General features: G+C 43.1%; 2 protein-coding genes and 1 long non-coding RNA gene across 4 annotated transcripts; 1 reads left to right on the top strand and 2 right to left on the bottom strand.

Annotated features, from left to right (window-relative positions):
• Positions 1–164,032: 164,032 nt before the first annotated feature.
• On the top strand, positions 164,033–209,044 carry ZC3H12C (zinc finger CCCH-type containing 12C). 2 transcript variants are annotated; one of them, XM_069883491.1, is made up of 6 exons: positions 164,033–164,178; positions 184,928–185,694; positions 195,724–195,863; positions 198,414–198,648; positions 200,123–200,229; positions 203,259–209,044. In XM_069883491.1, exons 2-6 carry the CDS (start codon positions 185,000–185,002, stop codon positions 204,653–204,655), a joined length of 2,574 nt encoding a protein of 857 aa, XP_069739592.1. In that variant the 5' UTR covers positions 164,033–164,178; positions 184,928–184,999; the 3' UTR covers positions 204,656–209,044. The 2 variants fall into 2 exon arrangements, with proteins under 2 accessions (XP_069739592.1, XP_069739593.1); XM_069883492.1 differs by lacking the exon at positions 164,033–164,178 and adding an exon at positions 182,822–182,879.
• Positions 209,045–216,891: 7,847 nt separating this feature from the next.
• LOC138735489 (uncharacterized) lies at positions 216,892–221,590 on the bottom strand. Its single transcript, XR_011339728.1, has 2 exons — positions 220,993–221,590; positions 216,892–217,564 (listed from the first exon to the last, which is right to left on the bottom strand). It is a non-coding gene; the product is annotated as an uncharacterized lncRNA (long non-coding RNA).
• A 2,922-nt stretch (positions 221,591–224,512) lies between these two features.
• On the bottom strand, positions 224,513–265,919 carry RDX (radixin). Its single transcript, XM_069883505.1, has 14 exons — positions 265,776–265,919; positions 256,236–256,299; positions 246,814–246,897; positions 242,195–242,290; positions 239,276–239,550; positions 235,812–235,895; positions 235,224–235,370; positions 233,656–233,752; positions 232,943–233,106; positions 232,166–232,296; positions 229,889–230,049; positions 228,941–229,033; positions 227,878–228,120; positions 224,513–226,905 (listed from the first exon to the last, which is right to left on the bottom strand). Exons 2-14 carry the CDS (start codon positions 256,245–256,247, stop codon positions 226,741–226,743), a joined length of 1,752 nt encoding a protein of 583 aa, XP_069739606.1. The 5' UTR covers positions 256,248–256,299; positions 265,776–265,919; the 3' UTR covers positions 224,513–226,740.
• Positions 265,920–288,358: the final 22,439 nt, after the last annotated feature.

The following is a 288,358-nucleotide window of genomic DNA, read 5'->3' as shown; positions in this document are numbered from 1 at the left end:
AAGAAAAATGAAAATAACGAGGTGTCAAAATATTGGAGGAGAATTTCACTGAAAATTCACCCTTGAATCAGATGGCTTTTTTTCCACTAAGTCTTAATGGGTTGGAGAACACACAGTGGAGCAAGAGGACTATCCTGACATTTCTCTTCATTGTAAGCAAAATTATCTTTCTTTGAGCTACATTATCATCCTTCTTCACCATAACCTTCTGGAGCACAACAAACTTAATTTTGCCTGCTGTACACAAAAATGCAATTCAGTCAAGGGAGTAAGCTCATGCTTTCCTGAATCATACTGAGATAAGACGTGCACTTCAACTTAGGTGTGTTCAGTGATGTTTCACTAAATTCTGGCCACAATCCCTATTTCCATAATGTTGTTTTTACTTCCCCCTTCCGACTTATAGACCTCACAAGGATAAGAGACCAGATGGTGAGAACCTGTCATAGACTGAAAAGTCTTTCTTACCAGTTGTGTAGCATAGCTTCATACCAGCTTAACTAGAGCTAGCAACTGAGCAGAACTGGCTGAGATTGGGACCCTGTTGTTGTTGCTCACCCACCCAACTGGAGCTATGGGTCTGCATTTGGATCTTGAAGGAATTCAGGACATGGAAGGCTGTGCCCATCCGTGTTGACACAACTGAAGAAGGCAAAGTAGATATTACTCCCTTTTTGGTTTATCTGTGATGTGTGGAAGGCTGAAGAGATTTTTTTTTTCCCTTTTTTTGTTTTCTGTTAAGATGACGAATTGAAATTTGTTTGCCCTACTCTTCATGAATGACTCGGTAGATGGCTGGAAACCAAAGAGAATTTGTCACAAACAACACTCCATGAAATTAAACTTGATTCAGACAGAAATAATTTTTTTGTATTTCTATTTGAGACGGTCTTTTGTTTTATCTCTGTTAATATCCATTTAACTGGAATCATTAACTCTACTGAGGGAAGAAGCCTTTGTGAATGACTCAGCATCCTCCCTGTTTTGCTCAAGTTTGAAATGCCAGGTGGTGATGAGTAAGCATTGTTCAGTAGATTGTTTCATTTTTTAATGTATTCAGAGTTGTTGCCCCTTCAATACCTTCTCTGGGAGGAAATGAAAAACTACTTGTTACGAAGACTGAAATCATCAGATGCCAATATTACACTCCTGGAGGACTTCTATTTGCCATGGTTTTAACCATGATGCTTTACTTGCTTTGACCAATGTCGGTTCTGGAAGCAGCTACACTGCAGCAATGAGTGTAGGCTCCAGGCTTAATTCCTGGAAAAGCTGCTTGTTTGAACACTTCCTGTTGCAGAACTGGTGGATATTTGTAGATAAGATAAAATACACCAAACATATTGCCAGTCACTGTGTCATTACTTTCTTCGCACCAAATCTGCTGGGACACGGTAGGAAGCAGACAATGCTCAAGCCCTTTCCCCACCTGAATTGCGTATGGGAGCAGTTGCCTGCTCAAGGACAGCTCATTGTAGGATTGGGATCAGAGCCTGATTAAACATAAAAAAAGACAAACTATGAGAAAAGCAAGACAAGCATGTACAAGCTTTGCAGTACTGGTTTGCCTCTGAGAACTTGAAAGTTTTCAAACAAGCAAGGGCAGCCACATCTTGACATATTTCATATAACTAAGGTAAAAATGAGCAAAAGGAGGAAGGAGACTCTTCTAGATCTTATCTGAAGGACACATGGGAGCACAAATGATACATATTTGCTCATTTGTAGATAGCATAAAAACCCCTCAGACTTTCTACAGAGAAGAAAAAGTTTTCTTCTCTGTTTTTGAGCGATAAGTCTCAATTTGCATTATTGTCACACACCAAGGAGAACAGAGATGTGCATTGATTTTCTTATGGGTAAAAGCTGTAATATTGCCCACTAAAAGACAAGATAATGTGGGGGCTTCCTTGACTTCAACATGCACTTTGTGCTTTGACAACTGGTAGCAAATTCTGCCTGAGTGTAGCAAGAACAGGTAACAATTTTGAATACAGATAAAAGAAGATTGGCAGGAGCTCAGTGAACTGTGCAGAAAGCAAAAATAAAGCTTTCTGTATCAGAGAAACAGAATTTCTTAACAGTGTTCTCCAATCTGCCATATGGAAATTTCTTTATTCATGACTCGCCCAGGCAGCTACAACATTTGGGTGGCATAACTCACCTTTTCTATACCACAGCTTCATGACTAATAAGCTGGTGACAACACAAATTTCTGGGGAGATTAGGTGAGATTTGTCTCTGACATTTGCCTCAGCTCACTGAAGCTGGACACTAGATCTGTTCATAGATGCAAACAGATCATGTAAACTGTATATTTAATGGATGTGGGGAGAGCTGCTGATGGTGTGCGTGAGAAGGGTCACTGGTTTGTTATCATGTAAGAGGGAAGCTCCTGCAATATTCGGCAGTGCACACTCTGAGACACTTGTAAAGGCATTTGAGAGGAGTCAGTCACAGTCCTGGCTGTGCGTGTCTGAAATGCTGGTGACCCCTCATGTAACAAAGCAGTTGTTCTAAGGAGAACAATGTCTACATGTTCATGTCCACGGGACGCAGTGGGTGAGCTTCCCTGATCTGTGTGTTTTTTCCTGGAGATGCTCCAAAGTCCTTGTCCTGTCTCTGGGAAATGGCCTTTCCTTTTGTGACTTCATTTATGACTGTTGTATTTGTTTATGGCTGTTCAGCCTGCATCTTCCTGATCAGTATGCACCATAATACCCCTGTGCTTCATCAGCAGGTGCCAGCAAGTTCCTGGCTTGGCCCCTCTTCTTCAGGATGTCTGTGCTGATCTAAGCTACTAAGCTATCTGTTCCTTGTGACTCTGGGAAGAAGTTAATTCCTGTGGTCAAAGAACAGAAAGCACGACATTAAACAGTAAAACCATAGGCAGTCATTTATCTCACAAAATACTGGAACTATTTCCCTTGTTTTCGACCTGGGGAACCTATTGGAACTGGCCTTTACCGTTACCAAAGCCAAGCATGTCATGCTTAGTTGATAACACTGGCAATTTTCCCGAAGGTATAAAAATATTCTTAACCTAGGTTCCTTACATAAGACAATTATTGAGTATACAGAGAAATAATCAAAAATAATCTAATACGTATCCTTCTGTTGATGTTAGGGATATTTCTTCAAAAAAACAAAGCTGTAAAAATACAGAATCTTATCCTACGCTGTGCATAATCTTAAGAGAATTTTGCTACTTTGATCATGATTCCTTACGGTGGCAAGTACCAGAGAAAGCTGAGTTGGATGGCATGAATGGCTCTTTGCGGCATTTAGTGCTCCTTTGGCAGGACTAGCTTCAGCTCTAATGGGTGCATTGGGGACCCATTTCAGAGCAGTGACAAAATCAATATGTTTTCACAAAATTTTGAGCAATTTCCTAGGGTGCGAGCTGTGTTTATTCTTGATCTTTCTGTTACAGAAGGAGTTTACAATGCATTTCCACAATGTTAGCAGACCCTTATGTTAGTTATTAACTCAATGGACTGGAATAATTTGGAATCTCACTGTGTCTGTGAATACCTAAGTGGGATTTTAGAATCTAATCCGTGATTCCCACTTTCAAAAACTGAATTGCAACCTTGAAAGAAATGGTTATGAAACATGAGTCAAAAAGCTATAGGTGCACTTTAGTAGTAGTTACTATTGGACGATTTTTTGACATGTGATCTCATCTGCCACCCTTTTTCCTGACCTTGCTCACTGATTTAGCAAAATGTGCAAACCTATCTTCAAAGGATTAAGGCAAAAAGGGAGGAAAACTAAAACAAAACCGAAGAAGCTTCCTAGAGAAGAAAAAAGGGACAGTTTCCCTTGGCAAAAAGGATCTAGTCCAAAGCTAAATTTTTCAGATCTTCTGAAAAATGCAGAGAGCCTTCAACTGTAATTACCTTCAGCAGGATTTGAACACTTGTAACACTAGACAGAACTACGCTGCTCTTTGGGGGTTGCATATTTGCATTTGCAGCTCTATTAACCTTCCTGATATCTGCTGATTGCACTGCACATTTTATACATTGCATGTGTCCAGATGACCCGATGTCAGCATCTCTTCTTCCAACAGTAGAAATATGCCTAATTTCGAAATATTGGACTAGGAGTAGCCCATTGCCTCATATTATTTTCTCTTGTTTGTTAGAAGTATGTCTCCTTGGAGATCAGGTACTGTAGAAAGAAAATAGATTGTCCCCTTTTAGTAATTAGTAGCTGCTGAGGTCTGAGGAAGCAGGGACAGAGAAGCTGCTTATTCCACCTTGTCTTTTGTGTTTGCTTCCTAGAGAATTATTGGGCTCCCTGCATCAGAAATCGTCATGAACCAACTGAGTTAAGCCTGGAAATGATAACGTATAAGTGACTTAGGATAATAGCAGCCACATACATTGCAGAAGGAAAAGGCTGCAGTTCCACATTTACCAAGTCCTTTCTCTTTCCTCTGCTAAGGAAATAAAGAATAAATAATACCCTAAGAGAAGAAGGGAAAGAAGAGTAAGCATTATCTCACACTGATTTTCAGTATGATTTAAAATTATTATATTGTCAAGCAGTTTGAGAGGGTCTGTAAATATACGAGTGGATTTAAAGAGCTTCAAGCTCCCCAGATTGAGTGCTGTTCAGTAAAATTGAAGGCGGCACTGAGTTAGTGATTAGCAGAAATATTAAATGCATGAAAAGATAACATATTCATATTCAGAACAGCATTACATTACCGATCAGTTGTTTTGTTACAGAGTGTCCCAATTATCCTGTGTTACTAATGCAAATACAATTCAATCAGTTGAATCAATAAGAGAATTTCATTATTACAGATTCTTGTTCAGTTTTGGAGAGCTCGGAAAAAAATTAGGTCTTGATTTTCCTTCATGTAAATGTTGACAAATGTTACTTATATTGCTTAATGCATGACTGGAAGAGATCGAGATATTACAGTGAAGATGATGGGACACTGTATGATAGGATGGGATAGGATGGGATAGAAAGCATACGTTGCTCATATTTTGAGGCTGCTTCCCTCAGACTAGATCCAGTCTGGCCCTAAGGTTAAACATCTGTCAGAGACATTGGTGAATCCTTGGGAAATATCTCCTGGTCCTGTTTCAGCCAGAAGGAATCCTGTTCCCGCACTCTGATGCCTTTCCTTAAGGTGACCCAAATCAGGTGAAGGGGGAATTTAAGGTTTAAAGAGCACTCCTGTTTAGAACTAGAATGCCAGTGCCAAGTGCAATAATGTCACAGTTCTGTTGCAGCTATAAGAAAGTATTGTTACAATTTTGATGGGTTTCTTCCAAAACCAGCTACATTTATCCTTAGTATTTATTCTCACTCTTTCTCTCACTGTAATTGCTGGCTGTGGGCATTCAAATTTTTTTTTCTATATTAATTTAATAGTAAAAATCCTGCATTGTAATCAGTGAGCTCAGCTGTGGTCAAAGAAACCCACTGAAAAAAATGGAATATGTGACAGCTCATTGTAGAACTCCAGAACCACTGTTCTTCTAATGTTTCAGAGAACAAGATAGAACTGGTCAACATTGTTTAAATACAAACACTTTTTTGATTGAAAAATGAAAAGACACTAAGAGAGATGAATCAGTGCAAGTAGGAAGCTGTTGACAATTAGCTGGCTGTCTGCAACCACAGCTAATGGTGAAAAGGATGAACTTAAAAGCATGCAGCTACTTGAAATAAAAGGTAAAAAAAATAAGACCTTTTTCTTTGGGCACAATATCTGACAGTAACCAAACAACTCCAGTCTAGAGGTTGTGCTTCAAAGCAAGGTGGCAGGAAAACCACAAAGAGGAAAGCAAAAAGCCAGAGACCATGGCAGTTACAGATCACACTCAAAACAGCCTGAGTGTTATAGAGTTCTCTCATGACCACAGCCATAAAAGCTCACAGAAGTTGATCAACAGCTGCTGGCTCAGAGATGTTGCCTGTAGGGGAAAAAACACCTACATTTTCTCCTGAATACATCTTTTAACACTTCTTAAATTAGAGGTCAACACCACATTATCTTTCATATTTTAATTCTCGTTTCTCTCCTCTCCTTCCAGTTAAAATTCACAAAAAACAAATAATTCATATTTTCCAGCAAGCTTTCTGCACAATCTCAGGTTGGAAAATTTGAAAATAATTCTTCTATGATCAGCACAGAGAATGGGGAGATCATTATCTGGACAGATTAAGCATACTAGATTTTTGAGTTTTTAAAGAAGTCATTTTCAAAAGCATATCCAACTAGGGAAAATAATCAATTAAAGCGTAGTAGATTTTACTTGTTGCTTCTAGGTTAGCCTTTCAAATGACTTAATCCAAGCTAAATCTCTGTGTGAGAGATGGTCTTTACAGCTTGCTGTTTGTTTTTGATGAAACACACATAACCATGTGAATTTTCTAATTTTTTGCTATCCCCAATTCAGGCCAGAAAATGTACAGAAAGGACATTCTAAAATGTGTAGCTGAAGAATCTTCTCTTAGTTACTTGCCGAGTGAAGGTGACACAGTGGGGACATCAGAGCAGGAACACCACTGAGAACACACCACCACTCATGGCACAGACACTGACAATGTTGTGGTTCCTAACATCTCTGCACTGAAGTAACATTTCTAGCTCTACTTGCTGCAAACATGCCTGTGGTCACCCTTCCCCATGTTAATTCTCTTTAGTACACACTGAAGATAACTTCAAGCAGAATTTGTCATCCTGGATCTCCCCTCAGCTGCGAGAGACGATCAGGTTGACAAGCATTCAGAAGTATTGGGCTGGAAGTTTGGGGCCCTACTTCTGTCATTAATTTGAAGATAATTTGATTAATTTGAAGATATATTCTCTGGAACGAGCCCAGAGAAGAGCAACAAAGCTGGTGAAGGGGCTGGAGGGCAAGTCTTACGAGGGGCGGCTGAGAGACCTGGGGTTGTTTAGCCTGGAGAAGAGGAGGCTGAGGGGAGACCTTATTGCTCTCTACAACTACCTGAAGGGAGGTTGTAGAGAGGAGGGTGCTGGCCTCTTCTCCCAAGTGACAGGGGACAGGACAAGAGGGAATGGCCTCAAGCTCCGCCAGGGGAGATTTAGGCTGGACATTAGGAAAAAATTCTTCACAGAAAGGGTGATTGGGCAGTGGAACAGGCTGCCCAGGGAGGTGGTTGAGTCACCTTCCCTGGAGGTGTTTAAGGGACGGGTGGACGAGGTGCTAAGGGGCATGGTTTAGTGTTTGATAGGAACGGTTGGACTCGATGATCCGGTGGGCCTCTTCCAAGCCTCATTTTGCTCCTCTAGCTCCTGGGTTTGTACACAGAGGGAACGACCCTCCTTACGACTAAAGACTGAGGCAAAGAAGGCATTAAGTACCTCAGCCTTTTCCTCATCCCCTGTCACTGTTGTTCCTTCTGTGTCCAATAGGGACTGTATGGTCTCCCTAGTCCTCCTTAAAATTCCCCCTCTGTATATCGTAGGCATTAATGGCTGAAAAGTACAGGTGAACTTGTTGAGAGGGCACCAGAAACCCTGCTGGAGAGCCTGAGAAATACATTACAGGCTGACCACAGTCTATTGGTTCAAAACATTTGGAAACAACTTCCTTGGCATCTAGACAGGGATATAAAAGGACAGTACCCCAACAGTACCATCCCATGTAGCGCTTATGAGGTGCAATAGTCCTATAGACCTTAACAGCATCCTCTTCTATCTCATGGCTGCATCCCACCTATGAAACACATGTTGCTGATCAAAGCAAAACAGGATTCAGGCTGATTGGAAAAGGCCAGGTGGAGCAACAGCTCTGCTGATGGCTGATGGACAGCATACCTTTATCATCTCTTTAATATTTAAAACTTGAAGATTTTTTCTTCTCTATGATTGAAAATGTGCAGTTTAGGGGAAAAACAAAATATAACTCTGGGTGATGGGAGTAGGAGAAGCTGACTATAAAGTGTATGGTTATTCCTGGCAAGATATTTCTCAGTCACTGATGCAGGTGGGAAATTGGAGCTGCTGTGACTCACCAATTTTTCCTGTTCATGGTGTCAGCTATGAGTGTCACTCTATATTCAGAGATATCCTTAGGAAGGATGATAAAAAAACTATCAAGAACAAAACCAAGTAAAGTAAGAAGGAAGTCCTAAACCACTGAAATGCAGGAGAGGAGCTGCTAAAGAATATTAAAATTAACACTATGCTTTCTGGGAGGAATTGCCACAGACTTTATTTAGTGGTAGCAGCCTGGAAACTGGGAATTCAAGCCACCTTTTTTGAGCGACCTCAGTCTGTTAGTAGAAATCTTAAAATGTATTGGGATTTTGGAAACTAGTATATGTAGCCTCCTTTCAAAACACAATCATCATCAGAAACTAGACACATTTCAAGAGACAAGGCAAGATCTGTAGCAAGTGTAAGTAGGAGAAAGTCTATTAGAAGTGTATACATTTTAACTAAGTTAGTTGTTCACTTGGGTACATAAGTACCACTTCATTTGCACTGATTACTTGAGCATGATTCCAGTCTGTGCAGTAATTTTAAGCATGTATCCTCTACTTCTCCCTTAAAATTCTTAATTAAAGTGATGCAAAGATGCAGAAGCAAAATCTATGTGCCTAGGTGGTAAGTATATCAGGGAAGAACATCTGGGTCTGTTCTACATTTGTGAAGTACCTAGGACATAAGGAGCTCTATTAGCTTAAGATTAAGACTCTGGGAATTGCCACAATACATAAAATAAGGATGAAGATTTTTGAAGCCTGTATGTACATTCAACTTTGCCTAGAGTCCCGTCTCTGAAGCTTTTCCCAAGCCATTTCTTCAGAAATTCTGCAAGACACAAAAATCTAGCAGACTTCAGGAGATGCTGCAGGTAGTAATTATCCACCACAGCAATAAAAAAGACTAGTGAGACATCATTCTTTCCTGATTACACCAACAGCCCAGGGGCTTCAACCTTCTACAAACAGTTAGCTGAAGAGGAACAGAGCAGCATCAGTGTGAAATCAGGGAAACAGGAAAATGTGACCCATGACTGATATCTTATCCACTCAGAAGTAGGCTGTGTGTACATCTCTGCTCTCCCCTGGTGAGACAGCTGGCATATGAAAATACACCTGTACAGATACCCCAAGCAACAAAACAGCAAGTAGCCTCAAGAAGTCTTCAGTTATGAGTTGCGTGCTTTCTTGTACCAACAGTAACATAATAATGGGTGACTACTTTGATTTGTTTTGAACGCTGTATAGCCCTGCAATGCCTACTACAGCTAGAGGTGCTAGACCCATTCCTGGCACCCTAGGCACTTCTCAATACGGAGGCTGATTTTTATCTTTGCAGCCTCATCCGTACCTTTACACAGCTGCTTGTTCATACAACTCTGGCATGATCTGATTCCACTTGGTGCCAAAAGGCAGGGTAACACTTGGGGAATTCAGATGGAAAAATAAAAGTAATTCAGATCAGAAGGTCATTATACATTGACTAACAATGCAGTGTGTTAGTCCTAGAGTATATAGATCCACTACTGAAGCTGCAGGGATTCTGTCAGCTAAGCTAGGGAAGGCACAAGTTAAAATCTCTATTTTAATTTATTTAAACGGTTTCCTTAAAACACAGTCTTTAAAAACACTTTTTAAAAATAAGAATCAACAATATAATTTGTTTTTCTGCCTATTCCATGTAGTAATTCTTTAAAAAGAAAATACTTAAGATTGCAAAAACTCAAATGTCACTGCAGCTCAAAGGTAGTGCAATTAGGAGAGTGTATTGGATAATTCAATTGCGTTAGCAGATTTTTGATCCACAGTGAAAACGAGAAGAGCACGCATACTTCTGTCTGCCCATCACTCCACTGTATATTGTGTTTTATGAATTGCCAGTATCAGATTTATACAAACAAAATTAAAAGGATAGATTTTATTGCAGCCACTTATATGCTAATATGCTGGACCATGGTATTAATTCAGCCTTTGGAAGATGACTAGTCTGAGGGATGATGTCACAGTGGCAGCAGAGGGTTTCCATAGAATTTGAGTACTGTTGACTGTTACTATCTTAGTTGCTATCTATTTGGTTCTTGCAAGCACTTAAAGCTTCAGAAGGGCCCCCTTTTCTCACTTTTCACACTTCTTTACATCAAAAAGCCTACAAATGGACAATTTGTAAAACTCTACAAAGCATCTCTGGTACTTGCAGGAAAGCGGTCAGGTGTCCTGCAGTGAGGGAATGTGGTGTGTACCTTTTGGAGACGTGCAATGGTTTATGAGACCTGACACATAACTTGTTCACTCAGGTCCAGGAGGCCAGGGTGTTAGTCTGCAGTGACTGTTTCAAGTCAGGCACCTACGTGTTAGAACATCAGGCACATACATCAATAGTTAACTATTGTACAGCTATGCCTCTTTTCTTCCTGCTGCCTTTCTCCTTCTCTGGTTGCACCACATGTTCTGGTTATAATCGAGATGAAATAGAATGATTACAGGAACATTAGTGCATTAAGACATGCAGTCAGCTGGAATTGTTCTTTCATGCTCTTTTATGAATAGCTGTTGAGCAGTCAGGGGAAAGTGAATATAAGCTCTTGATACAGTTCATTGCTTTCTGCATGAGTTGTGTGAAACTTTTACTCTCAAGGCAGTTATCTGACTGAGGCTTTTTACACCCCCTGTCCCTTTTTCAAGTGATGGACTGGCAAGCAAAGGCAGTGCCATATATTAGGGTGGCCACAGAATGAGTACATACATGATGTATTGCAAAGCTGTAGAGCAGCTAATGCTCCAGTGCACCTTGTACAACACAGTAGCTCTGCAATGAGTAGTGTAGATCACAGGAGAGTGCAAGATGGCTCTCTTCTTCCAGTGATATAATTAGATCCATTGCTCATCTGTCATACCAAAGTGCTGTAGCAACAGACACTCGACCATCTGCGACACCGCTCTGCCTGCTCCTCCATCAGGAACACTGACACATCTGCATGTTGCCGTGTGCCCTGGCAGCAGGAGCTCAGACCTCTGGCTTAGGGCTACATCACTTTGTCTCCTACCCACTCATCATCGGAGATGCTGTCTCTGATTCTGACAGCAACAAGGGGCAGAGACAGCAAGTGTAAAGCTGTACAGAAGCATCTTCTTCTCTGGATACCTCATTCTTCTTCCTTCATCTTTTCTGTCTTGCCATGTCTCTTACTGCACTTTTCTTACTCTGGATGCTCCCTGGGTGCATGGATCTGTCATTATTATTTAGCTTCCCCCATGCCGTCTAGAGCTGTAATAAATCCTTAAGAAGGTCACTGCCATCAGGTATTACAGTACAAGCATGACAGAGAAATGGGGCCTATCTCTATAAGAAGGAAACATCCCGAGCATCACAAACAAGAACTAATTCCTTCTCACGTGATAAGAGCTTCATTTCTCTCTAGCAGCAATCCTGTGAACTCCTGGGTCCAAGACATTGCATTATCAAAGGTTATGTTTCACTTTGCTCTTCAACGGCAGTCGTCCGCAAGGACACAAGGCACTGTGTCCCGTAGCAGGGATGTTTGATTTGAACTTATGATGGCGAGACTCCAAAAATGAAAATGAAATATCGTTCATTATTTGTAAATACTCCTACCTAAGTGGGATAGAATGTAGAACTTCAGAAAACGTTCAAAGGGTGATAATCTTAAGACACAAAAATTCGATCACCACACTGAGTTAAAATGCTTCATTTCTGTCACAGGTTGTTTATTTATGTGTTATATTTATAATTTATGGCTGTGTCAAAAGCCTTTGTGACATTAGTGAAGGCACAGCCAGGCTCTAGGTGATGGTCATGATCTGCTTCCTGAAGCTTCTTGGTTAAAACGTACCTGAAGGTGGTGGAGAAACTGAGGCTAGCAGTTTCATAGAATCATAGAATCATAGAATCATAGAATAACCAGGTTGGAAGAGACCCACTGGATCATCGAGTCCAACCATTCCTATCAAACACAGAGTTGGAAGAGCAGTGCCTCCTTTTGCTTAGTGTCAGCTGGAGCCAAATGAGACAAGTGCCAGGGTGTGTTTCCCATAAAGTCCTGTTGTAAAAGGGCCTTAAGATTTCATAGTTGCTTCCAGCCTTTCCAGCAGCTGGTGCAGGCGGAGCAGCTGCAGCTCTGAGTTACAGCAATCACTGCTTGCAAAGGGAGAGCTGGGAGTGTGTGACACGTCCATCCTCATGTCCTCCAGTACCATCCTTTCCCTTAGGTGACCTTCGCTGTCAGTTTTCCCTTGCCTTTGCTACTCTTGATAATATTTCAGTCATCTCTGTATCCACACAAAATGTGCAGCAAGCATTTTTCAGCTGCATTCTCTTGCTGAGTTCTAAAATTGTTTTTCTTTCCAGCAACAGCAAGAAGAGAGATCCCATGGTCATCAAGGCTTTTTGAAGGCAGATGGAAGATGAAGGTACTGCTGAAATCCTGTGCATTGCATTCAGTCATGTCAGATGGAAAAGGTGAGCCACATCTGAGCTAGATGAGGCTCTCCTGTCTGATATGTGTCATAGAAATCATGTCTTCAGCTGATTCCTTGCCACTGGAGTCATAATGAATAGTAATAAATGTCTCCAAGAAGGACAGCTCTTAAGGAAGAAACACCATGTTTTCACCTTGTGTGATATGTCCAAAAACCTAATTTTTTTTTATCCTAAGACCTCATTTTCACATGCCGGACTTGTAAGTGAGAGATTGTTAACATGCTCGGCCCCATGCTTCTCTTAGCAAGGTGGAGCACTGCTCTCTCTAGTGGAGAAGAACTAATAGAGAAGGGGCAAGAGACTTTCAGGGGTCTTGTAAAACCTTTCCATGCTTATCAGCCTTCAGAAGGATTTCCTTAATGCTCTCCTGGCACCATTTCTCCTAACTGGATCTTAGCTCTCTTGGGAGCTTCCTGTTCTTGTGGTTTGTGTCCAGGGTTTCGGGAGGATATCTGGTCTAACACCCAATCGAGGCAAAGCAGCCTTTGAAATTAGATGCACCTTTGAAGTTAGATCAGAGCCAAGTTGTGAGTATCTTCAATGGTGGAGACTCTGCAATTTCTCTGGGCAACCTGGTCCAGTGTTTGACCAGTCTGCCTGAGAATTTTTCCCCCTTAGTACCCAGTATTATTGGTGTTACTGTACCACAATTCAATATATACATTGGCTCTTCCTTCACATCTACAAGTTCAAGGTACCCGGGAAGCAATCATGGTTAACCTTAGCTGGCAGCCAGTCACCACAGAGCCACTCACTCACTCTCCTCTAGTGGGATGGGGGAGATAATAGAAAGAGTAAAAGTGAGAACAATCATGGGCTGAGATAAAGACAGTTTGATAGGAAAGGCAAAAGCCACACATGCAAGCAACGCAAAACAAGGAATTCATTCACTACCTTCTATTGGCAGGCAGATGTTCAGCTGTCTCCAGGAAAGCATGTCTCCATCATCGCCATCATAAGCAATGGTTATTTAGGAAGACAAATCCATCACTATCAACGTGCTCCCCTTCCTTCTTCTCCCCCCAGCTTTATATGCTAAGCATGATGTCATATGGTATGGAATATCCCTTTGGGCAGCTGGGGTCAGCTGTGCCAGCTTTGTCCTCTCCCAGATACTTGTGCACCCCTAGTTTACTCACTGGTGGGGTAGGGTGAGAAGCAGAAAAGTCCTTGGCTCTATGTAAGCGCTGCTCACCAATAACATAAACATCTCGATGTTATCAACACTGTTTTATAGCACAAATCCAAAACAGCCCCCTGCAAGGCACTATGAAGAAAACTAACACTATTTCAGTCAAAAACATCACTAGGGCTCACTTGATTCTCGTCTCTTCTTAGTCCTTTATATCTATGTGGGACTACTTTTAAGTTGGATGTTTGTAATCATCATCACTGCTGGCCATAGCTAGAAAGAGCTGTTGCAGCAAAACAGCAGCCTTTGCTGTGATGTTGGGGAGACTTAAGAGATCATTGTAAAGGTTGGGGACGTCCCCAATGCTCTCCAGAGCCTTGCAACCAGCCACTGCTCAGTACCAGAACATCATCACACAGTGCTTAATCACATACCTGTGAGGTTTTAGCAAAGTTTGCTCTTTTGTGTTAGAAAATAATTCTCTGAGTAGCCCTGCTTTCCATGGCCCACATCTTCACCCTGCTGCCTGGCAGGGATCTCCTGGGCACAGGGCAGGGTTGCAGGGGCTTCATCATTGCTCCCATATTGTCTTCCCTCTGAATTGAGCGGTCCCTTCCATCTGGTGTTCTCTGCCCCACAGTGGCTGTGGGTTTCATTGTTTGGGGAAAGGATCACAATAACCAGAGACAGTATTAGGGACATGATGCCATTGAGACCAGGCTTTAAGGGATATGATTGGTTCATGGGGGGAAAAGCTGAGGACCTGACCTGACTCTGAATCCATCCCTTTCACATCCAGGAACAGGCAGACGTGTTACCTGCTCATAACCACAACTGCTTCTCTCTGAACTGCTCATTCCTCTCACCATCCAGGAACAGCAACCATGGGCAGAGTCAAATCATGCCCCTTGCCCATGGCTGCAGATAAGAAAAAATTGGGTCGGAAATTTACCTTTTTTATGCTTTTCAGTGTGTGATGTAGAAGTGATGTGAATAAGGCTATTCTTTACTGATAATTCTGAGCTTTCAGTACAGAAAAATATATAATCTCCAGTCAAAAATGGAAAATGAAGTCAATATTTCATCTGCAGCCCTCTGCAATTTTAGCTGAGAGAAGACAACGTGCTGTAATTTTGAATCATTGATTGAAAACTTGTTCACCACGAAGTATCATCACTGTGCTCAATCTTCCCACATTCGCATTTGTGCTGACACAGCTCTAGTGAAATGTTAATCTCGTCTAATCACTAGCACCGAGCAGTTAGGAAGCCTCTGGAGTTTCTTTTGAGTGTATATATTCAGTCCACCAATACAGTTGTATCAGTGGAAAGCCCCATCAAATGTATTTCTTGATTGGTCTAATTCTGCAGGTTCTTGTTAGAGGTCATAATTAACTACCACCCAGCGCACAGACAAAAAGATTTGTGAGACTAATACTAGACTGGAGATAAATAATTTTCTTGGGAAAAGTAGGACGACAGCAGAGAAAGGTGATATGGAGTGTAACCAAAATATTACTAGAAAAAAATATTCTAGACCTCATATAATAGCTTACTAGACAAAGTTCTGTAGACAGACAATGAAATGTATGTGCCAAAATCAATTAGGACCTTATGAAAATTTAATCAAAGTTTATGGTAAATAATTCCACCCTAGATAAAGCTACATTTCATTAATTTTTTATTTTTGCTCATTTAAATTGAAATGATTAGTGCACAGAATAGAAACTTTGATGTCATAAATTAATCTAAATATAGTCCAGGGATCAATTTGGGGTAAACTCCTTGCTTCATATTAGGACTGCTGGTCCTGCTCCAAGAAGTAGTACAGCATTTTAAAATTAATCCTTTCGAGTCTAATGTGTGTATTGCCCTTCCAACAGGGACTGGACCTCAGGTCACTCCCTATACAAGCAAATGCCAAGTCCCAGGCTAAAGAATTAGATTTTGGATTAACAAATCCCTCATTCATCTCTGAAGTGGGAAATAAGTTTAGTTTCCTTCCTGGCTAGCCTGTATCATGGTAGCTCAGGTGTTCTTCATGTCAAGGATGGGGAAGGCTTTGGAGTCTTCTACATAAGCCCTTTTTTCATAGAACCATAGAATCATCAGGTTGGAAGAGACCCACTGGATCATCAAGTCCAACCATTCCTATCAGACACTAAACCATGCCCCTCAGCACCTCGTCCACCTGTGCCTTAAACACCTCCAGGGAAGGTGACTCAACCACCTCCCTGGGCACCCTGTTCCAGTGCCCAATGACCCTTTCTGTGAAAAATTTTTTCCTAATGTTCAGCCTAAACATGCTTTGGTGACTGTTCTTTTTCGTCAGACACCTGTGTGAAAACCTGAAAGTATCCAGGTACTTCTTTTTCACAAATACAGTAAGATTTAAGAGGGACTCAGGTTTCCAGGTGGTGGAGTCTATACAAGATCCTTAGACTTTTCTGAAACCAAGAGTACCCATTATCTCTGTATGAACAAGACAGTCATTGCATTGCTCATATCTATCCGTTCCTGCACTGACTGTGGACTGATGTGCCTAAATTTTTGTTTACCTGCAAGAATTCACAGACCTGACATGTACGCGTGTGTGTCTGTGCATAATCTGTAATATCAGAAGAGCAACAAAGCTGGTGAAGGGGCTGGAGAACAGGCCTTATGAGGAGCGGCTGAGAGAGCTGGGGTTGTTTAGCCTGGAGAAGAGGAGGCTGAGAGGAGACCTCATTGCTCTCTATAACTACCCGAAGGGAGGTTGTAGAGAGGAGGGTGCTGGCCTCTTCTCCCAAGTGACAGGGGACAGGACAAGAGGGAATGGCCTCAAGCTCCACCAGGGGAGATTTAGGCTGGACGTTAGGAAAAATTCTTCACGGCAAGGGTCATTGGGCACTGGAACAGGCTGCCCAGGGAGGTGGTTGATTCACCTTCCCTGGAGGTGTTTAAGGCACGGGTGGACAAGGTGCTGAGGGACATGGTTTAGTGTTTGATAGGAATGGTTGGACTCAATGATCCGGTGGGTCTCTTCCAACCTGGTGATTCTATGATTCTATATTTGCTTTAGCCAAAAGCGTATTTATTTTAACACCCAGACAACAGCTGCAGCGACTGGAAAGTAATTCTAGAAAGGATTCAAGGAAATACGAATGCATGAAGTCATCAGAATTTTGTGATAGAAAGGGTTAATGAAATTTTTGGCAGTGTAAAGAGGGAAGTAATGATTAAGAGTGAAAAGGTGACTTCTATTTTATGTACAAAATTGGCTAGGCTAGGCAAAGAGTAATGTGCAGTTCTGGTATGCTTCTATTAAAAGAATCATGAAAAGCTGCTGAGAGTGCAAAAATACCCTAAAAAATGTGGAGATTGGAGGAAATATAATTCCTTTGGAGATGTAAAGAGCACCATCACTTTAGCTTATCAGAAAAAGTTCAAGGTAACCTCATGAGGAATATAAAGTTGAAATGGAGGTGTTCTTTAATTCGTTTTATAGTTATGGACAAAAGTATAACAAGAAATGATGGTTCAAAGCAAGACTAGACAAATTTGAATGTGAGATAATGTGCAAATATATTTTAGGGAGGTTATAAAATACTGAAATAAACTACTGAAGAAAATGATTGGTTCTGCATCTCCTGTTGCATCCAAATGCCTTTCTGAGGTTTGCCTAAGTCAAACACAATCAGACCCAGCACAGAGATAACTAGGTGAAATTAAGTGGTCAGTGTTCTGGCTGTTTCTGCCACTGAAGATCCAGATTTTATCTTTTTATTAGCTATAAATGATGTAATTTTACTTTCAAAGTGTCAAGTTTATCAGTATTCTTGCACAGCATTCACTGGGTTTGTAAACATTATCAATCAATTGGGTATTGATATGGCAGGTAGCAGTTTGATTAGAAATGCAAAGTATCAGAACACCCGTGTGATTAATGAGCTGAGAAACAAGTGATTTCACATTAGTGGGGCAGGTGTTTGGTCCAGGAGAGCAAGTGGGGTGTTGTTTCAGAGAGAGTAAAATTGATGACATTGCTGGAGCTCCTCACAGTATGAAGAGCTGCAGGAACATACTCCCACCGGTAAAGGTCAGATCGATTCTGTGGCTGTCATAATTTCCTGCAAAGAAAACACCCACTTACAAAAAAATAAATAAGCCTGCGCTAAATTTAATACAGTATGAATGAATACTCCCAAGAAATACTAATTCCTCAGTTGTCTAGGCAGATAACCAGTTATATTTATGATTATAAAACTGACTACAAAAATAAGACAAACTTTCACACTTCACACTGATCTCCCTCCTTCCAGCCTCATCACATGCTTGGGACTTTTCAGCCTGGGCAAGGATAGCAGAACAACAGCAGCTGTTCAGTGCTAAATGTCTGAACAAGGGGACTGGTTTTTGCTTCCAGATACCCAGGGAGGCACATCTTGCCTTTCCCCACGTTAAAGCAAGTCCAGGACATGTGACCTCCAAGGAACACATTCATGATCCCCAAAATCTATGCTTTGTGCGATTCAAACTGCCCTGCAAGAAGCACAGCACATCAGCAAGTCATCCAGCTATAAGATCTGTCTTTTCACAAAGGGACCAGAGGAAACAACGAGAATGGGATGGGGCAGGACACTTTGTGCCACTCGACCCCTCAGTGCCCCAGCTTCAGGAGCAGGAAATGATGATCTATGTTAGACTTAAATGGAGTTGACAACCTGTCTTCAATGACAGGTTTAGATCCACTGCTATTTTGGGAATGAGCTAAATTGTGTCATCAAAGGCAACTATAATTCTGTATGCAGAGGTTTATACTGTTCCTTTCAGAAATAAATACATATGAGCTTTCCTGGGACTTTAAATAGATGAACCCCTATACATATCTGTGGGAGCACAACTAGCTTGTTTCAGATTATCTTATGTTGTACTGACTGAGTGATATCCAGGAATCTTTTAGTGCCTTTCAACACTGCCTCGATGCTTTTATGGCACGTTGATATAGAATCATAGAATCACAGAATCACCAGGTTGGAAAAGACCCACCGGATCATCCAGTCCAACCACTCCTATCAAACACTAAACCATGCCCCTTAGCACCTCGTCCACCCGTCCCTTAAACACCAACAGGGAAGGTGAATCAACCACCTCCCTGGGCAGCCTCTGCCAGTGCCCAATCACCCTTTCTGGGAAGAATTTTTTCCTATTGTCCAGCCTAAACCTCCCCTGGTGGAGCTTGAGGCCATTCCCTCTTGTCCTGTCCCCTGTCACTTGGGAGAAGAGGCCAGCACCCTCCTCTCTACAACCTCCCTTCAGGTAGTTGTAGAGAGCAATAAGGTCTCCTCTCAGCCTCCTCTTCTCCAGGCTAAACAACCCCAGCTCTCTCAGCCGCTCCTCATAAGGCCTGTTCTCCAGCCCCCTCACCAGCTTTGTTGCTCTTCTCTGGACTCACTCCAGAGCCTCAACATCCTTGTGGTGAGGGGCCCAGAACTGAACACAGGATTCGAGGAGCGGTCTCACCAGTGCCGAGTACACAGGGAGAATAACCTCCCTGGACCTGCTGGTCACGCCGTTTCTGATCCAAGCCAAGATGCCATTGGCCTTCTTGGCCACCTGGGCCACTGCTGGTTCATGTTCAGACGGCTGTCAACCAACACCCCCAGGTCCTTCTCCTCACATTGCACCATGGGGATGCCACCTTACCTGCTGTGACATTTGCAACATAAAATATCTGGCAGGGGAATTAATATGCAGGAAGTCCATTCAACAAACTCTCACTGGCATATGGCACATATTTGTTCTTCTGCCAGTGAAAACCTTTGCACAGGGATTTTACTTCCCCTGGGCTGATGATGAACGGCTCTGTGAATTTGGTTTGGTCCCATGTCTTCCTCAGTGCTGATAAAGGTGAAATGTAGCAAAGGTAAGAAATTAAAACCTTTCTTCTCATGGGATTTGGTTAACCACATCAATCTGGAATATTTGTATTATCAGGGAGAATAACAAGAAAAACAGATGAACTGCACAGGAAGGTATCATTCTCCCAAGGCAAAACCCTTTCTGCACATCTATCATATTCATACTTCTCCTCCCCTTTTTCCCTTCTTTTCTGAATTCCTCTATATAACACAACTAAGAATCATAGAATCATAGAATTGTTAGGTTGGAAAAGACCTTAGAGATCACCAAGTCCAATCGTACCTGTCCACTACTAAATCATGACCCCAAGCACTTCATCTACCCACTCTCTAAATACCTCCAGGGATGGTGACTCAACCACCGCCCTGGGCAGGTTCTACCAGTGCTTGATAACGCTTTCAGTGAAGAAATTTTTCTATATGTTCAACGTAAACTTCCCCTGGTGCAGCTTGAGGCCATTCCCTCCTGTCCTATCACCCATCACATGGGAGAAGAGATCAACACCCACCTCTCTGCAACTTCATTATATCCCCTTCTGTTCCCCAAAGTTCTTAAAACTTGATGAATAATCTCCATTTCTCTCCTTCAATCAACTTGAGAATCCCCTCCTTGCCATGAGTCCTCTCCAGCAACACCCCACCTGACCTATATTTTCAGTCCGTTCTTGGCCTCCCATGGGGCAGTTATTACACCCTTATCTAAGAGGAACTTTTCTCACAGTGTCTTTTCGTTATTTTGAGAAAGGTCAGGCTGCCTCCCAGCAACAACTCCTCCTGCAGCATTTCAGCATGCCCTTGCTTCTCTCAACCCCCTGCACAGAGAATCAGGAGTCCAATATCCCTGAAAAATCGGTCTGACCTGCTTGATATTTTCCTGAACCTTGAAGGCAAAGTCAGCACCTAGGTTTGCCTTTGGTATCCCAGATGAGGATCTCAGTGCACTGAAACTCTTCAAAAATGGGACGTTTGTTCTGATGACACCACCCTTTTTAGGGATGAGGATTTACTCAGTCCTGCTGAGATTCCTCTCAAGTTGTGCTTCCTGAAGGTACAGGTTTTGTGGAACCGGAACTATCCCAGGGAAAATCTAGAAGAAGGCACCGAAGAGATGTCCTTGTTTGTACCAGACCTGTATCCCCATGATGCCCCATCCTGTACCAGAACAGGGATGTGCTTGCTGCAGTCTGGTTTGGCTCCATTTTATTTGAATTTATTCCAGCTTCTGAGTCCTTCCCCAACAGCACAGCTCTGCAGCTAAATTTTGGTAGTGTGGTTTGAGTGGTTAAGGCAGCCAAATGGACATCCAGGAAAATGCCTCATATTCCTGCCTTTCTCTGCTGTGTCCCTGTCTCTGCCTCTCCATCTGCCTCTCCATCTGCCTCTCCATCTCTGCCTTTCCCCAAGTGTCCCTGCACCTGGGGCACAACAACCCTGTGCAGTGCTACAGACTAGGAGAAGTCTGTCTAGAAAGCTGCCTGGAGGAGAGGGACCTGGGGGTGTTGGTTGACAGACGACTGAACATGAGCCAGCAGTGGCCCAGGTGGCCAAGAAGGTCAATGGCATCTTGGCTTGTATCAGAAACAGCGTGACCAGCAGGTCCAGGGAGGTTATCCTCCCTCTGTACTCGGCACTGGTGAGACCGCTCCTCAAATCCTGTGTTCAGTTCTGGGCCCATCACCATAAGAAGGATGTTGAGGCTCTGGAGAGAGTCCAGAGAAGAGCAACAAAGCTGGTGAAGGGGCTGGAGAACAGGCCTTATGAGGAACGGCTGAGAGAGCTGGGGGTGTTTAGCCTGGAGAAGAGGAGGCTGAGGGGAGACCTCATTGCTCTCTACAACTACCTGAAAGGAGGTTGTGGAGAGGAGGGTGCTGGCCTCTTCTCCCAAGTGACAGGGGGCAGGACAAGAGGGAATGGCCTCAAGCTCCACCAGGGGAGGTTTAGGCTGGACAATAGGAAAAAATTCTTCACAGAAAGGGTCATTGGGCACTGGCAGAGGCTGCCCAGGGAGGTGGTTGATTCACCTTCCCTGGAGGTGTTTAAGGCACAGGTGGACGAGGTGCTAAGGGGCATGGTTTAGTGTTTGATAGGAACAGTTGGACTCCATGATCCGGTGGGTCTCTTCCAACCTGGTTATTCTATGATTCTATGATTCTATGATCTGCTATTAGGCAAGAGATGGAAGTGCTACCTGAGAATTTCCTAGTATTTGCAGAATGGCTGATGAGCCCTGGGTGAGAGAAAGCCTAAATAGAGGCATATGCTGCTGTCAAGCCAAAGAGGATGAACAAAAAGAATCAAAGCCTGGCTGCGCTTGAACTTTTGCTTCCTTTCTGAAAATTCAGGACTGACACAGTGTCCCAAAGCACACCAGGGACCCTGTGAGGGAGAAAACTCGCAGCCTCAGAGGTATGACACTGGCAAAAAAAAAAGTCTTTGTTTTTATTTTTTTCCTCTCATGTACAAGTAGATGAAAAGTACTTTGTGACTACAAATAGGTGCAAACTGTGGTTTGTGGATCTGTGTCCAATGTTGAAGTAGTAGTGGGATAATAAAGCTTCCGCAAAGAATGCCATGATATTATTGCACCAATAATTGCCTTTTTCAGCTACAAAGCCTAGAAAAACTTGTTTTCTTCTCAAAACACCCTGTGGCAAGCAAATGTATTTATGTTCTGCTCTTGTATTATCACAAGCTTACTAGATTTAGTACTTGAGTGACTGATGGGCCTGTTTGTAGAAGGACGCTGAAGACATGGGCAGTTGATCTGCCAGTAGAGGAAAAGGAAAATCTGATTAAGCAAGTAAAATGAATGCGTTGTGTCTGCAAAGGAGCACTGTTGGTACTCTGGCTCTGCAGAGCTCTCTGGAAGCTCCTGGGCTGGCTCAGTTTGACTGACCAGCAATGGGACCAGTGGTACTTGGCCCACGACTCTGTTCTGTTCTACTCTGCAAACCTGAGGTCCTACAGCTCCCAAAGTTGACAGACTCAATGCAGTTTGCAGCTCAGCTGCTGTCTGCTCTGCTACTTTGCCACGCAGCACAGGCTTTCAAGCCATAGCAGCTCTGACGGAAAGTCCATCAGGTCAAGTGAGCCTTCCCAAGAGGAATTTCACAGAGTAATTCGCCTTCATTTCCCAGGGGTCAGGGTGGCATGATGAGCAGCATCACAATTGCCAATGTTCATGCAGAGCTGAGCTGCAGCAGAGCTCCTGCATCAGTCAGGCAACAACCCAGAAGCTGAAACAGCTTAAACAAGCACTTGCTGGTGGAGGAGGAGGAGGACAAAGGCTTCATCGGAAGCATTTGGGCTCCCTATGCAAGCAGCTTTTGCTAACAATAGTGTTCATTCTCTTGAAAGATGGAGGCCTTCTCCTTATAGCTATATACCAACATACAGTAAAGTGTAAGTTTTATAAGAAACTGAAAAAAGCAGTTCTTACAATGGAAAGTGTCTGGCAGCTTCATCAACAGTGGCTCCTGTGCCCTTGGCAGTGCATGTTAGGGACACTATGGTATTATGTGAATTGGGAACAGAATTTCCCAGGAGCACTCAACCATGCAAGTGTACAGCATATAGAAGGGGGACTTATATTAGCCATGGGTATGAATATGCATCTCAGAATGTGTTGAATAGCTGTGTTGAGTACAGTATTTACACAGCAATCACAGAAAATGAGAGCTGTTGATAACCTTCCAAAAGCTGAGCTCTAGTTTGGCAAAAGATATAGATCCAGTGGGACATCAGTATGAACTGTGGGTTTCCTTCAGCTTTTGGAAGATGTGGATGTTTTTTTCTGGAAGATGGGTAAGTTGGATTTTTTTAAACTATGGTTTAACTAATTTTTTAAACTATGGTTTAAAAAAATCCCTTAAATGGATTTTATACACTTCAAAAATCTCAAGTCAGGGTGGCAGAGGTCACTGAAGCTGTCCCAGGCTCTCTCAATATTAGCAATATGAGGACCTCAAGGGCATTTCTACTATTACATTTCTAGATAAATCTGGAAATCTCCACATGGTATTAATTGTCCCTAACAAGTGTTGGTTGGGATGGGTATGAGCTTCATAAGAGGTAGAAATTGCTAGACTTCAGGAAGAAAACTGGTTGTACCTTTCGTATGGAATTAATATTCTCAAGTTTAGATCTTCTGCCTATATCCTGATTATGCAGAACATCCATCATTTGGACAATTATCTAAATCTTCAACTGAGGAGTCTTCATTGACTTCATTAGGATGACTTGACGAGGAAGATTACTCGTGTAAAGGGTTAGCAGATAGTGACAGCAAAATACTCTCTACAGAAAGGACCATGAAACAAATAGGAATCTGTAGCTTAGATGTTGGACTCCATGAAATAATACAGTGAGTGGAGCCACGTGCAATTTTAAGTATCTGGACTGGAAAATAAGTCAGTTACTGCAGTTAGCAAATGAAAAAAGCATGTTTGCAAGTCAGGGTCAGAAAAGGGAAGAACAGGCTTTTTTCAACAAAACTTATTTTGAGAGGGGTGATGATGGGGCAGACAAGCAGTGAAAATATCTCAATGTCAATTAGGTTGAATGTCAGTTGGGAAAAATTTGTTGAGTGCATTAAGGACTGTTAATTTTTGTGAAGTTTCAGTAGGAAAACTAGACAGGAGGCGGACAGTAACTAATGTAAATTGCAAAGACAAGCCCAGGAAATCAAATGTTAACAGCCTTCATGATGAAATAAAATGAGTTAATCATAATCATCATTTTTACAATGTGTGTCAGGGGAATTAATAATTGTTAGTTAATTGTCATCAATGCCATCCTAACTTTCTCCTGGTGTATTTGCATGTTTTCCACCTCTTTTTTGGTCTCATTAGTTTAAAGAGTTGCTGTCAACTTGAAATTCGAGCTTTTTAGAAAAAATAAATTAAAAACTGTTGCTCTCCACCTTCTGGCAGTTATGACTTTGCAGTTACTTACTGCTATTTTATAAATGTTTTTTGTTCCTCACATACAAAAGCTGCAAAAGGAAAACAAACTACAATGGAACAGTGACAGTCATTAAAAAATATGACACCAAAATTCAAAGTAAACAAACTGGAAAAGCTATTTTTTTCTGGTCTCTTCCAGGACTCTGAATCTAGAGACCCCAAATGAATACGGTACCTGATCAGAGCTGTTCTGTCAGATAAATATCTTGCAGAGTTACAGACAGGAACCAAAGCTTCAGCTATGTCTGTCATGCTTCCTGAGGGAGCTGCACTTTACAGTAAAAGTTACCTGAGTTTCTTATCAGTGGGGAATAGATCCTGGATAAACACAGGGACTGTTGTAGCAGATACCTTGTGTTGAATTTAAAGGGAGAACAGAACCTTTCTTAAGATTATTTTATGATTCTAGGGAGTGAGGCTGTTGGCAATCTTTGAACCTTTTTATTTCTCATTTTAGTGACAGGCCCATTACATAAGAGTCATACGTAATTTGACTGATGCTCCAAAATGCACAGTCTGTTATTTGTGTTTGTCATCCTTTACACCTGGTCACAGTTTTCATTATTTATATTGTTATGATTTCCTTTTGATCTTTGAACTTTATTACCTTGTGGAGACAAAATAAACTTTTTTGAAGCTTTATTTGATTTTCTAAGATCATTCTGCATGGTTACCCACAGCTATTCAAGTAAGCCCACACTCCAAGTTGTCCAAGGTTGAGAAAAAACCTACAAATTCAACATGTATACATCCCCGAAACCCGCTCCCCATTTGTACCACATCTGCCACATCCATAGGGTAGACAAGGTGCTCAGAGACATCATTTAGTGGCAGATAGGAATGGTTGTACTTGATGATCCAAGAGGTCTTTTCCAACCTGGTGATTCTCTGATTCTATGACTGGGAGGAGTGGATGGCTGCCCTCTAGGTCATAATGGATTGTCACTTCCACTTACACTTCCATGTCACTTCCAGCGTCCATGAGACAACTGGTGCTGGCTGGCGAGTGTCAGGCTGCAGAGCTGCACAAAGTGCTGCTCCAGTGTCTTTTAGATTTATTAAGCAGCTGCCATAACCTGCTGCGGTTTTGTAGGAATCAAACATTTACATGAGTTTGTTTTGTAAAGAGAGAGCTTCAAAAGTGTCAGAATTTGATTCAGCTGTGAGGGTAGCACCAAGATCTGAATGTTTATCAGAGCTGCTCTTGGAGATGGCATGTCAAACCCTGCTTCCAGGGTCACATCAGGCATCACAGGAGCCTGCCACACACCCACCAAGGGAAACTTTGACATAAATAAACCTCTTGACTGGCTGAGGAGCTACTGTCAGTTCTCACCATTTTATCCTAATTACTGATTCATTCCTCTGCACTTGCAGACTTGGTCAAAATTCTTATGGAAGAGAGGTTTTCCTTAGGAAGGGATCAAGTCTTTCAGAAAAACAGGTGTTCTCTGAGTTTTCCAAATGATAACATTTTCACTGTTTTCAAAATGTTGTCCAGTTTGATCCACCTCTGGGTTTTCGATGTCGGATCACTCTTAGAAAATGAAGTGCTGAAAAGCTATAACAAGAAAAAAGCTATAGTATTTATATCTGCTGTTTCCACCCCATCCAAGAGTGGCAATCTACAGGAGGTAGGATCCTGGGGAGAACTTGCTCTCACAAGCTTTCTAATATCGTGAAGCCCTGAGCTCTGCAAACTGAAGATGTTGGAGAGATTTATGAGCCTACATGTTGAACTTTTTAATTTTGTCCATTGATGTCCTTAAAAATGACTTGTTTGTTCTCAGTCTGCATTGTGATTCTAATTCACCAGCTCCCCAAAGTGGTTCTGTCTTTGCTTCCATCTCCAGCTGAATACTATTCACATGAACATAAAACTGCTGAATATAATCTCAGCATATATCAGCTTGCAAAAACAGGGACGCTTGGGAAACATGCCTTTAATTAAAAAATAACTTAATAGTTTCTCCGGCTTTCCTAAGGACATTTTACTTCTGGAGGACTCACTGTTCCTATTCTCTGCACCGTGTAACCAGATTCTGTTTAATAATGATTAGATACAAATGAAACGCAGAGCCTATAGCCTTTCTGCAGCATCATGATATGTTGGCTATGGGAAAAGGGGAACAGGAAGGTACTTTCAGACTCATTGAGCTCCATCCCTTGATAGTGCAGACAATCACATTGTAGAATTCCCTTCTTAAAAATACTGAATTGCATCTTAAAAGTAACTTTATTTTCTGCTCAAATCGTTCCGGTTGGAAAGCTGTTGCCAGGATATCACTCTTATGGGTGGAAATGGTTTAATTTTCAGCTAAAATGTATTCATAGCTATACTCATCGCTTTCTCTGCTAGCACTGCCCTGTGGCTTTTCTCTGGGTAGATGTCTGCCCCCTGATATTGCATATAAACCAGAATTGTTTCTCTTCTCAGTTTCTGCCTTCCTGGGTTAAACAAGCTGAATTCTTCCTATCATCTGTAGTGTGATCATCTCTTCATTCCCCACTTCCAGCTGTGTAACCCGGACTTGAGATAGGCTGAACTTCTCTTTCTTGAATGTGAAAACCAATATGCACATAGGAAGCAAAACACGTATGACTTTTACAGTGTTGTAACTATTTGTCATTTTAATTATACTGCCTTGCCCCTCTGGACAATGTTGTGGCACTATAAAGGTGATCTTCTTCTACAGAAACAGCACTTGTTACACCAACACAGTTGTAGACATGGTGAGGAGTCTCAAACTGTCACGCAAATGCATTCAACACTATTTCTTTGCTGTCAGCTTGCTGTAGAGTGGCTGTGCAGCAGGTTCATGCATCCAGGTTTTCTAAAACCTCTTTGAAAGCCAAGGGGGTTTAACTAGCTGAGGGTCTTACCTACTGCGCCCTAGGGGAAAAGTACATTTGACTAGAGAGAGTGTTGAGGACAGGTAATATGATTTCTTCTGAGGAGAGAATTGACTCAGGACAAAGCCTGGGGTCTTGTGCAAATGATGTGCTTCACTTCAGCTGTCCAGAAGTATTCTACCTGCAGGGAGAGGAAAACAGAGCAGTCTGAGCAGACACACTTGAATTTGCTCTCTTCTATGGTCTGTCTTTATATTTTTAAGACAGTAACTAATTTTTTCACTATGCATTTCCTTGGTCAACCTAAAACACTGCAGGAAGTTTAATTTGTGTTGCAGAAAGGGAGGTTAAATGCTGCCACTGCGGGCATATATAAAGAGATATTTGGGGTTTATACTTGCTGTATGCTCAGATAATATGGAAAGAGAATATTGATATTGTACATGTAATTAAGACACCCCTTTCCCATCACAGCTGTCTACATCAAATTACTGATACCTATACTGTCCTGCTTCTCTGGTTTTGGTGGCCTTCCGAATTATAATCTGCTGTGTTCATTAAGAGTCTGTTAAAATCAATGGACCATTAAAGCCTGCCTTGTAAATCTGGCACAAGCCAACAGATTAAATCCAAGGTCCAGCCAAACATATTAGAAACAGTTTCTTGCTGACCACAGCCACTCCAGCTCAGACTTGCGTCTGAAAATGAAATACTGTAATCTCTCTGGCTGTCAGCTAGCCTGCTGTTATTTGTGCTAAGGCTTCCCCTGCTGTGAAGATAGCTATATTTACAGTGGTTGTTTATTCAGCACCATATTATGTTTAGCTATTAATCATATGGTGACACAGTCTTTTTCATTTGGTTAACAGGAAGAGAACATTTCGTGTCTAAAGCACAACCATCCGTTCTTTTTTTTTTTTTCTTTTCCAACTTAAATTGCCTGGTCTTCATACAATAAAGTCAAGCATTAGAGTTTTAAACAATTTCTTCATACCAAGGTCTCTTCTGACAGAAAAGGCAAACGCAGATAACATTTCCTGCTGTTTACTATCTATAGCCCATTCAACCCTGCAACCATTTAAACTTTTACCTCTGTTCACAGGACTAGTTCTCCTGACATGAGTACAACTGTTCCCAGGGATTAAGTTATGCACCTTTAGAAGCATTTGTAAGATCTCAGACACAGAAAATCACTACTGTGTCATTTCCACATTTTATTAATGACACTTGATTCTTCATATGAACTAAGCTCCCTGCATATAAATAGAATTTTTTACATCTTCAAATGCAATTCAAGCTGTCTAAAAATGAAGCATCTAGTTCAATCGAGTCAACTAGGGTTTCCAGAAGTCAGACAAAAGAGAGAAGCATGTCTAAATGCAAACCACTCCAGGACTTGGAGAAAAGGCTCCTTCTGGAAATGCTATATGGCTTAGTCTATGCAGCTAGCAGTTGTAGATGAAATCACATGGAAGGAATTCCCTCCTGTCTCACAGATGAATGTTATTTCAGAAAATAACAGCTTGCTACACAAAACAAAATAATAATACTGTAGAGGGCTTTTCATTTTTACAGGGCAGACTAATTCTTTAGTAGATTTTTCTTTTCCATTTTATTTAAGCCTATTTTTGGTTCCTTCAGCACTGGAGAAAACTAGCTTGATGGCGATAGTGTCATAACACTTTTACAATTTAACCCAGAACTCCTTATTCAACTAAGAAAAATTATCTCAAACTGATTGTTATTCATTTCACTGAAAATTAATACATATAAAAGTATGGGATAGAATGGAGATAAATATGAATAAGTAGCAGCATAGAATGGCTTATGGCAAGACTAGAAGCAATATCTGATCATTTCCAAAAAGCTATTTCTTAAATTAATCACACAAACTTTTGGATACAAAATCTTGTTGCTGTTTGGCAAAGATGTAGGTATAGTCTTATTTTATTACTCAGATCTTACCTAGAGTGATTAAAACAAACTATAAACTAAACTATCTGAACTCATAGTCAGTTAGATGGGAGCAAATAGACTAAATTGATAGTCAATTTTTCCAAGCAATTTGCAGACTGGCACTAATTAATACAAAAATTATTATAAGAAATATACTGTAGTATTAACCTCTAGCTTAGGTTTGTTCAGGAGGGTAATATGTTATTATAAGCTTCAGATGAGTTAACTGCTATTGTAATCTTTACAGTAACACAAATATAGCACCTTTGCCCAGTTTAATCATATTCATTCCCATCTTTTATCCACATCCACCAGTGGATCTCAATTGAGCAGCATACATTTTGCATCTAACAATAGCTATCTAACAAAGCACTCATTAATGTGCAGCTGCCGGCTGGTGTTCAAAGTCTGTATCCCGAGTTATGGCAAAGCCCTTCATCTCTTGTTGACTTCCACAAGACGTATAGGTGTTCCATGACATGGCTGGTTGACCTGTAAAAGGGATGATATATCACTTAGAGTGCTGATAGCATTCTGACCAGTCCTGTAATGTCAATCAAGTTTCTGTCATTTGGGCTTGTGAAAGTTTATATATTTTGATATGCCCTCCAGGAATTCCAACATAATTCCTTCCAGGAGAAATTGCATGATTTCATTTGCTTTCTTTTTTTTACTTCCTAGACGTGTGTGAGGAGCTCCACTTGGTAGTTGTGTTTTGGTTTTTTCAATGTAAAGTGGTAAATTAGTCCTAGAAACCTCACAGTTTAGGCAGGGAGAATTGGGGACTTCTGTAAACCTCTTGATGTTCTCCCTCTGTAATTAGAAGACTATGATAAATTTACGCATAAAAAGGATGTTAAAAAGCTGAAGCTGGAACAACTTCTTAAGAACAGCCTAATAATCTCTCTAAAAATATGGGCTTGCATCAGAGAAACATTTCTTTGCTGTAATTTCCCAGGTTATCAGATTTTACACAGGGAGCTCTGCATTGCAGTATACCAAACACCTCAACTTCTCTCACAACACTCAATGAAGACAGAAGAGAAAATGCTTTTCTACATAAGATTGAATTAACTGCTATACTGTAACACTGAGGTCAAAGCTGAGCAAGCTTTCAAGCATTGTTGAATTCGTACCAGATATACCTGGGTGTAATGATGAGAATGATGATTTGGGACATTACTTTTAAGTCTAGATTTGAAGCCTAAATAAGGTCATTCTTGCTACCTTCTTCTGAAACAACTTCAAAACAACACCTTTGGAAAAGGCCAGGGGACAACCCAGGAAACTACAATCCAGTCAGATTCCCTTTGGTGCCTGGAAAGATCATGGAACGAGTCCTTTCAGAGCACATTTCTGGGTACAGGAAGGAGAAGAAAGTCAAGAGTCAGTCATGCCTGGACAACCTCATTGCCTCCCATCATTAAATGACTGTGTTTCAGGGTGAGGGCGAACCAGTAGATGTCATTTTAATTGACTTTAGCAAGGCATTCAAGGCTCTTTCCCACTGTGTTTTTGTATTCAAGACGGGATGTTATGGTAGGGATGATAAAAAGTCAGATGATTTATAACGCGTTTGGAAGGAAATGGGTAATAATTTCTCTCTTTATCTGGAGATTGGCAACAAGGGGAACATCTGGGACCTGTCCCAGAGACCTGTTTAAAATCTTTACTGGTGAGTGGAAGGAGGCAATAGAGGCTTGGTCATCAGGTTTGCAGTGACATCAAGTTGAGGAACCTCTTGATATGTTCAAGGGCAGGGCTGCCGTCTCAAAGGACCTGGAGGAACGGATTGATGGGGACATCATGAAATTCAGCAATGACAAATGCAAAGCCCTTCAGCTGGATGGAAAGTCCTTTTGCAACAACACAAGCTTGAGACTGCCCAAGGAGCATCTCTGTGGGAAAGGCCCTGAAGGTCCTTGTGGGCAGTGAATAGGAGATGGGCCAGTAGCAAGTTCCAGCAACAATACTGGTCAATGGCAGCCTGGACTGTATGAACAGGGGTAGAAATAGGGATCAACTGATGTCATTAAGCCCTCTATTCAGCACTTGTTAGAGCACATCTAGATACTGCATCTTGTTTTGTCCTTCCCCAAACAGAGAAAAAGTCATCGATAAATGAGTAAATTCAAGTGAAGTTTCCAAGATGCCAGGGTACATGGGACTGTTCAGCCTGGAGCAGAAACAGCCTTTGGAGCACCTAACAGCAGCCCCCCAGTGCCTACGGAGAGGTCCTCAAGAAGGTGGAGTTGTGCTTTTCACAGTCTTTTAGGGAAAGAGGGTGAGAAGCGAAAGATTATGTGGAAACAAGAAAGGTTCACTCTGTATTTGAGGAGAAAAGGATTCCCCATGAGGACAGTCAGACAGATGTGCAGGGTGTGCAGTCTTTGGAAGTTTACAAGCCCCCACTGGATGAAGGCCTGACCTCAGGATGATGGAGCAAGGACCTCCTGAGATCCCTTCCAGTCTGAGATATCCCGTGGTCCTGTGATTTCACACTAGTCTTCTTTCAAAAGAGAGCATTGACCAATGCAGCCCTTGAAGTGGTCTGTCAGTTTTTTCAGGCAGACCATCCAGCCACTGCCATGACTGTGATCTTGGGATGCAGATAACCTTTGACTTCCCATTTTCTGTGGCACCATGTTTTTCATGTCATGTAAGGCCAAAGCCCAAACCGAAATACTATCAGACAAGGGGCAGAGGGGCCGTTGGGGAAAATGAACAATCCCAAAGTCACTCAGATGAGCTTCTGGAAACAGGCTGGGGTGACAAGAGGAATACCTGTCCCCTATGGCCAGGTAAATATCTCCTGTGCATGTCCTGCCTGTGTAGGGCAGGTTCTCTAAAGCCAGGTTCCCCCATTCCCACAGGGGAGCTGGGTTTTCATCGGAAATGTTCCTCAGACATGGTTTAGTCTCAAGTCACTATGAATCTTTCGCAGTCCTCGTCAATACTTCCTTTCAAGTCACATTGTCACATTCAAGTGACAGAAAGTCTTCACTTACGGCAAGTATTAGAGAGCTCCCCAGAAATTAATCTCATTTAGTCACTTTGTGGTTTTTCTTTTTATCCTGTACATCCACTAGGTATTAATGGAAAGATCCCATCACCTACATCTGTTGAAGATGGAATCCCTAGTACCACATCTAGAGCTCTGTAGGGAGCAATTCCTGTTGTCCAGCTGTTATTTAATGTTTTCATTCTTTTTTGACTGGTAAATACAATACACTCCATTTTCAAGGATCTTTTTTTTTATTATTATGATGGCTCAATCCTTGCTAAAGTCAAAAAGCCCACAGTACACTGAGGGACTTAGAAGGATAAAGGCAGATGATAGCTTTTTTTCTTTTTTAAACACAAATTTTGTGAAGGTGTGCTCTGCAAGGCAGTTCACAGGATACTGCCTAGCCTGGCTTCTGCTTCTTCTAACTTTATTTACTCTCTCTTATTTTGGTTAGGCAGGAGACTGGTGACCATCCATGCTCCTATTCCTTCACCATTCTCTCTTTTCTCCGCATGTGTCTTTCTGCCTCTCAGAAAATGCGCAATATGTGTGGATTTATCCCAGTTCTGGCACTCCGTGTGATCACGTTGACATTGGGATGGTTGCGTTGGAGCGTTGTTAAAACAGGACTGACTTTGCCAGCCTGCTGGCAGTGAAGTGCAAAGTAGCTGTGTCACACCTTAGCAGATCAATCACGTCTTTGGCATGCACAAAATCTTCTGAACTGAATGGAAAACTTCACAGATGCAAAGACACTTGCCTAGGTAAATACTTGCCAGTTCTGGTATTAAGTCAAGTATTGAAGGCAGGAAGACTCAGGATGCAACTTAATTGATTTATGACACACAGATTCTTAAAATGCCCTGTCTCTTCAGGAGTTTTGTTCTGATTCATCGCCTTGTGTTTTGTACTTCTGGTAAGAAGCAATGGCAATTTTATACATTTCTGGGTGAAAGAAATCTTTTTTACAGTGACTTTTATTTGACTTGTTTGATGCACTTATTTTTCTTTCTGAGCATCATATAATTTCCCATCAGCTTTCTTTGCTTTCGTATCTAGCTCTTTCCATCTTTCTGAAGAGGATTTGTCCCCTACTCCTTTTATCAAAGCCTTTTTGTCAATTTCTTTGCTCATAGTTAGAATATCTCAAATTTCTTCTGGTTTATCTGTATCTTCATGTAGTCAAGTGCCTAGGAGCCCATATAACTATCCAACTGTAATCTTTTCTAAAGATGTATAAAAAAGAATAATTACTTCTCTGGTCTTATAAATGATACCTCATAGTATATTATGCTGAAAGACTTTGTCTTCTGCAGCAGAAATCAAAGTGCATACTCATATTTAGCATGCTTAATTTGCTATCTAATATCAACTTCAAAATTAATAAGTTATTAGTAACTTTGGAGCTCCCTGAACCCTCTGGGACTTTTCCCTTTAGATATAAGCATCGGTCTCATTAATACCATTATAATTTATTCATCACTTTCTAATGTTCTTTTAAATTTCTTTCTACCTTCAAAGTTTGAATTAAATATGTGTATGAACCATGTTCATTTCTAACTGAGTAGAGACCCTCCAGGAACTGATGAATTCAACATTTAGCTGATGAATGACAGCCAGACCCTTGCAGCAAGCTTAGTTGTCAATTGGATTATGGATTTTGGAGGTTGGAAATTATTAGTTGTTCTTTTTTTGCTTTAGTGAGATCTTGCAGCATAGACGTCAAAGGGTATAGCGCACCTGATGTCAGTGAACTGATAACAGGAATTCAAGTCATCCTTTAATTTCAGAAATAAACCTTATCCGCATTATAGTAGGAGGTGCAACAAGTCCCATGTTTGGAGTCACTAAATCTGCTCTGGGCAGTAACATAACAGACATGTTATTGTTCAGCCACAGCTTCTTAGGCTCATGGGGAACTTCAACTGGCGCTCCAGCTCCTCTGTTAAGCCAAAGATAAGAGAACATTCTTATTTATTTAGGGCTAAATTCTACCCGAGTAATAAAGTCTTAGATCATTCTGACTTTATTAGAAAGTACTTCTGCAAGCTACTGTGTGCTCAAGTCAGTGGCTCTGCCCGTTGATGGTCAGGGAAAAGCAGCAGAAACCTTGTGGAACCATGGCTCACAGCAGCCTGAGGTTTGTGGCCAATCTTCAGAGGGACCAGTTAATCCTCCTTTGGCACTAACGCCTAGAGTCCACATTTATCAGGGACCTCCAGTAGTGAAGGAGTGTTGGCAGGGAGGAGATATGGGGAGAGTTTTGCTGGCTTTCCCCTGTGATCCGTCTGCAACTGCTGCAGAGAGAGCTGCTGCAATATTAGGGGCTGTCAGCACATGCTGCTGGGGGGCAATGGCAGGTGGAAGTGCCTCAGAGGAACAAGTATCTCCCCCAGACACAAGGACGTGCCACCCTGAGAAAAGAGGGGACTGTAAAGATGAGAGGTCTGCCATTCCTAGGGATGTAATTTCTGAAGTGCTGAAAGAAAGCAATTGTTAGCAATTTTCTGGGAGAGAAACAGCATGTGAGTTATTGATTGATTCTTACCGTCAGGTAATCTGAGTACAAACTTTCTGTGAGGAAAGGCCAAAGTGTCAAATACATATTTCACCATTTTTCAAGAATGTCTGCATCAAACTGGTGACGTGCGGAACTAGAGCTCCCTCACTTCATGTAATATATGCTTCCAAAGTTCAATAGCATTGTCATATAATCCAAGTATTTGCTTCAATCATTATTCATAACTTCTGTTAGCACTGGAGTTAGGAAAAAGAATGAAAATATTATTCATAGAATATATTAGTCCACAAATTCCATGAATCTCATTGAATAAATTATTCAAGTATTATTATCTCCTTCTTCCCCCTCATTCCTCCTCCCTGCCCACAGGGATTTTCAGATGATTACCCATAAGGAGGAACAGACACAGCTACAAGTATTGGCCCAAGGTGGAGAGGCTGCATCTACCTTGTATGACCTAGGTGAGTGGACATGAACATGCAGCACACTGTGCATAGCTCCTCCATTTAATTTTATGTCTGGGACCCCAGAAGATATTTCTGTACAGAAGCCCCAGATGATATCAGATACCTAGGCATAGTTAACTGAATCATATCCTGAATAATATTTGCCTCAGTCATTACCACTGATATAAAACTGTCTTGGCAGAAAAAGTCCTTATTGTTCAGCTAATAGTTTCTGTGGTTCTCCTCCTCTGTCTGAAGCATGTGATAGGTGATGACTGCCCAAGAGCCTTCTCTATCTCTATGAAATCATCTCTAGGTACAAGGTTCAACACCACAGGTGTCAGGAATTAAGCCACTTTGTGGACAGGAGCACCAACCTGCAAGAGTCATGTTGCCTTCATTGCTCAGCCTGATCATTGACAATTTATGTTCAAAATCTGTCTATAACAAGTGATGTTCACCTTGTCTCAGCTCTCTGTAGCTGGTCTGCTCCACTACCCCTTGGCATGCTGAGAAGTGAGAGTAAGTGCTGCTCACCGCAAGGCACTGACTGATTTATCTGAGGGGAAAATATTGCTGAGGCCATTTTCACCATCCAACTTGTAAAAATGTTTTTTGCCAAAGGCTTAGTTATTCGTTATCCAACTGTCACAAACATTTCCATTATGCCCTTCTGCATGTCGCTGCTCTTAAGCTTTTTTCTGTCTCTCTGCCTCCCTCCCTTAACTCTTGGTTTGCACAGGATGCTTTGGAAACTCCTGACCTTTCTAACACCAAGCACTGGTTCAGGTCAGTGGGGAGAATGAGCAATGTTTGCATTCAAAGTCTCATCAGCACGTGTTTAACTTATAGTCTTATAAATGTAAGCTTGTAATCTGCATGTAAGTACTTTGCAGAAATAAAGCTGTAGGAAAAAAGGTGAAGTGTGAGTAATGAAGCCATGGAGATGGCAAAGCAATCCAGCTCTTCTGCAATGTGTCATAGCCTCGCTGTTTTGCCCTGACCTGAGATTTATCCCAAGGGAAAAATGAAACCAGTTCTTCATGAGTTGCAGGCCAAAGCACAGACTTATCCTTTCAAGGTGTGATAGGCGAGAAGGAAACGCGCAGAAAAGACTTGACAGGCAAAAAATCCTTTGAGTTTTCCCTTCCAGACACCACAAGTTTTAAAACAGCTGTTGGTGGCTGCTCTGCTGTTTAGCTCTCCATGCCCCTGCTGTCAGAGCAATGCACAACAACCTTATGTCCAGCAGGACCTTTTTTGCCAGCTGCACAGTGCTCCTCACCCGGAGACTTAGAGAACCTGCAGAAAACAGCGAGAAATGTGTTTCTTACCTCTTTTCTAAATTACTGCTCATTTCATAGCAACCCCTGCAGCTGCTTCCAGAGGATGCACAGGATGAGCGGTGCCAGCTCACCCAGTGGGCTTTTTAGTCATGTCCTGTCAGCACAAGGTCGGGTTTACTGAAACACTGCTCTTGGACACACTGCAGGCAGAATTGCTCATTACGTTCACTTGTTTCAGCCAAAGGAAGGAGGCAATTTGTCTGGCAATATCTTTGCTGATGAATATCTGCAAAGGGGGCTGCAAGTGCAGCTCGCCCGAACACCACACATCTTTTTATCTCATTGGAGCTCTACATGCTTCAGTGCATGCCTGCCAGCTTCCTTCATACTCCAACTAAAACCTACCATGGAGTCACTTTGAGCATATTACAGGTGCCTCTTCCTTCATGAGGAAGGAATTAGCCTTACTAGGGTTGCAATTAGCACCAGGGGGCTGCACATGGGCCCAGGGAGGAGATATCCCCTCGCTGACCTGGATGGACCAGCATCTGGATCATGGGTGTAAAAGCAGAGCAAGTTTCCAGGGAGGTTATTCTCCCTCTGGACTCGGCACTGGTGGGACCACTCCTCGAATCCTGTGTTCAGTTCTGGGCCCCTCACCACAAGGAGGATGTGGAGGCTCTGGAGAGAGTCCAGAGAAGAGCAACAAAGCTGGTGAGGGGGCTGGAGAGCAGGTCTTATGAGGAGCGGCTGAGAGAGCTGTTTAGCCTGGAGAAGAGGAGGCTGAGGGGAGACCTCATTGCTCTCTACAACTACCTGAAAGGAGGTTGTAGAGAGGAGGGTGCTGGCCTCTTCTCCCAAGTGACAGGGGACAGGACAAGAGGGAATGGCCTCAAGCTCCACCAGTGGAGGTTCAGGCTGGACATTAAGAAAAAAATTTTCATGGAAAGGGTCATTGGGCACTGGCAGAGGCTGCTCAGGGAGGTGGTTGATTCCCCTTCCCTGGAGGTGTTTAAGGCATGGGTGGACGAGGTGCTGAGGGGCATGTTTTAATGTTTGATAGGAATGGTTGGACGCGATGATCAAATGGGTCTCTTCCAACCTGGTGATTCTATGATTCTACGATTCTCACCCACACCATCCCACCACGGGATGAGAAGAGCCCACCTAGCCCATCAAAGCTGCAATGGTCCATATTTGTATTCACTAGAGCACAGCACAGCAGGGGGCACACAGTGAACGAAATGTTTTCCCCAGTGCAGCTGTCTGTCCTGCCCGACTGCAGATTGAAAGTGAAGTGTGTATCGTAAATGTGGAGTTTGAGACAAATTTCTGCATGCATTCAAGACCTCCAAGGTCCACAGCACGTTCCTCTAAGGGGACTCCTAGACTGGCTTCTGGGAGGGAGCTCTGAGCGTGTGACCCACAGCTGTCCCATTGAGCCATGATGGCTACCTACCCGTCGTGGCCTCATCCCAAATCTTGTGAAATCCCCCCTGCTGGGGACGGCCTCTCACACTGCTTGTGGATTGCGTTTGGCTCAAGGAGCTCAGCTTTGCTGCCCCTGCTGAATCCTGCATGAGAGCTGAGACAATACTGGGGCAGCTTGTATCCTTTTTTTTGTTTCTGTAAGAGCTCCTTTCTCCTCTGTCACAGGAAAAAAAATACTCAGCCTATGTGGTTTAAATCAAATCAGGATCAAAGCAATTTTTAGATTTTTTTAATGGCATATAATTAGCTTGCAATCAGTGAACTGTACATACAGGATCAATATCAGTAATAGGACAGACAAACCACAAAACGAGACGCCTGTAAAATGTTAATAAACACCTAGAAATTTCAAATAGCCTTCATAACTAATCTCCCAAAACTCTAATCTCACAGCGTACACAGTCACATGCACACCACCACCTCCTCAGTGACCATGTGAGCCACCAGCACTCACCCCTTGCCTGGCAATGGGTTTTCCCTGCTTGTACACCTTTCCTGCAAGATATGGATGGTCCCCTTGGTCACTCCACTAGGATAGGATAGGATAGGATAGGATAGGATAGGATAGGATAGGATAGGATAGGATAGGATAGGATAGGATAGGATAGGATACTTCCAGCAGCAGCACACCAATATTTGACTCCTGATGTTACCCCTCCAAGGGCTCTCCCTGCTGTTACAGGTTTTTAAATTTCACTCACAGGCCTTCTTAAGCCAACTTCTTCATTGTTTAGAAGTCTCTCTGTAATTCCCTGGCCACTATTCAATCCAGCTAGTGGCTACTGTTTTCTTTAACATGCTCAGTTTTTGGCAAGTGAAGGCAGTTTTGGGTACTCTGCTCCCACATGCTGTAAACACTCACCTTTCTGTCTTAACAGCTGTTTTTAACTTGGCCGTTCTGCCAAGACTCAGCTTTGTAAGCACCTTCAGAATTCTGTCAAGGGGGAGCTGTGTGGCTTCACCTGCACCACCTATTAAGTGAAACCCTGCAGCCTGTCCTACCTCATCCTACCCTGTCTATTGGGACACTGCTCCCTGTGCCACAGAACTGTGTTTTGCCCGTTCACAGATTGCTGACCTCTACTTTCTTCTTTGCTGTGCAAAAACGGGTGGCAGGGGTGTGACCCCCTGCGTTCCCACCTGACAACTGTGTCTCCTCCCTTTCTTCCATCTGTCCTCCCTGGCATGTATCATAGAATCACTAGATTGGAAAGGACCCACTGGATCATCAAGTCCAACCATTTCCATCAGTCACTAAACTGTGCCCCTCAGCACCTCATCCACCCGTGCCTTAGACACCTCCAGGGAAGGTGAATCAACCACCTCCCTGGGCAGCCTCTGCCAGTGCCCAATGACCCTTTCTGAGAAGAATTTTTTCCTAATGTCCAGCCTAAACCTCTCCTGGTGGAGCTTGAGGCCATTCCCTCTTGTCCTGTCCCCATCACTTGGGAGAAGAGGCCAGCACCCTCCTCTCTACAACCTCCTTTCAGGTAGTTGTAGAGAGCAATGAGGTCTCCCCTCAGCCTCCTCTTCTCCAGGCTAAACAACCCCAGTTCTCTCAGCCACTCCTCATAAGACTTGTTCTCCAGGCCCCTCACCAGCTTCATCTCTCTTCTCTGGACACACTCCAGAGCCTCAACATCCTTCTTGTGGTGAGGAGACCAAGGTTTTCTTAGGTTTTCTCCCCATCTTATTTCTACTCCACAGATCTGAGCCACCTATCATCTCTTCCTCGACCACAGCCACATATGTCATCCTTTCTGGATCTTTAGACCTTGGTCCTGCTTTTTGTCTTCCTCTTCATGGAAGGACCAAGTCATAATGATACAAAGATCCCTTGGGCAGGGCTGAGCATCTCCTGGAAGATGTCCAAAAATACTTTTCCAGCTTTACAGTCTTCCAGGTTTCACAGAAAATAAGGTGGAGTTTTGTCCATTTTTGCCCAGAACATCATCTTTGAAGTTGTGCAAGAAGTACTGTTGAAAAAATAGTCTGTCCTAGTCATCAGAGTCCAGAGACCTATGGCCAGAAAAGTACTACTGAGATTTGGCAAGCTCAGGCAGTTCTTACAGTTTCTCTTCTCTTGAAGACCTCACCCTCATCCTACAATCCCACCCCCCACCCCACCTCACTTTAGCACCATTTACTTCAGAAAGGGCTGATATTCAGAGGGTGATTTTGTAGTGTGTGTGTGTGTGGTGTGTATGTTTGTACACATATGTGTATGTTTGCTTTTCTGCAATGACTGCAGTATGAAAGAAACCAGGACTACTATTCAGTTATACCCTTCTAGGTATTTGACTGGAAATATATACATGGTCTGCATTTCTAATCAAAACATTTTATTATGTTTTCTTAGCCTTATTCCCAACCATGTGCCTTAAAATACTTTGTTCTTTTCCTGATATTTTAAGCAAATACCCAAAAGCAAATGATAAGGATGAAACTGTGTTAGGTAGCAACAGTAAACTGAAGATATTAATAGTCCTCACCTTGGCATTTATAAGAGATGAAGATTATTTCTTGAAGTGGTAACCAGTGAATGGTCAATCCAGTTCCTCATATAATGATGTTAGGAGGAAATGCTGGGTATTGTTATGTTTTTTGATTTGTAGAAATGGGTCATAGAATGCTTTTCCTGTAGGTCTCTGCCACAAAAAGAACAAAAAAAAAAAAAAGAAAAGCTACTGCTCCTCCCCCTGGTTTCAAATCAAGCAAAAGACAGGTTTTGGGCTTATCCTGGTTTTGGATGATATCCTACAGTTTCACACAGTATTTAAGGGGGGAGGATATCTCCTGTTTGCGTAAGTGAACACCGTCTAATGCATGTGGCAAATGTATGACTAACTCCCATGTGCATCACAACCGACTAGGTAGGCAAGCCAGCACTGGAGGCTGCTGCTGCTCTCTGTTATTATCGATCATGCTGGGTAAATTCTGTGAAGCATGTTCACATTGCAGCTTAGCCATCCACTTCCGTCTCCCTCCCTTTTCATTTCCATTTATGTTCTCATTCTGTCTGAAAGACCTCTGAACCCTACCTTGGCCCCGCTCCTGGAAGACATAGAACCATAGAATCACCAGGTTGGAAGAGACCCATCGGATCATCAAGTCCAACAATTCCTATCAAACACTAAACCATGCCCCTCAGCACCTCGTCCACCCGTGCCTTAAAAACCTCCAGGGAAGGTGAATCAACCACCTCCCTGGGCAGCCTCTGCCAGTGCCCAATCACCCTTTCCGTGAAGAATTTTTTCCTAATGTCCAGCCTAAACCTCCCCTAGCGGAGCTTGAGGCCATTCCCTCTTGTCCTGTCCCCTGTCGCTTGGGAGAAGAGGCCAGCACCCTCCTCTCTACAACCTCCTTTCAGGTAGTTGTAGAGAGCAATGAGGTCTCCCCTCAGCCTCCTCTTCTCCAGGCTAAACACCCCCAGCTCTCTCAGCCGTTCCTCATAAGGCCTGTTCTCCAGCCCCTTCACCAGCTTTGTTGCTCTTCTCTGGACTCACTCCAGAGCCTCAACATCCTTCTTGTGGTGAGGGGCCCAGAACTGAACACAGGATTCGAGGAGCGGTCTCACCAGTGCCGAGTACAGAGGGAGAATAACCTCCCTGGACCTGCTGGTCACGCCGTTTCTGATCCAAGCCAAGATGCCATTGGCCTTCTTGGCCACCTGGGCCACTGCTGGCTCATGTTCAGTCGCTGTCAACCAACACCCCCAGGTCCCTCTCCTCCAGGCAGCTTTCTAGACAGACTTCTCCTAGTCTGTAGCTCTGCATAGGGTTGTTGTGCCCCAAGTGCAGGACCCGGCATTTGGCCTTGTTAAACCTCATGCCATTGGACTCTGCCCAGCGGTCCAGCCTGTTCAGATCCCTTTGCAGAGCTTCTCTACCCTCCAGCAGATCGACACTTCCACCCAGCTTAGTGTCGTCCGCAAACTTGCTAAGGGTGCACTCGATGCCTTCATCCAGGTCATTGATAAAGACATTGAAGAGGGCTGGACCCAGCACTGAGCCCTGGGGAACCCCACTTGTCACTGGCCTCCAGCTGGATTCCACACCGTTAATTACGGTGACATGAGTTGCCCTGGGATGGCCTGGAAGCAGTGGAGCAGAAGCTGGCATGGGCAGGTGTTGGCTCGTAGGTAGTGACACTCGATGTGTCACTCGATGCTCGACGGCAGTTCTTCCATGCATTTTTCCCTCTGCCTGCAGAGTTCCTACTGGGCACAGCCTCTTACTTCACTGCCACTTCTGACCCAGCACCAAGGAGAACTAGTAAGGCTTAGAAACACAGCCTAACTCACCCCACACACTCCCATTCGCAAGGCTTATAGTCCCTTTACCTCCCCTTTCCTCCTCCTTTATAAAGGAAATTCTTCTTTAGCTATGAGGACAGTCCATGTGCCATTTCTCTCCTGCAGAAGAGTCTATTATTTCATAGGTAGGGACAGCTCAGGCAAGAAAGAATGTTTCAGTCGTTAATTGTTTATCCTTTCTGCCACTAAAGCAGGAAAATCCTATCAAAAGAAGTTAATTATTTAAATGCCTCTTTCATTTGGATTGCTCATTCAGAGCTATTTCTTACACCTCAGTCACCCTTAAGCTTTTCCTGCTTTGAGCAAAACTGTCGTGGGTTTATATTGTTTACCAAGTAGTGCTTCTGCTGACCACAAATTTACTAAATAACTACTGGAGACAAAGCAGCCACTGTATTACAATACATGTTAGCCTGCACTGATTTTAAAAAAATATATTGTGCTGAAGATAATCATCTTGAGGGCTATCATAGAAACTGGAGAGGATCAAACACAGTAATAGGGGTATAAAAGGAACCTGCATTCTTTATATACTACTCCCCATGCATGTGAATGCTTCCCTTTTATCTTTCTTTCTACAGATGTTTCAAATTACATAGCAATTACGAATTCAAAAGGATTATTTTTCACGCAAAACCATCTGATCTTAGCCACTCTCCTGAGTAACACTGGAGTAGTTTCCCAAGGCTTGCAGTTAAGTTATCCATCACTGCAAACACAGGATGTTCCTGTACAATCATAGAATCTAAGAATCATAGAATCATTAGATTGGAAAAGACCTTAGAGATCATTGACTCCAACCGTATCCATCTGCTACTAATTCAGGTCCCCAAGCACCTCAGCTACCCACTTTTTAAACACCTCCAGGGTTGGTGACTCAACCACCTCCCTGGGCAGCCTCTGCCAGTGCTTGATAACCCCTTCTGTGAAGAAATTTTTCTTAATGTCCAATCTAAACTTCTCCTGACAGAGCTTAAGGCCATTTCCTCTTGTCCTATCACTCATCATCTGGGAGAAGAGACCAACACCCACCTCTCTTCAACCTCCTTTCAGGGAGTTGTAGAGAGCAATAAAGTAAACAAGACATGGTGTAGTTCTTTTGGGGCTAAAATCTTGACACAGAGCCTTCTTCAGGGGTCAGAACAGATGGGGACAGAGGCACCTTCAGGATTTATTGTCTATGAAAAGATGTAAATAATATCTTGGGCAGAAAGTTGAATTATCTGAATATTACTGAAGTATCACTATAATCTAAATCATTAGCCATCTGACTGAGAGCGTAGTGAAGTGTCAGGATAATTATGCAAGTTAGTTATCATTGTCCTACTACCTATGATAAAAACATCAATGATAATGGCTTCTGCACAACTTTAGGAGGTACACAATGGTGGATCAGTGCCCAAGGAATGTATGTGGTGGCAGCTGCAAAAGCGCTGCATGAGGAAAAGCGATTAATAGGCACAAGGAGAGCCTTCAGTTTAGATCTGAATCAGTTCTGCTCAAAACCTGTAGGCAAGTACGCAAGTCTGTGGAGCACAGAGGACTGCATTTCCTTGTAAAACTTGCATATGGAACTTTCCAATGGTGCACGGCTATGCGCTGTTGGAATTTGGCTCAACAGGCAGATAAGAGCAGAGACGCAATGACTGCTACCATTTCCTTGTGAGCATCTTCAAGGAGAATTCTGTTGCAAAGATAATCAGGGGATTCAGTCCAAATCATCTTGAAATGAGCTTTTCCATTTGTTTCGGTGAGCCAAAGCCCATTTATCGTGTAGGTCAAGAGACACTGAAAACGAGGAGGGCTGCCCATGTTCCCTGGTGCAAAGCAAGCTCATGGAGGCAAGCAGTGCTAGTGGAGAGAGCAAAGAGGAAGGTAGAAGCTGATCCAAAAAGATGCTGCCATGTGTTTTCTGTGCAGCTTCTACACGACTTATTCTTTGTTTGTGCGAAGAGTAACAGGACGTATTTGCTCACTAATATGCTGCTATTTATCAGAATATTTCCCAGAATTGTCTTATATCATACCAAATAAAAGCCATCATTACAAAATGCCAGTCTTGCACCTTGTAGCTTTTACTTGGATGACCTTTATGTGTTCTATCATAAAAGACAGTACCTCTTGAAAGATCATTGGGGATTATACAGGACGTGATAATATGCCCATAGCAAATACGGTGTACAACAGACATGAATACAGGATGAAGAGCTTTCCCTGCATTCAGGTCCCCTTGCACATCCTCAAGGGGACAGCCCATCAGCTGCTGTGACCCACAGCATCTTTGCAAGCACCAGAGATGTCTTCTGTTTGGCTGATGAAATCTTCTCTTTCTCACTTCCCTGAAATAAAGTATGTAAGAGAAAAAAAAAAAAAGAAAAAGAGGAGAAAGATAAAGAGAAAACCCAAACTTTCCATTTTCATTTGCCTCCTAGTGATTTATGTTGCCTTGATTCTAATATTTCTTCTATTGCTAGAACTGGCTTTAACTGCTTGACTGCTTCCTGGGAGTAATGATCAAATCAGCAGACACCCTCGTACAAGAGAAAGATTTGGTCTCTGTTCATTGCAAAGGTATGTGTTCGTCTTGATATATACTCTCATGTATCAAAGCATTCTGTGCAGGACTGAGTTTGAAGATTATATCACTAATTTAATACCATCAATTTCTAATTAGGAAGATATTTTTTCCTTTAAAGAAAGGGATCAGAATAAATGGCATAAGCTTTTGCCAGCTTATGCTCTTCATGGAGGGTCTTTCTCACTGTGACTTATTTCACAAGGTCTCTGGAGTTCTTTCACCATCACCAACTATTTATATTTATGCTGTAAACAATGAATTGTATAAATGCCTCTTTTGCTGTTATGCCCACAGAAATCCTGACAATAAGCAAGCAGCCATGCACCAAGGCTCCCTCCTGACAGCCTGATATTGCTGTTTCACACTGCCATGTGTTGCTTTTTAATTTATACATAGGTTGTTATTTGTTTGAGCCAGCAGCTTTCCGTACTTGCTTTTATACAGTACATAACACAATGAGGTAGTGGTCACACTGAAGAAAGATACACTATACCATGTTCAGATTGGAAAAAGGGGCAGGAAAATTAACTTATACTGTTTTGCTTGGATTTCGTCTGGCTGAATTCCTACTGACTCATTTCATTAAGAAATGAGGTACTACAAATGCACACACACATATGAACCCTTGGATTAATAGTGGGTGGATTGGTAGCAAGGCATGTACCAAGGATATTCACTGGATCTGGATCATAGCAGCTGAGCCTGATTTATTATCACAAAGCAGGATGCCAAAATGTGATTCTGACATACTGGGAGCTGGGGACATACAGAAGAGTAAAGAAATAATATTATGGACCTCAAGAGATGTTGTGTGGGAATGCATTTGTGGGTTGTCTGGTGTGCATTTCTGATTGCAGTAATGTACTTCTACTGATGTAAAATACTCAGGGTAAAAATGAATGCTTAAAAAATTAATCTAAATGTGTTTTAAAAGAAAGCAGCAGCAGAATCAACAGGAAAAACAGTTGGTTTCTTCCTTTCTCCCTTTCTGTAGCACAGAGGAGTGATCTGTGCACAACTGTTGTAGCCTTTGCTCCCTTTCACATCGGACTAGCAGCAGAGGAATTCCAGGGCTGTGTTTCTGGAGACTACCAAAGGCCAGTTTGTGTTTAGCAGTATTTATCATCAGTTCTCTCAATTGTGCTTTAAAAGCTTTCTGGATGGACACTAGGATCATGTAGACATAAGCACCCAACTCCACAGTTATGGCTCAGTCAGGCATTGAACGGAAAGATTAGCATACAAGATATGGCCCAAAATCCAGTAGCACCTGAAACACAATAATGTTTTTTTCTGTTTTAGCCTCTAGCTGGGAAGAAAGGCATGTGAATTGTCTTTGTGTTATGGAAGACTTTTACAAGATCACTTGGTTGACCAGTGGTTGACCACTGTCTGCGTTATCACTGTCAGAGGTTGATAGTAATTTACTATGGTCTTTACCTTTTTCTGGTGGACTGGCTTATACGACGAGGTTCTTGGGGTCCACTTCTTTTGAAAATAAGAGTCCAACTGACATGTATATTCTGTGTTGTTGCCTATTCTGTGTTCTCTTCCTTGGGCTAAAAGAAATATGTTAATCAAGTACCTGTGATGCTGCAAAAGTAAGCTGGGAAAAAGTTATGTAAATATCGCAAATTTCTCCTTTTCTTTACCACCTGGCCTTGAAGGAAATGCAGTGGTGTTCACAAACTGCATCCTTTGGTTTGTGATGTCTGATGCAGACACTAATCACAGCTCAAATGGAAAAAAAATCCAAACCAACCAACCAAAAAAACAACAGGCCAAATCACAAATATTCACAGGGATTTTTACCTGACCCCCTCTAATGCCCCACCAGCACAGAATTATAAAATTATAGAATTATAGAATTATATATAAATATTATGGCTCTCTGCAGCTACCTGGAAGGAGGTTGTGGAGAGGAGGATGCTGGCCTCTTCTCCTAAGTGACAGGGGACAGGACAAGAGGGAATGGCCTCAAGCTCCACCAGGGGAGGTTTAGGCTGGACAATAGGAAAAAATTCTTCACAGAAAGGGTCATTGGGCACTGGAACAGGCTGCCCAGGGAGGTGGTTGAGTCACCTTCCCTGGAGGTGTTTAAGGGACGGGTGGACGAGGTGCTGAGGGGCATGGTTTAGTGTTTGATAGGAACGGCTGGACTCGATGATCCGGTGGGTCTCTTCCAACCTGGTTATTCTATGATTCTATGATTAGACTGGTAAACTTTGCACTCAATAAAATGGTGGTAAGGCATGTTGATCAGTTATTTAGTGGCTATGTGACTTACATGCCAATTCCATCTGGTGATGAGCATCACCCTTCCTCTCAGGAAGGAATGCTCCAGTGTATTTTTCAGACTTGATTAATAATTTATTTGGCATCTGGAAGTCACAGCAAAACAGCTCATATAGAAAAGGAAGATGTAAATTGTCTGCCTCTCCTAGGCACTACCAGGTCATTATTCACAGCTAAAATATCATTTGTAAAATATTTGTGTGTTTAATATTTTAAAGAGCAGCTCCGGCACTGGGTTGATTTCAGCATTCTCAAGGCAGTGTAGACTATGTGTGTGTCACAGATACCGTCATCTGGAAGACGTGCTCTCATCACCAAATAAACCAGCCAAAAGAGTATTTTACTATTCAAGGAAGCACGTACTAGAATAAAGAGAAATTAATGTGAGCTTGGTACCTTTTGAATGATGATTGTCATCCATGGAAGAATCTTTCAAGGCTGGGACTTCAGTCACATAGAGAATATGTACTCTGCCTACCCAAACAGCATTGCTGTAGCTCAGGTCAGAGCATATTAAATCCAAGAAAGTTGCTTACAGATTTTACAGCTCTACAGGTGACATATCACTGTCCTTCTGTAGGTATCACTCAGCAATGACCTCAATCAAGTTGTGACAACCACCTCAATTGTCTTCTAGGAATTCACCTGCTAAAATAACATAGTATTTTAACCAACATCTATGGCGATGTCACTTACTCACTGTATGATACCTGCAGTGTTTCTTCTCAGAGTTGTAATTCTGTTTACCAACCACAGATTCTCATGAGTTCCTAATAGCTCTCATTGTCTTATCAAGAGTTTTTTAACAGAGGAGACCACTTAATCAGCTGAAAAGGAAAAGGAAATCACTAAATGCTGTGTTATATTCAAGCTATGATTTTTCTTTTTTATTTATATAGAATCATAGAATAACCAGGTTGGAAGAGACCCACCAGCTCGTCGAGTCCAACCATTCCTATCAAACACTAAACCATGCCCCTTAGCACCTTGTCCACTCGTGCCTTAGACACCTCCAGGGAAGGTGACTCAACCCCCTCCCTGGGCAGCCTGTTCCAGTGCCCAATGACCCTTTCTGAGAATTTTTTTTTCCTAATGTCCAGCCTAAACCTCCCCTCGCGGAGCTTGTTTTCTCCTTTCTAACAGACTGAAGTTGGAGTAGCTGCTGTGCTTATTCTTAGCTTTCACAGCCACAACATTCAAAGAGTGCCCAAGTTTATATAACTAAATCCACAATTTGACCTACAACAGTAACAGAAACCAAATATGCTCTTCTGTTTATTTAGTCCTGGCATGCGGACCATACTCCTGTTATTATTATTTACCATTCCAGCAGACAGCATCCATTGGGTCCAATCCAGACCAGCTTTCCTCTATGTTCCACTTTGCTCATACATAATCCAAGATATTAAAGACCAGTTTGGCAGGAGTGGGTGGATGGACTAAATGACCTCTCAAGTTCCCTGCGAAGACGGGGTATGCAAGGGTGGTGGCTGGAGGCAGTGCTGGGCACTGGAACAGGCTGCCCAGGGAGGTGGTTGAGTCACCTTCCCTGGAGGTGTTTAAGGCATGGGTGGAAGAGGTGCTGAGGGACATGGTTTAGTGTTTGATAGGAATGGTTGGACTTGATGATCCGGTGGGTCTTTTCCAACCTGGTGATTCTATGATTCTATGACTCTATGATTCTATGATTCTATGATTCTATGACCTGAACGACAGCATGTCCACACACGTGGCTGTGTTATGTGAAAAACTGTACCTTGCAGTAGTGATCTTAAGGATGCGAGTTAATAGATACCTAAACAAGCATCTTGACCCTAGGCAGTACCCTAGAAACAAAATAAGCAGTGAGTTTGTGGCAGAGCCAGGATTTACCAAGCAGTCTGATTGCTATTCATTTAGCCACGCCGCCTCTCTTCGCTAATTTGACAGCCTGAATGAAATTGTCGGTGAGGAAAGCAGTGTAAGCACGCACCGTGTGCTGTGATTAGAAAGGGCACTGCTGGGGAGAGGAGCATCAGAGCAGCCAAGCAGAAGTTTTCAGTGTATTACCTTTGTCTTTTCTCCTGAGAGGTACTTGTCTTTTATTCACAGCTACTTGGCTTTCAGCTCTGTGGTTGCAGCTTGTGTCTATCTCTTCTCCAAAACATAAAATGCAGTTGCTATCAGTGCAATGGAGGCAAAGGGAGTTAATGTTCCTTCTGCTCCTGGGTGGATAAAAATGCCACAGCACTTATTCTGCATTGCAGGGAGGGGACAACCTAGACCTCAATAACAAAAAAAAATCACAGTTATTGAAATATTTGGTATCACTTCATCTCAAGGGGTTTTTTTGTTGTTTGTTTTTGCCAATTTCTGCTCATAAAGAGTATAAATGCCCCTTAAAAAATACTGTTTGCTGACGTTTGGTCACATTTGTAACTCAGTTGTCAGTAGTTAAGTCAATCCAGTATTGGAGTGATTTAATCCTGAATACAAAAGAATGTACTGGCCTTTGGCTATTCTGCCCTGATTTAAGCAAAAATAAAATCCAAACGTTTTCCCTAACAAATCAGAGATGATGTGGGCTTGTCCATCTCTTGCTGTAACTGCTTGGGGGCATGAATTAGAGCTGTTGTGTGCTGGAAGGGGAATGTGGTCTGAGCAGAGGCTTCCAGAGCCATTTTGCTTTGGCAGGTCTGAATGGTGCTGGGCAAATGCATCTTTCTTGCTGTGGAGGAGGCAAGCAGGACTTGGTAGCAGATCCAGGACAGCTTGGTGGCATATTCATCCTTTTTTACTTCTTAGGTACAACTGGGGATCCCAGTCAATGGCTGGTACTTGGTGTCTCTGACTCTAAGTGGTCGCATGTGATCCCTAGGGTGAGCTATCTCCTTGTCAAATTCTTGGGGTGACGTTGCCTATTTTTGTTTTCCCCTCCCTAACAGCAATATATTCACTGGAAATAGAGGCTTCCTGCATCTTGTCCCTCCTCAATGCACTGGCTGGGCACAGATGTGATCTAATCTCATGAAATCTTCTTCTGTATCTAAGGCGGGGAAAGGAACCAAGCTTGAAGAATGGGTAACCTGCAAGGGTGCACAATGCATTCGAGTGATGTGCATCCAGCAGTGTCTGGATGGTCAGTGGGGAAATGAGGTGGAATTTGTTTAGCTTAACATTTAAAAGCACAAGCTGAAAGACCACAGCCTCTCTCTGATCTTTTAAAGATCCAAATCCTATTTTTTGATGGCAGGAGAACAAGAACTTAGGAAAGAAGAACAATATTTATGTATTTAACTCCTTCAGCTTGGTGAAGGGATGAGCTACAATCCAAAGCTGACTTTGAGAAGCTGAGAGCACAACTGACTGCATATTAGCCCTCAAAAATCATTTTCCGGGATTAATGGCACAGTTCTGAACGTATGAAGAGGGACAACACCCTGCAAAGCTCTAAGAAGCAAGCAAACAGATCCAGCAGAAAATACAATTATAGTAAAGCCAGCTTTGAAAAGAACAGAGACCTTACAAGCCAGGGTTACTTTAGCCTGCAGTAAGGGAAGATTAACAATGAACATAGATTGCTCAAATGAATCATATCATAATGGATGCCCTGAATGTCTTGTGATGGATGGCTAGACAGCATTTAGTGCCACTATCACTGATGATTGAACTGGAATACAAAGCAGGTAGGAAGGAGGTTTCGATCAGAGAAGGGCACAGGCACTGTCTGTCAGCAGGAGGACAAACCCTTCCTCCTGGGGAACAGGCATATCCCTCAACACTCGATACAGGGGAGAAAACCAAGGAAAAGGGAACAGCCATTGCTCGGACAAGGACAATTATATCAGGCAGTGCAGGGACTGATGGATGTGTTCAGGAGCAATCTTTCACCTGGAGCTTCAGCGTGAGTAGTTGAAGGGTTACATTGCATTAGGAGCTTGCATGAAACTGGTTTTCCGCCCTCTGGTCTGCTCAACCCGCACGGCATTTTGGATTTGCAGTTTGGGTAGAAGCCTGAGCATTCCACACCAATTCACTGTAGACAGAGATAAGACTATTAATAGGTGTGCTGTATATAATATCTTTTTTCTAATACATCAGTGGCTCTTCAATTTACTGGCAAAGGTAGCTGAGTTTGCTAACTGGCACCTGATAAATGCCATGTCTGCCTCCCTGGGACACCTGCCAGTAAATAAATTCGGTGCTAGCTATTGAAACATTGCTAGGCAGAGAACAAATGTCATGCAGGGCTGGCTGGCTGAATCAGAGAAGCCACAGAGTTTCAGAGACCGCCCTCCACTTCATGCCATTACCAGCCCCAACAGGGCCAGTTGTGTTCTCCTCTCACGTCTCTCTTCCCCAGGCCATGTAAAGTGTAGCTGACCCACTGGAGAAAAGTCAGAGCCTGTGACTGGTAAAAGCTACAAAAAATTAAAGAAGAAAAAGAAAAAAGAACATAGCAAACTGTTTCTTGCATGACAACAGTCACAATCAGAAAAAAAAATAGAAAACCTAACAGAAAGAAAGAGGGTCTCATTACCCTCCTTGCCAGGCAGAAGCAAAACTAATTTAAAAAACAGTGGTAGAAGAGATGTACCACAAAATCTCACTGCAAAAGCATGGCCTCTTTCTTCTATTTTTTTGCAAAATTTTTATATATTTTCAGGTTCTGCTCTTCAGAAGCTGCAGGTGACAAACTCAAATAACTTTCTAGACCCTTGCTTCTCTCCTGGGACAGATGTTTCTGCAAGTGTGAAGGGAAAAAAAAAAGATATTTCCAGCTGCACCAGGATCACTCTTCCCTTTCTGACTGCACTATAGCCCACTGGCACCTCTAACCATGGCTAGCGGGGAAAGCAGTTTAAAAAGGGAGGGAGTGTATCAGCAGCCTTTGAATGCCATTCCAGTAGCAAAGCATAAAATTACATCAGTCTGTCAGCTCACCATGAACTGCCAGCGACTGGTACCCGTGCCAGCACACCCCAGGGGCAGAGAGAGGGAACAAGGAAGGAAGGAATATATTATTGGGCTGAAGACATGGGAATTGTGTGTTAGAGACACGCCAGTAAGCAGCATGGTGATAAGCAACCTAGTGCCCTAAAAGTCTCTAAGATAAACAGCAAAAATTTGTGCATTAAATATGAGTGCCAGGCTTCAATTCCCCAATTAAAAAAATATCCAAGAATTGTATGACCAGAGTCTCATAGTGGTCCTGTAATCCGTGTGAAGCAAACACAGCCCTTCAAAAGTATTCTTAGCCTGATGTAGCCTTTCCTTCTCCAGGCATTGACTCTTTGTTGGTGTACCCACTGTATAGAAAGTATGAAATAAAATAGAAGCTGGAAATAAAAGAAAAAGCCTGAAAACTTTGCTCTGACAAGCAACCCTACCAGACTACGTACTCCTATATTCAGCAGATCTGCCTCTGTGTCAGTCAGATCATCTCTCAAGTGATTAAAACAAGCTCTTACTTGCAGAAGGGCTGACACAGCCCAGAAAATGATTTACATAATGCAGAAGGAAAATTTATTCATTACATTTCTGCTGTGATTAACACTGTGGTATGAGCTGACCACTCAAATATTCTTCCCCGAACTCTGGAGGTCTGAGTCTGCGCTCTCAACTTGGGGAACAGGCTATGGTGCTGCTGCCCTCCAAGGTCCCACTGTTACGTATCCCCTAGCCTGAAGGGCCAGGACAGTGCATCCAAAACAAAGGTGAGGAGAGAGAGAAAGGTCACAACACATACCTGTGATTTGGGCTTGGATGATGTAAACATGGGCAAAGCAGTAAACACCATGACCACCTGCTGCAAACATCAGTTTGGCCATTCTGAGCTCTGTGCGTAATTAAAAAGTGCCTTTTGCTCTCTCAGGGACGTGCAGGAGCACAGAAGCTGCTTTTCAGGTACCAATACAGGCCACTACCTTTTCTACAGCAGCAAACAAGCCCATTTGCCTCACGGGAACAGACAGCAGTGCCAGGAGGGACAAACATGCAACAAACTGTCTCACTCAGATCATGAGTATTTATTCATCTTCAGCTCTGCTTGACAGGTCAGGTGGGTTTCACATCTTTAAAAGTCCTTTGCTTCAGTTACCTTTTATCACTCTGGATATGTTTATGGGTTTCCTTGCTCCTTCTGTGCACACTTAAATTAAATTTACTCCTGTGCTTCCTCCTTTCTTTCCTTCCATTCCTCCCACACCTTCCCCTTCAGCAGCTCATACTGAGGAGACACCCATTTGGGGGAAAAACTCTTGTCTGATTTTATGAGGATGTTTGTATGTATATGCTGTCTCTAGAAGTCTCAGTGTGTCGCTGTGTTCTGCATGTCCTGTTTTATTGATTTTTTTAAGCCTATAGCTGAGTTTCCACATCCTCTTTTGGGATTCTAATATGCAATCCTAATTTCAAGGTTGCAATGCTCTCCACAGAACTCACCGAGATCTGAAATAAAGCTCCCAAGAGCATGGTCTTGGAGCAGTGTAACAGATGAGATTCTACCTCAGACTTGCTTCTAGGTTTGAATTGTTTAACTGTAGCTGCAAAACACTGCAGTAGGGGCTTTTCAAGCCTCCGAGCTATAAAAAAAAAAAAAAAAATAAAAAAAAGCAACCAGATAATGCCTGTTAGTGTTGCTATAGAGCCAGAGTGGCATTTTAGGATTTAAAGACATACGGGCTATCACAGATATTTTCTGTCTGCCCTAGTAAGAGATGTGGGCAATAAGGCGCTGGAGTCCATTCCAGGAATGGGAAGGATCAGGGGTACAAGGCTCAGGAACATGCTGATGCCCATTTGTTGGCTTTAGGGTTTGACTAGAACTCTTTGGCAGCACCTTATGCTGAGTAAAGATGAAAATCCCAAGGCCCAGGAGCCGTTCTTCCCATGGGAAGAGGTCATGGTCATGGAGAGGTACTGAACAAAAGTTCTGTCTTAACAAAGTGCTGCCTAGCATTCAATTTCAGAGGAGAGACCCTATTTCAGTTTGAGGAGAGCTGCCCAACAAGTAATTACCTAGGAACAGAGTCTTTGTAAGCACTTTGGGGCAGTCAGACAGAAAGGAAAGAAGGGATACAAGAGATAAGAAAGGTCACAGATTATTTGAAGACCAGTGCTTTTTGACACACAGGATTGCACGTCCCAGAGACTGACAATGTCTAATGAGGCAATCCAGAGGTTGAACAGGGGACTAAAGGTCTCCTTGAGCTAATTACCAGTCACTCAGAAAGCTTCTTTCAGCTCCACTAAAAAAATAACTGTCCTGCATTTCAAATTGCAATAAAGCTGAGTTAATATTCTTGTCACTGAATTATTTTATTTGGTTTTGTTGCTTTTATGTTGTCAGGACTTTATTTCTGTTCAGCAGCAAGTACTCCTCACCTTGTTGCATGCTGTACTAATCATGTTTTCATGTATTTTTAGATCCCTCCCACAGTGTGCAGAGATCTGTGGGGCTTTTTTAGCCCAGTATATCAATAAAGCTTACGTCCAGAGCTGCTGTTGGAGGTACTGCATCTACTCATTCCAGTTCTCCCTTAAAAAAATTAAATTGTTGCAATGTGAGTGCAGAGCAGGGTTCAAGGTCCACTGCATATGAAAATGGAATTGATTATTCCCAATGAACAGAGGCTTGCAGTTCTTAAGAACATTATACGATAAATATGTTGGCACATACTATGCATTTGGCATGCTAAGTAGTTTACTGAACTACTCCCTGCAGCATATTTTAATGAAATGCTGACAGTTTGGCATCTTATTGGATAACTGCATTCAGTGGCATTGGTCACAAATTACAGATGTTAAGGAAGGCATGCAAAATACTCCATAAGACAGCAGCTCCTCCACAACTTTCTGTTCTGCCTTGCTACACTTCTGAAATTTATCATAGCCAGCAATCAGAAATCAATAACAAGAACATTCCTCCAGCCTGGCATCTAGAAACTTCTACCTCTAAGATCCTACCAAAAAAAAATTGCGTGCAGAGTATTTTTCCTAAATAACTTGGCCTTATCTTCTGAAGGGATGCTCTTAGCATCCCATGGTAGATGAAGTGTGAGAAAGAGCAATTTGCTGATGGAGGGGCTCTGCACTGCTGGGTGATGCACAGGGTGATGCAGCTGAAGGTGGAGGGAGCAGGGGAGCTGCAAGGGCTCCTCTTGGCTCCTGCAATATCTGAGACATGGATGACACTGGCACAGAGCCCGGGACTGACCCTACCTTTCCACAGTTTTTCTGTCTCTTTTATTTTTCTGTGCCTGAGGAGAGGTTTATTCACGACAACAAGATTTAAAAAACCTTTAATCACAGGTGGATTTTTTTCTAACTGAAATAGTTCTGAAGTGGAAGTAATAAAACTTTATAGATAGCTCTTCCTATCTTATATCCTCACCTGCTCCTAATCCTGCCATTACCTGAGGTATTTTGCTAGAATAATATTTTTCTTACATTCACTGCGTCAAGACTATAAACAAACAAACTGATAGCACTTCACCCCTCCCAGGATCACAACTCCCTTTGAACAAGGAGGAGGCTGGAGACGTGGCCCTGATTCTTTATATTGTTGGTGCCACCCAGTGTTTAAAGACTAGAAGTGGCACTGCAAAAGCTCATCCTTGAGAAGTCACCAGCAACAGATCCCTCTGCCCATATTCTGCAGCCACAATTGCACTGCCAGACCTGTAGTGACCCTGCACTGTCTGAAGAACAAAGTGGAGGGGAGAACCAGGAGTTGGGGATGATGATGATGATGTTGATGATGATGATTATTATTATTATTATTATTTCAGATGCTGATTGAGATCAATTGACAAAAATCATAGAATCATGGAATCACTGGGTTGGAAAAGGCCCACCAGATGATCTAGTCCAACCATTCCTATCAAATACTAAACCATGCCCCTCAGCACCTCATCCACCCGTGCCTTAAACACCTCCAGGGAAGGTGAATCAATCACCTCCCTGGGCAGCCTGTTCCAGTGCCCAATGACCCTTTCCACGAAATTTTTATTCCTAATGTCCAATCTAAACCTCCCCTGGCGGAGCTTGAGGCCATTCCCTCTCATCCTGTCCCTGTCACTTGGCAGAAGAGGCCAGCACCCTCCTCTCCACAACCTCCTTTCAGGTAGTTGTAGAGAGCAATGAGGTCTCCCCTCAGCCTCCTCTTCTCCAGGCTAAACAACCCCAGCTCTCTCAGCCGCTCCTCATAAGGCCTGTTCTCCAGCCCCTTCACCAGCTTTGTTGGTCTTCTCTGGACTCTCTCCAGAGCCTCAACATCCTTCTTGTGGTGAGGGGCCCACAACTGAACACAGGATTTGAGGAGCGGTCTCACCAGTGCCGAGTCCAGAGGGAGAATAACCTCCCTGGACCTGCTGGTCACGCCGTTTCTGATCCAAGCCAAGATGCCATTGGCCTTCTTGGCCACCTGGGCCACTGCTGACTCATGTTCAGTCGCTGTCAACCAACACCCCTAGCTCTTTCTCCTCCAGGCAGCTTTCCAGCCAGACTTCTCCTAGTCTGTAGCACTGCACAGGGTTGTTGTGCCCCAAGCGCAGGACCTGGCATTTGACCTTGTTAAACCTCATGCCACTCTGCCCAGCGGTCCAGCCTGTTCAGATCCCTTTGCAGAAAATGCATCTGGATGGGCATCTAGGTATTTAATATGTACAAAAAGTAGAGATCACTCTAGTTATTCTCTTTGCATGAAATTTTATGTATTGGGATGCTTGGCTGGAGCATATCAACTACACACAGAAACTTAGTGACACATACAGAATTCACATGTGCCTGGTCCCATGTGTTAGGTGAAGGTCTCTGTGTCGAGAATGCCTCCTCCTAGGGATCGCTTGTGTGCAGGTTCCTGCCACCAGGTTCTTGACTGAGCACTGTGGCCTCTCTCCCATTTCTACGTATCTAATGGGCTCATCACACTGTGACAGCAAAGCCTTTGACACAGTTTCTCACAGCATTCTGCTTGAGAAACTGTCAGCCTCTGGCCTGGACAGGCGCACACTGTCCTGGGTGGAAAACTGGTTGGATGGCCGGGCCCAGAGAGTGGTGGGAAATGGTGTGAAATCCAGCTGGAGGCCAGTGACAAGTGGGGTTCCCCAGGGCTCAGTGCTGGGTCCAGCCCTCTTCAATGTCTTCATCAATGACCTGGATGAAGGCATCGAGTGCACCCTGAGCAAGTTTGCGGACGACACTAAGCTGGGTGGAAGTGTCGATCTGCTGGAGGGAAGGGAGGCTCTGCAAAGGGATCTGAACAGGCTGGACCGCTGGGCTGAGACCAATGGCATGAGGTTTAACAAGGCCAAATGCCGGGTCCTGCACTTGGGGCACAACAACCCTGTGCAGTGCTACAGACTAGGAGAAGTCTGTCTAGAAAGCTGCCTGGAGGAGAGGGACCTGGGGGTGTTGGTTGACAGCGACTGAACATGAGCCAGCAGTGGCCCAGGTGGCCAAGAAGGCCAATGGCATCTTGGCTTGGATCAGAAACAGCGTGACCAGCAGGTCCAGGGAGGTTATTCTCCCTCTGTACTCGGCACTGGTGAGACCACTCCTCGAATCCTGTGTTCAGTTGTGGGCCCCTCACCACAAGAAGGATGTTGAGGCTCTGGAGAGAGTCCAGAGAAGACCAACAAAGCTGGTGAAGGGGCTGGAGAACAGGCCTTATGAGGAACGGCTGAGAGAGCTGGGGGTGTTTAGCCTGGAGAAGGGGAGGCTGAGGGGAGACCTCATTGCTCTCTACAACTACCTGAAAGGAGGTTGTAGAGAGGAGGGTGCTGGCCTCTTCTCCCAAGTGACAGGGACAGGATGAGAGGGAATGGCCTCAAGCTCCGCCAGGGGAGGTTTAGGCTGGACATTAGGAAAAAATTCTTCTCAGAAAGGGTCATTGGACACTGGCAGAGGCTGTCCAGGGAGGTGGTTGATTCACCTTCCCTGGAGGTGTTTAATGCACGGGTGGACAAGTTGCTGAGGGGCATGGGTTAGTGTTTGATGGGAATGGTTGGACTCGATGATCTGGTGGGTCTCTTCCAACCTGGTGATTCTGTGATTCTGTGATTCTGTGACCTACTGTGCCCCGCAATGAAGAAAAAGCCATCCGGTCACGCTGCCAGTGTGAAAGATGCAGGCAACACAGTGAGGGAGGGAAGAACTGTGCATCTCAGGCAGAACCTTTGAGATATTTAGAGTCGATACATGGTCAAAAAAATTAATGGTTGTGTCCCATTCCCCACAACTGTTGTGCCTTTCAGATGGGCTAAAATCTTTTAAAAGGATATGATGTCCTTCTATACACTTTAATGACAACCTTTCCCCTCTATTAGCCAGAGATGTGCTTTAAGGAGGAGTCTTTTGCAGACTACTTTGACACACATCTCTTCATCAAACGGCTCATCCTCTTTCTGATGCTTTCGTAGGTGCGAGGAGAGTTAACCGTGAGGGGCATCAGTCGGTGTTCTCACGTCTGTTGAATGGATATTAAGGCCCACATTGACAGGAAAGGCTAGAAGTTCAGAAGCCCACAGGAAATATGCTCAGGACTTCTGGTATGTAAGTCATGTCCAGTTTGATGGCTTATCCTTAAATCAAGTCTGGCTTAACACTATGAGTGCTTCCATCTCCTGCAGCACATGCACTGTTACAGATTCAGGCTGGAGGAAAATGGAGAGCATCATCTCGGTGATACAGAGTCCTAGCGTCATTCTTTTAGAAGTGCAAGCAGCATGTTTCACTTTTTCAGGGACATCCAGTTCACTGAGCAGGGGGCGTGTGTGGCTGCAGATCTGAAGTGTAATGGTACAAATACTGGTTGCAAAAAAATTGGTGTGAAAAATATTATGAGCTCTTGATACAAAAAGTGTTACTGGGTAGAGTCTAAGTCAGGCTATGAAAATAATAGAGTATCTCCAGAAGAAAAGGAAGGAAAAGATGGCCTAGTGATAACCTACAATGTGCCACCAAATAAAACATGGACAATACTGACAATGCTCCAAAAAGGAACAGTTCCCCCTAATTGTGAACCTGCCCCAGTACAGTACATATTCCTACCTTAGGTGGATTGTATCTATTTTTGGTAGATACCCAAGGCATTTGTCTTCTTTCTGATGCTGGCAGCATTGTGCAGGTTGCTATGCCAATTTGCTTCTTTCTGAATTGAACTGAATTCCCCCTATGAAACATGCACCTCAAACACTGTTGAGCCTGGGAAGTTAGAGAGGCTTCAGATTCATACCCAGTGGGGAAGTGAGGCATTTCCCACCTCTGTGTTGCTTTGACCTTGAAAGACAGCTGTAGAAAACACTCTTATAGGGATGAGTACACAGATGTTTTAGGGAAGAAATGTCAAAGAGGGCATTGGAAGACTGTGTTCTTTCCCACTGGTGCTTTGTCTGATATGGGTGCAACTACACTGTATTTCATCCATCAGAGAGAGGAACCAAGTGCACATTCACCAGCACTGGAAACAAAAGCTGCAGCAATAGGGCCACAGAACAAATGCATTTATATCCCTGTTCAGAAGGGGCGTATATAGGAAGGTGTTATAAAATACCAGAACAGTTGTGAAGGTGGAGATTTTCTGAAACTCAATGGAACTGCAAGTCTGAATTAGAGTGGTTCCAATATTAAGGGCTGTCACTCCTACCTTCCCCGGACCTCCTCATCCCCTTTTTCTTACTTTCATATTACTTCCTCAGTTCTGACAGATGGAGCCATCTACTATTGTGTTCACCTGTGCAGACAGAAGGTCTCTTTTCTCCACCTGAACATTCTGTGGCCCTTCCAGGCCTTCTGGATACAGATTGCCTCCTTGTCACTGATTTTGCTAAACAGTTGGCACCCTTAGCTCCACATTAGGCCTCCTTTAGACCTTTTGATCGGGAAGCAATAACTTTCCTTGTGACCACCACAATCATCCCAGTAAGTCTCTTCCCCATTTTTCAGAAGTCCTGCGCTTGGATTGTCCTTGCTTGGATTTCATTGGTTGAACTGTGATGCTAAATCAGCTTCTTCCACAGAGACATGACTTTGACTTTCTCCAATGGAACCAGGCACCTCCAGCAGGATATAGTTCTTCCTCTGAGGTGTTCTTCTATTTTCCTGATCAGTGCTAAGAGGCAAAGGAAAAATTTCCTTTGAGTCTTTCAAGGCTCCTCTTCCAAACCATTAAAGGAATGCTATCATCTAATTGGATGTTACCCCACTGTGATTAATTACACTCATATACAATTTCAGCCAAGAGGAGTAACACTCCTCCATGCACATCATCCAGGCCTTGCATCATTAGAGTTTATTAATATGATATGGATAAGAGATGTGGGTTGGTGAACATACATATATTTTAGAGTATCATGGTCACTGAGTAACTAGAAGAAAGTTTATTCTTTCTTGAGCAAGAAATTGATACCTTCTCGCCCAAAGGTATGAGAAAAGACATCTAACCTGAGAGAGGAGCATGAGCATCTATTGGCATCACGGAGACATCGTGGGATGGATCCTTTGATAGGAGTGTTGGGACAGAGGGATACAGGCAGAGGAGATGGAGGGGGTGTTTGTCCCCTTTGTCGATGACCGGATGGAGTGCATGGAGCTCACGCCAACATAATGTGTTCAATTCTGGAGTCTTCAGCACAGGAAGGACATGGATATGTTGGAGTGAGTCCAGAGGAGACCAAAAGATTTTCAGAGAGCTGGAGTAGCTCCCAGGCCGAGAGAGTTGGGCATGTTTAGCCTAGAGAAGAGAAGGCTCCAGGGAGGCTTTAGAGCAACCTTCTAGTATTTAAGGAGGGTCTGCAGGAGAGCTGAGGAGGGGCTTTTTGTCTGGGAATGCCTTGATAGGACAAGGGATAACAGCTTTAAGCTGAAAGAGGGGAGATTTAGATTAGATATTAGGAATTAATTATTTACTGTAAGGGTGATGAGGCACTGGCACAGGTTGCTGAGAGAAGTCATGGATGTTCCATCCCTGGAGGTGTTCTAGGCCAGGCTGGAAGAGGCTTTGAGCAACCTAACCTAGGGGAAAGTGTCCCTGCTCATAGCAAGGGGGTTGGAACTAGATGATGTCTAATATCCATTCCAACCCAAACCATTCTACTATTCTATGATTCTGTTTTCTCTAAGCTTAGTACTGCCTACTCCCCATATTCAAAATCTAACTATTCCAAACGTTCCTTTTCCTTTGTTCCATATGGATTCTCTGCTCCTCCAGTGGTCACCACCTGCTCCTCAATGCCAGGTACCGTGGCAGACTATGCCATACAACAGCATTTAACTGGCCTGCTGCCCTGTGACAGGACAGACCTCACCTTTATTCACCTCACATCAAAGGACTCAGGCTGTTCCTATGCATCAGCTGTCCCAAGTTAGCTGCAGAGGTGAGGAAACATGTTGTGGCTTCTGGACCATCGTAACTGGTTTATTCTTGGATTGCCAGGGCATTATAGAGTCTCCTCCTTTCATTCACACTTTGGCCATAGATTCCACTCTGTCCAGTTAGCTGAGGTGTCTTTCCTAGTCCCTTACAAAATTGCCGCAAAGCCAAAGCATTGATAGAGGAAGACATGGGTTCGTCCTGTGTCCACTTTGCTTTTTAGATGTGGTGACAGAAGTTAGCCTGGCCCTTTTATTTATACATATTCCCTGTTTCATTTACACTTCTTTTGACACAAGCCTGTCTCAGCAGTTACTCGCTGCTGCTAGCTGGCAGTCTGACAGAACATATAAGCCTATATTTGCAGTCACTAATCCTGGGCAAATGGACAGGCATGGGTTACAAGGGATGGTTTTGACTGAAATGTCTTACATGCAGTTTGTTAATGCATGGACACTGGCATAAACTCTCAGCTGCAGAAAGCCTTTTTTTCAGTCTCGTTGCCCAGAAGGATGCCGGCAGCAGTACAAAGCAGCAATAAATCAATCAGCCAACTAGTCTATAAGTGCATTGCATAACCGGGTAAATAAATAAGTACTAGAAACAATAAAACACTGTAGCTATTTTCACCTTGTCAAGCCAAGCCATTCCAGACAATCAACAGGGGGTATAGGAAAGGTCACTGACTACCTGAATAAACCTCATCAAAAAAACAACAGCTAAACAGCAGTTCCCTCTGAGAAGAGAAAGGCATGGCCTTTAACAGAATAAGCTAAAGATTACAAAGTGCCAGTGAACAAATATGAAAGCATAAACACTACAGACTATGGAAATGTTGTAGAAAAGTAAGATATTCAAAGAATTGATCTTTCTTTCTGTTTCTTACAGCTATGGAGTTCTCAATTCCCTTTTGACACATGGAAAAGGAGTTTTGGAGGAAAACACTTGCTGAGCTGGCCTGATGAATGCACTTCTAAAGGAATAGCTTTGCAAGTATTTTGATGTTCTGCAGAGTTTAGTTAAAAAAAAATATCTAAATACATTTAGAGCCCTAAAGATATTTCCCAGATTTGCATATTTTTATGTAGGTCAGGTACTGGTTTTAAGTCATTTCAGGACAGAATTTGAAGTCACAAAAGTAATAGAATCATTGAACGGTTTGTGTTGGAAGGGACCTTACATATCATCTAGTCCCAATCCCTCTGCCATGGGCAGGGACAGCTTCCACTGGATCAGGTTGCGCAAAGCCTCATCTGCCTAGCCACGAGCACCTCCAGGGATAGGGTAGGGATTGTCATGAAGCTCCTTGTCCTTCCACAGCTGGAATGGCTCCTGCAGCCTTGGAGAGGCAGAAGTTCTCCCACCTGCGATGAGCGGTGCCTTTCTCTGAGCAATGGAACAGCCATGGTGGCTTCTCACTCTGCTGTGTCATTTGCAGGTGTTACTGCTTGCTATAAAGCTCCCGTAATTGCTCCAGCTTCACACATCTTATGGCCTCACAGACCACTCAGTGCACACTCCTTATCTCAAATGCAAATAGTCACCCTCATTGAAGCAAATCCCTCAAGAATCAAGTACTGCTGAAGTCAGTCTCCTGCCCAGTGCTTAAGAAAAGTTTGGCTGAACACTTAACCCCTGCCCAGAGATGGTGATGCCAGATACACAGTCAGACACCTTGGTGGATGCACTTGGGAAAAGCTGACATTAATTATAATGCTAAGAAAGCTACTATCATGTCAGTTGAAAAGATAAAAGCTTCAGCTGTGAACCACTCATTGCTGATCTTAACTTACTGTCTGGCATGGTTGTCATCTGCTATTCCATGCCAATCCAAAGCACTGAACACTTTTTTACCTGCTGCGTGTTACAGTACAACCACAGATCAGTAAATCTACAGCTTTAGGGAAAGCTCCATGTCACCATGACTCTGCATGGAGGAGAAAAGGGCCTGCGTCATGGCAGCAGATGCTGCTACGTGATCATTATGGCCTCAAGCTCCACCAGGAGAGATTTAGGCTGGACATTAGGAAAAAATTCTTCACAGAAAGGGTCATTGGGCACTGGAACAGGCTGCCCAGGGAGGTGGTTGAGTCACCTTCCCTGGAGGTGTTTAAGGCACGGGTGGACGAGGTGCTAAGGGGCATGGTTTAGTGTTTGATGGGAATGGTTGGACTTGATGATCCGGTGGGTCTCTTCCAACCTGGTTATTCTATGATTCTATGATTCTATGATTTGCTTCTTCCAATCATATTCTGGCAGAGTCTGCAGTTCTGCTTGTGTGTTTATCAGTAGTCTCCAGTTCTAGGTTCATCTTTGCTGCTAAAAGCTAAAGTGATTGCATGTTAGGCTCAGAGACTTAACAGCTACAGGCAGGGATTCGAGTTTCTTTATGCCCATAAATATATAGAGACCAGATCACCAGTCAGCCCTGCCCACTCAGAGTGCTAAGCAAACTGTAGACTGGTACGTCTGACCACTTGGAATAAAACAATTTTCTCTCTCTGTTGACGTCAGCAACAAACAATTCATTTGACAGGATAAAGCCTTGATGAAAATCTAAAGGGAAAGAAGAACCATATTATCTAAGCTATCTGTCCAGGTGTTGTGGATCAGCTCTGGACAGCAACTAAGCATCACAAAGCTGCTTGCTCACTGCCTCCTGCTGGAATAGGAGGAAGAATCAGAAGTGTAGAAGTGAGAAAATTTGTGGGTAGGGATAAAGATAGTTTAAAAGACAAAGCAAAAACAATACACACAAGAAAAGCAAAATAAGGAATCCATTCACTGCTTCCCAGTGACAGGCAGATATTTAACAGAATCACTAGGTTGGAAAAGACCTCCAGGACCATCGAGTCCAACCATTCCTATCAAACACTAAACCATGTTCCCGAGCACCTCATCCACCCGTCTTTTAAACACCTCCAGGGGTGGTGACTCAATCACCTCCCTGGGCAGCCTGTTCCAGTGCCCAATGACCCTTTCCGTGAAATTTTTTTCTAATGTCCAGCCTGAACCTCCACTGGTGCAGCTTGAGGCCATTCCCTCTTGTCCTGTCCCCTGTCACTTGGGAGAAGAAGCCAGCACCCTCCTCTCTACAACCTCCTTTCAGGTAGTTGTAGAGAGCAATGAGGTCTCCCCTCAGCCTCCTCTTCTCCAGGCTAAACACCCCCAGCTCTCTCAGCCGCTCCTCATAAGGCCTGTTCTCCAGCCCCTTCACCAGCTTCGTTGCTCTTCTCTGGACTCTCTCCAGAGCCTCAACATCCTTCTTGTGGTGAGGGGCCCAGAACTGAACACAGGATTCGAGGAGCGGTCTCACCAGTGCCAGGTACAGAGGGAGAATAACCTCCCTGGACCTGCTGGCCACATCATTTCTGATACAAGCCAAGATGCCATTGGCCTGCACTCCAAGCCTACTTGCCTTTGGGGCAGTGTGATTAGCAGAAAAGGCCTCGGTGCTGTGTAAGAACTGTTCAACAATAATTAAAACATTCCTACATTATCAACACTGTTTTCATCACAAGTCCAAACACAGCCCAACACAAACCACTATGAAGAAATTTAGCTCTATCCCAGCCCAAACCATCGCACTGTGAGTGCTCAGTACAATTTTAGTTACCTCATTAAGCATCTGGGTTTTAGCAAAAAACTTATGGTAACAACATCCAAAATCTTTAAGGACTCGACAACTGTGAAAACAGGAGCTAGTGAGGATAAATATGGTCAAACACCTGGCTTTCATTCAGGAATCTAAATGGGATGATAATCCATCCCATCCCCCACTCCCCATTGCTCCTGTCCCCAGTCCCCCATTCCTTTATTAGGAACATTATCATAAAATGCTTTGGGTTGGAAGGGACCTTAAAGATCATCCAGTAAGTAAATTATATAAGTAAACAAGTAACTAATGGTAAATTACATAAGTACACCTGCAATGCACCTGAAGACAACTTGCAGTAAGTGAGAAATGATCTTCACAGAGACTTTACTGTCTTGAGCTGATAATTACTTGAGGTGATCAGATATCCCAGGCACAAAAGACAGTTGGGCTGGGCTGGACTGGGCTGTAGTGGTTGCTTTGACAAAGAGGTTCTCACCCTGCTGTCCTGTGACTGTACATTGGACTGAGGCACAGACAGAAGAGACATTTTCAGCAACACTAACTGAAGTCTGATATTTGAATAAGGTGCCTCTATGCAGCTTCCGAAGTCTGCATATAAGGAGAGCCCTGGTTCTTCTTGAGTAACTAGTAAGTTGCTTGCTGTCCTTTGTCAGCAAGCACTTATTTGTTATTGGCAACATGCAGGAGGGAGTCAGCGTGATCTGTATTTGTGTAGGCTAATGCCTCCCTGTAGAAAAACTCGGTGAGGTTTTGGGCTGACAAAATGTTCCACTTACCCAATCTGAAACCAGTGGGTGAAAATCACTAAAGGGGATGCACCATTGTCTACCCAATGGCACCAGAGAGCTAGTGGACCCTGGATGGATCAGACCGAGGATCAGGAATCATAGAATCATAGAATCACCAGGTTGGAAGAGACCCACCGGATCATCGAGTCCAACTATTCCTATCAAAGACTAAACCATGCCCCTTAGCACCTCGTCCACCTGTGCCTTAAATACCTCCAGGGAAGGTGACTCAAGCACCTCCCTGGGCAGCCTGTTCCAGGGCCCAATGACTCTTTCTGTGAAAATTTTTTTCCTAATGTCCAGTCTAAACCTCCCCTGGCCGATCTTGAGGCCATTCCCTCTTGTCCTATCCAATTGTCACTTGAGAGAAGAGGCGAGGAGCATCTTATGCCTCTCAGGAGAAGGTCATCATGGGCTGAGAGGTTGCCATAGTAGGTCAAGCCATGCCTAGTCATGGTAGAAATGATACTGTCCGGTGCATGAGCAATTTGCTGGGTGGGGGAGCTCTGTTAAGATATAGAAAGTGCAACATCAGGCAACACTTGGATCTGTTATTTGTGTGTGAGCATGACGAGAGGCAAGGTGAACAGGTCCTGAGCCACCCATGAACCAGTTGTGTAGCTCTGATTTACACCATCTGGAAGGACCTGAGCTGTGTGGTACCATGGTTTAGTGATTGATAGGAATGGTTGGACTCGATGATCCAGTGGATCTTTTGCAACCTGGTGATTCTATGATTCTATGATTCAATTCACTCCCTTCACCAGGGCATTGTGGTGCCAGGAACGTAGATTTGGGCAATAGCTTAAGATTAAACCTGGAGTATTGTGCTATACATCCCAGTGACAAAGGGAAAATGTGCCCAAGTATAGTAACATAAACATAGCCAATGTGCCCCCAGAGTGACCTGCTCTTTGAAAACATATTGATTTTTTCCATGAGAAAAAGAAATCATCACACAGAGACTACACCAAAAATGTTGTAAGGGAAGGAAAAAGCGCGTTGACCAATGGTAAATGCTGTGGTAGAATAATTCAGATTATAATAGAGGGAGAAAATAGTTCTAGGGTTCTCCTGATCCATTCTTAATTTGTCAAAATGATTTAACAGAAACTTTCATTACATGAAGGAGTTAAGAGCTTATTTCTCTTTCTTGAGAAAGAAAGATTACTGATAAGATGAAGCCGGAGGAGCATGCTACACTAAGACAGTAACTTCTGAAAAATACTTGGGAGAACAGAACTACAGTTTGAAATTTGCCCATTGAAAATAAGATTAAAAGCTATTGCTGATTATAACAGCACAGTAAGAAAGCAGAAGAACTCATGATGATCATTATAGGGCTAAAAAAAAGTGTTTTCCAGCAGTAGAAGAACTCTGAGAATTCTGAGTTTTATGTGAGTAAGGAAGATCTACATGGTTACAGACCAAGCATAGCTCTCGAGTCTCTGTGTCTGCAACCAAATTAGCAGCACCCACAATTTATCTGATTAATCCCTATATTTGGCATGTGAATTTTGCTGATTTCATGTTGAATATTGTGCAAAACTTTTGGGAGTCTCATTTTACTGTGCCAGTGAGGAGTCAGGAGAGGAGATACTGACTCCTAAATAAGCATCAGAACAAGCGATGATAACACCGTCTACCAAAGGTCTTTCAGAAACAGCACCTAACTCCGGGATGATTAACAGAACAATCAATTGTGGTTGCTTTGGCTGGCTTTCAGCATTTTGAATCAGATCGTGTCACTGCTTAGCATGCATCCTTTTTGTGCAGCACCAGGAGTACAGCGTCTGATGGCCTGAGGCAGAATTTCTAATTTGTCCAAATAACATCCAGCATAAGCTCCATATGATAATTAATCAGCAGCCATCACAGCAAGAGATACCTCTGATGTTTATTAAAGCCTTTTCATGGCATTTTAATCACAGTATTGCCATAGCAGGATTTCCTTTTATTTAAAACCAATGTTGTTCCTTGCAAAATGCTTTAGGGGGGGTTCTAGATTCCTGAGAGTGTAATTAGTCATTCCCAATGATTCTTTCCCTTCCTTAATGGTTTTGTAAAACTGTTGTGAAAGCAGTACTGTGATTAAAAGTCTCTAGATCAGGGGCCTCATACATCTCAGATGCAAATATTTGGGCTTGCTTAAGCTTTGGTACCAACATTAGGCAGCATTTCTACACCAGAACCCTCACTCCCCAGAAAATGCAACAGGATAAAGGCTCTCTGAAATAAGAAGAGATAAAGCAAAATAAGAAAAGGAAAGGGGACGACAAACTCAGCCACCTCAGAGAGAAATAAAGGAACATCATATTTTCCAGAAGTGCAAATTCATTATTTAAAGCACAATGATTTTGAAGGCTACACTGATACTGAATGAAAAAAGGATTTGATTTATTTTTGGAGGAAAATGAAGGGTTATCCTGCTGTACATTTCAGCACCTTGGATACTGGTTTCAAAGCTCATTTTCCAGAGGCACTTGGGGATTTGGGATCAGATCCTCAATGATACATAGACATCTAACTGAAGTCACCAACAACAAAGGGAAAGGGAATGAAGCTGAGTAGGTACAGTGAGTAGGTTGTAGTGATTCCTCAACCCTCTCAAAGACTGATGGGGGTACGAGGGGCCTCAGAACTGTGTTTTCTAGACCCAGCTCCTGACTGGTGAGGACAGGGAATATTTAAGGCATCTGTGGTGCGGAGGGGCAGGAGCTGAACTATTCAAGACAGCAGAGGGTAAAGCTCAAAGAAAGTCTAAGCAAGGTATTTTGTGTTATTTCTGTTCTGTTAAACCCTCAAGTTTTCTTTACGTCCACACACTGCAAAGCATAAGCTAAGCATAAGCTAATAACTCTTATATTTTTAAGTTAAACAGATGTTCTCCATCAAGGGATAAATCAGCTACAAGACCACTTTCAGCTCATGATGCGTCATGGCATCCTATTACACTCTATCTTTCTAACATAGCATGGCAAAGATGCTAAGTGCAGTCCCAAGCTAAGGGTAAGATCTAAAAAAATATCAAAACATATATGTAGAATCATAGAATAACCAGGTTGGAAGAGACTCACTGGATCATCGAGTCCAACCATTCCTATCAAACACTAAACCATGCCTCTCAGCACCTCGTCCACCCGTGCCTTAAACACCTCCAGGGAAGGTGACTCAACCACCTCCCTGGGCAGCCTGTTCCAGTTCCCAATGACCCTTTCTGTGAAGAATTTTTTCCTAACGTCCGGCCTAAACCTCCCCTGGCGGAGCTTGAGGCCATAACTTTCTATATGTACATTTTCTCTTTTACATATTCAGTTTTTCACACCTTTCCTGATCCAGTTTTTCCTTATGCATTACGATATCTAAATTTTACAGGTTAACCATGTCTCTCACACACACCATAGCAGCTTCAGCATTCCTTGACATTACAAGTAGCACTAATATACAGCGTAAAGCTTGCGTATGGTTGTTACCCAAACCAAACTCTCCTAAGCCCAAGCATTGTAACTTTGCAGAAATGCTGTGTCTTCAGAGGGTTTTTTTTCCTAACAAGCAAATTCAGTTTAATCTTTTCATGGTAAATAAGTAGCTGCTGCATATTTCATTCTACTTGCAATTCATTCGCTTACATTGAGCAATATGGCCCTCTCAAGCACCTAGTTTCTTCTATTTGTACGTCTGTAGAGCTGAAAACCTTTTAAGGGCTGACACCTACCGAGATCTCATTTCAAGAAACTGTGCTATTTCAGTCAGCTTATCTGTATCCATTGCCACACACATCATTCCCCGTGGTATTGCTTTTAGTGCTGAGATCAAGTGTCAGCTCCTAACAAGATCAGGAGATAAGATATCAAACTATATTATCTCTTCTAGCTCAAGGGGCTCAGACTTTTTTAAGTACTTACTTTAGACCATATCCAGGACTAAACAATCCTGCTACTTGAAAACCCCAGTGGAACAGCTCTTCCTACCTGACCCTTGCCACATACATCACTCAGGCAAAAATGATTTGAGTAAGTAAAAATGACATAAAAGTGACAGGCCATCCACCTGATGTACTCATAGGCTACCAGATGTGCTACTTTGAATAGTGAAATGGATTTTAACACGATAACTTGAAATATTTCCCTATTCTTAAAATTTTATATACTGATGAAGTAACACTAATATGGTAAGACAAATGTCAATATAAAGTTAACAGATACAATATTCTTCTAGGTAGTGTAGCTTACATTACAAAATGAGGCTTTATCTTTCCTTTTTGTTAAAGGAATGGGCATGATATATCCTGTAATATTTGCTGCTATGTTTGTAGAATCCCTATTTAAAATGAGGTATTGGAATGCTGATTTCTGTGTTTCTCAGCATGATATGGAGCATCAAACACTGAAGACTGTACCGGGGAATTTTACTTTTCTATGTCTTATTTTGATAAGCTGGCTGGTTGGCTTGTTAAAAAAATAATAAAGAGAAAAGAATGAGACTTAAATACAAGCTTTAGAAAACTGTAAACCCTAAAACGTAAACCAAGCGATAACTTCAATAGCGTTATACAGACATATGTTCAAAGGGAACATTATAATACTGTAGTTTTGCCTCAAGCTCAGCATCCTTCCTTTCTCACCCTTGCAGCTGGATAAAGTAGCAATTATAGAAAAAAGTCAATATTGGCAGAATTTCAACTCTGTTTCTTATAAGCTGTTTTCAGTGACAGAAAGGCAGCTCCCGTGTTTTTTTCACAAAGAGCCTAGACATGCTTTTTCTCTGTGTTTGGCTGGCAGGTACAGCAGATTCCATCCTGGCAGAAGGTATCAGAAGCAGTGGTTGTTCTTCCAGAGGGCACCTATGAGTCCTGGGACCAGAAGTGGGTCTCAGTAGTCAGCTCTGCAGGTGCTTTTCACCACCTGTGGGCACAGGGCTGAATGTCTCCTCTCCACGGATAGGTAAGGAGCTCGTAAGCACAGAGTAGCACCTGCAAGCTGGGTGTGAAGCCTGAGGAGCACAGCATGGAGACCAGCTGTCGTGTCTGAGCTCTGGGGCAGAACATGAGCTGAGCTAGAGGCTGTAGCAGGGCTGGATAAGGCTGAAACAGGGAAGATGCTCACTATCAACTGTTTGACAACTCAAAATCTCTGTTATCATGCAAGGGGGAGCAAGCGCTGGATGGTCAGTGCTTGCCCACGAGCTGCAGTCCTCTGCACAGGGACAGGACAAGAGGGAATGGCCTCAAGTTCCGCCAGGGGAGGTTTAGGCTGAACATTAGGGAAAAGTTTTTCACAGAAAGGGTCATTGGGCACTGGGACAGGCTGCCCAGGGAGGTGGTTGATTCACCTTCCCTGGAGGTGTTTAAGGCACGGGTGGACGAGGTGCTAAGGGGCATGGTTTAGTGTTTGATAGGAATGGTTGGACTCAATGATCCAGTGGGTCTTTTCCAATCGGGTGATTCTATGATTCTATGATTAGTAGGGGCACAGGAGGATCTGTGGGGCAGATACACCAGTGGGATCACTGAGGAACCCAAGAAACTTTGTGAGGAAGGTAGAATCTGAGGAGCCGATGCATCCCAGGATCCCTGAGGGAGAGGGAAACTCATGGGGCTAAGGCACACCCACACAATCCCTGTGCTGGGGAAGCCCAGGGCTGCCCCATGGCATGGCAGGTTGTCCTCACACCCCCAAGGGTCCTGACTCCTGTTATTGCTGAGGAATTTCCTCCTCCACCCTGTGATGGGAAATAAGCTGTGCTCCTCTACCCTTTGACCATTTCTTTCACTTTGCGCTGGTTTCTGAGAAATGTTAGCTAGCAGACCCGGGTGAGTATAAGATGCAGTGACAATCCAGCCTCGCAAGGAAATGCCCCTGAGCTGCCACCTCCAGCCCCAACTCCAGAGGCTGCCCAGGTTCTCAGTGGAGCCTTCTGAGGAAGCTGAGGGCAAGAGGAGACCATTCCTGAGTCTATTTCCCCCACCCTGATTCATGACCTTGCCAGAACAAGGTGTCAGGTCTCCCTGTGCGCCTGAAGCAGAGGCCAAAGAGTTTACAGAGCTGTTCAGTATGTGCTGTTCTCACCCTTGTCTGTTTAACAGGAAAAATACTTGGTGGGAAAGGGGAAAAATTAGTTGTCTTTTGAATTCTCTTCTAATTTTCATGTTTGAGAGAAAAAAAATATAACTGTAAGAATGGGAACGGAATTGAACAGTTTTTAAGCTTTTACCAGCTTTTTAAGCTGGTTTCTAAATCAACCAGGGTCATGGGCTCCAAGGCTTTCCATATGCTTCTGTGCTGGCCTGCTGGTGGCTTTGGATCACAGATGGAGGATGGGATCCGGTGGAAACCTTGATCTCACTTTTTGCTCAGCTCCAAATGCTGCAGAGGAGGAAAAACTCCAAGTACATACAACAAGTATAGAGCTTTTGTGAGATCACCCCATTTCCGACCTTTCTGCAGAGGACCAATCTTTTATAAAGATGCTATGCTTAACAATGTGCTCTCAGCTGACTGTGAAATGAGATTATGTGATTTACAGCGTATTTATGGAATGTACTCCAAGAACATAGACAGTCAATTACATAGAGTCATAAACATCCACAAGGAAAAGATCAAAGCAGATGGTAAGTGGTGTACCTTCTTCAAAGGCAGGACTGGGATGAAGTATGGCCAACAAATCCTTGCCTGCAGTAGACAAATATCAACTCTCCCTTGTTTTGATTTGCAGTGGGGCAGCACCTGCGTTCTATCACAGAAACATTGTTATTGTGGGACTTCTTGATGCATAGGGATGTGGGCTATTTATTTAACATGAACAACTCATCCATTATAGGTTTGAAGGTTCATGGACCATTTTTGAAAACATGAATTGTTATTTTCAAGGACCAACAAACAAACAAAAACCAACCCAGTCAACTGTGGTATCACATAACGCCTTGTAGATTAATTTCTCCAGCCCATCAGGCTCCAGAAGGACTTTAAGAACATAGAAAGGAAACTGAAGATCTCCACAGAGATCTTCAAAATCTATCTTCGAGATGCTGCAAAAGGCAAACCCTGTTCTCCAACAGATCTTAGGGGGCAAGTGTTAGGTATACACCAAGCCAAAGTAGTCAGCAGCTCCGAGGTAGACAGATCTATTGAGAGAAAATTCTGTAACTATCTCTAATTCCACATTGAATTCTGAGCTACAGCCAGAGAATATCAAAAAGGCTTATTTTCACTGCTTTTTCAGTTTCTAGAGGCAAGTACAAGTCTGCAAAGCCTAGTTACAACTAAAAGGAGTGAACTTTTGTCCTTACAGATACCCATGTTAGGAAAAATTATTTCTGAATTCCTGAAGACCGACAGGTCAGCTGTCAGGAAAGTGTTTTCTGCTGCTGCTCGGAAAATATTCTCAGACGAAATGAACACTTTGGAGAAAGCAGACAGATATGTTGCGAGCACTGGCCCACTTCTTGCAAACACACTCAGTTCTTCTGTGGTCGATGATCTCTCTGCCGTCAGCAAGCTTCCCACAGAGTGGATTTTTTAAAATTCTTGTTTGGGAAATGAGCTTTGACGGACTGAAAAAGCCAAGCAACATCTGATGCACATATTACTAAAATCCCACACCACACAGAAGTTCAGCCAGGGATCTGGGCGAAGTTTGTGATCAAGTCTTTTCTTTTGCTGGAAGGGAATAAGAGGTTTCACCAGCTCTGTACAAAGGTCTGCCAAGTTTATTGTCAACACAAAATGAAAGAGACAAAATACTCACATGACCTGGAAAAATGATCATAGAATCACGGAACTGTTTAGGTTGAAGATGAACTTTAAGATCACCAAGTCCAACCATAAACCTAACACTGCCAAGTTCACCATTAAACCATGCCCCTAGGCACCATGATGTTTCATTTGATGTTTTATTTCAGCAACTAAGAAGCATCCAGATTTCTTCTTCTAGTTGAAATGATGTTTTGTTTCACATTCAAGGGAGGTGTTTCATTTTTTTAAATGACGGATATTAAAAAAGTTACTATTTGAAAATGAAAAAAAAGTAATGGAAACACTAATTGTGAAGCATCTCAGAGGTTTGCTTCCTGCATGAAGGAGGATTATAACCAACACCAGGCCAGAGTCCTCTAAAGCTATATTTTGGTTTTCATGTACCTGAAGCAATTAAAAAAAGTTATTCTGCATTGATTGGGATCAAAGTAACAATTTTCCTATATGCTGGTGTTGTCCACTTAGTTGGAAAACAACCAAATTTGTGCAGTCCACAAAGGTCGCTGTAGCAGATCCCTTTGATATTTATGGCCTGGAGGGAGGGTGCTGCAAAGCTGCTAACTCTTCCTGAGGATGTATGTTAAAAAAGAATCCGGTGCAGAAACTGTTTCTTTTGAAAACACTGTTCTATCACTAGATTTCATCTGTTTTACATAAAAAAACAGAGCACAAGCTTTGAAAGCAGATCAATGAAAAACCAAAAATCCTGCATTCCCAGTTTTCCAATTTTTTTCTGCGTTTTGAAGCATTTAATTTTCTCAGACATCCACTGCAACATGCCAGCTATCATCTTGCAGCATCAAGTGCTATTTCAGAATGTACTGTGCATCTGTGGTAAACTCAGTTTCCAAATTTATTTCCCAAAACAGTAGTTCCATGTGGTGGATTTTCCTATACAATGGGGCAAATAGAAAACACATCTATTGTAAAGGTATATAAAATATAAAGAAAAGCAAAAATTCTCTACAAGACAACAAACACGAAGGCAAATAATGTAAAAGGTGAATATAAGCAATATTTTTAAGCCCTGTTAACACTATGAAAGACAGAAAACAATACTCTTCTTCTATATATTGGATAGCAATTAAAATACTGTCCTGTTCTTGTGATTCATATATGGAATTGTATTTGTGTTGCTGGGTTGGAAAGGACATTTAAAGGTTACTAGTCCAACCCCACCATCAGTAAGCAAGGCCATCTTCAACTAGGTCTGATCATTCAGAGCCCAGTCCAACATGACATTGAATCTTTTTAGGGAGGGGGCATTATCTGGGTTTTGGCTGTTAAAGAGTTAATTTTTTTCCCAGTAGCTCCTGTATTTTTGATTTAGTATGAGAATAATGTTGATAACACATATTGTTTTAGTTATTGCCAGTTAATGCTTATGCTCGTCTGGGACAGAGTTGATTTTCTTCCCAGCAGACGGCTGTGTTTTATAGTTAGTATGAGAGGAATGTTGACAATAAATTGATGGGTTCAGTTGCTAAGAAATCAAGGACTCTTTCAGATTCCGTGAGCAAGGGTACAATAAGCTGGGAGGGAGCATAGCCAAGCAGCTGACTCAAGTTGGCCAAAGAGATATTTGGTACCGTATAATGTCATGTTCAGCACATAAATGAGAAGTTGGCTGGAGGCCAGGGTTCACTGCTTAGGGATCGCTGCTCAGGGACAAGTGGAGCATTGGTCATTAAGTGGCGAGCAATTGTATTGTGCATCATATGTTTTGTATATTCTATTATTAGTATCATTATTCTCTCATAATTTTGCTGTTCTACTAAACTGTCTTTATCTCAACCCATTGGTTTTATTTTATTTGTCAATCTCCTCCCCATCCCGCTGAGATGGGAGAAGTTGTGAGCCAGTAGTTGTGTGGTGTTTAATTACCAGCTGGGGTTAAACCGTGACAGGCATCTACAACCAATCTTGGCAACCTCTTCCTATGTTTCACCACCCTCTTCATAAAAATATTCTTCCTTGTATCTGGTCTAAATCTACTCTCTTTCAGTTTGAAACTGTTACCCTCATGGTATCACTACAGCCCCTGTTAAAAAGTCTGTCTCCATCTTTGTTATAACCCACTTTTAAGTACTGGAAGGCCACCATAACGTCTCACTGGAGCCTTCTCTTCACAAGACTAAACCATCCCAACTATCTCAACCTTTTCTTATAGGAGAGACGTTCCATCCCTCTGATCATTTTTGTGGCCCTCCTCTGAACTTGCTCCAACCGGTCCATGTCTTTATTGTGCCGAGGGACCCAGAATAAGCATCCTCAACTTCAACTTCAACTTCAACTTCAGCTCCAAGTCGTTTTCTAACAGTACAAGCCATGGTGGCTCCCTTCATCATGGAGCAATTGATTTTGCCCCTCGAGTACTTCGATGGGCACACACATGTGAAAACACACACGCTTTGGTATTGTGATAAGATTCAGAATATTTCCATGCTTAGAGGGTGAAGAATCAGGTGTCTGTAAGAAAATTTTCTGAGTGGTGAGAAGAAAACTCCTAAATTGCAGCTTCTTGACAAACAAGGTGCCATAATGAAAAAAAGATTTATATCTTAGAGCAAAGAAGTTATTTTGGAGACTATAGAGGAAAGAAGCAGAGCAAATTAAAGCCACAGTCCCTGAAGAGAAAATTCTCTTGGTAGAAGATGAGCAAGAGAGCATTTATAAGCCAGCCATTGCTAACTTTCAGAGTATCTAGCTGGCCCTTAAAGGTGTTTCAATCACCCTTGGGACTGTGCAGAGCCATTTGGAGAAGCAGTTAGCAAATGAGATTCAACTATAGGAGTTTAAAATTATGGAGATGAGCAAAGGGAGAGGGAATGGAAAAGCTGCCTGGGTAAATGCTGCAGTGGAGATTAAAAACTACCTGACCCTGTCTACACAGGTGAACACTGCCAAGGTGATTGATGAACTATGTAAGATTCTTGAGCTAAATGGAAATTTTCAGATTCTCAATGACCTAAGAAAATACACGTGTAGGACACATGCAGATATCTTGCTTGTATTGAATGTTCTTGTGTCTTCTGTGTTGACAGGTTTGAATGGGGAACCTCTGCTTTTGTGTCTTAATTTTTAACTTAATCATACTGGGCACACTGAGTGGCATTTTTCTTCTGGAATATAAATCTCTACTGCAGTAGCAGCCTCTTTTACCATGACACCTTTATAGTGGAATAAGTGCACTCAGAAATGTAATTCAGGTGACCCTTAATCAGACTCGTTCTTGCCCATTAATGAGCTTCCAATGCCTTTAGGGATGTTCGAGGGCATCTGAGGCAACTGTGTGAGGCCAATGGATGCAGGCAGATGTTTGTGTCAGCAACCAAATTCTGCATCAAGTGATTTGGAATGGACAGGGAAGTAGTATCTTTCCCTGCCTCCATGGCAAGTTTCTAGCAGAACCAAGAGTTAAAAACTCCAGGAGTTAAACAGTAGATCCCAACCTAATATCCTCTACTAACTCCAGCAACTCTTCATTTGGCTTCCACATGTTCTTTTTTACAGATCTCCAAGCCTGGTTACTTCAGACCCATAAAAGATGAAATTTCATATTGTCTTGATCTTACTATTATAGTAGCAATGATGGGGCACTGCATGGGCAGCTCCCAGGGAGCAGCTGGGTGTTCTGTAACTTTTTGTGCTTTGAATAGCTTTCGGTGTTTTGAGCAGGTTTTCTCAGAAATTAAAAATCAGAGCAGACCTTGTAAATTCTGTGGAAAAGTCCTTTTAGTTATCAGGACTTCAGATGTCAGATAAGTTTTATATCATGACTGTTCCTCTGCTGCAGGGACTTGTACTGAAATAATTAGATTGGGTTTATGAAATAGACTGGATGAGAGGAACAGAAGTCTCTGGAGAGCTGGCCCTTTGGAAAAGACCCTGAGTGGCTGAGGAAACTTTGATATACAGAGCAAAGGCAGAGATCACTTCTCCTCTTCTCTTACCAAGGGACACACATCAGTAGGTCCTGGGTTTTTTTTGTAGTAAGAGCAAGAATTCAGGAATAAAAGACTTGATTATATGACCCAGGACTTAATGAAGGTGAAATACAGTTTGAGCAGACTTCCACAAAAGATATTAGACTTTTTGAGGGAACTTCTTGAATGCACGAGGGAAGTCTTTGTTTCCTGGATCAAAACCATAATAAAAGGTGAGTTGTACTGAGATATAACAGAGTCCTCAGATAGGAGAGGCAATAAAAAGGGATCAGTTAGTGTCTACTTGTCACAAGAGCCAGAAGCATTGTACAAATCCACTATGTGAACTCCTCAACTTCTGGATTTTTTGTTTTGTTTGGTTGTTGTTTTGTTTTGCAGACAAAACAGAAATAGCTGTATTCGTGGAGCTCACATCCATTTCTGCAGGTGAAAATGACATGGATAGAAGAAACATTTGAAAATTGGTGAAGGAATGTTTATCAAACCACACTTACTCCACTACCCATGACAAGCAGGAAGGCTGCAGCTTTCCTCCCATCCTTGTACAAGATTGCTATTCTAGCATACACTGACACAGCTGTAACTCTTAAAATGATCTGGTGCTTGGTGCTCTGCACCCTTCCAAATATCACTAATTCATCTGGATTTATCCTCTGTCTTAAGCCTTTTGTTTAATAAAGACCTTTCCAGAGGTACTGGACTGGGCATGAGATTGAGAATCCACTCCTCTTTCTCCCTGTGTATAGGGGCTTCAGTGAGCTACATACAAGATCCAGATGAATCACACCAGTTGACACTGGACGAGACCATGAAGATGCTTGCTGTTCACCTGCAGTTCCGATGTGAGATTATTATACTCATCATGGGCAAAACAGATTTTGGGAAGACATAGCTTGTGCAGTTCATGTGCATCCTGAAAAGGGCAGAGACATTCAGAACATGGGGGTCATATTTGTCCATGGTAGCACTACCTTCAAGACTATCCACAAGACAGTTAGGCAAACAATTGAGGTGGTACGCATCGTAGAAGAAAGCACAAAGTGGATACTCTACACTATTTTTATATAAAGACAGCACATCAGAACCTATCTTTGCAAAGATATGCTGCATGATTGCAGTGTAAATGAAGAGAAGATTATCACTGAGAGTTTAAAAGTAGTAACTGCTTGCAACTCTTACAAAAGGGAGTCCAAGAAAGCTGTAGAAAAAATTGAAAAAGCTGGCTTGGGGCACTGGGCTGGAATGAAGACACACTGGAGAAGCTGAGCTGCACTCCTTTGTGGCAGCTGGTGTACTGGGCCAAGCCCAAGCCCCTTTCACCTTGCTTGTTGCTTCTTGTCTAGGATTTTGGACAGCTGAATGAAAAGGCATGGAGCCTGTACATCAGAGAGATTGTAAAGTCCATCATAAAGAAAAAGATCACCTAGGAAATGCGAACATCTCTACCAGTGTCATTTCAGCCTCTCAGAAGTCTCTCACGAAAAAGGATGAATGGCAGTCTTTGGGATATAGAGCACTGTGTGAGCATTGCACGCTGGTTTTATAAATTAAGAGATTTAATATTTTCTCAGATTGATAATAAGATGTATAAAATGGAGCAGGAGCCAATGTTTAATTATATAAAAAGCATCTTGGTCCTTTCAGTGGGAGCTTGCTATTACGTATTCTGGAGAGCTGCAAAGATTATCTAGCGGAGGTTGCAAAATACTTTTCTGTCCCTACATCACTGCTGCAGCAAAAGACTGAGATTTGCCAAGAGGTATTTATTGATTAACTCTCTGTTCATGAGGCAGCAGCTTGCAATGATGCTCTGAAGGAAAACTTCTTCATGACAGTGGTGTGCATGGACCCAGGGTTCCATGCTTTCTGGTTGAGAAGGCAGGAAGCTCGAAATCCCTGTCCAAAACCATTGCTGTGAACTTGGCAGGCTGTCCAAAAGCCAGTTGTTCAAAAGGTGCACAGAGATCAAGTCGGTGCCTTTTCAGTGCAGTCCGCATTTAAAGCTACGTGGGACCATCTCCATTTTCTGACAATGTGCGCAGTTCCAGCAGGGGAAGAATCTGTATACGTTGGCATCCATGGTCCTGCTGAATGAGATCAACCTTGGAGACGTTGATCATTGAAGACACTGCACCCTCTTCTTGGAGTTGGGTGCATTGATAATGAAAACCCAGAATCTTATAAAAACATTGACTTTGTGAGCATTTCAAATGGAGCCCTAGACTCTGACAAAATGAATAAGGGTTGTCTTCTATTTCAGACTGACCTTAGCAAAGAAGAGCTAGTGAAAACTGCAAAAAGCATCTGTGCTTCACAGCCTCACCTTAAAAGCATTGAGCATTTGTTTCCCTTGCTGGCAAAATTCTACTGCAAGGTGATAAAACCACGAAAAAAAATTATATCTTTTGGCTCTGTAATTTCTACAGCTTGATTAAAATGATACTGTCTGACACCCAGAACAAGAAGTGCGTCTCTTGCTCTTTACAATTACCTGAACGGAGGTTGTAGAGAGGAGGGTGATGGCCTCTTCTCCCAAGTGACAGGGGACAGGACAAGAGGGAATGGCCTCAAGCTCCACCAGGGGAGCTTCAGGCTGGACATCAGAAAAAATTTTTCATGGAAAGGGTCATTGGGCCCTGAACAAGCTGCCCAAGGAGGTGGTTGATTCACCTTCCCTGGAGGTGTTTAAGCCACATGTGGACGAAGTGCTGAGAGGCATGGTTTAGTGTTTGATAGGAATGGTTGGACTCGATGATCCAGTGGGTCTTTTCCAACCTAGTGATTCTGTGATTTTGTGTGATCTCTCAAGAGGAGCTCATTAGAAAAAACATTTAGAGAAACTTTGGAGGCTCCAGTGACATTAATCCTGCCAAGCTCTTCTGAAACTGTATCAGTGGAGTATATCTTTCCCATGACTTGAAAACCAGTCACAAGCTTCATCTGCTGAAGGAAAACATGGGCAAACAGTAGGCAGGATTCATGTCTCGATTCATCATGTCAATCATCCATCCATCCATTCATCCAGGGCTTCATCTAGAGCTCCCAAGAGAACCTCAAAGTGCCACAGGTATTGCAGGGTGTAGGTCAAGGTGTACCAGAACAGGCTAACAGGCTGGGAAATGGCTGTGCCTTGGCCACCACCTATATCAGGGCTTTTCTTTACAGCCAGGTGTAGGTTGAGAGGAGGGGAAAGAAGAGGGAAAAATGGAAATTTATATAATCTGTCAGAATTCACCCAAGAGGAAACTAAATTCTTCCTATCTCACCCAAGCCAGACAAGTTTGGGTTTAGCAATTCATCAAAACTTCCACTTTTCACTTTTTGACACATTCCAAGCAAAACATAAAGCCATAAATCACCAGGCAGTGGGATGATTGATTCAACTTAATAAAGGGCAACAGTAGGAGGAGAAAGTAAATCATACAGAAGGGCTTGATTTGTGGCTACAAAAGCAATATGCCAGCCTGTGTACGCAGACCAAACACACAACTTAGAGTTCTCCCTGCACCACCACAACTCTCTGTTATTTATTGCACTCTTGTAATCACTGCTGCTCAAACATCCTGCTGATACACCCTAATTACTGCCAGTTCTTTTGCTCTGGAGAAACCTTTTTGTTCTGTGCTGGAGTGAAAAAACTTAATGAGATTTCCTAGTGTAGGTCTGTGCTCAGTGTGTTGCATCTTGCACAGTGGACCACAACATCCATCCTAAAACTGATGTTGCTGGAATCAAGGAAAGGATGTTGCAGTCCCAGAGACCTGGTACAAGCAGCACCCACTTGTTCACATGAGCTGAGCAGGGGATCACCAGAATTCCTGACTTGTGGCTGCTGCACTGTCTCCAGCAACAGCTGGGGATGTAAACCTCTGTTTGAAACCACAGTCATCAACTGCTTATCTGCCTGGGGCCAATAGCTTGTGTCCAAGGCCCCAAAGCCCAGCTCCGATATAACCCTCATGGCTGTGTGGCTCTCGCTTTGGCTGTTGTGAATGTTCCACAGTCACCAGGAGGAGCCATGAGACATCGGTAAAGCAGAGCCAAGCAAGGACACAAGGTGATACCACAGGCAGAAGTAGGGTGGTTGATATGGCACCTCTACTAGCTCAAGGTTCATCAGAAAAAAAAATTGTGGAATGGTATAAAACCCTCAAGAAGCAAACAGGGAGGTGAAATAGGGCAACTCAGCACCATTGAGGATGTGCCCTAGGGCTGCAGAGACCAACTCTTCTCTTCCCCAAGCCCCCTGATGTGGTGCCTGTGCAGCTAGCAAAGGTGCAGGACTGCTGTATGGGGGTGATGGGCACCCTGTGTTCAGCTCAGAGCTGTGCGTGTCCTGCTTGCAGAACTTCCTTAGGCGAGCTGAAGGACATCCAAACAGAGGGACCCCGAGAGGAAGCTGAGATCACACTGGGGCTCCTGGACAGAGCATCACAACCTACATACAAACAAAACTGTTTGCAAGGAAAGACAGACTGTACCAACAGCAGCACAATTTAGGATCTGGGTCACACAGTATGAGCCCAGCCATGGCAGCTGGTGAACTACATGGGTAAAAGAGCACCAGGGGAGGCAAGGAAAGTGTTTACAATTTGCCAGGAAAGCACTAAAGTCAAGGCTTGTTAAGGTTGCTTATTAAGGTTTGTAGAAGATTGCAGCTATAGTCACTAGTCTACACTAAAAGTGGTAAAGGGGAGTCTTGGAGAGAAAATTGCAGGTCAAGAAAATGGAAGGATGGATTTAAAATAAAAGACTGAGCTGCTGAAGGAGTGGAGGCACAAATGCACGTGCCTCTGCAACAGAGAGCCTGCCATCCACACCAGTGTTGGATTAAGCCCAGGCAGGATGCAATGGATGGCTTACAAGAGCAAATAGAGCAGAAACTTGAGATCAGGATCTAAATTTTTCACAGAAAGGGTCATTGGGCACTGGAACAGGCTGCCCAGGGAGGTGGTTGATTCACCTTCCCTGGAGGTGTCTAAGGGGCGGGTGGATGAGGTGCTGAGGGGCATGGTTTGGTGTTTGATAGGAATGGTTGGACTCGATGATCCAGTGGGTCCTTTCCAACCTAGTGATTTTGTGATTCTAAGTACCTGTGAAGACAATAGCAAAAGAGACTCGTCTGCAGCTGCAGACCTCCAAAAAGGTTCCTGGAGGGAGATATTGATCCCTGGGCCAGAGAGGAAGCTGGGTAGTCTTATCCTAGACTAGGTAATACAGTGTCAGCAGGTTTCTCTGTCAGCACCTGCCTCTCCCTCTGATGGTTCCCCTGCACAACACAGGATCCCCAATCCCTCCTCATAATAACCTAACCTGGTTGTTCTATGATTCTATGATTCTATGATTCATGTTCCCCTTCACTGCTGGCTTACAGCTGCAGCTGAAGGGACACAGAAGCCAGACCTGAGTCAGAGCCAGAACAAGCCAGAGCTGTGTGACAGCTGCTAGGACTCTGCATGGATACTGCTGCAGAGGGGTGGTGGGATTCACAAGAGCCCTAGGAACAGCTGTGATGGATCATAACCCCCCCACAGCACCATTCAACTTCATCTCAATACCAGTATCACCATGGAAAGAAGCAAGTGGAGAATGCCAGCGCCTGCTCAAAGGACTGCAGAGACACTGCTGCTCACCCTGACTGTGATGCAGTTCCTTAGTTCAGAAGAGGAGAAAGCCGAGGAAGGACGAGGAGGAGTTTTTAGTCAAGAAAGCAGCTAGTGAATACAATATGAGATTTCATGCAGGAGGGACCAAGGCAGCAAGCAAACACTGAGGTTCAAAATTAAACCTGCAGTGATGGATGGATTTGTGCTAGGGCAATTACTGAACCATAAATCGACAGCATTTGACTCAGCTCTAGCTTAAGAGGAAAGTCATTAAGGCAAAAGAATTTTACAGGGCACAGATGGGTAGAAACTGTAAGCGGAGAGAAAGAAGAGGGTCTGTGAAACAGCCCAAGCAGTAACATTTGCCATTAAATGTTTGCTCCATGGAAGTCAAGATTAACAGAGAAAAGCCAGTATTTCAAAGTCGAGGCAAAGGCCAATGATTCTGCTGGAGTGCTGGAGAAAGAGACAGAAGGGGGAATTTCAGTAGGTCATGGTGCCAAGGACTGAAGGAGAGAGGCACCCTTTAATGTGTTTTTGGAACAACAACCCAGGTTAACTGAACCATAAGAGTTGAACAGCAGTAAAGACTGATCCAGAAAGACCTGATTCTGCACAGTAAGTATTCCCACCTTCTCAGAACCTCCAGCTACTCCTGCCATGCTTTACAGAGGCAATGAGAAACAAGAGTGCTGATCGCAATGAAGTGAATACAAGACCCAAAATGTTAACAGGTGCAGAACCCTCAGCTAGCTCAATGCAGGAGTCTTCTGGGGAGTCCAGAGAGACATCATAGAATCATAGAATCATAGAATAACCAGGTTGGAAGAGACCCACTGGATCATCCAGTCCAACCATTCCTATCAAACACTAAACCATGCCCCTCAGCACCTCATCAACCCGTGCCTTAAACACCTCCAGGGAAGGTGAATCAACCATCACCCTGGGCAGCCTGTTCCAGTGCCCAATGGCCCTTTCCGTGAAGAATTTTTTCCTAATGTCCAGCCTGAACCTCCCCTGGCGGAGCTTGAGGCCATTCCCTCTTGTCCTGTCCCCTGGCACTTGGGAGAAGAGGCCAGCATCCTCCTCTCCACAACCTCCTTTCAGGTAGTTGTAGAGAGCAATGAGGTCTCCCCTCAGCCTCCTCTTCTCCAGGCTAAACAACCCCAGCTCTCTCAGTCGCTCCTCATAAGACCTGAGTCAGAGCCAGAACAAGCCAGAGCTGTGTGACAGCAAAAGCAGTTTCAGTTTAGGTGATCAAAGACCCAACTTATACAGTGGGAACTTGAAGAGCTGGGCATATTTTTTTTAGTCAAGTGAACAGGTTCCTGATAAACCACAGGCAGAGCTCATAGAAACACACACATACATGTGCCTCATCATATCAAGATTTTAGGACTTGCAGAGAATATTTAACTTTCCAGAGGTTTTATTCCCATGTTAACAGGCAAAAGCCAGACATTGACCATGTCCCTCAAGGAGAAGAGATGGTGGCCATGGGGCCTGGACCAGGCAGGAAGCACCAAGAAGACTGGAGGAAGATTTTGCTCAGACTCCTGCACTGTCATGCCCCAATGTAGGAGACCCATTGATTATTTAGTGACCCATCCCTGACAAGGTGAGGTAGAATTGGTGCAAAATGAAAAACCGTGTGTAGGGCAAGTACTCTGACAGCCCTGCAGCCAGCAGTGAACACACAGCACTGGGAAAGCAAAAATGGTAGGTAGCAAATCACAGGTACTGCTGAAGATGCTAGCCTTAATGAGTCAGGGAAAAACACTCAATACAAGAAAGGTTTTTGTATGTCTACCAAATATGAGCATCTGAACATGAAAATATCAGGAAGCAAATGTTGCTGTTAATCCAGACTCAGACTTAAAAAAAAAAAAAGGAGAGAAGAAAAACCGTTAATACTGTTTATTGATTGATCCAGCTAGTGTAAATATGGTGAACATGAAAAAGGATTTGCAGCTATTTGGATAAGCACAAAAACATACACAAAAATTAAAATACTCTTCCATTCAGATCGAGCAGCTGAAACTTGTGCTGCTAAAGAAATACTATAAATTGAGGACTGGGAAAAACTACCTGCTGTTTTCCTAGATTTGCCAAGTTAATGCTATCTGGTTGACAACATGGGAAAACAAAGGGAGTTGCTCAGGATATGGCAAGCAATACTACAGGTTGCCCTCAGAGAACAAGTGGCCAAAATGCTAATGAAAAGAAATTGTGAGAAACTAGTAATGCCTATGAAAGCCCACACAAAAATCAGATGGAAAGAAAGGATTGAGATAACAAAGTGGAAGCACTAGCAAATACTGAAGCCACAAGAGCCATAGAGTGCACAGAGGCACAAAGATAGAGCAGCTGCTCCAAAATGAAATGATGTTGTGGAGCATTTATACTTTCACTTAAGTTGGAATTCCCAAAGTTCTGACTCCACAGGCAGAGCAAACTGAAAATTAAAGGAAAAGATGGCCAGCATCACAGCATCACATAGTCTGGGTTGAAAAAAAACTCCAGTCACTCTAATGGTTTATGTTCTGTCTCTGTCATACATGAATCTTCTTCTCACATGGCAATGACTGGCCAGGAAATAAGACTCCTCAGCTGTAGTGCATTGATAGCCAAATACAATTATCAGCTAAAAAATATTAAGTTTTCAATAGCTATATAGTCAAATAAATCAAACTGTAAAAAGAAAATAAATAATCAAAAGATAGCTATCCAGTTGGGATTCAACTTAGCAACTTAAAAAAAAATAAGAAAGGGGCCCCAAAACTACAAAGAGTGCAATGCAGGAAAGCAGGTTGTGTGCCAGCGCTTCAGCGAAATCCCAGAGGGGCTTTCCAGGAGAAGACAAGATCCAGTTGTAACTGTGGAAGTTGACAGCCCTAAAGTGCAGCCCGCAGAAATATGAAAACAAAGAGCAAACCCATCTTCGAAAATGAGATTTCATCAAGCTTAGTTCAAGCCTTGGGATAACGCACTAAAAAAAATATAATAACCATCTTGATGGATTTTGTTGAGTTTTGTTACAAGATCGGCCACTATGGGATGAGGATTCAAAGGGATGCAGCTCAACTGACTGACGTTACTATTGACTCCAGCAAGGCCTGTCAGGCAAGTGTGTAAGTATCGGAAGAATCTAGGACGGGTGAGTAATAAATAATACAATACTATGATTGAATTGAGACAGAAGTGACAATCTCAGATTGTAGACATACCTGTAGAGGAAATTTATACATGTCTGGTAACCAGGGCTTAACCAAGGCAACTTACATAATGGCTCAAAAGCAGATGGTTAACTGAAATGATTAATTGGCAACTGATAAAATTATTCCTTAATGAGTTTTAAATCAACATCTCCTTCAGAGGAAAAGAAAGAAAGGTAAAGATACTGATTTTTAATAATATCGAGCATCCTAGCAGTTCAAAATCCCTTTCTCTGTCCAAACTGCAGCAAAGCACTAAGGAGGAATTTCTGCAGTAAGACTGACTACGTCCAGAACACACAAGATTTTCAGTAGCTGTCGTTCAGCTGCACTACAATGTCATCCTGGTGTTACTGCTTGCTTATTTATGCCAAATATGAAGATAGTTTGTTTACTAGTGGTAAAAGATGGAATTGATGGATATTGAGTAAATGAAGAACAAAAGCAATTGGAAGATCGCAGACAAATAAGGCCCTGTTGGCTGGAATATTACCTAATAAATAAAAACAAGATATTTTCTTTGCTACATGAATTAGCTTACAATAGAATAACTTACTCTATGGATGATCAGTTATTGTGCCATTCCCTGTCATTATAAGCTACTGGAGTTTATATATATTACTGATATTTGTATAAATTATAAAAAGGTAGGACAGATATATTTTATATATCTACTAGAATATACACAACTGTAAATATTGCTGTCACTGAAAAGCAAGTATTAAACATCAGAGAAGCCCTCTTTTATGTGTCTGAAGTTGTTATACTGTCTAATGTTTTACGATGTGCATACTTTGATTAATGCATGTTCGCTCTGGAGGGAAAGATTCACAGCTGATGTTCTCACTTTGCTAGAACTAAGGTTGCACTGTCAGGTAAAGAAACACTGTCAGGTTTTCTAAACACCCCCAAACAGCTAACGCCACTTTCAGCACTATCATCCACCGTGTCACAGTGCCTCAAACATCGCAGCTGCTGCTGCAGGGAGCACAACATAGAATCATAGAATCATAGAATAACCAGGTTGGAAGAGACCCACCGGATCATCGAGTCCAACCATGCCTGGGAGCAGAGCAGCATCACACCCCACAGAGATGAGGGTATGTGGCAAGGCTGCCTTCTGCAGACCTGCAGAGACCCTTATCCCAAATGGTGCCTGCAGCCCATTAGGCAGAAGTGCAAGCGGAGACTCAGCCTGGAACCAAGCCCTAATACCACATGTGAGTGGGGATGGCATCCATCATCAAATGCTATCAGGAAGATGGGCATTGGAACCTCAGTCCACTGCCCTGGCTGTCACCTCCTCATCCCTGGCCAGGGCCAACCACTTGTACCTGTGGTGCCAAAGCCCTGCTGTGGTACGGCCCTCATGGCTGCATAGCCACAGCTCAGCTGCTGCAGGTGTTGCACAGTCACAGAGTCATAGAATCATAGAATCATCAGGTTGGGAAAGACCCATTTGATCATCGAGTCCAACCATTCCTCTCAAACACTAAACCATGCCCCTCAGCACCTTGTCCACGCGTGCCTTAAACCCCTCCAGGGAAGGGGAATCAACCACCTCCCTGGGCAGCCTCTGCCAGTGCCCAATGATGATTTCTGTGAAGAATTCTTTCCCAATTTCCAGCCTAAACCTCTCCTGGTGGAGCTTGAGGCCATTCCCTCTTGTCCTGTCCCCATCACTTGGGAGAAGAGGCCAGCACCCTCCTCTCTACAACCTCCTTTCAGGTAGTTGTAGAGAGCAATGAGGTCTCCCCTCAGCCTCCTCTTCTCCAGGCTAAACAACCCCAGCTCTCTCAGCCGCTCCTCATAAGGCCTGTTCTCGAGCCCCTTCACCAGCTTTGTTGCTCTTCTCTGGACTCGCTCCAGAGCCTCAACATCCTTCTTATGGTGAGGGGCCCAGATCTGAACACAGGATTCGAGGAGTGGTCTCACCAGTGCCGAGTACAGAGGGAGAATAACCTCCCTGGACCTGCTGGTCACGCCGTTTCTGATCCAAGCCAAGATGCCATTGGCCCTCTTGGCCACCTGGGCACACTGCTGGCTCATGTTCATCAGGAGAAGTCATGACATGTCTACGGAGCAGACCCAGGCAAGGACACAAAGGTGACACCATAGGCAGAGTGGTTGAGATGTCATCACTACAAGTTCAAAGGTGAGGGGGAAAACACCAACATGGAAAGGTGCAGAGCTGCACATGTCCTACTTGCAGCTTCTCTTGGCACGTGCCTGGTGCTGCCCAAACAAGGTGAGCCAGAGGGATTGTGACAGCAGCCAGAAGAAACAGCTGAGCTGAGGCCACCGTCATTGAAGCAGAGATCCCCTTGCTCTTCATGGTACGGTAGAACTGTCCTTGAGAGTGTGTTGCTGAGGGAAACCCTTAGGCCTCAACTCAGCCTTAACTTGCCTTGTCCGTTGAACCTGCAGAGGAGTGCAAAGGTTACAGAATTTGCCTGAATGGGGAGGTAATGCGGTATTTATTATTTTGAGAATACAGAAGCTACCACAAAATGTGCCTTTCCTGCCTCTACACAACACAGTGTTCGCATCGCCTCTGTCCAACGTGTTGAACACCTCTGTGGACACACATCTTGTGCACATGGATGAAGGTGTGTCACACATATCCCACTGCAGCACGAAGAAAAGACACTATCCAGTCAGCTGTGGAATTCATTTGCTAGAAGCCAATATGTTAGCAGGTTACAAAACCCCTTTCCTGTATCTGGGAACCATCCACTAAAGTAATTTTGATCTGTTGCTTTAACAGGCATGGTTCAAAAGCCCCAAAACTATCTCATGCTGTCTCTGCACGGTTGGTGAGCTGTTCACAGTCACTTCTACCATGCCAAAGGCTGGCCTGTCTTATGCCTAGTCTTGTACTTTCTGCTTCAATACAGTGTGTGAGTTGCTTCTTGTACATAAGTGGGGTAAAAAATACTGTGCCTGGTGCTTTGATCTTGGCCTCCAGGATTTCAGCCTTCTAGCCATGGTAGATGCGTAGCCTGGAGGTGGTGCCTGAGACATCCCAGCCCAGGAGGAGCCAACAGGGATCACACAGACCTGGCAGGGCAAACTCCTGTGCTCGCTGCTCCCTGCTCAGAATGACACACAGCCAGAAGGAATAAAAGCAGTTTGCAGGTGACCGTTTCAGGAACCTTGACAAGGTTTTTCACTCTGCACAAACCGATCTCTGCAATGGTGGCTTCAAAGTTGCTCTGTTGAGTCCCAGAAGAGTGCAGGTAGAGACAGCCCCTGCTTCCAACGGTCTGTGGGGTAAGTAGACAAGACAAATGCCAGACGACAAGAAGGAAATATGACTATCCAAATTTTGCACAAGGAGAATTGAAGCTATTTAGATACACGTAGCACAGAACTTTTCAAAGGCAAAAGGTAAGATCCGACTCCCAAATTCTAAATGATGGCCAAGTGCCTGATCCAGTATGTGCTCCAAAATGCTTCCCTCAGATTACTTGCTCAGAATCACCAAGAAAGTTTGCAACAGCACCAAGTACCTCTCCCTGAGCTCCTGCATCACAGTTGTTTAATCACAAGGCCATCCTATCTTCTGAAGAACAGCCTTGCCATACCACACACACATTCAGCTGAGAACAAATCATTTGTATGCACGTTCTCAGCACACCATTAAAAAGGAGAGTGAATACCAAATCAAAAGCACCATTTTTGTATGAGCTAACACTGATGAATACTTCTTAGCAGAATTTGCCAAGCTCTGCTATTGATTAAAAATAATTAAATGATGACATTCATTTCACATTTATTCTTCTATGGTTGCTGGAGTGTTTCTAAGTGGGCAAACTTCCCTGTGATCGTGTCATTTGGTTCTCATAGTGCTGCAGGCTGAACAAGGGCATAAATATGCAAAAGCTGCTCCATTTCACTGTTGCATGGATACGAAGCAGATGGATAGATGAACAAAACTCCTTCTTAGCAGGCTGTACCCATCTGGCTCAGCACTGCACCCGGCTTGATGAAAAGGAAGATGAACATCATATTTAAACCCCCTCCCATTTTTCTGAGCATAATGATAGTATTAAGACCTTGGTGTGCTGTTCCTTTTTCTGCAGTAAAACACACCACATCCTACTGGATGTTCCCATCACTCTCCCACCATCAAGGTCCATCCCCCTTTTAAGAAAAATGGGTACAGCCAACCCATACTCCATGTCACCACCATGGGCCACATCTGCCAAGGAGTGGCTGGGCCAAGACTTTACCATCCAGCCACCTTGTGAGGGTCCACTGGTCTCTCCCACAAGGTGCTGAAGGCATTGCTGGCCCAGGCATTGACCATCCCTAGTCAAGCAGTGGGACCAGACCTTCTTCTAAATCCTTGCTGCCCAAAGTACCCATCTATGAACTGCAGCAAGGACCAGGACTCTGCGCTCAGACTGCTGCCCCGCTAACAAGTGACTGGAGGTGGTCTGGGTTGTGTCTCTCCACTGGTGAACTGAATTGATGCCTGTGTGAGCAGTAGAACCAGTGTGTCCTAGTATGCCTCTCGGTCCCAGCCACTGGATTATGTTTGTTGGTGTCTGATAAGGCAGGAATTCCTTTTTTGCCCTCACCATAAGAAACAAAGCTTCTCCAGCTATTCTCACTCAACGCATGCTGACATTTCATACTACTTGATACATCTACCCTGCTGTCCAGCTTGGTTCAAACTGGATCAAAAAATTACTAGGGGTGAAAGAAGAGAGGGAGGAAGCAATGGCATTATCCCATAAACCTCAGTTCCTGAGGAAATTAAGCCAGGAGACAGTGATTCATAGTCCCCACATGGATCCATTGGCCTTGCCTCTTACACCAATCCTCCCACTGTCCCACGTGAACATAAAACAAAAGCAAAACAATAAAACAACTCCAAAAGAAAAACCAAATGCATTTTGAGAAGGCAGAAGTTCTTCCGGAATGGATGGAGAAGAATTTTTTTGATTACAGATTCTGCTGTAGTGCAGACCACAGCTCTGAAAGAGTGATCAGGATGAGCATCCCATGACAGCTCTGCCGGTAGAATCTGGACCAGGGGGTGCTCCCATGGCCGGCTCGGATCTAGGATTAAGGTACTGCCTTGCCAGGAGTCAGTGGGAACGCTGGGCCATTTCAGCTCTAAGCTCATACTCCCCTGGCTGGGTGTCTTCATTGTCATTCCCCATCCCACAGATCAGACCAAGGAGAACTTAATGGTGCATGTTCACAAAACTGTGACGCCTAAGCACAGGAGTGAGCATAAAGTTATTTTTCCACCAAGACTGACTGCCATTTGCATGTGGGTGAGAGGGGAAAGAGGGAAGGAATTGACATTTTTGAGCAGTTCTCACAATAAAAAATGAAAAAAAAAGCAACCAAAAAAACCCACCAAAACTGCAGAACCTCCAGCTTTGAATGTTTATTTATTGCTACTTTTTCTATCCACCCATTTGATTTCTTTCCTTGCCTACTTGCAAACATGTAAAGCCCTTGTTCGTAATCTGCAGAGCGCTTGCTGATGCTTTACAGACCGACAGAGCTCCAGGGCCCCCAGCTGTGAAATGTTGTGTTCGACTACACTGATACTTCCCCTCTTACAAGGAAAAGGAGGTCTGCACCTGGGAGTTGGCTTGTCTGAATCCCACCAGCAACAATCAAATCACTCCAAGGCAGGTAATTAATTGTGGCTCATTCCCAAAGACAAGGCATCATTATCATATTCTACAGCCCCTAAATTACAGTTGTCCCTTAATCACCTTTTCTATGGAAGATGTGGGGAACTTGTGTGGAATAAGCGCTTTCTTTCAGTAACTATTGGCTTCAGTTTGAAGCGTTGAATGCTCAATTCACTGGTATTGAGCTGTTTATGAACAGACAGAAAGGCACAAGAGACATTACAGTAATAAATATTCAGCAGGTGCCTGGAGAATAAGAGTATAAATACTCAAAATTGCTCCGCTTCATGGTTATGTTAGAAAGCATGGGGGAGCGCAAATCCTTTTATTTATATTGCTTCTGAGGGGATTTCTTTTTTATAATTCAGTAATTTTGTTTCGTGTCAAGCTTTCTGTTTATCAGCACACAGATAATGGACCGTGGCCTGCGCAGCAGCCGGTCCAGTGTCACCATGGGGGCTGGGAACCAGGTACCAGCTGCCACCTCGTGCCAATCCCTTCTCCAACTCCCTTCTCAGGGCAGGCTGCTTTGTCCTGGAGGTGGGACACAGGGTGATGCTGGTGGGGGACGTCACCCCAAGGAAAAGCTGGTTGCTGGGGATGGGATAGAGCCAGAGCATCTGGTGTGGTCCTGCTTTGATTCATAGTGTGGTTGCATATCTGGGCACCTGATGTGCCCCAAATCACATGAATCAGCAAAACTCATCCTTTTCTTCCTCATCATTTATAATGCAGAAACTACTGAAGGGCATATGTGCTTTTAGTGAGCAGGGAGTGCCACGGCTGTGTAACGCTGCTGACAGCTGCAGATGCGGTCTTCCTCGAGAGACTTTTTTCCCTTTATATCTTGATTGTGCAGAAAAATCAGTGTCTATAAACCTGAGTGTATGAAGCTATTCCAAATCGTGCCTGTGAAATGGGAGGGAAGCAGGAAACTCCTTACCTGCTGTGGGCACAGGGGAGGACAGTGGAACTGAGCAGGGCATCCTGAGCTGTGCAATGCAGCCCAGCTCTGGGGGATCTCATCTGCTTGCCCTGACTGCTGTTCAATCGCTGCACCTTCAAAAAACTATGTGTAACCCTGAACCCTGCAAGGAGACAAAATCATCATCCGGACCACTTCTCCAGCAGGTCGGGGAGGCAAAGAATGCTACCCCCATTTGTGCTGTCAAGTCCAACTGATTTCAAAAGTTAATAAAGACTTTCCTTTACACGGACCTTGTGTTAAATGAAGTCTCTTACTGACCTTCAGTTTTTCTTTGGGAATTCAGCTATTACTCACTTTAGGTGTTCCTGGAACATGTAGTCACTGTCTTTCCAGAAATACATAGAACTTCTTCCCTCTTGTGAGAAATAGCACTGCTGCTATGAACTTTGCAGAGTTTGGACGTATCCATTGTGTCTTTCTCCCTCAAATCTAAAATGTTTCATTTCTGTCTTGCATGGGTCAGTTATATGATCAGCAAATAGGTTTCTCTACTTCTTAAAACATAGTTTCAAGAATGCAGTTAATGAGTAAAGCCATAATTTGGCAGGTAGATGCTGCAGTGTAGTCTTTCTTTTCCAAAGCTGTCAGAAAACATCCTCTAATTCCAAGGAAGGAGGATGACCAAATAACATCTGAAATGTGTGCATCTACAATGTGACAGATATGTCAGTATTTTCGAGAGGTAACTGGTCAGATTTATGAGGCTAATGTCAGTAATATGATTCACAAAAGGCCACATAGCGCAAAAGAAGAACTTCGTTACAGTTTTAAATGTAGACGCAGAGCAAAACTGTAGAATCATGGGATAATTTAGACTGTAATGGACTTCTGCTGGTCATGTAGTCCAGTGTCCACCCAACACAGAGACAACTTCAAAATAACATTAGATAGCTCAGGGCCTTCAGAGTTTGCTGGTTTTTGCTGAGTAATTGTTTAATTTTCTGTCCTCCACCTCTGAAATTACTATTCCGTATCTCAACTAACATCTCAGCAGGCACAGGGGCTCTGCACAGACCTCTGGACTTCAGCACTCTCCCACCTTTGCATTGAAGGATCTGCATTGGCACATCCAAAAGTTTCAGCTTCTTCACTCCACCTCCTTCTCCTTTCCCCGCTCCTCTCCATGCTTTCTGGCGACTAGGGAGAGCTGACAAACCTGAGCAAAATACAGTTTGAGGCTGGAATGAGTAGGGAGTAGCACCAGAAAGCCACCAGGACCAAATAAAAAAAAAACCAAACAAAAAGCGTGACTTGCAGGAATAACTAATACTGCCCCGTGCCAGTTTGGATGATGGATTGAAACCCCACCCCTTCCACAAGGATATGGAATACAGGGAACAGTGAGCCCTGCAGCAGTCTGGCCAACAGCGCTTGTGCTGAGGCCATTAGCTGAGCTTGAGGCCACAAAGCCCCTGGCATCAAAGTGCAGCACATTGGGACTGGATCACAGCATCCCGGGGCCAGACGGCAGCATCACCATGGCCAGACTCCAGCATCCCCAGATCAGACTGCAGCATCCAGGGCTGGATCACAGCACAGCAGGGGCCAGATGCAGCATCTCTGGACCAGATCACAGCATCACCAGGGCTGGGCTGCAGCATTCCCAGAGTGGACGGCAGCATTCCAGAGAAGACCAACAAAGCTGGTGAAGGGGCTGGAGAACAGGCCTTATGAGGAACGGCTGAGAGAGCTGGGGTTGTTTAGCCTGGAGAAGAGGAGGCTGAGGGGTGACCTCATTGCTCTCTACAACTACCTGAAAGGAGGTTGTAGAGAGGAGGGTGCTGGCCTCTTCTCCCAAGTGACAGGGGACAGGACAAGAGGGAATGGCCTCAAGCTCCACCAGGGGAGATTTAGGCTGGACATTAGGAAAAAATTCTTCCCAGAAAGGGTCATTGGGCACAGGAACAGGCTGCCCAGGGAGGTGGTTGAGTCCCCTTCCCTGGAGGTGTTTAAGGCACGGGTGGACGAGGTGCTGAGGGATATGGTTTAGTGTTTGATGGGAACGGTTGGACTCGATGATCCGGTGGGTCTCTTCCAACCTGGTTATTCTGTGATTCTGTGAAAGCTAGTGAAGGGGCTAGAACACAAGACTTCTGAGGAGTGTCTGAGGAAATCCACATGTTGAGGAAAGTGATTCTGCCCTTCTAGTCCTCTCCTGTGAGACCTCATATGGAGTATTGTTCCCAGTTCTGGAATCCTCAACATAAGAAGGAGATGGAGCTATTAGAACTGGTCCAGAGGAGGGCTACAAAGATGATCAGAGGGCTGGAGCACCTTCCAGATCAGGACAGGCTGAGAGAGTTGGGCTTGTTCAGCCTGGAGAAGAGAAGGCCCCAAGGAGATCTTATAGCAACCTTCCATTACCTGAAGAGGGCTATAAGAAAGATGGGGAGGGATGGGATGGACTGTTTACAAAGGCTTGTAGTGATAGGACTAGGGGCAATGGGCATAAACTGGAGAGGGGCAGATTTAGACTAGACATAAGGAAGAATTGCTTCACTATGAGGGTGGTGAGACATTGGAACAGGTTTCCCAGGGAAGGTGTGGATGCCCCATCCCTGGAGGTGCTCAAGGACAGGTCGGATGGGATCTTGGGCAGCCTGATCTGGTGGGAGGTGTCCCGGCCCATGGCAGGGATTTGGAACTAGATGATCTTTAAGGTCCCTTCCAACCCAAACTATTCTATGATTCTATGATTCTATAAACTGGGGTTGTTTAGGCTGCAGAAGAAGAGGCTTAGGGGAGACTTTATCACTGTCTACACCTCCCTAAAAGGAGGTTGTAGAAAGGTAGGTATTGGTCTCTTCTCCCCACTGACAGGTGATAGAACAAGAGAGAATGGCCTCACGTTACACCAGGGGAGTTTCAAATTGGACATTAAGAAAAATTTCTCCACCAAAATGGTTATCAAGCACTGGCAGAGGCTGCCCTGGGAGGTGGTTGAGTCACCACCCCTAGAGATATCTAAAAGACAGGCAGATGAAGCACCTAGGGATATGAATGAGTGGAGAGGTGCAGTTGGGCTTGATGATCTCAAAATTGATTCTATGATTCCCAGATCAGACCAAGGCATCCCAGGGCCAGACCGCAGCATCCCAGGGCCAGACCGCAGCATCCCAGGGCTAGATCGCAGCATCCCTGGGCTGGACCACAGCATCCCTGGGTGGGACCGCAGCATCCCTGGGCTGGACCACAGCATCCCTGGGTGGGACTGCAGCATTCCTGGACACGACCGCAGAATTCCTGGGCTGGACCGCAGCATCCCAGGGCTGGACCGAAGCATCCTAGGGCCCGGCGGGTGCGGGCAACGCTGCAGGGCTGCTCCCCCTCCACCGCCGGCTCTGAGATAAGGATGCTCTGGGTAGGGAGCTCTTCCCGCAGTCAGTAATACTCACACAGCCCGCTAGACGGTGCCGTCCTAAAAGCTGAAAAAAAAAAACCTTGTTAGACTCCAAATATTCTTTTTCTGTGAGCTGCCGTGCGTTTACACAGGGCATCTGCCACTGAGCAGTGAAAGAAACTCCCGGACCAGCAGGAGGACCTGATTTGCCACCCCTTTGCCCAGAGATCCTCGGAGATGCCAGCCAAGCACCCACCCTTGAGACCTGCCCCACTGCAGAAATCCCCTTGCTCCCACCCTGGAGGGTCCAGGGATCCCGCACATGGGTGCAGCTGTTCATGTTTTCTTAACAGAGTGTCAAATGTAAGTAAAAATGGGTATAAACTGGAGAGGGGCAGATTTAGACTACACATAAGGAAGAATTGCTTCACTATGAGGGTGGTGATGCCCTGGCACAGGTTGCCCAGGGAAGCTGTGGCTGCCCCATCCCTGGAGGTGTTCAAGGCCAGGTTGGATGTGGCCTTGGGCAGCCTGGTCTGGTGGGAGGTGTCCCTGCCCATGGCAGGGGGGTTGGAACTGGATGATCTTTAAGGTCCCTCCCAAGCCAAACTATTCTATGATTCTATGATTCTAGAATGACTTGATGAGTAAACTTCAAAATTCTGAAGGAAGTGCTGATGTATTTTCATGTGTGACTGCACCTGCATTCCAGAGCTGTGAGCAAAACCCATGCCAAAAGTGGCAGAGCACAAACCCCTTGGAGAGTGCAGAGCTCAGCCCCACGTGCAGCCCAGCCCATGACACATGGGAAGCCAGCTAGCATCGGGACTGTTTGGAGATACCCAACCTGTCCATCTGCTACACATCTCCTGGCATCTTATCCCACCTTACTTCAGCTGAGAAAATGAAGGGTTCTCCCTCCTCACAAAGTGTCTGGCTTCAGGGCAGGAAAACGGTCTCACCTCCTCCTGGAAGCACCTCAGAGTTGCAAGCACATGAAACTTGGTTATCAACCACTCCACACCAGGTATTCCGCACTTTGCACCAAACAAGCACACCAAGAAGTGATACAACCTTGCCCCACATGAGGACCCTCTGCTCCCTCCTCCTTGAGTCAAGCTGTTCAGAAAGGCCATGTTTCCTAGGTTGTACCACATCTTTTTCTTGATGGCAAGTGGCTGTGACACCACTATGTGGAGTTCCAGGAGATGTGCTGCCCTGGGAGGGTGTCACATAACCAGAGAGGAGCATCTGAGCAGGGAAATGGAAATATTGGTCATCCAAATGACTACTCCCATGAGGCACAGGAAATGTGCCTCAGGCAACATTTTGGAACAAAAATTTTCAGGATGGGGAGGGACACATTAAATAAACAAAAAAAAAACCAAACAAAATAAATGTTTGCTCAGTTGCATTTCTAGACCTGCAGAGACACACCATCATCACCGTCAGCAAAACCTCCTGAAGCATAAATTAGGGAGCTAGAACACAGAAATGCTGCATTTTACCCCTTTGCTCATATTTGGCAATCAAAGAACAAGTTGCACTAACTATATATGCTTTTATGTGGTGTAAAGGTCCTTTCTTGCATTTTTATAAGGATGCAATCCATGAAATAACTGCTGTGCCCGTCCCAGTTACAGTGACTTACCCTGTTGGCCAAAACTCCCAAGTTTTTCTTTGTTTGTTAACATGGCACAAGCAAACAGCACTGGAAACATAGTGACTCAATGAGTTAGAACACAAGGATTTCTTTCTGTACTAGATCTTCGCATTGGTTTCTAGAGAAACCCCCCATTTTGTGGCTATTCCAGTCCACATTACAGCATCACCCCATGTGGGGCACGGGCAAAGCTGTTTCCTGACTTCAGCCAATATGTTCCTCTCCTTGCCTTCCCACGCTTTCCCTCTGGTTTTCCTTGGTCTCAGAGCAGCCACAACCAGAATACTTGAAGCTGCTTCATGAACCAACCCTACAAGAAATGGTATTACCGAGGTGAGACAGGGGACACAGCTCTCAAGGCAGCAGAGGAAGAAAAAGTTTATACCTCAGTCAAGGAACTATCATTTCACATCCCCTTAGACAGAGGGTTCAAAGTGAGCTTGCGTCTTACATAACCTGAGTCATGCCGTAGCTAGTGAGCTCAAAGATCATAAATAGGAGACCACCTCATCCCCAGCCCCCAAAATTGCTTTTCAGGGAAAGCATTTGGCAAACTGGGACTCACAAGCACTCAGTAACCGTCTGGCGATGATCAACCCGGTACTGTTTCAAATGAAGCTGTTCAGCAAGCACTACTCACAGGTCCAAACAGAAGATCAGGATCCCAGGCTTTCTCTAAAATCAAAACTTTCTTTACTTTAATGGAATTCAATAGACAAACAAAATTAATTAAACCAGTGCAAATCCCTGAGCAGGGCATCTTAATCTGCTCTGCCTTAAGGCTTGTTTACAGACAGTTTTATGCTGCATTGACCATTCCTGTATAGCTTCTTTATATCAATGTAACTCATCTGAGGAGAAGCCTCATTATATCACACCAGGGGATGCCCTGATTTAGCCAGAGTGGTTTCCAAACAGAGTTAATGAAAACAACACATGCATTGTGCATGTGAATTCAAACAACTACCCATTTTATTTAAGCTAAACTAGGTTTAGACAAAGTTAAGCTGTCCCTACAATATTGTGCTAGTCTAAAATCAATGCATATGCTTTCCCTTTCTCCAGCAGAGAAACAAATGGTCTCATTAGTGAGACTGTAGGACAAGACATGCGTTAGCTCTAAGCTGCCATGAGTAGGCTCTGAACACACCTAACACGTTAGCTTAAGCTGAGTGTCATCAGCACAGCACAATTACAGCACTAACGTAATGAGGATGAGGCCAATTCTGCATGTCTCCTTATTTTAAATCATCCACATACTCACCTCAAACCACTTGCAGTTCATTGCTGAAAGGTATTATTGTCAAGCAGCAGTACCTCTTATCTTTCCTTCCCTGGGGCATCGCTCCACCATTGTGAGTTAACAGCCATAAGCCACTTCGTTCAGCACAACCAGGTAGGAAGATTAATGCAGAACCATATCTGCTTTAATGAATTCAGCCTCTCCCAGCATGGGTGAAAGCTAAGTGCCTTGCCACAAAAGTTATGAGATGGTCTTCTTCACCATCACATGACTGTGTGCCCCAGTGATAGACAACACCCCAGAGAGAAGCCTGTCTACACTGAAGAGCTGCATAGCTGTGTTGCTTCTGGAGAAACTGGAAACCTTATAAAATCATTCTATATAGAACAGTTAGTTGACTTCTGTTGACTTGGCTTGAGTACCAGAGATCAGGCCTTTGCTCTGATACCAGCTCTCTATATATTTCCTCTTTTGACTTGGCTCCTCTTCTGCCTTTTTGTTTCTCCTTTACATGGAAGTCACAGGTGTTTTGGGGCAAGAACCAACACTTCATCCTCAGAGGTATTCAAGCCACAACTGGATGAAGCCCTGAGCAGCCAGATCTGACCTCAAAGTTGACCATGCTCTGAGCAAGAGGCTGGACCAGAGGCCTCCTGAGGTGCCTTGCAGCCAGAGCAATCCTGGGATGCTGCAATTCACAGCAAACAGCATATGAAGCCAATGGGTGAGAAAGGGGATAGAGAAAGGCTTCAAGGTACAAATATTTGGGGTTTTAAGGTCATTCTTTCTACAAAATATATCTTCTGCATTCTTAAATATATGGAATTCATCAAACTAAATGGATAAGTCTACCGTGACAGTCAACAAGGTATTTATCTCATGGAGTGCTTTGGGGAGCAATAGTAAATGAACAATAAATTCTGTCTTCAGGGAGTTCAGACCAAAATTTTCAACTTCTTCTGTCAGAGTTTAAACCTGACTGTAAGAACACATCAAAATGAAACTACGGCCGCTTAATCTAAGTGCAGATTAGGCCATGGAAGTTTGAAGTTAGACCAATATAAATGGAACTATCATGAAGGTCAGAGGTTATCTCTTAGACCAATATAAATGGAACTATCATGAAGGTCAGAGGTTATCTCCTGTGTACAGCCTCCTCCTTAACAGAATCAATTCATTTCCTCCAAAGACTAAGAAGAATAGTGTCAGTAACCATAGCAACACTGAAATATAATTGTAATTTTTAGTTTCATGATGTAGGCTGCACAAGATAAGAGAACACACTTTGAAAGTTTTCGTCACAACCTACTTTAATTTTTCATGGGTTTATTTTAATAACAAAACATGTTCCTGGGGTTTTTTTTTAAATCATTCTCAAAATTTTCATTGAGAGATGATTGCTTTGCTTTCTTTGTAGCTCACAGTGAGGAATTCAGTGGAGCTTGAACTATTCTTCCTCCCACTGCAGCCTCCTCAGCACTGAGGAGACAACTTTGGTCCCCACCCTCATCTTTTCAGGAGCCAAAGCAGAATTTAAAATCCCTGTTTAAACCTGTGGAAGAGACCCAAATGGTATTTATTAGCACTGTCCCACCAGCCAGCATAATGGGTCCCAAATCAGTGGTTTCCTGCCACTCCTCCCACAGCTGGAGGACAGCTTGGATCCCTGAACAAGTGCTTGTCCTGTGGGCCCTGAGACATCAGGACATAACTAATTGGACCTCAGCTCCAGGGTCTTCCGCACCATGTCCCCGTAGAGCTTGGGGCACAGCTGGCCCTACCGAGAGGAGCCCTTACAATGGGGTGCCCATCCTAGCAACCTCATGTGCACCAGCATGTTGGACACTGTCTCTGAAACATCAATATGGGACTGTGTAAACATCAGGGCCAAGGGAACCTTCATGCAAAGGGGTGGAGGCCACCAGAGAAGGCTGAAGAACAGAAGTTTGTCCTGAGCAGAGCTGTAGAGTTGATGGTGCTTTAGAGCTCCAGGGGCTCTCCTGCAGGGCACTTCCCTGTTCTGACATATGGAACACATCAGTGCATGCTGATCTCCAACCAGGTAAACTTTTACAATTATTGTATTTACCTTCAGAAGCCTAAATAGAAGCAAAATAATTTATCAGCCATCCCACCTAGCTGGGAAGGTCCTGGTTGACAGCACATTAGCAAACATGAAAAGAAGGGCTTGTCATTCTAAAAGAAGGTCTGGAAGGAGGATCTTGGGAACTACAGGCCTGTCAGACTGACCTGGGTGCTAGGGAAGAATATGGAGCTGCTCATCTTGAGTGTCATCACATAGAATATACTGGACAACCAAGTGATCAGGCTCAGTCAGCACAGATTTAGGAAAGGCAGGTCCTGCTCAACTGACCTGATCCCCTTCTATGACAAGGTGATCTGCTTAATGGATGAGGGGAAGGTGTGGATGTTGCTTACCTGGACTTTAGTAAAACCTTTGGCACTATTTCCCACAGCATTCTCCTGGAGAAACAGCTGCTCATGGCTTGGGTGTGTGTGCTCTTTCTGGGTAGAAAACTGTCTGGATGGCCAGGCCTAAAGAGTTGTGGTGACTGTAGTTCAATCTAGCTGGCAGCCGGTCACAAATGGTGTTCCCCAGTGCTCAGTGTTGGGACTAGCTCTGTTTAATATCTTTACCAATGATCAGGACAAGTGTATCAAGTGCCCTCTCAGTAAGTTTGCAGACAACACTAAGTTGGGTGGAGTATTGATTTGCTTGAGGGTAGGAAGGCTCTATAGAGGGATCTGAACAGGCTGGACCACTGTGCTGAGTCCAGTGGCATGAGGTTTAACAAGGCCAAGTGTCAGGTCCTGCACTTGGGGCACAACAACCCTGTGCAGTGCTACAGACTAGGAGAAGTCTGGCTAGAAAGCTGCCTGGAGGAGAGGGACCTGGGGATGTTGGTTGACAGCCATCTGAACATGAGCCAGCAGTGGCCCAGGTGGCCAAGAAGGTCAATGGCATCTTGGCTTGTATCAGAAACGGCGTGACCAGCAGGTCCAGGGAGGTTATACTCCCTCTGGACTCGGCACTGGTGAGACCGCTCCTCGAATCCTGTGTTCAGTTCTGGGCCTCTCACCACAAGAAGGATGTTGAGGCTCTGGAGCGAGTCCAGAGAAGAGCAACAAAGCTGGTGAGGGGGCTGGAGAACAGGCCTTATGAGAGAGCTGGGGTTGTTTAGTTCGGAGAAGAGGAGGCTGAGGGGAGACCTCATTGCTCTCTACAACTACCTGAAAGGAGGTTGTAGAGAGGAGGGTGCTGGCCTCTTCTCCCAAGTGACAGGGACAGGACAAGAGGGAATGGCCTCAAGCTCCACTAGGGGAGGTTTAGACTGGACATTAGGAATAAAAATTTCACGGAAAGGGTCATTGGGCACTGGAACAGGCTGCCCAGGGAGGTGGTTGATTCACCTTCCCTGGAGGTTTTTAAGGGACGGGTGGATGAGGCGCTGAAGGGCATGATTTAGTGTTTGATAGGAATGGTTGGACTCGATGATCCGGTGGGTCTTTTCCAACCTGATGATACTATGATTCTATGAAAGCTGCTTGGTGGAAAGGGACCTGGGGGTGTTGGTTGACAGCCAGCCTAACATGAGCCAGCAGTGTGCACAGGTTACCAAGAAGGCCAATAGCATCCCATCTTATATCAGAAACAGCGTGGTCAGCAGGAGTAAGGAAGTGGCTCTCCCCCTGTACTCAGCAATGGTGAGTCCACTCCTTGAATTCTGTGTTCAGTTCTGGGCCCCTCACTACAAGAAAGACAATGAGGCACTGGAGCATATCCAGGAAAGGGCAACGAAGCTGGTGAAGGGGCTGGAGTACAAGTCTTATGAGAAGTGGCTGAGGGAAATGGGGTTGCTTGGTCTGGAGAAAAGGAGGCTGAGGAGAAACCTTATTGCTCTCTACAGCTACCAGAAAGGAGGTTGTAGTAAGGTGGGTGCACTTAGGAACATGGTTTAGTTGTGGGCTTTACAGTTTATGGTTGGAATCAACAATCTTAAGGGTTTTTTCTAACCTAAACGATTCTATGATTCTACGAAAATATTTTCTTTTTCCAAGTTAAAAGTTTCTTTATCGGTTACTTAGTGAAGTACACAAAAAAAGAGGAACTAAGTAAAGTTTTAGATGGCAGAGAAGAAACCTCAGTCTTCAAAGTGCAGAATCACTTTCACTGAAAGACTTGACTGGACCGAAACTGGAAAAGAAGAAACTGAATTAAATCTTGTGAGATCCTGAGGTGCTGCTGCTTTTATGCAACTAAGAGACATTTGTTTCATTTGTAAGGTCACCCAAGGAGGAAATGCTATTAAATGAAAGTACAGCTATGATCTTCCCCAAAATACTTACTTAATACTTTCCCACTCCCAGCAAGAGATTTAATTACTCCCACAGAGGATTCAGAAGTCTTTGCAATACCTCTATATCCATGGCTTCATTTTTTCCCCGTCTTTTAACGAGTTATTAATCCATGAGCAAATATGTTCCTTGATTCTCAGCAACTATCTATCTTTGACAGTCTTTACTGATGGATCTTCCTGAAAGCCTTCTGGAATCACGAGTACATGAACCAGATTGCCTTAGCTCCAGTGCTCACTGGGTCTTAGCTACAAACTCTATGGAAGATCCGCTGGTCCTTCCTGAGTCCATGTTTGTACACATTCCTGCTGCACTCCTCATTACTGTCGTTTCCTTCATTTTGCTGAGGGTAGCCCTTGGATCTCTCACTCGACTGGTAGTGAGAAATCCAGGTGGAAATTCAGAGCCACATTTGCCAGCTTCTCTGTCACCAAGGCAGCTTTAATCAGCAAGACATTCATAACAACTTATTACTTAGCAACTTCAAAATCATAGAATAGTTTGGGTTGGAAGGGACCTTAAAGATCATCCAGTTCCAACCTCCCTGCCATGGGCAGGGACACCTCCCACCAGACCAGGCTGCTCAAAGCCCCATCCAACCTGGCCTTGAACACCTCCAGGGATGGGGCAGCCGCAGCTTTCCCGGACAACCTGTGCCAGTGCCTCACCACCCTCATAGTGAAGACATTCTTCCTTATGTGTAGTCTAAATCTGCCCCTCTCCAGTTTATACCCATTGTCCCTAGTCCTACCAGCCTTTGTAAACAGTCCCTCCCAAAACTGAAATTCTTTCAAAAACATTAAGCAGCTTCCACTGATTTAAGCACCATGTTGTAAAACTTTCTCTACATATTTTACAGCAGATGAAGCCCTGAGCAGCCTAGTCTGACCTCAGTCCAGACACTGCTGTAAACAGGAGTCAGGACCACAGAACTCCTGAGGTCCTTCCCAGTCTGAGCCTCCCTTTGATCCTGTGTTGGTCTGTGTTAAAATAATCCTCCAGCATTCATGCTCTAAAAGAAACACCAACTGCCCCCAGTAAAACAATGTCAATAATTCATGTTCTTCTTTAGGAACCGGTACTCTTTCAGAATGTCTTTAGCAGTTTCAGTATGTATAGACTCAATGGTAGTTTTCTTGTTTCACTTGTGTTTAAGAACGGACACATCATTATTGTTCTTAAAGATCTGCGTTTCTTTCTGGCTTACCTCATCATGGATATATGTTTGGCTGCCCAGAGTAAATTTCTCTGTCTACTTTTCATTTTCACTGAGTTCAGTTTTTAAAGGATGGTCTTAGTTGCCCAACTCTTGAGCCACAGTTCTTAGACGGTGGCATTGCAGATGAGGACGTTGGAGAGCCATCCACTGCTCCTGTCCTTGTGTTTGCTGCCACTGTCAAAGGCAGGAGGGCTTTTGGCAGAAAGGAAAGAAGGAGCCCAAGTCCCTCTGCCCGCACAATCCCTGCCAAGGGGTCTGCCAGACTCTTCAAGACTTATCTTTAGTGTTAGAGGCCTTGTAGAAGGTAGAGGATTTCTCCATGTGTGTGGCCGAGGACAGGAGCATGCCAGGGACTGGTCCTGTTCCTCTCTGGGCCAGGGACCCTAACAGACATGACAAGAGCAAACGCCAAATGCAGAAGCCACCGCCAATCTCAAGGTGGAGTCCCTACCTGGGGATCTGCCATTCTTTCCAAGCCTTAACTTTTCGTCAGCGTCCTTGTGGAGTGGAGAAACTGTCTAGGCCTCTGGCTGAGAGCAAGGGTGCCTATTGCTCTGGTGCAGTCCTAGTGTGGGCCTACAGCTGGAAATGGCAGCAGAATCCCTACAAAGAAAGGGAGCAGCAAAAATGGCTCACCAGGTGGACTCCTTCCTCAGGGGTCTGCCATTCTCCTCGAGATGGAACTCGGTACCGTTTTGTCCTTGAGAGAGTAGCAAAAACCTCTGTCTCTTTGGCTGAGTACAGGAGGGGCCCGTGGTCGGGTCCTGTCCCTGTCTGGGAGCGTGACTGCAAAATCAGTTGAAGATTAGCAAACACACGCAGCATCAAGCCTCGATCCCCCTTTGAAACACAAGTTTAGAACCCATGCATAGGCTTCAAGACTTATCTTTTATTTAGAGTCCTATTAGGATGCAGTGCATTTCTCTAGCGGCGTGCTGGAGGACAGGGGCACACCGTGGACTGATCCAGTCTCTTTCTGCTCCTTTGACTGTAAAGGGCAGGAGCATGTCAACAACACAGAAACCATGGTGGATCCCCATGTGCAAGCACAGCTTAGCGCTCTGCCACACCAGGTGAGACTTAGCTTAGGTGAGAGGGCAGCAAGCAGGGAATTCTCGGTCTGCCTTTGCAAGGACAGGAGTAGGCTTTGGTCTGCTCCTCTCCCTGTCTGGGCCTGCAGCTGAAGAAGCACAAGGATATCAACAACAAAGCAGCACACACAAGGGCTCACTGGGCACAACCCCTCTCTAGGGCTCTGTCACACTCCTCCAGACTTATCTTAGTGTCAATGTCCTTGGAGAAGGTAGAGGAATTTTCTGGCCTTGTGGCGAAGGCCTGGAGCATGCCATGCATTGATCCTACCCCGTCTGTGGGGCGGTCGCTGTAAAAGGCACTATGATGTGAAGAATTAAAGGGAGATGCCGCTCTGGCTCACCAGGCAAACCCCAGCCTAGGGCTCTGTCAGCCTCTTTGGAAGACTTAGCTTAGTGTCAGAGTCCTTGCAGAAGGTAGCAAATCTCTCTGCCCGTGCAGATGAGGACGTCAGAGCGCCATCCACTGCTCCTGTCCTCGTGTTTGCTGCCACTGTCAAAGGCAGGAGGGCTTTTGGCAGAAAGGAAAGAAGGAGCCCAAGTCTCTCTGCCCGCACAATCCCTGCCAAGGGCTCTGCCAGACTCTTCAAGACTTATCTTTAGTGTTAGAGGCCTTGTAGAAGGTAGAGGATTTCTCCAGGTGTGTGGCCGAGGACAGGAGCATGCCAGGGACTGGTCCTGTTCCTCTCTGGGCCAGGGACCCTAACAGACATGACAAGAGCAAACGCCAAATGCAGAAGCCACCGCCAATCTCAAGGTGGAGTCCCTACCTGGGGATCTGCCATTCTTTCCAAGCCTTAACTTTTCGTCAGCGTCCTTGTGGAGTGGAGAAACTGTCTAGGCCTCTGGCTGAGAGCAAGGGTGCCTATTGCTCTGGTCCAGTCCTAGTGTGGGCCTACAGCTGGAAATGGCAGCAGAATCCCTACAAAGAAAGGGAGCAGCAAAAATGGCTCACCAGGTGGAATCCTTCCTCAGGGGTCTGCCATTCTCCTCGAGATGGAACTCGGTACCGTTTTGTCCTTGAGAGAGTAGCAAAAACCTCTGTCTCTTTGGCTGAGTACAGGAGGGGCCCGTGGTCGGGTCCTGTCCCTGTCTGGGAGCGTGACTGCAAAATCAGTTGAAGATTAGCAAACACACGCAGCATCAAGCCTCGATCCCCCTTTGAAACACAAGTTTAGAACCCATGCATAGGCTTCAAGACTTATCTTTTATTTAGAGTCCTATTAGGATGCAGTGCATTTCTCTAGCGGCGTGCTGGAGGACAGGGGCACACCGTGGACTGATCCAGTCTCTTTCTGCTCCTTTGACTGTAAAGGGCAGGAGCATGTCAACAACACAGAAACCATGGTGGATCCCCATGTGCAAGCACAGCTTAGCGCTCTGCCACACCAGGTGAGACTTAGCTTAGGTGAGAGGGCAGCAAGCAGGGAATTCTCGGTCTGCCTTTGCAAGGACAGGAGTAGGCTTTGGTCTGCTCCTCTCCCTGTCTGGGCCTGCAGCTGAAGAAGCACAAGGATATCAACAACAAAGCAGCACACACAAGGGCTCACTGGGCACAACCCCTCTCTAGGGCTCTGTCACACTCCTCCAGACTTATCTTAGTGTCAATGTCCTTGGAGAAGGTAGAGGAATTTTCTGGCCTTGTGGCGAAGGCCTGGAGCATGCCATGCATTGATCCTACCCCGTCTGTGGGGCGGTCGCTGTAAAAGGCATGATGATGTGAAGAATTAAAGGGAGATGCCGCTCTGGCTCACCAGGCAAACCCCAGCCTAGGGCTCTGTCAGCCTCTTTGGAAGACTTAGCTTAGTGTCAGAGTCCTTGCAGAAGGTAGCAAATCTCTCTGCCCGTGCAGATGAGGACGTCAGAGCGCCATCCACTGCTCCTGTCCTCGTGTTTGCTGCCACTGTCAAAGGCAGGAGGGCTTTTGGCAGAAAGGAAAGAAGGAGCCCAAGTCCCTCTGCCCGCACAATCCCTGCCAAGGGCTCTGCCAGACTCTTCAAGACTTATCTTTAGTGTTAGAGGCCTTGTAGAAGGTAGAGGATTTCTCCAGGTGTGTGGCCGAGGACAGGAGCATGCCAGGGACTGGTCCTGTTCCTCTCTGGGCCAGGGACCCTAACAGACATGACAATAGCTACAGCCAAATGCAGAAGCCACCGTCAATCTCAATGTGGAGTCCCTACCTGGGGATCTGCCCTTCTTTCCAAGCCTTAACTTTTCGTCAGCGTCCTTGTGGAGTGGAGAAACTGTCTAGGCCTCTGGCTGAGAGCAAGGGTGCCTATTGCTCTGGTCCAGTCCTAGTGTGGGCCTACAGCTGGAAATGGCAGCAGAATCCCTACAAAGAAAGGGAGCAGCAAAAATGGCTCACCAGGTGGAATCCTTCCTCAGGGGTCTGCCATTCTCCTCGAGATGGAACTCGGTACCGTTTTGTCCTTGAGAGAGTAGCAAAAACCTCTGTCTCTTTGGCTGAGTACAGGAGGGGCCCGTGGTCGGGTCCTGTCCCTGTCTGGGAGCGTGACTGCAAAATCAGTTGAAGATTAGCAAACACACGCAGCATCAAGCCTCGATCCCCCTTTGAAACACAAGTTTAGAACCCACGCATAGGCTTCAAGACTTATCTTTTATTTAGAGTCCTCTTAGGACGCAGCGCATTTCTCTAGCGGCGTGCTGGAGGACAGGGGCACACCGTGGACTGATCCAGTCTCTTTCTGCTCCTTTGACTGTAAAGGGCAGGAGCATGTCAACAACACAGAAACCATGGTGGATCCCCATGTGCAAGCACAGCTTAGCACTCTGCCACACCAGGTGAGACTTAGCTTAGGTGAGAGGGCAGCAAGCAGGGAATTCTCGGTCTGCCTTTGCAAGGACAGGAGTAGGCTTTGGTCTGCTCCTCTCCCTGTCTGGGCCTGCAGCTGAAGAAGCACAAGGATATCAACAACAAAGCAGCACACACAAGGGCTCACTGGGCACAACCCCTCTCCAGGGCTCAGTCACACTCCTCCAGACTTATCTTAGTGTCAATGTCCTTGGAGAAGGTAGAGGAATTTTCTGGCCTTGTGGCGAAGGCCTGGAGCATGCCATGCATTGATCCTACCCCATCTGTGGGGCGGTCGCTGTAAAAGGCATGATGATGTGAAGAATTAAAGGGAGATGCCGCTCTGGCTCACCAGGCAAACCCCAGCCTAGGGCTCTGTCAGCCTCTTTGGACGACTTAGCTTAGTGTCAGAGTCCTTGCAGAAGGTAGCAAATCTCTCTGCCCGTGCAGATGAGGACGTCAGAGCGCCATCCACTGCTCCTGTCCTTGTGTTTGCTGCCACTGTCAAAGGCAGGAGGGCTTTTGGCAGAAAGGAAAGAAGGAGCCCAAGTCCCTCTGCCCGCACAATCCCTGCCAAGGGCTCTGCCAGACTCTTCAAGACTTATCTTTAGTGTTAGAGGCCTTGTAGAAGGTAGAGGATTTCTCCACGTGTGTGGCCGAGGACAGGAGCATGCCAGGGACTGGTCCTGTTCCTCTCTGGGCCAGGGACCCTAACAGACATGACAATAGCTACAGCCAAATGCAGAAGCCACCGTCAATCTCAATGTGGAGTCCCTACCTGGGGATCTGCCCTTCTTTCCAAGCCTTAACTTTTCGTCAGCGTCCTTGTGGAGTGGAGAAACTGTCTAGGCCTCTGGCTGAGAGCAAGGGTGCCTATTGCTCTGGTGCAGTCCTAGTGTGGGCCTACAGCTGGAAATGGCAGCAGAATCCCTACAAAGAAAGGGAGCAGCAAAAATGGCTCACCAGGTGGAATCCTTCCTCAGGGGTCTGCCATTCTCCTCGAGATGGAACTCGGTACCGTTTTGTCCTTGAGAGAGTAGCAAAAACCTCTGTCTCTTTGGCTGAGTACAGGAGGGGCCCGTGGTCGGGTCCTGTCCCTGTCTGGGAGCGTGACTGCAAAATCAGTTGAAGATTAGCAAACACACGCAGCATCAAGCCTCGATCCCCCTTTGAAACACAAGTTTAGAACCCACGCATAGGCTTCAAGACTTATCTTTTATTTAGAGTCCTCTTAGGACGCAGCGCATTTCTCTAGCGGCGTGCTGGAGGACAGGGGCACACCGTGGACTGATCCAGTCTCTTTCTGCTCCTTTGACTGTAAAGGGCAGGAGCATGTCAACAACACAGAAACCATGGTGGATCCCCATGCGCAAGCACAGCTTAGCGCTCTGCCACACCAGGTGAGACTTAGCTTAGGTGAGAGGGCAGCAAGCAGGGAATTCTCGGTCTGCCTTTGCAAGGACAGGAGTAGGCTTTGGTCTGCTCCTCTCCCTGTCTGGGCCTGCAGCTGAAGAAGCACAAGGATATCAACAACAAAGCAGCACACACAAGGGCTCACTGGGCACAACCCCTCTCCAGGGCTCAGTCACACTCCTCCAGACTTATCTTAGTGTCAATGTCCTTGGAGAAGGTAGAGGAATTTTCTGGCCTTGTGGCGAAGGCCTGGAGCATGCCATGCATTGATCCTACCCCGTCTGTGGGGCGGTCGCTGTAAAAGGCACGATGATGTGAAGAATTAAAGGGAGATGCCGCTCTGGCTCACCAGGCAAACCCCAGCCTAGGGCTCTGTCAGCCTCTTTGGAAGACTTAGCTTAGTGTCAGAGTCCTTGCAGAAGGTAGCAAATCTCTCTGCCCGTGCAGATGAGGACGTCAGAGCGCCATCCACTGCTCCTGTCCTTGTGTTTGCTGCCACTGTCAAAGGCAGGAGGGCTTTTGGCAGAAAGGAAAGAAGGAGCCCAAGTCTCTCTGCCCGCACAATCCCTGCCAAGGGCTCTGCCAGACTCTTCAAGACTTATCTTTAGTGTTAGAGGCCTTGTAGAAGGTAGAGGATTTCTCCACGTGTGTGGCCGAGGACAGGAGCATGCCAGGGACTGGTCCTGTTCCTCTCTGGGCCAGGGACCCTAACAGACATGACAATAGCTACAGCCAAATGCAGAAGCCACCATCAATCTCAATGTGGAGTCCCTACTTGGGGATCTGCCCTTCTTTCCAAGCCTTAACTTTTCGTCAGCGTCCTTGTGGAGTGGAGAAACTGTCTAGGCCTCTGGCTGAGAGCAAGGGTGCCTATTGCTCTGGTGCAGTCCTAGTGTGGGCCTACAGCTGGAAATGGCAGCAGAATCCCTACAAAGAAAGGGAGCAGCAAAAATGGCTCACCAGGTGGAATCCTTCCTCAGGGGTCTGCCATTCTCCTCGAGATGGAACTCGGTACCGTTTTGTCCTTGAGAGAGTAGCAAAAACCTCTGTCTCTTTGGCTGAGTACAGGAGGGGCCCGTGGTCGCGTCCTGTCCCTGTCTGGGAGCGTGACTGCAAAATCAGTTGAAGATTAGCAAACACACGCAGCATCAACCCTCGATCCCCCTTTGAAACACAAGTTTAGAACCCACGCATAGGCTTCAAGACTTATCTTTTATTTAGAGTCCTCTTAGGACGCAGCGCATTTCTCTAGCAGCGTGCTGGAGGACAGGGGCACACCGTGGACTGATCCAGTCTCTTTCTGCTCCTTTGACTGTAAAGGGCAGGAGCATGTCAACAACACAGAAACCATTATGGATCCCCATGTGCAAGCACAGCTTAGCGCTCTGCCACACCAGGTGAGACTTAGCTTAGGTGAGAGGGCAGCAAGCAGGGAATTCTCGGTCTGCCTTTGCAAGGACAGGAGTAGGCTTTGGTCTGCTCCTCTCCCTGTCTGGGCCTGCAGCTGAAGAAGCACAAGGATATCAACAACAAAGCAGCACACACAAGGGCTCACTGGGCACAACCCCTCTCCAGGGCTCAGTCACACTCCTCCAGACTTATCTTAGTGTCAATGTCCTTGGAGAAGGTAGAGGAATTTTCTGGCCTTGTGGCGAAGGCCTGGAGCATGCCATGCATTGATCCTACCCCGTCTGTGGGGCGGTCGCTGTAAAAGGCACGATGATGTGAAGAATTAAAGGGAGATGCCGCTCTGGCTCACCAGGCAAACCCCAGCCTAGGGCTCTGTCAGCCTCTTTGGACGACTTAGCTTAGTGTCAGAGTCCTTGCAGAAGGTAGCAAATCTCTCTGCCCGTGCAGATGAGGACGTCAGAGCGCCATCCACTGCTCCTGTCCTTGTGTTTGCTGCCACTGTCAAAGGCAGGAGGGCTTTTGGCAGAAAGGAAAGAAGGAGCCCAAGTCCCTCTGCCCGCACAATCCCTGCCAAGGGCTCTGCCAGACTCTTCAAGACTTATCTTTAGTGTTAGAGGCCTTGTAGAAGGTAGAGGATTTCTCCACGTGTGTGGCCGAGGACAGGAGCATGCCAGGGACTGGTCCTGTTCCTCTCTGGGCCAGGGACCCTAACAGACATGACAATAGCTACAGCCAAATGCAGAAGCCACCATCAATCTCAATGTGGAGTCCCTACTTGGGGATCTGCCCTTCTTTCCAAGCCTTAACTTTTCGTCAGCGTCCTTGTGGAGTGGAGAAACTGTCTAGGCCTCTGGCTGAGAGCAAGGGTGCCTATTGCTCTGGTGCAGTCCTAGTGTGGGCCTACAGCTGGAAATGGCAGCAGAATCCCTACAAAGAAAGGGAGCAGCAAAAATGGCTCACCAGGTGGACTCCTTCCTCAGGGGTCTGCCATTCTCCTCGAGATGGAACTCGGTACCGTTTTGTCCTTGAGAGAGTAGCAAAAACCTCTGTCTCTTTGGCTGAGTACAGGAGGGGCCCGTGGTCGGGTCCTGTCCCTGTCTGGGAGCGTGACTGCAAAATCAGTTGAAGATTAGCAAACACACGCAGCATCAAGCCTCGATCCCCCTTTGAAACACAAGTTTAGAACCCACGCATAGGCTTCAAGACTTATCTTTTATTTAGAGTCCTCTTAGGACGCAGCGCATTTCTCTAGCGGCGTGCTGGAGGACAGGGGCACACCGTGGACTGATCCAGTCTCTTTCTGCTCCTTTGACTGTAAAGGGCAGGAGCATGTCAACAACACAGAAACCATGGTGGATCCCCATGCGCAAGCACAGCTTAGCGCTCTGCCACACCAGGTGAGACTTAGCTTAGGTGAGAGGGCAGCAAGCAGGGAATTCTCGGTCTGCCTTTGCAAGGACAGGAGTAGGCTTTGGTCTGCTCCTCTCCCTGTCTGGGCCTGCAGCTGAAAAAGCACAATGATATCAACAACAAAGCAGCACACACAAGGGCTCACTGGGCACAACCCCTCTCTAGGGCTCTGTCACACTCCTCCAGACTTATCTTAGTGTCAATGTCCTTGGAGAAGGTAGAGGAATTTTCTGGCCTTGTGGCGAAGGCCTGGAGCATGCCATGCATTGATCCCACCACGTCTGTGGGGCGGTCGCTGTAAAAGGCATGATGATGTGAAGAATTAAAGGGAGATGCCGCTCTGGCTCACCAGGCAAACCCCAGCCTAGGGCTCTGTCAGCCTCTTTGGACGACTTAGCTTAGTGTCAGAGTCCTTGCAGAAGGTAGCAAATCTCTCTGCCCGTGCAGATGAGGACGTCAGAGCGCCATCCACTGCTCCTGTCCTCGTGTTTGCTGCCACTGTCAAAGGCAGGAGGGCTTTTGGCAGAAAGGAAAGAAGGAGCCCAAGTCCCTCTGCCCGCACAATCCCTGCCAAGGGCTCTGCCAGACTCTTCAAGACTTATCTTTAGTGTTAGAGGCCTTGTAGAAGGTAGAGGATTTCTCCACGTGTGTGGCCGAGGACAGGAGCATGCCAGGGACTGGTCCTGTTCCTCTCTGGGCCAGGGACCCTAACAGACATGACAATAGCTACAGCCAAATGCAGAAGCCACCGTCAATCTCAATGTGGAGTCCCTACCTGGGGATCTGCCCTTCTTTCCAAGCCTTAACTTTTCGTCAGCGTCCTTGTGGAGTGGAGAAACTGTCTAGGCCTCTGGCTGAGAGCAAGGGTGCCTATTGCTCTGGTGCAGTCCTAGTGTGGGCCTACAGCTGGAAATGGCAGCAGAATCCCTACAAAGAAAGGGAGCAGCAAAAATGGCTCACCAGGTGGAATCCTTCCTCAGGGGTCTGCCATTCTCCTCGAGATGGAACTCGGTACCGTTTTGTCCTTGAGAGAGTAGCAAAAACCTCTGTCTCTTTGGCTGAGTACAGCAGGGGCCCGTGGTCGGGTCCTGTCCCTGTCTGGAAGCGTGACAGCAAAATCAGTTTAACATCAGCAAACACACGCAGCATCAAGCCTCGATCCCCCTTTGAAACACAAGTTTAGAACCCACGCATAGGCTTCAAGACTTATCTTTTATTTAGAGTCCTCTTAGGACGCAGCGCATTTCTCTAGCGGCGTGCTGGAGGACAGGGGCACACCGTGGACTGATCCAGTCTCTTTCTGCTCCTTTGACTGTAAAGGGCAGGAGCATGTCAACAACACAGAAACCATGGTGGATCCCCATGTGCAAGCACAGCTTAGCGCTCTGCCACACCAGGTGAGACTTAGCTTAGGTGAGAGGGCAGCAAGCAGGGAATTCTCGGTCTGCCTTTGCAAGGACAGGAGTAGGCTTTGGTCTGCTCCTCTCCCTGTCTGGGCCTGCAGCTGAAGAAGCACAAGGATATCAACAACAAAGCAGCACACACAAGGGCTCACTGGGCACAACCCCTCTCCAGGGCTCAGTCACACTCCTCCAGACTTATCTTAGTGTCAATGTCCTTGGAGAAGGTAGAGGAATTTTCTGGCCTTGTGGCGAGGGCCTGGAGCGTGCCATGCATTGATCCCACCCCGTCTGTGGGGCGGTCGCTGTAAAAGGCACTATGATGTGAAGAATTAAAGGGAGATGCCGCTCTGGCTCACCAGGCAAACCCCAGCCTAGGGCTCTGTCAGCCTCTTTGGAAGACTTAGCTTAGTGTCAGAGTCCTTGCAGAAGGTAGCAAATCTCTCTGCCCGTGCAGATGAGGACGTCAGAGCGCCATCCACTGCTCCTGTCCTTGTGTTTGCTGCCACTGTCAAAGGCAGGAGGGCTTTTGGCAGAAAGGAAAGAAGGAGCCCAAGTCCCTCTCCCCACACAATCCTGGCCAAGGGGTCTGCCAGACTCTTCAAGACTTATCTTTAGTGTTAGAGGCCTTGTAGAAGGTAGAGGATTTCTCCACGTGTGTGGCCGAGGACAGGAGCATGCCAGGGACTGGTCCTGTTCCTCTCTGGGCCAGGGACCCTAACAGACATGACAATAGCTACAGCCAAATACAGAAGCCACCGCCAATCTCAAGGTGGAGTCCCTACCTGGGGATCTGCCTTTCTTTCCAAGCCTTAACTTATCATCAGAGTCCTTGTGGAGTGGAGAAACTGTCTAGGCCTCTGGCTGAGAGCAAGGGTGCCTATTGCTCTGGTGCAGTCCTAGTGTGGGCCTACAGCTGGAAATGGCAGCAGAATCCCTACAAAGAAAGGGAGCAGCAAAAATGGCTCACCAGGTGGAATCCTTCCTCAGGGGTCTGCCATTCTCCTCAAGATGGAACTTGGTACTGTTTGGTCCTTGATAGAGTAGCAGAGTCCTTGTGTAAGTTTTGGGATTTCTCTAGCTACAATGTTGATCTCAGGAGCCTGCCATTAAGTTACCCTGTTCCTGACTGTGCTCAGGCCTGCAAAAAGCACAACAGTATCACCAGACAAATTGAGCAACCGCAGTTACTCGCCAGGGGTAACCCCTTGTCTATATCTTGGCCAGACTCTTAAAGTCATATCTTAATTTTTATGCTTTAGCAGAATGTGCCTTTTCTCTGGCTGTGTGTCCACGGACAGGAGCACACCACGGACCATGCTTTGGTCCTGTCCCCATCTGGTCCTGCATCTGTAAAAGGCAGGGGAACAAACAAAGGTAGTAGCCATCCTAGCTCAGCATGTACAATCCCTTCCTGGAGCTCTACCAGAGGCTTCAAGAAATAGTGTCCATGTCCTTGCAGACGGTATCAAAGTCTGGTTCTTTTGGTGACAAATGGAGCGCATCATTGCCTGGTCCTGACACTGCCTGGGTCTTTGGCTTCAAAAAGCGGGATAACTTCAAGAGGAATAAGAGAAGCTAACCTCACTCACCATGCACGACACCTACCCAGGAATCTACCAGACTCTTATTGCCTTAACTTAGCATCAAGGTCCTTCCAGATGGAAGCAAAACACTGGTCACAGGGCTGGGGGCAGGAGAGGGCCCACTTTTCATCCTATCATTGCTTGAGCCTCTGCCTCTAGAAAGCAAAGTAAAAACAGCCACCATCTCTCATGCCTCCGGCAAGCTCCGCAGCCTAGCCCTGTCCTCCCTGCTCACCTCGCTTTCCTCTCCGCAGCCCTTGCTCTCCGCTTGCTTGGCTTCAGTTGGTGTTCCCTCTCCACGCAGCTGATGCTGCCCCTGCTCTGGGTGTCTGTGGCACCAACCCCTCATCCCATGGCAACCACTAACACTCTGCAAACTGTGACATCACCAGGTGTTCCAAGGCTGATGGAGGACTGAACCTTGCCATTAGGGGGGAAATGACCACTACACATCAGCATTCTTAAATGTAGCAAGGTGGATAAATCCCATCACTCAGGACCATGAGGAAAACATCCCACACGGAGAGACCCCTGTCACGTCTGCCTGCGTGTGGGCTGCCTCTCACCCACGGCTGCAATCACCTGATGTCCCCCAGCTCTCCTGGTCCACCTCCCTCCCCTGAGCTTTGTCCTTGCTGGTAGAGCCCTTGTGCCAACAGTTGGAGTTCAGCATGAGGCTGAGGAGAAATAACTGTAGTGTCTAATCACTAGGGAGCAATTCAGGTGTTTAACATACTGGCCGAGATTCACTTGATCTGTTTTACAGTCCAGCATCCCACGGCCATAGATGAAACTAAACATAGGACACAGCACCTGGGAGAAATGCACTAAATGCTCCTTTTAATCCTAAATGTAACTTTTTTCTCAGCTATCATCCGTTCCTGCTCTCATCTAAAGATCTCATCCTCACCTCACTAGCAAAAGTTCTCTAAAGAATATACAGCTACATCTGTTCATGAGTAAACTATCATAAGATCCATTCTTTGGGGGTGATTCTCATCACAAAGAGCAGGTGATTGGACATAATACTAATAAAGAGCGTTTATTAACACTGGTGTTGGCTTTCATGAACATACTGAGAAGTCCTCCAGTGTAGTTTGTTAAAAGACATATGAACAATCTCTGTGAATAATATTCAACATGGAGTTATTCTGTACGCTGAACAAATTGTATTCAGGTTTGTTGGTTACTAAATATGTGTTTAATAATTAATGTAACAGTCTTACAATAAAATTAAATAATTCCCAGTTATAATCCTGTGAAATTCACGTGGTCACTCACTTTAGACTGGGAATCTTCTTTCTCTTAGGATTATCTTTAGTGTTAGAGGCCTTGTAGAAGGTAGAGGATTTCTCCACGTGTGTGGCCGAGGACAGGAGCATGCCAGGGTCTGGTCCTGTTCCTCTCTGGGCCAGGGACCCTAACAGACATGACAATAGCAACAGCCAAAGACAGAAGCCACTGTGGCTCCCCATGTGCAACCCCTACCTAGGGATCTGCCATTCTTTTCAAGCCTTAACTTATCGTCAGCGTCCTTGTGGACTGGAGAAACTGTCTAGGCCTCTGGCTGAGAGCAAGGGTGCCTATTGCTCTGGTGCAGTCCTAGTGTGGGCCTACAGCTGGAAATGGCAGCAGAATCCCTACAAAGAAAGGGAGCAGCAAAAATGGCTCACCAGGTGGACTCCTTCCTCAGGGGTCTGCCATTCTCCTCAAGATGGAACTCGGTACCGTTTTGTCCTTGAGAGAGTAGCAAAAACCTCTGTCTCTTTGGCTGAGTACAGGAGGGGGCCGTGGTCGCGTCCTGTCCCTGTCTGGGAGCATGACAGCAAAATCAGTTTAACATCAGCAAACACACGCAGCATCAACCCTTGATCCCCCTTTGAAACACAAGTTTAGAACCCATGCATAGGCTTCAAGACTTATCTTTTATTCAGAGTCCTCTTAGGACGCAGCGCATTTCTCTAGCGGCGTGCTGGAGGACAGGGGCACACCGTGGACTGATCCAGTCTCTTTCTGCTCCTTTGACTGTAAAGGGCAGGAGCATGTCAACAACACAGAAACCATGGTGGATCCCCATGCGCAAGCACAGCTTAGCGCTCTGCCACACCAGGTGAGACTTAGCTTAGGTGAGAGGGCAGCAAGCAGGGAATTCTCGGTCTGCCTTTGCAAGGACAGGAGTAGGCTTTGGTCTGCTCCTCTCCCTGTCTGGGCCTGCAGCTGAAGAAGCACAAGGATATCAACAACAAAGCAGCACACACAAGGGCTCACTGGGCACAACCCCTCTCCAGGGCTCAGTCACACTCCTCCAGACTTATCTTAGTGTCAATGTCCTTGGAGAAGGTAGAGGAATTTTCTGGCCTTGTGGCGAAGGCCTGGAGCATGCCATGCATTGATCCTACCCCGTCTGTGGGGCGGTCGCTGTAAAAGGCATGATGATGTGAAGAATTAAAGGGAGATGCCGCTCTGGCTCACCAGGCAAACCCCAGCCTAGGGCTCTGTCAGCCTCTTTGGACGACTTAGCTTAGTGTCAGAGTCCTTGCAGAAGGTAGCAAATCTCTCTGCCCGTGCAGATGAGGACGTCAGAGCGCCATCCACTGCTCCTGTCCTTGTGTTTGCTGCCACTGTCAAAGGCAGGAGGGCTTTTGGCAGAAAGGAAAGAAGGAGCCCAAGTCCCTCTGCCCGCACAATCCCTGCCAAGGGCTCTGCCAGACTCTTCAAGACTTATCTTTAGTGTTAGAGGCCTTGTAGAAGGTAGAGGATTTCTCCACGTGTGTGGCCGAGGACAGGAGCATGCCAGGGACTGGTCCTGTTCCTCTCTGGGCCAGGGACCCTAACAGACATGACAATAGCTACAGCCAAATACAGAAGCCACCGTCAATCTCAATGTGGAGTCCCTACCTGGGGATCTGCCCTTCTTTCCAAGCCTTAACTTTTCGTCAGCGTCCTTGTGGAGTGGAGAAACTGTCTAGGCCTCTGGCTGAGAGCAAGGGTGCCTATTGCTCTGGTGCTGTCCTAGTGTGGGCCTACAGCTGGAAATGGCAGCAGAATCCCTACAAAGAAAGGGAGCAGCAAAAATGGCTCACCAGGTGGAATCCTTCCTCAGGGGTCTGCCATTCTCCTCGAGATGGAACTCGGTACCGTTTTGTCCTTGAGAGAGTAGCAAAAACCTCTGTCTCTTTGGCTGAGTACAGGAGGGGCCCGTGGTCGGGTCCTGTCCCTGTCTGGGAGCGTGACTGCAAAATCAGTTGAAGATTAGCAAACACACGCAGCATCAACCCTCGATCCCCCTTTGAAACACAAGTTTAGAACCCACGCATAGGCTTCAAGACTTATCTTTTATTTAGAGTCCTCTTAGGACGCAGCGCATTTCTCTAGCGGCGTGCTGGAGGACAGGGGCACACCGTGGACTGATCCAGTCTCTTTCTGCTCCTTTGACTGTAAAGGGCAGGAGCATGTCAACAACACAGAAACCATGGTGGATCCCCATGTGCAAGCACAGCTTAGCGCTCTGCCACACCAGGTGAGACTTAGCTTAGGTGAGAGGGCAGCAAGCAGGGAATTCTCGGTCTGCCTTTGCAAGGACAGGAGTAGGCTTTGGTCTGCTCCTCTCCCTGTCTGGGCCTGCAGCTGAAGAAGCACAAGGATATCAACAACAAAGCAGCACACACAAGGGCTCACTGGGCACAACCCCTCTCTAGGGCTCTGTCACACTCCTCCAGACTTATCTTAGTGTCAATGTCCTTGGAGAAGGTAGAGGAATTTTCTGGCCTTGTGGCGAGGGCCTGGAGCGTGCCATGCATTGATCCTACCCCGTCTGTGGGGCGGTCGCTGTAAAAGGCATGATGATGTGAAGAATTAAAGGGAGATGCCGCTCTGGCTCACCAGGCAAACCCCAGCCTAGGGCTCTGTCAGCCTCTTTGGAAGACTTAGCTTAGTGTCAGAGTCCTTGCAGAAGGTAGCAAATCTCTCTGCCCGTGCAGATGAGGACGTCAGAGCGCCATCCACTGCTCCTGTCCTTGTGTTTGCTGCCACTGTCAAAGGCAGGAGGGCTTTTGGCAGAAAGGAAAGAAGGAGCCCAAGTCCCTCTCCCCACACAATCCTGGCCAAGGGGTCTGCCAGACTCTTCAAGACTTATCTTTAGTGTTAGAGGCCTTGTAGAAGGTAGAGGATTTCTCCAGGTGTGTGGCCGAGGACAGGAGCATGCCAGGGACTGGTCCTGTTCCTCTCTGGGCCAGGGACCCTAACAGACATGACAAGAGCAACCGCCAAATGCAGAAGCCACCGCCAATCTCAAGGTGGAGTCCCTACCTGGGTATCTGCCCTTCTTTCCAAGCCTTAACTTATCGTCAGCGTCCTTGTGGAGTGGAGAAACTGTCTAGGCCTCTGGCTGAGAGCAAGGGTGCCTATTGCTCTGGTGCAGTCCTAGTGTGGGCCTACAGCTGGAAATGGCAGCAGAATCCCTACAAAGAAAGGGAGCAGCAAAAATGGCTCACCAGGTGGACTCCTTCCTCAGGGGTCTGCCATTCTCCTCAAGATGGAACTCGGTACCGTTTTGTCCTTGAGAGAGTAGCAAAAACCTCTGTCTCTTTGGCTGAGTACAGGAGGGGGCCGTGGTCGCGTCCTGTCCCTGTCTGGGAGCATGACAGCAAAATCAGTTTAACATCAGCAAACACACGCAGCATCAACCCTTGATCCCCCTTTGAAACACAAGTTTAGAACCCATGCATAGGCTTCAAGACTTATCTTTTATTCAGAGTCCTCTTAGGATGCAGCGCATTTCTCTAGCGGCGTGCTGGAGGACAGGGGCACACCGTGGACTGATCCAGTCTCTTTCTGCTCCTTTGACTGTAAAGGGCAGGAGCATGTCAACAACACAGAAACCATGGTGGATCCCCATGCGCAAGCACAGCTTAGCGCTCTGCCACACCAGGTGAGACTTAGCTTAGGTGAGAGGGCAGCAAGCAGGGAATTCTCGGTCTGCCTTTGCAAGGACAGGAGTAGGCTTTGGTCTGCTCCTCTCCCTGTCTGGGCCTGCAGCTGAAGAAGCACAAGGATATCAACAACAAAGCAGCACACACAAGGGCTCACTGGGCACAACCCCTCTCTAGGGCTCTGTCACACTCCTCCAGACTTATCTTAGTGTCAATGTCCTTGGAGAAGGTAGAGGAATTTTCTGGCCTTGTGGCGAGGGCCTGGAGCGTGCCATGCATTGATCCTACCCCGTCTGTGGGGCGGTCGCTGTAAAAGGCATGATGATGTGAAGAATTAAAGGGAGATGCCGCTCTGGCTCACCAGGCAAACCCCAGCCTAGGGCTCTGTCAGCCTCTTTGGAAGACTTAGCTTAGTGTCAGAGTCCTTGCAGAAGGTAGCAAATCTCTCTGCCCGTGCAGATGAGGACGTCAGAGCGCCATCCACTGCTCCTGTCCTTGTGTTTGCTGCCACTGTCAAAGGCAGGAGGGCTTTTGGCAGAAAGGAAAGAAGGAGCCCAAGTCCCTCTCCCCACACAATCCTGGCCAAGGGGTCTGCCAGACTCTTCAAGACTTATCTTTAGTGTTAGAGGCCTTGTAGAAGGTAGAGGATTTCTCCAGGTGTGTGGCCGAGGACAGGAGCATGCCAGGGACTGGTCCTGTTCCTCTCTGGGCCAGGGACCCTAACAGACATGACAAGAGCAACCGCCAAATGCAGAAGCCACCGCCAATCTCAAGGTGGAGTCCCTACCTGGGTATCTGCCCTTCTTTCCAAGCCTTAACTTATCGTCAGCGTCCTTGTGGAGTGGAGAAACTGTCTAGGCCTCTGGCTGAGAGCAAGGGTGCCTATTGCTCTGGTGCAGTCCTAGTGTGGGCCTACAGCTGGAAATGGCAGCAGAATCCCTACAAAGAAAGGGAGCAGCAAAAATGGCTCACCAGGTGGAATCCTTCCTCAGGGGTCTGCCATTCTCCTCAAGATGGAACTCGGTACCGTTTTGTCCTTGAGAGAGTAGCAAAAACCTCTGTCTCTTTGGCTGAGTACAGGAGGGGGCCGTGGTCGCGTCCTGTCCCTGTCTGGGAGCATGACAGCAAAATCAGTTTAACATCAGCAAACACACGCAGCATCAACCCTTGATCCCCCTTTGAAACACAAGTTTAGAACCCATGCATAGGCTTCAAGACTTATCTTTTATTCAGAGTCCTCTTAGGATGCAGCGCATTTCTCTAGCGGCGTGCTGGAGGACAGGGGCACACCGTGGACTGATCCAGTCTCTTTCTGCTCCTTTGACTGTAAAGGGCAGGAGCATGTCAACAACACAGAAACCATGGTGGATCCCCATGCGCAAGCACAGCTTAGCGCTCTGCCACACCAGGTGAGACTTAGCTTAGGTGAGAGGGCAGCAAGCAGGGAATTCTCGGTCTGCCTTTGCAAGGACAGGAGTAGGCTTTGGTCTGCTCCTCTCCCTGTCTGGGCCTGCAGCTGAAGAAGCACAAGGATATCAACAACAAAGCAGCACACACAAGGGCTCACTGGGCACAACCCCTCTCCAGGGCTCAGTCACACTCCTCCAGACTTATCTTAGTGTCAATGTCCTTGGAGAAGGTAGAGGAATTTTCTGGCCTTGTGGCGAAGGCCTGGAGCATGCCATGCATTGATCCTACCCCGTCTGTGGGGCGGTCGCTGTAAAAGGCATGATGATGTGAAGAATTAAAGGGAGATGCCGCTCTGGCTCACCAGGCAAACCCCAGCCTAGGGCTCTGTCAGCCTCTTTGGACGACTTAGCTTAGTGTCAGAGTCCTTGCAGAAGGTAGCAAATCTCTCTGCCCGTGCAGATGAGGACGTCAGAGCGCCATCCACTGCTCCTGTCCTTGTGTTTGCTGCCACTGTCAAAGGCAGGAGGGCTTTTGGCAGAAAGGAAAGAAGGAGCCCAAGTCCCTCTGCCCGCACAATCCCTGCCAAGGGCTCTGCCAGACTCTTCAAGACTTATCTTTAGTGTTAGAGGCCTTGTAGAAGGTAGAGGATTTCTCCACGTGTGTGGCCGAGGACAGGAGCATGCCAGGGACTGGTCCTGTTCCTCTCTGGGCCAGGGACCCTAACAGACATGACAATAGCTACAGCCAAATGCAGAAGCCACCGTCAATCTCAATGTGGAGTCCCTACCTGGGGATCTGCCCTTCTTTCCAAGCCTTAACTTTTCGTCAGCGTCCTTGTGGAGTGGAGAAACTGTCTAGGCCTCTGGCTGAGAGCAAGGGTGCCTATTGCTCTGGTGCTGTCCTAGTGTGGGCCTACAGCTGGAAATGGCAGCAGAATCCCTACAAAGAAAGGGAGCAGCAAAAATGGCTCACCAGGTGGAATCCTTCCTCAGGGGTCTGCCATTCTCCTCGAGATGGAACTCGGTACCGTTTTGTCCTTGAGAGAGTAGCAAAAACCTCTGTCTCTTTGGCTGAGTACAGGAGGGGCCCGTGGTCGGGTCCTGTCCCTGTCTGGGAGCGTGACTGCAAAATCAGTTGAAGATTAGCAAACACACGCAGCATCAACCCTCGATCCCCCTTTGAAACACAAGTTTAGAACCCATGCATAGGCTTCAAGACTTATCTTTTATTTAGAGTCCTCTTAGGACGCAGCGCATTTCTCTAGCGGCGTGCTGGAGGACAGGGGCACACCGTGGACTGATCCAGTCTCTTTCTGCTCCTTTGACTGTAAAGGGCAGGAGCATGTCAACAACACAGAAACCATGGTGGATCCCCATGTGCAAGCACAGCTTAGCACTCTGCCACACCAGGTGAGACTTAGCTTAGGTGAGAGGGCAGCAAGCAGGGAATTCTCGGTCTGCCTTTGCAAGGACAGGAGTAGGCTTTGGTCTGCTCCTCTCCCTGTCTGGGCCTGCAGCTGAAGAAGCACAAGGATATCAACAACAAAGCAGCACACACAAGGGCTCACTGGGCACAACCCCTCTCCAGGGCTCTGTCACACTCCTCCAGACTTATCTTAGTGTCAATGTCCTTGGAGAAGGTAGAGGAATTTTCTGGCCTTGTGGCGAGGGCCTGGAGCGTGCCATGCATTGATCCCACCCCGTCTGTGGGGCGGTCGCTGTAAAAGGCATGATGATGTGAAGAATTAAAGGGAGATGCCGCTCTGGCTCACCAGGCAAACCCCAGCCTAGGGCTCTGTCAGCCTCTTTGGAAGACTTAGCTTAGTGTCAGAGTCCTTGCAGAAGGTAGCAAATCTCTCTGCCCGTGCAGATGAGGACGTCAGAGCGCCATCCACTGCTCCTGTCCTCGTGTTTGCTGCCACTGTCAAAGGCAGGAGGGCTTTTGGCAGAAAGGAAAGAAGGAGCCCAAGTCCCTCTCCCCACACAATCCCTGCCAAGGGGTCTGCCAGACTCTTCAAGACTTATCTTTAGTGTTAGAGGCCTTGTAGAAGGTAGAGGATTTCTCCAGGTGTGCGGCCGAGGACAGGAGCATGCCAGGGACTGGTCCTGTTCCTCTCTGGGCCAGGGACCCTAACAGACATGACAATAGCTACAGCCAAATACAGAAGCCACCGCCAATCTCAACGTGGAGTCCCTACCTGGGGATCTGCCTTTCTTTCCAAGCCTTAACTTATCATCAGAGTCCTTGTGGAGTGGAGAAACTGTCTAGGCCTCTGGCTGAGAGCAAGGGTGCCTATTGCTCTGGTGCTGTCCTAGTGTGGGCCTACAGCTGGAAATGGCAGCAGAATCCCTACAAAGAAAGGGAGCAGCAAAAATGGCTCACCAGGTGGAATCCTTCCTCAGGGGTCTGCCATTCACCTCAAGATGGAACTTGGTACTGTTTGGTCCTTGATAGAGTAGCAGAGTCCTTGTGTAAGTTTTGGGATTTCTCTAGCTACAATGTTGATCTCAGGAGCCTGCCATTAAGTGACCCTGTTCCTGACTGTGCTCAGGCCTGCAAAAAGCACAACAGTATCACCAGACAAATTGAGCAACCGCAGTTACTCGCCAGGGGTAACCCCTTGTCTATATCTTGGCCAGACTCTTAAAGTCATATCTTAATTTTTATGCTTTAGCAGAATGTGCCTTTTCTCTGGCTGTGTGTCCACGGACAGGAGCACACCACGGACCATGCTTTGGTCCTGTCCCCATCTGGTCCTGCATCTGTAAAAGGCAGGGGAACAAACAAAGGTAGTAGCCATCCTAGCTCAGCATGTACAATCCCTTCCTGGAGCTCTACCAGAGGCTTCAAGAAATAGTGTCCATGTCCTTGCAGACGGTATCAAAGTTTGGTTCTTTTGCTGACAAATGGAGCGCATCATTGCCTGGTCCTGACACTGCCTGGGTCTTTGGCTTCAAAAAGCGGGATAACTTCAAGAGGAATAAGAGAAGCTAACCTCACTCGCCATGCACGACAAATACCCAGGAATCTACCAGACTCTTATTGCCTTAACTTAGCATCAAGGTCCTTCCAGATGGAAGCAAAACACTGGTCACAGGGCTGGGGGCAGGAGAGGGCCCACTTTTCATCCTATCATTGCTTGAGCCTCTGCCTCTAGAAAGCAAAGTAAAAACAGCCACCATCTCTCATGCCTCCGGCAAGCTCCGCAGCCTAGCCCTGTCCTCCCTGCTCACCTCGCTTTCCTCTCCGCAGCCCTTGCTCTCCGCTTGCTTGGCTTCAGTTGGTGTTCCCTCTCCACGCAGCTGATGCTGCCCCTGCTCTGGGTGTCTGTGGCACCAACCCCTCATCCCATGGCAACCACTAACACTCTGCAAACTGTGACATCACCAGGTGTTCCAAGGCTGATGGAGGACTGAACCTTGCCATTAGGGGGGAAATGACCACTACACATCAGCATTCTTAAATGTAGCAAGGTGGATAAATCCCATCACTCAGGACCATGAGGAAAACATCCCACACGGAGAGACCCCTGTCACGTCTGCCTGCGTGTGGGCTGCCTCTCACCCACGGCTGCAATCACCTGATGTCCCCCAGCTCTCCTGGTCCACCTCCCTCCCCTGAGCTTTGTCCTTGCTGGTAGAGCCCTTGTGCCAACAGTTGGAGTTCAGCATGAGGCTGAGGAGAAATAACTGTAGTGTCTAATCACTAGGGAGCAATTCAGGTGTTTAACATACTGGCCGAGATTCACTTGATCTGTTTTACAGTCCAGCATCCCACGGCCATAGATGAAACTAAACATAGGACACAGCACCTGGGAGAAATGCACTAAATGCTCCTTTTAATCCTAAATGTAACTTTTTTCTCAGCTATCATCCGTTCCTGCTCTCATCTAAAGATCTCATCCTCACCTCACTAGCAAAAGTTCTCTAAAGAATATACAGCTACATCTGTTCATGAGTAAACTATCATAAGATCCATTCTTTGGGGGTGATTCTCATCACAAAGAGCAGGTGATTGGACATAATACTAATAAAGAGCGTTTATTAACACTGGTGTTGGCTTTCATGAACATACTGAGAAGTCCTCCAGTGTAGTTTGTTAAAAGACATATGAACAATCTCTGTGAATAATATTCAACATGGAGTTATTCTGTACGCTGAACAAATTGTATTCAGGTTTGTTGGTTACTAAATATGTGTTTAATAATTAATGTAACAGTCTTACAATAAAATTAAATAATTCCCAGTTATAATCCTGTGAAATTCACGTGGTCACTCACTTTAGACTGGGAATCTTCTTTCTCTTAGGATTATCTTTAGTGTTAGAGGCCTTGTAGAAGGTAGAGGATTTCTCCACGTGTGTGGCCGAGGACAGGAGCATGCCAGGGTCTGGTCCTGTTCCTCTCTGGGCCAGGGACCCTAACAGACATGACAATAGCAACAGCCAAAGACAGAAGCCACCGTGGCTCCCCATGTGCAACCCCTACCTAGGGATCTGCCATTCTTTTCAAGCCTTAACTTATCGTCAGCGTCCTTGTGGACTGGAGAAACTGTCTAGGCCTCTGGCTGAGAGCAAGGGTGCCTATTGCTCTGGTGCAGTCCTAGTGTGGGCCTACAGCTGGAAATGGCAGCAGAATCCCTACAAAGAAAGGGAGCAGCAAAAATGGCTCACCAGGTGGAATCCTTGCTCAGGGGTCTGCCATTCTCCTCAAGATGGAACTCGGTACCGTTTTGTCCTTGAGAGAGTAGCAAAAACCTCTGTCTCTTTGGCTGAGTACAGGAGGGGGCCGTGGTCGGGTCCTGTCCCTGTCTGGGAGCATGACAGCAAAATCAGTTTAACATCAGCAAACACACGCAGCATCAACCCTTGATCCCCCTTTGAAACACAAGTTTAGAACCCATGCATAGGCTTCAAGACTTATCTTTTATTCAGAGTCCTCTTAGGACGCAGCGCATTTCTCTAGCGGCGTGCTGGAGGACAGGGGCACACCGTGGACTGATCCAGTCTCTTTCTGCTCCTTTGACTGTAAAGGGCAGGAGCATGTCAACAACACAGAAACCATGGTGGATCCCCATGCGCAAGCACAGCTTAGCGCTCTGCCACACCAGGTGAGACTTAGCTTAGGTGAGAGGGCAGCAAGCAGGGAATTCTCGGTCTGCCTTTGCAAGGACAGGAGTAGGCTTTGGTCTGCTCCTCTCCCTGTCTGGGCCTGCAGCTGAAGAAGCACAAGGATATCAACAACAAAGCAGCACACACAAGGGCTCACTGGGCACAACCCCTCTCCAGGGCTCAGTCACACTCCTCCAGACTTATCTTAGTGTCAATGTCCTTGGAGAAGGTAGAGGAATTTTCTGGCCTTGTGGCGAAGGCCTGGAGCATGCCATGCATTGATCCCACCCCGTCTGTGGGGCGGTCGCTGTATAAGGCATGATGATGTGATGATTTTTCATGCCTTCACTGCAGGTGATGTGTCTTTTCAGATGCTATACCTCTTCACTTTCTCACAGCTCTTTATTCATCTCCCACACTACTTTCTCCATTTTGAATGCCACTTTCCATTTCTAACATTACTAAATGTAGAACCCGCAAAATCAAAAGCTTCCAATGACTGTGAACTCTGTATCATTTTTTTTCTTCATAACTAATTCACAAGTGAGACTAATTTTCAGTCTTCCTGTACTGTTCTGTGGCTCTGGGAGCATTTCAGCAAAGATGGGAAAAGTTAGAGCGTCAAGCAGCTGCTCCCTACAATTCTCTGTAGAGGTCTACAAGATCACCCACTGTTGTGTCCAGCTGACATCACAAACCCAGTTATCTACATGTCTGATAGCCAACATACCTTCCTTTTTAACTTACCTCTTCTCATCCATGGGGAAAAATTCCTCATGGCACTCCCAAAAGGAGTATTTCCAGTTCAAGTGGGTACTGAGTTCTCACTGGACAGAAGGGGCCCCCCAAAAGGATAATTTCTCCCTCTGACAGCTTGCTGCCTTTCTGCCATTAAGCTGTTTTCTCCTGTAGCAGCCTTGGTCTGCTGGACTAGAGATGAAATTTTTCTCTGATTTGCCTCAAAGTCTTGATGACAAACATTTTCCTTATTCCCAGCTTTATTTTTTCATTAAAATACCCTTCTTTTTTTCCCCTAGCCTCACTAGAAAGCAGTTTGTACTGATGTGAACCCTTTTTTTTCCCAAATGGAAGACTTCTTGCCTCTGATAAACTAAGAAACTCCGCGGGGATTTATATCTGCAGTACAATGAAACTCAAACTGTATCAATTACGTGTTATCTTACAGATGACTCTTCACGTACCTGAACAAAGGGAACATGACAAAGCCCTAAAAGTGTTTATCAGATTTGAAAGATTGTATAACAGCGAGAGGTGGTGAACAGTGGGTAGCATTTAAACATGTCCTGTGAATCATAAGCTTCTTCAAACTATGGTTTGACTCTGGAAAATTATCACAAAAGTACTGTCTGCTTTTCTTCAGAAGTAAGGAAGGGGCTTTCTTCAAACAGGCAGATACAGAACTTGTTCCTTCACTGACAAAATGAAAGAGGGAGAAGGGAAGAGGCACAATTGGATGAGGAAAGGAAAGGAAAGGAAAGGAAAGGAAAGGAAAGGAAAGGAAAGGAAAGGAAAGGAAAGGAAAGGAAAGGAAAGGAAAGGAAAGGAAAGGAAAGGAAAGGAAAGGAAAGGAAAGGAAAGGAAAGGAAAGGAAAGGAAAGGAAAGGAAAGGAAAGGAAAGGAAAGGAAAGGAAAGGAAAGGAAAGGAAAGGAAAGGAAAGGAAAGGAAAGGAAAGGAAAGGAAAGGAAAGGAAAGGAAAGGAAAGGAAAGGAAAGGAAAGGAAAGGAAAGGAAAGGAAAGGAAAGGAAAGGAAAGGAAAGGAAAGGAAAGGAAAGGAAAGGAAAGGAAAGGAAAGGAAAGGAAAGGAAAGGAAAGGAAAGGAAAGGAAAGGAAAGGAAAGGAAAGGAAAGGAAAGGAAAGGAAAGGAAAGGAAAGGAAAGGACTCCATTATTACAAATAAAAATTGCTGAAAATTGTGTAGGAATGGCAATTACACTCCCCCTCACTGTGGTCCAAAGCAGAGGGGAAAGTTGTTTCATTTTTCTCCAGGAATTCCTGTCTGAAATTTTGGGGCAATGTTGAAGCACTGGACTGGTTTGATCAAAGTCTTCCTACACTGTCAAATTTCCTAATAGTTCATGAAGTGTAGGGAATTGAAACTTGTCACAAAGTATGCTGTAATGGTACATATTTTAAAGATGTATTGATGACTATATTCTTTCTTTCAGCACTTTAGAATACGTATGTCTCTTAATTGCTTAGCAGTTGTCAGTTTAATGATAAGAACACAATTTAACTCAGTGAGTCAATGAATCAGTCCCTGCACATGTGCTTCCAGAGGATGTGCTCACTGCAATGTCATGCAAACCATTTCTGTGATCTCTTCATGCACATCTCAATGCAAATTCCACAACTAAGCTGAAACTTATGTCCACTTAGGTGATGCACTCTGAGAAACAGCAGACAAATCCACTAAATTATCTCTTAAGATCTTTATATTCATACCTCTTCCAATGAATCTCAATTCTGCATACTTTGATCTCATTGTAAGTATTTGGGATTAATGTCCACATTTTAAAGAGCAGTCTCTTATTCTGGTAACCTTAGTATCTCAGGGCCAACTTGAGATAACCGGATTTGAAACTGAATACAAGACCTGATTTGCCTCCTGCTCCAGAAATCAACCAAATTATTCTTGATTTTTCTGATGGAAGACTAATCCAAGAGGAGTTGTTTCTGACAGTTCCTGCATTGTCACTTTTATTCTAGGATGGTTTATGGGACGGTAAGAAAACATAGGAAAGCTCAAAAGAAGAGAGGAAGCTGCCTGCTTTTACCTACCAGCCAACAAAGTCTCTCACAATCTTCCAAATCCCATCAGCCCTTTCTGTCTCCATCCACTCAAGAGACAGCAAAGTCCCTTAATACCTGAGGACAAGAACATTGCTACATTTGCCCTCCTCGCCAAGCTATTCTGCACCAAAAAGGCCCATCAGCCATCCCCTCAGTTATACAAGGGGATGGCAAATAATGGGAATGCTACAGCTTTCAGTGTTACAGGAGTAGTGGTTATCTACAGGCTTTGTGGCTCAGGCTGGCCAAGCCCTGAACTGGCTGAGGCTGATCTATAATCAGAAGAGAAAAGAACACTCCTACCAAAAACCAAGTCTGGCATCAGAAGGTGAGGTTCCCATCTGCTGCTACCAGGAAAACAAAAAAGGTGCATTGAAAATAAGAAGTGTCTAATGGAGCTCACAGACTTAAACATCAAAATACGAAAACAGCTAGATAACAGGCTACATGTCTTTCCAAATACAGGTATTTCTGTTTAAGAGATACCTTTCTGAAATCATAGCTGGTGGCTTTCTTCTTCATTTCATTGAAGAAAATCTTAAGCCCTCAATATGAGATGACGTAATAAGCAGCCTGAAGCAACTTGATATCACAACTCTATTCTCTGAACTTGATAATGCAGGGTTTGTGAAGACAAGCCCCCTGTTTCTTCTGTTTTGAGACAATCAGACATCTGAACGTGGCCTTTGGAAAACTAGAATTCCTTTGTGGTTGTTAATGGGTGCAAAATTATGCCAATACAATTGGAACGTGAAGGGGAAATGGGTAGAAGATATTGCAAACACCCATCAACAGGGAGATCGCTCCCTGACATAGGTAGAATTTTACATATTCATTGGAAAGGGGTTGAAAAACAATTCTGCAAGAGAAGACTTCTTGGCACCAGATAAGAGGGACAAATATAAAAACAAAACTTGAAATCCCAAGTATGTATATTCAAATTCTTAGTGATGCTGCTTGCCAGAACAAATTTAATATTCAAGGTCAAAATAAAACTTGTACAGAAAATCTCAATCTCAGCCAAGATTGCTCATTAACCTGATTGATAGGAAAACTAGCAGGGGAAGGAAGAAGCTTGCCCTTTTCCTTCTAAACATAAGATCATCACATTGTGCACACAATGTTTCTGTAGTTTTAATTTAGGTGAATGAAAGGAATTGAATTTTAGAGATTGGGAGTTGTCAAATTTGTCAAACCCAGATATTTTAGTGAAGGTGTCAAGGTGCACATTTAAGAAATAAGATGTCCCAAATAATTTGTCATCTTTGAAAAGTACTGCATTTTAGATCTGCATTAGCATTTTAAATCATTTCAAAGGCTCCTAAAACACTTTGTAACCACAAAGAAATTTTGGGCACAGTTGGTACCAATCATCCATTTCTTAATAGTTCTGTTATATTTCCTTCTTTAAAGCAATGATCCTGGGGTAAAGGGAACCCCAAGTGGAAAATTAAGGTTCTTGGTGTCATCAAAAAGAACCTATAGTCTCATATGACTGAATAACAATGTCCTTTAGGAGATTCAAACCTCACTCTAAAATCTCTAAAATCAGAGGTGATGATCAAAATGCAATCCACTACATACGATTCATTGGACGGGAAAATAAACATTAAGAACACACTTAGAGAAAAGTTAGTATCAGGTAGAAGAAAAAACTGTAAGCTTTCTGCATTTGGCCATCTGTTTTCACAATTAAACAGTTTCCAGAAATGCCAAAGTCCAAAAGTTCTTCTTCAATAGCACCTTTAAAACTAAGATCATATTACTTAAAGTCCTGGAATACAAGATATTGATACAAATAGTGAAGTAAAATTAAAGCAACTGCAGAAAGAGTGGCAGTGATTGGTAACAATATGTGCAGTAGTACTTGTCAGTCTTGAGTTCTCCTCCAGTAAAATGACTAAGATAATAGGCTGAGTACCCTGTTAAACTGCACGGAAATTAGTAACCAGACAAGCATTAGTTGCTCAGCGCATAGATAGAAAGGCATGTAATTTTAAATGGTCTCTCTGGGTCTTTCAATTCATTAACACAATTTCAAATGTCAGGCTTATTACTGAAATCTCAATTTTACTGACAATAGACCTTTACTTAAAATCACAGCAGATGCAGCAATTTTATAAGTACAGAGTAAAAGGCTCCAGAGCTGTTCCAAATGTTCCTACAGATTTAGGACTTTGGAGGTATTCATGTCACATAACTACAGCTGTCTAAAAATTATGTATCCAACCTCAGATAATGATTAAGTTCCCTCAATGGGGGAATGAATCACCCTTTGAAATGCATTTTTCTGCCTCTTTGGCCATTGTTGGAGGCTGTTTCATAAGCTTAGCCTGGACCTTGCTTCTAGATGACTGAAGTTAGGTGAACTGATTTCTGCCTGCAATGATTTCAATGCTCCACAGGTACAGACTCCATAGAGGGGGTCTTGGAGGTGTGCACACGTCCCTGGTGATGTTGCACCCTGGAGGCATTGATTTCTTCAGCACATGTGCAGTATATGAGGGGAGTTTGCCACTAAACAGTCAGCAGTTTCGGGTCTCTCATCTCCTATATTCAGCATTTCACGTAACACCACGTTGCCAACACTGACTTTTCATCTGTAACTAGCACATGTGCAAAAAACAGATGGAATTAACTGCGTAATGGAAATACTGGATTTAGAAATAACTCTTGGTTAGAAGAAGCCAAGTTTCAGAGTTAATAATATAGATGGAAATCAACCTAGTGAGATGGATGAGATATATAATCAGTGAAGTCATGTTGATCAAAACAGTGCTTTAATAACTTCTACTTTTTAAACACTGTCACAAACAAATCAGTGGGTGTCAGTCAATTTATCATTCACTATGGTTAGAGATTAGTTTCTGGGAAATGACTGCAATATCTCAGCATGATTACACAGTATTAAATAATTATTCAATGTGAGGTAAAACTCTACACAAGCACTGCCAATAACCCTGAACATTGTTTTGCCTGAGCAAGGAATAGACTATCTAGCCCATAACGGTATTATTTTTGCCTCCTTTGGTCAAATGTAAGGATGTACTCTGCAGTCATAGAATCATAGAATAGTTTGGGTTGAAAGGGACCTTAAAGATCATCTGGTTCCAAGCAGGGACACTCCCCACTAGACCAGGCTGCTCAAGGCCCCATCCAACCTGGCCTCGAACACCTCCAGGGATGGGGCAGCCACAGCTTCCCTGGGCAACCTGTGCCAGTGCCTCACCACTCTCAGAGTGAAGAAATTCTTCCTTCTGTCTAGTCTAAATCTGCCCCTCTCCAGTTTATACCCATTGCCCCTAGTCCTATCACTACAAGCCTTTGTAAACAGTCCCTCCCATCCCTCTCCAGCTTTCCTGTAGCCCCTTCAGGTATTGGAAGGTAGCTATAAGATCTTCTCAGAGCCTTCTCTTCTCCAGGCTGAAGAAGCCCAACACTCTCAGCCCGTCTTCGTATAGGAGGTGCTCCAGCCCTCTGATCAACTTTCTAGTCCCCTCTGGACCCATTCCAACAGTTCCATCTCCTTCTTATGTTGAGGATTCCAGAACTGGACACAATACTCCAGGTGGAGTCTCACAAGAGAGGAATAGAGGGGCAGAAACTCCTCCCTAGACCTGTTGGTTACCCAGGATACGGTTGGTCTTCCGGGCTGCGAGCATCATGACAAAGTTCATTTAGTCAAAGTGCCTCCTGGGTTTACCCACTGATGCAGCTGTCCTCAGGTAAGGTCAGCTAAGGGGGAGATAAGGATAGTTAACTCAGGGTAGCAAGAAGTTGCAGAGTATGTACATTTACATGTAGGCAGATACTTAGAGACATCTACATATGAGTTAGGCATCTAGGGGCCACTGTGGTCAGTGGAGATATAGGACTTAGTTCAGATAAGTGCTGGGTGCCATCTGACATGGCTGTCCCCCAGCTGCTTCTACAGAAAGCATTAGTTTCCCATATGTCCTGTGCCACATGCACTAGCTCACATATATATCTTGGATACTCAAGGACATCTTGATCAGCCCTAGGTACCTATGTGCAGAAAACTGGATTGAATTCTGAGGAAACAGAGCCAGCAGACCCCAGAGGACCATTCAGTTCACCCTGATGTATTTACCTGTTGCTTGATTCAGTTTTCCATGCATGAGGAGTGCTATTTGGGATGCTATGGGACACCCAAAACTTCCACATGGGGCTTAGCAAACAGCCCCATGACCCATGGGGGACAAAGACCTGCTGGAGGCTAAGCAGTTTGAATGACACTATGTGCAGGCACTCCACCAGGCATGCAAGTCTCTAGTGCCTGGCCATTGAGCAGCTTCCTCCACCTGAGGGACGTCACAGCTGGGATACCATTACCCACAATGGCATCTTCTGCACTAGAGCTCTTAGTCGCCCACATTCAGGTTCCACAATCTCAAATTGAATCCTTCCCTGAATGCTGGACAACTAAGTCTTGTCTTTCACTCTCTTGCTGAAGAAGCTGGAGAGGCCTCTGAAGAGTTTTACTTCTCCTTTTTGCCTTTGCTTTGGTAACTAATGCCCCAGTTCAGAAAAGCAGTTTTATTTGGGGCACAGTTAAGCATTTATCTATATGTTAAACATTTTTGTAAATCCTACTGATTTGAAAGGAGCTTCAGTGTGCCCTTACCTGTTCTCCTGTATTAGTACACAAAATAGCAAGGGCTGTTCCAGACATCTCATTTCACTGTTAAAATAGCCCATTTTCCAGGGACATAGAAGGAGAAAAGAAAATAGTCAGGACAGTTTCTCAAGGGCTTAGCAACACCCATGGGTCCAAAACAAATGGATAAATACCCTTTTCCACTCTTTTCACAGGTGCAGGGAACTCTAGAAGAAGTTGATAGTGCCTGCAGCTCTTACACAGAGGACTTTCCCTGATGTCACCTCTCCTCCCCTGACCTGCTCTCCTTTTCCACACCCCATTGATCAGATCAGTCTTCACTACCCTGTCGCAGTCTCACCTGAAAGGCATCTGCCCCTTACTCCATGTGCTGCAAAACCACAGTGTGGAGGAGGAACAGCAAAATATAGGAAGAGAAGGCTCAGAACATATATATGTGTATAAAATGAGTATACACATATATATGAGTATAAATGAAAGGATTTATGTAAGAGGTGGATGTCTCTGCTAAACTCATTCTTGTTGTAATCCCACAACAAGTAATAAACTGCAGAGAAACTTGCCCCAGTGCCCAGGGGCTCAACCCACAGGTTATGGAAAGCAATGCGTCTCCTTCCACCGCCTTCAATGATCTTGATGTGACCTTGGCATCATTTCTTCTGCTTCCCATCTTTTCTTCTCCGTTTATTCTCTGTTGCAATTTTTTACTGCCTTAAATATGCTGTGAATTATAGCAAACAGCTACAAAAGTCTGATTCTTTCAAGAGTCTGTATCATGTTCTGCCAGATAATCCATCTGTGCAAATCAGTCTGAAAACAGGAGTTTAGCCCTGCTGAAACTGAAGTGAGTGAAAACAGAAAGAAACTGCCATTTGAAATGTAGATCTGCCACTGAATTTTAAAAAGATATGGCCATGATCTCAATTGATCTGTTCCATCTGTGACACTATTCTGTAAATAATATCATTTTCTCTGGTTTTGAGTATCTTCATAAATCTGCTGCAGGTGGACACTGTCAAATTTTAGCTAAAATTCTTTATTCCTCTATTGAGCCAGCCCCAAGTGTCACTTTCTTTTTACTTTCTTTTCTTATTTTAAATTTAGGGTGGCTGAAGCAGGCTCATACCTGAGTAAAAAGTTAAGCCACTTCCCATGTCCCTCCTACCATGGGGGACATGACGGTGATGCATCCAGCCGCAACACATACAGCTAATTTGTATTATCCAGGGAACCAAGAGGCATGAGAATGGCTTTGAATTTGCACATCTGGGGATTTTGCTGTGAATTAGCCAAACCAAGATGAAAAGTGCTACCCTTCTTTCTCAACCTCTATGTTGAAACACATTCCAACAAAGACAAGAAATATAGAAACCAAAAAAAACCAGCAAAATCGGGGAAAAAAATCTTTTTCCTTAGTATAGTGGATATACTTCCATAATTCCCATTTACAGACACAACTATACAGGAATAAAGATGAAGCACTGCTTAGGGTAAAAGTATCATTAGAAAGAGGCACAAGATGAAGATAAGCCAAAATGGGTTCTCTCTTGCAAAACTCTTGCAAAAAGACACAAATCACACTGAGAGCAAAGAAACTGAAGGTGAGCTGTCAGGAATTCTGTGGAAGATACAACTAGCTTAGAGAAGGGGAGGCCTCAGCTGACCTCTGTCTTATCCATTCTCTTCATCCTTAAGAACATATTGGAGAAACACGTTTCAGGGATGGCTGAGTTATAGTTCATTTTTCCTGGGATGAAAGGACAACTAGGTGACATGTAAGAAGTCATCAAGCCCTGTTTTTTTCAGCTATAATTTCCAGCTACATAACAATCCAGCACAAAAAACAGCGTGTCCAATATCACACACAGAATCTCATTTAGAAATTAGGAGTTCAGAATGTCCTGTGACATCCACGACTTTAATGCTGCTAGGAACAACTTGAGATCAAAAGTATATTAATTTTGTTTCCATGTGAAACAAATTGTAGTTGGTTTCCCATTCCCCTTCATATAGCCTAACAAGTAATGGTTTAAGTGGCTTCTTCTATAAAGGCATGAAAGATCTATTTGGCTGAAAGCTGTTAAATATTAGTCGAGTTACACTGAAAGCCATGAGCATAAAGGAAGCTGTTGCACTGATTTCTAAGTACATAGCAAGGAGCATCATTTATGACCAGGCTGAGAGTTTGCAGACCTGAGAACAAGGGTACACTGCAGAAATCACCTGCTGGATTTCCTATCCTGCTATACATATATTTCACTGACTTCAACAGAGACTGAAGTCAACCTACCTAACTGATGTTACAGCCTGATCTCTATTATATGGGAGTCCACTGAGGTTGTTTCCTTGTTTTTGAAGGACATAGGATTGGGCCTTCTTGCTTTTCCTGAGTCACAATGTGGCCAAAAGAATTAAACTCAGATTTTATACTTAGGATGCTGCACATAGTACATGTACTGCTCGATGGTCATCTGGGATACAAATCTTATTCTCTTAACAGTGAAGAATTGACCTTCTACTGCCTCCTGTAAAAAATATCAAATCATTTATTAAATTACAGTTATTAGAGTTATCAGATAACAGTAATGATAAAGTTATTATTTTTTTTCCTTTGCATCCTATTTCATTGCTGCCATGTGACATGCGCCCTTGCATACCAACTGAATGAGGAAAGGTTGCATGTTGTAGTAGCAAAGAATTGTTGCTTTGTTTAAGCTCAGTGGGGAGACCAGATTTCGTACAGTCATTAATAACCTTTTGAGTCCCCAGCTTTACCTGATTGGCTTGAGGAGTCAGTAAACAAAGAGTGAGGATTGAGGACTTTTTATTCTCCAGGACATCCATTTATCTCAGTCTTCTCAAGATACAGTAATTTTGGAAATTACTGTGTTTCTATCTCAGTTCCATATTAATAGGAGCGCATCTGCATTCTAAAAGCTGTCGGCTTCAATCAGGAGTCTGAGACAAAGGGCACAAGACAAGCACTATGGTTAGACTGCTACCAGTACACAAGACAGCTGGCTAAAGCTACCCCACATCTGTTTGCCCTTTATGGCTGTCGTTCCTGATGCTGTTTAATAGGCACATTTTCAAACAGACAGAAATCATCATGGTCTACACCAGCCCCTCAAGAACAACTCTGTTAAAGAAATATTAAGCATGGTACATAATTCTGTGGATTACAGATTTAATTTTGAATTGATTGAATTGAGGTGTTCAAGGCCAGGTTGGACGGCGCCTTGGGCAGCCTGATCTACTGGGAGGTGTCACTGCCCATGGCACGGGGGTTGGAATTACATGATCTTTAAGGTCCCTTCCAACTCAAAATATTCTATGATTCTATGATAACTGCTGAGCAGTCAGTGCTTTACAGATTGCCACTCGGTAAGTGATATGATATTCTTCATTGCATTTGGTGGGAAATGGCATTACATTTTGCGGATGACACTAAGCTGGGTGGAAGTGTTGATCTGCTGGAGGGTAGGGAGGCTCTGCAAAGGGATCTGAACAGGCTGGACCGCTGGGCTGAGACCAATGGCATGAGGTTTAACAAGGCCAAATGCCAGGTCCTGCACTTGGGGCACAATAACCCTGTGCAGTGCTACAGACTAGGAGAAGTCCGGCTAGAAAGCTGCCTGGAGGAGAGGGACCTGGGGGTGTTGGTTGACAGCGACTGAACATGAGCCAGCAGTGTGCCCAGGTGGCCAAGAAGGCCAATGGCATCTTGGCTTGTATCAGAAACGGCGTGACCAGCAGGTCCAGGGAGGTTATTCTCCCTCTGGACTCGGCACTGGTGAGACCGCTCCTCGAATCCTGTGTTCAGTTCTGGGCCCCTCACCACAAGAAGGATGTTGAGGCTCTGGAGCGAGTCCAGAGAAAAGCAAAGCTGGTGAAGGGGCTGGAGAACAGGCCTTATGAGAAGCGGCTGAGAGAGCTGGGGTTGTTTAGCCTGGAGAAGAGGAGGCTGAGGGGAGACCTCATTGCTCTCTACAACTACCTGAAAGGAGGTTGTAGAGAGGAGAGTGCTGGCCTCTTCTCCCAAGTGTCGGGAGACAGGACAAGGGGGAATGGCCTCAAGCTCCACCAGGGGAGGTTCAAGCTGGACATCAGAAAAAAAATTTTCACGGAAAGTGTCATTGGACACTGGCAGAGGCTGCCCAGGGAGGTGGTTGAGTCACCATCCCTGGAGGTATTTGAAAGACAGGTGGATGAGGTGCTGAGGGGCATGGTTTAGTGGTTGATCGGCATGGTTGGACTTAATGATCCTGGAGGTCTTTTCCAACCTAGCAATTCTGTGATTCTGTGATTTTTCACAGTGCTTGAATGTGATTTGTCCACAGCACAAGTACATGGTGAATACTGCCATTGCCATTTTTCACTAATTATGTGGAAAAAACCCACCAAGGGAATGAGTAACTCTCACAATAGCTTCTTGGCTAACAAGAAATGGACAGGAAAGGCAAATGTACATCTCCAGAATAAATAGAAAACCATCCATAAAAAACTACTAACAGTAAATTGTTTTTCACCCTCAAGGGCTTTGAAGAAAGAAAAGCGAAGGTTGGATTCATGGCAAAGCACAGGGTACTGAGTCAGTGCACAGAGTATGACGAATTGTGCCCAAGGCATTGCTGCTGAAGCAAAATACTGGTATTTAAGGTTGACTGAACAGGACAACAAGCAAGGATGTGTTCAGGTGCTCTGCTTCCTGCAACGGGATGTGTGGGCAAAGGCTTTTGTGGGGTCACATTGAGAAGATTATACCAGAGATGTCAATAGTTCTAGTTCAGAAAGAGGTTTGAAAATAACATTAACTAAGGTTTTAGCTACGTTATTAACTTTGTGCTCATGTTTTCAAGGACAAAATGTTCAGACTGAATTTCCCCTCTCTTGCCTACTCTTTTGACAAATTAGATCTTGGTATCAGTGCAAGTAATGAACACAGGAGCATTCAGAGGTGTTAAATGCAAGTAGAGTTCAGCCCTGCTGCTGGAACTGACCCACAAGGAGAACAGCTCAGCTAATGGAAAAGGTGCATTTCATAATAGGGAAAAAAATATATTTTTATTCAATTTTTAGGGCTTAGCTTTTTTCCACTTCATTTTGACCATCCCCTTAGGCAAAAAAAAACCCCTAAAGACATAATAAATGATAGTCCAAAATTTAAAAATTCGATTTAATATACCAATTTTTGACATCTTTAAGGGATACTTTTTGCAGAGGTTGAGTGATGAGCACTGGTTTTATTCACTAATAGAGTTAGGGGAAAAGAAATATGCTGACAACATTGGCTCCAGTCACGAGGCATTGCACTCTCCTAAATTCATTTGGAGCTTATCTGAATGGTCTTTCAGGTCTATCTAGCAGTTTGCTGTATCAAGTGGACTCGGAGCAATAAAGTGGACTCGGAGCAAGCCCATGCAGAACACCAACAGCAAGTCTAATCCTGACATAGACAAGCTAAATGTCTGCAACAGGCTGACAGCAGTCATCAGTGAAGACATAAGAAAGTACATATTGGTGGGGGGAGGAGGGGAGAGGCATCTTCACGGAACTCAAATTCAAGTTTCTAAATTCTAGATCTGCTGTTTGTGACTTTACCTGTGCTAATCACTGTTCCAAGGAACTGGAGTTATTAATGTTCCTGAGTTGCTGACGGTTTCAGAGAACTAGAAGGTTCTGCTTCCAATGTCATGGCACAAAGGACTTACCAAGGAGCTTATCTTAACTTCAGACTTGTTTTACTTTTTCTCTCTGTGCAGTGTTGCATTTTTAAAGCAGATTTTTATTCTCCTAATGAACATTCTGTATTACTCTCAGGAAAAAAAAAATAATCCCGGATCAGATTTTAAAGGAAGGTGAGTACTTGCCACAGGCAATCCTACTATTCAGTTAGGAAGGAAGAGATATCACAAACACCTTGACACTCCTTAATGCCTCCTTGGATTTCTACAGAGCTACGCAACTGCTGGTTGAATCCATCATCCTCAGCCCTGCTCCTCTGAGCCTGCTAAAATAGACCTAGATGGCTGGTTTTGCCTTTTCTCTCTAACCTCTGAACTCTAAAGGTCTGGGAGTGGGTGTTCCACCCTTGGCTGTGGCTGAAGTCCCTGGTGACAGCTGCCATGCTGTTCTCCTGGCTCCTGCCTATTCCTAGGTCAAAGCCCACAGCCAGCAGCTGGGCAACAAGCTTGGCCGTTAGTGGAAATCAGTCCCATTTCTAACCCTTGCTGTGGGGGGAATAATGTATGGAGACATGTCCAAGGATTGGGGAAGGCAGGTTAGAAGAGAAAATAAATCAGTATTTTAAAGAAAACAGGACTGATTTGGGGAGGGGGAAAACTGAGTCACGACTTTTCAACAACTGAATATTGTGATTCAGTTGTTTTGTGAACATCATTATCCCTTTCTCACCTCTCCTGAGACGCTGCCCTTCAAAATAATCACTAGCTACTAGCAGCTAGTCCCTGCTGAGCATGAGGGATGGGCAGTGTGCTGTGCAGAGACCAAGGAAGACCCATGGACAGAGTCCACGTGGTAGAAAAAGAGCTGGAGCTCAGGGCCATGTCATCTTGCAGGACAGGAAAGAGGAGGTCTCCAGATCCCTGTCCCTCTGGCTCATACTTCACCTTGAGCCAAGACACATCACATATCTGATTAGTGGCATCTTGCTCTGGCTCCTGCAATTGTCTGCTGGCACATTTGACCTTTTAATTTGGAAAGAAAACATCTAACCTGGCCTTCTACCTTGGAAATGCTGCTAACACTAGCCAGATATTTTCACTTGGAAGCAAAAGTAACTTCTGGTCTCTTTAATACAATAGATGGCTGGGGTGACCCATGGGAGAAGCTAGATGGATATTTGGGAACGGTGATTCTTAACTAAAAGCTCAGCTTGGAAGCGCTTCCCATGTTTCTTGAGTCTGCAGTTCATTTGGCATTTATTTAGCTGCTAGTGTGTGAGCTGCTCTGACACCACACAAGCTCCAGCACATTCAGGGTTTTAAATATTCCTTTCTCTCTACTGCCTTTGACCTTAAGGGAGCTGGCGTATGCCTGGCTATGGCATGAGCCCAGAATGTCCTCCAGCAGAGGACATCTTCCATTGCATACAACCCCAGGAACAGTGGGGGTCCAGGAATCTCATGCCAGAGTTCCAAAGGGCTTTCAGTGTTCATTGTCTGTGAACCAGGCATTATACTGGGAGGAGAGGCAATATAAAGCAGAGCACAGTCACGAAGCAAACACTGTCACTTGGCACAATCATGTGCTGTTGTTTTTAAGCTGATTGAGACCTAATGAGTTATACTAATAAGGATGTAAGAGATCCAGCATATGGCACATCACAATGTGCTCTGTGTTGACATGATCAGGGTCAGCCTTAGGGCCAGCAGGGATAGAACAGTGTCTTGTATTCTTCCAGTTGGCCTACATGCTAAAACTACTGCAGGAGAGACCAAAACGACTCTTTTGGTGCAGAAAGAGCTACTTTTGGACAGTAGCACACTGCTTGTTTTTTTAAGAAGGCCTTATAAATGCTTTTCCTTATGCCAAACAGGAAAGCAAAGAGTAACAACAGGTAGGAACAACAAGAGGTTCACTCACTCCCAAGAGCAACTGAAACATTCACAGGCTTTGCCATATACTAATACATACCCCTCATGGCATGGGTATTTTCCTCCTATCTTTTACTTGGGTGACATTAGCTTATATGCATTTGCTTCTCCGTGCTTTTTTGAGTTCCATTTATGCTGAGCATGAAGAAACATTAAACTAGAAAAAAGAAACATCAGAGATTCATTAAATACAGGGCTCCAGTTTGATCAATAGTGGTTAAGTAGTCCTGGTAGCCACATTTTCTGAGAATTTCGCATTCATTTCTCAATGTATTTATTCTCATAGCTCTTCTGCAATACTTTCTAAAGACATATATAAAAATTAAAATACAAATAGTGAGGCACATTAGACTCTCCATTACACCTCATCTGTGCAAGTAAATGAAATATGCGAGAGACTATTATCTAATCAACTGGCACAGTGCAGCTCACATCCATGTAGAAAATCTCCATCCCCTCAGACAGAGTGGTCTTACCTGAACTACCTGCAGTGAACAGTCTCAGGCCTGTGCTACACCAGGTTTTTGCAACAGAGCATGAGCTGGCCCAGGCCAAAACCCTGCAGGAATTGTGCCATGAACTCAGCCTAAACTGTCATCCTGGACAGGCTGGAGAAGTGGGGCTGTGAGAACCTCATGAGATTCAACATGGCCAAGTGCAAGGTCCTACACCTGGGTTGGGACAATTCCTGATTTCAGTACACGATGGGGGGTGATGAGAGCAGCCCTGTAGAGAAGGACATGGGGTGCTGATTGATGAGAAGCTTGATATGAACCAGCAATGTGTGCTCGCAGCCCAGAAGGCCAACCATATCCTGGGATGCATCAAAAGAATTGTGGCCAGCGGGTCGATGGAGGTGATTCTGCCCCTCTATTCCTCTCTTGTGAGACTCCACCTGGAGTATTGTGTCCAGTTCTGGAATCCTCAACATAAGAAGGAGATGGAACTGTTGGAACGGGTCCAGAGGGGACTAGAAAGTTGATCAGAGGGCTGGAGCACCTCCTATACGAAGACGGGCTGAGAACGTTGGGCTTCTTCAGCCTGGAGAAGAGAAGGCACTGAGGAGATCTTATAGCGACCTTCCAATACCTGAAGGGGCTACAAGAAAGCTGGAGAGGGATGGGAGGGACTGTTTACAAAGGCTTGTAGTGATAGGACTAGGGGCAATGGGTATAAACTGGAGAGGGGCAGATTTAGACTAGACAGAAGGAAGAATTTCTTCACCATGAGGGTGGTGAGGCACTGGCACAGGTTGCCCAGGGAAGCTGTGGGTGCCCCATCCCTGGAGGTGTTCGAGGCCAGGTTGGATGGGGCCTTGGGCAGCCTGGTCTGGTGGGAGGTGTCCCTGCCCATGGCAGGGGGGTTGGAACTAGCTGATCTTTAAGGTCCCTTCCAACCCAATCTATTCTATGATTCTAAACAGATGTAGTGGTGGGACAGCCCCTCTAAGCACCCTGAGCTGCCATTTGGAAGCACCTGCTCCCTGGCCAGCGCTGTGCACAGAGCCAGCTACCCACAGCTCTGCGAGGCAGCTGCTCGGAATGGTCATCCACAGACAGCAATGCAATAAAAACTGACAGCAGATGAGGACAGGCCCTGCAGACACTTTACCCAAAAGCAACACACACTGGAGCTCCTACGAACACCATCTGACAGGTTATAGCAACAGTTTTCTGCAACAATAATTGTAGGTGCAGAATGGAACATGACCCTGGCTGGTCTTCAAGTTACTGCACCAAGCCTGGGATAATTCTCATTCAGTTTAATGCAAAACCCACTAGTAGTTGCATCAGAAGTGAACGGTGCTTTTCCCATAACCACTGTTGTGTAGCCTCTACAATCAGCCATTTTTCCCTTCTGTGTTGATGTAATCATTAAATGCTTTCTCTGGACAGAAAAACAGATCAGCATTTCATAAATCCTGGCACAAAACCACTGAGCAGAGGGGAAAAATAACTGTCTATCAAAATCTTTCCTGGTGAAACCACATTCATCAAATAGACGGGGAAAAAATTGACAAGATAAAACAATTCTTCAATATATATTTTAAGTACTGCACTTCCTGAGAATCAAAAGCAATAAATAGCATGAGCAACAGGTGCAGAACACCACACGGTGAGGGTCATTAACGTCACCTTCACTGATACTACATGGATGTTGGGGCCCAGTGAAAGAAAATTACATTTAAAAACATACCTACTTTGATTGTTACTCATTAAATAAAACAAGGAGTTCACACATGAATATGCAGAAAGTATTTAATTTTACTTTATATATATAAATGTAAAAATATATATATAAAACCTCCCCCATGCATTAGCTGGAGCTCTTAAAAATACATGAGCATACACAAGATATCTACTCCAGCACCATCTGGAGTCATCGTGGTTTACAATAACAGAATTAAAAACAATTCCCCAAAGGCTCAGTTTCCTATGCATCCACCACAACAGAGCAGTGAAGTAGGAGTGTCATTGGGCCAGGAATGAACAGTGAGAAGCTGCACCATGAAGCCACTTTCTCAGCTGAACCAGGCACCTCCAAAGAAAAGGTTTTGTGACTGCATCTGCTCAGTGAAAAATGCTATGTTACATGCAATGACCACTGGAGTTGCCAATGGCACAGAACTAATGTTGGAGGTTTTATCAGATCTCTAGCACATATAAATGTTATCCCAGTGCCAGAAAGCCAGACCTGTGGGACCACAGGGAAAGAGAGGAGTCATTTAACACCAATAAACTATTGGTCCCAGATTCATTTTGATATCTTCATAACTATTCTCTGCAAAGCCTCAGTAATCACTTGTATTTTCCCCTCTTTTATAAACAGAAACATTCTGTCTTGGAGGTAACATATTTTCAGTGTGTAATTCGTGAAGGGTTACATACCAAGTTGTAAACTACTGCAGATGACCCCAGAGAGCTTTATGAAGGTTCACTTGAGTGCTTCCTTGAAATCTTCCTTGAAGGATTCTGGAGAAAAGTGGTGACGTAAGAATAAGTTTAAATTCAAATCAGAAGCCATTCCAAGACAAGCAAATTTGAGGGTGGGACTCACAGAAGAGCTGGATTCAGTGAGCAACCTGAGAGCTTTGTAGCTGAACCTCACACATCTCTGTGTATTTGACCTTAAACAAAGCAATGACTTTCTCACATCTTCTGCTTTAGTATAATACAGGGGATGAGTTAATTTTTAATTTAAAAAAGGCAGTTCTCATACTATTAATACTCGATGCTATGAGTGATTTTAGGGTAGTTGGAAGTAGAGACAAAAATACACCAGAATTAGTGGTGAACCTGAAGAAGCCTGTCTCTCTCTGACTCCTGGAGTCCTAGTAGGTAGTTTAGGTATCCAGGAGTGGGCTGAGAAACTTTCATAAGCAGTCAGACTGACTCTAAGTGTTGGTGTCATGCAGCAGAGCAGCGGAGAAATTCTCTGAATCACTAGAGCTTCCCCAAAGTCAGATTTCACAGTTCATGCAGGGTCTCACACTGGCACCAAATCAGGCTCTGGATGTGTCCAGAGAAGAGCAACAAAGCTGGTGAGGGGGCTGGAGAACAAGTCTTATGAGGAGTGGCTGGGGGAGCTGGGGTTGTTTAGCCTAGAGAAGAGAAGGCTGAGGGGAGACCTCATTGCTCTCTACAACTACCTGAAAGGGGGCTGAAGAGATGAGGGAGCTGGCCTCTTCTCCAAAGTCTCAGGAGACAGGACAAGGGGTTATGGCCTCAAGCTCCAACAGGGGAGGTTCAAGCTGGACATCAGAAAAAAAAATTTCACAGAAAGGATCATTGGGCACTGGAACAGGCTGCCCAGGTAGGTGGTTGAGTCACCATCCCTGGAGGTGTTTAAAAGACAGGTGGATGAGATGCTGAGGGGCATGGTTTAATGGTTGATCAGAATGGTTGGACTCAATGATCCTGTGGGGTCTTTTCCAACCTAGTGATTCTATTATCCGAAGATTGCATTTTTATTTGATGTTGTTTTAAAATTTACCCTTCTTACAGACACATAACTCTCATCCAGCCAAACAATAAGTCACATAAAGAAGGAAACATTCATCTACTCTCAAACAAAAAAAGGGTTAATCGCAGGGTATGACATAATTTCAATCAAATTTAATTAATCCTCAAAATTAAGACTGATATGGGGAGAGTTGTTGTGACATCTAAGGCAAGGACCTGGCATTTTCCTAATATAGAAGATTGTTGCCTGTGTAAAAATAGCTGATTAATCATAGTGATTAAGTGTGATGAAAATATCCATGCAGTAATAGTAGCAGATGATCCTGAAAATGTATTAACAGAAAACGAGGCCAGAACAGCAAGTTTCATTCAGGCTTCTTTGAAACTCTGTTCAGATAATACAACACATATATAACCTTGTGCAAACCATTACTGGAGAATCATCCTTCTGCAACCATAGCCTTCAGCAACCCACTTCGAGAAGTATACAAGGAGGCTTGGTTCATGTACCGATATGCCCAGAGCCAGTCCTGCTACACATTATGTTAATATTTTGGCAAGACACTTATAAGCTGTTATCAAGAGAGTTAAGCCAAGCCCAAGCTGCAAGGCTCTAATCTTTGGTTAACAATGCTTAGGTAAGACTAAATTAATGTCCTGTCTGATAACGAAGCAACTGTCTTGTGTTGAAGTCTCACTGCTACCTACTAAAAAGCAGTAAGTATAAGAACAAGTGGCTCCCTTTAGAGTAAGATCTAGAGAAGATAAAGACGACAGCCTTGTAATTTCTTTTCAGTGCTCTCTTGGTTCTCTAACATGTCATTAGATTGTCACAAGACCAACCAACTCTGTCTTTAGCACACTGTCTTTAGCACAAGACCAACCAACTCTGTCTTACCTCTAAGAAGCAATCTGGAGATGATTTTTTTTCACATGGTAGGGAACCATTCCTCCGCTCAACAAACTGGTACAGTTCGGTTCTTTGCTGACTAAAATCCCTGTGGAGAGGAACTACCCAAGGATACAAAGTGAACATAAACCTCAAGCAAAACACCTGGGTACCAGAACCCTGAACACATCCACTACACAGGACTGTTAGCAGGGGTAAAACCCACAGATGGACATTAGCCAAAATCAAAGCCATTTAATGCTGCCATCAAACAGTTCCTGCTGTCTTCTACAATAAGGATCCATCATATGGATCTGGGACACCAAAGAGATCACTATTTATTCCTTCTGCCCCAGAAATAAAATGGCCCTGCACTCATCCCCTCCAGCAAACACCAAGCCCGATGTGTTTCCAGTAAGACAAATCCATTTGAGGGTTTTGTACTAGAAGTCTGTCTCAAATCAGCCAGGTTTTCATTAAAAGGAGAAACACAGTGATCTGGTACCAAAGCAGATACACAGCCCAGACTCTTCCCACCTCCCTATCTCCTGCTGGGTTAGTAATTGTATAAATGTTATTTCAATACCAACCTGTGTAGCTTCCTAGGATACAGTATGCATGTTTCTGGTATATGCTGGAACCACCATCACTAGCTACTGAGCTCTTTCATGTACAATCAATAAGCAATTCATTGAACTGTATAACCCTTTGAAGCTCAGGCTACGCTTGTTGTGGCACACATCTAAGGTGTATTGCTCTAGGGGCCGTTGGCGCAGTGAGCAGCATGGACTCTTAGCATTTCCCAGAATAGTACTCTTAACAAGTGTTCATTTTTGTTTGAACAGTTGCCGCAAGCAGAGAAATAGATAAGCCTCCCCCATGCTGTGCATGTTTATGTATAAATGTAAATCTTTCTTACCTTTCATCTGTGAAAGTTGAAACATCACCAAATGTCCTTGTTTGCTGAAAACCCACATGCTGCTGCTGACAGAGAAGCAACTTTCCATCCAGCATTATGTACCTTCCTTTAGACCTGCACTAAATTCTGTTTGGATTGTAATAAAAAATTGAAGTATAGTTCTCACTGGGCCAGGGTGGTGATCACAATATACAGCAGTTAATGTATTGTATGGATAGTAAAACGCAGAAATGCTTTTGGGTACTTCAAGGCATTTAAAAGATTAATCATTCATTGTCAGGGTTGATTTAGCATGGCACAAGTATGTTTGCATTAGGAAAGCATTTCTGAGCTGTCTTTCCACCTCTGCCGAAGATGCCACCCTTTCATAATGTGTTTTGCATAAGTCACTTCGGCAAATTGCATGCACGGCAATCAAGTCAGTGAATTTTGCAATGGGACATATTAAAAAATCAAATCAGAAATAATGATGGCTCTTTAACGTGTTAATCTTTTCACACTGTCACTTTTAAATAGATGGCAAGATTTCACCCCACATCAGCGTGTCTAAACAATAACGAATCTTCCGTTCACGTAGAATCAATCCTACTTAATGTCACTCTGCTTTAGGTTCAACAGTCTAAAATGCCCAAGCAAATTCAGACCAACTACACACAGAACAAACACCAAGTAAAAACAACAGTAGTAACTAAAATTAACCTGACATTTGACAAGAGAAAAAGAGAACCAGTGTCGGGGCCTTTTCCACAACGTACCTCTCAAATGCTAGGCAGGGAGCTGTGCTTAGTTTTTACATAATGTTGTTTCTCACAGTGCTTCTAGGGAGAAGTTGTCCTTTAACAGAGGTCACCTACAACGCAGTTAACTCTAAATTTTGAAGAGCACTAGTGGCATGCTTAGTAATTGCCATTAAGTATTAATTGGAAGAAGTCCCAATCAGGGAGATTGACTATAAAATTGCTTGATGCCCATGAAAAGTGAGCTGTACAGTTTACTTGTGCCAGTGCAGCCACAAGACCTGAAGAACCTTCTCTCAAATCATTATCCTCTGGGGAGGAGGCAGACGGGAAATATATCTTCCCATCTGGGGAAAATTTTAAAGAATTGAAAAAAATGCTCCACTTCAAATCAGGATAAGAAGTGTTCGTGCCAATTTAAAAAAAAAAACAACTAAATTTCTTGGGTTTTAAAAGATATTTCAATTCAGGTTTTATGATTTCATTTTTTCAATCACAGAGTTTCAGCAGAAAAGCTACTTTCAAATGAGAAAAATTGAATTGCCGACACATAAATCTTGAAAAATCTCATTTCATATGTCCAAAATCAATGGCTGTTCAGGTCACATGCCTCTGACTACAGCATCCATCTGTCTTCTCTTATTCTTAGTCAGATGCTACAGAGGAGTCAGAGATCTTCTTTCCATTCTTTGTTGGTACAATACTAAGAACAAGTCCTCGATCCATTATAAAAAAGCCCTTGAGTGCACCAATAATACAAACAATAAATAATAATTGACTAACTGGAAGAAGAAGGTTATTCTTTATGCCAGCAAGTCTTGAATAATATAAAACTTTTTAAAGATAAATCTCATATCCGAAAGGCCACAGAGAAACTCAGAAGCAGTTAGTACACCCCAATAAACTGATTCTGATTTGCTAATAACTCAATTTTAAAACTATATCAAGCAGTAGTAACAACAGTAAGAGAGTTCTGCAGCAGAGATTTATTAACAAATAACGATATGAATTCAAAGCACTCTGCAATATATTTATGAGTGGAAAATTTTGCTTACTGTAAGACAATATCATAAAGCTGGAGGTATCCAATCAAGACATTGATCAGTTTTTAATTTCAGAATTACAAACCAAACCAATTTTCACAAGGTTTCTAACATAAAAGGTTTCAGTCTGTGTTCCAGGTCAGACTCCATAGCTGGGACTCACCTAGGATCTTGGCTCTGCTACAAAACAGCAGATCAAAAAGCCCAATCCAACCCTATCCCTCCAGTAGAGCCTGCCCTGAGGCCCTGTGAAAGAACAGTTCAGACTTGAAAATCTAATTCGGCTCTGTCTCCATAGGGAGGACAAGGTTCTATCTTTTCCCTTGGATTATTTTGAACCCAGAACATGAATGCAGCAGGATCTAAATATGATGTTTCTAGATGAACAAGCAGTGGCAACAGTGTATGAAATAATTTTGCCTCTTTTATCTTGGTTTCTGTCTTTCAAACCGCGATGATTTTTTTATAACAATGATGTTCATGTGAAATTTGGAATCCTAGGTGACGTGCACTATTGTCATTACTGATATCATAATGCTATTAAAATCAAGGTTTACCATAAATGCTGTTTGCAGATACTTATGCATTCTCCCACAGTCCTAATATCAGTCTAAACGTGCTTTTTCTTTGTGTTACTTTTGACCTAAGACAACTGTCTCCACTTGAAGTTTGTTCCCTTGTTCTCACAAAACTATTCCGAGTTTCTTACAGATTGACACATGAACAATTAGAAGATTCAGAAACAATTATCCTCTATCATAAGACGTACTGTAGTAATAAGGATTTTTTTAAAGGAACTATTATAAATCATTTAAGTCGTTTATAAAAATAGAACTGAAAAGAGTAATATTTCTGAACATTCAGCTACAATGGAGCTTATTTTTAGATCAACTTGCTTTTTAGATATATGCAAAAAAACCTCTCAGTATTCCTCCCCCACATGTAAATTTGAAAATTTACTCCACAACTTCAAGAATGAAGGCAATACCTTCCTAAACTAGCAATTGAGGTAATAAAGTTTCTTAAGAGCACTTCTGGCATCTTATTTTTAGGAGCATCTTCTTTTAAAGAGTTGTACACATAAATCATTGGGAAACAGCCAGCACGCTTCTGCTGAGATGACGCTTGCTGATTTTGATACTCTTCTGCCAGGCCTTGTGGCTCACTGGTATCCAGCACTCAGCTTTACAGTAAGTATAGCCTGAAGCAAGTACTACACAGCTGCATGTACTGCTTTTGCTTCAGTGGTGATGTAATGGAAGAGAGCTTTTCCTCTGATTAAGTTTCCCACCCACTGTCCTAAAAGATAAGCAGGGGTTCACACAGTGTACACTTAATGCCATGCAGTCTCTCTTCCATCACGTGTTTAGCTTCAGGTTCCTCATTATGAGAACTATGTGAACCAGCTGGAAGGCGTCCAAAGAGGAACAAAAAGAATGATTTGAAAATAAACATCTTAAAGAAATAGTGGACTTCTTTAGCCTATAAAAAAATGGGAGGTGATGTGATAAACAAGGTAAAGAATACAACAAAGAGGAGAGGAATAAATTGCATTCTATACCTGTCCTATGGATGAGACAAAGCAGAATTTCAATATAGGTGAGACATTAAGGGTGCTCTTTCCATCTCAGATGGCTCTAAACACCTATCTGTAGGCAACTCAATCAAGATCCAGATCTCCACTTCTCCTAGAAGCAACTTAGAAACCTATGGAATTTGTAGGTTTAAAGAATTCATCCCATGATGACTATTTGAAAGACATTTCCCAGGGAAATTATTCACATTGTACAGACCAGTCAATGCTGGAGCATTTTGCCTACAGAGTATATAGTGTCTCACCATCAGGCATTCTCAAGAAGAAGTAAGACAAAAAACTTCAAGGCTAATCTAGGTGGAGATGCTTCTGCTGTGGAGTATAAATATGGGCCAAATGATGTCTCTTCTCATACTATTTTCTATGATTTCTCCAATCCCACTTAAAGGGATGTACAAGGGTGGCTGAGAATGGGGGAAATAGGCCTCAAGTGGCTCAAAGACTGGAGCAGAAAAAAAATGAGTGTATGAAGCCATTATTGCCCCCAACTAAAATATAGACAGTGGAAACTGTTCTGTTCATTCAAAAAATGGACAAGAAATCAAAGTGAATCAAAATCTGAGAACATGGATACTCAATCCCAACTATCATAATATTGCTATCTCAAATACAATCAATCAGTAAATTCGGAGATGATTTAATGCAGGTTTGCTTTCAGGGCTTGCTTTGTTCAAAAAAGGAGGTCAAAAAAAGTTATCTAAATGGAAGGAATAAACAAAGTAGAGATTCTCATCTCCCAGGAGGTGAGGTATAAAGAACAGCAGCCATGAATAGAGAAGATACTACAGCTATCTCGTTAATGACATGTAGAATCACTGAGAAAACAGTAGCATGTAGTTACCAGCTTTTGGCCAAACTGCACAGTTCCTGAAAAAAAACCCAAATTCTCACTGCAACTGAAAGCCACTTTTTTCATTTGTGGTAACAGTTGTGTTGCCTTCTGAGACATTGGGAAGCAGAACTAAATACGAAATACAGGAGCTTCCCCCAAGAAAAAAAAAGCACAAGCATCTTTTCTTGCGTTGGTAAGACTAGGTTTTACCAAAATGAAGGAAACAAGACGGTATCACTTCACCTCACAAAATCACCAATTACGCACAGCACTGACCTATAAAACTAATAAAAAAAAAATACCATCAGGTGAAAGAGCAGAATATGACTAATCCATATTGGCTGCAGAAGGACAAAAAAGACCTTGTTCCTCTGCAGTGCTCTGCCAACATTTGCCAGCAGTGAAGAAAATAAAAGATCTAAGTTCAATATTAGATAATCTGAAAATTATTACCCAAGTACTCTTTCATTTTAATTTTCAGCACCAAAAATATTTTAAGATAAACTAAAAGCAATTTCAGAGTAAAAATTCCTTTTCAATCAAGGAATCAAAAACACCAACTAAGGACGCAAACAAAAATTATTTCACTTAATGAAAATTCTGTTAAGTTTATGTACCTCAAAGGGGTCAGTGTTTTAAGGTTTTTGACTACAAACCTGACATGCTGTAGCAACTTCTTTTGTTTGAATTTTCAATGCTTCAAAATACACTCAATACTAAATAAATGGGATGGAGACAGTTTAGACTCCCATATTCTTCTCTCCCTTGTTTCTTAAACAGTAACATGACAGAAGCAATACATGAATATATGAGGTAATAAGGATCTTCCTAAAAATCCTTTTTCTTATGCTAACATCGCATTTCACCATCACCTTTTCTTAGTGTTCTCCTCAGCCTAAAAGGGATTGCAGGTAAGAAGAGTCCCTCAGCACTCTTCTTCCTCTGTCTATATATTGTCTCACTGTCCTCCAATAAGCTATTGTTTGAGGTGATTTAGAATCACACAATCATATAATGTCCTAAGTTGGAATGGACCCACAAGGATCTTCAAGTCCAACACCTGTCCCTGCATAGGACAATCCCAACATTCACACTGTGTGTCTGAGGACATTGTCCCAATGCTTCTTGAATATTGTCAGGCTTGGTGCCCTGACTGCTTCCCGAGGGAGTCTGTTCTTGTGTTCCACCAACCTCTGAGTGACGAACCTTTTCCTAAATCCAACCTAAACCTCTCCTGGTGCATCTTGCTGCCATTCACTCACATCCTATCATTGGTCACCAGAAAGAAGAGATCAGTGCCTCCTCCTCTTGTGAGGAAGTAGTAGACTGCAATGAAGTCTCCCCTCAGTCTGATCTTCTCCAGACTGAACAGACCAAGTGACATTAGCTGCTCCTTACACGGGTTCCCTCTAAACCCCTCACCAACCACATGGCCCTAGAACTTCCATCCTTCCTGATCTCCAGAAGCCAACATATATGCATCCTGCTAAATGAAAGCTTGTTTAATATTCCTGTCAGTCAGACATTTGCAAACATCTAATTCTCGCTTTCCTGTGCTCTGCTGGGAAGTATTTAATCGTATCTCTGTAATGTTAACAGTGGATAATTCTCCTTCTTGTTGATGCTCTGGAAATTTTGAGAACAGCAAGTGGGACCCACACCCTGACCCACTTCAGCGATCCCCCAAGTGATGGCTCCTAGCTGCAGAAATAAGGTTTGCATCCACTTGATTCATTCTTCAACAGGCACAGCAAGGGAATTTCTTCACTGCTTCCCCCACTTTCAGCGTTATTGACCCATTTTGTGGCCTCAGAGTGCCTTAGGATCTTGCTTAGCTTTTTCATGATGAAGGAGAAGGTGATAATGGAGTCAGGCTTCTGTCCACACTTGCCTGTGTCCATGGATGTGGGAGGCAAACTTTTTTACTAAAAAAATAAATAAAGCTCTGATTTATCAAAGGCATATTTCTGCCTCCTGCTTACTCTTTTGATCACTTCTCAGGCTAAGTGTCTCCCGCAGCGTTGCAAGGTTGCAGAAGCACAGCTGAGGATGAGTCAAAGGGTTTCAGAGCTTTCTCGGTGAGCAGGCTAATAAACAACAAAGTAAGAATGCTCACACTGGGAAATGCATCTCAGTGTAGCACAGGACCCCTGTCTGACAGCAGCCAGCTGAAGATGTCCACTGCCAAACTAGGCAGAACTAAACAAATGTATGAAGGCTCCAGCAGGGCTGAAACTTGGGGCTGGGGACTGTCCTAGGGACTTGCTGAAACAGAGATCTCTGTACATTAGTTTTTAATGGCTCTAGATGGATATTTATTCCATGAACATATCTACCTATTTTCAGAAAACACTCACAGTTTCAGGGACTTTCTCCATTTTTCTCTCTAAAACGTGGCATCTGACAATTTTATCTGATGCTCCCTAACTCCTATATGAAAAGAGCCAGTTAGTCTTTTCACGAATATTTTTTTCATCCATGGTTACCAGATCCCTCCCATACCATCTCCAGGTAGCGTCATTTTCAGGCTGATGAGTTCACCTATTCAGTCACATCTCATGGAGAAGCTGCCCCATGTCCTTGATCATCCATACTACTCTTTTCTAGTTCTACTGCATCTCCTTTGAGATATGAAGGCAAAAGCTGCTTGTGGTATTAAAAAAAAACCAAACTGGAGTACCATAAACTTGTACAGTGGCATAATGATGCTTTCCATTCTTTCCTTAATACTGATTTTGTTCAGCCACAGCTGAACACTGATAATTTCATTACAACTCCAACATCCATGTTTTAAAACTATATGTTTTAAAAATCTAAAATACTTTGCAACAGTAAATCACATGTGGAACAGGATGATCTTTAAGGTCCCTTCCAACACTAACCATTCTATGATTCTATGACTGGAGAATTTAGGATTGTGTACATTGGGTAGGTTTGGAATACAACAGAATTTTATTAATTGAGTAATTTTATCTAATATCTGTCTAAAGAATCTCAGATTTATATTAACATTACGTCGGGTTTAGATAGAACATCTTTGAATAGATTGACAACAGTCATCTAAATAATTTTTATTGCATGTTTGACCCACATGAAATTATCACAGGTACCTCAACAGCTCACTGAAGTACAACTCCTCGGTTTGTGTTCATGGGCTACGAGGAAAAAGAGAAAGGCTTTAGTTCTCAACAACACTCAAGAGAAAAATGAGACAAAACATTTTTTTTTTTCTTTTGTCTTCCAAAGAACACAGGAATGTCAGGGAACCCTACTTGAAAAGAAAACAGAATGTACAATGGGACTGAATAAAATAATGATGATTAATGAGAAGTGACAGAAAAATAAGTCTGGAATGGACTTTGAATAGTCACCTAGTCCATCCTCCAATTCCAATACCAGATCAATAGTACTTACTATTTGTCCAGTGCATACTTAAAAACATCCAGTAATGGAGACACTATTACACTCCCTAATATAAAGCTGTGCCTCACTAATGTTACCATTAAAAATGCTTCTCCTCCTTGACGCAATTTATGTCCATTACATCTTCCCCTACCTAATAAGAATCTTTGCAATGGCCTTTTAAGTACATGAAGACACTTAGCATGTCTTTCTTCTGCCTTTTCTTTAGCCTCACTCAGCAACTCCAGCTCCTCTAGTCTTCCCAGTCTTCTCCTTATTCTTGTTGCCACATGCCCTGTCTCCTGCTGGTTCACATACCTCTTGAGTCATGGTGTACAAAACTAGCCCTTCCACTGATGTCCTACCAACGCTGCATGGAGACCATGGACCACTTCCTGCAGATACATCTTCCTGGGATGTTGCTGACTCATATTCAGCTTGTGACTTACAGTAGACTCCAGATTGCTTTCTAGAAGATTCTTTATTCACCAGTTGGTCCTTTTCCTGAATTTGTGCAATATTTTATTTACCTGCCTAGTTTTACCAGCTTGTTTTGTTCCCAGCAAACTGTGCTTTATGTTTTCTAGACCAGTTCTGTATTTGCCACAATCCTATTGACATCCTTCAACATGCCTGCAGTTCCTCCCAGAACTGGGCTTAAATTCTAGAAGATCCTACTTGGTAGACCCACTTGGCACCAGCCATCTACCTAGTAAAGCCCCGGCCAGCTTCATAGCAGCTCTACAGAGATGATGCTTCCCTGTTTCCCTAGCTTTTTATCAGAATACCAAGGTACAGTACCAAACAACGCAACATTACATTTTTGCATGACTCAGTTGCTGTGGTAACATAAATTAACAAAATGTACATTGTCGTAGCAGCTTTGTCATATAACGCATGTAGGCTTTTCTACGCAGATCACAGCAGAAGCAGCACAAGATTCTGAGATGAAAAAGTTAGTGGACAAAAAGTGGTAGCTGAAATGGGAAAATAAAGCCAGGTGGAATCTAAAGAAAGGATGACAAATCATCTAAACATTTCAAGGATGCCAGTTTGGAATCTGGGATCATAATTGTTGTTATGTGAAGAAAGGAAACAATGATGGTCGACCTGCATAAGGTACTCAAAAGACTGAAGCAGAAAGACAGCAAGAATCATAGAAACATAGAATCATAGAATAGTTCAGGTTGGAAGAGACCTTAAAGACCATCCAGCTTCAACCATGCTGCCATCGGCAGGGACATCCCACTAGATCAGTCTGCTAGTAGAAGAAGACTTATTGTTTAGGATCTTCAGGAAAGCAGCTGCTATTTAAGAAGACCAAAGCAACAGATACTAATAGTGCTGACATTCTGCTGAAATCAGTTATCTGCTCTGGCACATTTATTTCTGGCACCTCCAGAATAAACTGGATTAAGCGAGTTTTGGGCAGGGGTTTCTGGAGAAGTGAGCTGTTGTAAATGGAGGCACGAAAAGCAGGTTTCCCAGACCAAGAAGGGGAGGAGTAGGTTCAATTACACAGATTGGCCAGCTCATTGGACAACTGCAGGAATAAAAGAGGCATTCTCTATGTCACAGACAGCAAACATACAAGTCATGGAAAACAGCTGTAGCTCATAAGGGGAGAGCAGAAATGGCAGGTTAAATGCACAACATAACTGAAAAGGTAAGACATTTTGAAAATATGAATGTGCAGTTTTATAGTGAACAGAAGAGGTAACTGTGATGCAAAGATGCTGAAGCAAGTCTGACTTGACAGACTCATAAAGAGAGAGGGAAACCAGAGTTAACATGTACAGGAGGCCAGTTTTACAGAACAAGCATTGTTTATAAACTTTTGCTATTCTGTATTGTTATGCTGCAGTTATGCAAATACAGATTCTGGAAACGAAGAAGGTTCTGGTTTCAGAATGGGACAACCAGTTCTGGTTTCCCTCTTCTTGCTTTTAAGTACTGATTAAATCCCATGAATGTGTTCTCATTCATTAACAACTTTTTCCTCCATTTGCAGACCAGAAAAGTGTTGTGCAATGTGTGAAAGTTGCAGAGAAGCTATGGAAATCCTGAGTTTCGGTAAAACCTGAAGAACAGCGACGTGGGAAAGGCTGTGGACATACAATGGGGAACAAAGCCCAGAGGAAGAGAGAAATACAGGAAGTTCTGGAGACATATGAATCCCAAGCCCCTGACTGTCCTACCCAGAGAAAATGTTTCAACACCTAGAACCCTCCCTTCTAAGGTACTACTGCCATATTTAGAATCATAGAATTGTTTGGGTTGGAAGGGACCTTAAAGAACATCCAGTACCAACCCCCTTGCCATGGGCAGGGACACCTCCCACTAGACCAGGCTGCCCAAGGCCCCATCCAACCTGGCCCTGAACACCTCCAGGGATGGGGCAGCCACAACTTCCCTGGGCAACCTGTGCCAGTGCCTCAGCACCCTCATGGTGAAGAATTTCTTCCTTATGTCTAGTCTAAATCTGCCCCTCTCCAGTTTATACCCATTGCCCCTAGTTCTATCACTACAGGCCTTTTTAAACAGCCCCTTCCCAGCTTTCCTGTAGCCCCCTTTCAGGTACTGTAAGGTCTCCTCGGAGCCTTCTCTTCTCCTGGCTGAACAACCCCAACTCTCTCAGCCTGTCCTCATCTGGAAGGTGCTCCAGCCTTCTGATCATCTTTGTAGCCCTCCTCTAGACGTGTTCCAACAACTCCATATCCTTCTTACATTGAGGATTCCAGAACTGGACACAATACTCCAGATGAGGTCTCACAAGAGAGGAATAGAGAGGCAGAATCACCTCAATCGACCCGCTGGCCACAATTCTTTTGATGCAGCCCAGGATACGGTTGGCCTTCTGGGCTGCGAGCACACATTGCTGGTTCATATCAAGCTTCTCATCAATCAGCACCCCATGTCCTTCTCTACAGGGCTGCTCTCAATCACATCACCCCCCCCTTGTGTACTGAAATCAGGAATTGTCCCAACCCAGGAGCAGGACCTTGCACTTGGCCATGTTGAACCTCATGAGGTTCTCACAGCCCCACTTCTCCAGCCTGTCCAGGTCCCTCTGGATGACATCCCGTCCTTCTAGTGTGATAACTGCTTCCCTCAGCTGGGTGTCATCTGCAAACTGCCTGAGAGTGCACTCGATCTCACTGTCAATATCACTGATGAAGATATTAAACAGCACTGGTCCCAGTACGGACCCCTGAGGGACATCACTTGGCACAGAATTCCCCATATGTGGGGAATGTGGGCACGGGACAGAAAAATCCTGGATTCTGACTCCCACTGTTTTAATTGGGAAGTAACTTGCTTCCTGAGGCAACAGAGAGGAAATTAGGTTTTACCAATGAGCAATGCAGTGATACCAGGCAGCTCACTTACTTTTGAGTAAACCTCACATTTGAGCGGACTTAACTTGTGCTTATAACTAGCATATTTTAGTTAATTACAAAGGTACTGCAAGTTTTCAGAGGCACAATCTCTTCTGAACAGGAGATGATGAAAAACATCCTTTAGACAAATTCACCGTGAACTATAGCATACTAAGGAAAAAAAAGTTAATGTGAAACTCTCTGGTGACTTTAAGTAGTTTCAAAATCAATTCCACTCTGTATTATTCTGTTCTCTCTTATTTTGATAATTGAGAATCATTTTCTCCAGCACTGCAGTGCTTTTAACTGACTCACACACTCCTCAATCACCAGCAAAGGCTTCCATAATAAGCAGCAAAGTAGTACTGCAAGTATCTAATACTTTAGTCTTGCTTTCACTGATTGCCTCTATTAAATTAATATTCACAGTTGCAATTGGACACCACCCTGACATATCTGAAACAGCTTCAGCGTCTCTGGAACTGAGGGGACTAACATATTTTAATTCTTTTTTGGTAGAGGTCTCAAACTCTTTCTGCACAGCTAAGTCACTAAGAGAGTGCCAGCCTCATCCACCATAAGACAAGTCCTCCAAACTCACACCTAAGGTGAGGATGAGATCAGTGAGGAACAGACCTCATAATGAGGTCTGAACAGATAAAATCATGCCATTGCACTTACAATGTCAGATCTCTCAACGGGATGAGGTTTAACAAGGCCAGGTGCTGGGTCCTGCACTTGGGGCTCAACAAACCTGTGCAGTGCTACAGACTAGGAGAAGTCTGTCTAGAAAGCTACCGGGAGGAGAGGGACCTGGAGAAGGCCAATGGCATCTTGGCTTGGATCAGAAACGGCGTGACCAGCAGGTCCAGGGAGGTTATTCTCCCTCTGGACTCGGCACTGGTGAGACCGCTCCTCGAATCCTGTGTTCAGTTCTGGGCCCCTCACCACAAGAAGGATGTTGAGGCTCTGGAGCGAGTCCAGAGAAAAGCAACAAAGCTGGTGAAGGGGCTGGAGAGCAGGTCTTATGAGGAGCGGCTGAGAGAGCTGGGGTTGTTTAGTTCTGAGAAGAGGAGGCTGAGGGGAGACCTCATTGCTCTCTACAACTACCTGAAAGGAGGTTGTAGAGAGGAGGGTGCTGGCCTCTTCTCCCAAGTGACAGGGGACAGGACAAGAGGGAATGGCCTCAAGCTCCACTAGGGGAGGTTTAGGCTGGACATTAGGAAAAAATTCTTCACAGAAAGGGTCACTGGGCACTGGAACAGGCTGCCCAGGGAGGTGGTTGAGTCACCTTTCCTGGAGGTGTTTAAGGCACGGGTGGACGAGGTGCTGAGGGACATGGTTTAGTGTTTGATAGGAATGCTTGGACTCGATGATCTGGTGGGTCTCTTCCAACCTGGTGATTCTATGATTCTATGATCTAAGAGGGAGGTTTAGTGAAAAAGAGAAAGCAACAAAGGCCTGTTCCTCTACAATCTTCTGTCCAAGCAAATCTATCACATTTTATTGGAAAAAAATAAAACCTGCAGAGTAGGCCTTTGGGATCACATTTCTGTGTAGGATTGGTGTAAATTTGATGCAAAATTCAAAAAAAACTTAGCCAATTTTCGGCTGGGTACCAGAAGAGGGTTTTTTATAAACTTGGATAGCAGAATAGGAGCAAACAACAATGATGTATGCACACTCCCATTCTGTGAGCAGCAATAGCTGTATGTCGACTCTTGTATACGATACGCTCAGTCATCTTGCGAGCCGTAATCACAACACCAGAGTTTCATTCATCTCTTCTCACCAGCCTCCTGGCGCTCAGCCGCCTCGGCAGGAGCACAGAAGGCAGGGTGGGATGGTGAGAGGTAGATTACTTCATCTGCATAAAAGTAACTGCAGGGTGGGAGGAAAACATCTCATAATCAGAACACGGGACGGAAATCAAGATTTCTACCAACTCCAAGTTGTGATTCTTGGCAAAATAAAGCTCCCCAACCTGCATTTTTCCACCTGCAAAGGGAGGGACAGTGAGGCATGGGAAGGCTTGAACAGTAGGCATCCATAAGCACCTGGAGGCTGTCTCACATGGCAGCAGCACCTTTCCCAGGCAGAGGACCAGCTGCCCAGCCTCCAAGCCCCAGGCAGAGTTAGTAATGGCTTAGTATTTCAGCAGGGTGTTACTACAGCAGCCTTCGTCCCCAGGGCGGGAATCATAGAATCACAGAATCGCTAGGTTGGAAAAGACCTTTAAGATCATCAAGCCCAACTGTACCTGTCGACTACTAAACCAAATCCCTGAACACCTGCCTTTTAGATGCGTCCAGGGACAGTGAATCAACCACCTCTCTGGGCAGCCTCTGCCTGATAACCATTTTGGTAAAAATCTTTTTCCTGATGTCCAGTCTGAACCTGCCCTGGTGCAATTTGAAGCCATCTCCTCGAATCCTATCACTTGGGAGAAGAGACCAACCCCCACCTTGGTACAAACTCCCTTCAGAGAGTTGTAGAGTGAAAAGGTCTCCCTTCAGCCTCCTTTTCTCCAGGCTACGCAGCCCCAGTTCCCTCAGCTGCTCCTCAACAGACTTGTTCTCCATCCAGCCCCTTCACCAGCTTCGTTGCCTTTCTCTGGACATACTCCAGCACCTCAATGTCCTTCTTGTAGTGAGGGGCCTAAAACTGAACACAGGATTCAAGGTGTGAAAATAGGGGCATGATCACTTCCCTACTCATGCTGGCCTTGCTGTTTCTGATAGTGGCCAAGATGCCATTGGCCTTCTTGGCCACTTGGGCACACGGCTGGCTGGCTCCTACTCAGTCAGCTGGCAGGCAAGACCTCCAGGGCCCTTTCCATCAGGCAGTTTTCCAGCCACTCTTTCCCAAGCCTGTGGCACCACACGGGGTTTATGTCCCAAGTGCAGGACTTGGCACGAGGCCTTGTTGAACCTCATACCACTGGTCTCAGCCCATCGATTCAGCCTGTTCGGATTCCCTAATGCACGAGTGCCCTGAACCCCTGAGCTGCCCACCACCCTCTGTCAGGTTCAGGTTGCCCCAGCTGTAGGTGCAGATCCTCCCCTGTGCACTGCATGCAGGTGCCCAGGTGGCCAAGAAAGCCAATGGCATCTTGGCTTGTATCAGAAACGGCGTGGCCAGCAGGACCAGGGAAGTGATCGTGCCCCTGTACTCAGCACTGGTGTGGCTGCACCTCGAATCTGTGTTCAGTTTGGGGTCTCTCCCTACAGGACATCGAGGTGCTGGAGTGTGTCCAGAGAAGGAGAATGAGGCTGGTGGAGGGGCTGGAGAACGAGGGTTATGAGGAGCGGCTGAGGGAACTGGAGTTTTTTAGCTTGGACAAAAGGAGGCTGAGAGGAGACCTTATCCCTGAAAGGAGGTTGTAGCGAGGTGGTTGCTGGTCTGTTTTCCCAAGTGGCAGGCAATAGGTTGAGAGGGAATGGCCACAAGTTGCACCAGGGGAGGTTCAGTTCAGACACAGAAAAAATTTCTTCACTGAAAGGGTTCTCGGGCACTGGAACAGGCTGCCCAGGGAGGTGGTTGAGCCACCATCCCTGGAGGCGTTTAAAGGAGGATGGATGGGGTGCTCAGGGATGTAGTTCAGTGGTGGACAGGTACGTTTGGGCTTGATGATCTCCAAGGTCTTTTCCAATCTTATTATTGTATGATCCTATGATTCTACAGCCCGCGGGCACCAGGCGGCCGGTGCAGGGACCCCACAGCAGCTCCCCCCACCCCTCAAGGAGCCCGGCTTTGGGGGGTTGGAAGTTGGGGGGGGGGGCTGGGGGGCTGCAAGGGGGGCTGGGGCTACATGGGGGTCTGGGGGCCCGGCTGCACGGGCTGCATGGGGGGAGATACAAGGGAGAGCTGCAGCTGCACGGGGTGGGGGGCTAGGGCTGCAAGTGGGGCTCTGCAAGGGGGCCGGGGATGCACGGGGGGAGGCGCTGCAAAGGGGTCTTGGGGGCGGTGCCGCACGAGGAGAGCTGAGGCTGCGCTGGAGGGGGCTGCAAGGAGGGGAGCTACGAGGGGGGACTGAGGCTGCACGGGGAGGGGGGGCGGCAAGGGGGTCTGGGAGGGCGATGCTGCATGGGGGGAGCTGGGGCTACAAGGTGAGGGGGAATGCGGGGCTATAGGGCCGCACGGAAGAGCTACGAGGTGGGGCTGGGACTGCACGGGGTGGGGGGGAGCTGGGGCTGCAAGGGGGAGCTACAAGGGGGGCTAAGGCCGCACGGGGGGGGGGCTATAAGGGGGGGCTGGTGGTGTAAGGAGGTCTGGGGGTAGGTGCGGGGGGGCCGTGCTGAGCGAGGGGAGCTGGCGCTGCAGGGAGGAGGCTGTAAGGGGGGGCTGAGGCTGCATGAGGGCAGCGGGGGCTGCATGAAGGGGGCGGTAAGTGGGGGCTGAGGCTCCATGAGGGGAGGTGGGGTGGGGGCCGCTGCTGCACTAGGGGAGCTGGGGGGGCGGTGCCGCACGGGGGGGAGCTGTAAGGGGGCGGGGGGGCCGGGGGGGCCCGGAGCAGCCGGGGCGGTGCCTGGCCGTGCCCCCTCCCTCCCTCGCCGGCGCGGGTGGCCACGCGGGGCCGCGGCGCCGGCCCGGCCCCCGGCACCTCCCCGAGGTCGCCGGGCGGAGGAGGAGCCGCCGCCGCTCGGTGCTGCCGGGGGGAGGGAGGGAGGCAGGCAGGGCCCGTCCCTCCGCCCCGGCGCTGCGGAGGCTCCGGGAGAAGCGACTTTCCCGGGAGAAGCGGCTTTCCCGGCAGCCCCAGGAGGAATTTAGAAGTTATTTCAGGTACTCGACCTGCCTCTCGCTTTGCGTCCGCCCTCGCCCACCCCCCCCACCCCCCCAACACCTTTTCCAACTTTGTGTTTCGTTTTATTCCTTTTTATTTCCTAATTGAGAGCGCTGGGGGTGGGTTCTCGGGGAACTTGGCTCGCTCCGTGGAGCCGCGGCGAACCTCCGGGCTCTGTCCTGTCTCTGCGAGGTTTTAAATCGCAATTTCTTTAAAATAAATAAAAAATAACGTCGTTTTCATCCACCTGTGTGTTTTGGACCCGCTCCTGCGGGCATGTCTTGGGTGACGCCGGGCGGGTTGGGTTGTATTTGTGGAGCGGTGACGTTATTTGATGGTGTCCCCAGGGGAGGAAACTCTGGGGCTCTGTTTGTACAGCACCTTCTGCCCTTGTCCAGGTCCTGCCTGACTCCGCTTTGGTGGCTTTGACAGGGCCGAACAGCCCTCGAGTGATGGTGTAGCTGGAAGTTGGCTTGAGTCGAGCCGTCCCGCTGCACAGACCACGCTTCTCCAACAGCAGATGTACTGAAATGTGGTGTTTGCTGGGTCTTGTCCTTTTAGTCTGTGTTTGCGAAGCGGAGACATAATTCATAATCGCAGCTCTTAAGGTTGTGCAGTCAACAACACGCTTAAGATAGCAGGAGGCTTTTGATCTGGAAAGAAAATAAACTGTTGGAGTATGTCTGGGCTTTCAAAGTGGCAGGGTACTTTTCCACCGTCTCCTACCACTTAGCATCTGCCCATATAGCAAGCCAGGGAGCCCGTGGTAATGTTTTTCCTAGTACTGTATTACATAAATCTTAATGAACTAAATTTTCTATCTGGGGATGCTCCAGGGTGAGCTGGCACTTCAGCAGAGTGTAGTGTGGTGAATGGATCACAATTCAAGTGTGTTGTCGCTTTAAAGAGAATTTGTTATGTCAGTATAAAACACATTTGCATTATATGTATATGGGTGTAATATATATATATGGGTATAACATATGTATGGCATACATATACGGTATATATATAGGTATAAACTGTAGAGGGGCAGATTTAGACTAGACATAAGGAAGAATTTCTTCACTCTGAGAGCAGTGAGACACTGGCACAGGTTGCCCAGGGAAGCTGTGGCTGCCCCATCCCTGGGGTTGTTCGGGGCCAGGTTGGATGGGGCCCTGGGCAGCCTGGTCTGGTGGGACGTGTCCCTGCCCACGGCAGAGGGGTTGGAACTGGAGGATCTTTAAGGTCCCTTGCAACCCAAACTATTCTATGATTCTGTTTTAGGGAAATAAGGAAAGGTTTTTATGTTTTCTGTCCCTTCCCGCTTCTTGTTTGTTAATTAGAACAATTAGTCTTAAGAATTCAAAAACTAATTTTATTTTTAGTTTTGCCTAACAGAGTTAGTTGAACCAATTCAGGGTATTTCATCTCTCCACAAACCTTGCTGTATTTATGGCCTTAGTCCAACATGGTTATTACACCTTTGTTGCTGTACTAGACTTCCACAGGGCAGCAGTCACTCAGTAGTCTTATAATTACCATTACTGGTTTTAATCCTTTTAAAAGGCAGTTATTATTCATGAGGTCCTGTTAGTCAGAGCTCCATTAACAATATTTTTAGTCATCTCCGAATCAAAACACGCTTTTAAAAAACACCATGTTATAATGTCAATGCAAAGAGGAGTGGAGTTTATTGAGGGTATGCAATTTAAAAACAAACCCCATACACTCAACCTGACAGAGCATGAAGGGATTATCCGGACTTGACTCATCTGTGTAGACTCTGTGTTTCAGGCTGACTGCTGAGCTGAGCAACTCTTCGCTGGAGTGATTTCACTGCCTGCTTCTCTGGGTTGTACCAGCCTTTACAAACATTATTGGTATTCCAGAGCTATTATTTTTTTGAAGAAAACTAGGCTTGCAGTCAATGAGGCTTGAAGAAATTGGAGATACAGTTCAATATTTGGTGAATCTATATACTGTTCAATTTTACATAGGTAAGTCAAAAACCTTGCAAGGTTTTCTTATGAGAGATCTTACACATCCTACGTGCAGTTGGAAATACTCTTTGAATTAGCTGGAAAAAAGGCATTTCAAAGTCAGCTTGAAGTGAAATGAGGAACTTGCTTGGCTCAGGTCAGTATTTGTTGTACTAAGAAATGGCTGTGGCTAAGCGAGTCTGCATTTGGTAGAAAGGATATTTGTAATTCAGTTTGACTTCTTTCATTACAGAAGTCATAAAGTCTTGTTTAGTGTTTTCTGCATCAGATCCGTAGTGTCTGGCTTAAAAACAGTGCTTTTTGAAAAAAAAAATAATTGCTCTTGAGCACTTGGAGTCTGTATATTTTTTTTCACTGGTTGCACTTTTCAGTTAAAACAGATTCGAATCTGCGTTTGCTAGGCTTGGTTTCTAATCATGGATCTCTTCATAGTCTGTATTTTAATTAATTCTTAAAAACTGAAGTGTTTGAAAGAGAGTGACAGTAGTAAGAATGGAGGGAAGTGGGTTATAATAACTAAGGGGAAGGTCAGAAGACATGTGATGGCATAAAACTCCTCTTTTTCCTGTACTGTGTTTGTTATTCTGCTGCTTTTGCTGTTCTGTGAAGCACTGTCCCACATGTAACTAGGAAGTTGTGGACTGGATTTTTTTAAGTTTTTCAAGACAGATTTCATCATTTCACTCATTTCCGTGGTGTTTGTTGCCGTGGCAACCAGCCAGGGGCCTTATTAGTGATTAAGGTGGTTACATTTTGGTTTTGCATGTTGAGATACTGGAAACTGTATCTGAGGTGCTGTAAGAAACAGATGTTGCACAACAACTGCAGTAAGTTGTTTCTATGAAAAGACTGAAATGTTTCTGTCCTTGGACTGTAATTATTATGTAGTGGTGCTTTATATCTCTTACTATCTTTAAAATGCCTCCTGTCTTCAAGCTTACATTTATTTACAATAAATGTACTACTTGCACCATATGTTTGGAGCAAGAAACCCATTAAATGAACAAGCCCATATTTTTATGCTTGGAAGAATTGACACTTACTTTGTTTTTGAATTGTATGTTAAAGGTAAAATATGACAAAAGCAAAGGTGAGATACAGTAACAAGAAGCAGGGTCCTTTTTTTGTACCTCCTGGTATCAAACTGTAATCACTTCTAGTTAGCACACGGGTAGAAAATCAGTTATAATCTGCTCGAAATTGCCTTCTGGTAGACTTATGAGGCATTTCTCTCCCTCGCTCTTTCTATTTTTTTTCTCTTTCTTTTTTCCTTTTTAATTATTACCCTCCTCTTTCTCTGTCTGTATTTATTCCTCTTCATGTTGTATGGAATAGGCAGCTCTCTGGGGTTAGAGGAGAAAAATACTGGTTTTGTGTTAACAGCTCGAGGCTCTGTCAAAAAGCACGTTCCTTACCATGTTATTTAGTGATGTGCAGAGATTGAGGAAGGTTTTCGTAACCTTGGGGGTTTGTGCTTAGATGAACTAGGCATTTCTCTTTTACCTATCAGGATTGATTACTTTAGGGTAGATCACATTTCTGGTATAACAGGCTGAGCTTGCACTACCAAAAATTCAAACGGTATTTTGCTTAGTATGTGCTTGACACTTGACACTGACTTTCCCATTCTGCAAGGATATTGTATTCCCCAGTTAGGGAATTAGTGTAGCTTTTTAGTAGACTCAAGCTCCATTCATTCTTGAATCATAGCTGCAGAATGAGAGTGTTTTGAAGTAGCACTTTAATTTTCAGACTTGTACTTCTGCTGTCCCGACTGAGAAGGTCCAGACAACACCTTTTCAAGGGTTGTCCTGGGGAATAACAAAGTTCACTCTGTGCAACTGCAAGATTTGTCATTCTTCTAGGCTCATTTCATAGCACATGCCAGCCTACCTCTCCTGACTGCCTGGCCATTTTAAGGCTGTGTTTGCTTGATTTATGATACTGGTGTAATATTTTAAAATTTGACGTATGTCGTCATCCTTCTGCCTGGGAGGTGAGATGTCTGTTTATATATGTTTAAGTACACGTGTGCGTATGGGCAGATAAATACAGAACAGAAAACTAGACCATCCTAAGATCTGCCATCCTTCAGATGTAGAAAGCTCTTATGAGCTCATAAATACCGCTCCAAATACCTCTTGTGTTAGACCAAAGTGATTTGGTTCTGAGTTCTTTCAGGATAAATATGTCTTTTGCATAAAACTTCTGCAGGATTATGCGAAGTATTTAAAAGGTATTCAGTGTCAAAATTGTGGTTTTCTTGAGGGTGGATGGTGAGGAAACTGAAACTAGATTCAGGAGGAGAGATTTTACTTAATAGGAAGTTGTTATTTTGAGAAAAGAGTGGTGAGAGGGAGACACAAAGCGAGACATTCAGTGGTTGGGAGTGCAGGAGAGTTTAATGGATGTTAATAATCCTCCCAATGGAAGAAATACAGTAATTTCTTTTGGTATGAAAGGAATGCCTTGGGAGGTGGTTGAAAGTTGCAGAGGAGTGCCAGAGATTGGAGAAGTCAGTGAAGCTGGAGGTATTCAGCTGTAAATGCTGAACAAATGAAATGCACAGGTTATTGCAAATGCCTGAAAAGCCGTCTGCTTGCTGTGAGTAGGTAAAGCTCAGAGTCAGGGAAGAGTCTTAAATGTTTGAGTCCTCTAGTAATTGACAAAAACTGTCATAATTCCTAACTGATCATCTGTGCAAGCCATCCTCCCTGGTGAGCTGTAAAAAGTAATGTGTTGAGTTGCGAAATCAATGAATCAGTCCCATCAAAGTTTGAAGTTTTGCGATGAGCTGAAAATTTCTGTTGTGCTATGACTTCAGACCTTTTATCTTAGGACTAATGAAATTTGGTGGTTTGGCAGAGGTTGTCTGGAAAAGGGATAGGCTGCAATTCTTTTAATATAAGCTGCTTTCCTAGTCTCCTGTTGTTCTGCAAAATATTAACCAAAGTAGCTGGTATCTATACATCCTCATCTCTGTGCTTTTCTAGTCACCATTATAGTTGGTCCTGACTCTTGTCATCTGTAAAGCTAATGTTTGAATCATTGTGTTATCTAATCTCTCCAGCATCCATGCAGAGCCTTACCCTTGGTAAGAGATGTCTCTTGCAAAAAGTAACATCAACACTTCCAAGAAGATCTATAAGAAGAGCTTTATCTAACTGGAGAGTTTGAGGGCCTCATAATTTGCAGCAACTTGCCCTGTGATCTTTCCACCTTAAAACATTCAACTGATTTGAAAACCTGGGATGATTTCTCCTTCAGCAATAGTTCCAATACATACTATTTGTAATGCCAGATACACCTCTGGAAATCGTTTTTTTCTGGCTCGGGAAGAGCTGTGATGTACGAGTGCCCAGGGCTGTGCACCTGGGTTCATAAGCCTCTGTAGCAGCTGCTTCTGGGATTGCTGCTGCCTTTCTTGCTGGGCTGCCAACTGGGCCTTCGCTGCTCTTGCCAAGCTGCGAGTTGGACTGATGAGTGTTTCTGGAACCATCACTGTTGGAATAACAGACTGTGTTTCTTGAAGTTGTTGCTGAGCTGCAGCCCATGCTTACTGCTGAAAGATTAAAATCAGAGTTTTCTGCTTCAGCTGTTGTTTCCCCAGCCACTTGTTCGCTTGTCTGCTAACAGCTTTTTGTTGTAGCTGTTGTGTGGAAGAAAATAACATCTGGTAGCCTACATACATTGATGGGACTTTCATCTGGTTCCAGCAAAAGACTGCATGCTCGTAAACATGTTTAGATGGTACTCACTAGGTGGAGTTTGACCTTGTTACTGAGACTCATTCAAAGTTTTGACTTTCTTGTGAGGTCTCTGCCTTCTTGATGTTGGCTATCGCTTATGTTTTACGTGAAACTTGGTAAACTACTCTCGCCTGATAAATTATGAGGAATTAAACTACAATTCTTCACTGGGGAATTGTGCAGCCAGTCTTTTTCAAGACTCAAATTAATTGCTCTTCGGTTTCAATAAGTTTAACTGCGTTGATAGTATACATGGTCTCTCTGTAAGGTTTTGTTTGCTATTTAGTGATGGTCTTCCATCTGATTTGTTTGCAACTCCGAAGTTCTGTAAGGTTATGGTAGCAGTCTATAGTTCGTAGGGGAGACCTTGCTAAATTTCAGACATCAGTATGTTCCAACCTGGTTATGTTTTGATGTGTATAGCTGTTGCAAGAGGGACCTCAGATAAGCAAACCCCTTATTGTGAAAACAGACATCACCACATTAAGGCTGATCTTTCTTGCTGTGCTCCACGTACTTCCATGATCTGTTTAAATTGTTCTTCTGCAGCTTGGATGCAGTCGTTGGTATGCTCGTAGGAGCTCTGGAGAGAACACATTTGTAGCAGGCAGACTGAAAAGAGATGCCTCCAGTAGGCATTATAAATAGTTTAGTTCATCTGCTGACATGGAATGCTTTTGTGAAAAGCGAAGCTTCATCTCTTGATAAGTGCAAGATGATGTTGCAAAAATAGGTAATAAGGCCAAATAAACTGTTTTAGCAATAGTGTAGCCAGCAGATCAAGCAGAGTGATCATTTGCCTCTTCTTGGCACTAATGAGATTGTATTGGAGCATGGTCCAGTTTTGGTCTCTGAAGGACAGGAGAAGACACTGACTTACTGGAGCAAGTCCAGCGGATGTCTACCAAGGTGACTAGGGGCTGAAGTCAGCTGTGTAACATGAGCGTGTAGAGAAGACAAAGCGCTCTGTTGGGAGGCATGCAGCAAAAGGACAAGACACAGCAGTTGCAAGTTACAGTGAAGAAGTTCTTGCTGGAGATGGAAAAAAAATGTCACCATGGGAATACTTAAACACTAGGATGGGTGTCTGGGGAAGCTGGGGAATCTGCAGCCTTGGAGATGCTCAGAAGTTGAAAAAGGCCCTGAGCACCCTGCTGTAGCTGTTCCTGTGCTGAGTAGGTGTTTGCTGGACTAGCTGACCTCTGCAGATCCCTTCCAAACTAAATGATTTAATTGTAAATATTAATAGCATCACCAGTTCTGAATTAAGTCTTTCCATTTGCATCTGCCATCGTCAGATCTAACTTCATGATGGGGTGGGACTCTGAAAAGCAACATATGAGCTCTGGAGGCTGAAAAGGGCTTGAAATATAAACTTCAGTGGTGGAATCTGTGGAGATATTCACAGGACTAAAATCTAGTTGCCTTTCCAACTTTAAAAAAAAGGGGAGATGGGGAAGAAAAAAAAGATTCATAAAGTGGAAACTAAACAGAAGGACGTTTGCTCTGCAATATTAATTTCTTCTTTAAAAGTTGCAAACTTCTGAGCTCAGAATGAAATGACTCAGACTCTGAAGACCTACAAAAGTGATGTGAATTCACTAACAAGTGGTTTATCTCTTTTTTTACATATTAGGGTAGGTATTAAACAAAAGTGGGCAAGCTGTTTTATTAACATATAAAATAGTGGGATTTCAAAGCCTGATGTACTTGGTTCAATGTGGGGATTTCTGGTGGTCTCCCCTGAGTTCAGGGATACAGTAAATCTGAAGAAAAACCATACCTTAATGACTAGTAGTAAGATAGGACTTGTGTGTAGTTGTTTTCTTTCTATTTATTATTTAAGTTGGATTTGCAGCTACTGTAATCCACTTTCTGTAAGTTCTGGCTGTTGTTGCTACATGTCAGGTCTATTAAAAACTTCCCCAGAAAGTAAGAAATAATTATATACTAAGTGTGTCTTGAAAAGCCATGTGACCATCTCTGTCCTCCCTGATTCTTAACTTACTAAATCCGGGTAAAAAAATTGGGCCTTAACATATTCTCTGGCTTTTTTATCACAGCAGAGAGTAAATGGCAAGGCTGAAAGTCTTGCAGAAAATCTGCTGCTGGCAGCTCTCTCACAGAAGGCTCCAGTCCAAAATGACAACTGCAGCCGTGTGGTACAGGCACAGGAATTGTCTCTCAAATAAGCATAACCCTGTGAAGCCATTTAGGGTGACACGGAGTCCAACCAACCCCTTGAACTCTGTCCAGGAACCCTGGAGATTATGGAGCTCCGTTGCCAGCAGCATGACCTGAAACACAACCTGGCCATGTCGCTAGACAGTTTGAGAGGCCTATTTTCCTCTGACAAGCCTTTCAAACTCATAATAATAGTCTGTGGCACAGATAAAAAGTTGTTAGGTTGACTAGCTAAGTCTCTTAAATTTGTATTTAAATGAAGTGAATACTCTATTTTCCACATATCCATGTTAGTTTTGTTAGAGGATTTTCTTCTGACAGGACAAATTTGAATAAAAGTACTTTGCTAAGCATGACGGCGTAGACTTTGTACAGTCGTAGGTATTGTCTGGCCGCCCAATATTGTCACAGCGAAAGTTAATTAGACAGTTCAAATTTTCGTGCTCAGAAAGCATCCAGACAGCGTGACTCATTCTGGAAGTGGGAAGAGATCAAATGTAGCGTGTATCGCTGGAAACTTTTTTTTTTTTTTTAATTCCTAGAGTATTTTGTATCTCCGTGTCTCAGCTTTAATTCATAAATAATGAAATTAAGAAAGAAATTAAAAAGAGTACCCCCCAGTGATAATCTTAAAATAAACACTGTTCCCCTGTTCGTTGCAGAAATCAGCAGCGTGTTCCCCACTGCCCTGGCATTGATGAGAGCTGTTGCTTGACAGACATCTTAGTCCATGGCAGGATTTTCCAATGTTTTCTGGCTTGCAGACCCCTGAAAATTTTCTGGTAGAGCCTGTAGATCTAAGTAGTGCAACTGCAGGTTGGATTCTCTTGGGTTTCTTTAGCAAACAGGGTAAAAATAGGATAGACTTTTCAGTGTATTCTGACTAGAATTAAAAAAAACAGTGGCGGAGGACTTTCTAATTTATTTTTTAAAAATTTTTAGTCTGGGAAGTTTTCTTAATAACTTCAGATGTTATTGCATTCCCCAAATAGGCAGAAGCAAACACAAGGTATTGTATTAAGTGTAGTTTTGAAGAAAACTAAAAGGACCGGGAGACCCACCTCTTGGTGTTAGTGGCAGCTGTTCTAGTTTTCACTTATATTTGGATTTTAAAATGAAGTAAAATGATTTTCTTTTCACAGGAAATGATAACTGGGGCCTTAATCCTAAAAGAAGAGTCACAGAATGGGATGGATCTTACATGTGGCTGTAGTGGAGCAAGGAGGGAAAGGATCTATCCCTGTGAATACAGCTGTAGTGGCGAAATTGAACCTTAACTAGCCAAACTGCAAATGGTTGCATTGCTTATCTGCTAGGTAAAAGAAAATATTTCCCTGACACATTGATAGAATGCTCTTGGGTGTCTGTTCCCCAAAAAAGCCAAGAATTTCTGGCCATTGACTTTCATGGTTGGTTGGGCTTGATGAAGGGACTGGAGCATCTCTTCTACGAAGAAAGACTGAGAGAGCTGGGACTGTTCAGTTTGGAGAAGAGAAGGCTCAGGGGGATCTTAGCAGTGTGTACATACACCTGAAGTGAAGGAGCAAAGAAGGCAGAGCCAGGAGCTTTGCGGTGGTGCCCCAGGACAGAACCAGAGGCATTGAGCACAAACTGAAACACAGGAGGTTGCTGCTGCACATCAGGAAACGCTTTTTTGTGGTGAGGGTGACTGAACACTGACACAGATTGTCAGGGAATTTGTGGAGTCTTCATCCTTGGAGATATTCAAAAGCCATCTGGACAAGATCCTGGGTTCTAGGTGGCCCTGCTTGAGCAGAAAAGTTGGGCTAGATGACCTCCAGAGGTCTCTTCCAGCCTCAATGATTCTGCATAAGGAGCATTGCTGAGGGACTCATGCCTACAATGGATATCCAAAATTATGGTGCTGAGGTAACCATGTTTCCATTCCATCTCATTTCAGGAGCTACTTCATCAGCAATAAGCGTGGTACTAAGTGGTGATCCCAATGTTTTTGCTGTTGTGGAGTGTCACTTTATGCTCCTGCGTAATTGGCTGGTATGACTCAAGCCTGTTGGACTCCTTACACAGCCAAACTGCGGCTAGGTGCAGCTGCAGATGGGCACCATGTCATCTCGTCACATAGAGCTTGTGGTCACAGCCTTTGTCTACCCAGAGACCAGGAAAGACTGGGTCTCTTTATACTTATGATCAGCAGAAAAAGTAATCTCTACTTATGGTAATACTTAAAGGTTTCCTCTTCTCTTCAAAACATATTAGAAGATGCCATGATAAATGTCAGAACAGTTTGTTCAAGTCTTGCATGCAGTCAGTGCTGATCTAATGGGATTGTACAAGGAACTGTAGACCTTCTAGCCTGCTTTTAACATGATTACTTGCTGGAAAATGTGTCTTTGCTTCTTCAGATTTTAAGGATACCTACAGACAGCTGGGTCTTCTTTCAAAGGGTGAAAGAACTCTTTGCTGCTTTGTTTTAATGCGTTTGAAAGTGCGTGCTTTTCTACAGAAAAATTACTGCATTTGAAAATGCAGTTGATCTTTTTTAAATAATTTGGGGGGTTAAGGCTATTTATTCTCTAGGCAAAGCATTACTTATCTTTATCATATTATTAGTTGTTTTTCTGAATTCCAGGCACATTCTACTTGTCATTTAATTCACTCCTCTGCATTGCTGTAGAGTAGTAGTGGTGTTTTGTTTATTCTTGTGACTGTGCTTAGATACAGTCTGGAGCACTGCTTGCCATTCCTCAAAGCTAAGTAAACTTCCTTCAAAGTGTAATACTTAAGATAGTTTGCATCTTTTCACATGCTAACTGGAAAAGAAGAATTTCCGTTGTATTGCAACCTCATACTTCTAAAGGTAAGCATCTGTCTTGCAGGTCTCAGTGTATCTAGGATATTTTGCAATGGCACAGCAGTGAGTTTCGTCTGCAGCATGCAGCCTTCATTCCTGTTTCATAAATGTAATTATGTTTGATAGATTTCATTTGTGAAGTGTATCATTTGTTAGTGGAGGCTTAATGTAAGGTTCTACAATAAAAGATACAGAAATACTCTAATGGGACAAATTGTCTTTCTGATTGCTGCAACGATGCCACTTGAGATACAAAATGACCATTTTGTATGCATGCACAAAATAATTTCTCTTTAAATAAGGCTTTGTTTTCAACATATTTGAAACAGCAAGAGTTGACTGAAACTAGCAGCTTTTTTTTTTATTTTTTAGGGTGGGTTTTTTTTTCCCCCCTTGTAGTAGTGCTTCCCTAATATCTTCAGCCTACACTGTCTGAATTTCCCAGCTGCTCCAGCTCCTGCTCCAGCTCTCCCTCCTTTGGTCTTTTTGATCCTCCCATGCGTGCTTTTCATTCCAAACTGGACAGTGAGGGGGAGGGGACACTCTCCTTCCCATCCCTTGCCCAGCTGAGAGGTTCACCCTGGTCCGTGTCTCTCTGCAGCATCCCATCACCTTGCTGAGCGCTGTCTGGAAATCTTCCACTGTGAAGTCCCTGAGCCCATCACCTCCAGCCAATTAAAATTTTGTGCTGGCCTGCTGTTTCATCAAATGACATTAGAGATCTCATAAGCTCTGTACACAGTGTTCGATCTCTAAGAGCCACAAAAATTGATGTTTATAGCTTACTGATCTTGCAGGACTAGAAATTTGAAGAGCTGTTAGGTTTGACGTATTTTGATTGGATTTAACTTACTGTCTCTTTGTATTTTAGATATGGTAATAGGAGATTGCTGAATGAGTCAGGTTATTGAATTTGGAGATTTTAGCACAGGAAATAGAATCATAGAATAACCAGGTTGGAAGAGACCCACCAGATCATCGAGTCCAACCATTCCTATCAAACACTAAACCATGTCCCTTAGCACCTCGTCCACCCGTGCCTTAAACACCTCCAGGGAAGGTGACTCAACCACCTCCCTGGGCAGCCTGTTCCAGTGCCCAATGACCCTTTCTGGGAAGAATTTTTTCCTAATGTCCAGCCTAAATCTCCCCTGGCGGAGCTTGAGGCCATTCCCTCTTGTCCTGTCCCCTGTCACTTGGGAGAAGAGGCCAGCACCCTCCTCTCTACAGCCTCCTTTCAGGTAGTTGTAGAGAGCAATGAGGTCTCCCCTCAGCCTCCTCTTCTCAGAACTAAACAACCCCCAGCTCTCTCAGCCGTTCCTCATAAGGCCTGTTCTCCAGCCCCCTCACCAGCTTTGTTGCTCTTCTCTGGACTCGCTCCAGAGCCTCAACATCCTTCTTGTGGTGAGAGGCCCAGAACTGAACACAGGATTCGAGGAGTGGTCTCACCAGTGCTGAGTACAGAGGGAGAAGAACCTCCCTGGACCTGCTGGTCACGCCGTTTCTGATCCAAGCCAAGATGCCATTGGCCTTCTTGGCCACCTGGGCCACTGCTGGCTCATGTTCAGTCGCTGTCAACCAACACCCCCAGGTCCCTCTCCTCCAGGCAGCTTTCTAGACAGACTTCTCCTAGTCTGTAGCACTGCATAAGGTTGTTGTGCCCCAAGTGCAGTTCGCTTTGTCCGTTTGTGTTGTGTACCTTCTAGTGATGTCGTTCTAGCCTCCCACAGATGTGACAGGAGAGCCACAGTGTTTCTTACTGAGGTTTCTTTGTTGAGCTCGTCATTCCCAGTAGGAGAACCCTCATGTACTGTTTAAGCCTTAATACAAATGCTTTTCTGTCATCAGAAGCATGATCTCGCACCTTGTAAACCTTGTACAGCTCAACTTCTTTTAGGGAAGAGCTGAGAAGACCTTTCAGGAACTGGTAGCTGGTTTAAGTAACTGACCTTGTGCATGAGGTAGGATTAGACGATGTCTTCTTAATTCATGCAGCTACAGCTTGCTAGAGCATTTTCTGTAGATCAAACAGTATAACGTAAGTCCTCAGGTTGTATCTGTTCTGGCTTTGGTCAGTGCTGCAGCATGGCATTAGCATGAATGTTAATCTGCAACTAAAGTTTATACCTGATTCCCCAAAGACATGCTGCTGGAGCATGGAGAGTTGTTTGAGGGAGTAATTCTTACTTTTACTGTAGATGACATTGAGGGGGCAGATCTTTCCAAGTAAACTTCTTAGAACTTTATGTTAAGGTAAAGTTTTAAGCTAGATTATAAACTCACCTGAGTTATGCTTGTACATGCTTAAGTACACAAATTCTGTGCCACAGAGTTCTCCGTTTGTTACAGATGTACATAAAGGGTATCATACAAGGCCTCTCCTAAGTGATCATTTCTGGTATTGCAAAAGAAGTGCCTGGTTCTAATCAGGGAGTTGTTCAACTAATGACTAACCAAGTGATCCTGCTTGCGTTTAAGGGCTGTCCTTACACATAGGTGAGCTGGACTGGCTTCCTGTTTTGCCTACAGGAGTTTTAATATGCTTAACGTTATCCAATACCAGCAACTGAGGTAGTCTAAATACCACAGCAGGGACTGATTAGCTTTTTCAGATCACTGCTTTTATTCGCTGTTTGCAAAGAGGCTTAATCCAGTGGTGGAGATCAGGCATCCCACTGTGCTGGTGGGTAGCTTTCTCTCACTCTTTGTGTTCACAGTGGCAGAAATTAGTGAGGAGTCTCCTCATGCGTCCGACTTAAAAGCTCCAAAATAATGCTGTTAGTTGTTCTTAGGAGTGTTTAATGCACAGAAGCTATAGTTGGGGTTTCTGCTTTGCAGCTTAATATCTGGGCACATGATAAATGCATTGGTGTAATACCGTGATGGTGTGTGATTCCATTTACCATGTTGAATTGTTTTAATATCCAGATAAAGCCTGGGAAATTGCTCAAAACGTTTCTAACAAACCTTTTCTCGTTCTTTTCTTCTGTTAAATCACAGTAGATGTTTCCCAGCAGATTGCCTGTCCTCTGAATCTCAGGAAGGCAGCTGCCTCTGTGGTTCTCAGTATTGCTTTTAGTCATGTAATGATGCTGATGTTTAGTAAGTACTCTTTTCCTAGTAATCATTGAGATGGACATTGGCGGATGTAGAATCCCATCTTTCTCCGTGCTGAACTGCCTTTACTAAAACTACCTGCAGTGGCAACTTTTTGTTTGTAAGTCCACTTTATTAAGCCTTAAACCTTGTTACTCTTGCATATCTAAATGTATGTGTTGCTGGGTTTGGTGGTATTGGAAATGTTGTACAGTGAGGGGATGTGTGTGGGCTGAAGTTCGTGTTTCTCTGTGGCTTATTTCAGTAAGAATAGCATCAATAAAAAGCTGGCTGTGGCCTCGTTCCTGACTTTTGTTCAAACATTTCATCATTGCAAAGAGACAGGAAGATCTTGGCATTTAGAACAGGTCTGTGAAATAAAAGGGGAAGAAGCTCTCTTGCAAACAAATAGGAGTGACTTCAGAACAAAAGAGTGGTTCATAATTCCTTTTTATCAAGTGCCCTAATGTTTCGATGCCACTTAAAAATAGCCATTATTCCAAATATTAATATTACATGGTTTTGGTTTAATCAGTTTCATCTTCCATTGAAATTACCCATAAGTACTCTGTTACAGTTTTGTGTAAATGTGGGTTTAGTACCTTTATTGACTGATGTACAAAAGCATCAGGAAATTCAGTAAGCGGTTTCTGAATACATTTCAGTGTTTAGTGTAGTCTTCTTTCACACCTCCTTGCACTTTATACCCATATGATTAATTTTGCTAACAAGAAAAGGGGACTACAATAGTTACCGATAGATTTATTTCTCTTTAATATTTTTCCTTACAAAGAACTTTTTGTTTCCACAGTAGAAGGGATTATATTCCTTAAGGCTGATATATTTTAATAGGAACTCACAACTTTTACTACTTAAAAATAATTCCTTTCTTTGTTTCATGAATTAGAAACAATGAAGAGAAGCTGAAGTCTGCCCAAGCCAGGTGTTTCTTGTTGGCAGCCTGCTCCCTAATGACTCTGGCTCTCATACAGCAGCTGCCTGCTAGTCTCTTTTGTATGGCCTATTGTTGCTGCACACCCCTCGTTAATACACATGCTGCCCGGGGCAGACCCTGAGAATGACATCAACTTGCTTATCTTAGAAACCTCCAAACCTGATGCAGGGTGGGGAGGTTGCCTTGCATCTGCCCAGCTCAACTAATTGTGAGCTCTGCGGGTTGTGATTGGCTCCAGGTCCGCTCAGTAATAGGTTAAGCAAAGACATCGCGGGTCCATCTGTTCATCCATTCATTGTTCTGCTTGCTTGCCTGAAGTCTGCAGCTGAAATCGTGTTAAGGAGTTGCTTCTGGAACAGCTACAAGAAACCAATGTCTCTGTGTTTTCCAGCAAACGTAAGTGTATATGGGCTTCTCTCTGCAGAAATGGGACGTTTCACCTTTCTGGTGTTTCAGCAGATCGGTTTGCATTTGGACAATGTAGCTAGTGCGTGTGTCAGCTGAGATATGCACACTTTGGGTATCTCTTGGAAAACAAGGATAAGAAAAACAACTGTCTCTGAAGACTAAGTATATTAAAGAGTGGTGGTCTCACCCAGTGCATTCCATCAAGGAACTTTCAAAAGCATCAGTAATGGTGCATTTCCTAGAATTTGAAAATGGTAGGCAGTAGCCATCAACAGAACATATTCTCCTCTAACCATCACCCCTCCCCAGGTGGATGGTGAAGTTGTGAAGTTTCAACTTTTAAGTTACAGGTATTCACCTTTCTTTTTTTTTTTTTTGCAAGTAAGCTATCACTTACTTTAATTTGTGACTGATAGAAAAAGCTGTAAGAAAAAACTTTTCCATTGTACTATACAATGGGTGAAATACCCTGTGTTTGTAAAAACAGGAAGAGGTCTATTGTGAGCTATCTGAAGATGCTGTAATGTGAGATAGAGCATTAGGATGCTCTCAGGTGGGCACGTGTTCCAGTCAAAGATTTTGTGCTTTGAAAGCTATTTGTAAGTGTGTAAGATCAAGTATGCCTATCTTTATAACATTTCTGATCTGTTCTGTTTTATAGTTTGAGTTCAGATGTTAGGCTGGAGAACAAACACTATATATTCCATAAGCCTGTGTTCCAAGGATCCTGTAAAGAAAAAAAAACAAAACAAAGACCTTCATAGATCTGTTGGAAGGGAAGGAGAGCATATAAAAGGGTTAAAAAGAGGTTTGCATTTCTACCACATGCCCTATTGTGTGAACATATGCATGAGTCTATTGAAAGTTTTCAGAAGATGGGCAGGCCACCAGTTGCTGGTCTCCTGCAGTTCCAGTAGACATCTGTTGCCCCAGAGCATTAACCAATCTGTTCAATGGGACATCCTTCCTTTGTTGGATAGAATGATGCAGACAACAGCACTCACTGAAATACAATGGTAATTAAATACATAGAAACTACAGCAGTAGGTATTTATTACATATTCATTATTTTATTTGCATTGTTGCAGTATCTTTATCATTTGGATAACTGATACATTCATTTTTTTCCTTTCTGATGAGCTCTGCATTTCAGTTTGTGACAAGTAATGACGATGTTTCAACAAACTGCAATTTCAGTATTTTCCGTTTCAGGTTTAGAAGACTTAGAAAAAGTCTGCCTGCTGAACTCTTTCACTGTAGAACGTGTCTTCAGAGGCTGTTGACAGTCTTTTGAGAATACACAGTTTTTGTTATACTATGCCACATGATGCACTGTTTTACTCCTTGTTTTCCTCTGTGAACTAAATTGCATTAAACTGCTTTTCTGATGCTCAGTCATAAGTGGAAAATATTCAGAATACACAGTAAAAGAATAGGTGATCTACTTGCCCAAGTCCCTTTGAGAAATACTTGTGGGTTTGTGTGAAGGTGGATCAATAAGCTGGTTATTGTTAATGATTAGTGGAAAATAGTAGTGACTTCTAAGAAATGGGAAAAGGTTACGCTTCTCCAGTGCAGCAGCAGAGTGCTCATCCAGAGTATTACAGTTATATCTGATAAATATCTTTGACTCAGTAATACGGTATTTTAGATCCTTACAGCAAACCTTATATGAGATACTGTAGTTTTAAACAGGCTGTAATTTAAAACTTACGTTGTTGTAACTATGACTAAATTGGGAGTTAGCCATTCTCTTAGACTTTTCATAAGTACAAATTCTGATTCTCAGCTGTGGTGAGCATAACCGAAAGTTGAAGACTTCCTTGACAAGAATTTTTTGTGTGAATTTTGTTTGGCTCCTAGTTGAAACAGAATTTGTAACAGATATTTTTCTCAGCTGTGTTGCATTGTATCATTAAGTATAGTTCAAAACCCTGTGTGCATAATGAGAATTCCTTGTAAATAAAGAGTGCAAAGTTCTTATCTGCTGCTACACCTTGGATAAATGTGACCTCTCATGGTTTTTCATGAGCTTCGCTGATCTGCATATAGGTATGCTAATGTTAATTTGGAATACAAATTCATTCAAATAGACTGGCTGGCATATTGCTTTTCACTAACCAAATCAAGATAAAATAATCAATTCCAGCAGCGTTCAGCAGTGACATCTGATTTTCATGGTTCTAATCAATGAATCTCATAAAGGACATCATGTTGGGAGCTTCAAAGTCTAGTATCGAAGAGATGCCACTGGCCACAATTACAGTGTACAAAGTTCACAGACCTTGTAAAAATTTTTCTGGAAATAAATTCAGTTTGCATGCAGGGTTTAGGCCAAATGCCAGGAGTGGGGTACTGCTTGTGCAAGATACTTCAGAAATCTTTAGCTTCAGATTTACAGTATAAACATAATTTTAACTACCATAATATGGTGACTATGTACTATCTGCAGCAGATTTTAAAATTGCTGCTCTAATTACTCTCTTATTCTTTAAATAGTTTCTGAAAAAAACAGTAGAGTTCTGTGCAAAAGAAGCCATTATATATTGGAGCAAGATGGAGATTAACAGAAGATGTAAAGCAGATAGATGCAAGGCTGTTTATGTATACATTCCATACAATGGACAAAGCTCAGTTTACGGTCATTTTTCATACGCAGTTGATGTGCAAATCGTCTAAAGCATGTTTCATATAATGCCTGATGTTCAGACACATTCATATGCTTAGCGACTTATTTGAATCCCACTGGAGGGTGTTATGATTGTAGTTGCTGTAAAGCACTTAAACTTCAAGGAAGAAGCGATTGGAGAATGACTTAAGCATTATTTTAACTAACGCTAAAAAGAAAAATAAATCCTCTTTCTGATCTATGCTTTTCAAGCTTTATTTATTCCGTGCTGTTAATATGCAGCCTCCTCCTCCTCCCTTCAAAAAAAAAAAAAACCCTCCCTCTACTTTTAGTTCAATACTAAAATGACATTTCACAGTACATGGATTTAGGCAGTGACCCATTATCTCCCTGTATTCTGCGCTGGCGATACATGAGCCAGCTCAACTTTTCAGTCCAGCTTAAAAGTGTTGCCCATTAACTAGACTTCCTCAAGTCAGAGCAGATTGTGGGGTTGATGGAACAATGATGTCGGGGCTTCCAGATCGGTTTGGCAGCTGCATTGTTCTCTGAGGGGAAACCAGACGCACTTAAGTCCCGCTCTCTTTCATGGGCTTTTGTTCATACCAAATTATTCTTTCGCTGTGCTAGTATTCATGATGGTATGTTAAAGGAGCGCATCCTAGCAACTAAAGGCTGGTTGCTAAGCAGCCTGACTTCCAATAGGGGTTTCTTGTTTGTGATATTTTCTTTTTTTTTTTTTTTTTTTGGTGTCAGTTCTGTGAAGGCCACAGTATTGGGTTGGGTTTTTTTTTTAACTGTATCCTTTTATTGGGATATTGTTGTGATTTGTTACTAGTGCTGTGCTATCCAGTGTATTAGGTTAGTTACTAAATCACTGTGTGAAAAGATTCATTTCCTAAATTCTCGTTGTGCTTAGTCTGTGGTGTTGCTTGAAATACTAAAGCTTTGAGAGAAGAGAAAGTAATGTTCCTTGATATGCTGCTTGAGGGTATTGCAGCCTTACTGCCTTCTAACAAGATCAGATCTAAGTAAAACTTCAGTGTGTTTTCTTTCCTATCACTCTTGCCTGTATTACAATGAAAATGCTGATGATAGGTGTATTTATTTATTTTTTAAATCTAGAAATGCTTAGATAAAGTAAGTTTTTTGTACCCCATAACCAAAAATCTCCACCATGGTGGTGATGTCTTGGTACTCAGCACCTACAGAGTCTGCTTTTTACTCAATCATGGGTTGGATTTTTGGTTAGATTTGGAGATTTGGCTAGACTCAATCATGGGTTGGATTTTTGGCTAGATTTGACTGGATTGGGCTATTTTGGATAGAGATTTGGTTAGATTCTTTCTAGTCTTAAGCCTGGATGAGTTTCTCATGTGTACACTCTCAGATCTTTGACACAAGAAGAGAAAAGTACATTATATTTTACAAATACTGGGTCATTCATAAATGCTAACCTGTAAGGGATGGTACAGTTAACGTGTTTGCTGATTGAGATTTTGGCTGTTTGTGAGACATAGCCTGTAATTTTTTTAGTACTTATCAAGAGTCTGTTGGACGTAATATTTTCTTCTAAGTATACTCTCATTGATGAAATTCATGTCTGTAATGTATCTGTCAAGTTCAAGTGAAGTCCTTTGCCTCTATATCTTGCTTTTATATTCTGCCCTGCAAGATGGAAGTGTGAAAGAACTCTTTGTTTCATATTCTTCCCTTAATGTAAATTTGACTTTTTCATGGTAACCTTGTAGTACAATTGGTCCATATGGTCCATTTTTACCTATGAGAAATAATTTGTCTTTTACTTCCCTTACTGAAGCAGTTAGCAAAGATTCCTCTTTATAAGAGCAAAATAAGGAAAGAGGTACCAATCTGCCTTTAAATGTAGATTGTGGAAGTAATCCTTGTGTTGAAATGAGTAGCCAACTTCTGTATAACTACCATTATGCAAAATTCCCCAGAAAAATTGTTGTGGCAAGTGTATGAAGTCCAGAAAACTGCAACTTTTCTTCTATTTTTCCTACGTTACCTCTAGCTATATATTTAGTTTTGATCCAGCAGAAGGCTTGTACAAGTCTAATCCAAGAGTTTAAATCAGCTTTTAATTTTGTTGCCTTGTTGGTTTTATGAATGGTGTGGTGCAATCAGTGCAAAGGCTTCCATTGGCTTCACTGGCCATTAGATCAATCCATGTCATTAAAATATTGTATGTGTTAGTAATGCAGCACTCTATTGGGAGCAATTAGTCTTTCTTGACTTGGTTTATAAGGGAATTCAGAAATGGTTTGAGTGTATTCAATTGAACTAATAGCATCTGTTAGGGGCAGTAAGCTTTTATTTGTGTTTTCTGTTAACAATTCAGTTTGGTTTATGATGTCTTACATTTTTCTAGTAAGGCAAATAATCTAGTACTATGCTAATTCTTTTCTGTTCAACAGAATTGAAGATATTTAGTTTAAAAACCTTTTCTAGTACTTGTATTTTATAGCTGCATTTTTTTCATTGTTACGTTACTGTCTTAAGCTAGAAGAAATGTTTCTGTGCCTTTATATCATGACAAGAGTCTTTCCTCTGTGTTACAGTAGGTAAACTCGTAGTGTTTGGTTTCCTATTCTTTCATAAACCCCTTTCTGGAAGTGTTTAAGTAAAGGCATTTGATACACTGAGAAAACAGATGATCAGTTGTTTATCCGCTTAGCTCTGGATGTTCCTCAGGAAAAGCTTTTCCCCAGAAGTTTTCCATGTTGGTTTTTTTTTTGTTGTTGTTAAAAACATGTATTGTAATATATATACAAATATATATGTATTTCTCTGCTGGGAGAGAATAAATGCAGTTCTGAGAAAAGAGCAAGAAAATACAAAACAACTAAGATATGTAACCAGCTGCGCTGTTTTTGTTCTCTTTTTAGGAATACGTGCCACTTTATATTCAGGAATACAAGAAAGACAGCAAAGTGGAGTCAAGTACATGCAGCAGCTTCATGGGCTTGAAGGATCATCTAGGGCATGACTTAGGCCACCTTTATGTGGGGAGCACTGGCACACAAATAAATGCAATTGTACCTTGGTCAATGGCGGAGAAGCCAGCGATGGATAAGGTTAATTCTAGGAAAGAAGATGTAGGTAAGGAAACATCCGAAGAGACTTCTGGAAGCTCCAGCTGTGACTCTGAAGAAAGCACAAATTCTGATAATGATTCAGAGAGACTGAATAATTCTTCATCAGAATCACATTTATTGCCTAAGACTCACCATCAGCTGTGCCGATCTCCTTGCTTAGAGCCTCATATACTAAAAAGAAATGAAATCTTGCAAGACTTTAGCATAGAAGAGCCTCAAATAATACCTAAGGAAGTCAAAAAGCCCCCTGATGTGGTGAAAGAATATCAAACCAAGCTGGAGTTTGCACTTAAGTTGGGTTACTCTGAAGAACAGGTTCAACTTGTACTAAATAAACTTGGTACTGATGCTTTAATAAATGATATTTTGGGAGAACTTGTCAAACTTGGGAATAAAACTGAGACTGATCAGACTGTAACTAATGCTAACACTAGTGTAATGCGTGAAGCGTCTTCCATAGAGTCTCAGAGGTCAGAGTCTCCGCTGCAGGAGGATGTGACAGAGGATGGTGACAGCCTGAGGCCAATAGTTATCGATGGCAGTAATGTTGCAATGAGGTATGTGACTATGAAGCTTCTGCTTTTATATTCAGATGGAAACAGAATGACCTTGTCCTGTTTAAGCAATGATGTTTGGTGTAATTGCCTAAAACTGTATGCAGGTTCTCTCACGAGCGTCTTTGTTGACCATATAATACACCAAACTCTTACTCAGGCTAGATGTCTGTAGGAGTTCAGTGGCAGCTATCAAATCTCTCATTCCCACTGCCAGTCTAGTACTTAATTAATTTTTGGTGTAACAAACCTTTAGTAGGCAGCATTGCAATAAGCAGTCACTGTATCCAGTTACATAAAGAGGTTAAAGCAAATGGAAGATTGAGAGTATAAAGTTAGTGATTTAAAAGTAAGTGGCTTGAGGGATACTTCTCCTTGTAGGCCAATCTATCATAACTGGTCTGTCTGTGAAATTTCAGTCTTGGTTATCAAATTTAAAGTTAGGCATTATTGTTGCTAATTCCTGAGGTTACTACGCTTTAGGCTTTCACTTACATACCCCCAGATGACACATTTACCTACAGCAGTCACGCATCCTGACCCCAGTCATCTTTGTGCGTAAAAAGTAACTTGTCTGTGGAGAGGCTGGAGTTTCATGCTTCATCAGTGATTAGAGAGAGAAGGAAATGGCAGAGTGAAATGTTGAGAAATGAGGTTTTTAAATGGTTATATAAATGCTTAAATGACACATTGATTAGTAACTAATTTGGTAATTCATAAGGAGTATCTGGTTACTTGCACCATGGTTTGGAAGGTCGATTTAGTCTTTCGCATACTTGTGGTTTTCTTTAGCTTAGTAATAAAAGTTTGTGCAAGACATTTCTTGGCTAAAGGCCCAGGTTTTTTACTTCCTAATCAAGTCAGTTATCTTTAAATGAGGCTTTTTAAAATGAAATTTAAATACAGGTCTGATTTATGCCACTGTGATAGTTATTGCTTGTTTAGGTAGATGTGTTCGCCTGTAAAGCAAGAATCCTAGAGTGGGTTGGGCTGGAAGGGACCTTAAAGGTCATCTAGTTCCAACTCCCCTGCACTTGTCCCTATTTCTTTCTCCTGCGTGCTTCCATTCTATATTTGAGTTTTGTCAGGAGGACCATCGTCATCCTTACAGGCCTCCTGTCAGCTTTGCCCAACTTCCTGCACATCGGTGTGGATGAATCTTGAGCTTGGTGGACGAGGTCCTTGAAAATAACCAACTCTCCTGGACTCCTCATCTCTCCAGGGCCACATCATATGGGATCCTCTTGAACAGGCCGAAGTCTGCTCTCATGAAGTCTGGAGTTGTGATCCTGCTTTTTGCCTTGCTCACTCTTCCCAGGATCATGAATTCCACTGCTCACGGTCACTGTGGCGGCCCCAGCTTTCATGTCTCTGGCAAATTCTTCCTTGTTTGTAAGGCTGAGCAGGTCCTCTCATTGGATTTGCAGTCACTCATGTAAAGAAGTTATCAATTCACTCCAGAAACTTCCTGGATTGCTCGTGCCTTGCTGTGTTGGCCAACCCGTTGGCAAAGACTCTTTTGCTTCGCTTTCGGTCAGCCAGTTGGCAAAGATGGTTTTGTTCTGCTTGTTCAAGTGGATCCCACCTTGTCTTAGAAATCAGTCCTTGGTTATGAAATACAGTCTTACGTTTGTAAAGGATGAGTCCCTGTGGCTGATGCCAGCTGTGCAACTAGCAGAATCCATCCTTTCCACTTCAAGGAAATGGGAAATAGTAAATAAGCACTTTAAAAGGAAACATTTCATCTTTTACAGGTAAAAGAACAATGTTCAGAGCAGGAGAAGAGATACGAGAATTCACTTGCAGTTCACACAGTCTTGTTCATGTGTCTATATCTAATTATCCAGGCTCCTGTTACAAGTAATTAAGCTATAAATTGGTACAGTTTATTCTTCTCTTTCCTCTCTGCTTTTCCAAGCTGTGGCCAAAAAGCTCTCTTTGGAGTTGCTGATGGGAGATGGGCCCTAAGTAGGGACATAGATTGTCTTTCAAAAGGCATTCTTGTGAGCTCTCTCATAGAAATGCATAAACTATGGTCTATGTTCTCACTTAGATGTTATGATAATACACATAGTTGATTACACCATTTACTATTAGGATTATTCTAGATAAGAGCAGCTAATTTTCCTTTATGGGGTGTATTTGATTGGGGGTCGGAGGAGGAAGTTTTGTGGAGAAGACTGAAGTGAGTAATATCCAATAATACAAGTAAGATGAGACGGTTGTCCACTTCAGGAATGATTAGACGCTGTATGCTGCCCTGTCTCCATTGTGTGACTAATTAATGATGTGGTTTCACAAAGCATCTAATGAGGGACACAGAGTGGCTTACCTTAAGCCTCACCTCTATCTCACTGTCAGGGTTGCTTTCCTATGTGGATCTCATCTAGTGACTGCACAGCTGCAAAATGAGTTGATTCAGATACCTAATTTGGGGAGGACGGGGGGAACAAACAGAAAGGATTATTATTCCATTAGACCTGTAAATGAAACCCAATGGGGTTTTTTTTGGTTGGGAGAAGAGCTAGATTCTAACATAGGGGAGGAAGCATGTGTCTGATTATGTGAGTGGATTTTCATGTTTTGCAACTGGCTGCATCTAGTCAACTGATGATTGGTGGATTTGAGAGTTCCTTGAGGCCAGTGCTTGGGCCAGACTCTGCCCAGCCAGACTTAAGCTGATCTAGTTGGGTGACTACTCCTGCTCTAGACAAGCTGCTTTAGCAAGCTATTGCTGAAAAAAAAACAAAAAAACCAAAAAAAAAAACCAAAAAACTCATTTTTTCTGCCTTTGGTAATGCTTGGGAAGCCTTTCTTGCACTTTGAGATGGCATTGCTTGTCATTTGTTCCTTACATCTCATCAGTTGCTTTCAGTTTATCTTGTGTATTTCAAGCTTAAAGCTCCAATATTGGCTAAAGAAAGTGAATTGGTTGAAGTTTTAAAACCATAGTAAAGCCCCTCTTTCAACCAAATAGCAAAAAGTTGGCTATTACTGGCAATAACTTGAAGGGTTGCCACTTAATTTTGGGATGCTTCAAGTCTTGTTCTTTTGTTATTCTAGCTTCCATGGTGTTGACTTAATCCTTTTCCAGAAGATAAGGGATTTAAGCCTAACACTAACACACAGTCTTTGGTTAGAATGCCTTTATGGATGGGACTGTTTTTTCTCCGTGTAAACTTAAAATCAGAACAGCAAATTAGATAGTCCCCTAGAGCAGCTGTGGTGCTCTTGCTAGACACTTGTCACAGCTGAGAGTGAGGCTGGTTAAGGGCCAGGACCCAGGATTGTGCCGTACTCGAGCAGTGACCTGTTGGCAATCTAGAGAACTGTGTGGCTCTAACCCTGCTTCATAAGGCGGGGGTGTTTGCATGTAGATGACAACGTTATAATGCAAAATCTTCATTTAGGACCTTAGTTCGCCTGAGTAAGAAAGGCCATTTATGTCCATTGACATAAAAATGCACTCAATTAATATAAACTGTGCAGCATAGATACTAGGCAGGTAGCACATTTCAGTCGATAGTAGTTCTGCATCCATGTGTGATGAGATTTAAGCTACCCTAAATTTTCCCCTGACATAAATGACGTAGGCAAAAGATAATCTGTGCCCATCAAGCAACAGCAGATCATCAGTTCTTTACCCCTGTATCTCTATGTTCTTTAGTGTGTTCTTGGACCTTCATGAATCCTTGCCTTCCTCAGCTGGACCTCCACAGTCTGGAATGGAGGGCAGCAGGTCCTGTTTCTCCATGAGGCAGCAGGGGCTAGGTTTTGATGTTCTTTTTTGCCCTTATGTTTTAAGACTTGCCTTTACTGCTGAGGTTGAGAATGAGGGAATTCCTTCTGAAGAAAGAAATACACTGCAGCGTATTTGCATAGTCCTTTTCCTTTGCTTGTTCGTCCCAAGGATACAGTCAGGATACTGAAAATTGCCTAACATTGTTCATTGCTGTGATACTTCTCTTTGGTAGAATCAAAGTCAGGCTTTTGCCACCAAGAAGTAAGGAATAAGGAATGGAGTTGTTTGTTACAAAGGTAGTGGGAGAATATTAACTACTTTCTTCATTTGCTTCTGTTCCATATTTCTAATTTTTACCTGGCTTCCCTAGGGCACCTTCAGAGTTTCTTTGCTAGCACAAAAAAGAATGCATTTCAAATTTTTACATAAATTTATATAAAACTTAATGTTGAAAAGATATAGGCAAAAAAGAATTCTTCTGTGCTTACGGAGTACAATGTGAAAATAACACTGATAAGTAAATAACTGGATATTTTAGTTGCTATGTTATAATTTTTAAACTGCCACTTTCAGAATAATGTAGGCAGAAGAACTGAAGTATTTTGATCAGACGCTGTCTGGGTTTGCAGGTTGAAATCACTGAATCTGCTTTCGAGCAATTAGATTCTTCTGAAAACTTCAGTCTTAGGATTCACAGGCCATGGACGTGATGCATTTCAGTTTCCCCTTTTGGAAAAACTTCCCCAGTGTATTTAAATGGGTTTTGATGATATTTCATTACATTAGGGAAAACACAATGTGAGCTAACTGTTGTATAGTTAATTTTTATTTGTGAGAGGAAGATGCTGATTTGAGGGGGTTTGTTTTTCAATGAAATGCACTCCCACTTAAGCTAGGTTTCACTGACAGTTTTCTTAGAGTTCTCTTACAGCTTTCATGCCCAGCCATCCCTTCACCGCTGGATATTTGAGGTGTTTGGTGGCATCATAACCATACACCCAGCCCTGACAGATGTGACAGAGACCCCAGTGCCATTCAGCTGGAGGAAGTGTGAGATACCTAAAGCTTTCTAAGACAGCGTTAGACATCTCTCTTTGGGCAACTGAGTCTTGTCCTCGTGGGTTAACCATAATTTGACTGTAGTAAAAGGATCGCCGATACCCTGTCTACATAGAATTTTTTTCCATAACTGCAAATCGTGTCAACTCAATGGGTGGTTTGATTGGCTCATCTATGCCAGATGTAGTTTTCTTCTGGCAATTTAAGTGCATAAGTATTTTATCAAACTAACAATTTAGCTGCAGTAGCCTCTTCTCAGATTTTGTTGCCTTATAGCCTGATTTGTTTCTTAGATTATTTTGAGAAGTCACTTTAAGGAAGAGATAAGAATATTTTTCCAACAAGTACCAATCATGTGGATAGGAGCTTGTCACTGGCAGCTTTGAGTATAACTTCTCTTTGCCTGTTTTGACCTCTGACTGCTGAGTGCGTGACTCTTACTCGGCCAGACACCCACATGCGTGTCTGGCTGACAGCTGGGTTTGCCATACTCCATAGAGTGCCCTGATGTTGGAAGTCCTACAGATGAAAGATGTTTTGAAAGATCTTACCGCTTCCAAGGCTTTTTTCCCCTTCGAAGACCTCAAAGCATTGGAGTAATTCGTCATGGTCTAATGGAAAGAAAACATTTGGGAACTGTTTCATCCTGTTTGTGTCAGCAGCAAAATATACATATAAGGAATAAGTGCAGGACTGTCAGAAGGCCTGAATTACTGAGAAATGTTTTAGGACAAATAATTTCTGTGATAAGGAAATTAGTAGAACTTTAAAACCGAAAAAAGCGCGGGGAGAGGGGAGGGGAAACAGGCTAGTGACAAAACCAGGCTGCCAGGCTAATGAGTCACTAATATCGTACAGGATGGAAATTCTTATCTCTCTATGCCATGGGCTGACCACTGTTTTCCTCCTATGACATGATAGAAGAAAATAGTTTGATAATTCTCTAAATTTACCAGGCAGATCTGTGTTTTAGTTTTGTTCTTACTTTTGATCAATGTTTCACATGGCAACTACCTTGATGTGTCCAGATTTCAGTTTTATAAAGACCTGCATGTGTCTTGCAATAGACATTACTGTAGACTTCAGCTCTGATGCTTCTTGTCCTCAGAGTGTATGTTTTTTGTAGCTTTAAAAATCTGAGGGCTCCATGTTCATTTGAATATTGTTTTAGAGCATGCCAGAAGTCTTGCAACAATTTTAAGTAGTCAGTGTTTTAGGAGTGTATACCACAACTCTTTCCAAGGGAGGCACTTGAAACTCTAGTTTGGGGGCTAGAAAGGTAGCAGAGAAAGTAAAGATGTTCTCATCAGATGTGTTACCACTTCGTACTAACTCTTCTAGCCTAGAAAATGCTTGATTGATTTTTGTTCAGGAAATGCTACGCTACTACTTTTTCATTTAAAAATAAAACCACAGCTCTCAACAGGCCAAATATAAAAGTGGAGGTAAAAAGAATCATTAATGCATGGTATGGAAGAGAAATAGATACTACTTAAGGAAAATACATTATCTTCCTTCATCTGAGAGTGGTAGATTAAATGTAGTCAGCAAACAGAACCAAAGCAGTACACACCCCCGTCTCACAAAGGACTACAGCTCTCCTTCTGTCTGCTCTGAGCTCCCACATACTTACAGTAATTGGAAAGAGATTTTTAAAAGAAAGTTTCTTAGCCAAGATATACAAGCATTTTCCCTCTTTTTTACAACCAATCAGAAGATGAAGCATGAGTTCAGTCTTTTCACCGTATGATATATCATAAAATTGAAGCACAAAGATCACGAAAAAGAGAGCATCAAATCTGGATGATAACAAAATAGAAAAAAAAGAATAATTTTTAGTTGCACATCTTTTTCACAGACTTTCTCACTGATCATTTAAATTACTTGGAATTTGTACCCACTCGGATACCAGCTTAAGCACGTGTCTGAAAAGGAGTGCTTAGCAATATGGAAAAGCTAGTATGTATTGTAATGTTTTTCCTATTTCTATTTCCTAGAGTTTAAGTGTATTTAAAATTTATGTTCTGAATGAATGTATTTTAATAGTTTGAATTAGACAGGAGAAAACAAAGGAGCCTGACCTACCTGGTCCTCCCTTTGCCTTTAGAATTGTGGCTTGAATTCCAGCCCGATGGAGAGCAATACGCAAGAATGTCCATTTCTTTCAGAGAGGGCAGGAATTCATTCCAGAAATGGCTTGTCAGAGTTACAAGAAGAAACATGCTGTTACTAAAATGTAGTCTAACAAAACACTTGTTCACTGTTAGTTGTGAAAAGTGGTTTTATCCATTTGAAACCATGGAGATTGTTTAGTGTAATAACAGTACCGTGATTTCACTGGAACTTAGCAGCTGGAACAAGCCCTTCCCAACTGTTTTAAAATGGATTGCAATTATATTTATGGTTTTACATGACCTGCTGATAGTGTGAACAGTAACTTCTTGTGTCAGGCTTTGCAAGGAGGCCTCATGGCTGCCCGCTGGGCACTGAATTCACGCGAGCATCCTGATTTTGTGTCATCACGGGGGGATGTAACTAGACTTGCCATGGCTGGGAATACTGTTGGGCGTTTTTCCTGTGCATGTGTCTTTCAAATGTGACGTAGCTGTGTGGGGTTTGGTTTTCCCTTCCTGCAAGTTGTGAAATACACAAAAATACTACTCCTTTAGCAAAAAAAAAAAAAAAAAGGCACAAAAAAAATTATATAGTATAAAAACATGACTAGAAAAAACATTGCTATGTGTTTAATTATTATAGTGTTATTACCATATAATTGTGTGTTACATGATATTACTGTACAAAACAGGGAATGTGTTATTCCAGAGGGCTTCCACCGTAGCTGAACAGGATACCGAGATATATAGACAACTTGCTTCTGTCAGTGTTCCTAGTAGAGCCTTACAGGGACAGAAGATGGACTTAAAATATCCTTGGAGTACCCTGTGCCAGCTAAAAATCTGCAAACTTTGATTATTATAGCCAGCAACAATTGCAATATCATAGAATGATAGAATGGTTTGGGTTGAAAGGGACCTTAAAGATCATCCAGTTCCAACCCCCCTGCCATGGGCAGGGACACCTCCCACCAGACCAGGCTGCTCAAGGTCCCATCCAACCTGGCCTTGAACACCTGCAGGGATGGGGCAGCCACAGCTTCCCTGGGCAACCTGTGCCAGTGCCTCACCACCTTCAGAGTGAAGAAATTCCATCCCTGTGTCTATCCATCATTACATTATGCCCTTCACAAACTGCTTTATGCTAGAAGAATTGTCTTTTACCTTTGTGGAAAGCAGGTTTTGGCACACCTGCTGTACATCACAAGCGGCCTAAGGGAAAGGTAGCAGCTTTCTGCCATGTCCCTGTGTTTGTTCTGCTCCATGGAGCTGTTGGGTTAGGAGAGACCTTAGAAAAGCTGCTTGTCTCCTCAGAGGAGCCATCTGACTTGTTCTGCAAAGCGTCTGATGAGGAGATCCCAGAAATCTATGGGCAGACTGTCCCACTGATCGGTGAGAAAGCTGCTTCTTACTGCTTAACTGTTCCTTACGCTACTTAAGGATTTTTCTTTCCTTATCCAGTAGGATTACAGTGGTTTGGTCCATGTCTGGCACACAGGCACCCACCCAGTTGGGTGCTCGCTTCCACACCCAGCAGAACAGGGGTGAAAACACGAGGAACAGGAGCAAGAAAACTCAAGGGTCAAAATAATGACAGGGAAATCCGTCACCAAGTACTGTTGCATGCGAGGCTCAACCTGGGGAATTTAACTTAGTTTATAGGCAGTTGACATAAATGTTTAATTACTGAGCCAGATAATAGGAAACAAGAAAGATTATCATTGCAATACTTAGAGGAAAAAATCTGTCCTTTCCTTTTGCCAGACTCACTTCACTCCAGACGCTTCTCTGCACACAGCGACACTTGAGTCTCTTCTGTATGTGGTGCTGGGGTTGGAGTCAGGACATGGCAGTTTCTTTCTGGTGCTCCTTCCTCTTGTGCTTTTTCTCCTGTGCTCCACAGGCTGCAGTTCTGCTGGGGTCGTACCTGCTCCTCTTGGAGTGCCTCCTCCTCCTCTGGCCTTGCTGTTCCCTCATTCCCTTCTCCTCCCTTGTGCACACCTGGCATGGGGCAGCCCCTGACCTCTTCTCACAGAGGCCACCCTGCAGCCTCCTGCTACCGAAACTTCTTCAGTGGTTAATTGCCATCCTCTATTTTGATTACTTCCTGCATACTGAAGATAGTTTTGTTCCTCCACAGGAAAGCTGCTGGTTTTTTTTCTCCAGATTGACTAAATGCACCTCCTTCAGCCTTTCCTCATAGGTCTCGTTTCACTTTCTTTTGAATTCTTGCCCATTCCTTTTTATCTTTTGTAATATGTCGCGGCTGAAACTGGATGTAGAAGTTGGCTGAGGACTCGTCTGCCTTTAGAAAATGACATAATTGTGTCTCTCTGCCTCAGACAGTTATTGCACAACAGACGCACCTTTTTTGTTTCGCTTGTGTCTGGTCTGTTTCTGCTGAACTGTCCCCATAACTTTTTTAAAACACAATTAATTTTTCCTTCTGAAGTGCAGCGGTAAGCAAATTCTTAATTTTGTCAGGTTGATTTTTGGACAGTCTTTCCAGTTTGCCTGCTCTGTCCTGCAGAATGCCTGCCACCCCCTTAGGCTTGAAGTCCTTCTCTTGCTGTTCAGATGGCATCTCCCAAAGCTTCTGCAGTGAGGCTCTGCTGTCTCTTCCCCTGCCACCATGCACACTGATGGTCTGTACTCATCTGCTGGCATTCCTTGTACACGTTGCACTCTTTCATGTTGGTATTTCAGGTCTCCTACTTTCCTTCATCAAGTCTCCGTGGTGCCTGTTATACCCCATGCTTTTGTTTGGGTTATGAGGATTTTTAACACTCCCTACATATATTTTTCCTTACTTGTCAAATCCTTGTACAGATGCTAAGAAGTTGGCAGATTTAATATCCCTCTCCCACACCATTTGGCAAGTGATGGCAATGTTTGGGCAAGGTTTAGACTGACTCCCAGCTCCCTTTTATCATCAAGTGGACTTGATGATCTCAAAGGTCTTTTCCAACCTAGTGATTCTATGATTCTTTGATTCCATGATTTAGAAACCATGGCACAAGTGAAGAGCTTAGCTTTGAGATACACATTTCACTGTGCTTCATTTTCACTCATAGAAAAGCAAAGTCACATAATAAGGAATTTTAATGTGTGTTTCAGCCACGGGAACAAAGAAGTATTTTCTTGTCGAGGAATCAAACTGGCAGTAGATTGGTTCTTGGAAAGAGGCCACAAGGATGTTACAGTTTTTGTGCCAGCATGGAGGAAAGAACAGTCTAGACCTGATGCTCTTATCACAGGTAAGTTCTATTCCCCCTTCCCTACTTTGTTGGATGTTTTGCACAGCATGAGTGCTACTGCTCAAATGAACAAATCTTTAGAAATTAAAGACTATAGTAATATATTGTTTGGTGTAGTGACTTCCTTGCACTCTTCAGGAAGGAAAAAAAAACCAAAGCAATGCCCACCAAGTCCTCCTTTTCTGCTCATGTGGTAAACTTTCCTAATTATTTCTTGAAGAATGAAATTGCCAGGTTTTAAATCTGTTATGCCCTTGTGGCATTGGCAGAGAAGAGGTTTGAAGTTAGTGATTCATTGGGTGATCTTTATTGCGGTGAGCAGATTCTGCCAGGCTGGTCTGTCTGCTGGCCACCTGCAGTGAGTCACTGCTTAAGCCTGAGGTTACAAGCATTATCCTAACAGAAAGGGAATGGTTCCTCTTTTCATCATTGCTATTCAGAAGTGAGACAGCATTTGAAAATCTTAATTTTGAATGTGTTTATCTAGAAAAAATATATTTGGTATAGAGGCATTTATTTCTTGATTAAAATAATTGATTCTGTGGGAAGGCTGAAGAGTTGTTCTCCCTCTGCCCTGACGTCAAAGTAGCAGAGAATTTTGGGTTTAAAAAAAAAACCTAGAATTCAGAGGAATTCAGAGTGGAGAAGGGATTGGGTTGTTGGGTGTGGGGGTTTTGTGGTGTTAAACGTAGCTACTTTTAAGGGAGGGCAGGTTTTGAGAGTAGTGGCTGTGCTTCTAAAAGAACGTGGAAGCATGTTGTGATTACCACAAGCATTTTCAAATATTTAGAAAGATCTTCACAACATCTCATTTCCTTTGCTTGATTGATTGCTACTAGAATATATCAAGTTGATTCAAGGATAGGTTTGGAAAGCTGCTGTTCTCCCCTCATCACAGGCAATGTTGAGCTTTTCTCTTGAAGCCTTTCTCTTTCACCGTACTAGTGTTCAAGGTATGAGAAGAGCATTGACTAAGTGATAAAGATTTGGCTATTTATAAATAAATTGTGACATCTTCTAGATCTGCGGGTAGGATTAGAAGTCCCAAAAGACATTTTGAGAAAGTAGCAAGACTTAGAATGGACCAGTCGTCTAGCAATGAAAGATCAGTCCCTGAAAATGGGAGGAAGACCAAAGCAGGTTGTTGTATTTTCTATAAAACAGACGTTCTTCAGTTTTCTTAGCAGGGAGTCTGTTTGCTACCAGTCTTGTAAAAAGCATTGTGCTGATACTCCATTTCCAGAGCTACGCACCTGAAATATGCAGCCACCTGGAATTTTGAAAAAGTCTTTGATGACTAATATGAGTATGGTTCTAGTCTGTCAGTATTCATGAGAAGCTTCTTGGACTAAAAGACAGCTGCATATTTCTTATTATTACCAGCCAGTCATCACATGGCACATTTTCTTGTTCTTCCTTAGTAGGGGAAAAAAAATCACCTTCCATCCCCCTCCTGTTCATGGTGGGGTGGGGGATGGTGAATACAAAAAAAATTGGATTTCATTTAAATTCTTGTGCTTATTCTGCTAAGCAGGTAAATGCTTAAATCAAATATATTGCTTATATATAATGTTAATGCTGGTTTTCTTCCTGTTGGAGTCTTTTCTTTTTCTAGATGGAACATGTTCCCTGTCAAGTTTCTTGTGCGACAAAACAGTTGAGTTATTTGAGATCTAAACCATTATTAAGAGCCCTGACTCATATTCACTATGCAAGCATCTTCTGCTGTTTTAGGCATTGCGTAGTTTTTTGTTTATTTTTCTTCATAGCTTGACTGCTCTGAGGAAAGCGATAGCTAGGAGAATCCACACAAGGAATATGCGCTCCAGAGCAAGGTGCACTGGTGCTACATCCAGGCTCTTGGTTCAAACCACGCTGTTTAGGCCATATTTCAGAGCGCCTAAGGATCTCCAGTTCCCACACAAAGAAAGAGAAAATGCTTTTGTGTAGGGCAAGAAGGAATTAGATAAAATGCTAAGCACTCTTATTTAGCAGGATTAAAGAGAAATCTGTCTGGATTTGATATCACTTTATATATATATATAAAGCTGTAAACCCTTCAAGGAAATATGCATTCTGAACTATTACTCGGTATAAATAAAATGAACAAAAAAATCTCCAAAATATCTTGGTTACAAGATGGCATTCAATGTCTTTTAAGAGAATGCTGCTGACATTTGTGAAGAGCCTGAGTGTTTGTACAGAACATGGGTTTTCTAGTCCTTGTGGATACGAGTAGTGACACTTTTTCTTGAGGGGCAGAAACGTTTATGAGGCAGTCCCGTTAGTCTGAGCCATTAGAATAGAATAGTGTGGAACAGGAGATTTTTATTTGGTTTGGGGTTTTCTTTTATGTAAAGTGTTGTCAGTTGACTGCTTACTGTAAGTTTAAATATCATATATAAGACACATTCTGGTGGACTATAACCATTTAAGACATGTTTAGTCCTAAATGCTTGGGTTTTCTTTCTCAAAACTAATGTCTTTGGAGTTGAAACAAACATCTTTTCTTTCTTTTTCTTTTTTACTTTTGATTCTTATTCCTTTTAGATCAAGAAATCCTGCGTAAATTAGAAAAGGAGAAGATTCTTGTGTTCACGCCATCCCGCCGAGTGCAAGGGAGGAGGGTGGTGTGCTACGATGACCGATTTATAGTGAAGTTGGCCTTTGAGTCAGATGGCATTATTGTTTCTAATGATAACTACAGGGATCTGGCTAATGAAAAGCCTGAATGGAAGAAGTTCATTGATGAACGCTTGCTAATGTATTCATTTGTTAATGACAAGTAAGTCATTATGTCTTTATCTGTGCCACTAAAATAGTTGAGGAAAGGGCAGTTTGAAGACTTGCATGAATTTCTTATCTTGAACTCAGATTATTAAGTAAATGCAGGAAAACAAGAGGTATACTCGATCATAGATTTGGTCTTCTGATTAGAAGTAATCAAACTCTGTCTTTTGCTAATTTTCTCTATCACAATATCTTTATATCTTTTTCTGCTGATTTTTTCCTCTTTTGGTGCATGCCAATGTATACTTTGACCAGGAAAGTGATTCTCTACTTGTACTCAGCACTGGTGAAGCCACATCTTGAATCCTGTGTTCAGTTTTGGGCCCCTCACTACAAGAAAAACATTGAGGTGCTGGAGTGCATCGAGAGAAGGGGAATGAAGCTGGTGAAAGGGTTGGAGAACAAGCCTTTTGAGGAGCAGCTGAGGGAACTGGGCTTGTTTGGCCTGGAGAAAAGGAGGCTGACGGGAGGCCTTATGCTCTCTACAACTGGCTAAAAGAAGGTTGTAGAGAGATGGGGGTTGGTCTCTTCTCCCAAGTAACAGGTGATAGGACAAGAGAGAATGGCCTTAAGCTGCATCAGGGGAAGTTTAGATTGGACATTAGGAAAAATTTTTGCACGGAAGGGGTTCTCAGGCACTGGCAGAGGCTGCCCAGGGAGGTGGTTGAGTCACCATCCCTGGAGGTATTTAAAAGGCAGGTGGATGAGGTGCTTGGAGATATGATTTAGTAGTGGAAAGGTATGGTTGGAGTCGATGATCTTTAAGGTCTTTTCCAACCTAACGATTCTGTGATTCTTTGATTCTATGTGCTATATTTGCTGTATACTATGGTATAATATTCCAATCTGTTGACATACTGAGGCAGCATTTTTGAGTGCTTGCGGTTGGGCTCCTAAAATCCTGGAAAAAATAAGCTCCATAGAAAAACCCATGTTGGAATGAACCTCAGGAGGTTTCTAGTTAAACTGTCTGCTTAGATCCATCTGTGGTATCTTCATAGCGCAGCATACAGATCAACTGCAGTTTTTACAGGTGTCTTCTTGTTGTGGAAGGGACTCGTTACTCTGCCAAGCAGGTACTTGTATCCTAGTGTCTAAGTACTGATGCAGGAGACAATCACCATAGTTTTGCAAAGTTAGTTGTAGCGTTTTAAGACATCGCTATTTGTATTGCTGCCCTTACTTTGATTTATGAATGGATTGTGTGCAGCCCTGCTTTGCCACAGTCAGCTGAGCAAGACTAAAGACACTAGGGGTGTTTGTACCATCTGTTTCCAGGACTTCTCTCTTGGGCAGTACCTGCAGTAGAAAGGAGGCCTTTCAAAACAGCTTTAAAAGTACTCAGGCTTAAAAATGTCATTATGACAGGTTGTGGTGTAGGACACAGTCATGGCATTCTTTGTTATTGCATAAGGAATGTGAAAAGGTTTATGTGTTTCTATAATACTTTTCTTTTTGTTGTTTTATAGATTTATGCCTCCTGATGATCCTCTTGGCCGCCATGGTCCCAGTCTGGACAATTTTCTTCGGAAGAAGCCTATTGTGCCAGAACATAAGAAGCAACCATGTCCATATGGTAAGTTGATTTAAGCCTATTTTTGGTACCGGTGGGACTGGGTTCCCGAAGCCTCTGTTTTACTTCAACACTGCCAAAAATAAAAGCTTTTAAATGGAAGGTATTACATTGTTACATTAGCCTGAGGGTGCTTGAAATGCTGAGCTGATGATGGAAACTGCATTTATTTTTTTTACGTGCTGTTCAGAGAACATTTCTATCTACCAGTTGAACTAAAGGAGCAGCTTTACTAATCATTCATAGAATCATTAAGATTGGAAAAGACTTCTAAGATAGTGTTTGATAGGAACGGTTGGACTTGATGATCCGGTGGGTCTCTTCCAACCTGGTTATTCTGTGATTCTGTGTGATTCTGTGTTAGCCCGACACTACCATGCCTACTAAACCATTTCCCCAAATGCCATGTCTACACGTTTTTTTGAACACTTCCAGGGATAGTGACTCCACCACTTCCCTGAGCAGCCTGTTCTGGTACTTCACCACTCTTTCAGTAAAGAATTTTTTTTCCAAATATCCAATCTAAACTTCCCCTGATGGAACTTGAGGCCATTTCTTCTCATTCTATTGCTTGTTACTTGGGAGAAGGGACCAACACCTATCTTACTACAACCCCCTTTCAGGTGCTTGTAGAGAGTCATAAGGTCCCTTCAGCCTCCTCTTCTCCAGACTAAACAATCCCAACTCCCTCAGCCACTCCTTATAAGACTTGTGTTCCAGGTCCTTCACCAGCTTTGTCGCCCTCCTCTGGGCACACTCCGGCACCTCAATATCCTTCTTGTAGTGAGGGGCCCAAAGCTGAACACAATATTCGAGGCACAGTCTCACCAGCACTGAGTACAGGGGCACAATCACCACCTCTCTGGTCAAGCTGGCCTCACCATTTCTGGTACAATCCTCCTGAGGCTTGTATCCTCCTGGGGCTCATCGCCTTCATGGCGACCTGAGCACACTGCTGGCTTATATTCAGCCAACTGTCAGCCAACAAGCCCAGATTCTTTTCTGCTGGGCAGCTTTCCAGCCACTCTTCCCCACACCTGTAGCATTGCACAGTGGTGAGTGACGAAAGTGCAGGACCCAGCACTTGGCTTTGTTGGATTTCTTACAGTTGGCCTTGGCCCATTGATCCAGCCTGTCCAGATCCCACTGTGAAGCCTTTCTTCCCTCGAGCAGATCAACACTCTTGCCTAAGTTGGTGTTGTCCACAAACTTAGCAAGGGAGCACTCAGTCACCTCATCCAGATCATTGATAAAGATGTTAAACAGAACTGACCACAATACTGAGCATTGAGAAACACCACGTGTGACCGGCTGCCAGCTGGGTTTAGCTCTGTTCACCACAACGTTCTGGGCTCGGCCATCCAGCCAGATTTTTACTCAGTGAAATGTATGCCCATCCAAGCCATAAGCAATCAGCTCCTCTAGGAGAATGCTGTGAGAGACAGTATCAAAAGCTTTACTGAAGTCCAGGTAAGTAACATCCACAGCCTTTCCCTCATCCACCAGGCAGGTCACCTGGTCAGAGAAGGAGATCAGGTTGGTCAAGCAGAACTTACTTTTCACAAGCCCGTGCTGTCTGGGCCTGATCTCCTGCTTGATTTGCACATGCCTGGTGGGCACGCTGAAGATGAACTGCTCCGTAATCTTTCCTGGTATCGAGGTCAGGCTGACATGCCTGTAGTTCCCCAGATCCTCCTTCCAGCCCTCCTTGGGCATCACATTGGCCTCAGTCATGTGGGACCTCCCCTGTTAACCAGGACTGCTGATAAATGATAAAAGCCGCTTGGCAAGCTCCTCCACCAGCTCGCTTAGTACTCTTGGGTGGATCCCATCTGGCTCCATAGACCTGTGAGGGTCCAGGTGGCATAGCAGGTTGTTAACTACTTTCTCCTGGATTATGGATGGGGGGGGTTATTCTGCTCTCCATCTGTCTTTCAACTCAGGGGGCTGAATATCCTGGGGATAACTGGTCTGACTATTAAAGACTGATGCAAAGAAGGCATTAAGTATGTTAGCCTTTTCCTCATCCTTGGTGGCAAAATTCCCTGCCGCATCCAGTTAAGGATGGAGATTCTCCTTTGCTATTTCTGTTGTTAATATAGTTGTTAAAACAATTTCTGTTATCCATTAGAACAGTGGCCAGGTTGAGTTCTAGCTGAGCACTTGTCTTTCCAATTTCCTCTCTGTGTGACCTAACGAGATCCCTATACTCTTTTTGAGTTGCCTGCCCTTTCTTTCATAAGGGTAAACAGCCTTTTTTTCTTTTCCTGAGTGCTAGCTCCCTGTTAGCCAGACATCATTTTTCCCACCAGTTTCACTTGGAGCACATGGGGACAGTCTGCTTCTGCACCTTTAAGATTTCCTTCTTGAAGAATGTCCAGCTTTCATGGATCCCTTTGCCCTTCAGGACTGTCTCCCAAGGGTCTCTCAACTAGTGTCCTGAACAGGCCAAAGTCTGCCCTCCTCTATTCATAGAAATAGATCCAAAACAGCATCTAAATTCTGCAGGCTCCAGAAAGCACTTTTCTAATATGCTTTGGTCATAGCTAAGTTTTCTTCCAGAAAATAGACTGAGCTACCTTGAAGCAACAGAAGGCTCCAGGGAGACCTTAGAGCAGTCTTCCAGTTCCTGAAAGGAGCTATTGGAAAGCTGGGGAGGGACTTTTCACAAAGGCATGTAGTGATAGGACAAGGGGGAATGGCTTTAAATTGGAAGGGGGAAGATTTAGATTAGACATTAGAAAGAAATTCTTCACGCTGAAGGTGGTGAGGCACTGGCACAGGTTGCCCAGGGCAGTTGTGGCTGCCCCATTCCTGGAGGTGTTCAAGGCCAGGTTGGATGGGGCCTTGGGCAGCCTGGTCTGGTGGGAGGTGTCCCTGCCCATGTCAGGGGGGTTGGAACTGGATGATCTTTATGGTCCCTTGCAACCCAAACCATTATATGATCTTTTAAACCATCAGTAAAACTTTAAATGGGGGAGGTTAAGAGATTTTGGTTCAAGTTTTTTGTCTGATTATGTTTGTATTAATAGGGAAGAAATGTACCTATGGACACAAATGTAAATACTACCATCCGGAAAGAGGAAATCAGCCTCAGCGATCTGTAGCTGATGAACTTCGTGCCATGTCTAGAAGCACAGCTGCCAAAACTACAAGTGAAGGAGGACTGGTAAAAAGCAATAGCGTTCCCTGTAGCACTAAAAATGATGGCACTTCTGAGCTGAAGCGTGCTGCTCCAAAGAGGCAGTCGGATCCTAGTATAAGGACTCAAGTCTATCAAGACTTGGAGGAAAAGCTTCCCACCAAAAACAAATTGGAAACCAGGTCTGTACCTTCCTTAGTTAGCATACCAAGTTCCTCTACTGCAAAACCCCAAAGTACTGCACCTTTAGCTAACGGCCTTCCATCTGGAGTTCACTTCCCAACTCAGGATCAAAGACCACAGGGACAGTATCCTACGGTGATGATGGGAACCAAAAATCACGGAACGCCAATGCCTTATGACCAGTATCCAAAATGTGAGTCTCCTGTAGATGTAGGTTATTACTCTATGCTGAGCACATATTCAAATCTAAGTATGTCTGGTCCACGTAGTCCAGAAAGGCGCTTCTCCTTGGACACAGATTATAGGATTAGCTCTGTAGCTTCTGACTGCAGCAGCGAAGGGAGCGTTAGCTGTGGTAGTAGTGATTCCTATGTGGGTTACAACGACCGCTCTTACATGAGTTCGCCTGACCCACAGCTAGAGGAGAACTTGAAGTGCCAACATATGCACCCCCATGGCCGCCTTAACACTCAGCCCTTTCTGCAGAGTTACCACGAGCCTCTCACACGAGTGCAAAGTTACAGTCATGAAGAACCAAAGCATCACTACAAACCTCCAATTCCATACATGGCCGTGCATCTACAGCATCCGACCATCAGCGCTCGTTCTAGTTGTCCAAATGACTACTCTCCGTCTCAGAGTTCGTCACATTCGAAGACCATGCATATGGGGAGAGCCCTCGTGTCCACAAGAATAGACAGCGTTTCAGACTCGCGTTTATATGATAATTCTCCATTAAGACACAGAAAGCCTTATTCTGGCCAAGATGGGCTTGGGAGCTGGGATAGGCAGAGTTACGGGGTGGATGCATACGGCTACCGCCAGACCTACTCCTTGCCAAGCAACCCCACGCAGCCGTGTTACGAGCAGTTTGCCTTCCAAAGCTTACCCGAACAGCAGGACCAGACCTGGCGCGTACCCTACTGCGGAATCCCTCAAGACCCTCCAAGGCACCAAGACACCCGGGAGAAGGTTTACATTAACCTCTGCAACATCTTCCCCCCAGATCTTGTGAGGATCGTTATGAAGAAGAACCCTCACGTGATGGACGCTCAGCAGCTCGCTGCAGCCATCTTAGTGGAAAAATCTCAGCTAGGTTATTGAGAGATGATGCATCTTTGTGGTGTCTAGTAGTTTTCAGCTCAGCTCTAATGCTGAGGGAGGTTTGCTACAATAGCATTTGGGATCTCCTTCTCAGCAAGGAGGTTATATAGTAATCCGTTTGTGTGAAATACTGTATCATGGAGTCTGTATGTATAGCCCCATGCATCGGGAGTACCAGATTTGGTTTGTGTTCTAGTTTGAAAATTTTTAAATGGCTATTTTCACAGCTGGAGAATGTTCCAGTTTAAATTAATATATATCTATATCTATATATAAAAAAAAAAATCTGTGGTCTCTGGTTATAATCTTTGGTGCATCAGGGGTTTATATGCAGCACTTTCTATCCTTGTTTTACATGTTGTTGGGATTTTTGTTTTCGTTTTTAAACTTGCTGGGTGTTTGTCCTTGGGCTGCCTAGTATCAAAACAACCTGCAGAAAGAGGATTTTGCTATTTCTGGCAGGCAATTTTTCAAGCCAAGTTTTTGAACTTTTTACACCATGAGTATGTTTGTTTGTTTGTTCGTGAGCTTTTTTGTGCTATAATAATCTATTTATAGGAAACAAAGATTTACTACAGCACTGACTTCATTTTTTTAAACAAATAATTAAGTTACCAGTGAACAGTGAAGTGGGTAACAATATATTGGTAATTTATAGTATGGCACTTTTGATTACTTTCCTTGTTTTGTTTAGTTACCTGTCTTGTTGATGCAGTTGATTGGTAAGATCAGACGCAATCAGAGGAGAAAAAAAATATCTTTAGTTTCTTTTTTTGCTAATTTATGGAGAAGGTAAAAGCCTTATTGCCTGGTTTTCAAAGATGCTGAGAATTTGCAGCCTACTTTGAACCTAACAGATGCTGCAAATGCTCAGAACCTCCCCAAACCAGACGCTTTTGTTTCAGTTCCTGTGTATTGTTACCCAGCTCGGTGTATTTCTGGTCCGTAGAAAGGGGCCTGAAATCATAGGGTCCCGTCTAGTTGGTTTATGTGTTTTCTTTTGTATTGCTGCACAAGTGTACTGGATATAATACGCTTTTCATAAAATATTTACCTGTTTTTAAATGAATTTAATTATCTCAATGCAAGTTTTATATTTAAGATACTGTTTGATTTTTCTTGCTATTTATCAAGGCTGGCCTGAAAAGGTTTGTGTGTTGAGGATATGCAACATTTATTAACTGCACTATGGTAATGATATTGTAGCTCAAAGTAATAACTTAAACTTTTTTTTTTTTCCTTTCTTTTTCAGTTGGTGGGGGGAGGGTTAGCAGGAGAAAAGATACCATATGTGTTCCTGAAATTAGTTTCTGGCCTGTTGCATCATGTAGGCCTGATTCTTGCCACAAATAGTGTAGTTTTAGAAACAGGCGAACCAAGTCTGGTTTAGTATTAGTAAGGGATATTTCTGGTTTTAAGTCATGGGTTTTACTAGCACCTCGTAAACTTTTATATATATATGTAATAGAATAGATTTTTGCAATTGATGTCAGATCTACTTATGTGACATAGTCAGTTGCCGACAGTTTTAGATTTCCATCCATTGTAACGATGTTCAGTGTTAAAAAAAACATCACTAATTTACACTATTACTGCTGATATTTTTGTTACACTTGCTGGAACTTAAAGTAAGGCCCTGAAGAACCAGAAAGTACCTTTTACTGTTGATACAAATTGTATCTTTTTAACTGAGAACTATTTTGATTTGTAGATTTAGTAGAAACACAGACGTATACCTATAACTAGTATTTTGGGCAACATTTTATCCCTTATTTAAAAAATTAGAGATTTCAGACATAGAATAGGCTTAGGCAAGTAAAAGTAAATATTTATTTAGGTGTCTGTCTCAATTTCACGTATTAAAAAAAAAAAAAGAAAAATGAAACTATTGGCATCTTCTTCCTTCTAAAATCTTTGTAGTGGGGACTCACTAAAATAAAGGTAAAATGCTGCCTGAAAATGATGTCCAAGCACCTTTGAATACGAAGACGTTTTCACTACTTGTGTGACACTGTGTGTTGCAGCAAGTAGGGTTTGGGTATACAGTTAATGCTTCTAAAGAGCATTGTGCTTATAGACATATCCAATAATCTGAACCGTGTTCAGCAAACCAATTCAGGACGTAGTGCTCATGCAGCTTCCACTGCTGACGTGCTGCGGGATCTGCCGTCGCCGGCCCCTGCGGTGACACCCGAGGGGCTCTGTGCCATCTGTCCTGCATTGTCTGGTTAGGGAGAGGACCTCTTCACCTGTGGCAACAATTTTTCCCTGGATTTGGTTGGTCGCCATCCGTAGAGCATGTTTTAATGTCGAGATCGATGCAGCACTGACGCTGAGGTTTGGACCGGGAAATGGATCTCATCTTAGTTGTACACTAAGATTTTTTAAAATCGAATTACACTAAAGTACTACACCATAGTGTAGATGCAGCTGTTTTAATAATGCAATTGTTATATTTGTGTTTTTAATGGGTTTCTACATTTATTTTTTATGTAGGAATTTACTTCTGCCAAAAGTTGAATTCCTTTAAGCGTGAACAGAAACTTGTATATAATAGAGGTGTTTTGTCTTTTTCCTTATCACGTGAGCATCAGAATGCTTCCTACCACGTAGATGTAGCAGTCTGGCCTAGAGTATTGGATCAGCAGGCTTAGCCACGTTGTTAAAACAGTGCGAGGAGGCATGTGGGACTGTGTGCTGCAGCACCCAGACCTGGATAAGCAGTATTGATTGCCTCCACATATGTTTAATGCAGTATTGAATCCCTGAAAGTGTGTTGATTGCTAGAGAATTCTTGTAATAGGTTCTGTGCTTTGTACTCAAGCACTGAAAATGCTTTAAAAGTAAAAGAACAGGAGTAATTTGGTGGTTTTTAATGTTGTGCAATGATGTGCTAGTTCCCCTTAGACTCTTTTAAGTTGGGTAAAGCAGATTTACTGTGGAAAAAGATATTGGCCTTGATACTGCCTTTGTTTTTGCTGTGATAACAGAGAGAATGAGGAGTTGCATGTGAACTCCTCCACGGTGAAAAGATCGGTCTTGATATTTAACAGCCTTTAGAGAGGACACCAGTAATAAACATGAATGCAATGATGCTTGTCAGATGCTACATTTGTCAATGTTATTGATGCAAATAACTGACGTGTAACATCCTGTGTGACTTAAACAGTAAAGGTAGTTCAGTGATACGGTCTTTGCCCCAGCTGAGTGCTAGAATTGCAGTGAAGGGTTAGGAACCTCCAAGTTAGGTATGTCCCCCTGTTAAGAAGTGGGCAGCACTTTCCCGTGTCTTCAGTAGCTGAGAATTGTTTTGATACCTAGCAGAAACTCCATATTTTTATATACAATCCCAAGCTATTATAGCTCCATCAGGAATAGTACATAAATACACAGTGGTTTGAATGCACATTTACATTAGGCATCTGCCCACAACTGTTCTGTATACAACAATGTGTTGCCAGTATTTAAAGTTTTTAAATATGTCCCACGGATACCTGACTTTGAGCTAAAGATGCCTGGGCTGTGACAGTATTAATCATTTTGTTGTCTTTTCTTTAAAGTAATCTCAGTGTGTGCATATATATATGTATATATACACACACATACGCTTGGCAAGTGGGTTTAAAACTACTGCTAACAGTCTGAGATAAGATCAGGTCTTTTCAGGTTTCCTATTTCCTTTGATATGTCTCAATTGTAGCTTGGTCCTCCACTGCAAAAAAGCTCCAGGGAGAGCCAAAAGCTTGATGTGTCCATGCGACACCCCAAAAAGAAGGCGTGCCAGTCTGGTGAAGCCCTGGAAGGGGACTTTTTGCAGCCTTGGAGTATGTGGACTGTTGTTGAGCTCTTGATGATCTTCTGCTGTGAAAGTCGTAGCTACTGGTGAACACTTCCAAAAATATCAAAGCTATTGGTCTAAACCAGAGTACCTCACTCGGGATGGGAAGCCGGAGGCGTTTGCTCCAGCAAGGTGAGCACCAGAGAACTGAATGCCTCGGGCGAGAGATACTGCAGCAAGATGCAAAGCATTTATCGGCTTTATCAGTTGATGGTTTGACCAAGGTGTTTCGGTGTGTAAAGCTTGAGAAATGAGACACAATGCTCCCGTACTCTCTGGAGCGTTTAGAAAAATACCCAACTGACTTTTCATCGCTACTGAAAATTTGAAGTACTGTGCAATTAAAGAGACCATTTTTTTTTAAGAAAAATAGTTTAGAAATTATTTATTTTGATTTGCAGTGTGACTCTTGCTAATTTATTCCTTGTGTTATAAGGCCGTGGTGGAGTGGCGTTTATATTTTTTATTTATCATAGGAAATAAAACTGATGAGAAGAAAGAAACAATAGATTTAAACTTAAAACAAAACTATGGCCTTGTTTTGGTTTTTTTATAAAAGGGCTGAGGTTTTATAAATGTCAAATCATGCATTTTATATACTTTGTAAATTTTAGAGAAGCATAGTTTGAGAATTTTGTCCCAATTAAATGTGCACATTGTTTAGCCGAACCATGTAACTCATCCTAAAATCATCTGTGTTAAATGATCACTCCAGCTAACCTTCTGCCAGGTAACGTGAGAGATGCTCAGACTTCATCTTTAGATGTTCCAGCATACATTTCATGTATCTAAAGGCTTCATCAGAAATTTGAGATCTTCATCGCCTTATCACATGCGAAATGTCTGTTTGCATATGAATCCTCCTCCTGTACACCGGGTTTTCTTGGCAGTGCCAAGTATGTCTGAGATGTTGATACAGGCACTATCGCATACACTGTGGTGTTCATAGTTACAATTATGCTTTAAATAATTTCCCAGCTTCAATTTTCAGGTCTTAAAGGGTTGTCATAACTTGTGTTTTAAGTATCTATTACTCTGTTTATCCCTTAGCCTCAACGATTGCCATAGAGCTCCTGTTGGACTCAATAGTCTCCTGAACACTTACACATACGCCCAACTTGAGCACAAGTACTCGCCTGGGCCAGTTATTTGAGTGGCACTAGAGAAGACCTGAATAAAGCTGGTGTGTGTGTGTAAGTGCGGGAGGACTGGGAGCCTTGAGGAGCACAGCTGGGAACTGCCCACTCCCAGAGAGCGGTGGGATCTCACTGCTGCAAGTAGATCATTCAGCCAGGATCGCACTTCATGGTCATTGGGAACACCTAGAAACCAAATCGATTTAGATGTTTATGCACATCCATGCTCTGGTTCGAAGGTGGAACAATCTACTCTTCACCTTGTAAAACAAAACTTCTCCACTTTTTGTAAAATGAGACTATTTGCTCTTGATCTCAGATGAAGTCTGATTTACCAAGACAGGTTGGCTGGTTGGTTACTTTTTTTTTTAGGTGAATGACATTCTTAATGAAGCTGATATTTAAAACCTTGTTTTACCAGCATATTACACAACATTCCGCAAGGAAACAGAAATGCAGATAAAGCAGCAATAATTGTGTTTGTGTAGTTTTTTTCCCCTCGTTATCTCTGTATTTGTGTTGAGTAGGTGAGATTTCAGTATTGTCCTGAAGTCCGCTCTGGCAAAAACATTAGTTAAAAATTACGTTCGGACTATTTGATAAAGCAATTGTCAAAGTGGCTCTTCGTTCCTTCCCTGGTTGTTCTGTATTATTTCTGTGATGTGACTATTCACATCGTAAAACCACCTTCTAAACGATACAAAAAGCCATGTACATGGATTCTGCTTTTAGAGAAAAAAAAAAATAAAGATTCATTTTCCTCATTGATGGGCTGTTTTTGTTTAATAGTAGTAATAAAAAAAACCCCTTGAGAGTAGGATAGAAGGCAGCAGTGAGTTATAGACAGTTTTGTGTTCTACCTGCACGGCAAAACTGTTCACTCTGAGTAAATTTAAACAGAATTCAAACATAGTAAGAAAATAGTATAGATTATCAGTTCATTTTAGGACAGTAATTCATATTTAATAGGTGCTTTCCTCTTGTTTTGGTTATTGAAAAGGTAAGATAAAATCTCTGGGGTTAAATAGCAATTATGGCCATCTAATAGAATTTAAGTGGAGACTTTGTGCCAGTGGACCTGGTTTCTTTTGAAGTCCTATGACGTATCTATTCCTCTTCCATTGCATGATTATTAGTGGTCTAGCTCAGAATAGAATAGAGTTTAGGGTAGAATAGAATTTAGGATAGAATAACTATCTATCTGATGAATGCGAATATACAGGAGAAGCTGCTATAGACAGTAATAAAATGAATATTCAAAATACACAGAGCTGTTGAATTGGGGTCTTTGTCAAGTTTCACTGCCCGGGCCAGCACGCCAGACTTACTGGGACCCCTTTTCCTTCCCTCTCCAGCCCTATGTGCGGGCGCAGGAGCAGCTCGCCAGCCCTGCAACAAGGAGCAGAACAGAGAGATAGAAATGCAAGTGAAACAAGCAGTTGGCCTAAAAAAACCCGTAGTGTTGTCCTTCGTCAGTTGTGGCCACTGGAAATTTGCTTAACGCAGAATGTTTCGTGCAGCCGTGAACATCTGGTTTGGTGTCTGCAGCCAGAGCACGTGGTTCGACTGCCTCTGTTCAGGGCAGATGGAGGCACTGGAGTGGAAGGTGAAGGTTCCTCCCCAGCAGCTGGGTGGAAATGCCGCCATGATGCACCTCCAGGGATGCTGATCTCAAAACTCGGCATCGTGTGCACGAACCGTGACTGATCACATCGGCAGTGGAGCAAAGGAGAGCTGGGAAGCTGCGTGTGTTTAATACAAGGGGTGGGAAGCGCTTCTCCAGCTGGCAGCGTGATGTGCTCCCATGGCAGGAACTACCTGAACTGCCAGTGCTACTGCTGATACGCTGCTTGGCTTGACATAGTGTGTCCTCTGCAAGTTCTGGTATGAGGATGCTTGGTTCACAAGAGACTGTTCTGTGCTTGCACAGTGCGGTTCTGATCTCAGATGGACTCCAAGTACCCCTGTTCCCTCGTCAGAAGTCAGGTCAGGGTGTGATGGGGCATTGATGGCCCGGGTGCTCCCATCGCCCTTGGCTCAGCTCAGCCTTTGCGCTCACCACGTGGGAAATAGGTCATTTTTTCCCAAAGCACTCTTTGAATTGTAGCTGCTTTTCAGTAAATCAGTGCTTAGAGCTTGAGCAAAGAGTGTGTATGCAGAGAGAGGGCTCAGGGTGGATGGTCATCTCCAGAGAGAGGAGAGATGGATCAATGACCTCAGGTAAGGTTCCTTGGCTGCTGATCTGCACCAAAAGTCTCCCTAAAGCATTTGTGTTGTCTCCATTGTGAGGGTGGGGAGGCACTTTCACAGGTTGCCTAACGAAGTCGTGGATGCCTCATCACTGGAGGTCTTCAAAGCCAGGTTGGATGAGGCTTTGAGCAACTTGATCTAGTGGGAGGTGTCCCTGCCCATGGCAGAGGGCTTGGAACTGGATGATCTTTAAGGTCCCTTCCAACCCAAACCATTCTATCATTCTCCGATTGCTGAGACCCAGGCCCCTCTCCCAGCATGTCCAACAGCTGAGCCATGTGATGGGATGTGTGTGTGAGCATCCCATGGTCGGTATGCAGAAGATCTTCCTGGAGTCTCCGTTTAACAGCGTCAACAGAAAGGGTTGGGCTTTGTTCTTCTCCCCCCATCCCACCCCTCACAGCTGCACTTGCCAGGAGCAGCAGGTAGGTACAACAGAAACTAAACACCGCTATTAATTTACATGAGGTGGATGAATTATAAGCAGGAGGAGAAGGGGGATGAGGAGCTGGCCATGGGTGTTTGCCAGGCAGGTCCCTTACGTCAGCCAGGCTCACCTTACAGAGGGACAAGAGGGAATGGCCTCAAGCTCCACCAGGGGAGGTTCAGGCTGCACATTAGGAAAAAATTCTTCACAGAAAGGGTCATTGGGCACTGGAACAGGCTGCCCAGGGAGGTGGTTGAGTCACCTTCCCTGGAGGTGTTTAAGGCACGGGTGGACGAGGTGCTAAGGGGCATCGTTTAGTGTTTGATAGGAATGGTTGGACTCGATGATCCGGTGGGTCTCTTCCAACCTGGTTATTCTATGATTCTATGATCTCCAGCTGTGCTCTGGAACAGGAGCTGCGGTGGCAGTTGGGGTGACCGCACACTCCATCCCTCAGGAAGCAGCACAAGAAGAAGAAAACTCCACTATGGTCTTGTCAGGGATGCTTGGGAGGCAAGGAAAAAGAATTTGGGCTTCATCCACCTATACAAAGCTTTCAGGCATGCACAAAAACCTGGATTTAATTTATATTTTGCTGATTTCAGAAATAGAAATACTCTTTCCCTCCCCTCAGGAGGAGGGGAATATACTGAACTTAGGGAAACGCCTGAGAAGGGGAGTTCTGCTAGGATCCGCTCCCCCTCGCAGCCATCTCACGGACCACAGCACCGCCTCTTGCTACTCCAGCAGTTGCTGGGGACTCTGAAATGAGCCACCTATTTGCAGACTGGTGGTAACCACAAACCTGCTGGGACTTAGCCCTGATTAAATGTTTCTTTTTTGGGGTCGTACAAACCAGGGTGGCCCTCAGCACCAACTTGTCCCCAACACTGAGGGGCTGAGGCTCTGCCTGGGTCTCCTCCCTGGCACCATGTCACCAAGGCAGATGCTCCATAGAATCACAGAATCATAGAATAACCAGGTTGGAAGAGACCCACCGGATCATCGAGTCCAACCATTCCCATCAAACACTAAACCATATCCCTCAGCACCTCGTCCACCCGTGCCTTAAACACCTCCAGGGAAGGTGACTCAACCACCTCCCTGGGCAGCCTGTTCCAGTGCCCAATGACCCTTTCTGTGAAGAATTTTTTCCTAATGTCCAGCCTAAACCTCCCCTGGCGGAGCTTGAGGCCATCATGTAGTTCCTCCAGGAACTACAGAGAGGGATGATGTTATGTTTGTTTATGGATTTATTTTAAATAAGAAGAAATGAGTTTCCCTCAGCTCCTTCTGCCATGAAGTGATTTAATTAATGCTGAAATTCTGTGCATACAGGGTGCAGCAGAGCTGCTCGTGGTTGGCAAGGGCTCCGTCTCTAGCATTATTTCACAAAGGAAAATGTCAGCGTGATAAAAATGGAAAGCATTAGTGTGCTACGTGCTGCCGGGAAATGGGGCTGCTACCCTATTCTAAACCTGGATTGGGCTTTTAATAAACTTTAAATTGTTCACTCACCCTTTCTTTTGACATTTAAAACTCATTTAGTGGGATGCCACCCCCTGCTGAAGGTCAGCAAGTGCTGCCATAGGAGGCTGCTGGGCCTGGGGAGGCATCCAAGCATCTAGTCACTAACTTGCCGGTGCTCACCCACTACAGCCAGCAAAGCAGCAGCAGAACTTCAGTCAGGACATCGCAGAAACTGGGAAACCCCCCAAATTTATGTAGGTTTATGACAGTAGCCCTGAAGAGAAGGACCTGGGGGTGCTGGTGGATGAGAAGCTCAACGTGAGCCAGCAGCGTGTGCCCGCAGCCCAGAAATCCAACTGTATCCTGGGCTGCATCAAAAGAAATGTGACCAGCAGGTTGAAGGAGGTGACTCTGCCCCTCCACACTGCTCTCATGAGACTTCACTTGGTGTCCTGCGTTCAGTTCTGGAGTCCTCAGCACAGGAAGGATGTGGATCTGTTAGAGCGAGTCCAGAGGAAGCCACAAAGTCGAAGAGAGGGCTGGAGCACCTCCCTTGTGAGGACAGGCTGAGAGAGTTGGGCTTGTTGAGGCTGGAGAAGAGAAGGCTTTGGGGAGACCTTCTAGCAGCCTTGCAAAGGGGTCTGCAGGAAAGCCGAGGAGGGGCTCTTTATCAGGGAGTGCAGTGATAGGACAAAGGGTAATGGTTTTAAGCCAAAAGAGAAGAGATCCAGATGAGATCTCAGGAGGAAAGTTTTTCCTCTGAGGGTGGTGAAGCGCTGGCACAGGTTGCCCAGAGAAGTCGAGGACGCCCCATCCCTGGAGGCGTTCAAGGCTATGAGCAACTTGATCCCGTGGGAGGTGTCCCTGCCCATGGCAGGGGGGTAGAACTGGATGATGTTTAAGGTCCAAATCCAGGCTCTGCTGCAGGCACAAATGCAAACATCACTTGGGAAATCAGAGGAAAGACCCATGATCTTTCCAGTAGGACCAGCACAGCCGCTGGCCAGACACCAAGCATGGAAATTGCACATAGGTGAGAGGCAAGGGTGACAAGGAAAACACCACTGCAGGTGGCGAAGTTTTCTGCCTTACAGACCAGGCATCGCTCTTTCCTGCCAGGTGTTCATAGGAAGGATTGAAATCCCACTTTCCTTCCGTACAGGACGGAATCTTTCATCACACAACTCTACCGCAGCAACGCTTCAGACAAGCCTTTTCCCACAGGTAAATATCAATCCGCTATTTCAACCACAACATCCTCACCAGGGCAAAATGCTGACCCACCCCAGAGCGACTGAGAAACCTCCTGTGGTCTCCCTACAGGCACAGTTGTCACCCTGCACGGAAGACAGCGACAATTTCCAGCTCTCAAAGCTTACAGAAAGCAGCTGCTGCAGTGGAGGAGCTGCCAGCCTTCCCAAACCTGCTCCTGGAGGCCACCAGCAGCGGCTGTGAACCTGGCTGTGAACCTGCACATTCCAGCTAACGAGACACCAATCTGATCTGTTAAAGCTACATCAGCACAGCTACATTTTTAACAAAGCCACAATCTGCAGCGAGAAAGAGCCGAAAGGTTTCATGATGTCAAAATCGCTCACATTCAGGTTTCTATTTTAAAACCTTGCGCAATCGCCCCTCTGCAGGACATCCACCAGAGAACTTCAACACCGGAAATAGAAGTCAAAAATCAGCAAAGGCAGCACACCAGTAAATAGAATCCTCGGGAACATTTTACAGTCGTACTGAAGATGTGCCTGCATGGAAGGGTTTTATTACCTTTTACTGTTAGAAACCTGAAGTAAATACTTGGAAAAATCTTGGAGAAAGCTGCTTCAAGTTGCAGTTGTTGTTACACTTAAATCTCTAACCAGTTTGGCTAGAGATAAAATGCCTGGAGCCCAGCGTGCCCTGGTTCCCTTGAGCACCAGGAACATTTCTAATCCCCTACATGGGTCACGTAGGGAGAGTTGGTCCTGGGATGCCAGTGCTGGCCTAGATATGTCCCTGACATCCCACAGCTCTGAATTTTATGTTCTTCTCAGGATCCTGAACCCAAACCCTGCCCTCCAAGAGCTTAACCTGGGTCTTGCTTCAACATGTGGTGCCTTGGTGTGACCCACCGCCAGTTTGAGGTAGGGAGAGGCTTCCTTCTGCTTCCCCCCAAGCTCTGCAAGGGTTTCAGCAAGAGGCTGGCCATGACCCACAGCCCCTGCCCCGACCCACAGCCCTGAGAGGTGGGGATGCAGCCCCCTGTATTGGCCAAGGTGAAGGGCTGCTCCCCACTCACCGTGGTGGCCTCCACAGGCAGAGGCAGCGTCCCAGCTCAGTGGGAGGCTTGCAGAGCACTGAGGCAGCTCCCTCATCAGGTACTTATCAGCTAACGGTTTTGGACACATTCCATAAGGCTTTGGCTGCTGCTTTTTCAGATCTAAGTCCTCTGCTGGATCCCCCAATGAAGAAGGTTATTGTGCATGAAGGAATCGCATGAATCACAGAATCACTAGGTTGGAAAAGACCTCCAGGATCATGGAGTCCAACCATTCCCATCAACCAGTAAACCTCAGTGTCCCTCAGCACCTCATCCACCTGTCTCTTAAATACCTCAGGGAAGGTGACTCAACCACCTCCCTGGGCAGCCTGTTCCAGTGCCCAATGACCCTTTCTGTGAAGAATTTTTTCCTAATGTCCAGCCTAAATCTCCCCTGTTGGAGCTTGAGGCCATTCCCTCTCGTCCTGTCCCCTGTCACTTGGGAGAAGAGGCCAGCACCCTCCCCTCCACAACCCCTTTTCAGGTAGTTGTAGAGAGCAATGAGGTCTCATCGTGAAGGGCACAAATGTTTCCAAGGTCTGGTACATTCCCAGGGGATGCTAGCTGAACTTGCTAATAATCTGGATGTCCATCTACTCAATTACTCAGTTACTTTAATTACCAGCTCCCATCTTTTCCTTCCAGAGTGACCCATGCCCAGCAAATCCAGCCTCCCATGGCTTATCTGGCTTTTTCACTTTGGACTGGCGCCACAAAATGAATTAATCTCCTCAGGAAAAAAAAAAAATATTGGTGCAATCCAGCAATAAGCAACACTGATCATCAAATGAATAGTGATTCTCTGGATTAACATTAAAACCCATTTATTCAGGCTTTTGTGCAGGGTGCACAGTTCAAGGCAGTTACGTATACACAGTATGCACATCCTAATAGCGTACAAAAAGGCAAGTAGCAACGGGTGCTTACACTGGAAATGTATGTACAGACATATTAAATCGGGAGTTTTATACTAGAAAATTCTCTGCCGCTATTCATGTATCAAGGCTATTAGAAATTGTGTAGAAAACCAATAAAACTTGGAAAGTATCTACTCTGATTTCACTTGACTCAGGTTGGATGTAAAGTCAGGCTTCCCACACTACTATCCCCGAGCACTTTGAAGGGTCACATCACTCTAACACGTCCCATTACATGTTAAAGATTAACATATTAGTGTTATTTCCTGTTTTTCTGGGAAGAACAACAGTTTAAATACTTCAAAAAGCTACTTGTCTCCTGGGAAAAGACAACAAAGGGAAGATTTAGATCATGAGAGAACCAAACATTAACGAAATGTCGTAACAGCACTTCCTGGTCCTTCCAGAAAACTCTTCACGGACCAGGCAGCACCTAATTTAAAGCGCTGTAAACTGTCCAGATTTACAGAAGCGCAATGGGAGGCCTTGGCAGAGCCCAAGTCTTCTGCTGATCTTTCCCTTGTTCCTATCCTAAGGGCTGCAAGAGATCGTACTTTTGTAACCTGCACAAAAAGACACAGAGAGATCAAGCAGATTTAGCAAAAGGATACTAGAGAAAAGCAATCAATAGAATTACGTAGCAACATCATAAGAACCAGACTTCACTCCCTGTAACTGTTCTGAAGAGTAGTCAATACTAGAATTTAATTTCCAAATGAATTTTGTTCAAGATGCCAGCAGAATGAGGGAGCACCAGAAAAGAATGATTCAAGAAACACACAGTTCTCATGGCCAAGGCCCCCAAGAACACCCAGAACCCATCTTGATTGACTTTCAGCTTGAAGAGAAGGTCCAACTCTCTTTTAACTACTCTTCTATGCCAAACTCTTCCACGTACCAGTACGGCTTTGATGGTAAATTTTAGCATTATAGCCTAAAATCCACCCAGGGAGTAGTTTTAAAGGGCTAATTTGCTAATGCAAAGAACACAAACCACAGCTGAGTGCCCCATAGGTAAGATCAAGTTAAAACTGCTCCCACAGGCGGCTACAACCAGATGCCTTGTGCATAAACACAGCAAACATAGGACATATTTGCAGAACATTCAATCACAGCCAATACGGTTTCAGACATTTTTAGCACAGCACATCCCTTTTGCACAAGCCTTTTTGGAGAACAGGTGAGGACAGCATAGAGAAAACTCTCATTTTTTGCTCTCCTCAAGTTTCAAGTTCTCTAGCAGAAATCCTCACAATGACTCAAAATCTACTTGAGTGAAGATACATTTCCAAAATACATACTCTTCATATTGATTTTTATGAAAATTCATTGTTGAAGTGGCTTGAAAAATGTTTTCCTTCTAGATAATGTCTTCCTTCAAGATAGTGAGAATAGGCAGATAATTAGTATTTGAAATTCAGCCTTGCTATAGTGCAAAACTCTCATTGTGATTTAGAGCAACGCTTCAGCTCCAAGTATTAATAGATCAGAACTCTATTCAAAAGGAATAAGGAAAAAGACTTAAACCAGACTGTCATTGTCATTCAATAAGCATAGGGATGAGTTGCTGTTCAATTACACTTTTTTTACATTTACAAGGGCAGCTACAGCATGTAACACGTAAGAACATCACATCAAATTTTTACCACAGCCTGTTTCCCACACAATTCATTTTCTGGCACAGAAGGTCAGCGGGAACTTCCAAGGCTCAAGCAGAAGCAAATAAGACTTGTGGTTAAGATATAGAAGTACGCAAACCACACTGGTGTTTTAAAAGCCCGACAGAAATTCCTGGCCAGGGGTGGGGAGGACAAACAGGCTTCTGGCAGTGAGTGAAACTCTAGAGAGGGAGGGCACCACTGAAACCACTGAATTATTTCCTGGTACTAAGAGATCTCCCAAAACAACTGGCTTTTCCAGGAGGATAAGAACAAACGAGCAGGTAAACAGATCCAATTTTGATATCAAGGACAGAACCAAACTATATTCACTCTGTATGAGTGACTATGAAATACTTTTAAAAATAATCTTTTTAACACAGTTAGCTTTAAAAACCTTGATTTCTAGAACTATTCAAGATTAAGTTTATGTATTAATTAAGTAATAACTTGTGTATTTCACTTCAACAGAGCCACCACAAGGCCTGACAGTAGATAGCCTACTAGAAAGCCCTGGTTTAACAATCCATCCATCCATCCATCCATCCATCCATCTTTCTTTCTTATGTATAAACTATGAAACTCCACTAATTTCCAGCAAGTTACACTACCTTTCCCTCAGAAAACAGTTTTATCCATTAAGCTCCAGATTGCAAAGCTTGTTGCATTGTTATAGGCAAAAAATTTTACAAAAATCATTGGGGAGCAAAAGGGGTTGGTTTTTTTTGCTTTTAAATTGATAGAAAAAGCCGCAACAGAAGTAATTATAGGAAATATGACTGAAGAAACACACGCTATCCTGTTTTTGAGTGCTTCCTAAAGAATCTAACAAATGCCAATAATAAATAAGCCTGGTTAATTCTACCAAAATACTTTGCTACCATAAATTTAGTTTGAGAAAAAGCCTACCTTGCCCTATATAGCTGCCTGCCTCTTGTTTTCACCCTGTAGTCTAAGAAGCTCAGCTAAGGCAATGTATTTCTTTAGTTGTCTTCAGGCTTTAACTCCCACCCCAATGTTTTTAAACTGATAATTACGCAACATCTTCCTTCCCTATCTTAATTTGCATTCTCATACTGAAACAAAGTTATTTAATTGCATTAAAGTTCTCAGTGATTTAAACTGAACCCTATTTCTTCAGATTAAATAAATGGCGTGACACTAGCAAAGATGAAAAAAAAACCAAAACAGCAGTAAAGCAAAGTGAGAAGTAAGAATCAGTGCAAAGACTGGGGGAAACATATGGAAAGAGCCACCCAGAGCATATAGAAACCACTGCTAGAAAGAAAGTTCTCCAGAATTTATTTTCATGGTGCCATAAACAATTAAACAGAGACAGGTAAGAGTTTTTATAGCTAATGCTATAAAGGACTCCAGCTTTCAGCCAGATGACGGGCAGACGAGGTTCGAAGCCAGGCAGGAATACAACCATAACTCAAGGATCAATAAGAAAACATTAGTTATCTCATAGGATTTTTTTCCTCTTTCTTTTTAGGGTGTTCAGATTCAAGACAATTGTTGTGCAGAAAAGCAAAAAGCCACAGCACCACGCAGTTGTGCCTGGCTGTTCTGCTGTTTAAGCAGGCAAAATCATCCTATTCCAGCGCTTTCTCTGGTGTAGTCCAGACTGGCAAGTTACACGAGCACAGAATTTCTCTTTCTCTTGTGTGTGTGTGGACCAGGGCTAGGCTTGAAGTTGAACCTTGTGAATATGAACACTGTGATTCAGACATTCCCCAGTTTTCCGAATGCATTAACGTACTTGTTTTCTGGTATTTTCCAGTCTCCATAATGCTACTAGCAATTATTAACTAGTCAATACAGTTATTTCTTCTATAGGTGACATATACCATGCATGCCTGATAAGAAAACATATAGCCAAAATTAATCCACCAATTGTTCCAAGAGCACCAGTAATAGTTCTAAAATTAAATATGATGAGTTATCTGGCTTTGTTGGAACCACCACTATAAGATCCCAAAAGCAAAAGAAGAAAGAGGAAGAGCGGCGTTTTCAAATGGTACAGAGAAGTGCAACAACTACCAGTGAGCAGCGAAACAGATGCCTGAAACGCTGCTCCCAGGAGAGCCATGAATTCAAAATGGGATTTGAACCAAAGAAAAACTATCAAGGACAAGAATCATACAGCAGATGTGCAGATAAAGGACAAAATTTTTCTGATGTGTGAACAAGTTTGCTGTCCTGCCCCAAAAACCCCTAAACACTGAATCTGCTCACTCAAACATAAAGGAATTTGTCCCCAGTAACAAAAGGCAGCGGCAGGATGGGCTGTTCTTCATATTCTGGATGTTACCTACACATTCTCAACTTACTTTTTTGAAGATCGAAGTGCACTTGGCAGAAAAGTTTTCAGCTTCAGCCCCGATGCAAATGCATCTCTTTCTGGCAATACAACTGCAATTACCATATTCATAGAGATTATTAATTAATCAGAAGTGCTGCTTAAATAAAAGTAAAGCTAGACTATTTCAAGTCACCAGTATAATGCATTTTAAGGAAGAATTTGATGCGCTAGTCAACCATTTACTGGATGCTCAGTTTAGTAATGTATTATTGAGGTTACAGATTAAGAAGTTAAATACTGTATCAAGTTTAAGGAAGAAATCAAGGGTGAATAAGAAGCGTGAAAGCTGAGGCCACGGGGAGCCATAGACTTGATATGAGATCCTGCAGAGTTCAGCATACGTGGTCACGGAGCCTGTCATGCGATTACTGTTTCACATGGGTACACACGGGTTTCGCGTTGCTGGAACAAGCAGTGGGGCAGCTAGAGCTCAACTTTTATCTTGTCACAGCAGAAATGCTTTGAGGCAAAATTATCAGACTGCAGAGAATGTCTTCTGCTGAAATGCAGCAAGCTAGAACAGGGAGGCCGGGTTGGGTACACACGGCCTTAAGAATTCCAAGACTTTTCAGCAGGCTCTCTAAAAGCCTTCAGCTAAAAATTCAGATAACGGCAACTCATCTTGTGTAAATAAAGTAGTTTAAAAGGAAACAGAACATCCAAACAAGCAAAAAAAGCAACAATGCAAATTGTCCCAACTCTGAGCTTGATCTCTTTAAACCTGATCCACTTATCCAGAGCACAGGGAACATTTAACTCATGTGTATTAGGAATATTTGCACCAACCAGGCCCTCTCCTTTGATGTACATTTCCATCTCCCCTTGTTTCTTCCACTGCCTAAAGCCTACCGCTGTGAACAAACACTCAACACAGTACTTACAAAAGCCAATATAAACACCTAATGGAATCTCAGTGATTCAGAAGCCTCCATTTCCCATGGCTAACTTTGTCTTCTCTATACTGGGGGCGTAATCTCTCTTTCCGAATATCTATATCATCACAGACATTGCTGCAAATGTTACGCTCGCCTTCTTGTGAAGGAATCAGATGATTTGAGATTGGGGTTCTCAGGGAGAGGTTTGGGGGGCTTGGGCAAGTCCTCCTCATTCACATTAAATGAAACATACACGTTTGATACATCAGCAATCTCTGCGCAAGGGAGAAAAAGCAAAACAAGTCAAAGTTTCCCTAACTGCACTCTAAAGGAGGAATTTACCAACTCAGAACTGGCAAACAGTAAAGCAAATACAAATGAGAGACACCACAAATTAGAACAAAAGCAGAAAATTGGCCTGCACCTATAGAGCTGGGCTCAGCTCTGGGGAATGGGAAGCGCAACTCCCTCCAACACATTGGCTGCTGAATTTTCTAAACAAATTATTGGTCACACATAGTGAAGGTATAGATGTTGCAACTGCGCACTGAAAAGGAGTGCTTAACACAAGAAAATAAACAGGCCACTTCAGGAGTCTAGCTCATGTTTGGTTTTTTTTCCTTGCAGTCCTCCTCCACCATTACTCTTCACTATTACACCAGCCCTCCCAGCCCTGAGCTGCTCCCTGTTGACCAGGTCCCCAAACTGGGAAAAGGGGCAGTTGTAGGACTCGCATACTTTCAGACCAACTGGCTGGAAAGGTGCAGCACGGCCTGCTTAGGAGCAGTGCAGAGTGACACACCACCTAGCAGGTGCCCACAGCAGCTAGCAAGAACCATCTCCTAGCCACCCACACAGCTGACCGGCGAGCACAGCAGTTCAGCCAGGAGACAGGTTCTCTCTAAGCACAAAAACCAGCGCATCCTCCAAGCAGGTAATAGAAATTACCCCAGTTCACATGCTGATTCATTGATACTTACTATGTTTTCCAGGAAAGCCTTATAATGTAATGTATCTTGGGGCTGGGCAATGAGAATGAGGCAACTATTAATAGATGAACTTTGCTCTTCTGTAAAGAAGCTTTCAATTTGCTTATGTTGAGATTTTTCAACCAGAAAGTATCTCTGTGAACACTAGTACCAACCACCTCATCTCACAGGGATAGATTATCTTTGTTAAACCTCTCTATTCTCAAAACTAATCTGATGTCCTGGGGAGAACAAGGCTTCTTCTATTACCCAGATCTGAACGGGTGTGGAAAATGCTCAAGTAACAGTTCTGAAAAGCAAAAGTATTTAGTTAATCATTTTAAACTTTACCTTTTCTTTAAAAAAATAAAGAAAACATACTTGAGGTATTTTCTCCTCAGAAGCTTAAAATATTTCATTTACAACAAACCTTCTTTTTCCCCAGACATTTTAAGTTACCTGCTTTAAGGACACGTTCTCTAGTGCTGTTCAAGAAGCAAAAGTATGATCATACTTTCCAAAATAGGTTTAAAAAGGCAGAAGCAAATTTTATTCCACTTTTGGCAAAATAAACACAACAGTACACAAGAAACACATAATCAAAGAGTACCAACAAAAAATGTAGGTTTTGATGAGTGGAGCGGGCTATTTCAAAAAGACAGAATGTCTTCTTTAACATCAAGGCATTCTGGGTGATTGTATTAGTCTGGTTTGTAAATAGTGGCACTATTTTGCGTCCTTTTCTCTACATATCAAAAGCATATTAAAAAAAAAAATCACCTTTCAAAGCACTTACCTCACCTTTCAACACAATATTTTGAAGTTACACACCTATGCTCTAACAAATGGGAAACCTCACATCTAATGTTTCAGCAGGAAGGGCTCTAAGAAGAGAAAAGTATGAAACTAGAAATACGCACAGGTAAAAGTATCAAGTACACACACTTTACTTCATCATAGCACTTCTGTCGTCTGGGTCATGTGCTTGTACTGACTGCAAGGCCAAACAAATACAAGATAGAATGGAATGTCACCTGAGAGGAAGGCTAATTTATGTGAGAGCTGCTTAGCAGATTAATTTGTATACCTATTTACGTGGGACTGTCCCTGCCATTTCCAAGTGTATTAGACACGTCAAAAAGCCCACAAACTTGCCATTATCTAAAGCATGTGGCCATGCATTTATTTGACAGCAACGTCCACTATAACGTGCTGTATCAAAAAAAACCATGAAAGTTTCTCAATGCTTAAGACATTGACCTATTATACTAAATTTCACTTAACCTGGGGCTAAGCAATATGTAGGCAGTGATTGAAAGTTCTTACATTACCCATAGAGCTCTTATGTGGCTGAATTACACACTGTTCTCAAGAAAACCAATTTGCTCTGATGATTCACATCCTGTTTCAAATTGACAGTCACCAGTGCTTCCTCCCAACTCTATGTGGTAACTTCTGAAGTGAAGGTACCATTCTCTAGGGATACAATTTGGATTTGTTTTCTTTCACATTTCATTTTGACCAGAGTGGGAAACAAAAACTGATCACAATTTGTACACTACTCTGGAAAAAGGTTATTACAGTACTTTTGGCAAAGCTTGTCAGAAAAAAGTGCATTAAATAACAACAATGGACCTCAGAGAAATTAACTGTATCTCTTTATTGTTAACCAATGAATGTTATCCAAAATAGTAGATGTAATTGTAGCTTAATTGTACAACACAAAACATGATACTAAAGGAAGAAGCATGTGGAAAATTACTTCATCAAGTAATCATTAAATGTATTCTTAGTATTTCTGCACCAGTAAGTGTTCCCAACTGCTGGTGACAGCAGCTATTACCACTTTGTTCATTGTGAAAATCCGTATTACAAATGGTTGTTCCTGGTTGTTTAGAAAACAAAAAAATCACACACCTTTATAAATGGAGCTAATCCATTTAACCCCTACTCTATATATTGTAGATTTATGAACAGCAAACTGGACTGGTATTTTCTTTTTCCCCAATGCTGAAACTGATGTATTAGTGTTAGTGCACGCTTTCCAGGGAAAAATGAAAACTCACTGGAGTTTTCTCCTGCTATGGCAAACTGTTCAAATACTTCGCTTAAGCTTCAGTGTATGAAGCTTGTGAAACAAAAACTGTTCTTACAACGTACTGCAAGTAGAAACACTGACTTCCACCAAGCAGCGTTCTGAAGCATGCGCACACCATCTGCACATCAGCCTTCAAGGTCAACCAGATATGTTCAGTCCCACAAATCAAAAATATATATTAATGTATCTATATTTTATTTTCATGATGTCACCCCACATAGCCAACCTCTAACTCCGCAAAGCAAAAAAAAAAAAAAAAAAAAACAAAAAAAAACCAAAACAAAACACTTAGTTGGGCTGTTCGTAAGAAATTTAAATCTATTGTGCATGAAAAAAATGTTTAATAAAATGGCAAATTGTAATAGATAAGTGTAAATTTATGAGTGCATAATATCAAACAGAAAAGAGCTGAACCATCCTCAGAGAAAGCAGGGTTCTCTCCCTGTAGATATTTACGAGGGTACTATAACAGAAGGAATAAATGCAAAAGTTATTTCTAAAATTCAGTTTCTAAGCAAATTTCTCAAAAAAGCAGGTCTGCTTTTCAAGGGGGAAAGTACTTGGTAATAATGATCTGATATCAGATATGACAATTACACCACCAGCTTCACTGTAAACTGAAGCTACAAACTTTTACTCCAATTCTGGGAACTTTCATTTTGTATTGGGAAACCCAAACCAACTCTCACACATTCTACACCCCTCCCAGGAGATAGTATACCAGTGACAGGTTACAGCTTTTAAAACACACAAGATGCGTTTACAATTTAAACTCAACAAAAGGCAGTTAAACAGTATTTAGCACTATAAAGCCATCTTAAAGTAAAACGAAGCCCTAGGAGTAAGGGCTCCTAGCATTCTATAGCATCACTGTGTAGTGATAATCAATTTAGACAGTTTTTTTCATGGTGTTTGAAGGACCAGTCATCATGTATATAGTAGTGAGGTAGGATACTGTCCCCTCCCTGGGACTGATGTTTTCATATGCTCCCTTGCCAGAAAGGTCCAGGTCTCCCTACAGCAAATAAAATAATCACAAGCAAATAGCACATGAAGCTTTGTAATTTTTTTTTCCCTTTACTGCATCAGAACATTTTGCGCATCTACAAGAATCATCTAGGAAAAGCAATACTTATTTCAAGCCTATCAGCAGCCATGTGCTGCCCACAGGTGGTGTTCCATCTAAAAATATTTCCTGGAACTACCACCTGCCATCCAGACCTTTGTGAACAGGTAGGCAAAGAAAACCATCAATGATGACAGGCCATGAAACACCGAAGAATTTCACTCAGGAGAAAAAAAAAAAAGAAACCAAAAACATATTGAAAAAGTCAGCAACATCAAATTCCTAATGGTGCAGCTACATTGAAAATTGTAATTTCAAACTTCATACTGAAATAGTACCTATCCAGTTTAGGTTCAGTTCCATTCTTCTTCCTATTTTTTAATGTTTAAGCAATACATACACTTGTCAGTCATTACATACTTCGCATCAGTTTCCAAAAAAAACCAAAATATGAAACAATGAAACTGAAAACATGATGGGGAAAAAAACCTGCTGTCGTTCTCCACACCCTCCCCCTCCAAAAGCTAGGGATGACAGACTGCCTTACTGTTGAATAGCTTCCCCTAAATTTGTCTTCTAGCCATTGTAGTCAAACTGGTATTAAGTGCTTTGGCAAAGTGGGGTGCAATCCATCAAATCTGCAAAGGCCTGCTTTTTTCTCTGTTGGTGGTTCAGCTTTACGAGGAACATATATGCAAAATAACAGCTCTCACATTGCTTCAAACTCATCAATACGCTGCTTTGTATTGCCTTGTCGGATTTGTCGAAGAGTCTTGTACTTATCACGGCCTGCTTTGACATTCTCTGCATGAAGGACATCATTTTGTGTTTTCTTGGTTTCATCTCTGGCTTGAGCCAACTCAGAACTTAAAGCCTGTTGAATAAAATATTTGCATTTAAGTGCTGTGACTGATCTTTTAATGATTCTGGAATTTCTGGTAACAACTGTTCCGTAACTTGGATAAGGATTTCTTGAATGCCAGCCTATAAAATGCTTGTGCTGTTCGGTAACTCAAGTTATGAGGTCTACCAAAAAGGCTACAGAGGGAAAGAGAAGGAGTGCATAGGATTCTTTCCTTATGTAAATGTGGGCAAACTGGAAAGGCCTCATATCATAACATCCAAGAAGAGGGCCAACATGATAAAGCAGAATGATAATATTTTTCAATTTCTGCTTGACTAAAGACAGCTCCTGTTTATTTCCCTCATCCTGTTCAGTGATTGGCCAAGAAGAAAGGACATTACGCACACACACACTACTAAGATACTGCTGCCAGAAAAGGAAACTGCTTTCCATTTCTTTTATTTCCTTCCCAAATAGATTTTTTTTATAACGAGGTAAAGGGTTATTAAGGACAGACTATCATACTTTGAGGGGTAAGACTAGTCAGAGGAAATGCTCCATTTCAGGAAAATACAATTATTATATATATGGGCATAATATTCACATTTACTATGGCTGCAAATGACTGCTAATAAAACACAAATACTATTAAGGCAGGTATCTGTTCATATCACTTAGAGAATTTCAATATTGAGAAAAGAAAGTATTATGTTTTAACATTCAGCGCCCAGGACACTATATAATTATCAGAAATGTTTACTGGCCAATGCAACAATATACTAATACTTTTAAGCTCTAAAGCACAATCTTACATTCAATCTTTCTAATAGTTCTACTTCTAGAATGGTATGAAATATATCAGTTGGTAAATTAGTAATACACCTAGTAAACAGTAAAAAGGCTGTTTCCATGGCACACTGCAAGTCCAATGAGACTTTTGACAAACAAAGAATGAAAACCCAAGGCCTGAATTATGTTGATACAACTATGAATCTTCATTACCTGGAGCTGTTTCTTAACACGTTCATTTTTCTGCGTTTCTGTTACCCGTTCTTCCTCACTCCTGTGATTCATGACACCATCAGAAGACAGTTCTGCACTGGCTTCAGCATTGTTTTCATCATGTTCATCATGCTCATTCTCTGTTGGAGGAATAACTGGTGGGGGAGGAGGTGGAGGAGGAGCAGACATCACAGATTTCAGCTCTTCTTTGGTCTTTTCCAAGTCCTCTTGGGCTGCAAAAGCCTAAATATAGTAAACGTTACTTAGCATCTTTTAAAATGATTTATGAATAGTCAGAAAACTAAAAATAAATATATGAAGTGTTTTCAGACACATGTAAACTGTCCTTTATAAATGACACAACGACCTTACGCACAGAAAAACATCAATTAAGAACACAGGGTGAAAAAAAGATATGACTCAAAACCAGCTGTACCAAAGTCCAGCTATTTCCAGCAGCTGACAAGAGAAGAGTCAAGAGAATAGAGCAGTCATCGCTTTCCAGTGAAATTCGAGGTCAGGGATGTCCGAAATTATGTTCTCAAGTTTTGTATTCAATCAAAACTTGTAAGAATTTGTTCAATCACTTTTTGAACCTGTGCACATAATTAACATTCACATTCCAGAGCTAATCAGAGATTTGCTGAAGAAAACCTATTTTGCTTTAAACTATTGTCCAGATAAAGTTCTTATGACCTTTTTATTGTTCTGTCTCATCTTTTCATTCATAATTTTATATATCTCTCTCCTGAGGTGTTTTCTTTTCCAATATGAAGCTCCAATCTATTTCATCACCATGCATAAGGAAGCCATTTCAAATATTTGACCATACCTTTTGTGATGGGTATTTCCCCCCCTTCATGACTATTTAAAAGTAAGAAATTACTTAAATAGAAGTATAGGCTGGCTTCAGCAGACTGAAGATCAAAAATCTATAAGAAAGGCTTCTCTGAATCCTAATGGAAAGAGAGAGATTCAATCCCATGGACTTCCAGTGGGATTTCTGCACTCATCTGCCTTAGTTTCTTTGAAGTTCTGACTTCACACAGCATGTGCTCATTACTTTGTGCTGCCATTCTGAGGCTTCCTCTTCTTTCTTTTTCTTGGCCTCCTCAAGAAGTGCAATCTTGGCAGTGAATTCAGCAAGTTCTGCTGCCTGAAACAAACAAATAAATGTAGTAGAAATTTTAATTTGGCTCTGCAGCAGGAGAAAGCAAAGACTTTGCTGTGATCTGTCTTGAAAAGAGTTAGTTTAGTTACTATCCACCATTTCTCTGCTAAAACCAGAGCTTTTAAGCATACACGACAGAGGGAATGAATCTGTACTCCTGCCTGATGGAAATAAGTCCAGAAAAAACAATATTTTTCTTCTGTACTTCCAAAGCTTGCTGGGTAAAACCACCTTTAATGGTTCTACCAGTAAGATTGGAAATGTGGATCACAATCTCAATACTATTAAGCTAAATCTTGCTTAAGATTACAGAAGACCAAAAGCCAGTTTGTAGTTGAGAAATCATTTCTTGTACTACCATCATGCCTTTCTTAGTCACTACGTACAAATCTTTAATTAGAAATAGGGGAAAAAACAACTCAAAAAACCCACAACTCAATGTGTCAGCAACTCCCCACAACCACCACCAAGCTGCAGAACAGACCTGCTACAGAGAACAGGCTTCCCAGTGCTATACAGAAGGAAGCTACTTTTGTTCTCAGCTGGATAAGCCTGACACTACAAGAAAGACAATGCAGGGGATGATGTCAGTCTGAAACATATACTTCATCATTTAGTTTCTTACAAGACCAGAATTTTAGTTTTTTTCTTGCAAATAGTGGCAAATCTAACGTAGGTTTCTAAAGAAGTTTCCAAAACCACCCATAAAGGCATTTCACAAACTTTTACCTGTGTTTCAACCTATCTGTCCATTCAAGAAAATAGATAAAATCAAGCATAAAGGCTAAATTTTCAATTATCTTTTTCATTTTGTTTCAAAATAGAGTTAAAGCTTCTTACTAGCTGCTCCTGGTTCTTCATTTGATCAGCTGCTTGCTTGGCTAGAGCAGCCTTAGCTTCTTCAGCTGCACGACGTTCTTTTTCCAGGCGTTCTGCTTCTTCTTTTGCACGCTTTCGTTCTTGATCCAGTTCTAGAGCTCTTCTAGTCTGTTCCTCTAGCTCTGCCAAAAGGAAAATTTGCATACAGGATATCACTACCTAACTCTTCCTCATATGTAACACAGATGACAACTGTAACATGCTTAAAATGAAGTAGAAAGCTGGCAAAGACTTACAGGAGTGCCTCAAGCCATAAAAAAAACCGTTGAGCTTTATCTGAAGCTACACTCCATGCCTGATTTTCTCCCCTCCTTTCTTTAAGACATACTTTGGAAGTACTTCATCTCACCTGACGGTTCTCCCAATTTAGTGTTTCAGAAAATTATCGCCTCGTGGATAAAACTAAACACCCAAATATAGGCACATATACCTGCATGTATACATGCACATACACGCCCATTCTTACTAATCAGGAGATTTCATATAAATTAAATCATACTTCCTTACAGTAAAAAAAACCAAAAAATTCTTCTATTCTACAGAAATACGTGACAAAGATTCCTTAACTGTAAGAAACAGCTTAGGTTTGTGCTTCCAGCAAAATGACCCAAGACCCATTGGAAAGGTCAGGAAAATTCTCCACAGAATAGAGCCAAAAAGGTGCAAAAAGGAAAATTCTAAATCAAGGGAGGGATAATGTTGTCTAGCTGCAAAACTTGGTAACCTGAAGGGCAGAACTCTGATAGAAGTATAGCAGGAAGAAATAATAAACTACCAGTACCACAAGATAAGATTTGCACAGGCAAACATACTCCCTCTGATGTGCAAAACGAATCAAATAGGAAAGAAGTCTTTCTGAAGCTCCTTGTTGGTTCTAATGATAAATTTTCCACTATGTTTTCATCAAAGCATAGCTACCATAGATTCTTTCACCGGAAAACCTAACAACTGCTCATGTTTTAAAAATAAAAAAGCATCCCCTGCCCAGATATGCTGACACATGCTTAATACTTGCACTTATAGTTTTAAGTAGGTCTCACGTAATCAATATTCTTCAGTTGGTTGCCCAGCTCTACTATTTCAGTTAGAAAATTAAGCGAACAACATTAAGTACGTGGAGTCATACAAATGCAGTATGGAGAAAATGAAAGAAAATGCATAAATATTTGAAACACACTAAAAGATTTCCCATGAAGGTGGAGAACACCTAACTACCCAGTCAACTACAGAACACAGGCAGCATTTCTAAAAACAGTTTTCCATATGTAAACAGAAGGCTAAGACCAGCAGCAACACAGGAATGTTGTGTTGTATCAGAAACTAGACTACATTGCTTACAAAAGTTACAAGAAACTGTACATCGTTAAACTTCTACAACCGCCCTAACACTGTCTTGTCCTGGGCTACACAGCTCTCCCTTAAACGTTCCAAAACACAGTTTGTGTGTTACTTTTATGGATGCGCCAAACCTGTTCTGCATGGAAAGACTGAAAAATACAAGGAGAAAGCTAGAGAGCAATGTCAGGTATACGTAATTTCTTTGCATGGATTTAGTCACCGATTCTCTATCGTGCCTGAAGCCAATATATATGAACAAAAGAGAGGAACAGAACTTTAATGAATGTGAACCAAACCTGAAGCAAAAAAAAGAAAATGGAGAGGAAGGACTGGGAAGCAGTGGAGCCAGGGTCTCTGAGGAGTGCTTCAACAAAAAGAATGGCCATCAGGGAAACTACACTTACTTGTAAAACCTGACAAGATTTTATTTTTAAAATTCTCAAATCTTAAAAGGGAATGGGAAAAGGATGGAAGAACACATTTCCAAATGAAAAGCTAAATTCAACAAAATCCTAGAGAAGTACTTTGTATCTTCCTCTCTAAACTTCCTGCTCCCCGCAACTCCAGGTTTTCAAGTACTCTAAGTGTTTCATAATTCTGAGTGAGACTGTATATGCATTCATTTTCTTTTTGTAAAGAAAATGGAAGCTTCTGCTTTATTAGGAATTGAGTTTATTTTGCAGATACACAATCATATGCAAAGACATACACCATCTTTTAACTCAGTATTGCAAAAGAATATCACTTTTTAAATTAAATAATACACCACTAAATTCTTGTTATTCTCAATAAAATTAAAACAAACTACACCCTCCACCCCCAAATATATACTGAAGAACTGTAGAACTGAACTCAGTATTGTCATCAGATATAAGAAATCCAGGAGCAGTAATAGCTCACCTTTTTGAGCTTTCATTGTTTGTTCCTCAATTTGTCTTAAGCGTTCCATTAATTCTTCCTTTTCACGCTCTATTCTTTCCTTTTCCTTTTCTGCGATCTCCCTTTTCTTCTTCTCATTTTCTAATTGTGCCCTGAAAATAGTTAATAGTGGGGTTTTTTTAGTTCTCAAACAGATTAAATTCTACTGTAAGGATTCTGGTAGCCTATTTTTCAGTTTACTCAGCTAGTAGAGAAACACAATGTCTTAAAATCAATTTATAATGCAAGAACCACCAAATTTCTGGTTCAAAATACTGTACAGAAAAGCAATTTATGAACAGAACTGATAAGCAACCTCAGTTACGGTTCAACCAAGTAAATCCACAATTATACCTGTGTTTTAGACATGACTAACATTTCATCTGGGCTAGAAAAGTCAATGGTATTTTTTAAATATACAAAAGGAAAGTCATGACACTCTTTGCTGATTTGCTTTAAAAGTTCACCTGAAGAATATAAAAAGTTCCGAAGAATCAAGCAACAGAGGATTCAGACTGCTTCACAAAAAAAAAAAAAAATAATGAGAAACGACAGTACAGCTACTATTACTATGCTGGAAGCTCAAAAAAGACACAGCTTTCTATTACAACAGGTGAGCCATGCCAAAGCACAAGCCTGCTTACATATTACAGAAAGAAAGCTCTCTGTTTTCTAGAATGCTAAGTTGTCTGATATTCTATGACTTCGTTTTCTTAAAAGAAGAATTTTTTTTCTGTGTCACGGAAGTTTGTTAATTACCTTTCCAATTGTTTCTGATGTTTCTCCTCTCTAGCTTGGGCCTTCATCTGTTGCACTTCAATTGTATCAGGTTTCCTCCTCCTCATGTACAATTCATGATTTCCCATACACAGTGCCAAAATTCGCTTGTTAATTCTCAGACGAGGTGCATAAAAAACAAAATCCTAGCAAAAATAATTGCAGCACATCCATTAAGCTAAAAATACAATTGCAACAAGACTCAAAGCATTACTGCATACTTGCATTTATTAACCTTAAACCTGCAAGTATTTTTGCCTTCATCCTCTGAGCAATCCAACACCATAATCTATAAATCTAGTTGCTGTCAGGAACTTGCAAGACAAATTCAAAACTACACCTGTATCCCTCCACGTTAGCTAGTTTAAACATGATTATTTATTTAAACCTCTAAAAAAAGTGAGACTGTCCTCTATTTCTGAAGAGTTTCGACCTAGAAAATCTGATGAAAAATGCTGCTGTATTACAAAAGAAGAAAAACAGAGGTGGGGGGAGGAGGGGGAATATCAACCAGAATAAAGAGAGAGAGAAAATAAACACACCATACTTCAAAATAAAGATTTCCTTTTGATTACTATTCTACCAGTAGGAATAACAAATATCAAAACATTTACTCGTGCCATAATGCCAGAGCAAGTCCCTGCAGCCTTAATTCTCTTCATACACAAAGGCATACTATTCTACACACTACTTACAGGGGCCTTTTTGTCAATTGGCTTTATGACAAATTTTTTGTCATTAAACGAGATGTTTCTTATTTCACTCCAAGGAAAACCAATCTTGGGTGTCAGCCTTCAAAGAGAAAAAGTTCCCATTAGAAACAGCGAAGATGTGCATTTTATCTATGCCCTCTAAGTCTTAACCCCATACCATTTTCACTAAACATAATATTTAGCTACATTTACAAACAACAGTTGAGGCATATTTTGGTAGACTTTTTTTTTTTTTCTAAACATACATTATTCCATCAAGTGATTAAGTTACATGGCACTGTAACAGAAGGAATTTAGAAATTTCAATTTGTGACTTATTCAACTATCATTAAATAGATGCTAAACACGGTAATCATGTACTGATTCTTTACGAGATATTGATAATTTTATTTTTAGTGAAAAAAATTTACCACTTAAACTTGAGAAAAGTTTGACATTTCAAAGACTGAAATTAAATTAGCCTTGAGCAATGCTGAACTTTGGTTTAACTTGGATGCAAGATATGTGTTTTCACATTTCCAAATGTTTTCACATTTCCCTTGTAACTTAAGTTAAACAAATTCAGTTGAGAAACCATTACAACGTTATGCACCAAATGCATAATTACAAATATTTTTCCTTCATGAGCACAAAGCTTTTTCAACTTCTATTATATTACAAGCATTAGAGAAAGTCTAAATATTTGACTGTTAACCATTTGCAGTTGAAAAAACACCAAAAACTGTTTGATCATTCAATCTGATCTGAACATTTTCTGAATATCTCCTCTTTTCAGGAGTTACATTGCCATCTAATGGCAATTAAGGTTTACATAATTGCATTACAGGGAATGTACATTGAAGAGCATTAAGTTTCACTTCAGTTAACAGCTGTTATCTGGTGTTTGACACACCATGTTCAACTTCTAGCTTCAAATCACTATGAAAGGACCGTTGACATCAGATACTACTAACAAGTGCTTGGAAAGAACACAAGAACAAGCCTGTTCTTCTGTTTTCAGATTCCTCAAACTGTGTACATTTCAGCTTTATCCTTCTTCAAGCAGGACAGAATCTCTGAACTCTATCATGACACAAGTTTCATCTATGTTCTTTGATGTCTAAAAGGTTTCAACTTTAGATACCAAAGTTTTTTATGCTCTAACAGCCCTAATCCAAGCCACAGCTCTTACAAAGTGCTTCTCACTAAATAGGTTGCTCGAGTTCTCAATGTCCTTATCATCCTGACTGAAGAGGAAGACTTGAGAGTGTGAAAAGTACAGAAAGAAACCATATGAAAATGGCCTAGCTATCATACACCCATATTAAGCAACATAAACTGAAATTTACACGGAACTGGCTCTTGCTTTCCCTTCTTTTGCATCTCTATTTAAACGTTGATATTCAAATATGCCAGCAATTAACATCTCCCTTCTTCTGTCTTTTACATAGACTATAAGGTCTTCGAGAACCTGTTTTGCTGGATGTAATTGAACACAATAACATGAAGTTTTTATAATCTCAGCTAGGATCTGCTAGGACAGAATTACAAAATGAGTAGTAGCCACTTACTTATCATCATGCTCATAAATATTTAAACCCAAAGCATCGACTCCTAGCCACAATTCAGTTCCTTTTTTATTCTTTATTTCAAAATAGTTGACTCCATACATTTCCAAGTCTTGTGCTATCTTAAGGTATTCCATCATAGAATCTTCCCTGATGAAAGAAGGAAAAAACGGCATACAGTAGTCAAATCACAAGTAACCCGCAAGAATAAGAGAACTGCAGAGTAACTAATCAGTGTAAAGTTTAGTCAGAAAATAAATCTCTCTCCTTTGAAATTCATGTGTATGTTGATTCAGTTACTTATTGAGTTCTACAGCCTAATGCCCACTGCTCCTTGTCTTTTCACACCATAAGCTAAGGAAAGAGTAAGTGTATTTTAGAGGCAGGTGACAATCTTACCAGAAATCATGTAGGCAAGCCAATAAATGAATTGGAAATTCAACCCTCACCAAAGCTTTCACGGAAGTTTCTGATAACTGCCTACCTTGGCTGGAATAAATGAAAGCAACGTCCAAATGACTAGAACACCTCCCCACATACATCATCATCACCAAATCCTTCAAGGTCTTGGAACATTTTCTACGTAGTTACCTTAACATTCCCCTGTGTTCTTCATGCCAATTCTGTATTCTTTCTTCCCACTGTTCTTTTGTCAGTTTGTGCTGTTCTAACACACTGTGAACAGAAGTTGTTGCTATTAAATGACACAACCAATTTAATCCCTTGAAGTTATAAAAATAAGCTTGGTTACACAACATAACACATGGTTTAGTTGAATAAACTTAAACCTGACTTCTTACACACTGGTCATCTTTTTAAACCCTGACACACACTAACACACTTTTAAAACAGCGCGAGAACTTTTTTCATGGTATTCTCTACTCTGTAATATGAAAGTCACACAACGGCATAACACAAATTTCAATAAACTTATAAAATGTAATGTTTGGAACACTTGAAAATACAGAGCTATAAAATCCTCATACAACAATGACGCAAATTAATTTCTAGGTATGAACAGATACACTCCAGCTTTCACTCTGCTGCCGCTTGAAAGAAAAAGCGTAACACGTTAAAAGAAACTGGGAGACTCGTTTGTTGGAGTTTTGAGTTTTTATAAATCAAATCAGTAGTGAAGCAGTTTCAGAAAATGAGGTTTTCCTACAAGAAGCTGCAATGATGGAATTATGTTTTGAACTACTAGAACCCGCTATGTAGTGGTGCAGTAAGCAATGTAATACATGTGATAAATTATGCTTTTATTCTGTGCACTTAGCAGTTGGAGCATTCCTAGGGCAATTATTTTAAAGGACAATTTAAAAAAAATACTTCAAAATAATCTTCCTCAAGAAATCAGAACAGACGTTTTCCTTCCTCCTCCTTTACTAAAAGATAAGGATTTACTACTTTTATCTACATTTTTAACAAAGTACTATAAGGAATAGACTGAATGATGCAGGAGATTTTAACACAATGTTTGTACTGTTACAGAATCTCTGTCACTCAATCTGCTACTCTCCCGCATTCAAGTGAAGTACACTTCTCAGTGGGAGCCACATCATACTGATTTCCTTAGTATGCATCCCTATTAAAAGGCTTTCTCCCTCAAAAAAACCTGAGATAGAGGTCTTAGTTTTCGCACCTGCACAAAGCTGACATGTTCACAGCTAAATGATACAAGAAAATGCAATGACAACACATCCTTTCTGTTTGCTTTTCTTGTCATCTTTAGCCTTGAATATTAGTATAACCCTTAAACTGAATATTTACAGAAGCCTGTTACAGAAAGCGCAAAGTAAACCAGCTTGTTTTGGCTATAATAATCTAAAAAACATCCTGACAATAAAGTACAAGTTTCTATTGCATTAAAAAAAAAAACATTTCAAATCTTCTAGGACAATGATAATTTACTAAAGAAGTTTGGTAATTAAATCAGACCCAATTTTTACATTGGTATTTATATTGTGAGCAGCTTTGCACCATTATTTCTCCTACATCCTCCAGCAAATATTCACAAAATGTTCAAAAGCTTTCATAGCAGTATAACATAAAGCTAACAATCAGAAAAAATAAAGGACAAGAAGTTATTGCAGAACACACAATCCCAGGATTATGTCACACAAGTGCTTCCCTGAAAATAAAATCCTGCTCCCAAGCTCATCTTCACAGAATGGATGAGGTTGGAAGGGACCACTGGGGGTCATCTCATCCATCCCCTGTTCAAGCAGGGTCATCTACAGCCAGCTGCCCAGGACCATGTCTGGAAATATTCAAAAAGTTTCCAAGGAGACTCCATAAGCTCTCCAGGCAACCTGTGCCACCATCCTGTCACCCACATGGTAACCTGGGCTTTCTTTGGCTTTCCCAAGTAAGTTAAATTTCTATTTCTATAGAAATTCTTTGTACTTTCATCTTTTTGAATTGAAAAACACAAGGCAATGGCCACAAGTGAAATACATTCTATTTTTTTTTATTATTTTACTTTATTTCTTTACCTCAAAGATGGTCAAAGACTGGAAGAGGTTGCCCACAGAGCCTACAGAGTGTCCATGCTTGCAAATATTCCAAACCCAACTGGAAAAGCACTTGAGAACCCACTGTAACTGGAATCACTCATTTCACTAATTGGAAGGGACATCTAGTAACGATCAGCTATTCCAACTGCCTGACCACTTCAGGGCTGACCAAAAGTTATGGCATGATAAGGGCATTGTCCAAATGCCTCTTAAAACACTGAGCGGCATGCAGCATTGCCCACCTCTCCAGGTAACCCTACTTTGAGCAGGGGTACCGACTAGATGATTTTCAGGGCTCCCCTTCAAACCTCAAACAATTCTGTGTTTCTATCATATCCTCAAAGCTGGCAACGTCTTTGGCGACAAGCCATCTCAGTTCCTCCATTCTCTGTTCATGCGCCAATGATGAAACATCACTCGCAGATATGCAACTATTGCAACAGAAGAATTCAGCAAGGACTTGATGCCTTGTTGCCACACAGCTCAGTTTAGAGCCAAGAAATACGCAGTAGTTTTGACAGGTGAACATGAAGACTATAATTTACAAGAAACAGCAAATCTCACTTTCTTCAGTAGATTTTTGAAAAGCCAGTCTACTTTGGGAAACAATTAAGTTTTTTTGACATTATATTGTATATCGTTCCATAGTATTTTTATTACATACTTGTTAGTTTTCTGGCAATTCTCCAGGTGACAGGAGATAAAATAGGAATAATTGTGTTAGAATGAATGAAAAAGCTATGGGCTCACTCAGTAAAGACTGGCACACAACTGGTTCAAAGCATATGCTGGGAAATCATCTGAACATTTGCCTACTGAAAAGGAGCATTTTAAGAATTTGAATGTGTCTCATACACAAGCACTCCAGCGTTCACAGGCTGTCATCATAACTGAGCAAAGCCCAAGATTTGCAAACTAACATATTCTGTAACAACAGTTTTACTGGTTCTACATCCTCCTGCCTTCCCTTACAAAGGGTATTTTTCTATAGATGTATAGACCTCACTGTCACAATAAGGAACTAAACTCTTATTCAGGATTTTTAAAAATCTGAAACACTTTCAGGAATATTTCTTTAAATACTTCACCACCAACCCTTTGAAATGCTTTTCTGCTTGATAGAAAACTCTCAAGCTTAGTTACACTAATGAGTGAGTTTCTACTTTTAGTTTTCAAACAAAAGAGAAGCAGCATATGGCCTAAACCTCAAATTATTCCATGGTTCTCATTTCTTTGAGGATGCATTAATATTACATATTTAGTAAGCACACATTTGCCCACAATACATCACTATGGATTCAACTAAATCTGTACAGATGGCTACAAATGAAGCAGGAAATGGGTCTCAAGAAACTCATAGATGTAATGCTTTTTTATTTAGAGTCTAAATTAGGATGTCTAAATTTTACTAGCAAACACGCACTCTTAAGAAAGTTAATATTAAACACATACTATCACTTAATATTTTAATCACAAAATGTGCTGTAATCAAGTTTATAGGGAGCAAATTACGCAAACACTTATGTAAGTCACACTCACCGCTGGGGGAGAAGTCTGTCATTGGCTAGGTAGCCTAGCTTATGTATCTCTTTACTGTAATCTCCATACTTGGACTGGACAGCGTAAGAAGCCAGAAGAACTGCAGTTTCTGGTGGGCAATATATTTCATCATTTAAGATTGCTTCTTTGACTTGTAGGAAGAAGAGTCTCTGAGTTATTTCCTGAATTAATTCTTCAGATACATCCTCTGGAAAAAACTTGGCCCTGAACCTAAACTGCAAAGGATTTTCTTTCCTTACATCTTGTTGTGTTACCTGATGGAGAGGAATAAAGAAAAAACAAAAAGAGCACCAAACGGTGTATTAAATATCATAAACTCGGTAGTAATGAACTCCCTAGAGCCCCTCTGTGCTGAAATTCAGTGTTTCCTGGCCAGCCCACTGTGAAACTCACTAAAGGTTTACATCGCACTGAATCAAGCACACCACTCTGGATAAACCAGACAATTTTGACATGCTACTCCGAGGCTATTTAAGAGGGGGCCTTGTACGCTTTTGTGAATTTGTACTTATCACAATAAAAAACTGGAAAAAGAAGAACTTGCAATAAATAAATATATATATGAAGACAAAATTATATACAAGGATGAATGGCAGGAAGTAAGAGTTTAGCAATGTTTCTTTGGGTGGAAAACTGGTTGGATGGCCGGGCCCAGAAAGTGGTGGTAGATGGTGTGAAATCCAGCTGGAGGCCAGTGACAAGTGGGGTTCCCCAGGGCTCAGTGCTGGGTCCAGCCCTGTTCAATGTCTTCATCAATGATCTGGATGAAGGCATCGAGTGCACCCTTAGCAAGTTTGCGGACGACACTAAGCTGGGTGGAAGTGTTGATCTGCTGGAGGGTTGGGAGGCTCTGCAAAGGGATCTGAACAGGCTGGACCGCTGGGCAGAGTCCAATGGCATGAGGTTTAACAAGGCCAAATGCCGGGTCCTGCACTTGGGGCACAACAACCCTATGCAGTGCTACAGACTGGGAGAAGTCTGTCTAGAAAGCTGCCTGGAGGAGAGGGACCTGGGGGTGTTGGTTGACAGCCGACTGAATATGAGCCAGCAGTGTGCCCAGGTGGCCAAGAAGGCCAATGGCATCTTGGCTTGTATCAGAAACGGCGTGACCAGCAGGTCCAGGGAGGTTATCCTCCCTCTGTACTCGGCACTGGTGAGACCGCTCCTCGAATCCTGTGTTCAGTTCTGGGCCCCTCACCACAAGAAGGATGTTGAGGCTCTGGAGCAAGTCCAGAGAAGGGCAACAAAGCTGCTGAGGGGGCTGGAGAACAGGCCTTATGAGGAGCGGCTGAGAGAGCTGGGGTTGTTTAGCCTGGAGAAGAGGAGGCTGAGGGGTGACCTCATTGCTCTCTACAACTACCTGAAAGGAGGTTGTAGAGAGGAGGGTGCTGGCCTCTTCTCCCAAGTGACAGGGGACAGGACAAGAGGGAATGGCCTCAAGCTCCGCCAGGGGAGGTTTAGGCTAGACGTTAGGAAAAAATTCTTTACAGAAAGGGTCATTGGGTACTGGAACAGGCTGCCCAGGGAGGTGGTTGAGTCACCTTCCCTGGAGGTGTTTAAGGCACGGGTGGACGAGGTGCTGAGGGATATGGTTTAGTGTTTGGTAGGAACGGTTGGACTCGGTGATCCGGTGGGTCTCTTCCAACCTGGTTATTCTGTGATTCTGTGATTCTGTGATTCTTTACCAAAAACTACAGCACTTTTCAATGTAAATTGGATTATTTTAAAAGTCTTTGAACTATTGAACTAAATACACATGCTTTGTTCCTATGCAAAAACCCCCACACTTCCATTAATCACATGATTTTTCTAGACTAGGAAAGCCTTTACTGTTATTTCTGTGATCAGATGTGATCATCTGTGAGCATCTACTCCAAATTTCAACAAAAACTCACTTATGTTGAATTTTCCATTTCATTTGGGCTTTGCTTTCAGCACTGAATATGACTAAACCGGAAACAACCAAAATTAGACTAATTATAAGATCAAATAATACAGTGACTGTTAAAAGGTACACTTAAAATAAATGATGCCTGTTTGCCTGACTATAGGAAGTATCAAAAATTGTAAATATAATGCAACTGTTAAACTGTTTATACCCAAGTGGCATAAGTACTATGTTCAACATTTCTGATGTCAATTTTTAAAGTTTTGCCCACTTTTTCTTTATTTTCCACCTGCTTCTGATTTAATGACACAATAGTTCACTTTAATCTCACCAGTGAACACTTAAGTTGTGCTCTTGCCATAGTAAAACCTTATTTGCACATCTATTCTGTGATTTATCAAATCTTACCTGTATTTAATGCAAATATTTAGAGTAACTTACAAGTTGGAGCCAGTTTATGATGCATTTAAGAACCAAACATTACAAGCTTAAAAAAACCCAGTAACTGCCTTAGTAAAACTTAAATAAATTAGCACACCCTTGCTGCTCCTGAACTGCACCAGTAACTTACACTTGCTGTAAACTCATACTGAGCAATGTTTTATGTACTTCCCGCAAAGGATGCGCCAAATCCTGTACTCCTGTACTTTAGATCCCTAAAGCTCAAATACTTCACACACACATGTCCCAGGTGTAAAACATTTCTTCTATTATATTTTGCTACATGAAAATAGGACAATCACGTGAATTTAAGTTTTCTTAATGCATGCATCGCCACAGTACTGGAAATACAGGAAACAGTATCTCCTTCTCAAATTAAATGCTGCTGCAGCTTTGCATATTCTTTCATACCTATCCAAATTTAACACTGCATTTTGTCATTTGCAGCAAATGGAAGCAACTTCCAACTAAAATGGAAGACAGCTGTACCCCAACTACAACATTAAAGCAACAAGCCCTGTAGAAGTACATTGGAAACTGTACAGTTTTAGACATTTGGGAATTTTTACCTTTTTATTTAGCTTCAGCCAAGTTGAGTAGCCTTTGCTGTCCACATACTGTAGCCCAAAAAACCAGACTTCACGAAGACCAACAGTTTTCACCACCTAAAGACAAATTATCCATAATCATCAGTAATCACTACAACAATAATTTTTAATGGCAATTAAGCTACAGAAACCATCTCAAAACGAAATGTAATCAAGTTTTGCAAGAACAAAAAAAATAAAGCAGTAGCACATCATCAGTTTGAGGAAGCGTTCACTCAGGAGTTCTAAATAAACTCAAACACTATGTTGCCACAGTACCAACTAGAGCGTGCAGCTCACTGCACACATCCAACTCAGCAACCAAGGACTACCAGGTAGCAAACGAGACACTGATCTTTGAAAGCAGGTCTGGAAACTTATCTGCAGACAAGTCAGTCCACTTCAACAGAAGACAACTGGTAAAACTACAATAAAGGCTAATACTTGTGGGCAGGTAATATGTCATGAGAATAACCCCCTCCTTCAAGTACTTTTGAGATCTTCTAAGAGTTAATGGTATAAAAGGATTAGAATGACCTAGCTAATAAACCATACACAGATATTCTGTAATATTTTTGATCTAGCTTATCACCAAAGGCTACTACAGAAATAAAGCTGTCCTTCAATAAAGAGATGGCCTTTTTATGGATAGACTAGTTAAAAAGAAAGAAAAAAAAAAAAAGTTGTTTTCATACTGTAATGACTAGGGAAGTCCCCCAGGACTGCAGTTGATCTGCAAAAAACGATGAAACTCATGCAACAAAACCTGGTCTATAAAACCTCCCACAAAGACCTGAGAATGAACAGTAAAAAAGAATATGAGCTGCAACAAAAGATGATATTTAATAAACCCAAAATACTGTAGGTAAAAGACATCAATTTTAACTATGCAGACAAAGTTCCTGTAAATGAAAAAAGCAACAAAGCCATTATATTACTATACACGTCTATGACATTCCTGTATCTCTAATACTACATATGGACTGGTCATATCAACTTAAAAAAGGATGCTGCAGCACTGGAAATGTCTCAGAAATGTTGAAAAGGATGATCAGCAATACTGAACATTTTCTCCATAGCTAATACAAGAACTAATGCTACTGACAAAGAAATGAGGAAAGGAAAAACAAGATACAGGTCTACAAAACTTGCATGGCACAAAGGAGAACACGGAATGATTATTTGTTATTTCTCATAATGTAAGAATTAAGAGAATCAACAGAAATCATTAGACAGCAGGTTCAAAGCAAATAAGAAGTGTTTTTTCTACACAGAATATAACAAAACTGTGAAGCAGTCTATCTTATAAGTCTTCCACATAGTGAAAGTACGTATGGATTCCACAAGCTATTAATTGGAAAGGTCCAGTAGAGTATTTAACGTAAACTCTGGCTCCGAAAGATCCAGTATGGAGTACTTACGTATGTTCTCAGGCTGGACCATGCCGGCAAGCTGGTTTACTGAAGACTGTTTTATGGAAGCATTCAGATGCATGTGAAGTAAACAGAATTTTACACATAGATCCTCCTCCATTTTTAAGTAGTACTATCGGGTTGCAAAATTAAGATTTCGAAAATTAGAAAATGTCACAAGATAGCTGTGCAAACTTAGTTCTGATGCTTGCATATTTTTATTAGTGCCCAGCAATCATTCATGTGCAGCTTTTTTCCTCCTCTACTCCTTCACCTTCAATCTCCAAAGCACAGAAATGTCAAGAATAAGTATGTTACTCATATGGTCCTGAGTAACATTAAATTTAGTGTCCCAACACAGAAATTTCAGATCTGTGCTTCTTTTGGGACAGATCTATCTGATGCTGATCAACTACTTATGGTTTTATCAGATGACTCCAAGAATGCAACTGTCCAAGTTGAGAAAGAGGAAAATCAATTTCAGAAACTTTGTACCAAGATAACGTAAGCACTTATGCACTGCAGATATGAAAAATAATTACAGAATGAGAAGATTGAGACTTGAATTCTGTCTCAAAAGATTCATTAAGTGGGTTCGGGCAAGTCGTCTTCACATCTATAAAACAGATTTATCCACCATCAGATCCTGCAACTTTACCATAAACAGGCAACAAAAACTTCTCGGAATAGAAAAGCAACCAGAGCAATGGACATGTTTTAGCCAATCCAAAGACACACATGAAGACAACCTAGCAAGAATTTCATTGAGTCAGCTTTGGAAAGACAGTAAGGGAGGCCTCTTAGATGTCTGCAAAGGACAGTGGGGTATAACTTGAAATAAAGGAGAAAACCCTCTCATTCTTCCTGAATGGGAACTATGGTAAACCACAGGTTCTGAAGCTCAGTGCTAACATCTTACTGCAAACAACAAAAGAAAAAAATCCCCACCACTGCTACCAGTGCATAGAAACACACCCACCACAGGGTTCCTCCCTTCCTAGGAAAGTTACAGATGCTAAATTTGTTCACCTAAGGAGGACAGATCCCCTTCATGTCCATTCTGGCCCCTGACAGGATAAACTGGACTAATGATAAAAATGTTAAAGACACCTTCTGAAATATGAGTAATTTAAAAAAAATGGTTTGCGCAATTAATAAGAACTTCACTGAGGTTCTCAATAGAAGACAGAAGAGAAAGCCACAGACATCAAATGCTGAATTCTTGTCTGTTAGCAGATAAAGCTTATGAATACACACACAGAATGGGAAACAAATCAACTCCTCCAGAAAACAATTAGAAGCTTAAAAGAACCACTGACTGAAAAAAAGGGGACAAGTTGTTCACCAAAAATATAGAGGAACACTAGACAACAGCTAAGTTCATGAAGAGATTATTTTCGGCAAGCAATAACCAACAAGTCTACTATCACGTCCATCATCACTGCATAAATCTTCAAGACCAGTCCTCTCAATAACAACTGCTATTTAATTCTTTTTCTATACAGAAACAGCAGAGCTTTCTCTTCAAACTACATGCCATTTTTCAATGCAGTTCAGCTCTTGATATTACTTTGTGGAACTCGCATATGAATTTAAGACAAGACTGAATGTTTCTCTTCTCACAGATGACTAGGCTGGTTGATTTTACTTGACCTAACAATTTTGCAATTTAAATTTCCAGAACTTATTGTAAGAGCCTGTGAGATGTTAAAAGCCACATGGTGAATTGAGGGTTGAAGAGAGCATGAAAAAGAACTCAGAACTATATCTTTGTTCCCTGTTTGTGAATGGTCTAGTTTGGATGAACCCGATTACCTGGGCACAAGACGTTACACAGCAGAATGTCACCCCACCCAACACTGCATGGCAGAAGATAGCAAAGGCTGGCAAAGAGGAGTAACAGCTTGAGGCTTCTGTGCCACAGAATACCAGACTTTGATGGTGGCGTTGGTTAGACAAGAAACAGGACAGCCCCTTTTTTCAAGAAGTCTTTATAAGAGTCATGAAGCCTATTCCTATGTAGAGGCTGAAAATACACTACTACTGATGTAGAGGGAGGGGTGGAGGCAGACATGTTAAGAGTCAGACAGTCATTTCAAATGAAAATTGCAAATAAAAGTTCTTTCATATAAAAGAAAAAGCTCAGTGTTACAGAACAACAGAGATATTTCTCCTTTCAACTTACATACTAAGACATTTAATCATCTCTTAAAGGTCAATTAAGTTCTTAAAGAATTCTTTCAATGTGTCACTTTCCCATCATTACATACTTTAAGCACCTATAGCGAACTGGACAGAAGCAATAGTCCTACTAGACACAATTGCTGATAAAGTGTTTTTGAGGAGTAATTTTGAATATTTCTGCATTTTTAGCTAAGCACAAGCTTATTGAATCTTGATAATGTAACAATCTGTTGGTTTCTCACGGAAAAATAAAACCACACATCGACAAGCTTCTGTTCTCAACGTTCTCTAGAATGGTCCACAACCTGGATCAAAAAATAGTTTCAAGATTCTGGTGGCTAGCATCACAAAGTGAACATGAGAACAACCCTATTTAAGAAATCATTTATTTAGCCCATACGGTGTACAACAGAGAGACTATCAGGTGGGAACGCGTAGTCCTGATGGCTCTGCAATCCATAACCACATCAAATCTCTAATTCTCACTTTTCCTCTTAGTCTTTTTAGTTGTTTTAACTTAAAATTCAAACTGGATCATAGGACAGCATTATTTTTCTAACATTCACAAAGTGAAAAATCATCTAGTTTCCAACCCTGGGGCGGGGGGGAATGTTAGCTTTCCTTAATGAACTTTTATTGTTACATACATTATTAATTAGTGAAGACTATATAAATTTCTCATACATGTAATTTAACAATTATAGTGTGGTTGCAACTATATTGTGACTAGACATAAAACATATCATCAATTTCAAGGCCATTCTATATGCATGATTCAACTGAACCTCACTGTTAAATGACTTACACAAAATTGTCTTTGAATTTAATACACTCCATGAGAAGTAACAAAGAAGTTCACACTAACTGAGAACACGGCTTAGAGAATGTAAAGAAAAACATAATCTATACATGAGAACAGTTCTGCTTGCTCAAACCATGCCTTCATACCCCCAAATAGTTTTACATGTTTGTACACATACATACACAGACACACGTATAAGTTACCTGATCAAAGAGCTGCTTGCCTGTGGTATTGGGTTGAATAGCAAATTCCAACTCTGCATCCATTGTGGTTACTCTGACATTGATCTACAGAAAATAAAGAAATATTTAAATTGTACTCTAACGATGCAAGGCTTCTATACACTGTGATTAGCCTGTAAGAAACAATACATGGTAGTAAATTCAGCTATTTAAATGGTCTTGAGAAAAGAACACAGTAGATATAAATATAGAAAATTTCACCATGAAATAAATCTCAGCTTTTATTTAGTGTAAAAGCATATTTGGGATAAAATTTAACACTAGGGATGAAGGTCAATCCAGGCAACAAAGTTCAAAATCAGTTTAAGAGGACAGCTGATGTGACTACTGAACACTCAAAACAACACTAGGACAGTCAGCTACTTGTCAATATCTTTCAGTAGACTTCCCAAATATTTGCAGAAGAAAAACTTCCTACTCATATACAATTACCATTTAAAGGTATTCATACTTGACAATATAAAAAGGTAAGCGGTCTCCTGCCCTGCTATTTCTAAAATTAAGAGGTTTATTGGTCTTAAAAGTACACAGCACTAGAGCATGTACACCTCAGGCCACAACAATAGCAGACTTTTCGTCAGTGGAAGGAGGAACTACAGAAGTAGTAGCTCTCTTAACACTGATACCATTCAATTCCCTTACTATAAAACCATCACTATTCAATGAACTTCTTCCTTCTCCTGAAATAGAGGACCATTTTCCAGATGACCTCCTGAGAGTCATTTTCATTTGTTCTAAAACAAGCAGGTAAATATTCCAGGAGATATCTGGACGCCTACCTTACCTGGATGCATAAGAGTCTGTTCCAATCTCTCTTCAACTGGTACACACAGCAGTAAGAATTTTCATGAAACAGAATAAAGTATTAAATGTACAGTACTGCCTTCTCACTGTTAGAATGATCCTCCATTCCTCCTGCTAAGGTATCACATTTTAGTCATCTTTAGCAAACAGGACTATCAAAAGGTCAAATCTACTTTGCTACAAATGCAAAACCCATAAACATGAATCTTAAAGGCACGGATATATTCTCATTTCTCTCCTTCTACTATAAAACATGGAACAGGAATAAACTAGGACTTGTATTGCAGGTTCTTATACTACTGCATCTATGCCTGTGTAAACCATTTCCATTAACTGTTTCCCTAATTTTGCCACCAGGTGGAACACTTCGAGAAGTAAGAGTCCAGAAAAGCCTTAGCAAGATGCAAAAGGCAGATCTAAGGTGAGAAAAAGAAAACTGATACAAGCTTGCCCCTATACAACACATTAAGCTTTTTCACTCCTTTCTTCAGTGTCAAGGTAAACAGCTCTGGGCATAAGTTGGACACACAAGTTGAGGGCAGCGGTAGTTTAAGGACCTCTAGGCTATAGACCTGCAAACAAGGAAGATAGCACGAGGTTAGCAACCTTTTTGTGTGCAAACACTGATAAAGAACACGAGTTGAAGGCTTTGAAGTAAAAGATAGTAAACTTCCATGGCAGAAAAAAAAAATTTAGAGGGTGTGTGTCAGAAGGAGGGAAAAGAGGCACTTTCTATAGATTCTCTCACTCTGCTCCTTTTGAGAGGAAAAAAAAATTGTTTATTCTCTAACAGAACAACCCATTGTAAACAGTACATTTAACTCACTACCAGATCCACTGGTATAACTGGGGGAGGGTTGCCCCTTAACCACATGAAATTCATTCTCTTAAAGCAGTTTCTCAATTTTAAAAAATGAAGCCTACTTTAGTGTAGCTACAAGTAAGCAAGTTACAAGGGATAGGCCTAAAACCTAACTTTATTAAAAGTCAAAGCAGCCACAACATGCACTGCCAAAACAAGCATCACAGACCTGCAAGCAGAGTTCAACTAACTTTTTAGAGTTGCAGCAGAAACTTCTTACATAAATATCCTTTTAACAAACATCATCTTCTACAAATGCAAGAATTACAACCTGGAAGTCTACATCCCTCACAAGAACTAAAATATTCAAACAGTAAAGTAACAGGTTTAATACAGAGGCAAACTCAACATAGCCTGTAGAAAGTTTCATACCAGATGTTACTGTCTCAAATAAAAGCAAGAGTACACAGCTGTCACATCTGTGGTACAGATACAAATACACACCAGGAGTACCTGGTCACCTACATGTATTACAGTAACTGTTTAAGTCTTCAGCAATTTTCTTTTCATTCAAGCTTCTGATTAGCAGATCACCCAATTACTATTTACACTTTCAGTTCTACTAAGAAAGTCACAAATTGGACGACAGCAATACTAAAATGTTACGTATTATGATATATTTAAGAAGAGACTTAAAAGGTAACAGCATATTTGATCATTTTCTTTCTGAAGACATCTGGACTGGCGTAGATTGCTGGCATTACAAATACTGACCTTTTACAGCCTCACATTGTTTCACAGCTTAAGTTATTTCTGGGCATGGAAAATAGGAAGGTTAGTTCTGGCAAAACCCAAGGCTAAGCCCAGAAGGTTTACTTATCTAATCCAAACTTCGATCAAACAGCACACTCAACAAAATCAAATCTCTAGTGTCATCTGTGTTGTATTTAAAATAAAACTAACCAACTACATTAAGTGTCAGGGGGGAAGTTTCCACAGTCTAAATAAAGCAGGGAATTGAGAAAGCACAGGCAGAGAAAGAAGGCCCAGTAAATTCAGAAATGGACCCATCACCTGTAACCTCCTGCTGAGTATTTGGCTACTTGGAAGTAACACCACTAATGTCACATTGGCAACAGAGGGAAATTATCTGAACCACAAATTATGAAGACAGACACTAATCTGAACCAACTTTACCACATGAAGAGAGAAACAGGAAGGAGATCTTGCAATGGTGACAAGAAAAGCCTGTGAAGGTTTCCTGTAGCAAATGCTGGAAGGCCACCACTACTCACACCACAAGATCCATTTAATGTATCGTGCTTTTCAATCTTCCTCTCACCAGGATTACTTATCTCCCCTTCAAACTTCAGGAACTATGACAAAGCACTAGACAAGACTTAGCCAATTACTGCAGCTTCTGAAGTTGAGAGACAAATCCTATTTCACTCTCGCACAGGCTCTCTGGGTAAGAGCTGCAACAAGCCTCATTCGGTTCATTCATGATTTTGAGTGAACTCTGAGTAGATGCCTTCTAAAGATCCTACTCTGGCACAATAACCAGGAAGCTCTCTAGGTGATTCTGTAATTCGTGAGTATGCCTGAACATACTTCTTTTTTTAAAAAGTGGCTATACACAAAAATAATTTTTGGCGCCAGAATTTATATCACTTATTACCATCCTAGAGATCTCTCTGCAAATATTAAATACTACAATATCATACTGGTCATGTCTGGGTAATACTTCAAAACATAGGCTTAGTGACTGAGTAACTTAGATTTCATTAATCCTCTGATAAGACCCATGGGGCAAGAGATCTTTCCCTTCTCCTCCACAGATCAGGCAATGACACAACTGAACAGCAGCTCCATAATGACAAACAGAATTGACACCTGACAACTGAGCACACCTAGACCAGCCCTCTAACACCCAACACCAGAAATCACTGGCTTAGGCCACTGTGACATACACAGTAAAAAATAAAAACCACCAAACCAAAGCAAAACAACACACACACGAAACCCGAACAACCAAAAAATTCCAATGCTTCCAACCTGCAGCCCATGTAGCAATATGCAGTTTATATGCAGAGGATATAAGACAGCTTCTCACATCTCATTTTAGATATACAACTGTACTGATGTTCATCCAGTAAAGCCAAGACAAGCAGTGCACTCCTGTGCTGGGAAGAAGGTGGTGTTTAAAAACAAAACACCACAGTCTACAGGCAAAAATGTGAACGCCTCTAGGATTTGCCTCTTTCTGGCAGATTTTCATCCTGAATATACTGCCTTCATGCAACTATAAGTTATACAAGCCAAGCACCTAGACAAGCGCAGGCTATATTTAAAAGATAGAAGGGCAGAATAATCAAGTTATTCTAATGTTTAAAAAAATCTAAAAGGGAGAAATTGCTCAGCACTAAGTCTTCTTCAGCTGGCTACATTTAAGAGTGCATTTTATAAACAAAGCTGCTCTAAGAGACTATAAAGAACATGGTGAAGTTTAGCACAGCACAGAAAGAGGTCTGCTGGACATTTAGGGAAACACTGATGCAGACCTCTATTTTAGAGCACCAAATCTGTGTTTAGAATACCAACATCTACCTCACAGGTTTAACAGTGACTATTTACCTTGGCTCATTTGCCTATACTGAACAATATAAACAAGCGGCCAGGGACAGAAACCCTCCACCATAAAAGGATAACCAAACATTTGGGAAAGCTTGCTATAAAAAGCATAGTTTGTCCTTATTTCTGACCAAATTTATTTGTCCTAATAGCTGCGTACATATACATATTTGTTTAATCTATTTGTAATGAACTGCTCCCAAATAATAATGTTTCAAACCCTAGCACTGTGACAGCTGTCTTCACCTTGGCATCAGAACTACCAATCTGAGTTTACCTGTATTTTACCACTTATTTCAGAATGATTAAACACAGGCAAAAGAAAGGGAAGAACACATACATTCATATTGTTGTTTGTGAAAGGAACAACCGATGTTTTGATAATAAATGTTGCTAATGGATTATGAGGATATTTGACACAGCTCACAAAAAAAGTATTTATAAAAAAAAAATAAATCTAAGGACATTTATTGATGAAAGAAATTATCCAACCCAATAAGGAATCAATGAACACACCTGGAACAATAAACATCCAAGTGGACATGTTAGAAGCACACATTCGATATGGGAACTACATTTTTGTTGTTTTACTGCTTTAAAAGCTTGAAAAAAAAAAACAAACCCCAAACACTTCTACCCTTCCTTGTAGTATCTAGCTTCAACCTCTGAAATTTCCAATTACTGTACTTCAGCTATTGCTTGCAGGGATTGGTCAGGGCACTTCAGTTTTCATTAGGAAACTCAAAATTGACTAAGCACCAATATTTAGTAAGAAAGTCATTTACAGTTACATGAAAAAGGTTTCCAGTGGTCTTGCTTTGTTTTAATAAATGCAGTATGAATTAGTCGCATGTAAAAGCCACAGAAACCAGGCCAATTTGTATTATAAGAAAACTGCATATAGAAAAAACAGTTTCTTCCAAAAGTTTCTTCACACTAGTTCAGCTGATTACTACACCAAGTTTGCATATTAAATTATTTGTGTTAAGGAGTAGCAGCATAGTGGTTCCACTGCTTCACCCACTATATAAATACACACAGCACACTCTCCACATCAACCCCAAAGCAGAGACAGGAAGAGATGCAAGAAGAAAAATAGTGAGGAAGATAAAGTAAAAAGGTAAGGATCAAGCAGCATTGAGAACAGAAGCCTACAGAATTAACCATAAATGGATTTTACTGATAGGCAAATCAAAATGAAGCAGTCCTCCAAACTGGTATCAGCTGTCTATGCTGCAGAAATACATCTTCATATTCAAACCATAATTCAAATACTGCACTACAAGTCTCAAAGTTCTTCTTGTAAAACTACTCTAGTAAAAGATTAACTTGTACACTATTTCTAATCAAAAACTTTACTGAAATTAACTTGATCTTGTAAGCTAATTCAAGTTTTAAGCATCCATATCATTCCACAATCTGATATCTACTCATCTGAGTCCACAATTCTGTAAACTGTTGAAGTCTAAAACCAGAATTCTTATTTAATCTTAGTAACTTTGACATCTACCAGTTACTAGCCAGTGTAATGCTCTTTCACACCTTGCAGTCTTGTACAAAAATGCTGTAAACTAGTAGCAAAACCAGCTACTTAACTCCTCTTACACCCTATAAATGCAACTAATATTCCAGTCAATTAAACCTAATCTTCTTAGTCTATGAAATGATTAACAGTTATGCAACTAATTATGTCTAATTTTAGTCTCTATGTTTCTATTTTTGGTAAAGAACTGGGAGAACAGCATACACACGAGAAACATTTTGTATCTGTTCTTCTAGGAAGAAAGCACCGAAAACAAGGTTCAACAACTATTCTATTCTTCAGTAAGCAGAGAACTAAGCATGCTGAACAAGCCCCATTAATTAATAGCTTCAATTTTGATTACAGCAGCACAGGCTTAAAGAAATCACCTATTTTTTTTTTTTAGGTTAATCACAAGAGAAGCTAAATGAAACTTAATTTTGCACTGCTAGGCAGAACTGAGAATATGAAGTCACAGAACTACATTGTTTTAAAAGTAGAGTAGCTGAGTGAACTTCTTGGAAGAATAGAAAGCCACTTTGTTGCAAATACAAAGTGAACAGAAAGACTTTTCTAGTGAAACAATCAAACAAGGAAATGTTTCAATAATGTGTGTTTTTCAGACACATTACCTTAATACCTCAGGACAATATATTCAAGTCACTTTTACCCTTTCAAAAGAGTCTTTTTATTCAAGCTGTTCAACCCAGTAGCCTCTAAGACAAAATATCCCAAATATATAAGGACAATGAACTTTTACTAACATCAGTCACAGTGGCATGAACCTTATTTCTCATTGAGACTTCCAGAAAAAAAGAAAAGATCTTTGCTTTAAAATTCAATGAGCGAAGACCATTTACTAGTCTTAATTTACTTATTTTTTTCTGGAAAACTATCTAACTCTTCAATGTGAAAGCAAGAAAGTGAAACTGAAATCTATTCCACTGTTTATACTGTTTACTGATTTAATTTAAACCAATCTATAGCTCAATAATTAACCTATCCTGGAATATCTCAAGTTTGAAAGGACCCATTAGTCCAAATTCCAGTATTTTGTTATGCATAAAAAACCAAAAAATATTCCAAAACCATGGAATTTCCCTATAGCTGTCCTGAGTAGGTTCACATATTTACAAGATGATCAGACTTTCTGAAAACTATCAATTGGATCATTACAGTGGAATCTAAAAAAACACATATACATATATAAATACACACACACTTAAGTAGGTCATAGTAATAAAAGCTATAAAAATCTGTCAAAATTCTCACCAGTTACTTTAACTGGTTTTCCTTCATTCGGTACGATCTTATCCATGATTATTTTACCAGCTTTCAGGTTAAAAGACATCCAATAATAAACCTACACAATATTGACTGTCTAATTGCAACAGCTGCCAAAAATAAAGAACTTCTGGACAAGAAGTACATTTGGTTATTACGGATTGTGTTTAAAGGCAATTGGTAGGAGCTACAGTCAATGTCCAGAGCCACAGACCTTCCACAGTCCAGTACTAAACCCTAGCAGAACAGAAAGACTCTTAAAAGAACAATGTCAGATTCATTAAACATAACCAACGACCAGGCTCATACAGAATCCAAATAAGAAGGGGAGAGAAAAAAAAAAAAAAGGAGGGAAGCTCCAACATGAGCCACCACTTAAGAAGCAATCAGAGCAAAATCTGAGCTTTGATTTTTTTATAGGTAAAATTACTTAATCTTTGGCATGTGTGCTACTTCTTCCTTTACCGATTATCAATTAGAATTTCAGCAACCTGTAGTTTACAAGAAGATAACCATATGGCATTTTTCATGAAATGTAATCAATTTGATTTCATTTTTTAATGGCTCCTTCTGCTTGGTTTCCTACTAAGATCTCACATGCACCTACATTGTCAGGAGACACACAAGAACATCTCAACATATGAGAACTTTTTATATAAAAAGCCCCTCATAAAGGAAAAAAAAAAGATATATCTCATCTTTGGCATGAGTCCAGCTTCTTTCCTAAGATCCGGTAGCTAATTTCCATTCCTACGGTCGACTGTGAAATCTTCCAAAACCTCTGTGATCTCAGTTCTTAGGATATCACTTTGCTTGTGAACAACCCTAAAACCGTATTTCCTACAATTTTCTCATGTCCTTAAAATAGAAGCAACCCTGCCTGCCTAAATTTCATGGTTCCAATTCCAGAATTTAAGAAGAAGTAATCTCATACAGGCTGTCTTTTTTCTCTAGTCATCACTTCCGTGACTTAGTTGGGCTGTAGCTGCATGGACTGGGGGCCTCAGGAACCACATGGGCTCGCAGTGACTTTTTGCTTTACTCTTAAAATACAGGTTTCCAGCTGAGAAGCTCTATCAAAGGCACCACTCAATTATCAGAGCCATGATTCAAAAGGTCAGCAAACAGTATGCTGCCAATTCATTTTCCTGCCCTTTGTAGCGCAGCTTTCTGTAAGAAGGGGGCAGGATAGAAGTAACTCCTTCCACCTTCACAAAGTGACATGGTATTGTCCCCGATCCACAGAGAGGGGAAAGAAGAAATTATAGAAACAATATGGTATGGCCAGTTGGTCAGTAGACATGCAGCAAAGCTCAGAACAGAACTTCCAGCCCTTGGACTACCCCATGTTTACATTATTCATTAAGCTGACCAGCTCCAAATACTGGCATGCAATACAGACTGATTACACTGGTAATTTCTGATTAATAGCAAAAACCTTTTATATATCTACGTATAGGTATATGTGTACATACATACACACAGACATACTTAATCTTAGTCATAGATCTGCCCTGCTTCTCATCTACTACCCTCAACAAAACATCAGTAAACAAAGAAAGCCTGAAGGCTCTTACATAAACTAATTAAGTCGAATAGAAATGATCTCCCCTGACAATTTGGTTCCCTTTCTGAATGCTTTGCTCGAGGGGAAGAGACAATCGAAAGTCATTTAACACATGACAGATGAAATTCTAAGCAACCAATATTACATCAACAGTAAAAGAATCAAGCTGCTGAAGAATTATCTCCTTAAAGAATTCTAGGACTATTATCAAACAAAAGTTGGATTTTTTTTTCCCCCTGGATAGAAAATGGATGAACTCTTACACTTACCTTCTAGGTTCTATCCTCCATCATGGTAAAACTACCACTTAACCTAGTGCTGTTTCTGCCACAGACACTTTACCCATGCTCTGTCCTCCCCTGCCAAATCCTGCAGTGAATCCTTCCACTGATTCTCACAGACCTTGAGTCAGGCTCAAATTGTGCCTCCATTAATGACTGTATGTCACCTCATCCAAAAGTCAACAATTCCTGAAAAGCCATTCCTCCTGCCATTCCAACGGGCTGCAAGTTTACTGTGCTTCATAAGCACTGCCCCCATCTCCCAAGTGTATTCCATGCAAGATGCACTACTTAGCTTTCCTTATCCTTTTTCACACGTTGATAATAAACTATCCCGAACTCCAGTTGTACCTTATCAGATCTTACGAAATCTAGAAAGTGCAGGGTCAAAACAACTAGAGCTGCTACAGGCTCACCTCTCTGAAACATGAAAACCCTGTTAGATTTTAGATGAGTAAGCTCATCTAAAGTAAAATGAGAACAGCTACTTACTGGTTTCGGCATTTTTGTTTTCTTTAGTCTCTTGCTCACTTAATTCTTCAACAAACTCTTTCTCCTGTCAAAAACAAAACGAAAAGGTTTGTTTTTAAATTAATCATAAAAGAGGTCACATACATCACAGCATACAGTAAAAATTCCAACAAGTGTTCTACATGTACAAAATACACTTCTCAGTAGACAATATAAACAAAAAGCAACTAAGTTGCTCAGTACCGGAATGCACATGTCTCCAAGCAGCAACCTCTTTCTAGTTTTTGTAGAATAATAATCCATTAATGTTAGATTAAAGCTCTTCATCAAGAACTCAAAATTCTTTTTTAAGCTTTCGGAATTAGACATCTTCTAATCTTAAAGACCTTTAAGATTATTTGCAAGGCAGTAAAATTTGTACAAGGAACTCCAAAGATGCAATTTGTTCTGCTAACTCTAGTCAAACTTGAAACATCACGAAAACAGAGAAAAAAAGCCACAGAATTTTAAAGCATCAAAGCTGTATTTCATGTCTATACAAGCATTCATTTCTCTCAGTGAAGGAATGACATGGTCATTTTTCCCAAACGAACAGAAATTCAAGTATACCAATACAGTAAAAATAGGAATAAAATCTGCTCTGCTTAAAATAACAGAGCTGGGTTTTTTTTTCCAAGCAGAAAGGCTGTAAGTTATGTCTACGTGGTAATGAAAGTATTCACTATTGTGTTCTGTTCCAAAAAAGATTTTATGCCTTGAAAAAGTATTCTTGGGATGTTACTGGTAGATAGCCTCCTGCCTCCTTTACAATTCATTCTCACTCAAAGAACAAGCAGCTAGTCACCTTCTCACACACTTTTTAAGTGATAACTTCCATTAATCAGTCCTGCTGCAGACGTGCAAAGAGTACCAAAAATGGCATTGCCTTCAAAAATAATATTAACTGGAATTACATTCATATTAAGAATTACAGTGTTGTAATACTTAGAATAATCTGAGATTCCAGTGTTATAACTCCATGACTGCATCAGACTAATAACTTTTCAGAAGTGTTCTAAAAAAAGCTATAAGGAGAAAAATTGTTTAAAGTAATTCATTTATCAAAAGCAAACTTCTGTATAAATGATTTCTCATTCATACAGAAAAATGCAAATATAAAATATTGCTATATATATTTACAAAATAAGATTTTTTTTTTTCCTTCTATCTGGAACCAGTCTGGTCTGGTGGGAGGTGTCCCTGCCCATGGTAGGGTGGAATTAGATCTTTAAGGTCACTTCCAACCCAAACCATTCCATGATCCTAGCCAATAAAAAATACAGTAAATATTAGGTTGCTGTGAAAACATTTCTAAGTTGCACTAGCATTTCATATTCCTTATTTTTCTAATCTGCAGAGATGATTGAAAAGAGGAACTGTAAAAATAAAAGAGATAAAGGATGAAAACATAATTCAAGAAGCATCAGTGTTGTTGACTGGTAAAGAAAAATTAACATTAAGACTAAAGATTAGAGAAAGAGATCTAATGGTATAATGTAGATATGGAACAAAGTCAGCCTGAAAAAAAAATGAAAACTATCTTTAAGTTATATTCATCATGACATAATTAACTTCGGACAAATATAAAGGTACAACACTATGTCTGCCCAGCATGAAGACAATTACATTCAAGTAGATTTTTTTTTCTGCAGAAGACATTCTAATGTATTGGACAGTATCCGTAAAACTACTCTAACACACTGTTCAGTATTTTCTTGAAAAACATGACTACAATTGTCTGCAATTCCCTCGTCACTCCCCCCACACACACACTTTTTATAACCAAAACAGTTTTGTTGGGATTTTTTTTTTTTGCAGGGGGAATTAGGGGTTCCTTACAACATGGGCATTCAATAAAATCCAACAGCACATTCCCAGTTCACAGTAGAAATTGCACCCTCCTCCTCTCCTCTCCCCACTTTCCCTAATGTACTCCTCAAAAATATCAAGAGAGTAGTAAGAAGCAACAGAAGCTTGGCTTGAATATCTGTTAACAGTAAGCAGGTTTCTGAGCTGCAGTAATCCCCATGTTCACCTTTTCAACAGTAGAGGCTCGCTGCTTGCAAAACAGTAGGCAGATTGAAACCCTAAAGATCAATTCCGTTAATTAACAATGTGAAAGCTAAATTAGATTCTCATCCACCATTTTATAAGTGTGTCAGCTCAACAGTACTAAAAGGAACAGAAAGTAGTACAACTATTTTTATGTACCTACAGTTACATTAATATTGAAAAGATGGGGTATGGCAAGATGATTGCTAAGTCCAGTCAAAAGGAGACAAATGAGAGCATATGGCACAAGGCTGAGATCCGTCTTATCAAGTGATTACTTTCAGAGGTCTTTCCAAGATAAGACTTCATAAAATTACTATCATGCCTTCATATGTTTTATCATTGCAAATTCTTCCATAAATACATCCCAGCTTTTTGCTTTGGGTTCTACCCAATCGTTTTGTTAAGCCACTATCATCCAACCCTAAATCACTTATTTGAAAACATACTTTGAAACCTTAAGAGTAATTTTTAAAACCAGAAAATTGACTACAAAGTTTTACAGGATAATTCTACGTCACCAAATCACAATTTGTAGATGTGTCATTTAAAAGAGTTTACAGAATTAACATTTATTGTCTACATGCAATGAAACAAAGCATCAGCTAAAAGTAAGAATCCTCTTGTGCACAACTTAGTAAAAATGAAGTGCCACTCGCAGCCTCACAGATCTTGCAGGCCTGAAATTATCATAGTACACAAGCAACAGAAAATCTATGCAAAACAAATAGCCTAGGTATTTTTGTTGAAGTGTTTGCTGTAGTATCCTTTACTAGAGGAAAAAGAACCCCACAACTATCATTCCTTAAAAAAAAAGAACACAGAATATAATGAACTAAGAGTTAACTAAGCTGAATTTGCTTTTATTTCATAACAACCTCGTGCCACACTATAAGAAAAATCAAATCTAACTCCTCTGACAAGTTCTACAACTTAAATTCCTGGACTACTGTTTCCATTTTATATATAATGCTAAAATCTGCCCGTGCCTATATGCATTCATGCTCAAAATGTAATGCAATTTCAAAACAGGATTTTCACACAAAAGCACTGCAACTGTGACATGTATATAAAAATCAAGAAGTTCAGAGATGTTAAATTTGTGCAAAACCTGAAATCAAATGAGCACTGAATAGAAAAATGCCACCCTACCTTTCCCAATTATTGTCAGCAGATAACATTAAAAACAAAATAGATGTAGGGAAAATACTTGGCTAAAATAAACCAAAAATCATTGCCAGGCAAAATATTGTATATCTCCACTATTATTACTGGAGTGGGAGTTCACTTCTGCTACTTACACATTTCCAATAAATTTATATTTAGCGGACACAACCACATCAGTTTTACTGAATTTTTACCTTTGAAACAACTACTTACACTTTTATCTTAACACTTACGTGAAATGACATTGCAAATAAAGGGGGGGGAATCAAACAGCCAACTGGGACTGGGAACGATATCCCTGTTCCTTCCTGCATTCTGAAACTAGCTTGTGACCTACTAGACATAAAGGCTCAGCACTGGCATTTGAATTCCCAAAGGTGCCTCTTCCAAGACAGGATTAGTAGGGTTGTGATGCAGAGTTCCTGCAGCTACAATATTCCAACCCTCAGGACCTTAACAGCACATGCAGTAATCTGGACGCTGGAATAAACCACCAAAATATCAGCAGGCTCCACATTACAAAAACAAAAAATCACCCAGAACTCTCTTGAAATGAAGAGCTGTGAATTCAATTCATTTCACTACAAGGCAGTTAGGATTTTTTAAATCAGTATCATGCATGTTTCAATTATGCCACAGAAGCCAACAAATAAAGCAATTGTTGAAGGATGACAAAGAAAGCTTTCTTCAGAAAATGATGGTGCATAAAACGCTGGATGCCAAAATTCTGTCAAATAATTTATGCAGCAGCTGTTTTCAAAAGAAACATTCATAGACACAGCCATGGTTCTGAGGTCAGGTGAGGATGGGATAGGAGGCAGAAGGCTTGAGCAGGATGCCTGGCCAGCAGAAAACCAACCCTCAGAAGAGCGATCATTATCTGACAGCTTAGGAGTCTCTTCAGCAGTGAGACTCTGGAGCTCCAGCAAGAGGCTCATCATCTTTTCCTACATAAAAACAGCAACGACCACAGAGCTTTAGCCACAGCAGTATAACCAAATCATTTATTTACAGAAACTCATTTAAAATTAATATACTTTTTCTTTTCAAAGTCTCACACCATTCCATTTCTTGTGACACCTGAAAGTTTAAGATCTTTGGGGAGGCAGCAACAAGCAACTTACAGGCCACTGTACCTGACTAACTGGTCTCAGCTTCCAAGAAAAAAAAGAAAAACGCCTCTACTCCACAGCAGCCTGTGAATGCCTGCAGGGCAATCATCTTTCACACTAACAACTCCCTAATGACACGCTTGCTGCAATCCAATGAAGTTCATTTGCCACAGACTTTACTTCTGCATGGGGCTTTTACAGATGGTCAGAGAGGTCTACACAAGTGTCCATGATGTAAGCAAACTAAAGGAGGAAGAAAAATAAGCCACCTATCTCACAAAAACAAAGGGAAAAAAGAAGAAAAGTAAAGGGCTGAATTATATAACTAACATGCAATAATTGAGACTTGACCAGTGCTAGAAAACACATGCAAAGTATCACAAGCCAGGTTGGTTTTTTTTAGTAGCCTTCACCTTCTTAAAACCACCATTTCTCCCAGTCTCTTCCCTGAAACACTTGAGACAGATTTGCTGTCTCTCTGAAAAATAACTGCAATACAACCAGTACAACTGTTATACATTAAATGTATGCATAGTCAAATATATTCTAAAGAGTGAAGTCTTTATTCCAAACTAGGGATCCCAAGAACTTCAGAAGCACAAATGAAAACTTGGCAGCTGCCAACACAGTAGTTAAAGAAAAAGCTGAACAGACCAGACAAAGAATTATCATGCAATACTTGGAGTTTTACCAGTTAATGAACTGGTATGCTATAGAAGTGCTGTACAATTTACATACAGTTTATATTTGTTAAGTTCAGTAATCTTCCATAAAATTTTAGCTTCAAAGTATCCACAACTGCACCATTTGAAATAACTCCTAAAATTTTGAATATCTCTTTTTCCTACAATGGCAGGATGTCCAATCTTCTGGCATACATCTGACATACAAGCAAAAATTCAAATGAAGAAGCATGACTGATGCAGATACTCTGTTGTTTCAAGGTGAAATAAATTTTTGCCTAAAACTTAACTTAGCAAAGAATTACGACAGAACTAAAATTCTACATATACCTCATATCAAAACTAGGCATTATATTTTATGAATAACACTTAATTCTTAGAACTAGTTCCATAAAATAAAGTCAGGAACATAAACTGGCCACTCACATCTCCATATACACTAGGCTAGAGTTCCTAAATTGAAAAGTTCTAGTGTAAAGATCATTAACTCTCCTTTTGAGGCCAATGTAATATTTGTTTTTCCTTGTACTACATGACTTGAAGGTTTCATTTCATGGTGTGATTAATAAATGTCAAAAGCAGAAAGGTGGGGGGGGAAATGTTTTTAAATTCAAAGCACAGCTAAGAATTAGTCTACTGGTAAAGTTAACCCACAGATGCAGTCCTTCAATGTTGAAAGGAAAGAGTTTACCTAGGCCCCTTCAGCTGAGGAGTAAACTCGCTGAACATACAAGATCCAACTGCTTTAATGGATACAGGATCTTTCAAGAATGAGGAATTTCTTGAGAAGTCTGTATAAAGCTTTGTTTACGCTTACACACTTGAAAATCCTCCCTTTCCTCTACTCCCACAGACGCCTAATGCAATACAAAGTGATAGTACAGCTTTGATGTATTTAACATATCCAAGAGCAAGAAGTAATAACTTCAAGAACTTTCCTCTTCAGCTCTGCCAACAGAAGCACTCCTGCTCAAAAAGCTGAGCAGGGACTGTTAAAGAAGAAAGGCCATATACCTATTCTAGCAGTGGCTAAAGTAACCTGTTTTACCAGGAACTGCCTTCTAGTATCATAACCTTTACACTTCTTAAACCCCTAATTTTGCATCTTGTAGATGGATTCACATTCTCATTCTGTTTATGGCTTTACTTAATATTCTGCAAACCAACTTATTTCCTGGCATCTCTATTACGATCAAACCCTGCAATGCTCTCTACTGCAATGGCAGAAATAGCCAGATCAGGCTCTTTGCCATCCCTTCAAACACTTCTACACTGTTTCCTTCAGTCAGCATGCAAGAAAAACTCTCAGGACAGCATGTCAGGACAGCTCCTGACATGTCACACACCATGTCATTTTCTGTGTTTTCTAAAGCTGTTTGTTGTACTTTTGCTCTCTAGTCTCCCAGCCTGATAGAAGAGCTGTGTCACCTCGGCACAAAGCTTGGAAACATGCCACCGCCTTCCAATTGCCATTTGCTGGGAGGCTGCTTATCTGGGAACATTGCACTGACTTGCAGTTTATTTTTCTCACAGCCTCTCTTATGCTAAATCAATAGATCAATAGAACCAAGTCTTATAACTCAATAAACAGTTACTAGTTGTCTCCTACATTTAACAATCACAAAACTACCTCATCCCAGCAGCCATAGCACATTACCATATACCATCTCCACGTCTTCCCTCACAACCCACACTGCCCAGCAGCACTGTGCCAAAACATTACGCGAGAGCTGACACCAACAATGGCATTTCTATGGTCTTCTGCATATGCAAAGTGCTTTACAGCCACATGCATCCTCAAAATGCTTCTGTGACATAAACATGAAGACAAACATCTCTGATTAAAACAAAACAGAGCTAGACCTAGACACGTCTTAGGCTTGACATACACAAGTCAGAAAGACAGAATTAATTAAACCTCACAACTGCAAACACCACAACTCAGTTTAAATAAAGCTGAATCTTTTTAAAAGCCTGCACCAGAAAGAGGAACATGAAATACTTGTCTAGGGTGTTACAGAGACTGGAAAAGACAAGTTAATAGCACCTTACAACTGACGCGATTAGTTGTGTTGGCATGGAGTGCAAAGAGGTTTTTTTTCTCCACGTTGAAATAAAGAAAACTGACAAAAGAGAAACGAATTCCACAAAGTTGAAACTAAAACCCCTTATCTGCGTTAGACTTTAAGCGGCAAGGTTAGTTACAAATGCCCACTACTTGTACAAAACATTAATCCATTCAAAAACAAACAATGCACAAAGGCTCATTCAGGGCCACTGTGCCCATTACGTCGGTCAGTACTTAAGGACTCTAAAAACGTGCATTTGTTGAAAACAATAGACAGCAACAGATGCTTCACAGCACTTGTTTATGAAGTAATTCCGTATTATTCCTCTACACCGCCACAGTCAGCCGGCCGGCCCGACTGCCACATGTCTACGGTAACTTCAACAGCCACGGCGCTCGGGGACATGAATAATGCAGAGGGGGCAGCGCGGCCCGGGCTCGCCGAGAGCGCTCTCGGGGCTTCCCCGACAAAGCACCCGGCAACCATCATCGCGCCGGTGCCCGCTCAGCTCCGCCGCTCCCCGAGGGCTGAGAGCTGGCACCACCCCCGCCGCCCGGGTGGCTCTCGCCTCTCCGAGAGCTGCGGGTGGGCTGGTGCCCCCGAGCCCCTCCTCCCCGCCGCCCCGAGCGAGCTGCAGGGGGGAGCGATACAGAAAACGCTTCGCCCCCGTCGGCAGGGCGGGCACCCGCCTCGGCAGCCCCGCCGCCTTCAAAGAGCTGCTGACCGGCTCCAGCCCTTGAGCCCCACAGCTCCCCGAGGGCTGCGGGCTGGTGCCCCTGAGCACCCACCGAGAGCTGCGGGCGAGCTCCCACTTCAGGCAGCTGCCCCTGAACCCCGCAGCCCTAAGAGAAATGCGGGCCGGTACCCCTCAACCCGGGCGAGCTCCAGCCCCAGAGCCTCGACGCCTTGCAAGGGCTGCGGGCAGCCGCCCATGAGCCTCAACACCCTCCGAGGGCTGCACGATGATGCTCCCTCACCCCCCCTACCCAGGCGGGCTCGGACCACCACCGCCCTCGGAGAGCTGCGGGTGGGCTGCAGCCCCCGAGTCCCTACGCTCCTCTGAGAGCTGCGCCTTGGTGCCCCCTCAGCCCCGTCGCCCCGAAGGGCTCTCGTCCCTCACCCCCGCCGCCCCGCAAGGGCTGTGGGCAGGCTCCAGCTCCCGAGCCTCGATGCCCCGCAAGGCATCGCTACCCGAGCGGGCTCCAGCCCTCGAGTCCCCGTCACGCTCCAAGAGGGCTGCAAGGGGGCTCCGACGCCCCTCGAGAGCTACAGGTTGAAACCCCCTCACCCTCGCCACTCGGCGGGCTCCGAGACCCCGAGACCCCACACCCCACGAGGGCTGCGGGTGGTCTCCGACCCTCACCGCCCTCCGAGAGCTGCGGGCGGGCTCCGAGCCCCGAGTCCCCGCCGCCTTCCGAGGGCTGCGGGCTGGTGCCCACGCCACCCCGCCGCCCAGGCGGGCTCCGAGCTGCTGAGCCCCACTGCCCCGCGAGGGCCGCGGGCTGGCACCCCTTCAAACCCGCTCCCCGGGTGGGCTCCAGCCCCCGAGCCCCTACACCCCCGAGGACTTCGGGCTCCGAGTCCTCGAACCTCGACGCCCCCCGAGGGCTGCGGGCGGGCTCCGAGCCCCCGCGGCTCCTCCGAGAGCTGCGCCTTGGTGCCCTCTCAACTCCCTCGCCCCTAGAGGCTCTCGCCCCTCACTCCCACCGCTGCGGGTGGGCTCCGAGCCCGGGGCCTCAATGCTCTCCGAGGGCTGCGGGCTGGTGCCTACTCACCCCCACACCCAGGCGGGCTCAAGCCCCTGAGCCCCGCCGCCCCCCGAGAGCTGCAGGAGAGGCTCCGACCCCCGAGCCCCCACCACCCCCAGAGAGCTACAGGAGGGGCTCCGACCCCCGGAGCCACCACCGCCCCCGGAGAGCTGCGGGCTGGCGCCTCCTCACCGCCCAGGCGGGCTCCAGCCCCCGAGCTCCACCGCCCTCCGAGAGCTGCGCGTTGTTGCCCCCTCACCTCCAGGCTCCTGAGTCCCACTGCCCTGCGAGGGCTGCGGGCTGCTATCGCTTCCAACGCGCTACCCGGACGGGCTCCGAGCTGGTGCCCCCTCGCCGCTCGGGCGGGCCCCGGGCCCCCGCCGGTCCTCCGAGAGCTGCGCCTCGGTGCCCCCTCAGCCCCGCCACCCCTAGGGGCTGTCGCCCCTCACCCCCACCGGCCTCGGAGGGCTGCGGGTGGGCTCCAGCCTCCGTGCCTCCATGCCCTCCGAGGCCTGCAGGGGGGCTCCGACCCCCGCGGGCGGGTGCTCCCTCGCCCCTCGGCGGGCTCCGAGCTTCGCTCCCCCGCGAGGGCTGCGGGTGGGCTCCCTCTCCAGCCCCACAGCCTTCCGGCCCAGGCAGCCTCCAGCGCGGCGGGGGCTCCGTCCCCGCGGCCGCCGCTCCCCCCGCTCACCTGGGGCTCCGCCGCGCCGCGATCGGGCCGGGTTGGCGGGGGTGTGTGGGGGGGGAAACTCACGAGCCCCCGGGGTCGGGTGCTGCGCTGTCCGCTCCTCAGGGCGGGGGGGGCAGGGAGGTGTGATGCCCCCCGCCCCTTCCCTCCACCCCTCACAGGAGGAGGCTGCGGGGCCGCCCCGTGCTGCTCGCGGCGGCGCCGCCGGGGACGAGGCTCGGCGCGCGGCGGGCTCTGACAGCTCCGCAATATGGCGGCCGCCGCCGCCGTTCGGATTTTCCGCCCCCCCCCCCCTCACCCCCATCAGGTGTTGCGCCTCGCGCCCGCCCTGCGCATGCGCGTGCGCCGCCGGGCATGCGCGTCCAGGCGGCGCGAAGCCGCTTTGCCCCGTAGTGCCGGCGGAGGGGTCCGCTGTGGGGGAGCGCGGAGCGGGCAAAGAGGCCCGCGGGCGCGGAAGGAGCCGTGGTGACGCGGCGGTGCTGCGAACGCCAGGGCTCCAGTGATGGGGCGGGGGGTGCTCTGTGGGGCGGCGGGGGCGGCGGCTGCTGCGGTACCCCCGACAGCGAAAATGCCTGCGAAAAAACTCTTCAAGGCTCGGTTTTCGGTTTTAAAAAGCAACCATCCTTTATCAGGAGTGGGCAACGGGAGGGAGCAATCTCCCTCAGTCGTGTGCCGCGAGACAAGAGCTGGGGACTGAATACATACCCCGTTTCTACTCACATGTGTAAATTTTCCAAAAAAACTTATGTGTATTCTGTTACTCTCCAAGGACTAATTTTAATCTTAATATGAATTTCACAGCCATCAAAACTCTTGCTAATTTGGAGCCAGCTCCAGCTCTGCCTGACCTTGCATTTGAAAGAGAAAAGATTGCAAACAGAGGTTGTTCAGGAACAAGACACATCTGTTCAGCACAGATCATACCTCATGCAAGATCTTATCATCTTCAAAGAATGAACAGTGGAAAACCACTGAAAATATGCTATCAGAGGGACAATCTATCTTAACTTTCAAAAAAATACTATTATGTAGATGAAACTTTAGCTTAAATACAAAATATTCCACTTTTTATAATAGTAACTACATCTTGTATCAAAGGAAATCTTTGGGAGGAGGAGTTGAGGAGAAAGAAGCTCTTCCCTTAGCACAAGGGGGAAGCTTGTGGGTGGTGAAAAGACAGTGGCAGTAAAGCCTGAGGCGGGGAGAGGGGAGATGTAAACATGGATGTTTCCCATGCAAAGCCTCGCCTGGAAATAACTCTGCCCTCCTTTTTGGCAGGGGAGAACAAGGCAGGCGCGTGTTTCAGGGCACCCTGTGGGTGTGGGTGTGATAGGCACGATGAGAGCCCGGGTGTCGTGGCTAATAGGGTGGCACAGAGTGGGAATGGGGCTTGGGGAGCCGGGGACTGGGGTAGCTCAAGCTGTGATGGTTCTTGAGAAAGGAGAAGCCTTCAGAGAAAGTGTGACATGCAAATTTGAGTGGAGAGTGCTGACCATGCTCCATATCCTCCTCTTCCAGCTCATAGAATCATGGAATCATAGAATGGTTTGGGTTGGAAGGGACCTTAAAGATCATCCAGTTCCAACCCCTCTGCCATGGGCAGGGTCATCCCACCAGACCAAGCTGCTCAAGGCCCCATCCAACCTGGCCTTGAACCCCTCCAGAGATGGGGCAGCCACAGCTTCCTTGGGCAACCTGTGCCAGTGCCTCACCACTCTCATCATGAAGAATTTCTTCCTAATGTACAATCTAAGTCTTCCACCTTCCAATTCAAAGCCATTCCCCCATCCTATCGCTCCATGTCCTTGTAAGAAGTCCCTCCCCAGCTTTCTTGTAGGCCCTCTTCAGGTACTAGAAGGCTTGCTCTAAGGTCTCCTCGGAGCCTTCTCTTTTCCAGGCTGAACTGCCCCGACTCTCTCAGCCTGTCCTCATATGGCAGGTGCTCCAGCCCTCTCATCATCTTCTGGCCCTCTTCTGGACTCATTCCAAAAGTTCCATATCCTTCCTATGTTGGGGATTCCAGAACTGGACACAATACTCCAGATGGAGTCTCAGTAGAGATCATTGCAGTGATGGAACCCTTGCTCCTTTTTCATTGCTCAGATGGGGAAAAAGTCACACTGGCAGATGGGATCATACCTTTTCATACACATATTTTTATCTTTTCATCTACAGTCCCAGTGAGGATGGAGAAAAAAACAGCAGTGAGATGAATCCTTCTAAAGGACAGAGAGGTTGTGGCAGTCCCAGCCCACCCTGTGCTTTTGCAGTTAATTTTTGTTTGCAAGAAAGTGAAGATGTTCCCTGAGCTTGGTGGCAAACATAGCCAGGGAGGCCAAACAGCAACGCTTAGTGCAAAGGGATCCACTTGAGCTACCAACTCTGAGTCATGCAGCTGCTATTAATACACCTCGCCCTCTGGCTGTCTGATAAAGAAAGAAAGGTTGGGGGAAGAACTAAGAGGAATTTTCAATTAAAGCTGCTTCAAAAAGAATAATAATGTTTTAGGATGAATTGGAGGTGGGGAAAAGGGGGAGAAGAGGAGTGCAACCTAGCAAGCCACAAGGAATAATCTCCCAGAGAATCTGAGGGAGCCTCACTGACTTAATGGTTTAAAAAATTTATTTGGATTAAATTTAAAGAACATTTCCATAAGCGAGATGACTACATAATACAAACTATGATGAAATTAAGTTTAATTATATAAGCCTGAGTTTAATTGCTTCTTCTAGAGGCATTTAATGAGTTGAATCTGTGATGATTTTATGCATTTTATTGTATATTTCAAGCAGATGCTTCTTTCGCAGTCACCACTGTAGAACCTGAACATCTCAGTCTATTAAAGGTACATTCAGTTTCCTCCAATGGGCTAAAATTTAAATTCCAGCTCTCTTAATGCCATTTTGCTCCAAGGAAGCAGTAACAGTGGCTAATTCCTCCTTCTCTCTGCTCTTCGTGAAGAACATTCTGGCTTGAAACAGAATACGTTGCAGTACATTAAACTTCTGAAGTGCCTTGCAGCCTCTGCAGTTCCACAGTTCCACTGAGCAGCCACCATTAGGATGCAGCCTACTCTTCCCTGTTCAGATGGCTTTTTCCTGCAAGTCAGAGTAAGATCCAGGGGAAATGAAAAATAAAAGCCCAAACCACAGAAGACCAAACCTTGTTTCATTCAGTCACCTAAAGAAATTGTCTATGATTCAGTGTAGTGTGCAGATAAAATGCGTTTACTTTAGTTGACTGAATTACAGGCTCGCTTTACTTCCAAAATAGTCCATTGTCAACGGGCTCAAATACAGGATTATTGTACTAGGACATGGCTTTTTTACTAGTGTTGATAGCATGTAGAAGAAAGTTCCTTTCAATTTGTGCGTTATCATTGTAGGATACACTTTATCTCTTACCCTGTTACACGAAGAATATTATTGCTGAAAAATGTCAAGGTAAATAATAGCCTTATCTTCCTTGTCAGCAGTATAATGTGGTTTTCTTCTCACCTTGCTTCCTTAACAAGGTGTAAAATTGCAGTTTGTCTGATAAAAGAGAGCAGTAAAAACAAAAGTATGGTTAGAGATCGTATTCTTTTTAGCCGTGAAACTGAAACTACAGAAAGAACTACAGGCAATAAAGAGAGCTTTCAGATACCCATATCAACTTAAATTACACAGCTCTTTAAGAGGTCGGTTATAAAGATAAAGTTAACGATAAGAATGCCATAACTGCAAGATATAAAAGTTTGCCTTCTAACAGTTGTGCCAAAATACAGCTCTTCATTAAAAAAAAAAGATTTTAAAATTTTAATGTCGGAGGAATCAATCCTAGAACAGCTTTTGAAAGTAAAGATTTTTGAGTCAATGCCTCTCTTCTTTTTCAGTGCACCTGCGATGGCATAAAGCATTAGCAAAGACCTACTTGTGTGTTATAATCCACTTTTATTAAAGCTAAATGTACAATCCAAGGGGCATTTACTGGACAAGACATTTTGGAAAGGAGAACTGAGGGAAAAAAAGAAGTCACCTTGAGGAATTTCTGATTTTTTTTTGGCATCTTAAATGGTATGCAACACACCTTTACTTTATCCTTTTATTCAATTAGGATTTATGCCACCAGCTAGGATAGAAGTGTAGTTCTGCCCATACCGTGCCCCTAAGATGAAAAGTTATATACAGACTTAGTCTACAGACCTGGAAGCTTGCCACTCTGTCTGGGAATATTTATGCATATGACTCAACGCACTCATACTCATCTATTAATATGTTTACAGAAGCAGACCTTACATAGTCTAAAATTATGGCAGGGTAATTTTACTATTACTAATTGTATGGTATAAAACCAAATTGTTTATCCTTTTGTTAATATTTGATTAACAATAATAGAATATATTACCTTAATGGACATTAATAGTATTTGTTTTTCCAACAAGTATGTTAGACTGCCTTCTAAAGTCTTTGCTAGAAACAAATGGAATTGAAAGAATTTTGTGGTCATTAGGTGAATCCAATTCATAGATATTTTAAATATTTGGTGAAATTACAATAAATGCCTGAAGTAATATTTTTATGTCTGTTATTCAATTTGTCTGTCATTTAAAATTAAAGGTATCTAATTCCAAAAAAGTATTTTTTCATGCATTGTTAAAATACCAGATTACAATAAAAATATAAGGGGTCCAGTAGCAATACTAAGCATTCCAAGTTGCCTTTCTTGCATACATAGATAGAGGCTCAGCTCTGATCAAATTCAAAAGGCAAAATATAGCATGACTCTGGAGGGATTTCTCCTTTTCACATCTGCAAAACCATAGCTGTGTGAAGCTCACTTGGCGTCGTTCAGTGCCGCGATCCTGCAATTCCCAGCACCTCAACAAGCCTCATCTCAGGTGAAGATGTTAGGGAGTCCAGGTCCAGTACTCTTCTACTGGATATTGACCTGCAGGAGTGTTATGATCATAAAATCATAGAATCATGGAATAGTTTGGGTTGAAAGGGACCTTAAAGATCATCTAATTCCAACCCGCCTGCCATAGGCAGGGACATCACACTCGGTCTGGCCGCCCAAGGCCCCATCCAACTTGGCCTTGAACACCTCCAGGGATGGGGCAGCCACAGCTTCCCTGGGCAACCTAAGCTAGTGCCTCACTACTATTAGAGTGAAGAAATTCCTCCTTGTGTCTAGCCTAAATCTGCCCCTCTTCAGTTTACACCCATTGCCCCTAGTTCCATCACTACCAGCCTTTGTGAACAGTCCCTCCCCAGCTTTCTTGTAGCCCCTTCAAGTACTGGAAGGTCGCTAATAAGATCTCTTTGGAGCCTTTTCTTCTCCAGGCTGAACAACCCCAACTCTCTCAGCCTGTCCTCATATGAGAGGTGCTTCAGCCCTCTGATCATCTCTGTAGCCCTCCTCTGGATCTGTTCCAACAACTCCATATCCTTCTTATGTTGAGGAGTCCAGAACTGGGCACAGTACTCCAGATAAGTTCTCTCAAGAGAAGAATAGAGGGGCAGAATCACTACCCTCAGCCTGCTGGCCATGCTTCTTTTGATGCAGCCCAGGATACGTTTGGCTTTCTCGGCTGTGAGCGCACATTGCTGGCGTATGTCAAGCTTCTCATTGACCAGCACTCTCAAGGGAGGACAGTCCCAGCGCGAAGAAAGCTATATGGAAGAGGGAGTCTCCCTTCTCTTCAACGACACACACTGCTTTCCAGCAGTGTGCCCAGGTGGCCAAGAAGGCCAATGGCATCTTGGCTTGGATCAGAAACGGCGCGACCAGCAGGTCCAGGGAGGTTATTCTCCCTCTGCACTTGGCACTGGTGAGACCGCTCCTCGAATCCTGTGTTCAGTTCTGGGCCCCTCACCACAAGAAGGATGTTGAGGCTCTGGAGCGAGTCCAGAGAAGAGCAACGAAGCTGGTGAAGGAGCTGGAGAACAGGCCTTATGAGGAACGGCTGAGAGAGCTGGGGTTGTTTAGCCTGGAGAAGAGGAGGCTGAGAGGAGACCTCATTGCTCTCTATAACTACCTGAAAGGAGGTTGTAGAGAGGAGGGTGCTGGGCTCTTCTCCCAAGTGACAGGGGACAGGACAAGAGGGAATGGCCTCAAGCTCCACCAGGGGAGATTTAGGCTGGACATTAGGAAAAAATTTTTCACAGATAGGGTCATTGGGCACTGGATCAGGCTGCGCAGGGAGGTGGTTAATTCACCTTCCCTGGAAGTGTTTAAGGCACTGGTGGACGAGGTGCTGAGGGACATGGTTTAGTGTTTGATAGGAATGGTTGGGCTCAGTGATCCAGTGGTTCTCTTCCAACCTGGTTATTCTATGATTCTATTCTATGACACACGGGAAACAGAAAGGATAAACCAGCACCCAAAAGCCTGATCAAAACATCTGAAAAACAGCAGTCAGGATAATCTACCAATGAACTGCTGTGTTGGCAGCTGGCTTGGTGTCAGGCTGTTCTACCTTTTGTTTTAATAACCCAGCTGAAGAGGCTAAACATCTAGCATTGACATCAGAACTGGCTGGCCACCTTTCCTGTTGAAAATCTGTAAGGTTTTCAAGTTTTGTTCTGCAGCCCAATAAAATCCTGCCAGTGAAAAACTTGAGGAAAACACTGCTTCTCTCGACTGGCCATCTTTACCACTGATCATCTCTCACGTATGATGACCTCTTCCAATGATGTGTTTGTGTTTTTCTCTTAGGCATTTAGTCTCTGGTAGTACAGCAAAGATTCCACAGTGGTGTCAGCCTGACTCCAGGCCAAATTTTCATACCTTTTGTGCTGAATTCTGGAAATAGTAAAGTCACTTGTAGAGTGAGTTTATTTAACAGTATCAAATATGAATCTTAACAATTCATTCAAAGTTAATCCAGTATTGGCATCTCTGTGGTGATAATTTGCTAATTCAATTTTTACACACAAAATATGTATTACCCACTCCTTATATTCTATCTGTTATTCCAACTGCCATTATCATTTTATGATTTGTTTTTGTAACATTGCTAATTGCACAAGAGACAAGTTAACAAATTAAGCTGCTTTGCAATTAAGGTTGGGGCAAGCTGTCTGATCTCCTGTATCCCAGATGGGATGTATCTGCTCATGTCACTGCTTTTGTGTCATGTCACCCAAACATGCCTTCACTGATACATAAGGTTGTCATCTAACAGCTGACACTTAGTGCAGTTCCTGCTTCTGGCCACTTAATGTTTTTATCTCATTCATATTTATAATTATTATGACAAGTACAAGTTGTTCTGCAGTGACAGCATTGGTTTTTTAGTGGCAGTGTTTATTTTAGTTATAATGTGACTCTAGCTGGGTCACGTACATAGTGTTGGAAATCAAAGCCATTGATAATCATGGAGGTATTCACTTTAATGAAATAATGTTAAGTATTTATAATGAAATAAAATAGGAGGCAAAAGTACTAGGCAGAGATAAAGGCACCAATCCAGACAACCTATTTTGATGTAGCTATTTTTGTGGGCAAAGAAAGGGGAAAATGGTTACCAAGGAATTGGATGCAAGTGTTAGAAAGCTTGAAAAATGTATACAGCTGTTAGAGCCAAAGCAAATTCTAAATGCTTCTGTTTTTTTTCTTTTCCTAAGGCACATGTAGCGTTTTAAGATACAGCCATAAAACTTGGTGAATAAATAAAATCGTATTAGAATCATAGAATCATAGAACAGTTTGGGTTGGAAGGGACCTTAAAGATCATCTAGTTCCAAACACCCTGCCATGGGCAGGGACACCTCCCGCCAGACCAGGCTGCCCAAGGGCCCATCCAGCTTGGCCTTGAACACCTCCAGGGATGGGGCAGCCACAGCTTCCCTGGGCAACCTATGCCAGTGCCTCACCACCCTCATCATGAAGAAGTTCCTCCTTATGTCTAGTCTAAATCTGCCTCTCTGCAGTTTAACTCCATTGCCCCTAGTCCTATCACTACAAACCTTTGTACTAAGTCCCTCTCCAGCTTTCTTGTAGACCCTTTCAGGTACTGGAAAGTCGCTATAAGATCTCCTTGGAGCCTTCTCTTCTCCAGGCTGAACAACCCCAACTCTCTCAGCCTGTCTTCGTATGGGAGGTGCTTCAGCTCTCTGATCATCTTTGTAGCCCTCCTCTGGACCTGTTCCAACAACTCCATATCCTTGTTATGTTGAGGATTCCAGAACTGGACACAGTGCTCCAGATGAGGTCTCACAAGAGAGGAATAGAGGGGCAGAATCACCTCCCTCGACCTGCTGGCCATGCTTCTTTGATGCAGCCCAGGATACAGTTGGCCACCTGGGCTGCGAGTGCACATTGCCAGCTCATGTCAAGCTTCTTACCATCAGACTAGAAATCAGTCACTGAAGTATTTTTAGGTCCTGGCCCCTTCTAATTTTACTGCATTTACTTGCTTCCTTATTAATATAGAGAAATAAGCAATACTGTGGATGATTTACTTTTTAGACAAAATATGTTCTCAAGACTTTGTGTCATCTCCCTGTTCTACCAAAATGGACATGTCAAAACTTCAAAGTAGAAGTCCACCTGTCCCCTCAACTCTTTCCAAACAGACTGGCTAAGGCTCCTTTTTTAAGATGGGAATTTCCTGGAATATTCGTATATATTTAGGAAAAAAATAAAAAGAGTACAAATTGAAGCAGGTTATTCAGTTTTATGTTTTCCAGATATGGGAAATTTTTGATAGTGTGCCAGTAGCATCACGAAAGATGAAAATAATGCCTGCAGAAGCAAAGGAAAGACCCCATCACCTCTTTAAAGGGAATACTCTGTAACAGTCTCCCCAACCCACTTTTATTAAGAACATGTTTTAGTTAGAAGAAAATGATTAGCAATTTTTGCCAAAGTTGTTTTCAGCTAAAACCTGTGTGGCCCTTAATCACAAAACTCAACTGAAAAAAACCCCAACGAAATAAAAAAGAAAGCTCCAGCAAGAACATTACGTAAAGCAATAGAGACTGGACACAATTCCTCTCTTTATTTTAAATGTTACGCCTCCACTGAAATCACTGACTTGTTTCACAGTTAATCTGCTGGTATGGAGTACAAGGTCATAAGTCTGCAGACGTTCTGCGCTTCTGAAGGAATTTAGGAACAAAAAGGCTGAGCTGATATTAGCAAAACCACGTATCATTAAAACCAGCTACAGCTGGTGGTTGAGGTGGATACCCCCATAATTATTTTTCTTTTTACCTCACAAGTGTAGCAAGTGAGGAATGCATTGAGGCACTTCATGTGCAGAACTAGATTAATCTCAAGGCTTTATCATCAGCATACGTACAAAGGTGCAGTTTTGGGTCTGGAAGGTAATTTAGCCTTAAGAGGGCACCTGCTCTTGAGGCAGTTATTATGTTGCAATCAAACCTTATCAGAACAAATCGCCCTCCCTTAAAGTTCAGCAAAGAGAAATAAAAGGCAGGAAAGGGAACAAACGCAAGATTAATTCTAGGATTCTAACAACTTCAGTGTGCTATTTCTCCAAGTATATTTTTAAAGGCTGCTACTTTTTCATTCCACTGTGTATGGAGAAAGTCTGAAAGATTTAAGAGTATTTATGTGCCTTTAGGAAAATCTTTGGCTATCCTCAAAGGCAGCTGAAGAACCAGCTGGGCTAGAATATTACAGGAGTATCAGAGCAATGAAATATGATTAAATGGAAGTGGGAAATTCATTTGACTCATTCCCCTGAAGGGTCTGAATTCTGCTAATGGTTTTCTATTACATGTCATTCGTGAACTTCATTGGTGAGCAGAGATTGAAAGGACGGCACATAAGAACTGAGAGAATACTTCAGATGCTGCTAAAGTTGAAATTACAAAATAGATTGCTCCATGAAATTAGATTGACTGAGGTTGTATGTGCTTGGAAACAGAGCACTATAACTGACTTAGTGTAGGTTAGTTCTTTCCTGTGTCTGAGGCAAACTTGAGACATGGGCCTGGTGGGAATTCCCTGATGCACAAGACGTTTACAAAGGCTTGTAGAGACAGGACTAGGGGCAATGGCTATAAACTGGAGAGGGGCAGATTTAGACAAGACATAAGGAAGAATTTCTTCACTATGATAGTGGGGAGGCACTGACACAGGTTGCCCAGGGAAGTTGTGGCTGCCTCATCCCTGGAAGGTGTTCAAGGACATGTTGGATGGGCCCTTGGGCAGCCTGGTCTATCGGGAGGTGTCCCTGCCCATGGCAGGGGGGTTGGAACTGGATGATCTTTAAGGTCCCTTCCAACCCAAACTGTTCTATGATTATATGATTGTATGATTTTATGATGCTATGATTCTAAGTTATGAGATTTCTCAGTCAATCTTTCCCAGCTGGGGACACAACAACTGTCTTTTCTTTCTTTCCTGCTGGCTATTTGCATGAAATTTGTGGGATATTAATTTCTTCCAGGGCCCCTGCCTTGAAGAAGTTGGCTAGTAGGTTTTAAAGTTATCGAGGAAACTTGCAGAGGAACCTAGTTTGATGACAAAAGTTGGTCTGAAAATAGTTATAAAAGTGAGATGCTCTATGAAGTAGTAGGCAAAGTAATTTATCTTGTTAAACAATGAACATTATCTTCCTATATCCTGAACTGTGGATAACACATTTTTAAGTTCAACATTTGGTATTAAATGCTACTCACAGCCTACATTGAAACTAGCAGATTTGGCTACTACTTTTTCCATCTGAATGTTCAACATTTTGCTACATCCTGGAGTTAATGGATTCTGCGGCTAGTTTGACCATCTGTCTGCTGCACGCATCTCTAGCTCAGATGTTCAACTTTGGCATTTAATTAGATGAGATGAAGAATTCCTCCTGCTAAGACCGGGTTTGGTCATTTTTTGTTTCTTTTAAATAGAATATGTTTCCTCTTCCCACTAAAGAGATCAAGAGAAGGATTACTCTGGTTGTCCTGCTGATTGCTTGTCATCTTCTCTACAGAGTTTCTTCTACATGGAGCCACTCAAAACCACCAGGGCTTTGCATGAAAATGGATAGCTTGAGGATCTTCCCTTTCTCACTTCTTTATATCGTTTCCTATTATACACGTTACTACAACTGCATTTTTTTCCTCATCGCTTCAGCCAAGCCCTGCGAGCATTTCTGTAGTCAATCTACAGTAGACGGGGGAAATTTCATCAGTGTTGATGTATAAGGAACACAATGGCAAATGAAGTTTGCACAAGGTAGAGAAAGTAAAAAATTAATCTTGCACATTATGTGTTAGTGGTATTATTTCCAGAAAAAGACAGAGCTATCAATGTGGACAGTACAGTACGTGGCTATGATCAACAAAATGTTTAAGTTTAATAGATGTAGAGATCATACAACCTCAGCTGAAATCTGTGTGCAGCTGTGATTGTTCCAGCCTAAAAAAACTACAGAATTAGGAGACATTTGGAGACACTGAAGGAGCATGAAAAGAAAAGGCATCTAATTGAATTAGAACTTTTTGCCTTTGAAATAAATAAGAAGAGATTCAAATGCACAAGCTGGAAGGTTAGGACAAAAAATAACCAACAGCTCTTTCCTGAGCACTGCAGAGGAATGGAAAACCAAGAGGGGGGTGAGTGCTCTTTTGGCATCTTGTGGATAGAAAAGGAGCTGAACAGAAATGGGCAGGCTTGAAACCTTTGGCTGGAAGTTTATGCTTTGTTGTATTTCTCTTAACAAGTCAGCCACTGAGGAAAAGCATGGTGTAAATTTGAAACGGTGATGTAATTACGGTAACGTGTGACAAGCCTGGACAAACTAACTCAGACTAAATGTGCTTGGGGCTAACAGTCATCCTAATCTAAACCCTCTCTTTTCAGCCTAGAGATGCAGCAGCTCCTAGGAGGGGAACAGAAAGGTCTGTACAAAAGAGTCTTCTGAGGCAAGAAGGATTATTTGTGTCTTCATGTGTGATCTCTTATGAAAAAGCACAAAACCACTAGCAAGTGACTAACAAAAAGGAATGGCCCCCAGAATGGTCAGTAGGAAAGGACAGCAGGTGACTGGGTGCAACTAATTCAAATTACATAGTGATAATTTGGCTTGCAGTGGCCCAAACTGAGGGAGGTGGTGAATCCACTGGACTTGACACTAAGTACCAGTGAAAACAGTCCTAGCTAAGGATGGAAGTAGCTGTCACTTGCCCTAAGAAATCAGAGGACAACTAATTATAACTGCTGTCCTTTAGGGAAAGTGTTGTTCTTGTCCCATTTCCCTTCCTTTATTTTCCTCCTTTCTAAGTTCTGTTTGGTTAAGTCATTTGATTTTCTGTTTGTAAGTGGGAAGTACAGTGTTATTTAGGTCATGTTTTAGTAAATATTCCCTAGAAAGTCTGTGTAAAGATCTAGCAAAATGCTTATGAACATAAAAATAGAATAGAGAATGTGATTTGTGAGCTTTTAATTTTCTTAGTTTTGTAGTACAAGAGGAAGCAGACTGAAGCTGACAACTCTTATATTTGAAACCGAGGGTTGTCTTTTCATCAAAGAACAAAACAAACTGTGAAACTCACTGCTCCCAGATGTTATTGAAGTCCAAACACATAGCAAGAGTCTAAGAGGGAGGGCAATATTGTCTTGTACTGAATGACTCCATTTCTGGATATTCTTGTTATTTATATGAGAGGAATTAAAAGGAAAAATAAAAGCAAACCAGCTTGAAACACAAAGTTTAAACAAGTTAGTAATTAGAATGAAGTTCCCATCACCCAAATCTGTCAAAAATACATTTGCATCTTATCAGAGGCACTGGGAATTGACAACAGTTAGAGATACACAACTGGACTCAGTGAACATAATGCAATATGGCAAGTTATATGCTCCAGTGAGCTCAGCATTTTCTTAGAAACAAAACTAGGTTTAGCCCACAGAGAACATGTCAGTGATCAAACTATATATGCCTTCAGGAAAAACAGGGGAAGGAATCTCTAAGGTTTAATTCTGTAAAGCAAAGTTTCAGAGAGACTACTGAGCAGCAAGTAATTGCTCCAAACTCCCTCTTCCTGAAAGGTCAATTTTTAGTTACCTATGGGAGAATGTAAGAGACACATGATACACAACTGTTCAGAAAATCCTTCATTTCTGTAGGAAGTCAGTCCTTCTTGGCAACTTAGGCTTTAGGGAAATTCATTTATGCAGAGACCCATTTCAGGTGTTACTGTACAACTATTAGGGCTCAGAAAACCTTGTTTGTAAATGCAACAGACCATGAAAATGGTGAATTAGGTTCCTGTTTATAGCTCTGCTTAGCAATTAAAATTTCTAACTTAAAATGCAATTGCCAAATATTAAGATCCTTGAAAGTGCTACCATTCCCTCTGGAGGGATCTGTCATGGTTTCACCCAAGTTCATTGTATTTACAAAGGCTCATTTTGTTCCTCAGTCTCCCACATATACAAAATCTGATTGCCATAGTCCCACGATACAACTCTGGATGGACAAAGAGAATCCAGCTCTTACTGTAACCTGCTTATTTTTCAATAGTATCCTAGTCACATTGCTACTGCTAATGGCAGCAGAGCAGAATACATTTTTGCTTACGTGTCTTTTTCTTCAGTAGTTTTATGATAACTCTGAAACACATCCTGAAAAATACCACAGGGGAGGCTATATTGTTACGGTGGTTTTACAAGCAAAATGAAGATACGCCTGAAGTCTGCACAGGGTCTTTTAATCCAGATATTGTGAATAAAATCACCAGCTGCATTGTCACCTGTATGGAGATGTAGAAGTATTCTGTGTTCACTTCTTCAACTTGCCAGATGAGAACTGCTGCTGAAATTTCTTCAAGACAAGAGCCTTCAGAACAATGCTATATATAAGGTTCAGGCCATCTTCAAGATATTAGCATAGTCAAACGCAATTTTCTTCCCATCACATTTCCAAAGTCCCTTGAAGAGATTTTTAATTGCTAACATTGTTCTTCATCAGTTTAGAGTACTCAGCCTGCTAATCTGTATCTTAATATATTCAGAAATGAGTTGCAAAAGTATTTGTGTAGTACCTAACAAAATCTATTACTCAAAGGCTCGCTATATTCTATTGCAGTAAGTTAAAACACAGAGTAAAGTTAGTCTTACAAGCCCTTTTATTCTCATTAGAAGTCCTGATCATTTTAGTGAAAGAACTGCTCATATGCATTTTGGTTCACAGAGCTGTTGATCTAAAGTTTTTCCAGTCTAAACCATTAGACTGTTATTTTTCCTATAGAGTAGGCAAAGCCACTAACAAATCTGCGGGACAAGAAAGGTAATTCAAGAAAAGATGGATTAAAAGATAACTGGTTACCCGAAATTAAGGTGGGACCATTAAATTCCTTTACACAGTGTCAGAGCTCTAGCATAAGTCTGTGAAGAGAACACAGGACCTCCCCTAGTTTTTTTTCTTGTGAAGTAGAGGAAGATGCACTTGAGACACCGATACTGCAGAGAAGGATGTGGGTAATTCCTGTTTCGCATTTGGTCTGAGTGGTTGTATCTCAGCTGCCCTTTCAGGGATGCTTCACACTCTCCTTGTGGAATAGAAGCATAGACCCAGCTATGCAACATCAAGACAATCTGAGCACAGGGATCTGAAGGCAAGCAAGCACACCTCAAAGGTCAGTTCACGGTAAGTATGGCCAGTCTGGAGCACCACGCTGCATCAGTAAAGAGACAGGATGCCCAGGGGTAACCTGGGCATTTCATAGAATCATAGAATCATAGAATCACCAGGTTGGAAGAGACCCACCGGATCATTGAGTCCAACCATTCCTATCAAACACTAAACCATGCCCCTTAGCACCTCGTCCACCCGTGCCTTAAACACCTCCAGGGAAGGTGAATCAACCACCTCCCTGGGCAGCCTGTTCCAGTGCCCAATGACCCTTTCTGTGAAGAATTTTTTCCTAATGTCCAGCCTAAATCTCCCCTGGTGGAGCTTGAGGCCATTCCCTCTTGTCCTCTCACTGGTCACTTGGGAGAAGATGCCAGCACCCTCCTCTCTACAACCTCCTTTCAGGTAGTTGTAGAGAGCAATGAGGTCTCCCCTCAGCCTCCTCTTCTCCAGGCTAAACAACCCCAGCTCTCTCAGCCGCTCCTGGGAGTGTCAAATGGGCTGCAGAGAGGCTGACATCTGCGTGAGGGACAGGCACACCTTGATACAGGTTGTGCTGCTGTGTATAAGGGGGTGCTGTTATAACTACTGAATTCTGTTGTGCTTCTGTTAAACTATAATACTCTCAAATAGCACCTCCCATATGAGGACAGGCTGAGAGAGTTTGGGTTGCTCAGCCTGGAGAAGAGAAGGCTCCGAGGAGATCTTATAGCAACCTTCCAGTACCTGAAAGGGGCTACAAGAAGGCTGGGGAGGGACTTTTTACAAAGGCTTGTAGTGATAGGACTATAAACTGGAGAGAGGCAGATTTAGACTAGACGTAAGGAAGAATTTCTTCACACTGAGGGTGGTGAGGCACTGGCACAGGTTGCCCCGGGAAGCTGTGGCTGCCCCATCCCTGGAGGTGTTCAAGGCCAGGCTGGATGGGGTCCCGGGCAGCCTGGTCTGGTGGGAGGTGTCCCTTCCCACGGCAGGGAGGTTCGAACTGGGTGATCTTTAAGGTCTCTTCCAACACAAACTATTCTATGATTCCATGAGTCTGATTCTGTGATTCTATGACTCTATGAAAAGCACGGAACTCTGTGACCTTGTGTTTGAATTGAAGTATTTTTGCTTCAGTATAATTTGAGCATTTTGCAATAATACAGGTGTAAAAATCCAAGTATTTTTGCTTTAGCTGTTCTGTGATGACATCTGGGACTTTCTGTGCAGTCAGACTAGTCTTTTGAATGAAACTATTCATATGTTTGCAGTGCCAGGAACTTCAGTCTTTCACACACACCCTCTAAACTATTAACCCAGGATGGGTTCATACAAAAGGAAACAAATTCAGCCTAATTAATTGGATGTCCCAGCTAGCAAATGGCAGAGACACAAGCAGGTCTGCAATGACTGCAACAATGGTGGCTCAGGAAACAGCCCCCACCCCCGTCCCTCAATAAACAAATAGTCATTTCTGGAAAAGCATTTGCTTTCCCATTATATAACCGAATAGTTTAAGGTTCTTTCGCCTTAGTAAGACCTCAGTCTACAGATAAAAACTGTCAAGTACAACAAACACCAGTCCCTAATTCCCAACTGCAGGCAAGTCAGTGAGACCAGGATGTTACACGGAAACTTTAACAGACATTTGCTTTTAAGTTTTCTAAAAGAAATACTGTGCTTAATCATGTACGGCATAAACACGGGAGGCAGACTTTCATTTGCATGTCTGCATTGTGATGATTAGCCCAGCTCTGTGCTGGTGTGATGCAGCAGGACTCTGCTAACTTCACAGCAGTGACAGTTTGAAACAAAGAATTTGGCCTGTTTTAAGATTTGAGAGCTGCATGATTCTGTAACCCTTGTTTCTATATAGAAAACAGAAGCATATAAAAAAGTAATAGGGTGGAGTGCTGCCTTGGCAGTTTGGAAAGTCGGTGGTACTGCTATGGATTTCTGACTCCAGCCTTGTGCCAGCAGTTTGGCTACGAGCCCTTGGAGCACTGCAAGAGAAATATATATATATAAATATATATGTGCCAGCAGGGTGCTCTGCCTTGAAATAAGAGCCACCAGGCAAAGGCAGGGCAGTACATTGGAATCATTGTTTTATTGCTGCCTTACTGCTGAGACTGCTGAACGGTCACAAAAACCCCTGGTGCTGCTGCTGCACTGTTCCAGCAGGATGTGACCTGCGGCAGGGACGGCCGCGCGCTGCCTGTTCGGTGTGCGGCAGCAGCTCCTGTAAATGCTGAAAAGCTGGAAATATCGGATGAGTTCTCTCTATGCAACTGACTAGTGTGGTTTAAAAATCAAGCAGAATTTCTCTACCAGTCATACTGTATCAGCTGCACTAAACCCACAGAGATGCTGGTCCCGGGGCAGCAGAATGAGCCCTTGGCTACTCATCCCAGCCCCATCGCCCACACTGCCAGCCGGGCCTCACAGCTTTGGGTCTCTTTGTTCATTTCCCATGCTTAAGGGTTCTTGACTGCACACAGCAATCTTGGATTACGAAGGAGCATAGGCTACATCTCAACTGTTTTAAGTGCTGCCAAGAAAAAAGGGGACTTGGGTCAAACCCAAGCTAGCCAAGCATAGAATTGCCAAACCCAGGCATTCAATAACTCAGTTCCCAGAAAGTCATGAGACTGGCATTAAAGAAACCCTCATGAGGCTTTAATAATAGTTTGGGGTTCTCTTTATTTCCTTTCCATGCTCTTATATTCAGATTTCTCTTCAAGCCTAGGAAGAGAACTTTTTGTTTGGTTACTGTTAGATTTTCAGTTCCAAGCTGGTTACCTGGTTTTGAAATGACAGAAAAGAAGGCTTTGTTTACAATACTTTAACAATTACAAAACTCATCAGCTTTGAAAACACCACTATTCACATTCCTGATGTGATATACACGCTCCTAGGGTGTCAGAGAGAAGGATCATTTTTCCTAATGCTACTGTCAGAGGAGAAGCATAATTGAAAAAGTTATTACAACCTGGATTCCCATGGAATCTCAAATTTGCAAGCACTTACTGTTTTTAAATCTCTTTTATATATTTTGAGATATAATAGATATGGTGACTCACATGTGTAAATGTTTGCAGCATCAAAACTTTGTCCTTCTCCATGTGCACATGGAGGTATCTAATTTGGGCTCTTACACAACTGCTGATGTATACCTGAAGAAGCTGAGCCCCAGTATTGCTTTATACACTGATTGGCATTTTTACTTTCAGTCATATCAATTATGACTTCCAATGATCGTGAACACCAGCAACAAAATTTATTTGAAATTATAGCCTTTGACCAGAGAACATTTTGACATTTAAGCATTTTACTACTTCAGCTTATTTCTAGTTCTCCACATTCTCATTTTTATTCTAGAAATCTCTCAGTTTTCTACTTCTGGATGTAAAAATCCGATGAAAGCTTTTTGCCTCCCTTCTCTTCTAGCACATACAGCATGTCCAGGGCGGTGAGCCAGATGGAGCCCTGGCTTGCTATGCCTCCTGGTGGTCACACAAACCTCTTGTCTTCGGGTACTATTGGTGCATCACACTTTCTCTAAGAATCTTACAGTGAAGCTTTTCTACTGTGCAATCGAGATGCTTCTCATTACAAACCAACAGGCTAACACCTAAAAGTAAATGCATTCCTATATTTCAAAGGCAGTAAGGACCAGCATGCAGGACCTCAGACACCTGCCACCAACTGAATAGCAGGGCTTAGAACAACTACAGCAATCAACATCCTTACTTAATGAAGAGATTTTGTTTACACTTTGTTGTGTGTGTTCTTACCAAACAGCTGTATATACTCCTGGGAAGAGTGTAAAAATATATTACTGATAATTCATAACAGCATTATTCAAAGAATTGAAACAGGGACCAGTAACCAATAGGAGTGGGTATCAGGCTGTAATTCATTGCCAACACAAATCCTGTGCAGTCCAATAATAGCCTTTTTTTGTTGTTGTTATTTAATTGGAGACTCTAATTACTGTCTTCATCGGGAGTTGGGACACGGGCAGTGATGAAAAAGATTTCTGCAGACCAAATCCACCAGGTGTGGTGGATTTTGGTCAACTCCTGTCCTCCAGCAAGAACTCCTCAACTTCAACTTCAGGATATTATTAAATGCCTGAAAATTAGCAAGGAGTTAGACCAAAGAAGAATCCATTTTATGTTAGACAAATGGTCCCTTAAGCTCAGTATTTTGTCTCTAGAAACTGTGAAAGAATGTGAGGATGGAGCAAGCATTGACTTTGCCAGAATACCTTTCCATCTTCCAACAACCTGCACATCAAGGACTTCAAATGTGAGCTGGACATGATGGTTTTGTATTTAATAGCCTGTAGTGGATTTCTCTTTCACGACCTTGTACAGCTGTATTTAGAACACACTTTCAGATCCCCTGTTGATGGAGACAAATATTCACACTGCAAGTCTGGCTTTAAATCAACAATGACAAATTCTGCTTTGTTTGAAAATTCCACATTAAACTATCCACACACTTTTTCAGCTATCATAGGAAAGATCTGTTGCTATGAAATGTTATGCATAACATGAAGTGGAAGAATTTCAGAAATTCACAAGTCTGAAAGAAGTTTTCCTGTAGAAAAAAACCTCACATATCTTCTTATTAAAAAGTATCAAGAATTTGAGACAACTAACTTTAAAATATCTTACTCAGAGATGCAAACTCTCACATGGATTTCACAGTTTCTAATGTACGACAGAACCATGGCTTTGAAATAATGAATTATTTACAGTTTGCAGAATTCCAGCTGTAATTCACCTTCCTGTCAGAAGGCAGACCCACCTCCTCAGCTTTCCTCTCTGAGTGGGTGACACCAGGCTCTGGCTCATTCCCAAAGCTCCACCTCTTTGAACAACAAAACTCCACAAACATTTCTGTCCGTTTCCCACTGTATTTCAGATGCTATAGGGATACCAGCAAAGACAAAGGAACTGCAAACAAAACAGTCTCCTGCCCTGCTGCACTGCAGTTACCGGATCCTCACCAAAAAAAATGCCAACGTTCCCAAATCTCCTTTTAGCTGCAGAATCACTTGGCAGCTACACAAACACTTTGATGGTACTCGTATTACCTGCCTTTTACCGAAAGGCTTACAAACAACTTTAGTTCCCAAAATAAAAGCAACTACCCCATGAGCATTTTACCTATCCATTAATCCTTCACTGGTCGATGACCTCTCCTTCACCTTCCTGCCTTCGGTCCCGCATGGGTTACTTCAGACCTCATTGCTCTCAGGTCCTATGTTCCTGGGCTGAAGGTAACAACAAAGTGCCCAGTGTGTGTTTTCCACTTGCTCAGCTATAGTTTGAATCTCCAGTGTTTTCTGAGTGGTTGGAGCATCCTATGATCAATGACTACATTTTATTTAAGTGTGATTTCTTAAAATTAGATCAAGGTCTGTGTTTCTGAACTATCGGGGCAGGTGGAGAGAAAGACCTTCATCACTTACATGGTCTCAGAATTAGAAAAATCAGGTTGAAGAGATGCTATAGTTTGCAGGAACATGTAGAAAATATTTGGTGTCAGTAGCTCACACGACCACTCCTGTGCCCAGTCACACAAGGGTTGCCAAGATGAAATAACATGACCCACTGCTCTCCTGCCTTTTTTTTTCATGAAGGCTTCGTTACGCTTTAATAATCAAAGAGAAACTGCAGCCAGAAGACTGAACTGGAAGAGTCATGTCAAAAACCACAGTGGAGAATCCTAGGATATCACAGATCATGCTGCCTTAGATAACAGACTTTGGGTGAGACAGTTCTGCTCCCATGCTGGTTAACAGGAGACAATCACAAAAGGAGAGCTCCCTGTGGACCATGGATCCTATCCTTTCTCTGGATCTCCAAATGAAAGGGATAATTTGACACTATTCTGCTTCCAAGAAAATCCAGGTTAAAACACATGTTTACACAGAATTTCGATAAGGACAGGAAAATCTAATCATATACAAAACTCTGATTAGTTGGTGGATTTGATATTTTAAAAATCCCTTTAAAACAGCTGGATTTGCATTTTGTAAATATGCATTCGTGCCACTTCGCCTGTAGACAAGAAAACCAGGGCTCAGAGACATCATCTGTAGAAGCTTATAGAAATAATCTGCTGATTATTGGTATACATGTATCACGTTTTTATCATCCTGAACCCTGAAATTTTATGTCAAACAGAAGAACATTCGCTGAGCAGCATAAAACTAGGACTGCTTTACTCCCAGAATACATCTTGTTTTGCACTGGGAGCCTGTAGGCTGGTTTATGGAATGGAAATGGCTGGGAACCACTTATTTTCCTCTTTTTCCTTTTTTCTCCCTTTGTTTTCTTTTCTAGGTTAGTTTTCACACAGATCACCTCAGTTTTCACACCTGGCTCATGAACTCCAGAATGGCAAAAGGAAGGAGGACACAGGGAGGAGCAAAACCACATCAGTTTCACCCCAGATTTCTACAAATTGCCATGGGACTACACTCCACGGCCTCAGTTATGAAGCTGAGGACAAAGATTGTGTGAATACCTATGTATTATCTTGCTGAAATCGTTTGCCATCTAGTGGCTTGTTGGCCTCCTACAAATACGATCTTAAAAAATACATCCCAAGGTGAGGTTCAGAGAGTTGTTAGGTATGCACTGTTTGTAATTTTTCTCTCTTTTATTTCACTCTGCTACTCTTATTTCATTAAGGTGTCCTGACTTAATTTGCTCCACCATTTTCTTCAAGCTTGCCCACCCAAAAGTGTACATTAAGCTGATGAAAGGTTTGGAGAACTGGTCTTATGAGGAGTGGCTGAGGGAACTGGGACTGTTTAGCCCGGAGAAAAGAAAGCTTAACATTCTCTACAACTACCTGAAAGACGGCTGAAGCAAAGTGGGTGTTGGTTTCTTCTCACAAGTAACAAGTGATAGGACAAGAGGAAATGGCCTCAAGCTGTGCCAGTGGAGGTTGAGATTGGATATTAGAAAAGATTTCTTTACCAAAAGAGTGGTGAAGCACTGGAACAGGCTTCCCAGGGAAGTGGCTGCGTTTCCTTCCCTGGAGGTATTAAAAAAATGTGTAGATGTGGCACTTTGTGTAAGTTGCTCTCTACAACTACATAAAAGAAGGTTGCAGAGAGGTGGGTGTTGGTCTCTTCTCCTCAGTGATAGGATGATTTTTTCACAGAAGGGGTTCTCAGGCACTGGAAGAAGCCTGATTGAGTCACCATCCTCGGAAGTGTTTTAAAAAGCGGGTAAATGGGTTGCTTGGGGACGTGATTTAGCAGTAGATAGGTACAGTTGGCATCGATGATCTCTCAGGTCTTTTCCAATCTAATGATTCGATGATTCTGTGATAGTTTTAGTAGGCGTGGTGGTGTTGGGCTGATGGTTGGACTGGATGATCTTACAGGTCTTTTCCAACCTTGATAGTTCTGTGTTTGAGGGTGATGGGATGTCAAGAGCAGCAAGAGTTGGCCACTCTCTTGGAAGAGAGAACGTGCGCCAGGAGCTAAGTGCGATACCAAGGCTGATGAAAGCAGTCACCTCACCAACAAGGAGCGAGGATGTGGAGCAAAAAGCCAGGGCCAAGACTGGATTGGGAGACAATGGTCAGGGTCAGACATGGTACTCTGTCACCCATCAGGGATGCAGCGTTAAGGCAAGTTTGAGGCCAAGCCAGGATGCCAAGTTGGAGAGCCTGGGTTAAGGCCAAGCTTGTGGAGATGCAAGATGGTGCAAACAGAGCTGCTGCACGGCTCCACTGTGGCACAGGCTAGCTTAAAACCTCAGCTTAAAAGTGACTCTCAGTGGAAAGGAGAGGCAGGCCCTTGCTGCTATTTTTTTTCCCAACTGCTCTTATCAGTTTAAGAGGCGACCTTGGGCTCTGCCAACTATACTTCTGCAAAGGGGTAACATGCTCAGGGCCATGGCAGTCTGAGGGCTGGAACAAAGCTATGGAACATGTGCAACATGGGAGTAAAGTTCATTAATGGAAATGGCCTGATTCATGAAAA

The sequence above is a fragment of the Phaenicophaeus curvirostris genome, chromosome 1, assembly GCF_032191515.1.
Source record: "Phaenicophaeus curvirostris isolate KB17595 chromosome 1, BPBGC_Pcur_1.0, whole genome shotgun sequence".
Lineage (NCBI taxonomy): Eukaryota > Metazoa > Chordata > Aves > Cuculiformes > Cuculidae > Phaenicophaeus > Phaenicophaeus curvirostris.
This window is presented reverse-complemented; position numbering and strand designations above follow the sequence as displayed.

Bases quoted from the DNA above. Each gene is read 5' to 3' on its own strand.
- ZC3H12C (XM_069883491.1), top strand. From the start codon at position 185,000: ATGGGCTTGAAGGATCATCTAGGGCATGACTTAGGCCACCTTTATGTG. The intron at 185,695-195,723 runs GTATGTGACTAT...TGTGTGTTTCAG, and splicing joins GGCAGTAATGTTGCAATGAG to CCACGGGAACAAAGAAGTAT. The intron at 195,864-198,413 runs GTAAGTTCTATT...TATTCCTTTTAG, and splicing joins ACCTGATGCTCTTATCACAG to ATCAAGAAATCCTGCGTAAA.
- RDX (XM_069883505.1), bottom strand. The intron at 235,371-235,811 runs GTAACTACGTAG...TTCTTTCATCAG, and splicing joins GAACACAGGGGAATGTTAAG to GGAAGATTCTATGATGGAAT. The intron at 230,050-232,165 runs GTGAGCTATTAC...TCCTTTTGGCAG, and splicing joins AACAATGAAAGCTCAAAAAG to AGCTAGAGGAACAGACTAGA.